This window comes from Panthera leo, chromosome D1 (assembly GCF_018350215.1).
Source record: "Panthera leo isolate Ple1 chromosome D1, P.leo_Ple1_pat1.1, whole genome shotgun sequence".
Taxonomy (NCBI): Eukaryota; Metazoa; Chordata; class Mammalia; order Carnivora; family Felidae; genus Panthera; species Panthera leo.
Window position 1 is genome coordinate 108,845,285 of NC_056688.1, and position 278,407 is coordinate 109,123,691.

General features: G+C 48.2%; 12 protein-coding genes and 1 long non-coding RNA gene across 25 annotated transcripts in view; 7 read left to right on the forward strand and 6 right to left on the reverse strand.

The window, feature by feature from the left end:
• Positions 1 to 9,192: 9,192 nt before the first annotated feature.
• Positions 9,193 to 13,249, reverse strand: GAL3ST3 (galactose-3-O-sulfotransferase 3). The gene is made up of 2 exons (XM_042905267.1): positions 13,104 to 13,249; positions 9,193 to 10,857 (listed from the first exon to the last, which is right to left on the reverse strand). The coding sequence occupies exons 1-2, from the start codon at positions 13,226 to 13,228 to the stop codon at positions 9,687 to 9,689; spliced, it is 1,296 nt and encodes a 431-aa protein (XP_042761201.1). The 5' UTR covers positions 13,229 to 13,249; the 3' UTR covers positions 9,193 to 9,686.
• LOC122199886 lies at positions 10,180 to 14,309 on the forward strand. The gene is made up of 3 exons (XR_006193644.1): positions 10,180 to 10,313; positions 11,320 to 11,463; positions 13,661 to 14,309. It is a non-coding gene; the product is annotated as an uncharacterized LOC122199886 (long non-coding RNA).
• A 5,584-nt stretch (positions 14,310 to 19,893) lies between these two features.
• SF3B2 (splicing factor 3b subunit 2) lies at positions 19,894 to 35,832 on the forward strand. Of its 2 annotated transcripts, none has more exons than XM_042905266.1 (22): positions 19,894 to 20,073; positions 20,253 to 20,299; positions 20,600 to 20,677; positions 21,439 to 21,687; positions 21,907 to 21,954; positions 23,892 to 24,009; positions 24,517 to 24,617; positions 24,925 to 25,021; positions 25,203 to 25,294; positions 25,683 to 25,898; positions 26,048 to 26,185; positions 26,352 to 26,432; positions 26,648 to 26,875; positions 27,650 to 27,799; positions 28,465 to 28,554; positions 28,667 to 28,774; positions 30,023 to 30,130; positions 30,411 to 30,553; positions 30,637 to 30,738; positions 34,890 to 34,989; positions 35,080 to 35,265; positions 35,586 to 35,832. In XM_042905266.1, the coding sequence occupies exons 1-22, from the start codon at positions 19,941 to 19,943 to the stop codon at positions 35,655 to 35,657; spliced, it is 2,685 nt and encodes an 894-aa protein (XP_042761200.1). In that variant the 5' UTR covers positions 19,894 to 19,940; the 3' UTR covers positions 35,658 to 35,832. The 2 variants fall into 2 exon arrangements, with proteins under 2 accessions (XP_042761200.1, XP_042761199.1); XM_042905265.1 differs by having other exon boundaries at positions 19,895 to 20,073; positions 21,904 to 21,954.
• Positions 35,833 to 37,500: 1,668 nt separating this feature from the next.
• Positions 37,501 to 190,269, forward strand: PACS1 (phosphofurin acidic cluster sorting protein 1). 3 transcript variants are annotated; one of them, XM_042905693.1, is made up of 24 exons: positions 37,501 to 38,038; positions 148,604 to 148,691; positions 159,166 to 159,255; positions 159,949 to 160,074; positions 165,260 to 165,404; positions 165,683 to 165,774; positions 165,871 to 165,951; positions 169,106 to 169,165; positions 170,151 to 170,311; positions 170,683 to 170,776; positions 175,219 to 175,299; positions 176,710 to 176,825; positions 177,003 to 177,138; positions 178,385 to 178,489; positions 179,217 to 179,323; positions 180,029 to 180,183; positions 180,319 to 180,429; positions 181,204 to 181,306; positions 182,020 to 182,062; positions 184,208 to 184,250; positions 184,509 to 184,644; positions 187,094 to 187,320; positions 188,558 to 188,677; positions 188,831 to 190,269. In XM_042905693.1, exons 1-24 carry the CDS (start codon positions 37,689 to 37,691, stop codon positions 188,944 to 188,946), a joined length of 2,886 nt encoding a protein of 961 aa, XP_042761627.1. In that variant the 5' UTR covers positions 37,501 to 37,688; the 3' UTR covers positions 188,947 to 190,269. The 3 variants fall into 3 exon arrangements, with proteins under 3 accessions (XP_042761627.1, XP_042761628.1, XP_042761629.1); XM_042905694.1 differs by lacking the exon at positions 37,501 to 38,038 and adding an exon at positions 45,560 to 49,202; XM_042905695.1 differs by lacking the exon at positions 37,501 to 38,038 and adding an exon at positions 76,162 to 76,339.
• Positions 190,270 to 197,117: 6,848 nt separating this feature from the next.
• Positions 197,118 to 210,779, forward strand: KLC2 (kinesin light chain 2). 7 transcript variants are annotated; one of them, XM_042905836.1, is made up of 16 exons: positions 197,323 to 197,340; positions 201,351 to 201,589; positions 204,314 to 204,544; positions 204,677 to 204,746; positions 205,525 to 205,747; positions 206,456 to 206,543; positions 206,625 to 206,726; positions 206,819 to 206,992; positions 207,081 to 207,180; positions 207,868 to 207,917; positions 208,025 to 208,092; positions 208,515 to 208,623; positions 208,726 to 208,884; positions 208,959 to 209,083; positions 209,351 to 209,408; positions 209,780 to 210,779. In XM_042905836.1, exons 2-16 carry the CDS (start codon positions 201,362 to 201,364, stop codon positions 209,861 to 209,863), a joined length of 1,869 nt encoding a protein of 622 aa, XP_042761770.1. In that variant the 5' UTR covers positions 197,323 to 197,340; positions 201,351 to 201,361; the 3' UTR covers positions 209,864 to 210,779. The 7 variants fall into 7 exon arrangements, with proteins under 7 accessions (XP_042761772.1, XP_042761770.1, XP_042761769.1 ...); XM_042905835.1 differs by lacking the exon at positions 197,323 to 197,340 and adding an exon at positions 200,401 to 200,485; XM_042905833.1 differs by lacking the exon at positions 197,323 to 197,340 and adding an exon at positions 200,425 to 200,485 and having other exon boundaries at positions 201,314 to 201,589.
• A 702-nt stretch (positions 210,780 to 211,481) lies between these two features.
• RAB1B (RAB1B, member RAS oncogene family) lies at positions 211,482 to 218,792 on the forward strand. The gene is made up of 6 exons (XM_042906241.1): positions 211,482 to 211,595; positions 213,249 to 213,321; positions 213,577 to 213,672; positions 213,785 to 213,880; positions 217,102 to 217,233; positions 217,329 to 218,792. The coding sequence occupies exons 1-6, from the start codon at positions 211,582 to 211,584 to the stop codon at positions 217,521 to 217,523; spliced, it is 606 nt and encodes a 201-aa protein (XP_042762175.1). The 5' UTR covers positions 211,482 to 211,581; the 3' UTR covers positions 217,524 to 218,792.
• A 900-nt stretch (positions 218,793 to 219,692) lies between these two features.
• On the forward strand, positions 219,693 to 225,699 carry CNIH2 (cornichon family AMPA receptor auxiliary protein 2). The gene is made up of 6 exons (XM_042905190.1): positions 219,693 to 219,856; positions 223,584 to 223,652; positions 224,127 to 224,174; positions 224,433 to 224,545; positions 224,684 to 224,827; positions 225,042 to 225,699. Exons 1-6 carry the CDS (start codon positions 219,776 to 219,778, stop codon positions 225,067 to 225,069), a joined length of 483 nt encoding a protein of 160 aa, XP_042761124.1. The 5' UTR covers positions 219,693 to 219,775; the 3' UTR covers positions 225,070 to 225,699.
• A 385-nt stretch (positions 225,700 to 226,084) lies between these two features.
• On the reverse strand, positions 226,085 to 230,322 carry YIF1A (Yip1 interacting factor homolog A, membrane trafficking protein). Its single transcript, XM_042904865.1, has 8 exons — positions 230,097 to 230,322; positions 229,199 to 229,410; positions 228,930 to 229,034; positions 228,715 to 228,793; positions 227,154 to 227,211; positions 226,823 to 226,978; positions 226,387 to 226,480; positions 226,085 to 226,287 (listed from the first exon to the last, which is right to left on the reverse strand). The coding sequence occupies exons 1-8, from the start codon at positions 230,125 to 230,127 to the stop codon at positions 226,141 to 226,143; spliced, it is 882 nt and encodes a 293-aa protein (XP_042760799.1). The 5' UTR covers positions 230,128 to 230,322; the 3' UTR covers positions 226,085 to 226,140.
• Positions 230,323 to 232,693: 2,371 nt separating this feature from the next.
• On the forward strand, positions 232,694 to 236,600 carry TMEM151A (transmembrane protein 151A). Its single transcript, XM_042905665.1, has 2 exons — positions 232,694 to 232,866; positions 235,088 to 236,600. Exons 1-2 carry the CDS (start codon positions 232,792 to 232,794, stop codon positions 236,411 to 236,413), a joined length of 1,401 nt encoding a protein of 466 aa, XP_042761599.1. The 5' UTR covers positions 232,694 to 232,791; the 3' UTR covers positions 236,414 to 236,600.
• A 13,588-nt stretch (positions 236,601 to 250,188) lies between these two features.
• CD248 (CD248 molecule) lies at positions 250,189 to 252,818 on the reverse strand. Its single transcript, XM_042905129.1, has one exon. The coding sequence runs from the start codon at positions 252,790 to 252,792 to the stop codon at positions 250,468 to 250,470; it is 2,325 nt and encodes a 774-aa protein (XP_042761063.1). The 5' UTR covers positions 252,793 to 252,818; the 3' UTR covers positions 250,189 to 250,467.
• Positions 252,819 to 262,825: 10,007 nt separating this feature from the next.
• RIN1 (Ras and Rab interactor 1) lies at positions 262,826 to 268,220 on the reverse strand. Of its 2 annotated transcripts, XM_042906737.1 has the most exons (11): positions 268,113 to 268,220; positions 267,643 to 267,834; positions 267,329 to 267,509; positions 267,116 to 267,230; positions 266,944 to 267,016; positions 266,708 to 266,799; positions 265,805 to 266,545; positions 265,277 to 265,582; positions 264,840 to 264,971; positions 264,547 to 264,698; positions 262,826 to 263,562 (listed from the first exon to the last, which is right to left on the reverse strand). In XM_042906737.1, the coding sequence occupies exons 2-11, from the start codon at positions 267,726 to 267,728 to the stop codon at positions 263,068 to 263,070; spliced, it is 2,373 nt and encodes a 790-aa protein (XP_042762671.1). In that variant the 5' UTR covers positions 267,729 to 267,834; positions 268,113 to 268,220; the 3' UTR covers positions 262,826 to 263,067. The 2 variants fall into 2 exon arrangements, with proteins under 2 accessions (XP_042762671.1, XP_042762670.1); XM_042906736.1 differs by having other exon boundaries at positions 267,643 to 268,220.
• Positions 268,221 to 268,748: 528 nt separating this feature from the next.
• BRMS1 (BRMS1 transcriptional repressor and anoikis regulator) lies at positions 268,749 to 276,009 on the reverse strand. Of its 3 annotated transcripts, none has more exons than XM_042906269.1 (11): positions 275,881 to 276,009; positions 274,183 to 274,489; positions 272,962 to 273,107; positions 272,797 to 272,887; positions 272,504 to 272,631; positions 272,259 to 272,338; positions 272,082 to 272,178; positions 271,407 to 271,499; positions 270,201 to 270,265; positions 269,711 to 269,750; positions 268,749 to 269,023 (listed from the first exon to the last, which is right to left on the reverse strand). In XM_042906269.1, exons 3-11 carry the CDS (start codon positions 273,098 to 273,100, stop codon positions 268,974 to 268,976), a joined length of 783 nt encoding a protein of 260 aa, XP_042762203.1. In that variant the 5' UTR covers positions 273,101 to 273,107; positions 274,183 to 274,489; positions 275,881 to 276,009; the 3' UTR covers positions 268,749 to 268,973. The 3 variants fall into 3 exon arrangements, with proteins under 3 accessions (XP_042762203.1, XP_042762205.1, XP_042762204.1); XM_042906271.1 differs by having other exon boundaries at positions 268,749 to 269,303; positions 275,881 to 276,008; XM_042906270.1 differs by lacking the exon at positions 274,183 to 274,489.
• A 446-nt stretch (positions 276,010 to 276,455) lies between these two features.
• The window catches only part of B4GAT1 (beta-1,4-glucuronyltransferase 1), a 2,079-nt gene continuing 127 nt past the window's right edge, over positions 276,456 to 278,407 (reverse strand). Inside the window, exons 1-2 of the mRNA XM_042904856.1 lie at positions 277,388 to 278,407; positions 276,456 to 277,142 (exon numbers count right to left, since the gene is read on the reverse strand). The exon at positions 277,388 to 278,407 is cut by the window's right edge and continues 127 nt beyond it. Of these exons, the coding sequence (XP_042760790.1) occupies positions 276,951 to 277,142; positions 277,388 to 278,407 (1,212 nt within the window). The 3' untranslated portion in view covers positions 276,456 to 276,950. The remainder of the gene's footprint in view (positions 277,143 to 277,387) is intronic.

The following is a 278,407-nucleotide window of genomic DNA, read 5'->3' on the forward strand; positions in this document are numbered from 1 at the left end:
TAGCAAGCCAGACGCTGCCTTTTAGAATGTGGAATAGTCATTAGTGGAGGATAGCATGGCAAACATTCCAAAGGTCTTAGCTGCGATGTTCCCATTTGGGGCTTCGCGTGGGTCTCCGCGTGGCATCTATGGCCGACACCTAAGCTGGGCAGCTTGCATCACAGCCTGGACTTTGGAAGAGACTTTCTTCGATCCAAACCAAACATTGTCGGATGTGCAGGTTACCTACTAAATGAGTCAGAACAGCATGCCCAAACATGATACGTGCGGGCTCCAAAACCCAGAAGGCACACATCATGCATTGCTCCTTGCTCCTCTTTCTTCATGATGCATAGTGGAAAGGGCAGCAACTGGGGTCTCTCTTCAAGACATGGGCAACATGCTCCAGACCTCTGGGCCCTTAGGAACTTTCCTGATGTGCCAGGTCCTCGAACTTCCACAGGGTTTATCTCTGGCACACATATGTCTAAAGCACACAAGGTGTACCTTACTCTTTCCTACGCTCAGCATCCAGTTAACATACAGTGTCAACTGAGTTTATCAGCATGGTGTTCTCAAGACCGTCAGAGTCCCTCTGGACCTTGCGGTTTGTGGGAGGATGGCCTAAGCCACCAGGGTCAAGACAGTAAGATACTGATATAACAGACACTGATGCGGCAGATACTGTTATCCCTGCTATGGACACGCAAACTCATTTTCCATACTCACGGGAATCTAAAAGAAAGCATTTCCTTTCTTATATATTTGCTTTCATATACCAGTTGTTGGCGTTTATATTGATTTTCTGCAATAAAAATATCAAATATAGGGGCGCCTGGGTGGCTCAGTCGGTTGAGCGTCCGACTTCGGCTCAGGTCGTGATCTCGCGGTTCGTGGATTTGAGCCCCGCGTTGGGCTCCGTGCTGACAGCTCGGAGCCTAGAGTCCGCTTCAGACTCTGTGTCTCCCTCTCTCTCTGCCCCTTCCCCGCTTGTGCTCTGTCTCTCTCTCTCTCAAAAATAAATAAACATTAAAAAATGTTTTAAAGCTGTCAAATGTAGGATTGCAGCTGTGATTAACATTGCCACATCATTAAGTTTGCTTTTCTCCTGTCAAATGGGTAAGTGACTTGCCTGTCTCAAGTCACTAATGGTGGCCCTGATCTCTGCACTTTCTCCAGCTTTGGTACTGTTTTGGGTTTATAACTTCTCAGGGCTGGGAAAACAATTCCAGGGGTTTCCTTTTGCCCCGCCCCCACTTTTTTTTTTTTTTTTTTTTACTATAATAGCTCACACTAGAGCAGCAGGAAACCATTGAAAGATTCTGCCAGCTACTGAGCATTAATATCACAACAAATTCTGGGATGGGGGAAATAACTACAGCACAAATCTGAGGGCCTTAGGAATGTGGCCTTTAACCTCTAAAGGCCTCCAGTGCTAATTGGTCTCCATGGGTAATAATATTTGAATTAACATCTGAGACTACAGTGAATTTGTACAGTGCCGTTGTAGTGAATCTGGAACTATGTTTTCCAGACTTCTCTTCCCTGCATAGTCCTGACTTAGTGTGGCCCACAAGTGAGATTTGATGCAAGATTTGGAAAGTGGAAGTGAAACAGGAGCTATATCCTTTTTCCACTAGGAAGGTGGGTGTGGGGGCACCAGACATAATTTGCAACTCATCCACAATGATCCTTATCATTTAGGGGGTCACCTTGTTGGCGTGGGGCAGCGTGGTCTACAGCTCCTCTGGCTTATGCCAGATCCTCCTTCAACTTCTGTCACTTAAAAAAAAAATTCATGTTTCTTTTTGAGAGAGAGAGAGACAGAGCATGAGTAGGGGAGGGACAGAGAGAGAGAGGGAGACACAGAATCTGAAGCAGGCTCCAGGCTCTGAGCTATCAGCACAGAGCCCTATGCGGGGTTCGAACTCATGAACCACGAGATCATGACCGGAGCTAAAGTTGGATGCTTAACCGACCGAGCCACCCAGGCGCCCCATCTTCTGTCACTTCTGTTCTGGTGCAACTATGGCTTCCTGACAGAGTGCCCTCTTCTCCTGTAGGTCACCTGAATCATCAAAGTTGGAAGCTTACACGCAGAGAGGAACTGATGTGGGTTCTGGTCTATCCTGTGGGTCTAGCTCAGCCTCACAAGTGCCAGTTTGTTCTTACTGCCCCCACCTTACATTCATCTCAACTGCCTGCCTACCGTCTTTTGGCTCCAGTACCAGATAAAAAGACACCAGTCTTATATAATCAGCTCTCACAATTATGTAGGGTCTCATCCTTCTAAGACATCTTCATTGTATATAATCACTCCCAGTAATTCTGTTTCTCTGATAAAATCCTGGATGATAGAAAGTATCCCTTTTAAAAGTAATTTTGAAAAAGTCATTTTAAAAGAAACACAAACTGGGGCGCCTGGGTGGCTCAGTCGGCTAAGCGTCTAACTCTTGGTTTTGGCTCAGGTCATGATCTTGCCATTGGTGGGTTCGAGCCTTGCATTGGGCTCTGCACTGACAGCGTGGAGCCTGCTTGGGATTCTCTCTCTCTCTCCCTCCCTCTCTCTGCACCTCCCCTGCTTGCTTGCTTTATTTCTCAAAACAAATAAATAAATAAGCATTTAAAAAAAAAAAGATACACAAACTGCCATTTTCTTTGTTAGAAGAAACTTTAAGTTCAGTCCACGTCTCTTGTCTCTTTGTAAACAAAGGTAAATAAATCAATGTCTCTGTAGATTTCTTATCTTAACAAAGCACTTTGGACAGGTTTTGTTTTGGTTTGCTTCTTAGCAGTGCTGCATGAACACAGAATCAGGAACAGCTCCTTTGCTTGAGGAAAGAGGGGAAGGTAGTGTGATAGATTGAATGTAAAAATCGCCCCCTCCTTCTATCCATAATGCCCCTTGAAATGGGACTCTACACCATGTATTATCCCACCCCTTAAATCTGGACTGGTCTTGTGACTTACTTTGGCCAATCAAATATGGCAGAAGTGATAGAGTGTCTCTTACAAGCCTCAGGACAGTTTTGTTTTTCTCTTGCTTTCTTGAACCCACACTTGGACAATAAGAACATGTCCAGGCTCATCTGCTAAAGAGAAGAAAGACCATATAGAGCACAGCTGAATCATCTTGGTTGAGGCCATTCTACAGATCTCAGCAACCATGCCAGCTGGCCATGGACTGTGAGTGAGCACAGTTGAGGTCAATCAAGCCCAGCCCAGATAAGCAGTACCACCCAGATGAACAATAATGTAATGAATAATAAGTCTTTTAAAACCTTTATGTTTTGGAGTGGTTTGTTACACAGCACATTGCTAACTGATACAAGAGCGTGGGAAAAGGGACATGTTAAAAGAATGGGTAGGAACTCTCCAGGTGGATCAAAAGAGAAAAAGCATTGTGGTCAAAGGGGAGATCATGTGCAAAGAATGGAGGTAGGAATAGGCCCATCAGATTTTAGGCAGTGGTGTGGTGGTAAATGTTTAACACCATCTCTCCATGTTCAGTTCTGATGTGAATATTGGTTGATATTTTTGTTGTTGTTAATGAGAAACAAACTTTTTCCATGGAAGACAAAATAGTAAACATCTTAGACTTTGGGGGTCAGAGAGGCTCCATAGCCACTACACAGCTCTGCTATTGTTGTACAAAACAACCACAGAATAATAGGTACATGAATGAGTGTAATTGTGTTTCAATAAAACTTTATTTACAAAAATAGGTGATGGGCCAGATTCAGCTTGTAGTTTGCTGAACTCTGGTCTAGATGACCAACAAAACAATGAATCAACTTGATTTGTAGTGTTTGTTGACTTGTAGTGTAATTATTCCTACCATGGCTGATTTTACACTAACCATTTTAACATTTGGAAGAAATGTGCAGTAAGTAACGCATCATTCTACCACCAGGCAGATAAGGTAGACATAGATAACCTTAAAAACATAAGCAATAGTAAAATATAGCAAACTAACTAGAAAGTAGTGGGTTGTCAGTATTTATTAATTTTGCTCTTAAAAAACCCAATTTGATGATAAGTCTATAGAATTTAATAACTTAATTTAAATATTTTATTTTGGGGGGACACCTGGGTGGCTCAGTTGGTTAAGTGCCCTACTCTTGATTTAGGCTCAGGTCATGACCTCACCATCGTAAGATCAAGCCCTGTTGATCTCAGCAGATTACTTTTTTAAAGTAATCTCTATGCCCAATGTGGGGCTCGAGCTCACAACCCACAACCCACAACCCCAAGGTCAATAGTCATAGGCTATTGGCTATGTCAGTAGAGCCCCAAGGCTCTACTGACTGAGCCAACCAGGCACCCCTAATAATTTAATTTTTTTTTTAAATTTAACGTTTATTTATTTTTGAGACAGAGAGAGACAGAGCATGAACAGGGGAGGGGCAGAGAGAGAGGGAGACACAGAATCTGAAACAGGCTCCAGGCTCTGAGCTGTCAGCACAGAGCCCGATGCGGGGCTTGAACTCATGGACCGCGAGATCGTGACCTGAGCCGAAGTCGGCAGCTTAACCGACTGAGCCACCCAGGCGCCCCCTTAATAATTTAATTTTAGTCTTTAATGTAATTTTATTGTGTTCAACAACTGGCTGACAAAATTCAGCTTTCAAGAGCCAGTAAGAGTCAGACTTGGCATACCATTGCATTCAGAGAATGGTGTATAATCCGATGTGGCTGGAACATGATGGGGGTAGAGGAGTAATGGGAGATATAGCTGAAAGGTTTTTGGGTAGGGGGATCAGACTAGGCTGGGCCCTGTGGGCTGGTAAGGAAGGCAGTGTTTCAGATGGGGGGTGATAAGATCAGGTTGCTTTAAGAAGGATCACTCTGGATACAGAGAGGAGACTGTGTTTGCTGTGAGCAGCCTGAGGCAAGTAGGTCACTTAGGAGGCCATTGACATAACCATAGAGAAACTGATGGCTTGGACCAAGGCAGGTGTTGTGGTGAAGGAGATGTGGGTAGATGCTAGCTATACAGGAGTCAGAATCTGTAGGATGTGGTGACAGGTGGTATGGGGGAAAGTGGGAGGGAGACGCTAAGGAGACCCCAAGGACAGAGACTTGAGCATGTGCTTGAATGGACTGCCAGTCCCTGAAACTGAGAGCACTGGAGACGCTGGTTTGAGCAGAAGGTGAGATGTCTGGTTTTGAACATAATGCATTTGATGAATCTGGGGAACACTGAGGAGGGGAGTTCTAGGCTGGACTCAAAGTTGGGATAGAAGACCCAGGATCCTGCCTCTTGTGTTCTCCAGCTCATGGGACGGTCCCCACTCTATCTCTGCCCTGGCTCTAGGCCACCTCTGGAAGCCACATGTCCACTCTGGGACTCAGTCTTCCCATTTTTTTTTTTTAAATTTGAGAGAGAGAGAGAGAGAGAGAGAGAGAGAGAGAGAGCAAGCAGCGGAGAGGGGCAGAGGGAAGGAGAGAGAAAATCTTAAGCAGGTCCACACTCAGTGTGGTGACTGAGGCAGGGCTCAGTGCCATGACCTAAAATCATGACCTGAGCCAAAATCAAGAGTTGGATGCTCGAACGACTGAGTCTTCCCATTTGTAATGGGGTATTAGGCTCTGACTCCTGCTCCCCTGTTGCTTGAGTGTTGGGAAAACCCTATGAGATTTGTATGGCAGTGGAGAGTGGGGATGGAGGAGGCTGGTCTCATCCTGTCCTTTGCCCACCTGAAGGTGCAGGGGAATCTTTTGGAGAGGAGAGGAATGGCCAGCCTGGGCCCTCAGATTCCTGCAGCCGTTCTGGGTCGGAGGAGCAAATGTCAGGTCTCTGAGATTGAGAATGGAAATGCCATGCTCACCTCCCTCCCCCGTAAGGCCTCTCCTTCTCCCATCCTTCCTCTCATCTGGGTGCCCCCCAGGGGCTGCCCCTCCCCTCAGGTGCACAGCCCTGCAGTCCCTCTCTGCTTCTCTGGCACAGCCTGAGAAGCTGCCCAATCATGTTGGCAGGTTGCCACCTTCACCTCAGGCACCCAAAGCGCTTGGGCCCTCTACGTCTGTCTCCCACTCAAGCCTGCTCTCAGGAGGCTTCTACAAGGAGGCTCTTGAATAGAGCCAGCTGGGACTCCTGAGTGTGCGTTTGATGGGGTGGGACAATGGATTCCAGTGACAGGGTGGTTCTTGGGAGTTCAAGCCCTCTGGGTGCTGTCCTGGTTCAGCCTCTCCCGGTCCAGTGATCCTGGACACCACACCTTTTTGTACCTCAGTTTCCCCTTCTGTGAAAGGGGGATAAGAAAAACACCTCTTTCCCAGGGTTGGTGGAAGGATCAAATGAGTGAAAACACATAGGCACAGAGAAGAGCACCCAGCCCATTGTAAGTGCTCAGGAAAGTTAGTTGGTGTCCCTGTTCTTAGCCATGTCCCTCTTCCCAGTAGCATTTGCAACTGGAGACCCTTCTCCTGCCTGTTTCAGTGACTCCTCTCCATCTACAACAGAGGTCCCCACCTGTGTGCTGCTGTGCCAGCCAGGAAGGGACTGCAGATGGCGAGAGATCATGACCCCTCTGCTCTGGGGACAGTCCGGCCTCCCCTGAAGCTCATCTGAGCCATTCCATTCACTCCAGAGTCCCACATGGGACAATCCAAACTTCTAAGCAGGACATTCAGGGCCTTTCGTAAGTTGGTGCTGGTGTGCCTTTCCCACCGGGGAGCCCAGCACTCCCCGGCTCACAAAGGCCCCAGCTTTCTTACACCCAGTGCACGTGTGTGGTTCTCTGCGGGTAGCTGCTTACACACCTGTCCCAGACCTTATTGTGAGCTCCTTGAGGCAGCGACCACATTTCACCCACTGCCCAGCCCTGGAAATGTGTAGAGTGGGCACAGAGTGGGTAGTACCACATGCGTGTTGATGGAAGAAGGCTCTTTGCAAGGCATTGGGACCCAGGGGCTGTTCCCTGTAGCTGAAGCTGGAGATGTTTGATCAAGGAGTCCCAGAGGGCCCCTCCCCACCCCACCCCACCCCACCCCTGCTTAGTCACTGAAGGCTAATATTTGATTTGGTGCCTACTTAGGGTCTGCCTTTGCTTCTACAGAGAAACCCTCTTCCAGGACCTGATGATTCCAGATGCTTCCAGTTAGTTCTTGAATCCTGAATTGTACTCTCTGCTGAAGCGGGGCAACGTTGATTAGAAAAAAAAAAAAAAAAAAAAGGCCCACCAGCCTGACGGTCTGGGAAGGCAGGAGAGGTCTATCAAGACAGATCTTACAGGCAAGTCTGAATTTTCCAGGAGGGCACAAGACAAGGTGAAGGATGTTCTTGGGAAAGGCATGATCAGAGGCTAGGGCCGGAGGTGAACAGTAGCAGACAGGCACCTTCTTGGCCTGGGGGTCAGTCCATGCTTTTCTTAGGATAGACGACTTTGAGTCGAGTACAATTCTTTACTGCTGCTTAACGCCCGAAACCTAATTATGGCTTTGTGTGTCTGTATTCTTTTGCCTTTTCCAGAGCTCTACTGGTAAAAAGTGGGGTGCGATAAAAGCAGCCACTTTTCAAGCCCGGAGACTGTCATCCAAACTGTCAACTAACCATTGCAATCTCTATTATCCAGACAGGTCAACAATCGTCTCTGTGAAAAATAAAATAAAGAGGAACTGATAGCAATATCTTGGTCCCTTCACCTTACGTTCTTTTGGGGGAAAGTCCTGGAAGTCAGCCTAGGCTAGGGTACAGGAACTTCTCTTTTCAAATGGCAGTGTGATAGCACTTAGGGAGCATAGATTCTGAAGCTACACCGTCCAAGGCTTAGCTGTATGACCCCGAGTGTTACTTAACCTCTCTAAGCCTCAGTTCCATCACCCATAGACGGTACCTATCTCATAAGTTAGTGTATGTTAAAGTCTGTAAACTTTAGTGGCGGGCACAGCACACCGTGTTAGCTATTATTTTTATTACTTGTCCGGATAGGTCAACATAGCTCTAAAGAAAGTAACAGAAAAAGTTGATTCTCTGCTAGTCTTGAGTTCCATTTTATTTAAAAAATTTTTTTGAGTTTAGGGGTGCCTGGGTGGCTCAGCTAACTAAGCATCCAACTTCCGCTCAGGTCATGATCTCACAGTTTGTGACTTCGAGCCCCGTGCCGGACTCTGTGCTGACAGCACAGAACCTGGAGCCTGCTTCGGATTCTGTGTCTCCCTCTCTCTCCGTCCCTCACTGTTCATTCTCTCTCTCCCTCTCTCTCTCCTGAGAGAGAGGCAGAGAGAGAGTCCCAAGTAGGCTCTACGCTGTCAGAGCAAGCCCACGTAGGCCTCAATCTTACGAACTGTGAGATCACGACCTGATCCTAAATCAGGAGTTGGACCTTAACCAACTGAACCACCCAGGTGCTCCTGGAGTTTCATTTTAAAGTGCTGGATGGGGCATCTGGGTGGCTCAGTCAGTTGAGCATCCAGCTTCAGCTCAGGTCATGATCTCACCGTTTGTGAGTTCGAGCCCCGCATCAGTCTCATTGCTGTCAGCGCAGAGCCTGCTTCGGGTCCTCCATCCCCCCTGTCCCCTCAAAAATAAATAAACATTGAAGTGCTGGATGTCTTGCTGTGCTAAAGAACACCAGGGGCGGGGAATGGACTTTATCTGAGACAGGGTATCTTCTCCTTGTGGGGAGGACCCGTAGTGAAGTTAGTGACTCAAAAGGGGGAGTTGAGTACCTCCTTACTAGTATGATCCTCCATCTAGCCCCCCGCTCAGCCTGAAGTGTTCCCCTCTACCCAGCTCCAGTCCCTCCTTGAGTTTACATGTCCCACTCCAGTTCCAATGTCTCCCCATGAGCCCCATGAACCCTATCTGCCTTGCCCACCTATGTCCCCAAATTAGAGACGACGTTCAGTACGTGGGGCTGAATTGAATGGAAAGGAGTGATTTGGATTTTCTCAAATGAAAAATAAGTAGAGCTGAGGTGGCCAGTCTGCACCAGTGAGCCCAGTCAAGAGGTTGTTGAGAATTGTAAGCCTCTGGGAAGGACGGTGGAGGAGCTTGATTGAGCCTGGGCCCCTTCCTCATGGGGACCGTCACAGCTGCTATTCTTGGGCATCTGCCTCATCCTCAAACGTGGGAAATCTGGCTTTCAATGACTGACAACCAACCTGTACCTTTTGAAAGTATTTTATTAAAAAAAGAAAGAAAGAAAGAAAGAAAGAAAGAAAGAAAGAAGGAAGGAAAGAAAAAAAGAAAAAGAAAACCCAACCAAACAAAAAACCCAACCCAAGAACTCTTGGTTCTGGGAGTCTGGGAGCAGCTTAGGTCTTTGGGGAGGGTGGAACCTGGAAGACAGATGGTGTGGGGGGGTCTCTGACCCCTGAGAGGAAGAGCAGCCCGGGAAGCTGACAAAGCAGCCTTTCCCAGGGCTCAGCCTCCCTCTGAGGCCTGGGCTCACCCACTTGAAAAAAGACAGGTGGGGCTCAACCCACAGAAGGCGGCAGGGTGGGCAGTTCTTGGTCAGGCCTCAGACCTCTTGTCAAAGTTACCAACCAGTTAGGAAGGAGAAGAGGGTGGCCCGGGGCTCGATCGGGCCTATCAGCACCCACCACGAAGATGGGGTTCAACCCACCCTAGGGAGGCAGGCTCAGGTTGGGAGACAAGGCCCCAAGTACTGAGCAGAAGAGGCCCCGATGAGGCGCATGGCCCGGGGGCAGTCCCAGGCAGGACTCCGGGCGGGCAGGGTAGGATCCAGACTCTTGAGAGCTCAGTGGCCCTGGAGGCCGCGGGGCAGCGCCCGGATGGGCCGCGGCGGCGGATTGTCCAGGACCGGTTCCGGCCGGGCCCGCACGCCGCCCCGGCGCTTTTGCTTGCGCAGCAGGTAGCTCGAGTACTGCACCTCGGGCATGGCCAGCTTGAGGCAGGTCTCGGTGGCTGGACCGGCGCCGCCGCTGGGCAGGTCGTAGCCCATGATGTCCACCTTGCGGCTGGGCTGCCACGGCTGCAGCTGCTTGGTGCGGATCTGCGCGGCGGGCCGCAGCACGGGCTCCGCGCCGAAGCAGCGCCGCAGCAGGCGTTCGCGGGCCTCGCGCAGCTCGCGCGCCTCGCGCTCCACGCACGCGCGGCCGGCGCTCGCCACGCGGCGCCAGAACGTGGCGTTGAAGTGGTCGTAGAGGCCCGCGTCGAGCGCGTTCCAGGTGCGCGCGGCCCGCGCGAGCGCCGCGGGGATGGCGGCGAGGCGCGAGCTGGCGGCGCGCGCGTTGAGCTTGGCGTAGAGCACGTCGTCCAGGTCCCAGGCCAGCAGGCGCCGCAGCAGTACCAGCGACTCGTCGAAGTACTCGGCGATCATGACGAGCGAGAAGACCTCCTCCACCTGGCGGATGAGGCCGGCCAGGTAGGCGGCGTCATCGCGCGGGCTGCGCTCGTTGTCGCCGCCCAGGTCGTAGGCCAGCGTGTTGTGCGCGAACATGGCGAAGTGCTCGCCCGCGCGGTAGTAGGCCTCGGGCGCGCGCAGGAAGGCCTCGAGCGACGCGTTGGGCACGCGCCGGAAGGCCGGGCAGTACTGGTTGTAGTAGCTGAAGAGCGACTCGAACATGGCGGCCGGCTCGCGCAGGATGGTGACGTAGACGGTGCCGGGCGGCATGAGGCGCTCGAGCTCGGCGCGGTCGAAGCGCAGGTGGCTGGCTAGCACGTGCGGTGGCCGCGTGGCTGGGTGCACGAAGTGTGCCGAGAAGTTGCGCGGGTAGCAGAACTGGTGCTCGCAGCTCGGGTGCGGCAGGGCCACCGTCAGGTTGTGGCGCTCGGCGAATCGGAACAGGATGTTCTGGACAGTCGTGCCCGCAGTCTTGTGCGTCTTCAGGAAGGCCACAGTCATGTGCTTGGGGCGGGGCGGTGAGTCCCGCAGAGGCGGGCAGCTCAGAGGAAACAGCTTGGGGTACCTGCAGAGTTCGGGAGGTGGGCGGGGGGCGGGGGGGGGGGTGGTGGAGGGTGTGAGAGGGATGCTTCTCGACCCCTGCCCCTCCCCAAGGATGGTGAGGTGGGCCACAGAATGGTCCAACCCGGACTGTACCCATGAACCAGTAGAGGGATATGCCAGGCGGCCTTTAGTATGACGTCACCCCAGTGATCCCTGCTGGCCTCTGGGTATTCACGCCCTTGTGTATTTCCCTCCCCATGAGTATGAGCAGGACTTGATGCTGCTCGGGAATAGAATAGGGCAGAAATGATGGGATGCCATTCCTGAGATTACATTATAAAAAGACAATGGCTTCTATCTTGGTCTCTCTGCCTCTCTCTGGGATGACTCATGCAAGGAGAAGCAAACTGCCATACTGTAAGCAGCTGTATGGGGAGGCACCGGGCGACAACAGTCCCTGAGGAACCGGGCCTCATTCTTTCAGCCTGCTTGAAGAACTGAATATTGCCAGCAGCCACGTGAATGAGCTTGGAAGGGGAGCATTTCCAATCAGACCTTCAGATGAGACTGCATCCCTAGCAGCCAGCTTGATTGCAATGCCGTGTGACCTTGAGCCAGAGGAACCCAGGTAATCCACACCTGGATTCCTGGCCCACAGAAGCAAGATAATAAGTGTTTTTAAAATTATTTTTAAAGTTTTATTTATTTTGAGAGAGACTGAGAGAGAGAACATGAGTGGGGGAGAGGCAGAGAGAGGTAGAAAGAGAGAATCCCAAGCAGGCTCTGCACTTTGAGCACAGAGCCTGATGTAGGGCTTGAACCCATGAACCCGTGAGATCATGACCTGAGCTGAAATCAAGAGTCCAACGCTTAACTGACTGAGCCACCCAGATGCCCCAAGATAATAAGTGTTTGATGTTTTCAGGTGCTAAGTTTTGAGGTAATTGGGTTACACAGAAACAACTAATACAAGGACAGAGGCCCTTGGAGATCTTTGAGAAAGTCTCCTCTACACATGTAGAAACTGAGGACCAGAAGGAGAAAAATCATTTACATTGTCTGGCAACTAAATAAAGTCACCATATTCTCTCGTTCTCTAGCTTTTTTCGCATTTTTACTCTTTGGCTTCTCATCTTGTAGGTGAGTGGCACGGGCTTTGAGGCAATCTATTTGATTCGTGATTCTGTTAGATTCTCTGGAGCCTCATTCATTCAATAAGTCTTTTTTTTTTTTTTTTTTTTTTTTTTTGAGCATCTACTATATGCCAGGCACTGTTCTAGGTTCAAGAAATATGCTAATAGTATAAAAACCAGACAACAATCCTAGCCTTTATGAAGCTTTCATTCGTTTCCTTATTCCTGAAACAAGGGTGTTTGGGATGACAGGTGACCTGTAAATTCCCTGCATATTTTGAGTTACTATTGTTTCTTTTCTATCCTAAGCATCATGTAATGAGAACTCTAAGCAGCTCTGAGAACACCACTGAGATTTCCTATCTGTGGCCCATTTGGGCTCAGGATAATATCTACACAGATGCCCTACCAAAAGACCGTTAAATCATCCAACAAGAACTGGGCCTATTCACACCATTCTTATGGGCAGACCATGTAGAAAATGGGAATGAGGCCCTGAAGGGTGCAGGGACTTGGTGGGTTCACACAGTGAGTCATGGAGCGGGGTAAGGGCTACTGCTAGTCATCACGTATCCTGTATCACGGGGAGTAACTGGGTCACCCATAGCATCATCCCCATTTTGTAGATGAGGGAACAGGCTCAGAAGAGTGAGGGGATTTGCCCAGCACAGCATAAGTAATGAGAAGTTGTTTGCAGTCCTCTGGGGAGGCACTCAGAGTGTGATGCCACGGGCAGCATTTGGACGGGATTAGAATCCCAGTTTAAGTCACTAACTCTAGGACTTCAAGCAACCTTTCAGTGAAGACCAGTGCCTGCCCAAGCAGGTTGTGTGGATCTAAAGAGAATATATAGAAAGCACAACTAGAATAGAGGGAAGGAGGGGCGCCTGGCTGGCTCAGTCAGTGGAGCATGCGACACTCGTCTTTGGGGTCATGAGTTCAAGCCTCATGTTGGGCATAGAGCCCATTAAAAAAAAAATAAGTTTAGAAAAATGGAAGGAACAAAGCCCAGCAGAAGACAGACCCTTCCGGCAGATAGAAGGAGTAGGAAGGAGAGTTCCCAATTCCGTTGCCCACCAGGCAAGAATGCAGCTCCCCTGGGTCCCGCCCATGCGGTGAGGCCCTGCCCCCTTACCAGCTGAGCTGTGCCCCCTGGTGGATGAGGAGGCTTAAGGTGCTGCACCCTAGCACCAGCAGCAGGATTTTTCTGCGGCTCATCATCTTGGAGGCCTGCTGCAGGTGCTGGAGGATGGGTGGCATGATGGGGTACCCACCCCTGGACCAGCCGGGACCTCACTATCCAGGACTCCCTTCGCCAGCACTCATGGGGGCTCCTGGGGCTCTGGTAGCAGGGCCAGTATTCCTGAGAGGCCTGGCAGGAGAAGGAGGCAAACAGGTTTGCGGCGGGCAGAGGAGATGGACTGTGGGCCCCAGCAGGACTGGTGCAAAGGAGAGCTCCAAAGGGTGCGGTGCGCAGAGAAGCCAGAGAAGATCGGATTCCTACCTCCCGTTTCCAAGACCCTATCTCGGCACCCTCTAGATAACTTAGTCTTGGGTGGAATTACAGGCTCTGGGTGTGGCCAGCCCTTCAAGCGGTAGCCACTCCTCCCTGGAGCCCTGTCTCAGCTTCTCGGCCTGGCCCTAATTTGTCTGTCTTGTGGTTATTTGTTTCTGTCTCCCCGCCCCCAGTAGACTTGCCTTAGCACCAGTGCTTGGCTTAAAGCACAGAAGTCTCAATTCAAGGTCTCCCTCCTCCAGGATTCCTTGCCTGACTGCTTCAGCCAAGAGTTGGTCTTGACTCCCCAGAGACCGAGCTCCTCAGAAACCACTGACTGGACCTGTATCTTCTCGAGTCTCTTGACATGCGTAAGGCATCGATACTGCCGGCTTACTACATGTACCATACTAGTACATACTTAATGCCGTTTAATCCCCACACACCCTAACACAGGCATTATTCCCCATCTTATAGACAAGGAAACTGAGGCTCTATGACATGGTGCTACTCGTCCCTGGTCACACAGTTGTTGGCAGAATCAGGATTCAGACCTGTTCTTTCTGGTTCCAAAGCCCATCCTTCTAGATGTAATGTGTGCTGCTTCCACAGAACACGGATTTCTCCATCCCTGCTCTGGACTCTGGTAGTTCTACATGTTTCTGAGCCCCGAGCCTTCCTAGCTGGGCTCCTGCCCTGAGGGCCCAAGACCAATAAATCCATGAGAGAAAGAAAGGAAGGACTTGAAATCCCAGAACCCTATCTGGATTCCATCCCTAGACACCTGAAACCTTGGCCACTTTGTCAGCTGACTCTGCAGTGAGAGGTGCCTGGCCAAGGCCGTGACATGGCAGCCGGGGAGAGGAGAGAGGGGTGGGGTGTGGGGAACACAGAGGGGCTCCTGCTTGTTTCCCCGCTGAGATTCTCCAGAAGAAGATGGGCCTCCATCCCAGGTGAGTGGCAGGAATGAGAGGCAGAAGCAGGGAGGGCCTGTTTTCCAGCCAGTCACCTGTCTCTGCACAAATGCCTTGGCTCAAGGGCAGCCTGGCCTTTGGCAGTCCTGGTGGAAAGACAGCTTCAGCAGCAATGTCTGTCTCCCCACTAGGGTGGTGTCTGTGTCTCAGGGGCCTTAGTCTCCAGGTCTGGGTTCAGCATCAGCCTCACATTCACACCTCTCGAAAGGGGAGAGGGAGCCTGGAACCCTATGAGCATTTGCACGTATGTGGAACTAGGACACCTGGGTCCCAGGAGGGATGAGGTAACGTAAAAACTTTTGACCATCACTTCCTGCTGGGGCCTAGAGCTTGGTTTCTAGTTCCTCTTCTTTACCACTACCTTCCCCTCTCCTCTCATTAATCCTGGATTACATTTAAACCTGCTCGGGTGGAATGATGTGATGGTTAGGCCTTTCCTTTCTCTCCAGGCCGCATCACCTGGTTTCCTCCACCAGCCTGCAGACAGACTTAATCTGCCTGGAGCCGAGGGGGGTGAAGGGTCCACCACAGAGGGCAGCCAAGGGCATAGCAGAGAAAGCCTAAGGCCCTGCTGTCTTTTCAAGGATTGTTAAGGGCAGAGAAGGGCTGGCTATGCGAGGGTGAGGAAGCCTACAAGGGAAGTCAGAGCCTGTGGCCTCTGCCACTCGTCTTGCCTAGAGGATTTGGTGACAAGATGGGAGTTTCCCAAGGGGGCAAAGTGGGAAGTCAACCTATTCACATCACTGCTAAACTCGCTAAAACTATTCTATTTTCAGAGGACTCTGGGTCAGCCAAGGAGGTCAAGCCCGGAGAGAGCGCAGCAGGGACTTTCCCTGGGAAGTGCTTCAAGCAGGCCACACAGAGAAGGACAACAGGGTGCTTGGTGGTCTCCTCCGTCCCACTCCCCTCCATGTCTTAGCCCTGGGGACCCAGTTAGCCAGACCCTCGTCTAAGGTCCCCTTGAAATAGGGCATCGTTAGCGCAAGAACTTCATGGACACCACCTCTAAGGTGGGCACCGGTTTCTGCTTGGCCACCACCAGTGTCGGGACGCTCACTACCTTCAGATACAGCCTGGTCCGTTTCTGAACAGCCTCAGCTGTTCAAAAGTTGTTTCTGGGACAGCTAGGATCAGCCTGCCACTATGAGTGCACTGCTCAGCCTGCCCCCTTCCACCTTCCATCTACATGATTGCTAGTGTTGCTGTCCTAGACCACATGGATCATTTTTCTCCATGACAGACCTTCAGGTATTTGAAAGCAGTAACCTTGTCTCCTCTGGGTGGGCACTCGGCCAGGCTAAACATTCCAGGTCCTCAGAGAGGGTGCTGCTTGGACACTGGAAGCGGCCTCCCTTCCCTTGCCAAGTTCTCTCCATGATGCCTCCTCTGGAGATGGAGTCAGGGCACTGGCACCCGGGGAGGGGGCTGGCCAGGGCTGGATCTAACCTCTGTAATCTCCAGGCTGGTGTGGGGTGGGTGGTGGTCTCCTGGGGCCCTGGCTCCTGCTCCTTGTATTCTTCAAACTCCTCTGCCTCCCCTGTGTCTTCTCCATGGAGAGAGTTTCCCTCCGCCGTCCCAGACAGGTCAGGATGCCCAGCCTCATCAGAATATCAGTGCTAATTTTAGTCAGAACAATTTACCTCAGGCTGCTGCCTGGTTTTGCAAATTGCTTTCCTTTCTCCAGGGAACCAAAGGAAAAAATGGTATAGCTAGGCAGAGCTTTGAAAACGGGCTTGGACACCCACCCACTCCCAAATGAGCCCTTTTCTCTCTCCCCTCCAGCTCTAGGGCCAATATGGGTGCTCTCAGAGGGGGAGGGTGTCCCGGCTTGGACCACCAGCCCTGACCATTGGGTGACCTGGAGACTCCGTCCTTACTAGAGCACGGCACAGCCCGGTGAGCAGGGAAACTGCCCAGGGCACTAGAGAGGAAGGGGCTGAGGGCTGAGGGGGCTGCCGATTAGTGGCTCAGGAGATCAAATATCTTTCCACCTCTCTCTTTTCCTTCCTTTTTCCTCCCAGCCTGCTGCCAGGTCCTCCCCAGCCCCCTCTCCTTGCCATCCGCCCCCACGTCATCCCTGCCTCCAAATTCCCTTCATCCTTCTCTCTCCATCACTACCGCCCCTTCAGCCCCCATTCCCTCAATTTCATCCCCACCTACCCCAGGGATCCGGTCACTAGGATCTGGTCACCACAGGGGATAGGCCAGACTCGCCCTCTCACCCCGGCTTCTCTCGTTCCCCAGGGGGTAGAGCGCCCCCCGCCCCCATGCTCTCCAGGCACCAGGCCCCCGCGACACTCTCCTGCCTACCCCTCGTCCGTCCCCTGTCCCGGCCCGGTCCACCCCAGTCCCCCTGCCCCACGCCGGCCACTGCAGTACTTACGCCGCGGGCTCTGCCTCCGACCCGGGTCTGGGGTGGTCGCCGCTATCTCTAAACCCTTGTCCCGAAATCCAATGCGGATCGCAGGGCGCCGGGGACCCTGAGCGCCGAGCGCCGGTTCGCTCTCCTCTCCGAGCCTGGATGGGATCAGGTGGCGACTCCGCTCTCCTCTCCGCTCTGCCCGCCGTCCGCCCCCCCATCGCACACCGGAGGCGGGGCGGGGGCGGGGGCCGGCAGCGTGCAGGGGAGGGGGAGGGGAAGGGGAGTGGGAAGAGGAGGGGGCAGCTCCGACTTGAAGGCTGCCCAGGAACAGTCTCCGGGTGGCGTCTTCGGATGCGGGCATCGCCCGGCAGCCTTGCAGAGAGATTCAGCAATGTGGCCAGCATCTTGCCCTCACTCTACAGAAGGGGAAACTGAGGCCTGGAAGGTATCTGGATACTCTGGCATTGCTGGACATTCCTGGGCTCTATTGGGCGACCTTGGCCTGGTGGGTCCTAGGGGAGTTAGAGACACGGGTACCTTTACCAGCACCCACATACTACCTCCCTCCTCTTCTCTGTCCACCTCCAGCAGAGAAGCACAGCTTCAGCCTGGGGGCTGGTCCCATTTGCCCTCCCACCCCTGAAGACCCTTTCCTTCCAGCCCCTGAGGCAATCCCCTTGCTGCTGACCCACTCCTACCCTACAGCGGGACTCCAGACTCACTTGTTCCTGACCAGAGCCTTAGCACTTTGTACTGGGAATCTGAGAACCCAAGTTCAACCCTTGTTGAACTTAAGACCCAGAGTGAAGAGCCAACTCCGTGGGCCTGGATACTTTCAGCTCTAGGATAGAGAGCTGTTCTTGGAGCTGCTCGGAGACTGCAGAGGTGATATGTGTGAAGGCTCTGTGTAAACTCCTGTGTGTCTGTGTGTGGGTGTGCCCGGGTGGGGGGAGGGGGTGGTCCTGAATTTTCTGCTCCCTTCTTAGACCCTAACTCCTACCACCTGGAGCTGGGCAGCAGCACCTCTCAAAGTCATGGCAGATACCAACAGCCCTACATTTAGTTCATTGGTTCTCATGGACTTCTGATTTCTCCTACCCTCTTGACCTATTAGGGCAAGAGCCTGGAGCTGGGACAGCCCGCCAAACTGGGACTGGAAGGAATTGGATTCCATTCTAGCCCCGCACAGGTAGCTATTGTGCAAGGATCCTTGTTAAGAGGGTGAAGGGAATGGGGACTCTTGGAATCAGGAGAACTGCTTGTGGTCCCAGTTTGGCCTGTTGGGAATGTCAACTTCTCTCTGCCCCTCAGTGACTGCCTCAGCACAATGGGAGGTTCTGTCCTGCCTGGGTCCCAGAGCTGTTATAATGAGGTCCCACTTGTCCCTTTCTGGCCATAGCTACATTACCTCCTCACCTATCAGACTTCAGTTTATCTTGTCTCAGAGACCCCCATCACCGTCCCCAGCACATACACATGTCTAGGGCCCTTCGGCCTCAGGTGACCTGCCAGCAGCTCTCCAGTTACGGGAAGCAGAAAGATGCTTCCTTTGGGTCAGAATGGCTCTACCTGAGTGGGCTGACGTGCTGGAGGGGAGAATACCACGTATTTCTTCTGTCCTTTCTGGGTTTGGCTTTTCCTTTGGGAGTGTCAGGAGACTGGGGTGGTGATGGTGATTTTAAGAGGAAGGATCAAGGCTTGGACGGGAGGAAAGAGAATTTCCTATCCAGGGCTAGGATGTGAGCAGCCTTCCTGGCTCAGTCCTTTTCTGTTTCTCTTGAACCCACCTTCCCTAGACTCGGCACCCCATTATTTTTTCCTCGCCCTCAGCTACTTCTCTTTGGGGGGGGGGGGTCAGTCAATGACATGGAGCATGCTAGAAAGAAGATATGAAGGGTGTGGGTGTGGGGGGAAAATGAGACCATTTTATTTGAGTTTTCCAGCTCACTCGCCCAACACCACACACACACACAGGCAGTGAGCCTGTCAGTGAGAGGGCAGGGCTAAAAATGGGAAGGGGACCTTCAGAGCTAGTGGCGGAGGTGAGGACAGAAACTGAATTGACTGACAGATTAGGATAAGGAAAGGTGGGAGTTGGACAGGCAGGGGGCATCTGCACATTCCTCCCTCAGACGCACAGGCCACTGGTGGTGGCAGGGTAAGTGAGGCAGCGTCGACTCCTCTGGTAGGCCGGTAGGGATGAGGGGACAGAAAGTCCTCAGTTCATTTTCGGGACTAAAAATTACGCAAATCCCATTGCCCGAAAGACCGGTTCGGTTCCCCCCCCCCCCCCCCCCATCAATCATTACGATGCAGCTCTTGAACGCCAGATGTTGCGAGACAGCAAAAAGACTAAGTCCCTGATCACGTTCTTGCGGAGGTGGAGAAAAGGGGGCGAGGCTTTAAAACAAATGGTAGATGTTTGCACATGTTGTGGGAGCTCCAAGGAAGGAAAGGAAAGCGGGAGAAAGCTTAACGGAGACATTTGAGCGGAACTGGAGAAAGCTTAACAGAGACATTTGAGCGGAACTGATAGGTGGAAAAAGGGGCTTTACTGTGGCCCTTCCCCCGGGTCGGCAGCTGGAGCTCAGCCCGCTTCTTTCCCGGCTCCGATCCTCTTTCAGCCCATTCATCCCTCCGTGGGCCGGGGGTGGGCGGGCGGACAATCAGATACTGTTTTATCACAGGCATCGGCTGCAACCTCCCGCTTGGCGCCCGCAACCCGCGGCCGCCGGGGAATGAGTCCTTTAGGACTCCCTAAGGAACGTAAGCGTCCGGGCCTCTCGCGCCAGAGCTCGGAGTCGGGCCGGAAGGCTGATCTGCGCTTGGGCGGGTCAGACGCAAATAGCACGCCTTTGGGCGGGGTCATCTTCGTCCATAGCCCCGCCCTCGTTCCAGCCCCAGTGTTCCCCGTGCTTCAGCTCGGATCCAGGCTCCCGGAGTCGGACCCTCGGAAAACGGGACCCGAGTACTACGACTCCCAGAAGGCTTCGCGGCCAGGCCGCCTGGGGACCTGGGGATCCGAAGGGGCCTGCCAACCGTCCAGCGGACGTGACGTAAGACGCTGCCGGAAGTTCCGGGAAGTGGGCACCAGGTCTGGCCCGAACTTCCGGGTTGGTCGCGCGCCTTCCTGCGGCTAAGATGGCGGCCGAGCATCCCGAGCCTCCCAAAGGAGAGTTGCAGCTGCCGCCGCCGCCACCTCCCGGGCATTATGGCGCTTGGGCTGCCCAGGAGCTTCAGGCCAAACTGGCAGAGATCGGAGCTCCGATCCAGGGTAAGGAGATCGGGAGGTCAAGAGACGGGGCAGCGTAGGCCTAGGGAGAAGCGGAGCTTGGTTACCCCGGAGACCCGGAGGCGGTGGGGAGGGGCGGAGGCGGACCGCTGGGGCCCGACTGGGTCAGGCGGGCCTGCTCGGCCTGACCTACCCCATTGATCCTGTGCTTTGCCCAGCAGGGAGTCGCGAGGAGCTGGTGGAGCGGCTGCAGACCTACACCCGCCAGGTAAGTGTTGGCGGCGGGACGTGGGGATAGGCCGTTTCTGGAGGCCTTCGCGATCCGTCATGACTCGGTCTTAGTTTCTCATGTACCAAAACACAGTAAGCAAGGGCTCGCCGTTTTTGCCTGTTCTTGTCATTATCTGACGAGTTGTAATCGTTTCTGTATATATATTAGCTCTCTTCAATGCCTAGCCCAAGTTCTGTCAGACAGGCGCTGGTTAAATTTTGTCAAATGAATGGGAGTGAATGTCGTTTTATGGAACAGCTCTTCTTGGACTGACCTGGAGTTCTTTCTCTTTTGCAGACTGGCATCGTGCTGAATCGGCCGGTTCTGAGAGGTGAAGATGGGGACAAAGCAGCTCCTCCTCCCATGTCGGCACAGGTAAGGAGGTTGTTCTGCTTTGTAAGATGCCTTCTGTTCAGGTAGCCCCTCTCACATTAAGTGTATTGTGGACGCAACTAACAGATTGGGCAGAGAGGTAATGCAAAGACAGTTGGGAGCTCTTTAGTTTTCCGTTGGTCATGATCCTCACCTCCTTCCTTAATCAATGTCTGTTTCTCCAAAGTCTGTCTGTCTTTTAAGATCCCAGCTTAAATAGTCTGGAAGCCAGACTTGATCCTCTTTCTGCTAGAAATAACTCTTTTTTGCCTTTCCAGGACACAGTTCTCGTTTTTTTTAACGAGACGTTATGGCTCACTCCCTGATTTGGTTTCATATCCTTTACATTTAGTGAGTCATTGGGACACACTGGCTCCTGTGTTAAGTCTTCTCAACTTCCATGTCCTTTCTGAGCCAGGATGTGACTTTTTCTCTAGGACAGTGGCTCTGATGGGTTTTGTTGGTTTTTGTGTGTGGGATGAGGAGTTCCCAGGTGGACTTTAGAAGTGTTCTTGAATCTCCTGAAATTGTATGCAAAATCTGTGTTCATGTTTTTCTGGGGAGAGAGTCTATAGCTTTCATTGGTTGGTGCCCCAAAGTTAGCATCTTGTTTCACCGATACCGCTATGGAGTATTCTCTTTTTGAGCTCAAGAACTATTTGTTATTTGACTTTGAGTCCCAGCACCTGGCTCACAGTAGATCCCCGGCAAATATCTGCAGTAGAGAAATGTTTCCTAGTTGCTGTTCACATTTTTCTCCACAGCTCTCTGGGATTCCCATGCCGCCGCCACCCATGGGACTCCCCCCTCTACAACCTCCTCCGCCACCCCCACCACCTCCACCAGGCCTTGGCCTTGGCTTTCCTATGGCAGTTGGACCCCGCCCACCAAACTTGGGACCCCCGCCTCCTCTCCGGGTGGGTGAGCCTGTGGCTCTGTCAGAGGAGGAGCGACTAAAGCTGGCGCAGCAGCAGGCGGCATTGCTGATGCAGCAAGAGGAGCGCGCCAAGCAGGTGGGACAGGGGTCAGCTTGGGCCTGGGTCTCCTCAGGGTCCTAAAGGGGAAATGGAGCCTCAGAGAGAGTTGGATCCTGGGGCCGACTCTTCAGGGCAGGTCTGGACCAAAGACTAGAACACAGACCCTAGCCTGGAAGAACCCCAGGAAGCAGAGCTGTGGCAGTGTGGCCCGTGGGGTGGTGGTGCCGATGTAACCTTGTTTTGTTTTTTAAGCAGGGAGATCATTCACTGAAGGAACATGAGCTGTTGGAGCAGCAGAAGCGGGTAATGCCCCCCAGCCTTTGGCCCCATGGTCCAGTCCACTGGCTGTCACTTTAGTGCTTAGTGTCCAAAACATGATGCACCATTCAGATTTTCCATGGAGGTCATCTCATCCTTGAGTTCTAGTATCTCCCAGATAATCCCATCTTTTCTGGAGCCCAGGAGTTGATCGACTACAGACTGTGATCTGTTTTTGTAGGGCTTGGGAGTTAAGAGTGGTTTTTCTCTTCTTTCTTTCTATTTACTCATTTATTTACTTATTATTAAAAAAAAAATTTTTTTTAAGTTTATTTATTTTGAGAGAGAGAGACCAATGGAGGGACAGAGAAAGAGAGAGAATCCCAAGCAGTCTCTGCTCAGTCAGCACAGAGCCCAACACAGGGCTTGAACTCATGAGACTTGAGATCATGACTTGAGCCAAAATCAAGAGTCAGTGGCCAAACTGACTAAGCCATCCACTTGCCTCTCTCTCTCTTTTTTTTTTTTAAAGTTTATTTATTTACTTTGAGGGAAAGAGAGCATGTGCATGTGGGTGGGGAGGTGCAGAGAGAGAGAGAGAGAGAGAGAGAGAATATCAAGCAGGCTCCATGCTGCCAGTGCGGAGCCCAACATGGTGCTCGATCCCACAAACTGTGAGACTATGACCTGAGCCGAAATCAAGAGTTGGGCTCTCAACCGACTGAGCCACCCACCAAGAATGGCTTATCTGTCTTTAATTTTTTTTTTTTTAATGTTTGTTTATTTTTGAGAGTGCCAATGGGGCAGGGGCAGAGAGGGGGATGGAGGATCCACAGGGGGCTCTGTGCTGACAGCAGTGAGCCCAATGTGGGGCTTGAACTCTTGAAATGTAAGATCATGACCTGAGCTGAAGGCGGGTGCTCAACTGACTGAACCACCCAGGTGCCCCAGCTTATAGATCTTTAAAGGATTATTTTTAAAAAAAGGAAACAAATCAAGAATATACTGTAGTCTTTTCAGTCCTTACAGTCTAAGATATGTACTATCTAGCCTATTACAGAAAAAAGTTTGCTAATCTGTATTAGTTTTATGTGATGTCGTTTTTGGTACCTTGGGGAGGACTTTGGGTTAATTTTGCCATTTATTCGTATTTAGACTGTGGTAGGTGTAAGTTAGGGAATGATACATAAGACATTCAGTCCCAGAGATGGGTTTTATCAGTTGTTCCCAGTGGGTTACTGCGAGTATTAGAAAATAAGCATTAATAGGAGTGAATGTAGAATTGTTTACAAAGTGCTCTTTTTCCCTAGATTGTGCTAGATCTTGAGGAGCAGGTATAAGAAAAGTATTTATTGTTCCTTAAAGATAACTTAATGCCTTAGGGCACATGGGTGGCTCAGTTGGTTAACTGTCCACCTCTTGGTTTCAGCTCAGGTCATGATCTCACAGTTTGGGAGGTTGAACCCCGAGTTAAGCTGTGCACTGACAGCAAGGAGTCTGCTTGGGCTTCTCTGTCTTCCTCTCTCTGCTCCTCCCCCACTAGTACTCTTGCGCGCGCTCGTGTGTGCTCTTTCTCTTTCCTTCTCAAAATAAAAAAGAATAACTTCTTGGGGGAAAAAAAACCATTGTTAGAAAATAGAAGATAGTGTGTAGCTATCTAAGTTCTCTTAGGAGAAGTGTTAAGTGTTAAGCTAAGTGTTAAGTTCTCTTTTAGGAACCAGGAGTTTCCTGGGCTGTTTTTTTGTTTGTTTCTTTGTTTGTTTTTGTTTTTTTATTTCCAGGGGTTTCCTTTTCTGACGGGAGGGGAGGCCTCCTCCATTTGGATCGGTAGTCTAGAAAGGTGCAGGTGGTGAGGATGTCCAAGCTCAGCCATCCCTGATTGTCCTCCATGGGTCTGTTCCTCGACTTAAAGAATCCACTTGCCAGAGGCTGTCTGTTCAATGGATTTCCGAGCTGTGTCTTCACTCCCATGTCTCTGGCAGGCAGCTGTGCTCCTGGAGCAAGAACGGCAGCAGGAGATTGCAAAGATGGGCACCCCGGTCCCTCGGCCCCCGCAAGACATGGGTCAGATTGGTGTTCGCACTCCTCTGGGTCCTCGAGGTAAGACCTTGGAAACGGAAGGGAAGGGAAAGGAACACGATCGAAAACTCTTGCACGTAAGTATGGACCCCGTGAAGTGCGTATATTGTAAGTGTACAGTCCAACGAATTGTTAAAAACTGACCGCTCGTGCGACCGGCACCCGGACCAAGAACCAAAATATTACTAGTACCCCAAAAGCTCTCACTGGCTCCCTGTCAGCCCCTCCCCCTAAGGGAGGCTATCACACCTTTAGCAAAGAAGCTAATTTTTTTAATGTTTGTTTTTGAGAGAGAGAGAGCTCACACTTGAATGAGTGGGAGAGGGGCAGAGAGAATCCTAAGCAGGCTCTGTGCTGTCAGTGCAGAGCGCGATGTGGGGCCCGAACTCACGAACCGTGAGATCATGACCTGAGCCGAATCAAAAGTTGGATGCTTAACCAACTGAACTGCTCGGGTGGCCCCAAAGAAGGTAATTTTTAAAATGAGTGTTTTGTCTCCTTTGACCTTGCATTTCTTTCTTCTCACAGTTGCTGCTCCGGTCGGCCCCACTCCCACTGTTTTGCCCATGGGGGCCCCAGTTCCCCGGCCTCGTGGTCCCCCGCCACCCCCTGGAGATGAGAATAGAGAGGTGAGATTGGTGATTTCTTTCTAGGGACAGGAGCGGGTGGTTTAGGAGAATTCTGGGAGATGGGAGGACTTCTGGGGGTGGGAGGGTGAAGGAGGAAGCCATGCTTCGTTAAAGCATATCAAGATATGGCAGGAAATAGGGCCTGGGAGACATTTCTGGGGCAGAGGTTCACTCTGAGGGGAGCTGAGGGATGATTTGATGCAGTCAGTGTTGCTGTCTGCTGTTGACATCCCCTGGCTGGCAGCCTTTCTGGTACAAGAGGCGGAAATCCTGGGATCATCCCCTCTGCCTGGGTTGTCTGTTGCAGATGGATGACCCCTCTGTGGGACCCAAGATCCCCCAGGCTTTGGAAAAGATCCTGCAGCTGAAGGAGAGCCGCCAGGAAGAGATGAACTCTCAGCAGGGTGAGTGTGTTGTGTCCCACGGGCTGCAGGGACAGAGAGGCTGCGGCCGAGTCTGCATTCTTCCATCCCTTCCCCAAGGAGGGTTTGAGAGAGAAACTGGCTCTCGGTAAAGAGGAGTTACTGCGGGCGAGTGGCAGGGTACCAGTGTGGGGAGTCTGATAGCCACCTTCCTCCCTTACAGAGGAAGAGGAAATGGAAACGGACACTCGCTCGTCCCTGGGCCAGTCAGCGTCAGAGACTGAGGAGGACACAGTGTCTGTATCCAAGAAAGAGGTATGGGATGGAGCTGAGTCTGGAAGGAACGTCAGGAGACAGTATTTGGGCACTAAAGTGACACCAGTTCTGAGTGATCGATGTGTAGTAGCTGCTGTTTTGTGCCAGTTTCTGTCCTACGCGTTTTAGGGATTTTTTTTTTCATTTAATTGCCGTAAATCTTTGGAGTGCAGAGTACCGTGCATGCCTTTGTTTTATAGCTGCAAAAACTGAGGTTCTGAGAGGTGCGGCAATTTACTGAAAGGCACACAGCTTGAGAGGGGCAGAACTTTGGAGCCTGACTTCAAGGCCTCTTTTCTTAGCTCTTTGGGGAAATTGGATGAGGAAATTAGGCGGCAGGCATGGTACTTGGATTCTCTGACCCAGTTGGTTTTCCTTATTTTGGCAGAAAAATCGGAAACGTCGGAACCGAAAGAAGAAGAAAAAGCCCCAGCGGGTCCGGGGGGCGTCCTCTGAGAGCTCTGGGGACCGAGAGAAAGAGTCAACCCGGTCCCGTGGCTCTGACTCCCCGGCAGCTGATGTTGAAATTGAGTACGTGACCGAAGAACCTGAAATTTATGAGCCCAACTTCATCTTCTTCAAGAGGATTTTTGAGGCTTTCAAGGTACAAGGAGCAGCATACTCTGAAGGGGCAGAGCTGAGCGGGGAAGGGGCAGGGATGGGGAAAGACAGTAAGGAGGGCATCTTTCCAGCGCCGGGTTCAAGAACTAGGGAGAGACACAGCCGGGGTTTTCGTGGCATCTGTCTCCTCAGCTCACTGATGATGTGAAGAAGGAGAAAGAGAAGGAGCCAGAGAAACTCGACAAACTGGAGAACTCTGCAGCCCCTAAGAAGAAGGGCTTTGAGGAGGAGCACAAGGACAGTGACGACGATAGCAGTGATGATGAACAGGTGAGGCCCCCTCCGCTGTCGGGGAGATAGGGACTTGAGATGGCTGAGATGCAACCCGTGAGGGACCATGGTGAACTCTTGGAAAGGAGAATCCCTCTGGGGTGAGCTGGGCAGTGTGATTCGCTCCTAATAGTCCTGCTCAAAAGAAGTGATGGTTTTGTTCTAGGAGAAGAAGCCCGAGGCCCCCAAGTTGTCCAAGAAAAAGTTGCGCCGAATGAATCGCTTCACTGTGGCTGAACTCAAGCAGGTGAGACCCTAGATGATCCAGCAGAGCCCGGAGCCTGGCCGGGAGACCACATGAGGAGCTCCTAGAAATCCACAGGGGTTTTCTTTGGGGGATAGGGAGGAGGGTTTTGAAGGAGGCCTGGGTGACTTAGGTATGTGTCCTTTGAAGAAGAGAAAGAGAAAGTTTTAGATTTGAGAGGTTGGGGCTTTCTAGCGGCACGTTGCTATGGTTTCCAGCTCGTGGCTCGGCCTGACGTTGTGGAGATGCATGATGTCACCGCACAGGACCCCAAGCTCTTGGTTCACCTTAAGGCCACCAGGAATTCTGTGCCTGTGCCACGCCACTGGTGTTTTAAGCGCAAGTACCTACAAGGCAAACGAGGCATTGAGAAGCCTCCCTTCGAGCTGCCAGACTTCATCAAACGCACGGGCATCCAGGAGATGCGGGAGGCCTTGCAGGAGAAGGTAAGGGACGGGGCAGGGCTCACATTTGCCCTGCAGGATCCACATCCTTAATATCAGCCTGTTTGAAAATCAGGAATCTTGTTCCCCAAACCCGTCTACTTCTTAACTAATTATCCGTTCTCCAGAAATCAGCACTGCACATGACACAGGATGAGAGGGAAAGGCATCAATTCGTGAAGGGTAGACAGAGCTTGCCTCAGTGTTCCGAGCTAGGTGTCCCTCTTGTCTCCTCGTTCGTCCCCTGCCTGCACTACCAGCTCTTTGAGCTATCTGCACACAGTGACTCCTTTTCCTGCAGGCTGCCTTTGCCTTTCCACCGTTTTCTGTTACCAGTGTGAGCCTGATACGTTTTGTGGCTAGAGATCCATGGCAGCTGTGTAACTTCTTAGATCCAAGTTTTTAAATTAAATTAAATTATCTACCTTGAGTAGCTAATACTTGTGTGTACTGCAAAAAATTCAGGAGGTACAGAAGTGCGCGATGAGAACTGCCTCCCAGTTAGACTGCGGTCACCCGGTTCTCTCCGGAGGCAGCTAATGAGGTCAGTCTCTTGATCAGATGGCTTAAAAGAATATTTATCGACATACGTAGCCAAGGATGATTTTATATGATACATCGATTTTGCGCAATATGGATTATGTAAGTTTGAGAGGTTTGAACGGGAAGGATTTTGGTGACTTGTGGAATGACATAAATGAGGTTTTTCTTTATTTCTTTGGAAGTGTCAGACTTGGTGAATACCTTTTATGACCTGTCTTCTGCCACTCTCCACAGGAAGAACAGAAGACCATGAAGTCCAAAATGCGAGAGAAGGTTCGGCCCAAGATGGGGAAGATTGACATTGACTACCAGAAACTGCACGATGCTTTCTTCAAGTGGCAGACCAAGCCCAAACTGACCATCCACGGGGACCTATACTATGAGGTTCGGGTGTGGGGGCTGGGGAGCAAAGGCTGGGCCGTTGGTCATGGCTGTGTGACTCTTGGTTGGGAAGGCTTTCTAAGCTGGTGCAGTGGCTCCTACCCTCAGCCTTAGAATTGTTCATTAACTCCCCTTGGATGGAGTAGAATTTGAAATCTTAAAATGAGGTGGTTTTTTGGGAGGAGAGATCCAGACCATGTCTTTAAAAAGTGGTAATTGGTTAGGGACAGAGGGGCCAAGTGGTGGATGCTTGTATAAAACAATTAGGACTGAGGGTGGGAGAAAAGTTTTTATTTTTTTCCTGATCCTTGAAATAGTAGTCACCGTGATATTAGGGAATTTTCAAGGTGGAAGGATCTTGGAGATGATCTTGTCGAGTGCCCTCATTTTACAGAGGAGAAAGCAGGCCCTAAATCTGGCCATGTTTTTCTAGTGGGTTAATGTCAGCACTGGAAATCTTGATTCTCCCCTCCTTCCTGGCCTTTCTTTTTCCTACATTAGCCAGGGAAAGGAGTGCTGAGAATCGACAGGCACTAAGCAGCCCTCAGTGGGATTTTGTATCTGGTGTGGATTGGGACTTCTCATCTTTGTTCTCTTGTCCTCTTGCCATTGAACTCCCGGTGTGTGTCTGGCATTGATAATACAACGTGCTCTGCTTTTTTTCTCAGGGGAAGGAGTTTGAAACACGACTGAAGGAGAAGAAGCCAGGAGATCTGTCTGATGAGCTGAGGATTTCCTTGGGGATGCCAGTAGGACCAGTGAGTGCCAGTTACCTTGACTGGGGAAGCCAAGAAGAGGGTGGGAATTAGGGCAGAAGGGAGACAAAGGACAGGGTTGGGCAGATGATATCCTGTTCTCTTTTTCCTGCAGAATGCCCACAAGGTCCCTCCCCCGTGGCTGATTGCCATGCAGCGATATGGACCACCCCCGTCGTACCCCAACCTGAAAATTCCTGGGCTGAACTCCCCCATCCCCGAGGTGAATACTGTCCTTTCTTTCATTTTTAGCTGCCCCTGCTTGTTAACTAGAGGATGATGTAGTTTTCCTTCTCTCATCCCACCATGTCTCTCTTTCTCTTTTTTCTTCCCCCAAAAAAGGGTAATAGTTTTTGTTTTTCAAAAAATCTGACATGCTCGTCATAAAATAGTTAATTAGATTTAATAAGGTCAAAGATGAAAATAAATCACCCATAATTTCATCACTCAGAAATAGTCAAGATTTAAAATTTGGCAAATGTGTTTCAGATACATACATTGATAGAAATAATTTTATCTCAAGAATGGCATTAAGTTTTCATTTTTAAACATGAAGCATTAAATTAAAACAATTTTAATGGGGTGCCTGGGTGGCTCAGTTGGTTAAGCACCGAGTTCGGCTCAGGTCATGATCTCACGGTTTGTGGGTTCGAGCCCTGCTTTGGGCTGTGTGCTGACAGCTCAGAGCCTGGAGCCTGCTTTGCATTCTGTGTCTCCCTCTCTGTGTCTGCCCCTCCCCCGCTCATGCTTTGTTTCTCTCTGTCTCTCAAAAATAAATAAACGTAAAAATTTTAATAGATAGCAAACTCATTAAAGTGAAAAGAAGGAATTGTTAAACTTCAGATAAAAACTTCTGCCTCGGCTCAGTCGGTTAAGCATCCGACTTAGCTCAGGTTATGATCTCACGGTTCGTGAGCTCGAGCCCCGCAGCTCGAGCCTCGAGCTCTGTGCTGACAGCTGAGAGCCTGGAGCCTGCTTCAGATTCTGTGTCTCCATCTGTCTCTGTCCCCCCTGCTTGTGCTCTGTTTCTCTCTCAAAAATAAACGAACATTTAAAGAAATTTCTGTTTATCTATCTTTAGAGAGAAAGAGGGAGAGCACGTGAGAGCCCAGGAGAGGGGAAAAGGGAGAGAGAGAATTTTCAAAGTTAGGAAAAAATCAGGAAGAAGTTAGAGTTCTGTTGTTTAAAGTACTTTTTTTAGTTTGAGACAGCATGGGCTCTACCCTGAAGGCTGAGGTTATTAGTCTACTTTCTGCTTCCCATCTTCCCATCCTATTGCCTCTGGATTTTTGTTGCTCATTACTTTTGCTTTATAATGCTTTATGATGTTTAATTCTTGTCTGAAATCATAGTTTCCAGAGTTGCCAAGTGCTAGTTTCTATTCTTTGTAGTGTGACTTTTCTCCAGGGCTTCAGAGCTCCAGGGTTTTGGAGCTTAGGAGCAGAACTGACTTGCATTTCCTGTCTCGCAGAGCTGTTCCTTTGGGTACCACGCTGGTGGCTGGGGCAAACCCCCAGTAGATGAGACTGGGAAGCCACTCTACGGTGATGTGTTCGGAACCAATGCTGCTGAATTTCAGGTATAGACCATGACTGTCTTAACTTGAGGTCATGAAGTTTAGAGACAGTTGGTTTATAGATTCATTATGAGGGAGGAGCTGGGTGTTCTGAAGTTTCAAAGTCTGAAAAAGGGTATGCATTTCCTGAGCTGTGTTGCAGGCTCTCCACTAGACTATGAGCTCTCCTTAGGCGGAGGCTGTTGTCTGTCTGTTTACTTTTATATTCTTTCAGTTTGCAACAGCTTGACACGTGATAGGCTTATAGTAAACATTTGCTGAATGAATGAATGATCTCTTTCAGACCAAGACCGAGGAGGAAGAGATTGATAGGACCCCTTGGGGGGAGCTGGAGCCATCCGATGAGGAGTCTTCGGAAGAAGAGGAAGAGGAAGAAAGTGATGAAGATAAACCAGATGAGACAGGCTTTATTACCCCTGCAGACAGGTGGGGAGAGCAGGGTCTGTCTCTAAAGTAGTCCGGCATTGCGGGCCTTCTCCTTACTTCAGAGCTTGTTTCTGTCTTCACAGTGGCCTCATCACTCCTGGAGGGTTCTCGTCAGTGCCGGCTGGCATGGAGACCCCTGAGCTCATCGAGCTGAGGAAGAAGAAGATTGAGGAAGCGATGGACGGGTGAGGGAGCCAGGCAGGGCTGAGAGGGAAGGACTTTTCCCTTCAGCCTCTGGGTTGGCCAGCTGACTTTCCCCCCCTTTCCTTCCCTTGTGAATCCGTTACTGAACACCAGGCACTGCTCTAGGCAGTGAAAAACGCTTGGTAAGCAGTTCATTAGAGAACAAGGTAATTTCAGGTGGAGATAGGATGGTGTAGCAAAGTAAGCTAGGTAATGGGATGTAGAGAGATTTGGGGGGTGGGGAGGTCTTTGGGAAAGCCTTGATGAGGTATTTGAGCTGAGAGCTGAATGTTAGGAAAGAGCCAGCCACAGGGTGATCTGGGGCAGGAGGAACCAGAAGTGCCTAAGACAGGCATGGGTTTCACATGGTCCTGCCATGGAACTTTTCTTATTAGGGACATAAATGTGTAGGATTGTCCAGTCTTCTTGGTGAATTGACCCCTTTTCCATGAGATAATCTTTTCTGCCTGTACAGTTCTTTGTTCCATCTTCCCATTTTCCTATGTTTTAGATTGATAGAATATTAAAAACATTTTTTTTAATGTTTATTTATTTTTGAGAGCAAGAGAGAGGGAATGGAGAGGGAGAGAGGGAGACACAGAATTTAAGCAGACTCCAGGCTCTGAGCGGTCAGCACAGAGCCTGACATGGGGCTTGAACTCGTGAACTGCGAGATCATGACGTGAGCTGAAATCGGATGCTTAACCGACTGAGCCACCCTGGCGCCTCAATAGAACATTTTTTATGACTCCATTTTATCTCTTTTGTTGACTTACTAACTGTTAAGCTCTGTTTTGTTATTTTTAGCGGTTGCTGTAGGGTTTATAATATCCATCCTTATCACAGTCTGCCTTCAAGTGATATGCCACTTCTGGAGAGTAGCAAGCACCTAACAACAGCACACTTCTATTTCTCTCTTCCCAACCTTTGTACTGTTGTCACGCTTTTTACTGTTACATGTTATAAATCCTACACTGTGGTTATTTTTGTTTAAAAGGTCAGTTATCTTTTTTTTAAGTTATCTTGTAGAGAGATTTACATAATTAGTCATATATTAAGCTATGTAATTGCCATTTTCAGTGATCTTTCATTTCTTTGTGTACAAAGGCTTCCTTCAGCATTTCTTGTGTGGCTGCTGGTCATGAATTCTTTCAAGTGTTGGCAGTCTCAAAACTTTTTCACTTGTCCTTTTGAAAGATTTTTTTTTTTTTAAGTGTTTTTTTTTGAGAGAGAGACAGATAGAGCCTGAGTGGAGGAGGGGCAGAGAGTGAGGGAGACACAGAATCCAAAGCAGGCTCCAGGCTCTGTGCTGTCAACACAGAGCCCGATATGGGGCTTGAACTCACGAACTGTGAGATCATGACTTGAGCCGAAGTCGGATGCTGAACTGACTGAGCCACCCAGGTGCCCCAGAATTTTTTTTTTTAATGTTTATTTTTGAGAGAGACAGAGAACAGAGGGCGAGCAGGGGGAGGGGCAGAGAAAGGGAGACGCAGATTCTGAAGCAGGCTCCAGGCTCTGAGCTGTCAGCACAGAGCCCTTTGTGGGGGCTCATATCCATGAACCGTGAAATCATGACCTGAGCCTAAGTCAGAGGCTTAACTGACTGAGCCACCCAGGTACTCCTCAAAGATTTTTGGAAGATTTTGGCCAGGTATAGGATTCTAGGTTGACAGTGTTTTATTAAATTTTTTTATTTCTTTCAGTATTTTAAAGATGTTGCTGTGGTGACTTTCTTGCATTGTTTCTGATGAGAAGTCTGTTTTCCTTCTTTTTTTTTTAAGAATTTTTTTTAATTTTAATTTTTTAAAATTTACATCCAAATTACTTGGCATATAGTGAAACAATGAAGTCCTCATATGAGTGAAGTCATATGATTTTTGTCTTTCTCTGACTAATTTCACTTAGCATAATACCCTCCAGTTCCATCCACGTGGTTGCAAATGGCAAGATGTCATTCTTTTTGATTGCCGAGCAATACTCCATTGTATATATATACCACATCTTCTTTATCCATTTATCCATCGATGGGCATTTGGGCTCTTTCCATACTTTGGCTATTGTTGGTAGTGCTGCTATAAACATGGGGGTGCATGTGTCCCTTCGAAACGGCACACCTGTATCCTGTGGATAAATGCCTAGTGGTGCAATTGCTGGGTCGTAGGGTAGTTCTATTTTTAGTTTTTTGAGGAACCTCCATACTGTTTTCCAGAGTGGCTGCACCAGCTTGCGTTCCCATTCCTTCCTTTATTCTGTATATAATGTGTCCTTTTATCTCTGGCAGCTTTTAAGATTTTCTCTTTCCCCATTTTGAACAATTTAATTCTGTGTGGTATGGTGTAGTTTCTTCATGTTTCTTTGTGTGGGGTTAGGTAAGTATCTTGAATTTGTGAGTTAATCATTTTTATGAATTTTGGAAAAACTCTGATTATTTCTACAAATATATTTTCTGTTCCCTTTGCTTTCTCCTCCCCTTTGGCAAGTCCAATTATACATGTATTAGGTCTGTTTGAAGTTGCCCTCCTGCTCATGAATGCTCTGCTCATTTCAAAATACCCCTTTTCTCTTTGTATTTCATTTTAGAAAATTTCTATTCCTGTTTCTTCAAGTTTTTTCCGTGGGTTCTAATCTGACAGTAATCCCATCCAGTGTCGTTTTCATCTCTAGCCGTATGATTTGGATCTTTTCATATGTTCTGGGTGTCTATTTTTGAACCAGATGGCAGGCAGTTATAATAACATGCTGGTTCTGGGTTGATTTAAATTGATTAATTATTTTCCTCATTAAGGATTGTGTTTTCTGCTGCTGCTCATGCTTGTTTACTTTTGTTTGAAGGCCAGACTTGGTGAAATTTACCTTGTTGGGCCCAGGGTTCTTTTGTATCTTTTTTTTTTTTTTTTTTTTTTTTTACTTAAAAAAAATTTTTTTTAATGTTTTAAGGGGGGGGGGTGCAGAGAAAGGGGGAGACACAGAATCCTAAGCAGGTTCCAGGCTCTGAGCTGTCCGCATAGAGCCTGAGGTGGGGCTCGAACTCATGAATGGTGAGATCATGACCTGAGCTGAAATCGGACGCTTAACTGACTCAGCCACCCAGGCGCCCCTCTTTTGTATTTCTACAAATCTTCAGCTTTGTTCAGGAACACCATCGAGGTACTTGGAAACAGTTTGATTATCTCAAGTCTTGCTTTTCAGGTGGGTGGTTCTTTCCCTGGCTCTGGTACTTTCCTCACACAGAGTACTCCCTTGAGTACTTGAGGAGGGCCCTCTTTAGGTCTCTTGAGTTCTCAAGTCTCTGTGCTGCTGTCTCTTCCCTAAGACTCTGTCCTGTGATCTGTAGCTGCCTAGGCCTTTGTGGACTTTGGGGTTCATCCCTTCAACTCATGAAGTCCTCTGGGCTCTACATGGGTTCCCCCTCCTTGTTTCATGGCCTGCAGACTCTCTCACTGCAGTAGACAGGGCAACTGAAGGACGCACCTCATTTGTTTCCTGTCTCTCATGAGTCGCTCCCCTTTGTTACCCCATGTCCTTTGTTTCTTGTGTTCTGCCCATTTTTTGGTCGTTTCAGGTGGGAGGGTAAATCTGGTCCCTCTTACTCCTTCTCCAGAAGCAGAAGTCTCAGGCTTTGCATATTCAAGGAAGAAAAGAAAGAAGGGTACTATGGTTGGAGTATAGGGAACAAGGATTAGGTAAGACTGGCTTGGATGGTTCTTGCACCCTAGGAAGTATTGGAAGTTTAAGTTCTCTGTGTTAGAACCCCAGGTACAACTTTGGGCAGGAGCTATTGTAGTGTCTTCTCTCCTGCCTTCTTCTGTGTACCAGAGTTCTTTCAGAAACTTTAAGCCTGACCCTTAGCCCTTCTTCACGTGTGGGAATCTTGGACTCTGATCCTCTAAACTTGGTTCAGGGGATCCCTTAACTCAGTCTCTGTTTTCCTTCCAGGCTATATTTCCTAGAATCAGTGCCATCCCACCCCTCTCCCCACTGACACAATCCTTTCTTCTTGTGGGTCTCCATGACCTGCAGAGGCGGCCTAGGCATTGCTTTTCCTCTGGGTGTCTTGGAATCTCTTCCGGGAGCTGGGTTCTTTTTGCTTCCTCTTCTGGAAACCCTTTTATCCCTTCCTTTTTGGGCCTGATCCCATTGTCCTCTGCAGAAGTGAGACACCTCAGCTGTTCACCGTGTTACCAGAGAAGAGAACGGCCACTGTTGGGGGAGCCATGATGGGATCAACCCATATCTATGACATGTCCACAGTGAGTATTCTTTTGGGGGCTGGAAAAGGGGGCGGAAACTAAGTCTTCTAAGCCTCTCTGTAGATGACAAGACTCTGATCCCTTTTCTAGGTTATGAGCCGGAAGGGCCCAGCTCCTGAGCTGCAAGGTGTGGAAGTGGCCCTGGCACCTGAAGAGTTGGAGCTGGATCCCATGGCCATGACCCAGAAGTATGAGGAGCATGTGCGGGAGCAGCAGGCACAGGTGGAGAAGGAAGACTTCAGTGACATGGTGGCTGAGCATGCTGCCAAACAGAAGGTAGGAGGTCACAGGGGAACCCGGCTGGGTGTGAGCCAGGAACTAGGTACGAGGGACTCCTTTTTCAGTGGAGTGGTGTCCTCTCTGTCTGCTGCCCTGAGCTTCCCTGGTGCTGGAAACCTTAGAAATCCTCTGGTGGGCTGCCCTCTTTAAGGATGATGAAACTAAGGCACAGGGAGGGGAGCTCATCCAAGTCTGAGAATCCAGTTTTAGCACTTTTTTCCACAGATCTGTGTGGCTGAGTCAGGCTGCCCACCCTTGTCTTGGGGATCAGTGGGTTGTTTCACTTGTTGTAACCTGTTTCTCTTTCTCTCCTCCAGCAAAAGAAACGGAAAGCTCAGCCCCAGGACAGCCGCGGGGGCAGCAAGAAATATAAGGAGTTCAAATTTTAGGTCCCCCTCGCATACCTGGCCCTCCTTTCAGCTCTTTGTCTGGATGCTTGGGCTTCACACATGGTCCCCGAGAGCCAGCTCTCCCACAGTTCCCAAGGGCTTGTCATTTCATGTTCTTATTTTAGATCTGTTTTGTAAATAAAGCTGTTTCCCAAGGAAAGAGGTGCATATGTAACACTTCTGATCCTCCTTCGTTTTTTTATGTGTGTTTTTTTTTTTTAAGTTTATTTATTAAAAGAGAGAGGGAGGGGCAGAGAGAGAAACTCTCAGGCAGGCTCTGCACTGTCAGCTCGGAGCCTGACGTGGGGCTTGAATGGTGAGGTCACGACCTGAGCTGAAATCTAGAGTCAGATGCTTAACTGACTGAGCCACCCAGGTGTCTTTTAATCCCCTCGGGCAAAGGGACTAAAAAATGGGCTTTTTCTGCAACCTCGGGGCTGCCCCAGTGCCAGGGGCATGCACCTGGGTCAGATGTTGCAGTTGAGACTGGTGATAACTCCAAAGCCATGCTGAAATTGTTTCACCACTAGCTGCCTTTGTAGGAAGGCTCTGGGGCCAGTATCTCTAGGTCTGGTTTGACCTTACTACTTTGTCCTTGGGGACTAAAAATAGCCAGCTTAGCACCCTGGCTGGGCTGAGGAAGTGCAGTGGGCTTGGGAAGTAGGCCAGGTCAGGCCTTCCTAATAGACCTGTGGCCAAGAGTCTTAAGTCCTTACCTGGGAGAGAACACAGCCCCAAATCTAGATTGTCTGGAGTCCCCGTGAATCCCTGGGTGGTTTCAGCCACCCAGCCTCTAAGTTTGGTAGGGGGAGGGAGGGGGAGCTTGCTTTCTCCAGGTTCTAGTCTTCTGGTCTTCAGAAGTCTTCCCAACAGGCTAGACTAGGTTGGACTTAAGGGGCCCAACGGGCATTTGCCGGGTGCTGGGAGAGAAGTTCTGCTATGGTGCTACTGGCGTTGCTTTGCTGGAAGTGCAGCAACAGACGTCGATGTCAGGAGACTTCAAGATGGTTTCTGGAGGTGATGGATGTGGGTGGTAGTGTGGGAGATCCCATGTTGGACGTGGCAATCGGGGTAGGCCTTGAGGGAGTAGGATTTTAGAAATTAAACGGTGAAGCAGAGAAAACGTTACAGGTGGAAGCAATTGAGGGCAGGGAGGGGGGGGCTTGGGACTCTATAATGCTTCATGGGGGGGAAGGGTGGCTCCAGGTGGGCCAGGGCTTAGGTTCGTAATTCACCCTTGCCAGGGCCTTTTGGACTCCAGGTCCCTGAGCCCCCTGCCTTCCATGGAGAGCAGCAGGGACGGAAACTTCACGGCCCACAGACGCACCGGGCCGACGGTGGAGTCGCCACCCGCTCCCTTTGTAGGTTGTGAAGAAACCCCGGGGCGGCAGAGCAGGGGCCAAGCAGGATGCCGCGATGCTGCGGGATTCGGCCTCTCTGTAGGCTCCGGGGACCCAAGGGGCCCGAGGCGCGCTCCCGCGTCAGGCCACCCCCCCCCCCCCCCCCCGCAACCCCAGCCGGGGCCGCGCCCCGGAAAAGCGGAGTTTCCGCTCGCCTGGCTGTTGCTGCAGAGAGCACGACGGGGGAGGGGAGGACCGGGCCGGCTGGCTGCCGCTCGCACTGCGGATTTGAGGGGAGGGTCTGGCCGAGCCAGCCGGGGTCGAGGCCTCCTCTCCAGGGAAGCTAGAAGAGCGCGCCCACAGGCTCCCCTGGGGCGCGGGCGCGAGCGCGAACCCCGCCCCTTGGCGCTGGGTGGGGCCGGCGCGAGCCAGAGCTCCCCGCCCCCCCGGACACGCCCACCCAGTGTCTCGGCGGCGCGAGCCGCAACAGGCAGCGGCGGGCGAGCGCGAGGACCGCGCGCCGAGAGGCCCCGCGCGTGCGTGCAGCCTCTCGCTCGCTCGCTCGCGCGCTCGGGCGGGCGGGCTGAGGAGACGAGTCGAGCCCTCGCCGCCACCGTGGGAGAAGCCTGGGCGTCCTCTCTGCGTCGCCCCGATCCCCGTTATCCCCGCGCCCCCCACCCCCGGCCGGGCCATGGCGGAACGCGGAGGGGCGGGCGGTGGTCCTGGAGGCGCCGGGGGCGGCAGCGGCCAGCGGGGCTCCGGGGTCGCCCAGTCCCCGCAACAGCAGCAGCCGCCGCAGCAGCCGCCGCCTCAGCAGCCGACGCCCCCCAAGCTGGCCCAGGCCACCTCGTCGTCCTCGTCCACCTCGGCGGCGGCCGCCTCCTCCTCGTCCTCGTCCACCTCCACCTCCATGGCCGTCGCGGTGGCCTCCGGGTCCGCGCCTCCCGGCGGCCCGGGGCCAGGCCGCACCCCCGCCCCCGTGCAGATGAACCTGTACGCCACCTGGGAGGTGGACCGGAGCTCGTCCAGCTGCGTGCCCAGGTGAGCGGCGGGCGGGGGGACCGGGCCCTCGGGGCCGCAGGGCCAGGTCTGTGACAGGCCCCCGCCTTCTCATTCCTCTCCGTCCCAGCGCCCAAGGGAGCGCCCCCCTCCCTGGATTCCCCCTGGCTGCCCGGCCTGTTTCTAGGAGGGCCTCCCGGGACTCCTCCTGCGGGGACCCCGCCCTCTCCTGGCAGCCCCACCTTCTGCCTCGGGCCGGGACCACCCTCTTCCTCTCCCCCGATTGGGGCCTCCTGGACTCTCAGCCCTGGGCCTTCTCTCGTTGATCTGACCGAATCCGGCCTTCCTGACGGTCAGTTTCCCCGCGAATGTCACTGCCTCTGTTCCCTGCCTCGTTGGCGCCCGTGGGCTGTACATATGTTACATAGATGTCCTTTGATATTATTATTTCCCAATATACTCAGCGTGTGCCAAAGTCGGTTGTCACCTTCTGCCAGATAAAGCCCATATAGTAACCCTGGAGGCTTCTAGTTGGTCTTCAATACACACACACACGTTCATTTGTGCTTCAGATTACACACATTCTGCCCCGGCCTCTGTGCTCTTGTAAAAGCCCTATTTAGTGTGTCTTTAATTGTATTTTTCATCCCCTTCCTCCTCCCCAGTAGCTAGTCACAAATTCTCTTAGCCTTGCAGGGCTACATAAAATTACTGCCTTGTTCCTAAATTCAATCCATTCCTCTGCCTGTTGGAACCATCTGGGGACTTTCCTTTCATTGGTAAAATATGCCCGAGTTTGTGATGTTTTCTGTTTCCGTATTGGCAAAGCAGCCTTTCTCCAACTCTTTGGGGACAGTGTGCAGTGTCTTACAGTTTAGCCCTTGAGCAGACACTGGGGAGCTGGTTTCGCCTGGGAAGCCCAGAAAAGTGCCTGGAGGTGATCTTTTTGTCACCTCTAAACTGAGCTGATTCTGTTGTCTCGGAGTTTTGGACCCACTCCTTATTCTTTTAGCCCAGCCTTGGGTAGATGGACGTGTCAGTAGGGGTTAAGAAGCATTGTCTGGTTCCAGCCTCAACTCTATTTATTTCCCTCTCTCTTTATTTTGAATCATTTCATGCATACAAAATTAGACACACACACAAAAATATATCTCCTGGTTAGGGTATTTTACAAAATGATGAAAAGTACATTTCTATACTTGACTCCGTTTAAGAAACAGAACATTATAAATTATGTTGAATGAGGCCCTCAGGATGCCCCTTCCTGACCACATGCACTACTTCCCCCCCCCCCCACAAAGGTAAACACTATTGTGTGTTTATTATTTCCCTTGTCTTTTAAAAACAGTTTTGCTGCATACATGCATCTGTAAACAATATGGTTTAGGGTGTTTTTGAAGTTTATATAAGTGCTATCATACTGTATGTGCTCTGTGACTTAGTGCGTGTGTGTGTTTTAATTCAACATTAAGTTTGTGGGACTTGTCAGTGGGGTATGGTAGCTGTAGTTTAAATATTTTCACTAACGGATATAATTTCATTTTATGACTATATCATACTTCTCTTTTCGGTGAATATTTTGGGTTGTTTCTTGTTAGTTAATGGGAGCATAATGCCGTAAATAGTTTTGCCCAGGACTCCTAGTGATCCTTGCAAAAGTTTCTTTCTGTTTTTATATGTAGGGGTGGAATTGCTATTTGCAGGGTATACATCTGAAACTTTTTTAGATAATGCTAAATTGTGCCCTGTTCGTGCTCCTCCTCCCTCACTCTTCATGTCCTTTGTGTTTCAGCATTTACCTCACTGACTTACGCTCTTTTTTTTCTTTGCCCTTCTTTTAGGGTAATCAGAAGCCATGTTAGTTTAGTTTGTTTTGGCCAGTGCCCTAGCACAACACCAAACTCAAGTGGGAGTTTAGTGTGTAATGGTCCTTAGCAGGCCTCTTTCTAGGTAGGTCCGTCTGTAGCTGAAGTATTCTAATCTACTTTCAAACGTAAAAGCACTGTGCCCCTTCCCACGTTGGTCCAGTGTTAGTAATACATGCTTGCCCATTCTTCGTTTACATCTATCGCTATGTTTGACAGGTGACATCTGGACAATTGCCTTCTCTAGCTTGTTAGATTGAAAAGGCATTGAGCCAACTGGGAAGAAGCTGCTGTGCAACAGAGGGAGATAAATAAAATCACTGATAAATAAAATCTTTGATTTTTTTTTTTTCTGCACCTGTTGGTCACTGAGAAGTCTTATGTAATAAATTATTAGCCAAAGAAACTGCCCATCTTCCTGAGTAAATCGGTAATTACTACGCTAACTTGGTGTGAGAGGCTTGGTTGGCTTGTTTGCCCCTGCCGAGAGCATGCAGTTGTCATGTCTACTAACGAGTCTTTGAGATTGTCAGCTGTCCTGCTCTGACTTTGTTTTTCAGCTATCACCCTGTGCCTCCCAGCTCCTTGTGGAACACTTGTGCTCTTTGGAGCATGCTGTTTTATCTGCAGGATGGAAAATAACACCCTGTGGGGAGAAAATGTCCGCTATTGGCCCTTCCAATTACTAGAGTCATCTGGTTAATTTGAGGTCTCCTTGTTTACTTGTTCATGTTGTTTAAAATATATTGGCAATGTGCAACCTGTGTACAGCACTCTGTAGATAGTCTAAGATTAACGTTCTTGTCTCGTGTAACTCAAGTGAGAAGCGTGTGAAACGTGCACTTAAGAAATGTGAACATGATTGTGGATCTAAGGCTATATATATGTGTATATATATGCTGTGGGACTCAGTTTTAGCAAATGTGTTCCTCTACCTAGTACAGAGAAGAGAGAGTTGAAAGTTGTGTGTTAGGAAGGTCACTTTCCTTTTCTTGATCCCAGTAGAAATATAATTTGCTTTTCAGGGAAAAAAAAACCTTTCCCTTTATTAGATATTTAAATAAAGATGAACATTGTACTAGTTGTTTCTCAAGTATTTACTCTGCTCTTATTTAACATCTACTAAATTCCTTCAGAATCTGTAGTATTTTTTAAAAACATTTTATGGTTGGAGAGAATACTGATAGTTGGCTTTAAAGTAACTAAATTGGGGGCACCTGGGTGGCTCAGTCAGTTGAGTGTCGAACTCTTGATTTTGGCTCAGGTTGCGCTCCCAGGATCGTGGAATCAGGCTCCGAGCTGCTTGGGATTCTCTTTCTCTCTCCCTCTGCCGTGTGTGTGTGTGTGTGTGTGTGTGTGTGTGTGTGTGTCCGTGTGTGTGTCCTCTGTCTCCCTCTCTCAAAACAAAAAAACAACAGAAAAAACAACCCACTAAATTGTTTTATTCATTGACTTAAAATTTTTTTAATGTTTATTTTTGAGAGAGAGAAAGAGTGTGAGCAGGGGAGGGGCAGAGAGAGAGAGAGACATAGAATCCGGAGCAGGCTCCAGGCTCCAAGCTGTCAGCACAGAGCCCGATGCAGGGCTGGGACTCACAAATGATGAGATCATGACCTGAGCTGAAGTCGGACTCTTAACTGACTGAGCCACCCAGGCGCCCCACTTTTTTTTTTTTATAAGTAGGCTCTATGCTGGGCATGGAGCCCAACTTGGGGCTTGAATTCATGGCCCCGAGATCAAGACCTGAGCTCAGATCAACAGTCAGAAGCTTAACTGACTGAGCCACTCAGATGCCCTTATTCATTGACATTTTTATCAACATTTTTTAAATTAAAATATTGATACATGTCCATGATTAGACATTCAAGCAGTACAGAAAGATGGGAATTATGAAGGAAAAAGCCCTAGTCTTGTCTCTGTTTTTGCTTTCCACAGGTGATCACTAGGAAATACAGTTGGCTTTTAAGATTCTGTTACAAGCGGGTGGATCTATTATAGCTCCTTTTTAAAATTCACAGCTTTAGACGTTGGCATTGTTTTCCCTCTGTACTAAGTAGTGCTTCCTCTCCTATGGCCCATGTTTTGGCTAGTGGTATGGTGACATTTGGCCAGGTGGCATGTTGTTTGATGTTATCTTTTTTTTAATGTTTGTTTATTTTTGAGAGAGAGTGAGCTCGCTTGTGAGAGTGGTGGAGGGACAAAGAGAAAGCGGGAGAGAGAGAATCCCAACCTGTGCTTTGTCAGCACAGAGACTGATGTTGGGCTCAAACTCACAAACTGTGAGATCATGACCTGAGCTGAAATCAAGAATCTGATGCTTAACCAACTGAGCCACCCAGGTGCCCCAAGGGAAGAGTTTTAGAGTGTCATTGTTGATCTCTTCTCTTTGGGTCTTGTGTGGTATATGGTGAAGTTTCCCCTGGTGTTCTTTTCTCTATTTGAGATACTTAAGTAGGAGAGGCAGAAAAATCATTAAATTTCACAGGTATACAAAATTTCCTCAGTGGATTTTGTAAAACCAATTATTAGGAGATAAAATGTGCTCTGCTGTATCACTCACAAACTGTATCACATTTGTCTTTGAGTACAAAGCACATTTGCATATCCTTATCTGTATGTACAATTAAGGAAAGGGTTCAGGAGTTATGAGTCACATTTCTCCTTAGACCACATTTTTTTTTTAAAGGGGGTACTGAAGTTAAGCCTGCTTGGACAAAACTGTTAGAACCAAAGGAGGTGGTCATGGCTAAGTTGGCATGACTACTATACAGTAGAAGTGTTATTTTCATCAGGACACTTAGGGGCAGTTGCCCCTCTAACCACAAAAGCACTAGGCAAGCCAGGATATATTACTCTTGTATTCTTACTGGATGCCAAGGCAAACTCTTCCACACTTTAGTTTTTTTATCCATTAATTGGGAACACTTTTACTTGCCATTCATTCTAAAATGTGGGTGAAATAAATATATAATAGGACCTATAGATTGTAAGAGAAGGTACTTCTTAAATGATAGATATGAAGTAAATGAAATTGGTCAAATAAGAGAGACCTGGTGAAATTTCTATTATTGCCTTACCATTAAAAGTCTTAAAAGCATCTTTGTATCTTAGATTTGAGTTTCACATTGTGAGTGTTGTAATAGAATATCTTCTCTCTCGTGGTAATATTATCCATTGTCCCTGTGGAAGCTCAGATTCCTTGTCAGAAAGAGAATGACTTTCACAAGTCCGCTTTACAAGTATTGATTTACAGATCTTTTGGGCACATTAGTGGTTATGTGATTTCTTTTTAAACTAGTTTTCCAATTTCTTAGCTGAGCCAGTAAGCTGTTACTGGGAGTGTTTGCCTCAGTGTGCATGAGGGAGGTGCAAGTAAGAATATGGGCTGTATCTTTTCACTGCTTCAACCTAGGAGGCTTGTCTTGTTTTGGCCTGGACTTGAAGGTTCAGTGGGTCCTCTGAAATTTGGAGTTGGCTTCGCTTGCATCTGTGGTGTCACATGCTGCGGGTACTTTAGACATCTAGACTAGCTGTGGGAATGCTCACAAGAGCTGGTCTTTTTCCATTATGGATTCGGAGTGGTATTAGGGCTCTTGAGAAAAGAGAGTTTGAAGTTGGTCTTAGAATGTCTTTCAGAAGCCCCTTGGGCTGGATTGAGTGAGGTGGTTTGTTTCTAGATTGGCAAGCACTGATAGAATCCTCCATTCCCTAGGCCTTCCCTAGGCCTAGTTGGAAGAACAACCAGCATAGCTTCTGAGGGTTTTAGGGAATCACAATGTTTATGCCTAGGCACCAACTCTATAGAGTATTTTCCTTTTCCTGCCATTCATAGGGCAGTTGTCTGGTTAGAAAGCCTGCTGGACCTGTACTCCCTTTTTCCTTTTTACAAACCAGAGAATAGCTGTAGTCACAGCTCAGGTTGCCGCTTAGGCTGACCTAAACCTGGCCTCTACCTTGGGTAGAGAAGTAGAGTAGAAGAGCAGTAGAGAAGGCCAGTAAATGATGATAAATGGTTTCTTAGCTTGTGTATCTTCTAGAAAACAGTTTGTGAAAGCATTCCATTTGATATCCAATTACATCTTAACATCATAAGCTGTTTTCTCTTTAAAGCTGTGCTGTTCAGTACAGTAACCACTAGTTGAATGTGGCTATTTAAGTTAAAATTGAATAAAATTTTAAATTCCCTTTCTTAGTTTTATTAGCCACATTTCTTGTCACACTAGTCACATGTGATTAGCGGCTTTCGTATTAGACAAGGCAGATATAGAACATTTTCAGCACCATAGAAAGTTCTATTAGCTAACACTAAAATTTTTTTTTATTTTTTTAATGTTTTTATTTATTTTTGAAGGAGAGAGAGACAGAGCATGAGCAGGAGAGGAGCAGAGAGAGAGGGACACACAGAATTTGAAGCAGGCTCCAGTCTCTAAGCTGTCAGCACAGAGCCCAGTGTGGGGCTCAAACTCACAAACTGTGAGATCATGACCTGAGCCGAAGTCAGACGCTTAACCGACGGAGCCACCCAGGTGCCCCAGCTAACACTATTTTAAAGAAAAAATTGCCTGTGATATTTCTAGTATTAATATCTGTGTGGTTTCTCCTTATTCATTTAATTAAACTGAATTCTTTTGTCCTCTTCCAAATTATTTTAATATGCCCCTTTTCTTCACTATTTCAAGGGCCTGTTAGTTTTCTTCTGTTAGTTGTTCTCCTTTAAAGATTTTTACCTTTTAATCTGCTCACTTCTTCCTGTAGGGAATTGCTTCCTGATGCCTTCCTGCCGTTTGTTTCCCACAATTTTAGGTCTTAGTCAATACCTATTGAGAAAACTAACTGGAGACATTAATTTTACAGACTTCATTATTATTTTTTTAATTTTAATTTTTAAAAAAATATTTATTTATTTTGAGAGAGGGAGAGAGAATGAGTGCATGCATGGGGGAGGGGGAGAGAGAGAATCCCAAGTGGGCCCTGTGCTTTTTCCCATGAACTGTGAGATCATGAGCTGAGCCAAAATCAAGAGTCAGATGTTTAACTGACTGAGCCACCCAGGTGCCCCTGGAGTCATTAACTCTAAAATGACTTTAGATGATTGGATTATGTATGATAATAATTTTTGGCCTTATTTTTTTTGTGTGATTTCTAAACTTTATGTAATAAACGTGTTACAGAAAAGACCAGTGAATATTGTTTTAAAAAATATATATTTAAAACTACATATCAACTCTACTCAATTGTATACCTTAAAGGAGTGAACCTTACAAATTTTGTATTGTAATAAAGCTGTAAAAAAAGAACAGCTTTGTTTTTGAATGGATGAAGACATGGGGGACTAAAGTTTTGCTCTACCCATTACCTTTCTTGGTTCTAGAGTTGCGTATTTCTTTTTACTGATAGCAAATGTGGTGAATGGGGAATGTTCTAGACACTCATGGTGAGTGGATGATGAAGCATAGCTGACAAAGTAGTATTGAAAATGACACATTTATTTATTTGTTTAAAAAAAAATTTTTTTAATGTTTTATTTATTTTTGAGACAGAGAGAGACAGAACATGAACAGGGGAGGGGCACAGAGAGAGGGAGACACAGAATCCGAAGCAGGCTCCAGGCTCTGAGCTGTCAGCACAGAGCCCGACGCGGGGCTCGAACTCACAAACTGTGAGATCATGACCTGAGCTGAAGTCGGACACTTAACTGACTGAGCCACCCAAGCGCCCCAATTTATTTATTTGTTAAATATTTATGTAGATCCTTTTAGATAGTAAAGTGTTTTAAGATATACTCAAGGTGAGAATCTCTGAGTTTAGGTGCAGCTTCACACATTTTCTGGTCCTGAATACTGTTTTTCCCTTTTTCTTTTTCGGAGCAATGGTCCAGATAAACCCACTCTTCATTCACCCTTTCAGCCCTCGTAGTGCTTCTAAGTTCTGTGAACATGACACTAGGTAATATCCATAGAATGTTTTGGCCAAAAAATTTTTAGAACTGTGATGTGGATCTTAGTAGTTACACTGTAATTTGCCTTGTATGTATTTTTTAGTGGCCTGATACAGATAAAGGTAGATACGAAGGGAGTGATGTTTTCAAACTTGATTCCTACCAGAGGAATACCTGTTCCTCTTTTTGTGGACTAACTCTTCCAAATGACAGCTTGCCTCTCAAAACCTTACTGTGAGCAAGATTTCCCCCAGGTCACATTGTGGGTATAATTAGCTTATGACTTGTCCCTGAGGAAATTTAGACTGCTTATTGTGCTTAGACATAAAAAGGTGTTTTTTCTTTACAGTTGTTCTTCAAAATATTTTGTGTGTGTCTTGAGTTTCCTTTCGTTCCTCCTTTCATAGGTGAGATAGAGATTCTTTGTTGCAGTTTCTTTCTTTCTCTTTCTTTCTTTCTTTCTTTCTTTCTTTCTTTCACTACAGCAAACACAAAAGGCTTAGGACATCAGTTGTCCTTTACTTCTTCTCTCCTCACTGACCTTTTCCTGTCTCCTGTTTAAAAACAACAAATGGCTTCAAGGTTTACAGAGCTGCTTTATTCTTCCGTTTCTTTGTATTACCATACCTGTCAAACCACACTGCACTCTGCTGTTTGTAATTCCACCCATCTTTTGCCACCTTAGTTTCCTCCAGAATGCAACCACTAGTAGTAGTTCAGGGTGATGTTTCAAAGGAAAATCAGCGTATGCCACTCCCTTCTTCATAATCTTCCCAGTTCATTCATTTAGCAAATGCTTATAGACCAGCTGGTGTGTGTCACAAACAGAATCCTTGATTTCATAAAGTATACATTCTAGTGGGTGAAGATTAGTGACACTATCAAATAACTGTTCATCATACTTAGAGTAAAACCCCTTTTCATGCCTTAGGAAAGACTTTAGGATGTGACCTCTTCCTGTGTCTTTGACCTTCTCTTCTGTCATTCTCCACCATGCTCACTTGGCTCTGGGGAAGCTGGGGCCTTAGACAAGGTCATCTCCGCCTTTGGGCTTTTGCACTTATACCTGGGATGCCTTGTCCCACATCATCAAATGGCTGGCTCCTGGGTATCATTCAGATCTCAGTTAACCCACCACCTTGGAAAGCTCTCATAACCTGCCTAGTCATTCTGGGAGTTTATAAATCTTCACAACTAGTTACTATCATCTGAAATAATCTTGTTCATTTATTAGTTACTTTATAGGTGCTCAATAAGTACATTTGTCACATAAACAGTACCTTTTTATTTATAATGTTTATTGAATGAAAATCTGTTATACACAGTTCTTTCATTCAGCAGATACTTACTGAGTATTTCTATGTGCCAAGCACTGCTATAGGTGCTGAGGAAGAAGTAGCAAACAAGTTGACAAAATTAACTCTCTCCTAGAGTATACATTGTGGTGGAGGGAGAAAGATAATAAACCAATATATTTATAATAAATAGGTAATGAGTGAGTACCACGATGAAAAATAAAGCATAGTGAGGGAATTGAGAATGTTGGCAGAAGGGCACTTTTGGATAGGGTGGTCAGAGAAGGCCTCTGGGGAAGCCATGTTTTAGCTGATGCCTGAATGAAATAAACCTAACTAATTGAGCATTTACTGCGTGTCACAATAACCATCAGAGGCAGGTACTGAGATCCCTTTCCCAGAAAGGAAAATCAAGGCCCAGTGAGGTGAAGGCATTTTGTAAGGCTACACAGTTTAGAGGTAGGTGGAGCTGGGATTTGTCTCATGATTTATGATTATCTGACACCAGAACGATTTCTCTGTTTAAACTTGGTGTTCCCCGAGCCCTGGCTGGTTCTCCTAGTTGACAAATAATATTTAATGTTTATATTTTGTCATATTAGAATTACAGAATGCTGCTCTATTACCAAATCATAGATAGTAAGAAATTTAATACCACAATGGCTATAAGTGCCAGTTCTGGAGCCAGTTAGCCAGGATTTTAATCCCGATTCTATCCTTTACCATTTAGTGATTTGGGCAAATTATTTAACCTCTCTAATGCTTTAATTTTCTCATTTGCAAAATAGGCCTAATGTCCCTACCCCTCATTAATTATGAGGATTAAATGATATTAATACAAGTAAATGCTTACGTAGCACATAGAAAACACTTAAAAATAATAGCTGTTACTACTATTACTATTGCTGTCTTTATTGCCAGTCCAACTTCTCTGGTCTCTCCCCAGTACCCCTCCAAAGTCTGCTTTCTTTCTGCAGTCAGGGCAACTTTGTTGATATTACGATTTCCTCAGTGGGACTATCATAAGGTGTTGGATTCACTTTAGACACAGATCCTGCCAAACCCCAAGCTTAATAGTCTAGAAAGTCAAAACAAAATATTTTGGTTCTCTGAAGCAGTGGCTGGATCAGGATCCTGTTTCTACATCCTGCCAGCTTATATGAACGGAAGAGATGGTGCAGGCCCCGCCTGCAAACCACAACTTTGTTTTGAGCCAATTTGACTTGACAGCTTCCCTATTCTACCTGCTGACTTCTTTAGCTCTGGTTTGGCAGCCAGAAGAGCAACTAAACCGGTTTACAGCTAGTCATTTATTACCAATAAAAGCTAAGTGACTCCTAAGAAAATGAGGATTTAAATGGGGTTGATATTTTTTCTCTTGTCTCTTTAAGCTTTCTTTTTTATGTCTCAAACTATAGAAAAATTCTATTCTACTCTTACAGGAGAAACCTGTTAATACATTTAAGGCCTGTCATGAAACATTTGGATTTGTGTGTGTGTGTGTATGTTAATTCTCTCCTTTAATAAGTACCAAGACTCTACTGTCTCATTTTAGTTGGAAATCTACAAATATATTAACATGTTTCTGTTCTTCCTTAAGAGTATGTAAAACACAGATTAACTTCTTTTCAAATGTGGATCATCATGATGAATGAGATCCTCATGGTTAACAACAGGGCTTGAGCTGAAGAGTGTAGACTGGTATGTGTTGCATATTTTTAAACTAATGTGTTTGCTTTTTTAGTTTTGTTTTTGTTTTATTTCCCCCATTGCTTCAATATGCCTTCTTTCTGCTTTACTGCTTTGATTAGACCATGGGCTAAAAACCAGACAATCAAATATGTTAGGAGTGAATGACTCTGTATTATGAAGGCTAAGAGGAATGGACAGTATCATTTGAATACGGGAGATTCACAGCCGGAGTGTTTTAGGGCTAGAAAGAAACATTTTACCTACTTCTTCGTCTGGGTTGTACTCCAAGGATGGGATCGCTGGTGAGTTAGGGTAGAGGGTTAATCTTCTAAAGTCTTAAGGAGTCAAAAACCCTTTTGAAGATGCAGTTCGAGATACAAGTCAAATTTTGCGTTTGGTTGGAGAATTATGAATTGGTAAGTAAAGCCCTATATCTATTGCTTGGTTAAATTTGTTTTGATTACATCTAGGCAAGTCACTTTTTTTCTCGTTTTTTAAAAGTGAATACACTTTTTTTTTTTTTCTTTTGCCTTGCTGATTTGTTATGAAGAGAAACAAAATGTTTGTAAAATGTTTGAGTATTTATATTCATAGAAATCATACCATCTTTGGGTAATGTCAGTGAAACTATGAATTTGATGATATAATATTTGTTGACCTGTGATAGACTGTGATAGATACATTAGTCATCTTTTACATTGTCTTCACAAGTAGGTTTTTTTATTTTTTTATTTTTTTTATTTTTATTAAAAAAAAATTTTTTTTAACATTTATTTATTTGAGAGACAGAGCATGAACGGAGGGGGGGCGGGGGCGGTCAGAGAGAGAGGGAGACACAGAATCTGAAACAGGCTCCAGGCTCTGAGATGTCAGCACTGAGCCCGATGTGGGGCTCAAACTCACCGACCGCGAGATCATGACCTGAGCCGAAGTCGGACGCTTAACCGACTGAGCCACCCAGGCACCCCTACAAGTAGGTTTTTTTAAAGTGTGTTTATTTATTTATTTAATTAGTTATTGAGAGAGAGAGAGAGAGAGAGAGAGAGAGAGAGAGAGAGAGAAGGCCCCCGTGCTGTCAGCACAGCCTGACACAGGGCTTGAACTCCTGAACCATGAAATCATGACCTAAGCTGAAGTCAAGAGTTGGATGCTTAACTGAGTGAGCCACCCAGATGCCCCACAAGTAGGTTTTTGTTTGTTTGTTTTGTTTTATTGTTTAATAAAATTGTCTCCTCAAAACTTAAGTATGTGGAAAGTAGTCTACAGAATTTGTCGTCTCTGCCATACACCATTTTTGCTGTGGATGAAAATGAATAAGCAACTCTGGAAACCAAGGTCCTTTGGGAACATAAAAACTCTTGTAGCTATTAATGGATTTAATTGTATTTCCTCTCTGTCACCAAAATGTGCAATAAATTGTTTATGCCCTTGTCTTTAATGGGGAGAAGTGTTCATTAACTGTATGTAATTATCATTATCGCTTTGTTTTTATTACTTGTAGATAATCCCCTCTATCTTTCCTTTAAAAAAACTTATAAAAAAAGGATAGCTATAATACTATTAAATATTACCCATTAATCTTTTTGGTGAGCTTTTTCTCTCCATGGAGAAAAAGGAAATTATCATTTCATTGTGGGGGTGAATTTGGGCTTGAAATGGGACATGATCTCCTAAACTAAGATTTGTCATAAAATTCGTTTGGCATGCTTTGGACTTAGGCCAAGTGATATGTTTACTTAAGTTCAGCAAGGGCCTCGTTCTCAGGCAGCCTCACTGATGAATGAATGCATGTCTCAGTTGGTGAGGCTTCATCTTATTTGAGTCCATTTAAGATAACATTTTTAGAAAAATGTTTGGAATGATGGCTCTCTTTGGGTTTTGTTTTGTTTTGCTTTGCTTTGTTTTGTTTGATGCTCATTCAGGTATTTCCTCCTATTCTTATCACTGTAGGAAAGTTAGCAAATTGCTATAATCTGTTTAAAACCATATGCCAAAAATGTTTTGACTTTAGAATTTGGTTTCTTATTTGGCTTTACTTCATCATGTGGATTTGGATAAGTCTCTTTAACTCTTCCTCTACCTAATAGTCATTTAGTCAGCAAATAACTGTTGAGTATACATCATATGCTGGTCACTATTTCAGACACTGAGGAGACAACAGTTAATAAAAGAGACACAATCTCAGCTCTTGTGGGGTTTACCTTCTAGGTGGGCAACAGACCATAAGCAGATGAATGAGCAAATGATAGGGTATGTCTGGTGGGGAAAAGTAAGGTAGGAAAGGGGGTTAAATGGGGCAGAGAGAGAGTTAGTTTTAAATAAGGTGTTCTAAAAGATCTCAGAGAGGGGGAACAGTCCTTGTGGAGCACACATTTAAGCAAGCCAGTAGAGGGGACAGCAAGAACTGGTAGGTTCCAGAAACATCCAAGAGGCCAGTGCACTTGAGCCAAATGAAAGAGGAGTGAGTAAGCAAAGGGGACCCAGATCTTATAGACCATTGTAAGACTTAGCTTTGACTTTGAGTGAGATGGGAAGCCATTAGAGGTTTTGAGCCACAGAAGAGGCATGATAATGACTTTCATATTAAAATACCCACTGACCACTGTGTATAGAATAGCCTATAAAGAAGGGTAGGGTGAAAGCAGGGAGTCTAGGTAGAGGTGTTGTGATGATGTCGTGGGAGCTAATATTGGCTTGGAACAGGTTGGTAGAGGTGGAGGAAAAGAGAATTCATCAGATTCTAGGTATGTTTTCAAGCCTAAAGGATTTGCTTATGGGTTGGATTTGGGGTATGATGGAGCAAAAGGATTCAAAGATGACTTGAACATTTCATTAACTTCCTTGTGTTGGTTTTCTGATTTTTATAAAAAAATTTACTATTATTGTCACCACTTTATCTTGCTTAAGTGACATTATATAAGAATGAGATCTGTATAACTGAACTCGTCAAGGTTCTTGAGGGAGTTTGGTTCTACTTTTTTAAAAATTATTTTTTTAATGTTTTATTTATTCTTGAGAGAGAGAGAGAGAGAGACAGAGCATGAGTGAGGGAGGGACAGGGAGAGAGCAGGACACAGAATCCAAAGCAGGCTCCAGTCTCTGAGCTATCAGCAGAGCCCAATGCGGGGCTCAAACCCACAAGCGGTGAGATCATGACCTGAGACAAAGGCGGACGCTCAACTGGCCGAGTCACCCAGGCGCCCCTGTTTCTACTTTTGCCATCTGCAATTAATTGGAAATAAATTTCCTTGGGAATTTACTGGGTGATGGAATAATCGATAGACTGGCAACTGATTGTGTTAATAAGTTAGATTAATTTCTTTTAGTGCTTAGGCCATGATGAAGCTATGATGGAGCAGCTGAGTGTCAACATCCCTGATTTTTCTGCTGTCATGCTTGCTTGGTGTGGTATCTCCTCTGTGATCCTTATTTATTTGATGGGTTTTAATGAGGGAGATCTGTTGCAGAAGCTATTGATACCTATAGCACATGTTCTTTGTCACTAACCCAGTGAAGCTGAAAAGTCAAAAATATGTTTTTATTTTTTGTTTTTTGGTTTTTTTAATGAGTAATGCTCAACAGCAGACAGCCTGTCTGTGCTTCCTGGGAGCTGCTCTGTAAGGAGGAATCCTGCTGCAGAATGATCTAATTTGTATAATCTTGAAGGTGGAGCTATTTTTAAAAGAGAACAGGAAAATAACGGAGTCCTTTGCTTGTGAATGCCAAACTGGATCTTACTGATTTAAAAGGAAAGAAGCTTAGTTAGATCTTGTAGTTTGAACTCTTATTTCCCTTTTATTCTGTTTACCATGTCTAGATCAAATTTATGATAGATATATTTAGGTAACTGCTTTTGGAGTGGCACCTGGGCACCCCTTTTTTTTTTTTTTTTTTGACATTTTAGGTAAGTATATTACTTAACTTGTGATTTGGATAATGTGAGTCATGTACAAGAGCAGATACTAAACTCAGGAATTAGAACTTATGGCCCTTTTTCTATCCTGAAATGAAATTCCCGGATAATAAAGCTTACCAACATGTCTACGATATCTTAACTGCAGTATGAAGGAAAGATAAAAGGAAGGCTCTTTGTAATACAATCTGTATTTCTATATGTGAATTCTCAGAAGACATTTGTAAATGGCATGACACGTCAGAAACCATAGCTGTCAGGTGCTTGCAGGTGCACATAGTTTTTCCTCTGTAAATATGACACCTATAAATAGAGACTGATACAGGTGTATTGCGTGGGTGACTCAGATAATATGTGGCAATGCCATTGGTGATAGGATTTTCTAGAATTCTGAATAAATCTTCATAAAGTTCTGAACAAAACAATATACAGCCCTTCCTGTATCCACATAGTAGTTACATTCCTGGAAAGTTCCTTATATATTAAATGATGAAAAAACTGAAATTTCTGTGCAAAATCTATTTAGATACAGACTTAGGTCATTATAAGATAATTATTTACATATATATACATGTATGTCTGGTGGGACCAAAGGCGAATTTGTTATGAATCTAATGAAGCTTAAGCTTTAAGGCTTTTCATGTGCACAGGTTACCTCATGGCCCTATACCAAATTTAAAAAAATACAACCTTTTATTGAAGTATAATCTATACTTAGAAAAGTATACATAATAATTACAGTTAATGAATTTTTACACACTGGACATACCCACATAATTAGCATCCACATCGGGAAACAGAACATTGCCAACAACCCAAAACATTGCCTTGCCCGCTTCTAATCACTACCTCTCCCCCTACCAAAAATGACAAGTATCCTAGCTTATAGCAGTGTAAGGCAAGTTTTGCCTGCCTTTGTACTTCATATGTGTACACTCTTGTATCTGACTTTGTTCAGCATGATGTTTGTGTGATTCATCCACATTGTTGCATGTAGTTGCAGTTCATGTATTCTCGTTGTGTAGTGTTCCCTGTGTGAATATATCACAGGTTATTTAACCATTCTGTGGTAATGGTCATGGAAAATTTCCAGTTTGAGGTGATGATGTATGGATAGTGCTGCTGTGAACATGCTTATACATGTTTATTGGTTGATATAAGCACTCTCATATATTTCATTTCCTTTCCTTTGAGTATATAAGCAGGAGTGGAATTGCCAGATCATGGGGTATGTGTATGGTCGGCTTAGCAATATGAGAGTTCCAGTTGTACCACATCTCCACCAAAACGTGGTATTCTTTGTCTTTTTTGTTTTAATCCTTCTGGTTAGGGGTAAAATGGTTTCTCCAGTGTTTTTAATTTGCATTTCCCTCAAGATGTTGAATACTTTTTCATAAGCTTATTAGCTATCTGGATATTCTCTTTTATGAATTGTCTATTCAGGTTGTTTGCCCATTTTGCTATTGGGTTGTCTCTGTATCTTATTGACTTACAGTTCTTTTTCTTACAAATATCTGCTTATACCCCCATAGATTGCCTATTTATTTATTTAGCCTTTTTACTCTTTTAATGGTGTCTTTCACTTAATTTTTTTTCCACTTCATTTTTTTTAATGTTTATTTATTTTGAGAGAGAGAGAGAGAGAGAGGGAGGAGGGAGGGAGAGAGAGAGAGAGAGAGAGAAGGAGAGCATGAACAGGGGAGGGGCAGAGAGAGATGGAGAGAGAATCCCAAGCAGGCTCCATGCTGTCAGTGCAGAGGCTGATGTGGGGTTTGATCTCACAAACTGTGAGACCATGTTCTGAGCCAAAATCAAGTTAGACACTTAACCAACTGGGCCACCCAGACGCACTTTCACTTCATTTTTTTTAAGTAGGTGCCACACCCGGTGTGGAACCCAATGCATGGCTTGAATTCACGACCCTGAGATCAAGACCTGAGCTGAAATCAAGAGTCAGATGCTTAACTGACTGAGCCACCCAGGCACCCCAGTGGTGTCTTTTGATGAACAGAAATTATTAATCTTAATTTAGTCCAATTTATCAATTTTCCCAGTTACATTTAGTGCCTTTTATGTCCTCTTTAAGAAATCTTAGCCTACTTCAGTATCATAAAGGTGTTCACTGATGCTTTCTTTAAAAATTTTTTTTTTTTTAACGTTTATTTATTTTTGAGACAGAGAGAGACAGAGCATGAATGGTGGAGGGCCACAGAGAGAGGGAGACACAGAATCCGAAACAGGCTCCAGGCTCTGAGCTGTCAGCACAGAGCCCGACGCGGGGCTCGAACTCACGGACCGCGAGATCATGACCTGAGCCGAAGTCGGATGCTTAACCGACCGAGCCACCCAGGCGCCCCACTGATGCTTTCTTTTAAGAGCTGTATTGTTTTACTTTTTACAGTTAAATTTACAGTCCATATGGAAATGATATTTGTGTGTGGTGTGAGTAAGGGTTAAGATATATTTTCCTCCATATGGATATTCAGTTAACCCTGCAACATTTATTTAAAACAATTTTTTTTAAATGTTTATTTGAGAGAGACCAGAGACAGAGCGTGAATGTAGGAGGGGCAGAGAGAGGGGACACAGAATCTGAAGCAGGCTCCAGGCCCTGAGTTGTCAGCACAGAGCCCAGAGCGGGACTCGAACTCATGAACTGTGAGACCATGACCTGAGCCGACGTCAAACGTTCAACTGACTGAGCCACCCAGGTGCCCCTGAATCATTTATTTTTTTATGACTTTTTAAAAATGTTTATTTATTTTGAGAAAGAGAGAAGTAAAGACCGAGCAGGGGAGGGGCAGAGAGAGAGGGAGACAGGGAATCCCAAGCAGGCTCCGCAGTGTCAGTATGGAGCCCAATGCAGGGCTCAAGCTCATGAACCGTGAGATGATCACCTACATTGAAATCAAGAGTTGCATGCTTAACTGAATGAGCCACCCAGGCACCCCCACCCTCCCTGCATCATTTATTTAAAAAGATTATCTTTTTTCCACTGCTCTGCATCGTAAATCACATGATGTTTTACATGTGGGTCTATTTTAGACCCTCTGTTTTGTATATTGGTGAATCTGTCCATGCTTACACTAATGTTCCATGTCTCTATTACTATATCTTTATAATAGGCCTGTTACCTGGTGGTATAAGTTTTCCAGCTGTGTGTTCATGATTGGCTTGACTGATCTTTGCTCTGTTGCATTTCCTTAGAAATTTTAGACCCAGCTTTTCAATTTCCTTTGTTTTTGAGAATTGTATTAGGATTGCTCTGAATCTGTGGATTAATTTGGAGAGAGTTGAAATCCTTAAAATATTGAGTCTTTCAATTAATGGATATATGTCCCTCCATTTACTTAGATCTTCTTTAATTGATTCTGCACTTATTTGTATAGAAATATTGTACATCTTTCTTTAGATGTAGTCCTACATATTTGGTATTTTAAAATTCTAGACCTAATTTTGTAATTGTGAACTTGTATGCTTTTTCTTATACAGGACCCTTCAAATGAAATAAGCTTTAGGCACTCTGAAACCTGGTTCTCCCTTTAGGTGGAATGCTTTCACTTACATGAATGTTGGAAAGATGTAGAAGGTAGTCATATCTTAGTTGTGCAAGACTCACAGGGATTATGGGTTGTAGGATGTCTGGCATTCTTGGTTTTTCCACCATTAAATGTCAGTAAAGTTCCCAATCATTGTGACAATCCGGAAAGCACCTTAGAGGCATTACTACCATCATTACTGTATTAAGGCTCACTTAAAAAAATTTTTTTTTGATGTTTATTCGCTTTTGAGAGAGACAGAGTGCAAGTGGACGAGGGCAGGGAGAAAGGGAGATACAGAATCCGAAGCAGGCTCCAGGCTCTAAGCTGTCTGCACAGAGCCTGATGTGGGGCTCAAACTCCTAAACCATGAGATCATGATCTGAGCCTAAGTCAGATGCTTAACCTACTGACCCACCCAGGCATCTCAAGGCTCACTTATTAAAACATTTTGTGTTTATTACAGTTATCATAGCCCATAAATGTAAGTGTGCTTGAATGTCCTCAAATATGTTGACCTTTTGTTTGTTTAGGAAGAGACCTAAGCGAACAGTTTCTTTTCTTTTCTTTTTTTAAATATTTATTTATTTTGGAGACAGTACAAGTAGGGGAGGGGCAAAGAGAGGGGGAAAGAGGATCCAAAGTGGGCTCTATGCTGACAGGCTGTCAGCACAGAGACCAACGCGGGGCTTGAACTCAGGAACTGTGAGATCATGACTTGAGCCAAAGTCAGATATTTAACTGGCTGAGCCATCCAGGTGCCCCAAGCCAGTAGTTTCAAATGTTGCCATCTATAATCTAGACTTTAAAAATTAGCAAATGATTCATCTTCACAAACTTCTGTTTGCTAAATATACTGGTAGAGTGGATTGAACACTGGATTTGGAGCCAGAAGAATTAAGTCTTCCTTTAATGAAAACTCTGTGATTTGGGATTAAGTTACCTTTTAATCTTCAATCTTCTCATTAGAATGGAAAGAAATAAAATAGCTGCCTAGCTGACTATTCAAGATTGTTGGGAAGAAAAGATGAGACAGTTTGTCTTAGAGTACAAGAGAAATGCCATTGATGTTGATTTGTGAGTTTGGGACAGTTAGCACAGTCACCAAGGTGAAGCCTCTTAAATAGGCTGGATCTGCTCCACTGGGGTTCTTCTCGCATGGTCACTATAGCAATAAGTTGGTGGAAAGTGGTGTCTGTTTTCTAAAAGCTTGTGTGTTTATAGGAAGGTAAAAAGATCACTACTCTGTTGTGATTCCTATATCTTAATTTTGGTTTTCAGAATGAAAGTAGGCAAACCACTCACTTTCCATTTCCTTCATGATCTTACTGCTTAGAAATGCTTTGAAGATTATGGTAAAGTCAACGCAAGTTTTATGTTCCTCAGTGAAAGTTTCCATGTGAATATAGGTGATACATTATTATAATTAAATCCTTATTCATATTAATTCTCTATATGGTTTTCTAGCCAGTGGATTGAGAAATGCCTGGCCTACTACTGAATAAAAAGGTGGTAAGACCTTGAAATGTAGTTGTGAGAGAGGAAGAATACTATGTCTGCGATTTTAATATGGAATATACATAATACTCAAATGATACTGAATTTCAGTATGTTTCTCCCATGGTTAATATTCTCTCTAGACTGCAGCTGCTGCTGCTGCTGCTGCTGCTGCTTCTTCTTCTTCTTCTTCTTCTTCTTCTTCTTCTTCTTCTTCTTCTTTTAAATGTTTATTTATTTTTGAGAGAGAGAAAGAGTGCCGGAGGGGGGGCAGGGAGGGACAGAGAGAGGGAGACAATCTGAAGCAGGCTCCAGGCTCTGTGCTGTCAGCATGTGGGGCTCGAACCCACAAATTGTTGAGATCATGACCTGTGCCAAAGTCGGACACTTAACAGACTGAGCCACCCAGGTGCCCCTAGACTTCTTATACAGTTAGATGCTTCTTTTAGTTGTGTTTTGGTTTCATTTGAGTGTCAGTACTTGATTATTTTCCTGTTTTGTTATATTTTATTTTATTTTATTTTAGTTTAGTTTAGTTTATATATTTTGAGAGAGACAGACACAGATCAAGTGGTGGAGAGACAGAGAGAGAGGGAGAGTGAGGATCCTAAGCAGGCTTCATGCTGCCGATGCAGAGCCTGATGTGGTGGGGTTTGAACTCGCGAAACCACAACATCATGACCTCAGCTGAAGCCAAGAGTTGGATGCCTAACCGATAGAGCCACCCGGATACCCCTTCCTACCTGGTTTTATTAATTTTTTTAAGTTTATTTATTTTGAGAGAGAGAGAGAGAATGTGTGCGCACACATGCGTGTATGTGAGAGGGGCAGGAAGAGAGGGAGAGACAGAATTCCAAGCAGGCTCCATGATGTCAGCTGTGAGATCAAGACCTAAGCCGAAATCAAGAGTCAGATGCTTAACTGAGTGAGCCATCCAGGCACCCCAGCCTGGTTTTATATTTTAATAGTCCACTTCCCCCTAATAGTTTTTTTTCCTTGTTGTATTTATTTTTAATCAGTGTTATACATATATTTTGGAGAGTCAAGTAGTTCTACAAGGCTTGTTTCTGAGACAGTCTTTTTTTATGGTGAATTCCATATGTGGAAGATTGCCACCATCACCACATTCTCCCAATAAAAGTGTAATTTTTGTTTTTATTATTATGACAATAGAAAAGCAAGTCACTGTTCAGTCATGTAGTAAACTGTGATTTTCCTTTCCCGGCCAACTTTTAATTTTTCCTAACATTAATAATTGTTTTTTTTGTTTTGTTTAATAATAGCTAACATTGAGTGCCTGATACATACTAGGTGCTGTTCTAATTGCTGTGTGTGTGTTAACTCATTTAATTATCAAATAGGTAGAGAGGTTAGGTAACTTGCCCAAGAAAGTAACATAGCCAGAGTCTAAACCTTGGCAGTGCAGCCTCAGAATCTGTTCTTTTAATTACCATGCTAAACTCTCTTTTCTATTAATATGTACATGAGTATTTCTTTTTTAGAAGTAAATTTAAGTGCAGTAAAATGCACAGATCTTGAGTTTATAGCTTGGTGAGTTTTGACAAATATATACATTTATGTAATCAATACTTGAATCAATATATAGAACATACTGATTACTTGCAGTCAGTCCCCACCTCTCATAGGCAGTAACTGTTCTGGTTTATATCACCAGAGATTAATTGGTATGTTCTTGAACCTCATATAAATGGAATCATATACAGTAGGATGTGTTCTTGTGTTGACCTTCTTTTGTCAGATTCATCCATGTCGTGTGTGTTAGTAGTTCATTCTTTTTTGTTGCCAAGTAGTATTTCATTGAAAAAGAGACTACAATTTGTTTATATGTTTTTCTGTTGATGGACACAGAGGTTGTTTACAGTTTTTGGCTTTTATGACTAAAACTGCTATGAGTTTTCTTGTACAAGTCTTTATATGGGCATATATTTTCATTTCTTTGTGGGTAGATATGTAGGAGTAAAATGGTAGGTCTTAGTGTAGCTATTTGTTTAACTTTATAAGAAACTGCCATTTTACCAAAAGTGATTGTGTTAGTTTACATTCCTACTTGGTGTGGCAGACAGATTCTAAGGTGGCCCCCATGCCCCTGTCTCTTGGCATTTATGCCTAATGTAATTCCCTCCCCTTGAATATGGGTGGGACTTGTTCCTTTCTAATAGGCTATGACAAGAGTGACAAGGTATACATCGTTATGTGTATGTGATAATGTTACATCAGATTGTAATGGCTGTATTGTGAGGACACTCTCTCCTTACCAGCTTTGAAGAAGCAAGTTGCCATGTTGTGAGCTACCTATGGAGAGGGCCGTATGGCAGGGAGCTGAGGGTAGCTTCAAGTTCACAGTCAGCAAAAACGCATGGTCCTCAGTCCAGTAGCCCACAAAGAACTGAATGCTGCCAATATCCATGTGAGCTTGGAAACTCAAGCCTCTCTTGAGACCATAGCCCCAGCCAACAGCTTGGTTGAAATCTTATTGAGGACCCACTTAAACTATGCTTGGACTTCTAACCCATTGAAACTGTGAGATAATAAATGCCTGTTGTTTTAAGCTGCTAAGTTCGTGGCACTGTTATTACACAGCAGTAGATAACTAAGACTAGTAATGTATGAAAGCTCCCATTGCTCCACATCCCTACTAGCATTTAGTTTGTCAGTCTTTAAAAAAAATTTTTTTAAATGTTTATTTATTTTTGAGAGACAGAACACGAGCATGGGAGGGGCAGAGAGAGACAGAGACACAGAATCGGAAGCAGCCTCCAGACTCTGAGCTGTCAGCACAGAACCTGACGTGGGGCTCGAACTCACGAACCGTGAGATCATGACCTGAGCCCAAGTCGGTGCTCAACTGACTGAGCCACCCGGGCACCCCAAGTTTTGTCAGTCTTTTTAATTAGCCATGGTCATGGGTGCGAAATGGTAACTCCCTCTCATTTAATTTGCATTTCTTTTTTTTATTTTTAAGTTTTTTGTTTTTAGAGAGAGAACACATGCATGAGCAGGGAAGGGGCAGAGAGAGAGGGAGAGAGAGAGAGAGAGAGAGAGAGAGAGAGAATCCCAAGCAGGCTCTGCACTGTCATCATGGAACCTAATACAGGGCTTGAACTCCCAAACTGCGAGATCATGAGCTGAACCAAAACCAGGAGTTGGATTCTTAACCGACTGAGCCACCCAGGCACCCCTAATTTGCCTTTCTTTAATATGACATTGAGTACCTACTGACTGGCCATTTGGATAGATAGCTTTTCTGTGAAAAATCTGTTTAAATCTTCCCTGTTTTATAAATTGGTATGTTTGTCTTTTAATAATTTATTTGTAGCAGTTATTTATATCTTACAGATCAGGTCCTTTCAGATACGTGTGTGTATATGTGAGTGTGTGTGCATGCATGTGTGTGCATCTGATATACACAGGCATATCTCAGAGATATTGTGGATTTAGTTCCAGACCACCCCACTGATACAAATATTGCAAGAAAGGGAGTCAAATGAATTTTTTGGTTTCCCAATAGATGTTAAAGTTGTGTTCATAGTCTATTAAGTGTGCAATAGCATTATGTCTAAAAAACAACGTAAATACCTCAATTTAGAAATACTTTATTGCCGGGCGCCTTGAGTGGCTCAGTCAGGTTAAGTGTCTGACTTTAGATTTTGGCTCAGGTCATGATCTCACAGTTTGTGAGACTGTGTTGGGCTCTGTGCTGACAGTGAAGAGCCTGCTTGGGATTCTCTTTACCTCTCTCTCTGCCCCTCCCCTGCTCAAGAGCGCGCGTGCACGTGCACTCCTTCTCTGTCTCAAAATAAATAAACATTAAAAAAATACTTTATTGCTAAAAAATGCTAACCACTACCTGAGCTTTTAGCAAGTCATAATCACTGATTACAGATCACCATAACAAATATAATAATAACAAAAGAGCTTGAAATATTGAGAGACTTACCAAAATGTGACAGAGACAGAAAGTGAGCAAGTACATTTGGAAAATGGTATGGACAGACTTGGTTGACACTGGGTTGTTACAGACCTTACATTCGTAAAAAATATTTTATCTGTGAAGCGCAGTAAAATGAAATATACTTGTACTATTTTCTTCCAGTCTGTGATTGGGAGGAACTTCCACATTCCTCTCACTTCAGCCAGATTCCCAAACTGTTAATATTTTACCATATTTACTCTATTAGACTATCTTTCTCTAAATTGGTTTTTCTGAGCCATTTGAGAACAAGTTTCATATGTGTTGTCCTGTGATTCCATACTATTTCTGTGTGTATTTTCCCCAGTCAAGGGCACTCCTAATTAACTACTACATATCTAAGTCAGGTAATTAACATCGATAAAAACCTACTCCTTTAGCAACAGGGCCTGTTCACATTTTGCCAGCTGCCCCAACAATGTTTCCTTTTCCATTTTGGTCCAGGATCCCAGTGCAGAACATGCAGTGGACTTCATTGTCATGTCCTCCATGTCCTTCAGCCTGCAGTAACCCCTTAGTCTTTTACTGTCATTTTTGTCCTCAACAGTCCTATATTCAGGAGGATGATCTGCAAGCTGAATCCATTAATATTTCCTCATGACCAGACTCAGGTCATGATTTCTTGGCAAAAATATCATAGAAATGATGTGTAATATTCTCAGTACTTCATATCAAGGGACACACGATATTAAGCAATCCCATTACCAGTGATGTTAACCTTGATCATCTGGTCATGTTGGTGGCTGCCACTTATCTCTGCTTTTCTTCACTGTAAAGTCATTGTTTTTCTTTTTATAACTGACAAGTATTTTATGTGTAGACAGTTTGAGATTATGCCAGTATATTATTCCTCATCAAATTCAAGCTACCAGCATTACTGTCCTCCCTAAATCAGCAGCCATGATATGTTTGCCAAGTGATGATTTTTGTTTGTTTCCATTATGCCTTCTGCATTTATAAATTGGCCTTCTGCTGTAAAGATGAGTTTTCTCGTTCCTTCCCTCCCCCCTCCCTACCTTTCTTTCAGTATGGACTCAGATTTATGATTTATTCATTGAGTTGTAATTTGTTAGTATTATTATTTATTTTGATGCTCAGATTACTCCAGTTTTGGTCAGCCGGAGCCCTTTCAAGCTGTTTCCCTTTTATATGTCCTTATCATTCTTTGAACACTTCTAGATTTCTAGAACAACAGGATGTTCCAGGGTCATCTTGTATTTTCCCTGCCCTATTCCTGGAATCAGCCATTTCTCTAAGGAGTCCAGGTTCTTTTCATGGAGGATGGTATTTAGAAACCAACATTTGACGGTTTGTTGTGCTCAGTGCTTTAGGATGTCCTTGCTTTTAGGTGCTCTTTTCAGACAGAGCCCAGAAATATAGGTATGTATGTACAGCTCGCTCTCTCTCTCTCTCTTTCTCTCTCTCATTTCTTTCTTTATCTATTTCTGTATATATCTTTAAAAGCCGTGCAAACTAATATCTTATTTACTTCTTTGTTTAATTAGAGAGAGAGCATGTGCAGAGGGGGAAAGGGGGGAGAGGGAGAGAGAAAGAATCTTAAGCAGGCTCCCCACTCAACATGGAGCCCAATGTGGGGCTCAATCCCACGACCCTGGGATCACAACCTGAGCCGAAATCAAGAGTTGGATGCTCAGCTGACTGACCCACCAGGTGCCTGTCAAGCTCATATCTTTAATTTCAATATAATACCTTGGGTTTCTCTCTAGCCTTACCGCTTTTCATGTTTGTAAGTACCTTTTTTCAAGAATGAGAAATCTGGCTTTCATTAGTCTCAGAATATTTATTTATTTGCTCAATTCATTAACTTACTTGCTTATTGTAATTGACCTCCCTCCCAACCACCCTGGCCTTCTCCATTTGCCATGTATGTACCCCACTTGAGTACCTTATGTCCTTGAACACTAGCAGACGGAAGCAGGAAAACAGAGAAATGGTAAACTTCTTAACATGACTCCTAGGACAAAGAGGTGGAAAGTGAGAAGCAACCTAGTTTACTCTGTAAAATCTTAAATAGTATTTGTTCCTGTTATCTATTGTTATGTAAAAAAGCCACTCCAAAACTTAGTCACTTGAAATATGGACAATGTTATTTTGCACACAAATCTGCAGTTTAGGCAGAGCTTGGCAAGAATTCTCTGCTCCATTCAAGGAGCAGAATGGCTCAAAGGCTGGGTGGGAGCTGGAATCATATGTAGGCTCTTTCACTGCCATGTCTGGTGGCTAATGCTAGCTTGTTGGCTGGGACCTCAGCCAGGGCTGTGGCTAGAACATCTATAGGTGGCCTTCCATGTGGCTTTTTTCTTCTTACATCATAGTGGCTGTGTTCCAAGGGCACACATTACAAAAGAGAGCCAGGTGGAAGCCATGTTGCCTTTTCTTACTTAGCCTATGAAGTCACACAGTATCATTTTCACTGCATTCTGTTCCTTGGAAGTAAGTGCCTAAGCCCAGCCCCATATTTAAGGGGAGAGGAATTTGTTTCTACTTTTTCTTTCTTTCTTTTAATAAAAAAAAATTTTTTTTTGAGAGAGAGAGAGAGGGCTCAAGTGAGCGAGGAGCAGAGAGAGAATCTTAGGAGGGGCAGAGAGAGAGAGTGGAGAGAGAGAGAAGTGGGGCTTATCTGACTCAGGGCTTGAGTTCACCTGATGTGAGACCCGAACTCACAAACTGTGAGATCATGACCTGAGCCCAAGTCAGATGTTTAACGACTGAGCCACCCAGGTGCCCCTGTTTCTACCTTTTCATGAGAGGACTGTCAAATAATTTGTAGACTTTTTTTTTTTTTTTTTAAGATTTTTGTAATTTTAAGTAATCTCTACATTCATCATGGGGCTTGAACTCACAACTCTGAGATCAGGAGTTGCATGCTCTACCGACTAAGCCAGCCAGGTGCCCTGTAGACATGTTTTAAAATCAGCATAGTGGGGCGCCTGGGTGGCTCAGTCGGTTGAGCGTCCGACTTCAGCTCAGGTCACGATCTCGCGGTCCGTGAGTTCGAGCCCCGCGTCGGGCTCTGGGCTGATGGCTCGGAGCCTGGATCCTGCTTCCGATTCTGTGTCTCCCTCTCTCTCTGCCCCTCCCCCGCTCATGCTCTGTCTCTCTCTGTCTCAAAAATAAATAAATGTTAAAAAAATAAAATAAAAAATAAAATAAAATCAGCATAGTATTTAAAAATATTTTTCTGAATGAATAGAAGGTCCTTTCATTTGTACATTTGAATTTGTTTAATACTTTTCATTTTGTTTAAAACTTTAAAAAATAAATATATATATATTTACACAGATACATAAAAGGGATCATATTTTCTATATATATTGTTTAGTGAAGTCTGTTGTTTTCTCTTTTGCTTGCCTCATTTCCCCCTTCTCTTTATTTTCTCATTTTGAATTATCTCCCTACCATGTAACTCATATCTTCATCCTTCTATATATTTTTTCTTGTATAATATAAAAATGTATATACACATCATATAGTGGATTGGGGATATTGTTTTAAAAATAGCATCATACTGGGGAGCCTGGGTGGCTCAGTCAGTTAAGTGGCCGACTTTGGCTTAGGTCATGATCTCATGGTTCGTAAGTTTGAGCCCCATTAGGCTCGCTGTTGTCAGCACAGAGCCCGGTTTGGATCCTCTGTCCTCCTCTCTCTCTGCCCCTCCCCCCACTGGGGTGCGTGTGCATGCGCATGCGCTTGCTCTCAAAAATAAACATTAAAAAATAGAATCATAGGGGCACCTGGATGGCTCAGTCGGTTAAGCATCTGTCTTCAGCTCAGGTCATGATGTCATGGTTCGTGGGTTCAAGCCCTGCCTCGGCTCTCTGCTGTCAGTACAGAGTCTGCTTTGGATTCTCCATCTCCCTCTCTCTGCCTCTCCTCCGCCTCGCACATGCTCGCTCTTGCTCTCTCTGTCAAAAATAAATAAACATTAAAAAATAGAATTATATTAAAATTGATTTTTGCATCTTGCTTTTCTTACTGAACACCTTGTAAAAATGCCTGTAAGTCAAGAGATTTTGTTCTACTCTATTCTTTTTAATAGCTGTGCACATATTCTGTTTTCTGATTTGGTTATTTAATTATGAAGGGATAAAGATTAGACTCAGAGAATAGGAACAAGAATAGGAATGGAGAGGGACAAGGTTTAAAGAAAAAGTGGTCAGGAATGAGGAAGAGAGAGGAGTACTCAATATTCCTGGAGTCTTAATTTTTTTTTTTAATGTTTTTATTTATTTTTGAGACAGCATGAGCAGGGGAGGGGCAGAGAGAGAGGGAGACACAGAATCGGAAGCAGGTTCCAGGCTCTGAGCTGTCGTAACAGAGCCCGACACGGGGCTCGAACTCATGAACTGCGAGATCATGACCTGAGCTGAAGTCGGCCGCTTCACCGACTGAGCCACCCGGGCACCCTAATATTCCTGGAGTCTTAAAGCAGATGTGCCATCAAAGGAGACAAGGAGGGGAAAAATGGTAATGGGAAGGTGCATTGATGGCTTTTTTTTTTTTTTTTTTTTTGGAAATAAGTGTTTTTGCATATAGTAAAATTGCCTATCAGGAAATTGGAGACACTTGGAGACATGGTAAGCATATGAGTCCATGGGCAGGATTGGAACTTATAGGCAAAGCTATGGGATAGATGATCACTTGAAAGAGTGTGGTGTCTTGCTCATTGTTTGCTGTTTGTGGTGGACCCAGCAAATGAGATTTCTTCATTCCAGGCCAGGATCCTGGGTATTCACATTTTATCCATTAAGTTTTGTTTTTTTTTAAAGCTGGCCATCTTTCAGAAGCAGAGTTTTTATTTTCATTTTATATAATGTGGGTTGAGAGAACCTTTTGCTAAATATAGCAGTGTGTATTTGCTAGTCTTTCAGAGGCACTTAGGACATTTAAAATCTGAAGCCAGAGCTACCTGATTGGAACTTCTTTAATCTCTTTCACATCAAACCAACCTAGGTTCTTTGTGATAATTAGCATCATTGAATGGCTGAAGGAAGATTTTTTTCTCTCTTATGTTAGAGAGAGGATTTGCAGTATAGCTAAGTAATGGATGCATAATAAATAGGACAGACACATGATTCCACTGAAACTCTTGACCTGATAACCACTCTGATTTCATTGGGATGATGATGATGATGATGATGATGATGATTGAAAATACTAGTGGTGTTGAGGTCCCTGGGTGGCTCAGTCGGTTAAACATCTGACTTTGGCTTGTGAGTTCAAGCCCCCGTCGGGGTCTGTGCTGACAGCTCAGAGCCTGGAGCCTCTTCAGATTCTGTGTCTTTCTCTCTCTCTCTCTGCCCCTCCCTCACTCATACTTTGTCTCTCAAAAATAAAGAAATATTAAAAAAAATTTTTTTAATAAAGAAAAAAAAGAAAATACTAGTGGTGTTGAAGTCAGTAGTAGAGAATAATGCCATCTCCTTTTTAGGAACAAAAATCTTTCCCTCCCTGCCCTCTCCCCAGGCTCCAGGAATGTTGAAGGGAGTGATTGCAATTTTCTACTTGTAGTTTGGATGACTAAAGTTCAAAGCTACGGATAGCCCAAGAGCTCTATGTAAATGATTCAGTAGATATGATAAAAGTTTTTCAGATTGAATTTTGATCCGGAGTGTAAGGTGCTCCTGCTATTGTTTTTCTTTCTGGTCTCTTTGATTTTGGTCTTTTTTCAGATAAACTTCAGCAGACAATAAAAGATCTCAATTATATGTAAAACATGTTGGGAAAGTTACAAAGATGAATGTGATATGAACCTGTCCTTAAAGAACTCACTGTCTTGGTATAAACAGCAAATAGGAGTACAAAGCAGATTGAAAGAAGTAATAAATGGAGGTACATGCTCATGTAGTACAGGAAAAAAGACATTACTTCCTCTGTAGAATCTGGCATTTGAACTGGAATTTTTTCAACTTTCTTTCATGGAAAATTTTAAAAATAGGGAAAAATAGAGAAAATGTGCAGTGAATCCCTATGAACTCAATACTCAGCTTCATTAACAGCTCAAGGTTGTTTCATCTGTATCCCCACTCCCTTCCCCCAGATTCACCCCTAGATTATTTTGAAATTTTTTAATGTTTATTTTTGAGAGAGAGTAAGAGAGAGAAAGAGAGCATGCGTGTGCGCACAGTGCCCTTGAGCAAGTTGAGGAGGGGTGGAGAGACAGAGAAAGACACAGAATCCAAAGCAGGCTCCAGGCTCTGAGCTGTCAGCACAGAGCCCAATGCAGGGCTTGAACTCACAAAGGGCAAGATCATGACCTGAGCAGAAGTTGGAGGCTTAACTGACTGAGCTACCCTGGCACCCCACCCCCCATTATTTTGGAGCAAATCTCAGATATCACAGCATTTCTTCTATAACAATTTCTATATATATCTCTAAAAGGCAACAACACTTTTTTTTTCCTAAAAATGTTTATTTAGTTTTGAGAGAGAGCGGGGACAGAGGGTCCAAAACAGGTTCTGTGCTGACAACAGAGAGCCTGGACGTGGGGCTTGAAGTCCCTAACCGAGAGATTGTGTCCTGAGCCTAAGTGGATGCTTAACTGACAGAGCCACCCAGGTGTCCCAAGACAGGGACACATTTATTTATTTGTTTATTTATTTAAAATGTTTGTGTTTATTTTTGAGACAGAGGTGGGGGAGGGGTAGAGAGAGAGGGAGACAGAATCTGAAGTAGACTCAAGGCTCTGAGTTGTCAGTATAGAGCCCAATGTGGGGCTTGGACTCATGAACCAGGAGATCATGACCTGAGCCAAAGTCAGACGCTCAACTGACTGAGCCACCCAAGCACCACTTATTTTTATTTTTTTTAAAGTTTTAATCTTTAAGTAATTTCTACACCCAGCATGGGCCTCAAACACACAATCCTGAGATCAAGAGTTGCACACTCCAGTGACTCAGCCAGGTGCCTCAGATAGGAACACTTATGAAAAATACACAACCTCAATGTTATTATCCTTCCTGAAATAATTAACAGTAAGTCCTCGATATTATCTAATTTATAGTTAGTTGAACTGGACTTTACAGAGAAGATTTTAATAGGTGGTGAATGGAAGAAAGGGAATGTGGGTTAAAGGAATAGCATATGCAAAAGCAGGGGGATGTACATAAGTGAAAGTGAAAGGTAGTAAAGTGAAAGGTAATAAAAATCTGATTTGGGGATGTGGCAATGGAAGTGGAAAGGAAATGACAAAATGAGTCATTGCAGAGGAAAACTCAATGGGATTTTCCAGCTGAGGATTGCATATGTATCTTCTCTCTATTTCTGGTTAACAATGTTTGAGTGGATCTTATGAGCCATATAGAACTTGCGGGCCAAGTGTTATTCTCAGCTGGTGTTTGTTAAGTAAAATTTTATTGGCCAACAGCTACATCCGTTCATTTTCACATTATCTATGAGAGCTTTCACCCTATAATGACACAGTTGGGTAGTTGCAACAGAGACCCTATGGCCTTCAAAGCCCCAAAATATTTACTGTCTGGCTTTTATAGGAAAAGTTTGCTCAGCCCTGATCTAGAAGAAACTGGTTTCTGGGTTTACTGTCAGAAGACTGTGTTGAATGTATAGATTAGGAACAGCCATAGTTGTGAATCAGAAGCTTTGGAATTTGTTTTGCTCTGTCTTTATCATTCACTCTATAGCTTGAGAAAGTAAGTTTCTCTAAGAATTCCTTTTTCCGTTTGTTACCTTGTTTATTGTCTTTTTCCTCCCACCCCCGCCCCCAACTAGAACTTAAACTCCGTGAAATTAGAGATTTTGTGGTTTTTGTGTTCACTACTCTATTCCCAGGGCCTGGATCAATGCTGGATACTTAGTAGGCTAGGCACTCAGTAAATAATTGCTGAATAAATAATTATTGCCTTAGTCTTTTTGCTTCTCTTCTGCACTAGACACATTTGGAGCCTTTTGAGAGAATAAGAATGATATGTCTAGATGGCAATGATGCTGTTAACGTAAATGTGTTATACTTTTTTCCCAACAAAGTTTAGAAAACCGCTTCATTGATACAATGGAGTAGTAAGCAGCAATTAAAACTAGTAACTACGAAGACGCTAGAAATGTGGAACCATGTTTAGATGGGTCAAAATCTTACATGCACACTGCCTGTCTAAATTATATGTGGATATAGACAAAGACTGCAAGATAATACCAACATGAAATCATTGTTTTCAGACAATGGGTTTTGGGGTGTTTTTTTTCTCTCCAAAATTTTCTTTAATACTATTGTTTCCTCATGTTTTCAATAATGATTTTAAAATAAATAATTTTTCCATGTTTCTTTGCCTGCCCCTACCTCTGTACCATGTCCAGATATATAACCTTTACTGTAGATCACAAATAATGCAGTAATCAGAAATAGGGGCTCATATTGAATCTCAGCATTGGAAAGGTTGATGGGTATTATGGATAGGTGTTTGTTTCACTTTATCCCATCATAAATTGTTACAGTATTCTTCCCAGCAGGAAGTATGCCTGTAAGCATCCTTGGTTAGAGCCTGATTTGAGGCTTACATTTAGACAAAACCCCTCTTATTTAAAATAGAACATGAATAGGCAAGGTGGAAAGGAGTGGTTGGGTAAGAGTGTGTTTCTGAGAGCATGTCCCTTCTTTCCTCTTGGTCTGAGATGCACATTCTGGCTAGCTTTTCCTCTGTGCCTTAGAAAGGCAGTGTTTCCTTTTGGCTGCACTCGTTTGGAGTTCATTTGGTTTTCTTCCCATTTCACTTTCAGACTGCCTTTGAAAACATGGATAGGTCTTTTCTTTGTGTCTCAGTTTTTCCATGTGCAAAATTGTTCTCTCTGTATCTCCTAAGAATATGATGAGTTTCCAATAGGTGTTTGTGTTTGTTCTACCAAACTACATTTCTAGGTTATATATAGCATTCCAGCCATTGCCTCGAGGCTTCATCTGAGTGTCTTGTTAGGAGCTGGAATTCTGCAGTACAAAACAAAATACAGAGGGATTCCACAATCTTACCTCCCAAGTTTAACCAATGGGAAGATGATGAAGTACCTTTTCGCGTTTAATTCAAAGTAAAAGTCAACACCCTTCTAAGTACTCTACGAGAGCCTACCTAAAATGACTCTCTGCCTTTCTTACTAATTTGATCACCTACTGCTTCCTCATAGGTCCCTCCATTCTGTCAACAGAAATCTTGCCCTTCCTGGAAAATGTCAGACATGACCTGCTTCTTTGTCCTGCCTCTGCTGGGTAGATACACAGTTCATTCTTGCTCTTCCTGTAAGTGTTTGCCTAAGGGTCACCTTCCCAGTTAGGTCTGCCCTGAGCCCCCTGCCCCCGTATCATTCCTACCTCTTTTTGTACACAGCACTTGTCAACTTCTAACACACTTTTAATATATATTTTATATACTTTTTATATATTTTATATTTCCTTATAAAATATACTTATTGTTTACTATCTCCTCCACTCTCCCAACTAGAATGAAAGCTCCTCTGTGAGGGCAAGGGGTTTTGCTGTTGGATCCCTAGTGGTTAGATATGGGTCAGTTGTATGGTAAGCGCTTAGTAAATATTTGTTGAATGAGTGAAGTGGCTAGGACACTGAGTTTCACCTTCTACTTGGAATCTTCTTATATGACTGTTACACCGTACTACCTTGACCCCAGGGATACTGTTGTTCCCTTTTTAAAAAAAATTTTTTAATGTTTATATAATTTTCAGGAGAGAGAGAGAGAGAGACAATGTGAGAGGAAGACACAGAATCCGAAGCAGGCTTCAGGCTCTGAGCTGTCAGCTCAGATGCAGGGCTCAAACTCATGAACCATGAGATCATGACCTGTGCTAAAGTTGAATGCTCAACTCACTGAGCCACCCAGGTGCCCTTGTTTTTCCCTTTAATAAGCAAAAAGGAAAACACCTTCTCTTGGTCCTGCTTTGACATAACTGAGATTGGCTAGAGATCTCCAGGAAATGTTTTAGTACCAAGACCAATAGGGAAATGAGTACAGAAAATGTCAGAAGTACAACAGTCTGGCTTATGGCATATGGCTCTTGAGTCTGCATAACTAGCTTGCAGGACCTAGCCTAGTCTACCCACTTATAAAAAATCTAATTCTAGCATTAAAAAAAATATATATATATATGTATGTATATGTGTGTGTATATATATATATATATGTATATGTATATGTATATTTATTTATTTAGAAAGAGAGAACAACTGGGGGAAAGGAGCAGAGGGAGAGAGACAAAGAGAGACAATCCCAAGTAGGCTCCATGCTCAGCACAGAGCCTGACACGAGGCTTGATCTCATGACCCTGGGATCGTGACCAGAGCCAAAATCAAGAGTTGGACACTCAACCGACTGAGCCACCCAGCTACCCCTCTCATCCTAGCTTTGAAAGACAAGTATTGATGTCCTTGATGTCCTGCACATGATACCATCTCATAGTCTCCTGCTAAGGAGCTGCCTTCTTACAACTTACAATGAGACCAAGAGAACATCTGTATTCTAGTTTGAGTGTTGCATTAGTCATTGTGGGCTGCCATTACAAAACAACAAACATTCATTTTCTCATAGTTTTGGAGACTGGAAATCCAAGATCAAGGTGCCGTAAGGGCTGGTTTCTATTAAGACCTTTCTTCCTGACTTGGAGGCAGCCACTTCTCACTGTGTCATCACATGGCTTTTCCTCTGTGCACACAGAGAGAGAGGGAAAGAGATGGATCTTTGGTGTCTCTTCTTATAAGGACATTAATCCTACCGGATTAGGGTCTCATTCTTATGCCTTCATTTAACTTTACCTCCCTAAAGGCCCTGTCTCCAAATATGGTCACATTGGAGGTTAGGACATCAACATACGAATTTGAGGAGGGAGATACACAATTCAGTCCATACCAAGTGTCATTTCTTTTACTGGAACAAATAACATTATGCTTCAGATGAGATGCCAAACCCATGTTAGATTCAGGGGATAGCCTGTACCTTGTCCTCATGAAGCTCAGTTTATACAGGAGACAGAGAAGGGTGATAAGTACTGTAGGGGTGTATACATGTGTCAAGGAAAGCTTCTTTGGGATGGTCGTGTATATTCTTGCACGTCTTTAAATAAATATATCCATGGTTTGTGCATAATAGCATAAAACATAGTAATATGAGGAAATCACGCATACAGTGACAAGAAGGCAGTTCCTTCGAACTCTAGGGCAAACCCTCTTTGTCTTCGCCTGCCTTTAGTCCTGTCAGCTATGGTTACTCCAGCCCCTCTTCTCAACCTCTACTTCTCAGACATTTAACTGTGTTAATTTAACAACCAATGATTTTCCTTTTCATACTCTATTGAAAATTACTGACTTTTTTTTTTTCTTATTTCTTTTCTTCAAGTTGAGTTGAACCTTTGGTTCTCTTTCCTTATCTCTTAGCTTTCTCCAAAGGCAATTCCTGGTGTTAAGTGAAAACTATTCCTGTCAGAGCCTACTGTTTGCCATTAATAAATGATAAAGGAGGTTGTCAGACAACAGTAATACTCTGTTTATGAAACTGCAATTACTGATGCAGCATTTTGTGAAGTTCTTACTATATAAATGGCATAAGTGGTTTGATACGTTATGACTCCAGAGAATTCCTTACATAATCAGCCAACATTTTCTCCTCTCAGGGGGATACATATAACATTAAATTAAGTTGGTCTTGGTTGCCATACACTTTAAACTGAGCTGGTTTTCCTGCCTGTGCTCAGACACGCTTATGAGAGTATAATTGATTTCTCTAACAGCATGGAGTTAGAGGGAGTAGCCTTTTCCTACACTGGTCTCACTGATGATTCATGGTCTTGAAATAATCAAAAAGCACTTATTGCATGCCTTATTGCTTCATGATCTTTTGATAAAGTACTAAAGCTCTTACCAAATGCCTCCTGATTTTAATGGCATGTCTTTACTTCTTTTTTTCTTTTAATATCATTTTAGAGAGAGAGCATGCACTCATGCACATGAGTGGGAGAGAAGGGCAGAAGGAGAGAAAGAGAGAGGAAAAAAAACCCAACACTCAAGCAGGCTCCACACTCAGCTCAGAGCCTGAGATGGGGCTTGATCTCACAATCCCAGGATCATGACCTGAGCCAAAATCAAGAGTTGGGTGCTCAACCAACTGAGGCACCATGTCTTTACTTCTTAGCACACTCCACAAAATACTCAAAATCTGCTAGATACTCTCTGTGATCCTTCTCTTTTTGGATGCTTCTGTGCCCAGCTCTTTGTCTCTGATGTTTCTGGTCCTTGGGTTGTAAACTTCCCCCAGACAGGTGATCTGCTGACATGTAAACTGAGCTAATTTTCAATTACTTCTATAATTTTGTAGTAGAGGCTTTTAAAAAGTTATTAAGTATCTTTTTTGTTTTCTACTATCCTTCCTTTTATCTTTCTATTCCAAATGTGCTTGTTCATTCACCCATCTCTTCTGTCCTTCCATCTAACATGTATTGAACATTTACTAGGTGTTCGTTGTTGTGGGACTTTCTTGGTCTTCTTGATTGTAGTGCTGGCCTTATATATTTTTGGTTTCTTTATTCCATTTTTTTCTATCCTCATGTGGAATATTCCCTAATACTCTGCTTACTGTCCATTGTAATTATTAAAGTTAATTTCTTCTGTAGATGGTTCTCTTTTTTATTAGCTGTATAATTTTATATTGCTTTTTAAATAGGTCCATCACAGGGGCGCCTGGGTGGCTCAGTCGGTTGGTTAGGCGTCCAACTTCAGCTCAGGTCATAATCTCACTGCGCGTGAGTTTGAGCCCCACATCGGGCTCTGTGCTGACAGCTCAGAGCCTGGAGCCTGCTTCCAATTCTGTGTCTCCTTCTCTCTCTCTCTGCCCCTCTCCCACTCACACTCTTTTTCTCTCAAAAATAAATAAACGCTAAAAAATTTAAATAGGCCCATCACAAAGGCTATGATATGAACAGGAAATAAATGTGATTTTTCACCTTTTTTCTTCTTTTCTCATTATTACTAACTGACTCATGGTAACTTCAGAAATGGAGAAACTCACTGTGAAATAGAAATACAATACCAGCCACACATGTACTTAAAAAAAAACAAACCCAAAACAACTTTATTGAGATCTGACTCATATACCATGGAATTCACTCATTTAAAGTATATAATCCATTGACTTTTTAAAAATATTTGTTTATTTTTGAGAGAGACAGACAGAAGAGGAGTGGGAGAGGGGTGGAGAGAGAGCGAAACACAGAATCTGACGCAGGCTCCAGGCTCCAGGCTCCAGGCTCTGAGCTGTCAGCACAGAGTCCGACTCCGGGCTCAAACCCACGAACCGTGAGATCATGACCTGAGCTGAAGTCAGATGCTTAACCAGCTGAGCCACCCAGGTGCCCCAATCTGTTGGCTTTTAGAATATTTACAGATATATGTACTTTAAATTTTCTAATAGCCACACAACAAAGGGAAAAATAAACTAGTGAAATTAATTGATCAGTATAAAAGAAATTTCCACTGTTTCTTTGACCTTGGACCATAAAAGAGAACATAGAATGCAGTCGACAGTCTTTTAAGAGGATAGAAGAGTTGGCAAAACATTTCACTTGGTCGTGTAGCTTTCCCATTCGTACACCTATCCTATATACATGGGTGCACTTAATTGATACTAAGCACCTCTTTTTCTCATTTCTCACAAATGACTATAATGTTGGCTTTTGTATCCAGTTTGTCCCAGGAAGTGTTCAGTTTTTTCAAGGAGGATGTAAAGGTATAGTGTTCTCTTTTACTGGCCTGTTGATCTGCTCTTTATTTTCTGCATGCTTACCTTTCCCTACAGACTTTTTATGACAAACTTAAAAACCATATAAACAATTTGAAAGTATGAAAAGTGATAGTAACTTCAGTTGCCCAGAAATGTTAGGTAATTAGTTACTGTCATTTTAATATTTGGAGCTGACCGTGTTTCCTTTAACAGTGTGGACAATTCTTCAAAAGACAAAGCAGTTTAACTGTGAAACTCAGCAATTCCACTCCTAGGTACAGCAGTCTCCTGTTATCCAAGGGGATACTTTCCAGGACCCCAGTGGATACCTGAAACCATGGAGTGTACTGAACCTTATGTATACTGTTTTTCCTATACGTATATACCTGTGATAAAGTTTAATTTATACATGAGGCACAGTAACAACAATAACTAATAATAAAATAGACAACTATAATAATATACTGTAATAAAAGTTATGTGAATGTGGTCTCTCTCAAAATATCTTTTTTTGGGCAGAGGGGAGCAGAGAGAGAGGGGGGCAGAATCCCAAGCAGGCTCCATGCTGTCAATGTGCAGCCCGACTTGGGGCTCCCTGATCTCCGTAAGATCATGATTTGAGCTGAAAACAAGAGTTGGAGCAGCACGCCTCTCTCAAAATATCTTATTGTACTGTACTCACCCTTCTTGTGATGATGTGAGATGATAAAATGTCTACATGATGAGATGAAGCGAGATGAATGACATGGTTATTATGATGTGGTGTTAGGTAACTATTGACTTTCTGACAGTACACCAGAGGAAGATCATCCACTTTTGGACCATGGTTCACTGCAGTTAACTGAAATCGTAGAAAGCATAACCATGGGTAAGTGGGGGGGGGGGGGGGGGGAGGGGGGAGTCCTGTGTATACTTAAGAAAAATGAAAACGTGTCCATATAAAACTTATATGTGAGTGTTCATAGCAGCATTACTCATAATAGTTAAAAAGTGGAAATAACCCACATGTTCATCAACTGATGGATAGATAAAGAAAATGTCTATACAGTAGAATTTATTTGCCAAAAAAATGAAGTAAAGATTAACCTACAACATAGATGAGCTCTGGAAACATTATGCTCGGTGAAAGGAGCCAGTCACATATTATATGATTCTATTTATATGAAGTTACCAGAATAGGAAAATCTGTAGAGTTAGAAAACAGATTAATGTTTGCCAAGGGCTTGTAGAGTTGAGGGGAAATGGGGAGTGACTGCTAGCTGATGGGTATGGGATTTCTTTTTGGGTTGAATAAAGTCTTCTAAAATGGATTGTGGTGATGGTTCCACAACTCTGTAAATACACTAACAAAAATTGAATTATAAAATTTAAGTGAATGAATTGTATAGCATGTGAATTATATCTTAAAGAAGTTTTTTTTTTAAAAGAACCGATAAGCAAGAATTCTCAGTAAGTTCTCAGTAAATGGTAGTTCTCATCTTGTCCACATTTTCACTTTCTTTCTTTTTTTAAATTATTCCCCCTCAAATAAAAATAAAAGTAAATAAAAGCTAAAAGCCTTCCTTTTTCTCTGTAATAATCTTCTTTAGCCCAAATTTCAATGCTTCCTGACCACCCTACCAACCATGTTTAGCACTTTTCGTATGTAGTTTATATTATTGTTCTTTTAGAAATTTGTACTTTGTAGATTTCATTAGACAGTGAGACCCTGGAGAGAGACAGTATTAGGGGTTAATGTTTAATCAGAGACTATGGTTAAGTGCATTGTAAGTATTCCATCATTTAACCCTACGGTAACGTTATGAGAGTTATTGTTTCCACAGATAATAGGTAGCAAGGGTACGAGTTGAACCTATATCTGTTTGGCTCTAAAGACTGCATGCAAGTCCATGTCCTTAACAATTGTACTACTCTATCTTTTTGTAATCCCCACAGCTACAGACACAGTGGTGCAGTCTGTATAGATAGTTGTTAATTGTTGCGTATTCTGATGCTTCTCCAGCTTTTTCCCTGAAATACTCAGAGAGAGATGAAAATGTATCTCTAGGGGTCTTTTACAGTCCAAAGACTGCCTGCTACAGCCACAACATTTCTTTGAAATCTTATGCTTAATCTTTTTTTTAAATATTTACTTATTTTGTGAGAGAAGGAGGGAGAGAATCCCAAGCAGGCTCTGCGCCATCAGTGTGGAGGCAATGTGGGGCCTGATCTGACAAACCATGAGATCGTGACCTGAGCCTAAATCAAGAGCCAGATGCTTAACTGAGCCACCCAGGTATCCCTTATGTTTAGTCTCGAAAAAGTGTTTAAATTCAGCATTGTGTGTGTGTGTTCAGATATAAAATTCATCCCTTCCTATCCCCCTTACCTCTGATTCCAAGTGAAATTGTTTTTGGAGTCCTATTTATCTGGTGTGATGGTGGTGCACCAAGGTATATGTATATTACTTTCAGAAGCAAAATTGTATAATCTGCTTCTTGGTTTCAGATACTATTCCCTAATACTATGTATCCAGCATTGACTTTTCCTCTTAACCACAAATTCATATATCCAAGTGCCTATTTGACATCTGCCTGTGGATGTTCAATTGGCATCATAAATTTAGCCTAACTAGCAAAGAACTCTTGATTCTCCCTACAACTCCAAACTTATTTTTCCTCTAGTTTTCCCCGTTTCAGCAAATGGCACTGTCAACCACCCAGTTGCCCAAGTCTAACACAGGAATTGTCATAGATTCTTCTTTTTTATACTAACCATATCTAACATATTAGCAAGACCTGTTGATTCTACTTCTAGGACGTCTTAAAACCATCCTGATCTCTCATGTTTCCTTTGCTTTCCCCGTAGTCCAAGTCAACACCACCTGCGTTATGCAGTAGCCACCTACCTGATCTGCTTCCACTCTTTCCCTTTACAATTGTGTACACAGCCAGTGCGGTCTTTTTTGAAATGCAAATCTGATTATTTTACTTTCCTGCTTAATACCCTCCAATAAAACCCAAACTTATTATTATGGCCTATAGGCTTTTGCCTACCTCTTCAGTTTCATCTCTTAGCCCTTCACCTAATCTGGTTCATTACATTTCTGTCACCCTGGCGTTTTCTCTACTTTTTGGAGAGAAGTTCATTGTGTCCTTAGGACCTTTGCACTTGGAGTTCTCTTTGCCTAGAGTGCTTTAATCTCAGATGTTACATGGCTATCTCATTTGTGTCTTCAGATCTCAGCTCAGATAGGCCTTCCCTGGGTGCTGGACTTGAATTTGGCACACTGTTAATATATTATTTTAACATTTGTTACATATCCTGTCTGAAATTTTCCTGTTTATTTTTGTTTGTCTCCCCCAAAAGATTGTAAGTTGTACAGAAGAGGGATTGTACGGTCTTAATTATTACTGTATCCCAAGTGCCTGAATAGTTCCTGGCATACAGTAGGTCCTTAATATCTATTTGTTGAATGACTGATTCCTTTTCTCATGGTTATAGAGCCAGTGTAAGGGTTGGAGCTGTGGTGAACTGAGAGTGTGTGGACCGTACTGAGTTAGAAACTGAAAGCCATCAGAGCTGCTGGTGTTCGTATATTCATAGAGACTGAATCATTATAATCCCAAACTGGAAACAACCCAAATGTCCATTGATAGATGAACAGATAAACAAATTGGGCTCCATACAATAGACTATTATTTGGCCATTAAAAGGAATGAAGCGCTGGAGTGCCTGACTGGCTCAGTTGGATGAACATGCAACTTTTTTTTTTTTTAACGTTTATTGTTAGAGAGAGAGAGAGAGCAGGGGAGGGGCAGAAAGAGAGGGAGACACAGAATCTGAAGAGCATACGACTGTTGATCTTGGCGTTATGAGTTTGAGGTCCACTTTGGATATAGATATTACTTAAATAAATAAAAACTTTTTATAAAAAAAAGGAATGATATAACAGGAATGAACCTTGAAAACATTATGCTGAGTAAAAGGAAGCCTTACACAGAAGAGCCATTTATATGAAATTTTAGAAAAGACAAATCTAGTCTATAGTGACAAAAATGTGGGGCGTCTGGGTGGCTCAGTTGGTTAGGCGTCCGACTTCGGCTCAGGTCATGATCTCACAGCTCGTGAGTTCGAGCCCCACGTCGGGCTCTGTGCTGACAGCTCAGAGCCTGGAGCCTGCTTCCCGTTCTGTGTCTCCCTCTCTCTCCGCCCCTCCCTCGCTTGTGCTCTGTCTCTCTCTGTCTCTCAAAAACGAATAAATGTAAAAAAAAAAAATTTATAGTGACAAAAATGTTTAACTGGGGCCAGACATGGGAATAGTTTGACTCGGATGAGACACAAAAAGCCTTCTGGGGAAGGCTATGTTATGTTATGTTCTGTGTCTTGAATATGGTGGTGATTGCACAAGTGTGTACATTTGTCAAAGCATCAAAATGTACAGTTAAAACGGGTCCATTTTATTGCATATAACCTATACTTCAGTAAAGTTAAAAAACTTCTGGTCTCTGCATCTAAGTGCATTTTGGATTTCTTTTGTCTTACTTTTCTACTTTTTGAGCCAATAACTTTAAATTTCAAGATCTCCTAGCTGTCTGCCGACTCATCCTAGACGTGCAAGCATTCTTGTTTCTGAATCAGTACCAACATTCTTTGGGTCTCCTGTCCTCTAACTTTAGTTGGCAGAGCATCTTTTTAATTTCAGTGCTATTGGTAATTTTCAGATGGAACTTGCCATCAAGGCTAGTTGGATTTCAATTCCAAAGAACAAGTTCTTTCAATGGAAATATGGCTGTTTTACAATAAACAAGAAAATATTTGTAGTTCATTTGGCTTGATAGGAAGACATAAGAAGTGTACATTTTAAACTCTCAGTTCTGGGGTGCCTGGGTGGCTCAGTTGGTTAAGCATCCCACTTTGGCTCAGGTCATGATCTTGTAGTTTGTGGGTTCGAGCCCCACATCGGGTTCTGTGCTGACAGCTCAGATCCTGGAGCCTGTTTCAGATTCTGTGTCTCCCTCTTTCTCTGCCCCTCCCCTGCTCGCTTGCGCTCTTTCTGTCTCTCTCTCAAAAATAAATAAACATAAAGAAAATTTTTTTAAATAAACTCTCAGTTCTTTTAGATATGACTTGTATATATTTTTAATGAGGTATAATTGACATACTAGTTTCAAGTATACAACATGAACATTTGATATTTGTATATGTTGCAAAAGTGGTTACCACAGTAAATCTAGTTTAACATCTATCATCATTTTGATCATAGTAGACTTACCACTTCAGAAATCTTATTCTTTATGATTCATCCTTTACTGTCAACATAATGGGTGAACTAAAAGCTATTTACATTGAGATATGGTAGCTAGAAGACTAATAGTCAAACTCTTGCTCTGACATTATACTTTATTTGTTATCAAACATATTTTCATCTTGTTTTTCTTTCCTTTAGTTCATAGAATCATCTAGTCCTTTCTTCCTTTATTAAGACTTTTTGAGGGGCACCTGGGTGGCTCAGTTGTTAAGCATCTGACTTTGGGTCAGGTCATGATCTAACAGTTCGTGAGTTTGAGTCCCACATTGGGTGAATTCGAGCCCTACTTCGGGTGAGCTCAAGCCCCGCATTGGGTAAAAAACACGAGCCCTGCTTCTCTTTCTCTCTCTACCCCTTGTGAGATTCTCAGTCTCTCTCTGTCCCTCACTCAGTTGCGTCCCCTTCTCAAAAAAAAAGACTTTTTATACACAAGTGAAATATGACTACAGCCTTATAAAATATTTAGGCCATACACAGAATATAATGTGAAAATCCTGGCAGAGCTCTCTCACTTCTCCCTGCTCCTCAGACAAAATCACTATTAAGAATTTGGCATGTATTCTTCTAGATCTTTTCCCAAGCATTCACATACAATATATATACACAGATTCACATAAATATTTTACAGAAGTAGAATCAGTATGAATTGATCAGCTTACTCTTCCTGAACAAGGTATCTTGGAGATTTTTCCATTTTTTAGTACTTAAAGGTCTCTCTCATTCTTCTTCTCTCTCTTTTTTTTAAGATTTTATTTTTAAGTAATCTCCACACACAGCATAGGGCTGGAACTCAGAATCCCGAGATCAAGAGTTGCACTCTCCAATGATTGAACCAGCCAGGTGCCCTTCTTTCATTCTTTTTAATGACTATGTAGTATTCCACAGAATGGACCAAACACAGTTTATTTAACTAATACCCTAAATACTTAGTTTATTTTAGATTAATGTAAATAAATTTGTGGTTGTAGGGTTTTTCATTTTTTGTTCATTTGTATAATTATACTACTTTAAGTTTATTCATTTTGAGAGAGAGAGGGAATGAGGACAAGCAGGCTCTGCACTGTCAGTGTGGAGCCTGATGTGGGTCTGGAACTCATGAACTGTGAGATCATGACCTGAGCCGAAACCAAGAGTCAGGCACTCAACCAACTGAGCCACCCAGGTGCCTCTATTTCTTTTTTTTTTCATTTTTTTCATTTATTATTTTTTTTCTAATTTACATCCACGTTAGTTAGCATATAGTGCAACAGTGATTTCAGGAGTAAATTCCTTAATGCCCCTTGTCCATTTAGCTCATCCCCCCTCCCACAGCCCCTCCAGCAACTCTCAGTTTGTTTGCTATATTTAAGAGTCTCTTATGGTTTGTCCCCCTCCCTATTTTTATATTATTTTTGCTTTCCTTCCCTTATGTTCCTCTGTTTTATCTTTTAAATTCTACATATGAGTGAAGTCATGGTATTTGTCTTTCTGTGACTAATTTCGCTTAGCATAATACACTCTAGTTTCATCTACATTATTGGAAATGGCAAGATTATGTTATTGGAAATGGCAAGATTTCATTCTTTTTGATTGCTGAGTAATATTCCATTATACATATATATGTGTATGTGTGTGTGTGTGTATATATATATATATATATATATATATATACATATATATGTGTATATATATATATACACACACACACACACACACACACACACATGCACACACACCACATCTTCATCCGTTGATGGACATTTGGACTCTTTCCATACTTTGGCTATTGTCGATAGCTCCGCTGCTATAAACATTGGGGCGCATGTACCCCTTCAAAACAGCACTCCTGTATCCTTTGGATGGGTTGTAGGGTAGTTCTGTTTTTAATTTTTTGAGGAACCTCTATACTCTTTTCCAGAGTGGCTACACCAGTTTGCATTCCCACCAACTATACTACCTTTTTTTTTTTTTTTTTTTTTTTTAAAGTTTATTGAGGTATGGAGTACTTCACTGATGTTTTAATGTTGGGACACCATTTGAAATCTTTGCTTTGGAAGAATAGGTTAAATGTAAGTTCTGTGTGACCGTAGGTCTTAATTAGCCTTATGTCTTCAGGGCTTTCTTTTTAGGTGTGATTATAAAGCAACAGCACTATAAGTAGTTGCAAAATTATCTTACAGTTTTTAATTACCTAGTTAGTTCAAAAGAAGCATACATGGCTAAGGATTAGAACTAGATTGATATAAGAAATCAGCTGTTGGTGGTAATGGTTGCTCTAGGTTAATATTTTCTCGTTGAGCTGGAGTCAAGCATATGTGAAAAATGTTTTCTCTCTCCATTGGTGTGTGTGTGTATGTGTTTTAATTTGATATCCTGTCAATGCACATCATCGCTGTGGAAGTTTCAGTCAGCCTCTGTTGATGACCAGCTGTTGCTAGTTTATTAGCAAACACACACCAAAAGGCTGCTTCTTCACATTTTCTTTTCCAGGATGTAGGCAGATGTACAAATATGAAAAATTCTGATATTGAAGCAGAATTAGAAAGTTGCATTTTAAGCAGATGTGTTTGAATATCTCAAAATCCCCATGATATAAGCGTGTTTTCTCAGCTCTACTTTTGGGCAAATAGAGGGGTGGAGAGCAGGCTGACGTTTGTTTTAACCACCCAAGGAGGTTAGCCCAAACTGCCTTCATGTTAGGTTTTGACGGCTTACTTAGTTATGAAACAGTCGGAGGACGCTGTTTTCTTTCATATTAACTGACCTTGTTGTTAACCTCATCTTTCCTCCCCCTCTTTCTTTTTTCGGTTTCTGATTTGTCATTCTAATTTGTTATCACGCTATAGAGTGAAGTACTGCAGTTAGTAGAAATCATTACATTTCTCTGTGGGTTTAGTTGTCTTGGCTTTGAGCTTGCTTTCTCTTAGGATTATATGAAACAAACAGTATAGGTAGCCCATCATGTCTGAGAGTTTTCATTCCTTTTACTTTACTGTGATTAAGATGAATTTTAAAAGAGAGGCGCCTGGGTGGCTCTTTCGGTTGGGCGTCTGAATTTGGCTCAGGTCATGATCTCATGGTTCATGAATTCGAGCCCCGCTCGGGCTCTGTGCTGACAGCTTGGAGCCTGGAGCCTGCTTCAGTTTCTGCGTCACCCTCTCTCTCTCTGCCCCTTCCCCACTTGTGCTTTGACTCTCTGTCTCTCAAAAGTAAATAAACATTAAAAAAATGAACATTAAAACAAAGATTAATTTTAAAAGAAAACCATTTCCTCTATTTAAGAATTGCCTTTGGAAGAAGTTGGAAATTCTAGAACTTGGTTGCAAAGGAGCGTTTAGCTATTTGTTACGAATGAGTCTTCTTGGATCCTATGAAAGCCAGATCCCATGGAAGTGTCTCTTATTGGTAGTGTATAACTAGATAGATACCTTTAGCGGGAACAATTCTATACTTTAGGGTAATGCAGCAAAAGCTTCAGAAGGCAACGGGTAAAGTGAAGGAACAGAGTGAAAAAGCAGACCTGGCCCATGGATTTTGTTCCCTGATGAAGCATTTGCCTTATGTACCTTATGTCATTTCTTTGCCTTTCATCATTAGATATTAAGTTTACTGTGAATGAATGAGATTGTGCTTATAAGAGGGTTCCAGTGTCTACCAAGAAGGTGTTTGTAAATATGAAGAATTATATATTATCTTTCTTAAGGATGACAGATTTCTAGTAGAACTGGCTTTGATTTGTCCTTAGAGTATAGCTCTTAGGAGACAGGAATTTAATTTTTGTTTTTAATGTTTATTTTCAAGAGAGAGAGAGAGAGAGAGAGAGAGAGAGAGAGAGAATGTGAGCAGGGGAGGGGCAGAGAGAGAGGGAGACACAGAGTCCAAAGGAGGCTCCAGGCTCTGAGCTGTCAGCACAGAGCCCGACGCGGGGCTCGAACTCACAAACGGTGAGATCATGACCTGAGCCAAAGTCAGACGCTCAACCGACTGAGCCACCCAGGTGCCCCAGGAGACAGGGATTATAATAATTCAACAAATATACATTAGGTATTACTATATGTCAGGCATTTTGTAGGTTTTGGGAATAGAGGGATGAACAAAATAGATAAACTTCTCTGCCCTCATGAAAACTAGGTTCTAGCTGTGGAGACAGCTACTAAATAACAAAACACAAAATAGTATAGTTTGTTAGTGACAAATGCTAAGCATAAAAATAAAGCAGCGAAAAAAGTCAGGATGTTACAGGGGAGGTAGTGTGGGTTAGTTATTATTGTAACTGGTTTCTTTTTTAAAACTGCATATTATTTTATATATTCACAAGCATTGTTCTGAGAAGGGGTCTGTTGGCTTCTGCATTCTACCAAAGGGACTCATGACAAAGGAAAGGTTAAGAACCCTGCAGTAGAGGGTCAGCCATCTGACTTTGTGTGATTAAAAGATGTTTATCCCTGTGATAGTGATGAGGTAGACTTTTCCATGTTGATTTTCTTTTTTTTTTTTAATTTTTAAAAAATGTTTATTTTGAGCCAGAGCCCACACGTATGTATGTGCACAAGGAAGGGGCAGAGAGAGAGAGAGAATCCCAAGCACCATGTCAGCGTGGAGCCAGATACAGGGCTCGATCTCACTCTCACAAACTGTGAAATCATGACCTGAGCCGAAATCAAGAATTGGATGCTTAACCAACTGAGCCACCCACACACCCTGATTTTCATATTGTATTGGGTAATGTGGCTTTTCATGTTTTCTTTAAATGATTTGAAGACGTCATTTCTTTTTTGAGGCTACTTTGTAGGACAGGGATTTTTCCATTTGTGCTCTGTAGAACCCCAGAATACCCTGAAGTTTTTCTGGAGACCCTGGGGTCATTTTTTTTTTTAATGTTTATTCATTCTTGGGGAGAGAGAAAGAGTGTGAGCAGAGGAGGAGCAGACACACACACACACACACACACACACACACACAGAATCTGAAACAGACTCCAGGCTCTGAGCTGTCAGCTCAGACAGAGCCCGATGCAGGGATCAAACTCATGAACCACAAGATCATGACCTGAGCCCAAGTCGGCGCTCAACCAGCTGAGCCACCCAGGTGCCCTGACCCTGGGGTCATTTTAAATTTATGCCTAGATCCTTCTTATCTAGATTAGTCTAAACAAGTTAATCAGAGGCCTGGCCTTGAGCAGGTATAACAGTACAGAACAGATTGAAGTGTTTGTGCATATTTATGGGACATAAACAACATATGCAAAAAGTATGTGCACCACTGATTTACACCCCAGGTGTGTGTGCCATCGAATCTGTGTGACACAGAGGCTTGTATAAAGGTATACTGTATAAAGGTAAGAATTTCTGAACTTGGGGGCGCCTGGGTGGCTTAGTCAGTTGAATGTCTGACTAGCTCAGGTCATGATCTCACGATTCATGGGTTTGAGCACCGCATCCGCATCCGGCGGTCTGCTGTCAGCATGGAGCGGGCTTTGGATCCTCTGTCCCCCTCTTTGCCCCTCCCCCGATCGCACATGCTCGCATGCTCTCTCTCAAAAATAAGTAGACATAAAATTTTTAAAAAATTTCTGAGCTTGTTCCTCTTTTATCTTTCCCACTTTTTTTGAGCATCCATGTCAGAATACAAATTAAAAAACAAATGAAAACATTGCTTGCCCTCATGCTTGGGGAAGTACAGACAATTGAATAATCAATCATAGTATGTTGTGATAAGTGCTAGAATAGAGATAGGCCCAAGTTTGAGTGAGAACACAAAAGTGGGACACCTCCCCCAAGCGGGACTGAGGGATGTTCCCGAAGGCTTCCTGCATCATTGGCATCAGAACTGAGAGGAGAAAAAAGACCATAGCCTTGCTATGTTGCTGGATGCTTTTCCTTTGCTCTCTTCTGAGGGAAGGTACTTCTTTAGTTTAATGTTTATTTATTTTTGAGACAGAGAGAGACAGAGCATGAACAGGGGAGGGTCAGAGAGAGAGGGAGACATAGAATCCAAAGCAGGCTCCAGGCTCTGAGCTGTCAGCACAGAGCCCAACGCGGAGCTCGAACTCACAGACCGTGAGATCGTGACCTGAGCCGAAGTCAGATGCTTAACTGACTGAGCCACCCAGGCACCCCTAAAGTACTTCTTTATTTTTTTTTTTAATTTTTTTAATGTTTATTTATTTTGGAGACAGAGAGAGACAGAGCATGAATGGGGGAGGGTCAGAGAGAGAGGGAGACACAGAAGCAGAAGCAGGCTCCAGGCTCCGAGCTGTCAGCACAGAGCCCGACGCGGGGCTCGAACTCACGGACCGTGAACTCATGACCTGAGCCGAAGTCGAAGGCTCAACCGACTGAGCCACCCAGGCGCCCCAGTACTTCTTTATTTTAATGCAGAATGGGGAGATGCCCTCTGGTACACTGCCTTTTTCTGTAGCCCACAAGCCATATCTTTTTAAGGAGTTCAAAGAAATCACAAGAATGATAATATTTTGTGACGTGAAAATTATATGAAATTCAAATTTACATATCCATAAATTAAATTTTGTTGGAACACAACAACTGCGCTCATCTGTATTGTCTGTGGCTACTTTTTTTCTCCTTAAAACTATAGAGTATTTGCAACAGAAATGGCACAATCCACAAGGCCTCAAATATTTAGGCCCTTTATAGAAAAGGTTTTGCCATCTCCTGCTTCAATGCTGTCAATGCCCTACTGAAAAGCAGGAGGCTGAACACTTGATAGTGGTCAAAGGAATGCATAAAATCCTGTTAACTTCTGTTAGCTGCTAGTTGCAACTAGCATGTATAGAAACTGAGACTTTTCCTATCTGCCACTAAAACATAATGCATACACACCTCAGTGCACAGTAACAGGTGTTTACATCATTCTTGTTTTGTCTATTTTGAATTTGTTTATGGGGGAATTTTTAATGTTTTTCAAAAAGATTTAGTATGAGTCAAAATGAATACAGAACGTGCTTGTTTGAGGAGTAGGAAATATGGGGTTCGCTTTCGGTTGTGTTGTAAACTAACCAGGGGACATTAGGAAAGTCCTTTAATCTGCCTACAAGTCTCTAAATGATAGGGTTGATTGGTGAGTAAATTAGTCACTAGGCATCTTTCAGCTCATTAAAGACATTGCTGCATTGTGGAAGGAGCATGCACTTTGGTGTCAGATAGATTTATGTGAATCCTGGCTCTGTCACTTGCTACTAATATGCCCTTGAGCAACTTACCTAAACTGTGTGTGCCTTAGTTCACTCATCTAAAAATGTAGTTACAAGAATGACCCTGGAGGCGGGCTCTGTGCGGACAGCTCGGAGCCTGGAGCCTGCTTCAGATTCTGTGTGTCTCTCCCTCTGCCCCTCCCCCTCCCCCTCTGATGCCCTGTCTCTCTCTCTGTCAAAAATACATAAACATTAAAAAAAAAAATTTTTTTTAAAGGAGGGGGGCACCTGGGTGGCTCAGTCGGTTGAGCGTCTGACTTCAGTTCAGGTCATGACCTCGCGGTCTGTGAGTTCGAGCCCCGAGTTGGGCTCTGTGCTGACAGCTCAGAGCCTGGAGCCTGCTTTGGATTCTGTGTGTGTGTGTGTGTGTGTGTGTGTGTGTGTGTGTGTGTGTCTCTCTCTCTCTCTCTCTCTCTCTCTCTCTTTCTCTGCCCCTCCCCCACTCATTCTCTGTCTCTCTCTCTCTGTCAAAAATAAATAAACATTAACAAAAAAAAAATTTTTTTTTTTTTAAAAGAATGACCCTGTAGGGCACCTGGGTTGTTCAGAGGTTAAGTGTCCAACTTCGGCTCAGGTCATGATCTCGTGGTTCCTGAGTTCGTGCCTGCTTCAGGTTCTGTGTCTCCTTCTCTCTCTCTGCCCCTCCCCTGCTCTCGCTGTCTCTGTCTCTGGAAAATAAACATTTAAAAAATTAAAAAAAAAAAAAGAATGACCTTGTAAGAATTAAATGAGATTGTGTTCTTAAAACTCCTGGCACCAATAAGTGTTTAATGATTATTATCAGTCTGTGGACTCCTATTATATATTAGGAGACATTTTAAAAAGCAAAGAAGATTTCCCAGTAGTTGTTTTAATGATTTATTAAAAGCCCATCAACTGTGACTTAATACATTTGCCGTTTTGCTGGTAACTGGTTTCCTAAAATACTAAGTTTTTTGAACTAAGACTTTCCCTGAGTGATACATTTTCTAGCTCTGTTTTAACTTGAACTGGCATATAGAGTGTCTATCTTCGTACATTCAATCACATTGTCATTTCCCATGCTTGAGACAGATGATAGTAGGGAAAAGAGATTTTGTGTGTCATGCCATCTTTCCTCTGTACTAACTACTTTTTCCCTTTCCACTTGTTCTCAATAATTGGTTGAGTTGTTTAATGAATAATTTTAATTCCCCTTAGGAAGGTTAGTTTTGATGAGAGAGAAGACAGACCGAGAAGTTCTAATGTTTGCTAAATGTAATTTTTGGTGGTGTAAAGGTAACATAGTTCTAGAGACCTTATTGAATTATCAGTCAGGGGGCACCTAGCTGGCCCAGTCGGGAGAACATGCAACTCTTGATCTTGGGGTCGTGAGTTTGAGCCCCATGTTAGGCATAGAGATTACTTAAACAACAACAATGGTAGCCCTGGATTGTCAGTCAGGACACTGCATTTTATATCTTTGAATAACTTTCTTTTGATCTTCATCTATAAAAGTCTATTGAATACTAATTATATACTTTAAATAAAACCAATGTATAAAATATTTGTGTTTATGATTTGTATATGCTTAATGAGAAAAAGATATGGGGTTCCACTAAATAGCCAACTCTCCTGGTAGAATCAAGATAATTATTTGAATTACATGTTACTATGTAAGATCATATCAATGTATAGTAAGCTAGGCAACTATTAGACTGTAGTTAAGAGCACAGGCTTTGGAGTCCTGTATTATGGCTGTGGCTCAAGGCCTGGCTTGCTATTTACTTAATAGCTGTGTGTGGTCTGACTTCCTTATGGGAATAGTAATACTCAGGGTGGTTGTGAAGATGAAACAAAATTATACACGTGAAGTGCTTAGCATGGTGCCTGATGTACAGTGAGTGCCTCCATCATATCTATTGTCGTTAGATTATTTTAGAGGTCTCTGCAATGTTTTGCTATCTTTAAATATGGAACTGAAACTTCCCTATCTCTCAGGTTTCATTTTTTTTGCTACCTAGCATCAAGCTGTAGCCATAGTGAGTTAGTGGGAGTTTCCCTAAAGTTTCATAGCCTCTTTCTTTTCTCTACATCTCCTTAAGCTCTGTCTGCTTAGAACACCTTTCTCCTTTTTCTGCTTTTTCTTGCATTGCTATCCTTCAGAACTCAGTTCAAGGGACATCTTCTCCATGAAGCCTTCTTCACTCCCAGTCTTGTGTTTCCATGGAGTCTTATGCATGGCTTTCTGCCTCCCACATTACATTGTAAGGAACTATTTACTTGCTACCGCTCTATCAGACTGTGAGCCCCTTACGGGCGAGGCTTTCTACACAGCTTTGGAAATACCCTATGGTGGCAGACAAGACAGAACTATTCTCAGGGTATGTGCACCCTAGTGGGGAAGACAGATATTTAAATAGTCATGAGTGTACACTGTGCTGCAGTAGAGCACAGAATGCAGTGGAGTGTGTAACAGGGGCTTTGGACCTTGTCTGGACACATCAGAGAAGCCTTTTTGTCCTAAGGAAGTGATATTTATTTAAATTGAAACTGACAGATGTGTAGGAGTTAGCTAAGTGAAAAGAGAGAAGAGTTCCTGGAGGAGAAGCTGCATGGATGAGGTGACTTTGGACAAGTGCTTCAGTTTCTTCATTTGTAAGATGAGGATAATATCACTACCTCATAGGGTTGTTGTAAACATAAAGACTATTTTCAGTCCTTATCTTCCAATTAGTATTTCTGAAATGAAGCACAATCACCCATTCAGGCTAGTTTTGAGCCCATGTTTTCTTTCTTTCTTTTTATTTTAAATTTTATTATTTTTTAAAATTTACATCCAAATTAGTTAGCATATAGTGCAACAATGATTTCAGGAGTAGATTCCTTAATGCCCCTGACCCATTTAGCCCCTTCCCCCCACACCTCCTCTAGTAACCCTCTGTTTGTTCTCCATATTTATGAGTGTCTTCTGTTTTGTCCCCCTCCCTGTTTTTATATTATTTTTGTTTCCCTTCCCTTATGTTCGTCTGTTTTGTCTCTTAAAGTCCTCATATGAGTGAAGTCATATGATATTTGTCTTTCTCTGACTAATTTCACTTAGCATAATACCCTCCAGTTCCATCCACATAGTTGCAAATGGCAAGATTTCATTCTTTTTGATTGCCGAGTAATACTCCAGTGTGTGTGTGTGTGTGTGTGTGTGTGTGTGTGTGTGTGTGTGTGTATCTTATTATCCATTCATCCATTGATGGACATTTAGGCTCTTTCCATACTTTGGCTGTCGTTGATAGTGCTGCTATAAACATTGGGGTGCATGTGTCCCTTTGAAACAGCACACTTGTATCCCTTGGATAAATACCTAGTAATGCAATTGCTGGGTCTTAGGGTAGTTCTATTTTTAGTTGTTTGAGGAACCTCCATACTGTTTTCCAGAGTGGCTGCACCAACTTGCATTCCCATCTGAGCCTGTGTTTTATCATCAGATTGTTAAATGTGTAGACCCACTTTGCTTTTCCTAATAACCTTGTTCTTTACTTGTTCTAAGCCTTTCTTATTAAAAAAAAAATTATTCATTTTAGAGAGAGAGAGAGAGAGAATCCCCAAACAGGCTCCACATTGACAGCACTTGAGCCTGCCATAGGGCTCAATCTCACTGGGTTTGTGAGATCATGACCTGAACCGAAATCAAGAGTTGGATGCTCAACTGACTGAACTACCCAGGTGCTCCTTGTCTTTCTCATGTTTTAATGACAAGAACAAGGTTTGTTTGTTTTTTTTTTTTAATTTTAGAGATCATACTACCTTTCATTGTTGTATAAGTCTCACAGAGCGCAAAGTTTTTTAGGTCAATAAATGCTATCAGTCCTTCTTCAAGGAACAGAAACACCAACTCAATGACTTAAACACACAGACACTATTTCCGATAACAAGGAGTCTGGAGACAGGGTGACTCCAGTACTGGTTAATTTAGCAACTCAGCAAAGACATTGCTGTTCATTCCATCTTCCTGCCCTGCCATCTTCAGTGCATTCACTTGTCGTGGGTGGCTCCCCATGGTCTCAGGTAGTCTGTTGTGATTTCAGGTGACACAGATAGATATAAGACTATCCAGGGGACGAAGAGGGACTGTTCCTTTCCACGTCTCTCTTTCTCGATGGACATTTGGGTTGTTTCCACCTTTTGGCCATTGTGAGTACTGCTGCTATGAACTTCAATGTACTGTAAATTCTGTTTAAAATGCAGCATCATTTCATCAATACATAGACCAAATCTTGTTGCAATTAAATTTCTATTTTTGGCATCATTTGATATAATGAAATTTCAGTATTTGAAATATTTTGAGACAGTACCTTGATGCTCAATGGAATTTGATCCCATATTAAAAAAATATGAACCAAATAACTGAAAGTGATCTTAGAAATAATTGTATTCCATCATCTATTTTGAGAGTAGATTCAGAGTGATTTTTAGGGTCAAAGGGCTAAGTCACATTAAGTAATTGAAAGTGAATGAGAGTATGCATTAGTCACTCTTATGAGTAGAGTTACCAGTGTATAATTTGACTGTGGTCTTATTCTAACTAAAATCTAATTATGCCTATGTAAGGAAAACAAAATGGAGCACTGGGATAGTTTAAGTATCAAAGTAATTTAAGAAGAAAACTATTCATTTTTGCTTGAAATATCTTGTCAGCTTTAGTGCTTACATTTCAGATATTTGCCACTTAAGTGTTAGTGTTCAGTCAGATTGACCAGTGGGGTTCTGTTTCTCATGCGCTATTTCCTGATTTCTTTTTTTTTTTTTAATTTTTTAATGTTTGTTTATTTTGTTTTTTGTTTTTTGTTTTTTTGTTTTTTTAATGTTTTAATGTTTATTTATTTTTTGAGAGAGAGAGAGACAGAGTGTGAGCAGGGGAGGGGCAGAGAGAGAGAGAGGGAGACACAGAATCCAAAGCAGGCTCCAGGCTCTGAGCTGTCAGCACAGAGCCTGATGTGGGGCTTGAACTCACAAGCTGTGAGATCATGACCTGAGCCGAAGTCAGCCACTTAACTGACTGAGCCACCCAGGCACCCCAATGTTTGTTTATTTTGATAGAGAGAAAGAGCTCGAGTGGGGGAAGGGCAGAGAGAGAGGGAGAGAGAGAGAATCCCAAGCAGGCTCCATGTTGCCAACGTAGAGCGCAACGCGGGACTAGATTTCACAAACTGCGGGACCATGACCCGAACTAAAATCAAGAGTCAGACACTTAATGGACTAAGCCACCCAGGCACCCCTCTATTTTCTGATTTCTATCAACAGTGGTTTCATAGTTGAATACAGCTACCTCTGCCATATATAAGGAGATAATAAAGGACAGTTAACTTTCCATCTGAATAGAGGGGAGAGAGTATGATATAGGATTATTGATGTTATTGCCCTGGCAAATTGCTAGCTTTGAATTTCTTCTTTTGCTTTTTTCCTTTTCTTTTTTTTCCCCTATAGGCTCCATGCTCAACATGGGGCTTGAACTCACAACCCTGAGATCAAGAATCACATGCTCTACCAACTGAGCCAGCCAGGTGCCCCTGCTTTTTTCCTTAAAAAAATTTGTTTTTCTGATTGCAAAAGTAAAACATACTAGGAAAAAAGATTAAAAGATTAAATAAGATTAATTAAGATTCAATTTCTAAAGTAGAAATTGGAAAAAAAATTAAGTAGAAATTGGAGATTTCTTGGAGTCCTTCCCTGGGATAATCATTGTTGATAGTTGGCTATACTAATTTCTCTCCATACTTCATGAAGGATACATATATAACCATACATATGCACATATATTTTCCCTCACAGAAATAATTTTGTATTGTACTTTCTCTTCTGTGACTTTCTTTGTTCACTGAACACTATATCTTGTGTTAATTTAAGCCCTTGTTATGTACTACTATTCTGTCATGGACTTTCTTTCTTTTTTTAATATTTATTTATTTAGAGAGAGAGAGCGCGCGTGTCAAGTGGAGGAGGGGCAGAGAGAGAGAGGGAGAGAGAGAATGCCAAGCAGCCTCTGTGCTGTCAGTGTGGAGCCTGACACGGGGCTTGATCTCATGAATCGTGAGATCATGACCTGAGCTGAAAGCAAGAGTTGGACACTCAGGCTCAACTGACTGAGCCACCCAGGCGCCCCTGTCATGGACTTTCTCTTCTTTGCATTTTATTTTTTGTACATGTCTCCTGTTGGCGGCTCTTCCAAGTTTACTTCTGATTTTTTGTGCACACTTCTATGCTTGGCATATGATTTGCACATATTTGTCAAAAGAATTGTAGAATCTTGGAATAGAGATAGCTTTTAAAGATCAGCTGGTCTCACTTTTCTGAAGAGGAAATCAAGAACCTAGGTAGGTTGATTTTCAGACTTTACACAGTTGGTTCAAGACAATGGCAGTGGCCTGCTGGGGAAAGCACCAGACCAGGAGTGAGAGTTCCTTGTTGTGGGCTTTACTTTGCCCTTGACTCCTAGTAACCAGGGTGTTTCCTTGTTATGAAACACATTGGTTAGTCACGACAGTTTTCAGTAGAGTATTGACTGGAAACAGATTCACAACTGGCAGACAGGTAATCCCTGAATGAGTAAATCCCAGTGGAACCAGAAAACTGGGTCTTGCTTTCCTTAATTGGAGTCTGACTTAGAATCAGATATTGAACTGAAAAGAAGGTATCAGCCATTAGAAAAAGAGTTTAAATTACTGATCTGTCCATATTTAGAATTTCTTACAATCATTTCCACTGTATGTAGCACTGAAATCCTTTGTGGTTGTCTGCTGAAAAAATGAATCTTTGACCTGGCAACTTTAAATGCTTTTGACACCATTGGGAATTTTGAGAATTCTTAATTTAATCTGTGCTTGTCCAGGCGTGGGGGCAGGGATGAGTGAGAGCTCTATCCTTTTGTTGGAGGTTATGCTGTTAGTAAGTATAGGCCTGTGCTTCTGGATTTTATGTTACCAGGTAGTGATTGCTGGCATAGCAAGTCTAATGTTCTAACTTTTATTTCTGGAGGCAGTAAAGAACCAGCCAAGCACAGAGATGAGTGGGAGGTGACTGGCAACGGAGGGCCCAGTAGCTATGAGTGCAACACTTTGCTGCAGGTGGCAGAGGGTTTTATCAAAATGGGAAGGAGAGGCCCCAGTGTTCTGCTAATGACTCTTAACTTCCTCTGCATAGTGCCATAATAACACGCTTCAACACTGGACTCTGGTGAGGTGAGAATCTAAACTCTTCTTCCCCATCCCAAATTTCATGACTTATCTCCCCCCCCCCCCACCTTTTTTTTAAAGATTTTATTTTTAAGTAATCTCTACACCTAACATGGGCCTCAAACTCACAATTTTGAGATCAAGAATCACATGTTCCACCGACTGAGCCAGCCAGGCACTCCTTATGGCCTGTCTCTTTAATTAAACTGATTCTTACTCCCATTTGTGATAACTTGGTTCTTGTCAAGCAGGGACTTGTCCTGCCAAAGAGAGCAGGAAGGTCCCATTACCGGCCCTCTGGTTCTTTGTCTACGCAATATCCACAGCTTTTTCTCTCAAAGACTCATATTGTGTAGACTCGCATATTTCCCTGAAGGGAAGGAGGAGTCATTAAAGTAGAAACACTACTTAACTCAGCAGGTTTTCCTGAACGACCAGTGATTTTGAGTTATTGTAAGCTTCCGTTGATTCACTGTTCATATTTCTATGTGCCTCTGCTTTCTGGTTGATAAAATGTGGATGGTGCAGACTCTGGAGGAAAGTTGTGAAGAATGGATAAAAGAAGCTGGACTGCACCAAGGAGAGAGAAGGGCCTTTCCTCAGCTGAGAACTGCATGGTTATCATTCTCGTCTGTGTGCAGGGCTGTCTGTGTTAGGAACTGAGTAGAGGTGTAAGACTGTCTCTCTTCTCTCAGGAGCTAAAAATATAACAGGAGGAGCTGTGACATACACAAGATTTGAACATGGAAGTTTATGTTATGTATAACTTCAAATAAGTGACATGTGGATACAGTGGTTAGAACCATCTAAAATTTCAAACAATGACTCAGTGAGTACTCTTCTTTGTAGGAATGACTCTAGTCCAGAAGCAGTGTGTTTAATGGGGATTGATGTCTTGCATTTCTCTCGATTAAAGGAGTTTTATACCCTGTAATAATTGCTTTTATTTTCAATTAGTTGAGGAAAAGACTATGTTTTTCCAAAAGTGAGACAAAAAGAGAATATTAGACTGTGTGTGTGTATGTATGTGTGTGTGTGTGTGTGTGTGTGTGTGTATATATATATATATGTCTCCTGATAGTAAAGCAGCCTTGCCAACCTGAGCTTGTTAAAACCTCTACATCTTACTACAAATTTGTATGGAATGCAGGGGAACAGAGAACATGGTAAATGTTTTTTACGGCTGCAGTCAGTATATTCCAAACTATAAGGATTTTATAGGACAAATAAACTAGTTTCTTTAACAAATAAATTATAAGGGGGAAAGGATAGAAGGGGTACTTCTAGATGAAAACAGACTTAAGAGATAAATGAGCCAATGGTAATATAGGGCTCTGATTTAGAAAACAAAATGAAGGAAAAAATGTGAGGCAACCTGAGAAATGTGTGAATATTGACCGATTATTTGATAGTCTTGAGAAACTTATGGTCAGTTATTTTAAATGACGATGGTATTATGGATATGTTTTGAAAGAATATCTTTTAGAGCTACGTATTAAAATATTTACATATGAGGTGCCTGGGTGGCTCAGTTGGTTAAGCATCCGACTCTTGATTTCAGCTCAGGTCATGCTCTTATAGTTGTGGGATGTGGGATTGAACCGGCATGGGGCTCTGTACTGAGCATGGAGCCTGCTTGGGATTCTCCCTCTCCCTCTGCTGCTCCCCTGCTTGTGTCCGTATGCCCTCTCTCTTTCTCTCTCTCTCTCTCAATATAAAAAAAAATACATATGTGTGTGTATATACATATATATATATATATATATATATATATATATATATATATATATTTACATGAGAAGAGAAATGGTGTCTAGGATTTGCTTAAGAACAATGCAAGTAGGGGTGTGGGCAAGAGTATGGGTGATAACAGGATTGGTCATGCATTAAAAATTGTTGAAGCTGAGTGTTAGTTATATCAGGTTCATTATACCCTTCTACTGTGTGTTTGAAATTTTCCCAATATAAAATTAAACCTGTTTTATGTTAAGTATATAAAAATGGCTATCTTGACCTAAGGTAATCAGCGTTCACCTGGAGCCAGGGACAGAGGAGTGGACTATCTACAGAGGGACATGAAGGAACTTTTGGGGTGATAGAAGTGGTCTATATTTTGACCATGGTGGTGGTTACACGGTGCATACATTTAAACTTACTAAACTGTTCATTTAAAATGGGTACCTTTTATTGTATATAAGTTATGCTGTAATTAAGTTGATTTAAAATTTGATGAATTTTGGGGGCTCACATTGGGCTGCGAGCTGACGGTGCAGAGTCTGCTTGGGATTCATTCTCTCTCTCTCTGTCTCTCTCTCTCACTCTCTCCCTCTCCCTCTCTCTCTCTGTCCCTCCCCTATTCACACTGTCTCTGTCTCTCTCAAAATAAATAAATAAAAACTTTAAAAGATGGATTAATTTTTAATTAATTAAAAGTGATTAAATTTTTATTTTTTTTTAATTTTTTTAAATTTTTTTTTTAACGTTTATTTATTTTTGAGACAGAGAGAGACAGAGCATGAACGGGGGAGGGTCAGAGAGAGGGAGACACAGAATCTGAAACAGGCTCCAGGCTCTGAGAGGTCAGCACAGAGCCCAACGCGGGGCTCGAACTCACGGAGTATGAGATCGTGACCTGAGCCGAAGTCGGCCGCTCAACCGACTGAGCCACCCAGGCGCCCCTAAAATTGATTAAATTTTTATACTGGATGGCTCAGTTGGTTGAGCGTCTGACTCTTGGTTTTGGCTCAGGTCATGATCTCAGGGTTGTGGGATCAAGCCCTGGTTAGGCTCTGCACTGGGCATGGAAACTGCTTGGGATTCTGTCTCCCTCTGCCCCTCTTCCCTGCTTGCACATATGCTCTCTTTCTCTCAAATAAAAAAGAAAATTTTAATTTAAAAAAATTGATTAAAAGTTAGCACAGAGGGCTTTTACATGTTGTGCATACAGTGTCAAATAGTAATTTCAGTGGTTTAATGCTACCTAGCACTGCCAGGTAGTAGGAATCATCTGACTTGTACTACATTTCTATTTTTCCCCCTACTTAAATTTTTTTATCATTCACACTTCTGATTTTGCTGTAGCATCTCTGATGTTTCCTTGAAGCCGTAGAGTTTACTTTTGTGATATGTTTGTTCATGTATCTGTCATCCAAATGGGCATGTGTTTTAATGCTAGAAGAAATAATGCTAGCAACCTAGGGACATCTAGCATCTAGATGACCTAGCCATCTCCAGTGATAACTTATTGAACATGCATTTGGCTACATTATAAGAGTCAAGAATTATAATAGCTGTACTAAATGTACACCTGAGTTGAAAACAGTTAAGTTGGGTTCTAATTTTGATTTTTCATCCAGTCTACCAAGCAACAAAACCGGTCACCCAGTCAGCATTTATACTATGTTTTTTGTCGCATCCACTGTGCTGAGTTCTGGGTTTATGAAGATGAGTTCTACCCTTAAGGATCTAACTCTCAGGGTGTGAAGATAATTGTGTGTGTACACACACACACACACACTCTCAGCACTCTGATAAATGCATAAATGCCGTGGTAAAGGTGGGTGCATGTTACAGTGTGGCCACATCTATACTATGGCATGGTGCCCTCCTTTCTCCCTTCTGGCTCCCTTCCTTATCTAATGAATCAACTGCCGGAATGACAGGCACTTTGAGAAAGATAGTTGGAACAGAAGGAACATTCCGTTGCCCTGCAAGTTTGTTATTTTTTTTAGTTCTCAAATGCAGAGTTTATTATACAACTCAGTTCATAGAACTTTATATTGATACTACAAGACTGCTTCCTTGTTTTATTATTTCTCATTATTGTCATTTTCTGTCTTTTCTCCCACTTCCGTCCCCATTGGCATCTTTTCTCATGTGTTTAGTATTTTTCCTTGGATACGTTTGTATCCCTATATGGTATTTTTTATAAATTTATATAGATAGTATTATGTCATAATTCTCATTCTGATCCTTTTTTATTTAACTCTGTTTTTTAAGTTCTGTCCATGTGGTTGTGTTTACATGTTGCATTTAGCTGTTTCATTGTGTTTTATCACTAGCATCCACCACCTTTTATTTATTTGTTCCTTTAGCGATGGACACCTAGTTTGTTCTCCTACTCTCTGCACCGCAAACAATGCTCTGATGAAAGCCCTCATATATGTATCTATTTAAAGACTTGTACGAGAGTTTCTCTAGCTAAATACCAACAAGTGTAATTGTTAGGTCACAGAGAATACTCAGTTTCACTGATTATTACATGATTGCTCCCTTTAAATTCCCACTACAAAGTGCAGCACTTGCTATCTGTCTTTTGAACTTTTGTCAATTTGGTGGATGTAATGTATTATCTTGTTTTAATTTATATTTCTATGATTACTAGTGAGGACGAGGTCTCTGTATATATTCATCTTTGGATATCTCTTTTAATGAATGACCTGGTCATGTCATTTTCTCATTTTTCCAGTGAAGTTTCTTATATGTTCTAGATATTAATCCTAGGTCAGTTACAAACGTTGACGTCTTCTCCTGGCCTTCCCTCATCTGTTAACTTTGTGCATAATGCCTTTTATTCAACAGAAGTCCTTCATTTTGATATAGTCATTTCCTTCAGTGTTTCTAAGTATAAAGATTTGTGCTTTTTTTTTTAATGTTTATTTTTGAGAGAGAGAAAGTGTGAGCAGGGGAGGGGCAGAGAGGGGACAGAGGATCTGAAGTGGGATCTGTGCTGATAGCAGAGAGCCTGATGCGGGGCTCTAACTCCCAAACTGTGAGATCATGACCTGAGCCGAAGTTGGATGCCGACTGAGCCACCCAGGCGCCCCAAGATTTGTGCTTTTTGATAACTTTTTAAAGAAATCTTTTCCTGTCTTCAGGTCATTAAGAAATTACCCTAAAGTTTCTTCTAATTAGAAGAAACACATTAGGTTTTTAGGTGTCTCTTAAATTTATATCTCCAGTTTGATTTTTTCATTGATCTCTGAATCAGTTTACCCACTGCCTGCCTGATAGCTCCGAGTCTCTGATATCTCAAACTTAGCATTGCTAGAACAGACCTCTTTATTTTATCCTTTCCCTATTAAAAACAAAAAGTATCTTCCAGCCTTTATTCATCAAAGGAAATGGGCACCACCCTCCACCCCATTGCTTAAGCCAACAGCCTAAAAGTCATTGCTTCTTTCCTTTTTCATGTTCTTGACATCTAGCCTGTCAGCAAGTGCTATACATTCTAGCTCCAAAATATATCTTATATATGTCCCTGTCTTTTCCTTTTTTTAATGAAATGTTTTTTAGAGAGAGAGAGAGCGTGAGTGAGTGGGGGGGAGAGGCAGAGGGAGGGAGAGAGAGAGGAGAATCTTAAGAAGACTCCATGTTTAGCATGGAGCCTGACGCAGGGCTCAATCCCACAACCCTGGGATCATGACCTGAGCTGAAATCAAGAGTCAGATGGTCAACTGACTGAGCCACCCAGGTACCCCTGTCCCTGTCTTTTCAATGCCACCTGCTACTACTATAAACCTATCATCTGTCCTATGGACTCCAGCATTGGCCTTCCCACTGGCCTCCTTCCAGTTCATTAGGAGACAGAGTAACCTCTTATAAACACTGGTCAGAACATGTCACTTCCATGCTTAAAAAAAAAAAATCTCTGTTCATTTCCAATCATGGAATAAAATGCAAGCACTTTAGCTTTGCCTCAAGACCAATATGACCTATCTCTGTGTATTCGTCTAACTTCACCTCTTATTCTCTCCCCTATTCTGCTCCAGCCAAATAGGTCTATTTTTTGTTTCATACCAACCCTCTTTCTTCCTCAGAGAATTTACTTGAAGTTCCCTTACCTCAAATATTCTACCCCTAGTTATCTGCACAGCTGGTTCTTGCCTTCCATTCTCGGCTTTATGTTGCTCCCTCAAAGTAGCCTTCCCTGACTACTCAGTCTGAATCAGGACCCTTGCCCCATTCCCCTCTGTTTCTCACTCTTTGGTAGTCATTGTTACTCTCTGATATTATTTATGTTGCCTATTATATTTATTCAGTGCATCACTCCCTCCCTCCCCCCACAGCTTCACAGCTAGGTTTATGAGAGTAGGGCATTGAATCTGGCTCATTCATGGTTGTATCTGTGTTTGCAACATTGCTCTAGCACATGGTGGCAGTTAGTAAATCTATTTTGAATGAATGAATGGACTTTGGAGGCAGTATCTCTTGCAGTGCAGACAGTCCTAAGTGGCCCATATACTGCTGGTGGGAGGAATTGCTTTTTTGTTTCTCAGGGAGAGGAAGGCAGCTGTCATTTCAGCCTCCAGTTTGAATCTGGCTCTGCCAGTCACTGGTTTTAAAACTTCAGGTGAGTCATTTATCTTTTCTGTATGTGTTTTGTTGTTTATAGAGTGGAGATAATGACCCATTCCTTATTGATATTTTTGAAGATTAAATGAAATAACTTATGAAAATGCCTAGCAGACACCCTGGCAGTGTGTGCCCATCCTGTCTCAGAACAAAGCTGCCCCCACAATTCTGAAAGCTCATTACCTCCTCTGGGAGAACTCCTAAACACCAAGTGTTGATGTAAAAACAGCATTTCTAACATTTTTGGTTGTGTTACATAAATTTTAAGCCAATATTATTAAAATTGCACGGATGAATAACCATTCTTATTCCACTGCAGGGACAGATGAAAGCAACTAGCAAGAGAGATCTCACTGAATGACAATTTGAGTGGCACTCTGTAAAGTAAACTACTATACCAGTTTCTTCTCTGTTTTTATACTTATACTTCTCTCCTCTTTGTGTTTCCTTTGGCTGTCACTCCTCTGGGTCTCCTCTTTGGCTTCTCTAGTGACTGCTGGAAGCCTCGCTGTTGATTGGCACTTAAGACTAAGGATGTTGCTAACCCTGGTCCAGGTTGTCAGAACAGCTAGTAAGGCTAATGGTTCATGAGGTAATATAGGTGAAGAGATGTCTTAGATTTTGCTTGCCAGAAGGTCTGAGGTAGGAGGACCACACAGAGTAGCTTCTGAAGAAACAGATTTGCTTGTATGTATTGTCCAGGCCAGGATATTTAGCAGACTTTTTTTTTGTTAAATGTACCTTAAAACAATGCTTTTTGTTTAAAAAAAGCTTTTTTTTAAAATAATGAATCTATGTCTAGTGGAAAGAACCAGACAGGTGAAACCATTATACCAGTAATACTTGTCCTGATTAAGTGTGATACTGAGCAAGACATTTGACCTCCTTCTTTTTCAGATGCCGGTGACATCTACCCCATGTTTATTCTCATTTCTCAGAGATATGAAAAGCTAGCTTTAACATATCTATAAAACATATTTATTCCTATGGTGAATATAAATTGTCATTGCTCTCGTCTCTTACCTCTGCCCTCATCTGAAATCCCCATTGGCTTAATCCCCCTGCACCACAACCTGGGTCTGAGGGGCCCCAGCCATACTCTATGCTGCCTTGACCATCCTGACTCCTTCCTAAGTTCAGAGCAGCAGAGCTCCATGAAGAAATTTCTTCAGCTTTCCCTGACCTTCCTTCCTTCTGGACACCAAATGGTACTGCTTATCACTGTCCTTTCTGATTTGGATAAGCTAATATAGGAACAAATGGCAGATAACTAGTTTTGTTTGTTTGTTTTTTTAATGTTTTTTTCCCTCCATTAACCTGTCTATGAAAGCATTTCTCATGGTTTACAATTTAGTATCGTATTCCCATTTTGGAATGTCTTATAAATATGAAAGTCCAGTTAGATTCTTCTCCCTACACCCTGGTAATAGCTGAGTTGTCCTGGAATCATGGTGCCCCCTGATGGCCTGGACAGAAATTTGGTCAGTGTCATCTTCTCTCCCTTTCCTGGAGAATTCTCTCCCTACCCCATCCTTTATGGACTTTTATTCTGTCTTGCATTTTGGGTAATTTTACTTGAGATAATCCTTCTTATCTCCTCTTTGGGATCTTCTTATTTGTTCTCTTACCTCAAAAGTATCTTCTTTCTTCTTCCCACTCATTTTCTTCATTACAGTTTTGAACTAAAAACTTTGCCCAATCACAGCTAAAAAGTATTTAGCAGAATGTCCTTATTAAGGTAAAAGGAAGCATTTAATTTTGGAGTGAAATTAGATACCTCAAGAAAGACTCACTGTTGCTGACTTGTAGAGCTTTTGAGATAACATAAGACGTTCTTTTCAGAATCTTTACAGATTTTTGTTAACCTTCTCAGCTTTTGTCTTAAGCATTAGGATTCCAGGTAAATAAAACAGTTCTTCAACTTTACTTCACTTTATAAACTACTAATATTCCAGTGGTATTTCTATTTGGGAAAAATGCTGGTGCTCAGTATTTCAGATACATTGTGGATTGAGTGTGCACTGATATAGGCTAGCTGAGGGACCCACCCTCCTCTTAGCTTTCCTTCTCTCCTGCTCTCCACATTCTTAGTGCTGTTGCAAATTCTATCCAACTGACTTGCAAACCAGCTTCTGGAATACAACCCGTTTGTAAGTTGAATTCTTGTATCATTTATTTGTTTGTGCTCTTTAGCTCATAATAAGACTGTAGTGAAAGTGACATTGATACCTAGGTAGCTCCCATGGGTTATGGGTTATGGGTTTTATGCAACAAAGAACCATACTATGGAGACTTCATACTTAACCCTCCAACACTAATTCACTGTCTTTTTTTTTTTTTTTTTTTTTTTTAATTTTTTTTTTTTCAACGTTTTTAATTTATTTTTGGGACAGAGAGAGACAGAGCATGAACGGGGGAGGGGCAGAGAGAGAGGGAGACACAGAATCGGAAACAGGCTCCAGGCTCCGAGCCGTCAGCCCAGAGCCTGACGCGGGGCTCGAACTCACGGACTGCGAGATCGTGACCTGGCTGAAGTCGGACGCTTAACCGACTGCGCCACCCAGGCGCCCCTAATTCACTGTCTTTCAAAACTCTGCTTTTAATGAAAACATGCCATTTGCAGTCACGTGGATGGAACTGGAAGGTATTATGCTGAGTGAAATAAATCAGAGAAGGACAGATGTCATATGTTTTCACTCATGTGGATCTTGAGAAACTTAACAGAAGACCATAGGGGAAGGGAAGGGGGAAAAATTACAAATAGAGAGGGAGGGAGGCAGGCAAACCACAAGAGACTGTTAAATACAGAGAACAAACTGAGGGTGGATGGGGGTGGGGGAGAGGGGAAAATGGGTGATGGGCGTTGAGGAAGACTCTTGTTGGGATGAGCACTGAGTGTTGTATGTAAGCCAACTTGACAATAAATTATATTCATTAAAAAAAACTGCTTTCATTTTCAATAATGGAGGAGCCTAGGAGAGTGAGTGAAACAGGATTGCTCAACCCCACTACCACAAAAAAGCTCATCATACTCCTGGGTACAGGAAATCATGATTCAGCAAATCATTCATATCCTCTCCCCCTCCCCCAGAGACTGCTGTACTTATGATAAAGAGTTATGAGTGATGAGCATATCGGAATATATCCACAAGTGTTCTTGTGTTCAGTGTTTGTGGAGTTGTGAGAGCCTGTCATTATTTGATTTCATGCTCTTACTTTTCCAGAGCCCGTGTGATCTTTGGGATGGACTTACATAATTTTAGAGTTTGACAGAACCTCAATGATCACACAGCTTAGTTTCCCTTCTAATGTGGTCCTTCCTTCCAAAAATTTCCTGGAAGTTGGCTGTTTAGTCTTGGCCTGAATCCATTTATGGACTCTGCTAATTCTTAGAAAGTTCTTTTATATGCTCAGCTGACATTTAACTCATGGGAATTTCCACCCCCAATCCTGATTCAACCATTTATAGCAAGAAATGACTCAATTTTTTAATTCACAAGAATGCACTTCAGCTATTGGAGGTCAGCTCTCAGCCTCAGTCTCTCCAGGTTAAGCTTTCTCTTGGCCTGTTGGTCTTTCCTTCTTTCTTTCTTTCTTTCTTTCTTTCTTTCTTTCTTTGAGAGGGAACGCATGCGCACATGAGCAGGGAATAGGCAAAGAGAGAAAGAAAGAGAGAAAATCCCGATGTGGAGCTCGAACCCATGAACTGTGAGATCATGACCTCGGTCAAAATCAAGAGTTAGATGCTTAACTGACTGAGCCACCAGGCGACCCTCCAGTACTATTTATTATTCATTTTCTCCTGCTGATTTGAAATCCCATTATGTTAAATTCATGACATACTTGTGGATATATTCCGAGGATTTTCCTATGTTTTGCTGCCAAGAATACCATCACACATCTTACACATTCATTATTGAAATTTTTAGCCTAAATGTAAAACTCTTTATATACTTACCATAGTTAAATGTTCAGCCTGTCAAGGTGGTTTGACTCTGTTACTTCTTGCATTAGCAGCCTCTTGCTTTGTGCCACCTGCAAATTAAGCATCTCTTTCATGTCGTTATCCAAGCCTTTGATGAGAAAGAGTGACAAAAATGTTGGCCAGTATCGGGCTGTCCTGTGGACATTAGTAGATAGAGGGCCACCACTCACTCTTTCTTATATCAAGAGATGCAACATCATATATTAGAGATTAGGATTTTAGTGTCAGTTGTAAGACTTATTTGGGCATTGTTTATATTCATTGTTTCCCCAACTTTAATGTACATGGGAATAACCAGGATCTATTGACATGCAGGTTCTGATTCAGTAGGTCTGGGGTAGGGCCTGGGATTCTGCATTTTTCACAAGTTTCTGAAGTGATACTGAAGCTTCTCATCTAGAACACAAAAAGATTTTTAAAAAATTATTTATTTTAGTTTTTAAAGTTTATTTTTAAGGAGGAGACAGAGGGAGCACAAGCATGAGCAGGGGAGGGGCAGAGAGAAAGGGAGAGAGAGGTCCCAGGCAGGCTCCGCATCATCAGCGCGGAGCCCGACGCGGGGCTTGAACTCACGAACTGTGAGATCATGACTTGAGCCAAAACCAAGAGTTGGGCGCTTAACTGACTGAGCCACCCAGAGGCCCTGCAAAAACAAGATTTTTGACTGACCTTTAGTTAAGAACTTTTTCCTCCAGTATGAGGGGAATGTTTAGAGACTTCATGGATTTTATTTAGGAAAAAAGGAAAGATGCTTAAATTGTTTCAAATTTCTTACTATTGCAAACAATGCTGCAGAGAATAAATTCATCGCATTCATATATTTTGTGTACATTATACATTTTGTTGTCTGTTGTGCTGCAGTATTACTCTATTTTATAAAGTCTTAAAGTTTATTTACCTTGAACTTCTAATATATTTAATGCAATGTTATTATTTTTATATCTTTAAATTCTCTCTTGGTGGATTTGGAAGGTGTTTTCTCATCCCGAATATTATTAACATTGAAAAGATTTTGAGATTATATATAGAGAGACAAATATATTCTTTTTCTATAGTCCAGGTAGAATGTTTTATCTCTTCTGAACCAGCAGCTTATAAAAAAAGAGGAAGTAAATAATTTTTGTCAGATATAAACCTGATGCATTCTATAATTCAGAGCTGTTCGTTAAAGCCAAATGGGAATGGAAGTCTTGAAAAGAGCGGAGAAGGGTTCAAGCAAGCTGCCATCTAACACTACTTACACCATTAGCACAGCCCTGAGACATTGCATTGATCTGAATGATGTCCAGGGTTTTTACATTCTATCCACTTCATGTGGACACCTTCACTGGGAAAGCTCCAAATCCATGAATGATATTTGTATCTGGTATGCCATCACTGAGAAAATAAAATGACTCAACAAACCAAAGTTTAGCCTACTTTGACTCCGGCTGTGTGGTTTGACGAGAAATTGTTTGTTTGGGTTTTTTTTAACATTTATTTATTTTTGAGAGACAGAGACAGAGCATGAGTGGGGAGAGAGAGAGAGAGATAGAATCCGAAGCAGACTCCAGGCTCTGAACTGTCAGCACAGAGCCTCACGCCAGTCCTGAGCCCATGAACTGTGAGATCATGACCTGAATTGAGGTCGGCTGCCCAGGCACCCCAACCAGAAATTGTTTTAAATTTCTTTTAATGTTTATTTATTTTTGAGAGAGAGAGAGAAAGAAAGTGTAACTGGGGGAGGGGCAGAGAGAGAGGGAGACACAGAATCCGAAGCAGGCTCCAGGCTTCCAGCTATCAGCACAGAGCCTAATGTGGGACTCGAACTCACGAACCGGGAGATCATGATACAAGCCAAAATCAGTCGCTTAACCCACTGAGCCACTCAGGCGCCCCGGCCAGAAATTGTTTTTATTTATAGATAGGTCAGGTCAATCTAATGACTAAAGACTATAAGAGGTTTTTTTATTCCTGATGGAATTAAAAAAAATTTTTTTAATGTTTATTTATTTCTGAGACAGAGGAGACAGAGCATGAGTAGGGGAGGGGCAGAGAGAGAGGGAGACACAGAATCCCAAGCAGGCTCCAGGCTCTGAGCTGTCAGCACAGAGCCTGACGTGGGGCTCGAACTCACAAACTGTGAGATCGTGACCTGAGTCGAAGTTGGTCTCTCAACCGACTGAGCCACCCAGGTGCCCCTCCTGATGGAATTTTTAAAACTGCAGTCAGGTGGTTCTGTTAATGAATATGCCAAACAAAAAGAGTGATTTCCCTCCCAAGCAGTATTAGATTATGGTGTTGTCAAGAGTCTTGCAATTGAATTACCTTCTTGTAACCAATCCTACCTTATCAGTTAACTCTACTTGTAATGGACTACTGGCTTCGAGAGTCTTTGTGTGGATTATTTAAAGCATCTTGCTGTCTGGAAGAGATGCTATCTGAGGCATTTCCACCTTCTTCATTCCTCAGGTGGCTTATTTCTTACTCACTTGTGACGCTAATATGCTGGGAAAGCGTTTTGGAGCAGCCTCTGAGCATAAAGAATAGTGGATGTCTGGTTTTGGGATGTTTTGCGGCTGATGCCCTCACTGTGTGTACTCATCTACATTGGCTGTGGTTGCCTCAGAGTCCTTTATGGTGGTTGTTGCTCTTTTGTGTGCGTCTGTCATGTTGTACCACCAACCTAAGGGAAGAAATGGATGAGAAATTAGATTGCCATAGTGTTTGCCCTGATTTAGTTTATAATATTCAGTTTGGGAAGCCACTTGCTATTGGAGAATTTTGTGAGGAAAAAGCATTTTAAGAAATTCCAAAGTGATTTGGAATAATCAATGTTTTTTCACAAACTCAGCCAGTATCAGCATAGCAACAATATTGAAATTTTGGGGGTGAGGGATTGCATAATCGTAGAACTGAGTTAGAGATTCTTGAACTTTGATCCCCTTTGCCTCTTACTGATAACTAACTATATTTAGTTTTTTCTTGAGTTGGGTTCTTATCAAAGAATAGGAAGACTAACAAAAGTTAATGATAATACCTGTTTGCTGAATGACCAGAGCAAACCATGTGATATTTTGCAGTTTTAATAGGGTAAGGTACAGCAGTATGAGCCATTTATATTACAAAAAGAAACGGGATCATGTTGAGGAAGAGAACAAAGTTTATTAGACAAGGGAAAAGAAGTTCTGGGTTTGTTATTTGTACAAATAAACATAAAAGGCTATCAGGGTAGTCTGTCTTCACTAGATATTGGGCAACCAGCTTTCGGTAGCTGATGGGTGATTTCAGATGCCAGTCAATAGAGAGAACACGTAGCTGACAGGAAAGGAGAACAAGAAATAGCCAAGCAGCTTTCTTTCATGAAAGGGTCAAGGTGAAACCTGTTTATGGTACCGAGGTAAGACTTGAAACACAAGGGCGTGGTTTATTTTTAGACCCGGTAGAGTTATATAGCCATCTTTTAAAAAGTTATCTTTTGGGGGTGCCTGGGTGGCTCAGTTGGTTAAGCATCCGACTATTGATTTTGGCTCAGGTCATGATCTCACAGTTCATGGGATCGAGCCCCACGTAGGGCTCTGTGCTGTCAGCACAGAGCCTGCTTGGGATTATCTCTCTCCCTTTCTCTGTCCCTCCCCCACTCACTCTTTTTCTTTTCTCTCAAAGTAAATAAATAGATGTTTTTTAAAAACTAAAAAAAAGTTATATTTTGTTCTTTCAACACCTAGAGGTGTGTGGTAGAATAGCATAGGAAGACAATGGGATGTGAGGAATGTTCATTTTTCTTTATGTTGTCATATTTGACTTATAATGTAGTTTTATGTCATGAGACTGAGTGGTACACTTGAAGATGAAAGAAGATTCAAAAATAACCGATGGGTACCTGCGTGGCTCAGTCAGTTGAGCAGCCTGCTTCGGATCCTCTGTCCCCCTCTGTCTCTGCCCCTCCCCACTCTCCTTCCTCTCTGTCTCTTAGAAATAAACAAACATTAAAAAAAAAGAAAAGTAGGTGAGGACGGAGGCAGGACTTTGATAGGTGGAATGAGGAAGCTGGCAAATCCCTTCTCAAAACCAACAATAAACTGGGCGAAATTGTCAAAAAAAACCCAAAACATTTCAGGGCTCTGGAAATAGAACAAATGCAAACAACAGACTGAGAAGTATTTGTCCGTGGGAAACTACTGATTTGAGGGTAATAACAGTGGGAGTTTTTGATGTCCTGCCTGGGACTACCTGTCTCCCTAGTGTAGTAGTTCTCTAAGGGTGGAGCAGACCATGAAAACTAGCAACTTGGCTGCCAGAGGAGGCCCACTTGATTTGGAACAGAAGATAAAACGCCCGTGCCCATCGGTATTGTCCGTGAAAGTTGTGATCTCTGTGGCAGGCGAACAAGGCAGTTCTGGTAGCCTAAATAATCGTCCCAGTTGGGTCAAGCAATAGACTGGTGGACTAGCCAAAAACTTAATGGAGAATCTGGAAATGACACAGCTGTAGAAAGGCTTGAAAAGCTCTCTACGCAGTCCTGCCTGGAGCCTATGCACACTTGTAGGTAAGACTAAAGAGGTCCCAAGCTATCCACATGTCCCTGCTGGGCTGAGAAGCTGAATGTATATAGATGGAGATGCAAGAGGGTCCAGCAGAAAGTAAAAGTTGGGGCACACCTACACTTTGTGTTCTGTAATCCCTCCATAGATCCTTGGGCAGAGGCTGGAAGCCTAGATACGAAAGCACAACCTTTAGCCAATCATTGGCTGATTGTTAAACTGTATAGACACAGCAAGCCCTAGGAAGTCAGGTTTAAAAATAAAAACAAGAACTGGGGCGCCTGGGTGACTCAGTCGGTTTAGTGTCCAACTTCAGCTCAGGTCATGATATCACGGTTCGTGGGTTCAAACCCCGCATCGGGCTCTGTGCTGACCTCTCAGAGCCTGGAGCCTGCTTCAGATTCTGTGTCTCCCTCTCTTTCTGCCCCTCCTCCACTCGCACTGTGTGTGTCTCTCTCTCAAAAATAAATAAACATTAAAAAAAAATTTTTTTAAATAATTTATAAAAAAAATAAAAACAAGAGTTAAAAAAAAAAAAGGCAGTTAAGTGGAGACATCCTGGCTGCGCACCATAGACCCCAAGAACCAGCAGTGCTGATGGCCAAGGGCAGGAGAAGATGGATGCTTCAGCTCAAGCAGAGAGCAAATTTACCTTTTGTCCACCTTCTTGTTCTTTTCGGTTTTTTAAGATTTTTAAAAAGATTTTATTTTTTATTTAATTTTTAAAATATGTTTTTATTTTTGTGAGAGAGAGTACGAGAGTGTGAACAGGGTAGAGGCAGAGAGAGGGGGGACAAAGCAGGCTCTGTGCTGATAGCAGCAACCCCATTGTGGGGCTCAAACCCATGAACTGTGAGATCATGACCTGATCAGCGACCTAAGTCAGACGCTTAACCCACTGAGCCACCTTTATCTTAGGGGAGAGAAATTCTGCAGGTTTAGTCCAGGAAGATTACTAACATGGAAAGACACCCACTTAATTAATATAAGTTGCAAGATATGAATAATATCCATTTTGTTAGAAAGAGGGAGAGAGAAGTACAAAAAGCATATGCTGAAAGGTTGATGGGCACACATTCACACATTTTTTTCCTTAGACTTTTAACAGTAATCGTCTTTAGAGGCATATGGGATATTTCTTTCACTCTCTTATATATTTCCAAAATAAATTAAATATTTTTTCTACAATGTACCAGTAATACTTTATAAACACACACACACACACACACACACACACACACACACACACACACAGACTTTTTTAAAAAGCAACTCGCAGCATAATACTAACTGAGATTTGGAATTGGGAGGTTTACCAAAAAAACCTTTGGGGGCACACTGATCTTACTCATATTTGTTTGCTTCTCCCTCATCCCATTTCTCTGTTCCTGTTTTATGTAGCGCATTGCACATAGCAGATCACCTGCAAATATTTATACTTTATCAGAGACATATAATACAGCAATTCTTCCATACAGTAATTGGAATCCAGTACTGTAATCAGTAATATAGCTATTCAATCCATGTTTTTTTTCTCCTCACTGCAAAAATACCCATTGAGACTATCAAAACAAAGCGAAACAAAACTAAAACAAAGAAGAGTTCTATTTTCCCCATGTCCTCCAGTTACTAAATGTAGAACAGACTGAGTTGTGGCGAGTCCTAGGCAGGAAGAAGACTCATTTTCTAGGTTCAGAATTCCAGTTTCTAGCTAGCTTCTTTAATTTGGGGCATGGGCTATTTTTCTTTCATTTTATGTTGTTTCCTTTTCATTAAAATAGAAAAAAACAGTCCCAAGCCTTTTCTACCTTTGTTACATGTGGCACATGGACTGTTTGACTCAATGAATTTCTGAAGACAATCAGGACTTTACCATTGAGATGTTATTGTTCCTTGTTTTAAAAATTTTATTACTTATAAATTTTTTGTATGTAACACTATGCCTTTAAAGGTAGGGTATTATAAAGAAAATAAAGTTATATTTGATTGTAAATGCTTCTCCGTTGGATTAGGGGAGATTTCCAGTAAAGGAGATGGAATGAAGTGGTTGCTCAAACCTTCTATTCTATTAGAATAATAATAGAAAATCTGAACAAAATATAAGAAAACACTAAAAACTTCCAAGAGCAGATAGAAACTGGAGGAGAATTGATGCCTAAAAATTTGTAAGGTAAGGAGCAAGACTTTGCAAATTGGTGGCTTTTTTTCTTTTTTTTTTGCTCAGAGGCATATTCTAGTCCCCGTGGCGGCGGCTACAGCAGAATGCAAGGACAGTGGAAAACTAGCCTACAGGTGAGAGGTGACAGAGAAGAGAGACTGGGGATGGAAGAGCAGCTGGAAATTCAAGGGGAAATTCTGAAAGCAAGAGAGAATCACAGAAAGGATGAGGTTCAATATCTGAGTAAAACTGCTGCCAAATCCCTGGTTGACTGTTATATTAGGGTTCTCCAGAGAGACAAAATCAATAGGATGTGTTTAGATACATGTGAGGAGATTTACTGTAGGAATTGGCTCACTTAATTATGGAGGCCAAGAAGTCCCATGGTCTGGAGTCTGGAAGTTGGAGGACCAGGAAAGCTGGTGGTGTAATTCAGTCCAGGTCCAAAGGCCTGAGAATTAGAGGGCTGATGGTGAAAGTCCCAGTCTAAGCCCAAGACCCCAAGAACCAGCAGTGCTGATGGCCAAGGGCAGGAGAAGATGGATGCTTCAGCTCAAGCAGAGAGAGAGCAAATTTACCTTTCCTCTACCTTCCTGTTCTTTTTTGTTTTCTTAAGATTTTTTAAAAGATTTTATTTTTCATTTAATTTTTAAAATATGTTTTTATTTTTGTGGGAGAGCGTGAGAGTGTGAGCAGGGTAGAGGCAGAAAGAGAGGGGAACAAAGCAGGCTCTGTGCTGACAGCAGGAAGCCCATGGTGGGGCTCAAACTCACAAACTGTGAGATCATGACTTCATCAGTGACCTAAGTCAGACACTTAACCCACTGAGCCACCCAGGCACCCCTAAGATGTTATTATTTTATTTTATTTTATTTTATTTTTTGACATTTATTTATTTTTGAAAGAGAAGGAGACAGAATGAAAGCAGGGGAGGAGCAGAGAGCGAGATGCAGAATCTGAAGTAGGCTCTAGGCCTCTGAGCTGTTAGCACAGAGCCTGATGTGGGGCTCAAACCCATGGACTGTGAGATTATGACCTGAGCCGAAGTCGGACACTTAACTGACTGAGCCACCCAAGCGCCCCAATTTTTAAGTAACCTCTACACCCAACATGAGGCTCGAACTTACAACCCTGAGATTAAGAGGCACTTGCTCTACTGACTGAGCCAGCCAAGGATACCCCCCCACCACTACCCTTTTTGTTCTATTTAGGCCCTCAGTGGATTAGATGACACACACCCACCCTCAGTGAGGACTCTCTGCCTTACTTGGTCACCAATTTAAATTAAGCTAACATCTTTTGGGGCACCTAGGTGGCTCAAATCATGATCTCACGGCCCCCCGCAGGCCCTACATCCGGCTCTGTGCTGACAGCTCAGAGCCTGGAGCCTGCTTCAGATTCTGTGTCTCCGTCTCTCTCTGCCCCTCCCCCATTCACACCCTGTCTCTCAAAAATGAAAAATGCTTAAAAAAAATTTAAATGCTAACGTCTTTTAGAAACACCCTTACAGACACACTCAGAAATAATGTTTTACCAGCTCTCTGGTAAAACAGCTAACCTAGTCAAGTTGATATGTAAAATTAGCCATCACAGTTGTTAAACTCCAGATGTGTAGGGGAGACCCCAAGGGACCCAGCAAAACAAAACAAAAATAAAAACCAACCAAACCAAACAGAGGCAAGAGAAGAATCAGTCCTTGAAAGACAGACTTACACTAGCTGAACTCTCTAAGTTTGTTTTTTGTTTTTGTTTTTGTTTTTTAATTTAACTGAATACATTCCTAAACTGTGCATAACTCAGGCAGTAGATAGCTGAAGTACTGGCTTGTGGTGTCAGAAAACAGACCCTGAGACTGGCAGAGCATTTAGAAAATGAGGGGGAAATCACAGAAAACAAAATCACAGAGAGCATGAGCCCTCAAATCTGAGTATAAGTGGCCCAGATCTTTGGCTACTTGCCAAATTATGCAGAGGAGGCCCTAGAGAGCCAGGCTAAGAAAGCAGGAGCTAGAAGCTGTAAGAACTGAACAGATTTATCAGCTGTGGTATACCACAGGAGAGACATATTTGTAGTTTGAATCTACTCAAGTTAACTGCCTAGTAGAATGAAAAAGCAACAGTCCTCAAAAGGACAGCAGAATCTAGAATTGCTGCAACATCTTATCTATAGTGTCTAGTTTTCAGCCTGCAATTACTAGACATATAAAGAAACAGAAAAGTGTAACTCACAGGAAGAAAGGCAATCAGTAGAAATCAACTTGAGCGTCTAAGTAGGTACAGATGTTGGATTTTGCAGGCAAAGACTTGAACTATTACAGATACCAAGTATAGGAAACTATCAGAGAATTAAAGAGGAAAGTGATTGAAGAGATAAATTACAACAAAGAAATGGAAACTGAAAAACTGGAAATTTTAGGAATTAAATAAAATAGTAACTGAAATAAGAACTCACTAGATGTTCTCAACAGCAGAGCGGTTTTGAAATAATAGACAAGGGACGTCTGGGTGGCTCGGTTGGTAGAGCATGTGACTCTTGATCTCAAGGTTGTGCCCACATTGGGCATAGAGATTATGTAAAAAGAAAATAAGTAAATAAATAGGTTAATTGATTACTTTCAAAAATAATAGACAAAATAATCTGCCTTTGAAAACAGAACAATACAAATTACTCTGTTAGGAGCACCTGGGTGGCTCAGTCAGTTGAGCGTCCAACTTCAGCTCAGGTCATAATCTCACAGTTCATGAGTTTGGGCCCCATATCAGGCTCACTGCTATCAGCGCAGAGCCAGCTTCAGATCCTCTGTCCCCCATTCTCTGTCGGCCTTCCCCCGCTTGTGCTCGCTCTCTCTCTCTCTCAAAAATAAAATATTTTGAAAAATAAAAAAAAATTACCCAGTTTAAAGAAGAGAGAAACGAAAAATATTGAAGAAAAGTGAACAGAACCTCAGAGACTTGTAGGACAATATGAAGTAGTTTGATGTAGCTGAAATTGAAGTTCCAAAAGGAGAGGGAAAAAATGAGCCAAAAACACTTTGAAGAAACCAGTGGCCCCAAACTCCCCAAATATTAATTTGCAGATCCAAGAAATTCAGTATACTCTGAGGAGAACAAACACAAGAAAGGCAGTTGTAAGCACATCATTGTCAAACTGCTAAAACCACAGGTAAAAGAAAATCTTGAAAGCAGATAGAGAAAACTGACACATTACATATAGAACATCAGTGTTACAAATATGGCTAACTTATCGGAGACAGTGGAGACCAGACATTCAAATACTGAAAGAAAAAAACCTACTAACCAAGAATCCAACATCCAGAGAAACTGTCTTTCAGAAATGAAGGATAAAGACATTTCCTGATAAACAAAAACAGAAAATTCATTATCAGCAGACTTACACTACTTACACTAAAGGAAGTTTTTGGAAGGAAGGGAAATGACACCACATGGTAGCTCAGATCTACAGAAAGAGATGAAGAGCACTAGAAATGGTAAATCTGTGAAATGGTAAAAGTAAAAGACTATTTTTTTCTTGAATTGCTCCAAAATATGATGTTAAATGAAACATTATAATACCGTGTTGTTGGGTTTATAATGTGTAGAGCTGTAGCATGATAACAGTAGCACCAAGATAGTATGGGGCAAATGGAAATTTACTCTTGTAAGGTTCTTATATTTTGCCTTTTTGTGACCAGATAAATTTTAAATACAGAGACACAGGTTGAAAGTAAAAGGATGGGGCAATAGGGTGGCTTAGTTGGTGAAGTGTCTGACTCTTGATTTTGGCTCTGGTCATGATCTCACAGTCGTGAGATTGAGTCCCGTGCTGGGGTCTGTGCTGAGTGTGGAGCCTGCTTGGGGCTCTCTCTCTCCCTCTCTCTCTGCTAGAGCACCAACAGGGGAGGGACAGAGAGAAAGGGGGACAGAAGATCCCGATGTGGGGCTCAAACTCACTAGCCGTGAGATTATGACCTGAGCCAAAGTCAGATGCTTAACCAACTGAGCTATCCAGGTGCCCCAAAATAAATAAACATTTTTTAAAAACCTTATAAAAAATAGAAAGTAATGGGGCACCTGGGTGGCTCAGTCGGTTAAGCTTCTGACTTGGGTTCAGGTCATGAACTCATGGTTTGTGAGTTCGAGCCCCATGTGGGGCTCTGTGCTGACAGCTCAGAGCCTGGAGCCTCCTTTGGATTCTGTGTCTCCCTCTCTCTGCCCCTCCCCCACTCATGGTCTGTCTCTCTCTGTCTCAGAAATAAACAAACATTAAAAAAAATTTAAAAAAAATAGAAAGTAAAAGGATGAAAGAAGATATACTATGTAAATAGCATAAGAAAGTTGAAGTAGCTATGTTAACATCAAACAAAATAGACTTCAAGACAAGGAATATTACTAGAGATAAAGAAAGACACTATAGGATAAAGGAATCCGTACGGGGGTGCCTGGGTGGCTCAGTCGGTTAAGCAGCCAACTCTTGATTTTGCCTCACATGATCTTGTGGTTCATGAGATGGAGCCCCACATCAGGCTCTGTGCTGACATCCCTGCTTGGGATTCTTTCTCTCTCTCTCTCTCTCTCTGCCCCTCTCCCCCTCAAAATAAAGAAATAAACATTAAAAAAAAAAGAGTACATTAAGGAGATATAAAAGGAGATGTGTATGCCCATAATAGAGCCTCAAAATATTTAAGCAAAAACTGATGCAATTAAAGGGAGATATAGACAAATCCATAATCATTATTAGAGATGTTAACATTCTTTTCTTAGTAACTGATTGAAAAATGAAACAAAAATCAGTAAAGGCAAAGAAGATCTGAGTGACACGGCAACCAGCGTAACATAATTGTTACAGAGTAATATACAGAATACATTCCATTTTTACATGCATATGAAACAGTAACCAAGATTTAACCATGTGTTGGGCCATAAACAAATCTCCGTAGAATTAAAAGATTGATATCTGGGGTACCTGGCTGGCTCAGACAGGACAGCATGCAACTCTTGATCTTGGAGATGTGAGTTCAAGCACCACGTTGTGTGTAGAGATTACTTAAAATAAAATCTTGAAAAAGTGATATAGGGTATATTCTCTGACTCCAAAAGAATTAAATGAGAAATCATGAATTATAGAGACATGTAGAAAAGCTCCAAATATATGGAAATTGATTTTTCAGCAACCTGGGGATCAAAGAAGAAATCACAAGGGAAGTTAGAAAATATTTTGAACTGAATGATAATGAAAATATAACATCAAAATTTGTGGGATGCAGCAAAAGCACTGCTCAGAGAAATTTACAGGTTTAAGTACTTATTAGAAAAGAAAGACTACTGTTGCTTCCATAGCATATATACTAAAATTAGAAAAGAAGAAAGATCTAAAGTTAATTATATAAGCTGTAACTTGGAATGCTTGAAAAAGTAGACTTTTTACTTAAACCTTGAGTAGAAAAGGGTTAAAAGATTTGAACAGAAATCATTGAGAGAGAGAATATAAATATAGAAAAAAAAAATCAGTTGAACCAAGAGTTGATTATTAGAAAAGATAAATAAAATCAATAAACCTCTAACTATGGCGACCAAGAAAAAGGGAAGACACAGGTTATAAGCATTAGGGATGAAATAGGGGCACCACTACAGATCCACTAGACATTAGAAGGATAATAAGGAACTATTATGAACAATTTTATGCCAATAAATTAGCAATTAAAATGAACAAGTTAATTTTTAATTTTTTAAAAAGTATTCTATACCTGGAGCACCTGGGTTGCTCAGTTGGTCAAGTGTCTGATTCTTGGTTTCAGCTCAGGTCATGATCTCGTGGTTCATGAGTCCAAGCCCCGTGTCGGGCTCTGTGCTGACAGTACGGAGCCTGCTGAGTTTTTCCCTCTCCCTTTCTTTCTCTCTGCCCCTCCTCTGCTTGCTCTCTCTCAAAATAAATTTGAAAACTTTAAAAAATTGAATAAATAGGGGCGCCTGGGTGGCTCAGTCGGTTGAGCGTCCGACTTCGGCTCAGGTCACGATCTCGCGGTCCGTGAGTTCGAGCCCCGCGTCGGGCTCTGGGCTGATGGCCCGGAGCCTGGAGCCTGCTTCCGATTCTGTGTCTCCCTCTCTCTCTGCCCCTCCCCCGTTCATGCTTTGTCTCTCTCTGTCTCAAAAATAAATAAACATTAAAAAAAAAATTGAATAAATAATAGTAATCTACACCCAACACGGGGCTTGAACTCATGACCCCAAGATCCAGAGTTGGATGCTTCACTCACTCAGCCAGCCAGGTGCCCCGGAACAAATTTCTTGAAAATCACGAATGACCGAAGCTGACACAAGAAGAAACAAGAAACTTGAATAATGAGTAGCCCTATATTTACCAAATAAAAACTATGTCACAAAGCAAGCTTCAGGTCCAGATGGATTCACTGTTTTATTCTGTTGAATGTAATACCTATTGCACATACTTCATAACTAATTTTGTGAGGCTGGTATTACTTTGGTACCAAAACCAAGCAAAAACAGTACAAAAAAGAAAACCACAGACCAATACCTTTCATGAATGTGGCTGTAAAAATACATAACAAAATATTAGCAAATAAAATCTAAAAATATATACAAAAGTATAATACATTGTGACCAAGTAGGGTTCATCTCATTAATGCAAGGTTGATTAGATACCTGAAAATCAATCATGTAAATTATCATATTAACAGAATGAAGAGAAAAAAGCTATATAACTCAATAACTTATTTGGAGGATTGGTAGCAAAGCACAGATGTCTACTTTATTATTTTTAAATGTTTATTTTTGAGAGAGACAGAGAGCACACTTGAGTCAGGGCAGAAAGAGAGGACAGAGGATCTGAAGCAGGCTTTCACTGATAGCTGTGAACCCAATGCAGGGCTTGAACGCACAAACTGAAATCATGACCTGAGCTGAAGTCGGATGCTTAACCGACTGAGCTACCCAGGCATCCCCAGATGTTACTCTAAATGCATCTATTCAGCATTGTACTGGAAGTTGTAGTCAGTGCAATAAGGCAAGAAAAAGATGAAAAAGGCTAAGATTTGTAAAAGATAAATAAAATGGTTGCTATTTGCAGATGAAATGATCATGTATGTAAAAATTCATTAAGAGATTACAAAAAAAAGCATCTATGACTAATAAGTTAGTTTAACAAAGTTGTAGGATACAAGGTGAGTTTACTCAAAACCAAATCATTGTTTATACACTAGCAACAAATAATTGGGGGTGGGGGAGTATAGTTCCATTTGCCTTATTATCCAGATACATGAGATACTTAGAGGTAAATTTAACAAAATGTGTGTGGAGCCTGTATACTGAAAACTACTGAACATTTCTGAGAGAAATAAAAAAAGACCTAAATGGGCCCATGGATTGAAAATCTCAATATCATAAAGATACTAATTTTCTACAAATCTGTAGATATAATACAGTCTCAGAATTTTGTTTTATTTTTGTTGTAGAAATTGACACACCAGCTCTAAAATGCATATAGAAATGCAGGAGACCTGGAATAGGCAAATCCAGTTTTTACAAGCGCAAAGTGGAAGGACTTACGTGTAGTACCATGAAGTTATGGTTCTAGCAAAAGAACAGACATATAGGTAAAACAAGACAGAATAGAGTTCAGAAGTTGACCTACATAGGGGCGTGTGGGTGGCTCAATTGGTTAAGCATCTGACTTTTTTTTAAGAAATTTTTTAACATTTATTTATCTTTGAGAAACAGAGACAGAGTGCAAGTGGGGGAGGGACAGAGAGAGGGAGACAGAATCGGAAGCAGCTCCAGGCTCTGAGCTGTCAGCACAGAGCTCGACGCGGGGCTCGAACTCACAGACCGTGAGATCATGACCTGAGCCGAAGTTGGACACCCAACCCACTGAGAGACCCAGGCGCCCCAAGCATCCGACTCTTGACCTTGGCTCACATCATGATCTCCGTTTGTGGGAGCGAGCCCCACATCAGGGTCTGTGCTGAAAGCATGGAGCCTGCTTGGGATTCTCTTTCTCTGCTCCTCCCTGCTTGCTCTCTCTCTCAAAATAAACAAATAAACTTAAAAAAAAAAAAAAAAAGAGTAGTCCTACATACATAGATCCACACATACGTAGACAAGAAGTTTTCTGCAGCAGTGTCAAAACGATTCAGTAGGGAAAGGAAAAGTCTTTTCCACAAATGATGCAGGGCCAACTGAATTTTTATATGAAAGTAAACCAACATTAGCCCTTACTGTATATCCTACACAGAAAATAAGTCAAAATGGATCAGAGGCCTAAAAGTAAGGTTTAAAACCATAAAGCTTCTAGAAGAAAACATAAGAGAAAATATTTATGACCTTTGGGTAAGAAAAGATTTCCTAAATAGGACACAACAAGCACAAACCATAAAATAAATGAATGCTAAATTGGACTTTATAAAAATTTTAAATGTTGGTCTTTGGGACGCCTGGGTGGCTCAGTCGGTTGAGCAGCCAACTGTTTAATTTCAGCTCAGGTCATGATCTCAAGCCCCATGTTGGGTTCCACACTGATGGTGTGGAGACCTCTTGGGATTCTCTCTCCTCGCTCTCTGCCCCTCTCCTCGCTCGCACACTCTCTCTTTTAAATAAATCAACATTTAAAATTAAGTAAAATGCTGGTCTTTGAAAACACTATTAAGAAAAGGAAAACACACCATAGCGTGGGATAAAATAGATGCAATGTGTGTGCAATGTATGTGTCTGACAAGGACTGTAAAGAAGTTGTAATCCAACAATAAGCTGGTAACCCCACTTTTCAAAATGGGCCAAAGATGTGAATACTTCACAAGTAAGCTATACTAATGGCCAGAAGTTACATGAAAAGATACTTCCAGTATTAGTCGTCAGGGAAAAACAGTTTAAAACCATAGTGAACTACCACTGTACATCTACCAGCATAGCTAAAATTGACAAATGTGGAACAAGTTGAACTTTCTTAGTGTTCAGCCGAGAATGTAAAGTAAAGTGGTATGGCTTGTTCGGAAACAGTTGGCAGTTTCTTTTAATATTAAACATATACTTACCATAGGACCCAGTAATCCATTCCTAGATACTTACCTGAGAGAAAGGAAAACAAAAGCAGGCACAGGGACTATATGAGATACAGATGGAAGCTTATAATGGAACTAATGAGAAGCAAACTTCCAACTTACGGTGGAAGCTAATGAGAAGCAAACCCATTTTCAGCTGTAAGTAGGCGATGTTCTGGGATAAGTTTTAGGTATCTGTGAACATGGGATATACATTGAGCCTGAAAATAGGAATATTAGTTGAAAGTCTGAAGCATGGAAGAGTTAGTACCCAGTTAGCACCTCACCCTTTCAGGTTACTACTTCTTTCCTATTCCTGCCAACTAAGAAGTAAGAAGGGATGAAGGAAACTTTTGCTGATTAAGCCTTGTAGTATGATTTGCTCTTGTAAATAGTGTATACTTGTTATTTTGATACAAATAAAAATTAAGTTTAAAAAAGTTTAAGCTGGGGCACCCGGGTACCGTCCAGTTCTTGGTTTTGGCTCAGGTCATGATCTCATGGTTTGTGAGTTCAAGCCCCACATCAGGCTCTGTACTGGCAGTGCAGAGCCTGCTTTGGGATTCTCTCTGTCTCTCTCCCCCTCTCTCTTCCCCTCCCCTGCACTCATGTGCTGTCTCTCAAAATAAATAAATAAACTTTAAAAAGAAAATGAGACCTAAGAAAGTGAGTTCTTATTTTCTGCCTCTGGCTGTTGATGCATGACAGATGTTGAGGACATAGTGATGTCCTCTGTCCAGCTGTCCAGCTGTCATTGTTTAAGCGTGAGTAGAGTGAGGTAACATGCCATGTAAATGAGGGTTTGACTCTTTTTATTTATTTCCCTATTTTCAGAATGATGAGTTCATTCCCTGGCTACCTTCAAAGTCGGGGTGTGTGTGCGTGTGTGTGTGTGTGTTATGAACTCGTGGATTTTTATATATTTGGTGATTTTCAATCTATTGCCATCATTATTTTGGATGTTCAAATTGTCCCATCTTTGGCCATTGAGATTTCTGTCAAGGTGGCTTCCATGGCATTTTGTTTTTTTTTTTTTTTTTTTTTTCTTTTTTTTTTTTTTTTTTTTTTTTTATTTATTTTTGGGACAGAGAGAGACAGAGCATGAACGGGGGAGGGGCAGAGAGAGAGGGAGACACAGAATCGGAAACAGGCTCCAGGCTCCGAGCCATCAGCCCAGAGCCTGACGCGGGGCTCGAACTCACGGACCGCGAGATCGTGACCTGGCTGAAGTCGGACGCTTAACCGACTGCGCCACCCAGGCGCCCCATGGCATTTTGATACAATCCTAGTAGTCTTTGATGTCTTCCTTGCTTTCTGGTATGATAAGATTTTTCTAGGCTTATACACTTCCTGCCCCAGGCTTACAATCCATTAGTTTCCTTTTAATGGGAAATAGTATTTAGAGACCACAATTGGGGTAATAGGGATACTTAATGCAACTGAGATGATCATTGCTTCTAAGCCTTTTCAAGTGGTCAGAACTAAAGAATTCTCTTCTTTAAAAAAAAAAAAAAACAAACCTTGATTTGGGATGCCTGGGTGGCTCAGTTGGTTAAGCCTATGACCTCGGCTCAGGTCATGATCTCACGGCTCATGGTTTTTGAGCCCCACGTCAGGCTCTGTGCTGACAGCTTAGAGCCTGAAGCCTGCTTCAGATTCTGCGTCTCCCTCTCTCTCTCTCTCTCTCTCTCTCTCTCTCTGCCCCTCCCCCACTCATGCTCTCACTCTCTCTCAAAAATAAAAACATTAAAAAAATTTTTTTAAATCTTGATTTCAGGGTTTTAAACTTTTTTCTTTTAACTTGCATTTCTTTTATGCTAAAAATCTTAACATTATCATAATTACTTATGTCTTTTATCCTACACTATATATAATAGTTTTTAAATAATACCATGTTGTTACTAGTGTGGTTACTTGATACAAGTTAAGATGTCTTTGCAGTTCTTTTTGTTCTTAGAATAAGACTAGCATCTTTGGGGCCACCTGGGTGGCTCAGTCGGTTAAGCATCTAACTTCGGATCAGGTCATGATATCACAGTTCATGCTCTCGAGCCCCACAGTGAGTGAGCTCAGACCCCGCTTCAGGTGAGCTCGAGCCCCACTTTGGGCTCCACTCTGTCTCCTCTCTCTCTGCCCCTCACTTACACTTTCTTACTTTCTCTCTTATAAATATATACATACTAGCATCTTTGGATTAGACCAACCAAGAATCACCCCTTTAACTAGGAAGAGCCCCTCCCATGGGACATAACTGCACTTTTTTTTTGCCTCTCTTTGTTGAATTATAAAAGATTTATTGACTTTCTATTGTGAAAAATGAGAATTTAATGTGTAGCCCTTTATTTTCTTTCTTCTTCCTCCTACCTGTGTTTGGAAACTATCTTCAAATTTATTGTTGTTGTAGTTGTTGTTGTTAACTTTGTGACCTACATGTTTTAGTTATACTTCTGTTTCTGCTTCCATTAATGCCTTTAACTTTAGTTAGATATTATTCTCCTACTTTAAAATTGAAAGACATAATAAATAACATAATAAATAATTATCACTGTATAATTATTGTGACTGTAGTCCTACAAATCTAAGTATTTGCAGTACCAAGATTACATTTTCTATATTCAAAGGAGAGTTCCCAGGATAAGATCACATGACTTCTTTTTTCATAAATTTTACTTAAAATTGTATTTTGGGGCACCTGGGTTGCTCAGTAGGTTGAATATCCAGCTCTTGATTTTGGCTCAGGTCACGATCTCATGGGTTGGTGAGTTCGAGCCCTGTGTCAGGCTCTGCACTCACAGTGCAGAGCTTGCTTAGGATTCTCTGCCTGCCCCTCCCTCCCTCTATCTCTCTCTCAAAATAAATAAACTTAAAAAAAATTATGTCATATTTTACCTTGCCTCATTTTGGATCATTTCTTTTATGACTTTCCGGGTTTTATTCCTAGGATTTACCATTGCTTTTCTTTTTTCTTGTTGGCAGATTTAACATGCTTTTATTATATCCTCAAGTTTTTATGATACCTCTTTTTTTTTTAATTTCTTTATTTTGAGAGAGAGAGAGAGAGAGAGTACATTAAAGAGCAGGGGAGGGGCAGAGAGAGGGAGAGAGAGAATCCCAAGCAGGCCCCACACTATCAGCACAGAGCTTGTCACAAGGCTCAATCCCACGAACTGTAAGATCATGATCTGAGCCGAAATCAAGAGTCGGACACTTAACCTACAGAGTCATTCAGGCACCCCTGATACCTCATTTATACTATCGTTGCATGGAGTTCCCCTTTTACCCAAAAATTTATTTCTTAGAGGCCTTTTTCTCCTCATCTGGATTATTAGTGTATGAGCCTGCTATACAGCTATCATCGTGAGATTTACAATGTATATCTATAGAATCAATTCTTGCAGTAGAAAGCCTGAGTCAAAGATTATATGCATTTGCAAGTTGGGTAGAAATTGTCCTCTGTAAAGGTGTGCCAAAGTAGGTTCCTACAAGCAGTGTATGAATGCCCATTTTCCCACAACCTTGCCCACAGTGCTGTAGGGCTTTTGTTTGTTTGTTTTAGGTGGTGGTGGTGGTATTTGCTCACCTGATAGGTAAAGGATGGCAGCTATTTAGTGATGAGTCTATTCCTGTGAGGCTGCCATAGGAAGATTACCTCACTTTCACAAAAACAATGGAAAAAAGTCCAACTGTCTTTTAACAAGATGCAAGGAGATGCTGACAGATTAAGAAATTAACCACAGGACCTAGTTAGAAAAAGATTTGGCAAAATGCCCAGTTTATCCAATGACAAAGGGAAAAAGCATTCTGCATTTGTGACACTGTTTAGAAAGGGGTAATTTGAATGCCCTCTAGGCACCTGTTGGAATGAGCACTGGGTTTTGTATGGAAACCAAGTTGGCAATAAATTTCATATTAAAAAAAAATAAATGCCCTCTAATCTGGGCTAAAATTGTCCAATTAAGAAGTCTATTAGAATGAAAACACTTAGGTTTTTTATACTTAGTGTGGTGAAGCACATTTTTTTCCCTTAAAAATCTTCCTTTTAAATATATTTACATTGAATGGTAGAGATTACAGTTTAACTAAACAAACTGGACATGTGTTTTCTTCTAAACCACTGTGCTAGGAGTTAGAGGGATTCACGTCAGAGTAAGAACAGAGTCCTTGTCCTTCAGACACATTTAGGATGGGATGACTGTGATTCCAGGAAGCACACGGTGAGTGCGGTAAGAGGTGGAAGCAGTGTGACCTATGGGAAGGGCAAAAGCCCCTCAGTGGTGGGAAATCAGGAGACGGGTGGTACTTAGGATGGCTGTACTAATGAGCAGCAATAGGTACAGAGGTTTAGTGGCAAAGGAAAGTTTTCAAATAGTCTTTTATCCGGTTTGGGTGACAGGATGTGAAACACATCTTTTCTTGGCATTAGTACACTCTAGCAGAGTCAGACTGGAGTTTAGCACCACACTTTTGTATCTCATTTTAGGCAACGTAACCTAGTTAAGATCACAGACTCAAGCTAGACAATCCTGGCTGCCACATGCTAGCGGTATGACCTTGGGCAAGCTATTGAACTTCTCTGTGCCTCTATTTTCTCATCTATGGTTGAAGATCATAATTGTTTTGAGGATTAAATTAATGTATATAAATCACATATTGCAAACAGTGCCTGGCTCATGGTGTTCTATGCTTACTATTATGTTGTACCCTCACAAATGGATACTTTTTTTCCTTCTACTTAAATGAATATTTTTGGGTCACAGAATTAATCTATATAATTATTGTAGGAAATGTGGGATATATAGAGAAGCAGTTTTAAAAACTCACCTGTAACCTCACCACTATGGAACATTTTGGCACATCACATCAGAGGCAGTCTTGCATTTAAGAACATGGACTCTGGAGCCCACCTGCTTGGGTTCGTATTCTGGTCTCACCATTTACCGATCTCTCAGTTTGTTCATTTGTATAACACAGATGATGATACTGTTCATAGAATGAGGATTAAGTTAATATACATAAAGCATTTAGAATAGTGGAAGGCTATTTTTCTAAGGGCTGTACTGCTGCTGTTCTTTCTGTGTGTGTATGGCCAAGACTTAAAGAACTCCCATTAGCCTCCGAAATAGAAAAGATAAATAGGGGCGCCTGTCTGGCTCAGTCGGAAGAGTGTGCAACTCTTGATCTTAGGGTTGTGAGGTTAAGCCCCACATTGGGTATAGAGATTGTTTAAATAAACAAACTTGAAGAAAAGAAAATATAAATAAGTAGGACTGATGAGTGGAAAGGCTGTCAAGGAGTCCTACGGGGAATAAACGTGCGCACGTGCCCACACGCGTGCACGTGTGCATGATTTGCATGACTTAGCGTAAAGGATGACACTGTGGGAGAGAAAGGGAACTAAAAGTAGTTACAGATTACCAAGAGGGGGTTACTGGATTAAATGGAACCTTAGTTCTCCCTAATGGAAAATAATTTCTTCCTGGATTTGGGGGAAAAAGGAATAAATCCATGGTTTTAAACTCAAGTAGAAAATTAGAATGTATATATTATGGGCAATAGTAATAATAAAATTCCATTGGGACAATGAGTAAATTCTCACTTGAAATCTCAGCCAGATAAAGTAGAGATTCAATTGGCTATGTTTTTTTCCTATAGAAAAAAACTCTTATTTGAATTCAAAGTTAGCTAAATTAGGAAGTGAGCATTCCTAAGGGATTCATTATTGACTTCCTATAAATAATACCTTTTCTCAAGTCAAGCTGGATTCTAGGAAGAACATGACAAGTGCCATGAGAGGCAGACATATTTTATTTTAGGATCCCAGCCAGGTAGATACTAATCTATGTAGTGGGTTGAACCCTGGACCCTAAAAGATATGCCTATTTCCTAACCCCTGGTACCTTTGAATGTGACCTTATTTGGAAATAGGGTCTTTGCAGATGTAATTAAGGATCTTAAGACAAGATCCTCCAGAATTTAGGGTGGACCCTAAATCCAATGACTGGTGTTCTTATACGGGAACAGAGAGAGAGAGAGATTTGAGACATACAGAAACAGGATAAACACAGGGAGAAGTTTATGGTAAAGACAGTGATAGACATTGGAGTGATATGTCTGCAAGCCAAGGAATGCCAGGGACAGCCAGCAGCCACCAGAAACTAAGAGGCAAGGAAGGACTCTCCCTCAGAGACTTTAGAGGGAATGAATACAGCCCTGCCGACACCTTAATTTTGGACTTCTGGCCAGTAGAGCTATGAGAGTATAGATTTCTGGTGTTTTTTGGTTTTGGATTTATGTTTTTTAAGGACTGCTGGCCTGAAGAGTGTATGTATTTTATTTTATTTTTTTAATTTTTTCAATTTTTTTTTTTTTTTTGAGTGAGAGAGAGAGTGGGGGAGGGACAGACAGAGGCAGACACAGAATCCGAAGTAGGCTTCAGGCTCCAAGCTGTCAGCACAGAGCCCAGCACGTGGCTCAGACCCATAAACCGCGAGATCATGACCTGAGCTGAAGTCGGACGCTTACACGACTGAGGCACCCAGGCACCCGTAGGTGCTTTTAAGTCAACAAGTTTGTGGTAACGTGTTATGACAGCCCTAGGAAACGAATACAGTGAAAGGTGAAAATAAGGCATATTTGAAGTTGTCAATGGGACAACTATTTTATGCAGACACACAAAAATATTTTCTTAAAATCTTGCATTTGTAGACTAAAGCCAAGTAAGAAATCTCAAAATATTATAGACAATAAATTTGGGGTGGAAAAAGTAAAAAATAACATTTTAGATGTAAATAATCCTGAAAAGCATAATAAAACAACCCTTTTTATTTGGAGCCCTTAGGAAAGGTGAAGAAAGAGAGAGGGAGAGTGTATGTCTGTGTGTCTGTGCATCAGGCAGACTTATAAATGTGTCCATTAAATTTGCCATTAGAGAATAACTAAAACAATACTAAAAACCATACAAGTAAGTTTTATTTTATTTTAATATAGGGGCGCCTGGGTGGCTCAGTTGGTTGAGCATCCGACTTCGGCTCAGGTCATGATCTCACGGTTCGTGAGTTCGAGCCCCACGTTGGGCTCTGTGCTGACAGCTCAGAGCCTGGAGCCTATTTCAGATTCTGTGTCTCCTTGTCTCTCTCTGCCCCTCCCCCGCTCATGCTCTGTCTCTGTCTCTCAAAAATGAATAAATGTTAAAAAAATTTTTTTTTGATATAAAAAAAAAGATTGGAAATAGGTTTGGTAGAGCCTGACCTGATACTCTTCTTATCCCAGTATCTTAATCTCACCTAACATTTATAATTACTTTGGGACCAGGCTTTATTTCATTTCATTTCATTTCATTTCATTTTGTTTCGTTTCATTTTTTAGTTTGTTGCTTCTAACATTTCTGATCTAAAAAAAAGTAAATGATTATTTAGATCTTAATCTGAATTTGTACTCCAGGTATTACAGCCCCAATAGTGGACTTTAAAGATGCTCATTCACATCTCCGCATTCTTTTCAAGGTGGAAGATCTCTGAATAGATAGCTGTGATGTGTCACGTATTCTTATTTGAAGCCCTATGATTTCAAACAGTAAGATAATGGTAGTTCCTCTCTGTGAAGTCCTTTAACAAGAATGCCTAAGGATTATCCTGTTACCTCCCGCTGCCAGCAGCTGTTTGTTTCTGGAACAAAATGTGGCTCCTGCCTTGAGGTAGGATGGATGGGGAGATCAGAGAAAGATGGAACTATCTCTGGAAAAAAAAAAAAGAAAGAAAGAAAGAAAGAAAGAAAGAAAGAAAGAAAGAAAGAAAGAAAGAAAGAAAGAAAGAAAGAAAGAAAGAAACAGCTGGTTATACAGTACTTAAAAATATATCATTTAAAGGTAAAATGGCAAGCTGTTTCAGACCCAGCGTGCCCTACTTTTAAAAATGTTAATTGTCTTTGTAGAGATAGACATCTTGAACCCAAATTACAGTTTTCCTGTTTTGTTGTTTTAAACATTGTAAGAATCTGCCAGCGGCTGAATATTGGGAGAGAATAAAGGAAAGAGAAGGCAAACAAGAAAGGGAAACAGAATGGAGGTAACAGTTTGGGGTTTCCTTTCTGGCTCTTTAGTGTGTGTGGAGCGGCAGGATTTGGATGGCTGAGTTACCTCTATAATTGGGACAAGAGGAGACAGAGAGAGATCTTTGTTTTTAGCATTTTGCTTTCGTTATGCTTCTGAACTTCACAGAGTTAAAGATTTCTTCCTCATGTGTTGTTCAGTTTGTCTGTCAAGTCTCATTACAAAGGAAAGAAAGATCAACTCCTCACCTTTGTGATTTCAAAAATAGTACAGTGGTCCTGGGATAATGATATGGTAGTACATAATTGAAACATTCTGGGTACTTTTATGCTATATCATTTTTCTGTGTATAATTCTAGAGTCATACCAGAACTGCTTTTAAAAAATCTTTTCTATCTTGTTGACTTATTCTGCTCAGGTCCCCAGTCACTTCTCTTCCCTGTATTCTCAGATAAACCTCCCTCTTTCCAGGGGAATTCTGAGAACCACAAGGACTTTAGACAAGACCATTTGGTCCCAACATCTTAAGAAGAAGCTGAATGTTAGACAGTGGTAATTGTTACATTCACTTGCTGGTCAGTATGGAGACCAAGTTCTTTCTTCTCTACCACATTGCTCTTTTGCCAGCTTGAAATCTTGTTCCCTGTTCTCCTCTTCATCTGCAACTGCTTTTCACCTTCCTTCCTTCCTTCCTTCCTTCCTTCCACTCTCCCTCTCTCCCTTTCTATCTTTCTTTCAGAGAGAAAGAGAGCGCAAGCAGGGGAGAGGGGTGGGGGGGGGGGGTGGAGAGAGAGAGAGAGAGAGAGAGAGAGAGAGAGAGAGAGAGAGAGAGTGAATCTTAAGCAGGCTCCATGCTCAGCACAGAGCCCGACACAGAGCTCGATCCCACAACCCTGAGATCATGACCTGAGCTGAAATCGAGAGTCCTCTGCTCAATTGACTGAGCCACCCAGGCGCCCTGCAACTGCTTGTATTTTTATGGAGAAAAAGTCCCTCAAGCAAGCTTTTGTTTTTACTACATTGAAATGCCTAGTATTGTGGTCACTAGTATTCTCCATTTTCTGGCCTCAGTTTATTCTATTTCCCAGCAGTGTTTGATGCATCATCTTAAGCACTTTCTTCTCTAGGTTCATGAGGGCACATCGTTTTCCTACCTCACTGGAAGCTTTCTCTTCTGCTGCCGTACTTGTATGTATACATTGGAATGCCCAGGGTTCCATCCTTGGCCTTTTTTGTTGTTGTTAAATGTTTATTTATTTTGAGAGTGAGAGAGAGAGAGTGCGTGTGTGTGTAACCAAGGAGGAGAGGGGCAGAGAGAGAGAGAGGAAGAGAGAGAATCCCAAGCAGGCGCTAAGCTGTCAGCACAGCTGACAATCTTACAGACCATGATGAGATCATGGCCTGAGCCAAGATCAAGAGTGAGTCACTTAACCAATGAGCCACCCAGGCATGCCAGCCTTTTCTCTTTTTATTTGACTTTCCTCTGGAGGAGCTCAGCCATTCCCATTCTTCTAAATACCATCTTTATGCCATGACCCCCAAATCTCTAGCTCTAGCCTGATCTTTCCCTTGAGCTCAAGACTCATATAGCCAGTTGTCTACTTTAATTTTTCCACTCGGATATTCAGGATGTCTCAAACTTAATAATCTCCTGACTTTTCCAAAACTTCCCCATCTCCCTCATCTCAGTAAACTGTAATGCCATCGCATACACTCAGTTACTCAAAAAAAAAAAACAAACAAACAAAACCCTGTAAACATCTTTGAGCTTTCTTTGCTCCATCTCCTGCATTTAATCCATTAGCAAGATCTATCAGTTCTACCAGAGTGTTCCTGAATTCTACCCTTCTAGCCATCCCTACTACTACTACTCCAGATCAAATCTTCTTCCTGTGTTACCTGGACCACTGCAACAGCCTCCTAACTGGTCTTCCTGTTTGCACCCTCCCTTTTCTGTGGACAGTTATTCACATGACAGTAGGGTGGTCTTGCACAAATGATTTTATATCATCCACTGGTTTATAATACTTCAGTGGCTTCCCACGATCAAGTAAAGGTCTCTGCTGTATAGCCCAGCCTCCGTTTGCCTTTCCAACCCCACATCTTCCTGCTCTCCTCACTCCCTGTGCCTTCTTTGTTTCCTTCATATACCCCAACTTCCTTTTATATTTCAGCCACATGCTCTTTATAGTTTTACTTTCATGTATGTCCCTAAACAATTAATAGTTTATTTTTGCTTGGTTTTGGATTTGATATTGTAACATACTATATGTAGTCTTCTGCAACTCAAAGTTATGTTTTGAGATCAATGTATGGTGAAGTGTAAGCTTATTAGTTCATACGTTTTCACTGCTGGATAGCACTTGATTGTATAAATATACCCCAGTTTATCTTTCTGCTCTTCAACAGTGTACGTATGGGTTCTAACGAGCATAATACAAATAATACCTAATTTGTAGAGGATACAACATGAGCCAGGCACTGTTCTCAGTGCTTTTGTACGTATGAATCGTCGCGATAATGAGGTTGGCATGGCAGTCCTCATTTTACACACGAGGAAATAGAGGTGTAGGAAGATGAAGTAGTTTACCCAAGGTCATAGGGGTCATGAGTGCTGTGAATACTTTTGCACGTGTCTCCTGGTACACAAGGGTAAGAGTTTCCCTAAGAGAGAAAGTTCTGGATCATGGGTTCTACACATGTTCAGCTTGATAAGATGATACCTAATAGTTTTCTCAGTGATTGTACTAGTCGATACTCCCACTAGCAGCATATGAGTTCCCATTGCACTGCGTCTTCACCCACATTTAGCTTTGCCAATTTTGTGGGTGTGAATGATATTTTGATTTTAATTTGCATTTCCCTGATTCATAATGAGGTTTAGCATATTTTTGTGTATTTATTAGCTATTAGTGTTTCCTCTTCTGGAAATATGAAACATCTGTTCATATCTTCTGCCCACAATTCTATTGATTTGTGAGTCTTTTCTTATGGAATTGTAGTTCTTTATATTCTAGACCCTTTCTCAGTATTATGAATTTCACATGTCTCCTCCAAGTTCATGAGAACTTTTTAATATGGGGTTGAATTTCTCAGTGTTTTCAGTATCTTGCTGAAGAAATCCATCGTTACCTCAGAGTAATGAAAGATAATATCCCATATTTCTCCTATAATTTTGCATTTCGCATTTATTCCCCCTGGAGATTATTTTTTATATATAGTGTAAGATATGGATTCAGTTTTTCGCCTATTTCATAGTTATTCTTTTCTCAGTTGTTGAAATACTACTTTATTCTTACAAAGTTTTGGTATAATTGTAGGATTGGGGGCGCCTGGGTGGCTCAGTTGGTTAAGCATCCGACTCTTGATTTTGGCTCGGGTCACGATCTCACAGTTTGTGAGCTCGAGCCCTGTGTCGGACTCTGCGCTGTCTGTGCAGAGTCTGCTTCAGATCCTCTCTTTCTACCTCTGTCTCTCTGCCCCTCCCCTGCTCACGCTTTCTCTCTCCCTGTCTCAAAATAAATAAAGTAAACATTAAAAAAATTAATTGTAGGATTGTTTCTAGGCACTCTGGTCTGTTATGTTGAGCTCTCTGTTACTGTACTAATCCATACTGTCTCAACTAATATTCCCTTGTAATAAATCTGGTTATCTGATAGGCTGACTTACCCACCTGTCTCTCTTCTTGAAGAGTATCTTGGTTTTTCTTTGCCTTTTTCCTTATAAATTTTAGAATTAGCATCTATGGAAAATCCTGTTGGAATTTTGATCAGTGTTCTATTAATTTTGTGTATCAATTTGGGGGAGTATTAAGATCTTGATGCTAGAATTTCCCTTATGCATGAGCATGGCATTTCTTTTACCTCTTTAATGTCTCAGAACAATATTTATACATGTACAAAATATCCTGCAACTCCATGGAGGCCTTGCACATCTTGCAAAGGAAGGCAGTTTAGAGTAGTGATTAAGAGCAAAGGCTCTAGAACCAGACTGCCTGGGTTTAAATCCTCACTTAGCTGCTTACTAACTGCGATCTTCGGTAAATCAGCCTCTCTGTGCCTCAGTTTCCTCATCTGCAAAACAGTTAACAAGAGTCTCTTTTTCATAGGGATACGTAATAAATGCTTAGTAATTGTTACCTCTTGCTATTATTGTTTTATTCCAGGTGTCTTAACTTTGGTTGCTTTGTGAATAGTATCTTTTTTTTAATTACATTTTATTTCTTTGTTGCTGATGTTTAGAAATGAAGTTGATTTTTGGAAATCTAGCAACCTGGTTAAACTCTCATCAGTCTGATAATGAGAATTCTTCCAGATTTCCCAAATAAGCTGATGACTTTTGTTTCTTCCATTTTAATCCTTATATTTTTATGTGTTTTTGTTTTTGTGCTTTATTCTCTTACTGGGCTGACTAGCATATGACAGTATACCCTTGAATAGAAGTGGAAATGGATACCTTGTCATAGTCTTGCTTTTAAAGGGAATGTTCTAATACTTTATCGTTAAGGTCTTTGGTGTGTATCCTTTATGTCAAGGAATGTTTTTCTATTCTAAGCTTGCTAAGAACATTTACATGAAAGGATGTTTACTTTTACCAAGTGTTTAATATGATTTGATCATATTGATATGATATGATTGTATATTTTAGTCTTTAATCTGTTGATGAAGAAAATTACATTAGGTTTTCTAACCACCTTACATTTGTGCAGTTAACCCAAATGGGTCATGGTGTATTTTTTAGAATACATTACTAGGTTTTATTTGCTAATATTTTGTTTTGAAAGTTTATGTTTATGCTTATAAATGAGATTGGCTTTTAATTTTTCTCTTTTGTGGATTAGGATCCATGGTAATTTTATGAAATGAATTGGAAAGTATTCCCTTTTTTTATCCTCTGGAAAATGTGTATAAGGTTAAAATTATCTCTTCCTTGAATGTTTGATAGAATTTGCCTTTAAAAATTATCTGGACCTGATGTTTTCTTTCTTAGAAGAGTTCAAAATTATTGCCCAGTGTCTTCAGTGGTTATAGGACCACTCAGGTTTTCTCCATCTTCCCTGGTCATTTCTCTTATGTTATATTTTTTAGGAATCTGCCTTTTTCATCTAAATTTCCAACTTAATTTGCATAAGTGGTTTGTGGCATGGTCTTGTAAGTCTCTGCTTTATCTGGAATATGTCCTTTCAAAAACAATTCCAGGGACGCCTGGGTGGCTCAGTCGGTTAGGTGGCTGACTTCGGCTCAGGTCATGATATTGCAGTTCATGAATTCAAGCACCACATCAGGCTCTCTGCTGTCAGCACAGAACCTGCTTCAGATCTTCTGTCTTCCTCTCTCTCTCTCCCTCCCTCCCCCCATTCTCTTTCTCTCTCAAATAAACATTTTTAAAAATGAAAAAAATAACAATTTCAGGTTTCTAAATTTTATTACTAAGACATGTATCTTATTGTCTATTTTATAAAATTAGTTTTGTCCTTACCATTTTCTTACTTTTAGGTGTTTGGGTTTATTTATTTTCTTTAAATGTCTTAATGGCTGCTTAGCTCATTAGTTTCAGCATTCCTTCTTATCTAACATAACCACTTAAGACGGTTGTTTCCTGAAAAAATAATAATGAAATAAAATCTCCTCCAAGAACCTCTTTAGTTTTGATACATAATGTTTCATTAATGTTGGGTTCAGAGTATTTTCTCATTTCTTCTTTTTCCTGTGTTTCTGGGTAATTATTTTTTTAACGCTTTTTCTTTGTTTCCTTTTGAATTGGTGGAGGGTTTTTCTCACATACCGTTTAAACTATGAGTTTGAAAGATAGGTATTCAACTTTTAGTTTCTTCATGATTACTCTCAAACTTTGAGTGTTGACTACGTAAGAGTTTAATGTTAGTTTCCCGTTTTTTCCCTCTGAAACAATTCAGGGACCTTTAAAACATTCTGTGATTGGGTCATTTCCTGTCTCGTGCATGCTGTAATATTTACAATGTGTAAATCAAACATTATTTCATGTTAGCCATGTTTGTTTAAATTTACCTACATTTTTGCGATTTTATTTGTCCACCATTTCTTTTCCTATCCTGATATTTTAGGACCATTTTCTTATTTTTACAATAACCCTTAAGAAGTAGCATTAATGTTCAAGCCACTGTCCAAGGCACCTACAGTGATTCACCTTCTAGAATTCATACTCTTAAGTAGTTCCCTCCCACTCTATAGGGCCGACCATTCTAACCTGAAAGGGCATTGGTTACACTGTCCTAGTGGTTACACAGTGTAAGGAACATTCAGGAAATGTAAGGAACATTCAGGAAATGATGGAGTGTGACTTCTGAGGCTGGGTCATAAGATACATTTCTCCTTTTACCTTGCTCTTTCTTGGAACCTTCACTCTATGGGGAAGCCAGCTGCCATGTTATGAGGTTGTCAGTCAGCCCTGGAAGAGGAACTGTGGCCACCTGTCAATTGCCAGTACTTGTAAGTGAGCCACCTGGGAAGGGGATGCTGCAGCCCTGGGCAAGATGATTGCAGCCCTAACATCTTTTTTTTTTTTTAATGTTTATTTATTTTTGAGAGAGAGAGAGACAAAGTGTGAGCAGGGGAGAGGCAGGGAAAGAAGAGACACAGAATCTGAAGCAGGCTCCAGACTCTAAGCTGTTAGCACAGAGCCCAACATGGGGCTTGAACCCACTTGAACCCACTTGCTTGAACCACGAGATCATAACCCGAGCTGAAGTCGGATGCTTAATCAATGAAGCCACCCAGACACCTGAACCCTGACTAACATCTTGACAGCAACTTTTTGTTTACCTGAAAATGTTTTAACTAACCCTCATTTCTAAATATACTGTATCTGTGTATGCAGTACTGTAAGGGGTGAGATAGCCATCACTGTTTTTATTCAAATAACTAGCCAGTTTTACGATACTATTTATTAATTGAGTAACTCAACTATTTCTTTCATAGAGTAAATTTTTGTTTATACTTAGGTCTAATTTTGGACTCTGTTCCCTTCCATTAATCTCTTTGTTTATTCTTTTCCCAATACCAAGACGTTTTAATTACTTTGGCTTTAGAATCCATGTTAATATCCTGTTGGATAAAGCCTTCTTCTTTACTCTTTTTTCCCCAAAAGTTTCTTGGCTGGATTCCTTTCCTTTCCTTTCCTCCCCTCCCCTCCTCTCCCTTCCTTCCCTTCCCTTTCCAAGATTTTACTTAAATTCAAGTTAATTAACATATAGTATAGTATTGGTTTCAGGAATAGTGGCCTTTCTTTCTTTCTTTCTTTCTTTCTTTCTTTCTTTCTTTTCTTTCTTGTTACTATGACATTTTTTAAACCTACAGAAAAGTAAAGGGTTTAATGAACCTCCATGAATATTCATCTCCTAGATTGAACAAGTATTAAAATTCTTTTCTAAAGTATTGTGAAGTTAATTACAAAATAATTTCCCCCTTGAATACTGCTGTGTGCATCCTACTATGTGCATCTCTACTTTCTAATTATAGGTAATTATTATCGTTTGCATTAAGGACATTTTGTGTTTTTATATATTTATTTTGATATTTTCATTATGATTCTCCTAGCTTTTTGGTTGATTCTCTTGAGTTCTAGTACACAGTCATATATGTGCAACTGGAAATTGTTTTCAGCTTTGGTATCATTTACAGTAAAACCTTGGATTGTAACTTGTTCTGCAAGTGTTCCACAAGACAAGCAAACCATTGCTAATAAATTTTAAGTTGATAAACAAGTGATGTCTTGCAACAAGCAGTATAGGATGCCGAACATCACATGATCACAACTGAGCCAATGGTTCTTTTCTCTCTCTCTCTCTCTCTCTCTCTCTCTCTCTCTCTCTGCGGGATTGTAGGCGATTGTCTTCTGTGCTCAGTCTCAGGCCACGGTGTTTGGCAGAAATCAGTGATTTTTCAGAATGTTGGAAGGTGCCCACAACTGGCACTAGTGTATTTTTTGTCACTTCAAAGAAATTATGGACAGTCCTTTGCTTAAACTCACAAACTACAAGATCATGACCTGAGCTGAAGTCAGATGCTTAACTGACTGTGCCACTCAGTCGCGCCCCTATTTATTTTTTATTTTTTCTAAGTTCTCTCTATACTCAGTATGAGGCTCCAACTCAACCCAAGATCAAGAGTTGCAGGCTGTACAGACTGAGCTAGCCAGGTACCTCTTAAGGGTCTTTTTTAAAATTAGTAATGTATGTTGAATTTTATCAAATGCCTTTTTAGCATCTAATAAACTAATTGCATTTTTTTCTTTCAAACCTATTAATGTGATAAGATGTATTAATAAGTCCCTAATATTCAACCATGCTTGCCTTGAGAGTCTCTCTCAGGTATGTTTATCTTTTTGTTTTAATGCACTTTATTGTTTCTTGCCTCTGACTCAGATGGATGTGGTTTGAAGTGTTGGGGTTCAGAGCTGATGGCCAAGAAAGAATTCTTGAGACCTCTTCAATACAAAAAAGTGATTTTATTAAAGCACGGGGTCAGGACCCATGGGCAAAAAGAGCTGCACTTGGAGTGACTGATTAAGATTTTCTATCCTATGGAGGGAACAGTGATGTTAGGGCTCCAGGAAATTGAGTCTGTAGGTTTCTGGAGATTGCCTTTTTTCTTATAAATCATTAAGACAGTTGCAAACTGATGGAGACTCATGTCCTGCCTGGGATCTCTGTCAGTTAAGGAGGGGGTTAGCTTGTGCTTTGCACTCGGCTTGCCTTTGTTTCTCACATCAAGATCACTTACTTTTGGCTGGACCAAAATTCAGAGGGTTTTTTGTTTGTTTTGTTCTTCCCATACACGTCTTCTGCCTCTATCACAGAAACACTTGGATTAAGGGATTGTCATAATGAAGGAGTGTGATTTAAGTGACTAGGACTTGGCAGATGCTGATGGTATGTAGACTTCCTTTGAGCAAAGAAAGGTTAAGGAAGGAGGGCACTTAACCTGTTTGAGCACTTCTGATATGCCAGGCTCTATGCTTTGGTACTTCTCATACTTCTTAGTTCACTCAGCAGTTCTAGTTTATAGGTGATAAAACTGTTCTGTATCACTGAAGGAACTACAGACTTGAGGATTTTCATGTGTAGTTTTAATAGCAAGACCCCTCCTCTCTCCTCCCCCCCCCCCCATATTTGAGGCCCTTTCCATTTAGATTATCATCAAGGAGATTGTAGAAAGGGGGGGGGGGGTAATGTTATAAATCCTGTTGGCATGTGCAAGAAATTGGCATTTATGCCCCCAAAATAAACATATGCTAAGTGGCTGAAAATTAGGGGTTTACTTAACCTTATGTTCCTTTGCTTCACAGAAAGTCACATCCTATGGCTACAGAATAAAACATGCCAGAGCCTATTCTTGGGTAATGTTTTCTGTTTGGGTCTGAGTTTTTTCTCATTCTGTGCTGTTTCACCATGTGAACATTGCCTAGTTCCATCTGATTTCTTTGTGATACAATAACAAGCAAAAGTCTTTTTTCCTCTTAACCCATTCATTGTAAAGTCCATTTCTCTCTATCTCATTCAAGCCATCTCTCCCAAGTTGTGCCTTTCGGGATGACAACTGAGTTGGTTTGCTTTTTAAAAATCTGCTTTAGAGTTATTAATTTTAAAATATTACTGCTTTAATTCATTGTTTCTCAGTCTATGCTTATATAAAATTATAACTTCAATGTCCACATGTTCAAGTAACTTCTTAAGCAGTAAAAGTACACTACTGTGGGGGAAGGAGGGGGCACCTGGGTAGCTCAGTCGGTTAAGCGTCCAACTTTGGCTCAGGTCTTGATCTCACAGTTCATGGGTTGAAGTCCCGTGTCAAGCTCTGTGCTGACAGCTCAAAGCCTGGAGCCAGCTTTGGATTTTGTCTCCCTCTCTCTGTGCCCCTCCCCCCTCTCGTGCTTTGTCTCTCTCTTAAAAATAAATAAATGTTAAAAAAAAAATTTTTAAGTACACTGCTCAGAAATTTACCTTTTGTGTTATTGTGATTGAAGCTCATCCAGACATGTACAGGTGCCCTGTTAAGATTGAAGCAATTGTAGAAATGAAAATTACTGGGGTGCCTGGGTGGCTCAGTCAGTTAAGCGTCCAACTTCTGCTCAGGTCATGATCTCGCAGTCTGTGAGTTCGAGCCCCACGTCGGGCTCTGTGCCGACAGCTCAGAGCCTGGAGCCTGCTTCGGATTCTGTGTCTTCCTCTCTCTGGCCCTCCCCCGTTCATGCTCTGTCTCTCTCTGTCTCAAAAATAAATAAACATTAAAAAAAATTTATAAAAAAGAAAAGAAAATTACTCTCATAAAGGAACATTTTTTCCATAAATTTTTCTACTAATTTGCTCTTTGTCCTGATAAATGCTATTGCAGGGAGAAGGTAGAGCTTTGTTTTTTTTCTCCCCATCTTGCGATTAAAGAACTGAAAGGGAAAAAAAATTGACTTGCTCATATAACATAGTCATTTCTTGGTAGGGCCAAAAATCATCCAGGTCACCAGTCTTCTGGTCCCAAAAGGACCATCAGTGTGATTCAGAGACTCACTATGCAGTTTTTGATTCCCTCCAGATCTTTGTTTCTCCTTTCTTCCCCCTTTTCTGTGCAAAATGTGGCCATTTCACTGTTCATTGATACCCTAGTACAGAATAGATTTGGGGAATGGGGGTAGAATAGGACTGTCTTTTGGTGAGCCTCTCTAGTTCTGATTTACATGGAGTTAAGTTTGAAACAGCTGTGAAATACACAGCTTGGGGACCATTTGTAGAAAACATTTAAGGCTGTTTCTCCTTTATCTTACAGTGAAGCACAAAATAGAATAATTTAGAAGGTTCAAAAGATTCTTGTTATTATATTATTGTATCATTCTCTATCCACTTATCAAGGAGACAGCTTTATTCTTTCAGATTCAGTCTAATGGAATCAAAGAAAATAATTTCTTGAGAGAATTTATCTGGGCTCAAGTGATATGTCCTCCCTGAAGCTGTAGCACAATCACTCATAATCTTCTTGTATGTAACTTAGTACTTAATTTTGTATGCAGTTACAGTTGTTAGAGAATTGTTTGATATACTTAAATCCTGTCTTCTCAACTAGGTTATAAAGTGCCCCAAAACAGAGATTATGCCTTATTTTTCTATGTACCTTATAGCTTCTAGTATAGAGCTAAGTACAGTGAAGATCTATACAGTAAATGGTTGATGGAAATCTTGCTGGGCAAAAAGAAAATCTTTAACCCAGTTCTAGACTCCATCAGTGTTACTCTGACTGTCCTTCCTGTGGGTGGTGGCAGTGAGGGTGTTCTCTTCAAGGGCTCCAGTGCCTGCGAAGTAGAAGGGAAATGACTTGGGCACAGGGGATGAGAGTAGAGGCCAGGAGCTCCCTCCCTGTTTAGAATGGCCATTGCCTCACTGCTCTTTTTGGAAGGAAGTCGATCCCCCACATCCCCAAAGGAGATCAAATACAGCCTTAAACAGTGAACAGATAAATAATGGTGATTGCTGATGACAATTCCAAGTGTAGCAGGTATAGCATCTTACCACGTGCCGGGCCTTGTTTTGCCTTCCATTCCCTCAATTAAACCATATTACAATGTTATTAAGTGGGGTGCTGTTGTTGTCTTCATTTTATGTGGAAAAATTGAGGCACAGAGGTCACCAAAGGTTACCCAACAAGGAAAGAAAGGAGTGGGATCAGGAAGAGACCAAAATGCAGAAGGAAGAAGCACTTTGAGTAATCAGGGGACTTTGATTTGACATTTCATTGTTTTATTAATGCTGGACTTCACTAGCATTTACAAATGGAGTCTTAAAAAATGACAATAAACAAGTCCTATTATCAGTATAAGTTCAAAATGCCTTTGTAGAAGGGAAGATTATTTTTGAGCTGAATAACCTGGAATCCTCCTTTATAAGTCCTTTGGATTTCAGCCGTCTTTGTGATATTCTGTTTTACTTTAAAGGCAGATGGTTGACTTCTTTGCGTTCTGGCACACAGAGGTGCATGTTTCTCTATCTGGCCTTTGACCGACATTCCAGAGGTGGACTAGCTGGGGAATCCCAGCCATACATTCCATTTGAAACCTTTGGTTAAAAACTTTTAGCTAGAACTTCACTCTTGTCTCGTCACCAGATGAGGAGACAAGTTGGAAGGGAGGTACAGAGGAGTCTTTAGCCAGCTCCCGCGTTCCCAAGTTGTACCATGAGACTGGCTTCCAACCCATGGTACCGCAGAGGTTCCTGGGGAGCTCTCTGGAATGCAGAAGTCTAGGAATTTGGTTCTTCTAAGGATCGTGGAAAGAACCTTTTTTCCTTTAACTTGTGAGATATCTTCCCTTCCTTTCATAAGGGTGAGAGTCAGGATTTCTTGATAGGGCATCACTCTTTAAAATGGACTTTGGGGGGCGCCTGGGTGGCGCAGTCGGTTAAGCGTCCGACTTCAGCCAGGTCACGATCTCGCGGTCTGTGAGTTCGAGCCCCGCGTCAGGCTCTGGGCTGATGGCTCGGAGCCTGGAGCCTGTTTCAGATTCTGTGTCTCCCTCTCTCTCTGCCCCTCCCCCGTTCATGCTCTGTCTCTCTCTGTCCCAAAAATAAATAAAAAACGTTGAAAAAAAATTAAAAAAAAAAAAAAAATAAAATGGACTTTGGGAATAATTCATCTGGTTCTCTTAAAAGTATTTGGGAGCTGGTGACTGAGTCCTAACACTTTGGGAATCTGTTCCTGGTATATCACTTAAAAATAGGTTTACCTACATATAACACACACACACACACACACACACACACACACACACACAAATCCCCGAACAAGATATTTATGTAAGATAGCAGTTTATTTCTTCCTCACATAAAAAAATAAAAAGGGGTGCCTGGCTGGCTCAGTTGGTAGAGATCAGCTCTTATCTCGGAATTGTGAGCTCAAGCCCCACGTTGGATGTAGAGATTATTTAAAAATAAAAAATTACTTATTTCACTTAGCATAACACTCTCCAGTTCCATCCACGTTGCTGCAAAAGACCATATTTCATTCTTTCTCATTGCCAAGTAGTATTCCACTGTGTATATAAACTACAATTTCTTTATCCATTCATCAGTTGATGGACATTTAGGCTCTTTCCATAATTTGGCTATTGTTGAAAGTGCAGCTCTAAACAGAATAAACTGAGGGTTGATGGGGAGTGGAGGGAGGGGAGGGTGGGTGATGGGCATTGAGGAGGGCACCTGTTGGAAGGAGCACTGGGTGTTGAATGGAAACCAATTTGACAATAAATTTCATATTAAAAAATAAGTAAACAAATAAAAATTTAAAAATTAAATGAAAAATAAAATTTAAAAATCCAGAGATAAACGATCCAGGGTTGATAATAGTAGCTCCTACAGTGTCATCAAAGATCCTGGCTTCTCTCTTTCTAATTCACATTCCTAGGGCACCTGGGTGGCTGAGTCCACTAAGCGACTGACTTCGGCTCAGGTCATGATCTCACAGTTCATGAGTTTGAGCCCCGGGTCAGGATCTGTGCTGACACCTCAGAGCCTGGAGCCTACTTCAGATTCTGTGTCTCCCTCTCTATCTGCCTCTTCCCCATGCTCGCTCGCTCTCTCTCTCTCTCTCTCTCAAAAATGAATAAACATTAAAAAAGAAATCTAATTCACATTCCTCACACATGGCTCGAATTATCAAGGTTCCCTCATGGTCCAAGTTAGCTGCAGGAGCTAGAGCCATCAGCCTACACTGCAGACCAGAAGGAGGAGAAAGAACCTGTTAGGTGAGTGGACTCCCTTTAAAAAATCTTCCCGCTCGTCATACCTAATATGTCCACTTATGCACAGGCCAGATTTTATGCATGTGTTTTCACCTAACTGCACAAGAAGCTGAGAAGTGTGGTCTTTTATTTTAGGAAGCAACATGCTTAGCTAAAAATTGGTGCTCTGTTATTAAGTAGAAAGGGGAAAATAGATGTGGGGCAGCCAATTAGCAGACTATATAGGTGGAACCTTCCTTTAAAAAAAAAAAAACAGCTTTATTGAAGTGTAATTGACATACAATAAACTGCACATATTTAAAGTGTTCAATTTGACAAGTTTTTACATAAATACATACTTGTGAAATCATCACCACAATTAAGGTAATGAACATATCCATCACCCCAAAAGTACCCTTTTATAATTGTCCCTTTCTGCCCACTCTGGGCTGGGGGTCCCCCAGATCACCACCAGGTTCAAGGATTCCTAAGAGGACTCATAGGATTCAGAACATAGCCGTAGTCACAGCTATGACTTATTTCGGCAAAAGGAATACGAAAGCAAAGTCAGCAAAGAGGAAAGGTACATGGGCAAAGTCTGGAGGAAACCAGGTGCAAGCTTTCAAGAGTTTTCACCCAGTGCAGTCACACAAGATGCACTGAATTGTGACAACACCTAGAGAATACTGTCACCAGGAAAGCTCCTTAGAGAGTTAGGGCCCAGGTCTTTACTGGGGGCTCGTTGGTTGGGTACCCTCTTCCTAGCACATAGCAAAATTGCAGACTCCCAGAAAGGAAAGTTATACCTGTGGCCTGCACTGTATTTCTGTTGGACAAGAAGTTTACTACTCAGGATGCTGGGGGTAGAGCTAGGACTGAGACAGATTTGTGTCTTTATATTTTCTGTCTCCAGTTCTTTCCTCCCCTTCTCTTTCAAATTCATTCCAGTTATGCCTTCCTTTTCACTATTCTGTGAAATTGGTCTTGTTAAGGTCCGTGTGGCTAAATTGAGTCATCCGTTCTCAGTCTTTCTCTTGACCCATCAGCAACATTTGATACAGCTGACCAGTCTCTCTTGACTTCTAGAATATCCCACTTATTTGGTGTTTCTCCTGCCTCCCTGGTGATCCTTCTTGATCGCTTTGTTAGTTCATCATCTTCACCTCTTGGTCCTTAATGTGGAAGTATTCTTGGGCTTGACCCTGGTGCTCTTGTCTTTGTATATGTGCTCAGTCTGTGGATCATCTCATCCAGTTTCATTTCTTTATATTCCACCTTTATGCCACAGTTACATATTAATGTTTTCAGCCCAGAGGCAGACTTCTATATCTAACTCGCTGCTCATCATCTCTACTTAGAAATCTAAGAGACCTCTCAAATTTAAAGTGTCCAGTTGATCTTAAATTCCTCAAACCTGCTTTACCCAAAGTTTTACCCATCTCAGTTAATGATAACCGCACCGGGTTGTTTCCAGATGTTCAGGCCCAAAACCCAGGAGTTGACCTACATCTTCAATAGTGTATTCAGAATTCAAACCATTTTTTACCACCTCCGGTGCTGCCACCCTGCTACCCTACCCTCTAAACTACAAGTGGTCTACTGCTTGCACTCTGGTAGTTGCCTTCTGATTCAACTTTTCCCCCTTCCCCTCTGTTCTCCTTCATTCTATCCTATAGAACAGCTAGAACAATCCTATTAAAATGTAAAACAAGCCCTGTCTCTCACTTAAAGCCAGTAGCTCCCCAGACTCCCCATTCCTTCCAGAATAAGAGCCAGTCCTTATTATGGTTTACACAGCCCTACATGGCTGGTAAGGCCCCCCACCCACCAGACGTGTATTTGACTTTATCCCACACCACTCTTACCCTTGCTCACTCTACTTCAGTTCCACTGGCCTCCTCTGTCTCAAACAGACCAGTGTGCTATACCTTAAGACCTTTGCACTTTTTTCCCTTAATGTAGAACTCCTCAGTGAGGTCTACCCTGACCAACTTACTTAAAATTACAAGCCTCCTTGCCCTCTGCTTCACACTCACAATCCCCCTTACCTACTTCTGTTTTAACACATACTATGTATGTGTCAGTGTCTAACATACTATGAAATTTTTAAAATATCTGTGTTTATTGTTTGTGACTCTTTTCACTAGAATATAAAAATTAAAGTTGTGACACAAATTTTTGTCTGTTTTGTTTACTGATAACGTCACAAATAACTAGAACAGTGCCTGGCTCATTGTAGGCTGATTGGATAAGTGAGAGTAATGTGACAGAACTGTAATTCAGACCTGGCTATGTCTGTCTCTAAAGCCTTCATTCTGGTCTTAAAAAAAAAAAGTAATGTGTAGTTTGTATACAGCGGGCTGCATGGGTCTTGGATCTAAAGCTCTGTGGGGTTTGGCATGTGTGTATACCCACGTGGCCACCATGATGTATCAGTTACTCTAAAGGGTTCCCTTGTCTCGTGTCCCTTCCCAATGCATGCCTCCACTTGCCTCGGTTACTGTGCTGTCATCTATCACCATGCATTGGTCTTATTGATTCTTGAACTTCATATGGATGGAATCATATTGTTTGTAGTCTTTTGTGTCTGCCTTCTTTAGACCAACATAGTATAGTGTTTTTGAAATTCATTCATGTTGTCCCATGTGTCAGTAGCTTGTTCTTTTTTGCATAGCACATTTGTTTGTCCATTCTTCTGTTGGTAGACATTTTAGTTATTTCTGATTTAGGGCTTTTATGAGTGGAGCTGCTTTGAACATTCCTGTACCTGTCTTTTTGTGGGGTCTGCCTTCATTTTCTTGGGTTCTCTTGGGAGCTCGGCGTAGGAATAGTCATATAATTAATGTCAACTGATAAACTACCAAGTGCTTTTCTTGAATGCAGTTGTACAGTTTTGCGCTCACCAGCCACACAGGGGACTTCGGTTATGCCACATCTTCACCAGCACTTGGAATTATTAGTTTTTATAATTTTAGTGTGAAGTTATTTTCTGCTGTAGAAAAACTGATTAAAACAGGAATATGATCAGGGAAGGACCCTTTCCTTTTAGGCCTTGGATTCTGTATTTTTACTGCATAAGAAGTATCCAACCAGTAAAACATACGGTAGCAAGAACATCTAGGATCATAATCTAATTCAGCCTCTTATGCATTGCGGCACCTCCAGTCGGAACATCTTGCCAGGCTCAGTCAGGCTTAGTCATCCTTGGAGCTGTCTAGGGCTGTTGCAGCCAACTGTGTGTGAGCGTGGTTTAAGCAGAAATGTATCTTATTTCTTCAGAGTTTTTCTGTTATATTAAATGTATGTTGAAAATATTTACTTGTAATTAAAATACTTTCTTCTAACTTTCTAATAAAGTGCCTTGTAGTAACTTAAATTGGGTTCTGGGCTAAGATAGGCCTAAGTTTGCATCTTGGCTCGACCAGTTTGTGTGATCTTGGTCAAGTCTCTTAATCCTTCAGGCATCCTTATCTGTAAAATGGGTGGATATATTACCCACCTGTTAGAATTATTATAAGACTTACATGAGATAATGCAGTATATGACAAGTACGTGTTACATGGTGGGTGCCTAATGAGTCATACACATTTTCTTATACTTTGAAGAACTAGAATGCATTTAAGTCCCCACATCCCTTTGAGTCATACCATTAAACACAAACAAAAAATATCTATTGAACTATTGCCAGTAGTATGGAAATCAGTGTGGTATATCTAGTTTCTAAGCAAACACTGAGAAAATCCAGTCTTGCTATTGCCTTGTTACCTCAGGTACTAAATCATTCTTGGCTTTCTTGTTGACATAGGTGCTGTGGCATAAAGGTTTATTGAGTCAGTAAACACTTGTTGGTCTATGATATGTTTTTCCTTCCTAACAAAATTCTGCTGTATTACCCGACAATTTTTACATGTTATGTAAAAGGAAAGATGGTCCAGAGCCTTATGGGACATGAAAAAGCTGAGGGCAAGGAGTGTAAGTCATTACTCGTCTTCCCCTCTGGTGTGTATAATCTCCATGAGGCTGCGAACCACATCCCTCTACAATTCCAACGACTAACCTGGTACCCAGAGTACAAGAGACGCTCACTAAATGTATGGAATGTGTAAAAGGGTGAAGAAGGATAACAAGCAGAGGGGAAGAAGCATGTGTCCCAGATTCAGTTCTGTGACTCTTTATATCTTGGATATAGATACATCAGTCAGAAGCTAGAAAATGTTTGCTTTGGAAAGAAACAAAAACTTAACCCATTGAAAGCGTTCATAAATAGCAGCCTTCAATGAGGAACAAGACAGCATATCCAGTCTCTTCCATTTGTTCATCCAGTCGTGTTCCCTTTCCTTTCTAGCAGGGCTTGAAGATACATAGTTGAACAACACAGTTCATACGTTTCTTAACAGCCAACTCTGTGGAATATAATAATCCCTTTGATGTTGGCAGAACCAGAGTTCCTTTTGGGCCAGCATGTCTCTGCTCTGAAGGGAAAGAGAAACCTATAATGCTGTGGGTAGGCATTGAGGGGGAGATTTTGGAGGAAAGAGCATGAACCCAGGTGATCGCAGTTTAATAAACCTGAGCATGTTTTAGGAGCGCAGGTGAGGTAGCTCTTGCTCCCAGCGCTAGTCAGTGAATGAGGAGGCATTAGGAAGTTATAACATTTTATCTAACAGATGTTTGCTGAGCAGCTATACTATGCCAAGCCCTTTGGTAGAAGGCCAGAGGTGTGTGTCACCCAAGGACCTAAAGGAGACTCAGTATGACTGGAGTTTAGAGTATGAGGAAGGAGCGCAGAGAGCTGAGACAGATAGAAAGCAGGGGCAAGATAGCTGCAGCACGGGAGAGAGAGGAAGCATAAAATGGAGTCTGAGAACTTGTTATGACTCTGGTGAGCAGCATCCTTTGTGTGAGTCCCCATTTGTCAGAGCCTCTCCAAGGAAGAGAATGTGCTGGATTTGAACCACTTAAACCAGAAGTAGAAAGGCAGTATCCAAAGTTTCCCTCCCAACTCTTCCTAGAAGACCAGGGTAGGCCTGTTTTGGTAAGGCAAGGTCAAGTCAAATGACAGTTGCTGACTCCAGAGCAAGGGACAGTCCTGTCTCTTTCAGTTAGGGGGAACTTCCTCATTGGGTGGCACTGAAGATTTTCTGCACACCTCAAGCACAATTCAACTGAAACCCAAATTGTGGCCATTTAAATCATTTTCTGCAAACGGTGTCTATTTTGTCTGTGTGGATTATCTCCTTGTTGCTACAGATGTACATCTGTAAATGTTTCAGGTGTGATCAGATGTAAAGTAGAAGAGGGACTGGATAAGCAAAACAAACATCTGTACCTGTCCTTGGTCTCCCCTCAGAAATTTCTCCCACATATGAGGGAAAAAGTGTGTCAGTTTTAGCTTGAGATCAATGGGCATCCGCAGAGATTCATGGAAGAATATACCTTTTGACACTTGTTTATAAAAGTTAAACAGGAGAGTGCTTTTTTACTAAAGGAGGACGCTGTTTGGCATTCTAACATTCTTTCTTTAGGTAGAGCGGTTTCCCCATCAGATCATCTATCACTTTTCTCCTAAATTCCTTACGTTTGACTGGATTGTCTTTCTCAAATTTTTTGTAGGCTATTCAGCTTGACCCTGAAGAAACTCGTCATGCTAAAAGAAATGGACAAAGATCTTAACTCGGTGGTCATTGCTGTGAAGCTACAGGTAAGTTGAGCAGGATTGTTCAGGGTCCAAGGAAGCTGGATAACTTTATGCCTGCTGTTGGGACTTGAGAAATACTGATGAGGGTCTGCCTCTCCCTTCCTCCCCTCCCCTCCCCTCCCCTCCCCTTCCCTTCCCTTCCCTTCCCTTCCTCCTTTCCTTTCCTTTCCCCTTTCCCCTTTTCCCTTTCCTTTTCTCCTTCCTTCCTTCCTTCCTTCCTTCCTTCCTTCCTTCCTTCCCTCCCTCCCTCAGCCAAGCAAGGAGCAGGAGTATAAGATGACTGAGCTCATGAGACTTAAGGAGTCCCAGTTCTGTCTCTTAGTTAAACCACTCGGTTTCTTTAAACTTTAGTGTCTTTGTCTGAAGATTTAAAATGGTTCTTCCTGCCTTGCATATCTAACAGGATTAGAATGAAGATCAAGTGATACAGATGCTAAAGTGTTGGATAAATGATTCAGAAATTGCTGTGGTGGCCAGTGTTTGTTTCGAGGTTTTCTATAGGGTAGAAGAAATTTATAGATTATTGTTTCAAATTTGGCAATTAAAAACTTACTGAACATTTTAGCTTCTGGGCAATCCACCCACTTATTCTTTATACTTATTCAGTATCTTAAAGGGACCCAAAATATTTCACAAACATTCGTACTCTAAGCATTCCAAAAGTTCAGGAAAGAAGGGAGAAACTGAACTACAGGAAGGTTAAGGAATTTACCTGTTGCCAGCTAACTACCAGGTAGCAGAAGTGGTACCAGAAACTAAAGAGCAGGTAATTTATATAGTCATTAAACTCCACTACCAGGCCTTCCTTAACTGGTAAGTCCTTCCTAAGGATGACTCCCTAGAGTTTACTGAGATTCTAGAGTCATTAAATAATGATTGGATCCTTTAGCTTAAGAATGGTGTATTTAGTGAATTCTTACTGGTTGGAAAGTAGTGAACTGTATGGTAACTCCTACTAACCAGCACAGTTTATTAGCTAGATCACCTATTATGAGCAGTCTATTCTAATAGTGGCCTCATTAAAATCCACATCTGTGGCACTCCCAGTATGTGTCCCCTACACTGAGATCCTCAGCTCTCTTTCTGAGATAAATACATTATCTTAATTTAGTCCTCAAAACTTAAAGTATTTTAATTACTCTTTATGAATGCCTGCATGTCCCACTTTATATTTTGATTTCCTGTTCATCTTTGTGCGTGTAATTCCTCCCAATTCTGTGAAACATTCCCAGGCATCCTGAGTTGAAAAAACAAGTACACGGCAACGATGTGCAAGTGGAGACTTACAGTGTCTTTTCTTTCTGTCCTGATTTTATACCCATTTCTAGGTCATGGGCAGGGTTCCAGTTTTCAGGAACCATTGCCTTTGCTATAAAAGCTGTTGCTTTCCAGTACAAACACTGTTGGTATGGTTTTAAAAGTTCCCTGCTGCTTTTGCCATCCCCACAGTCAAAAGCCTTTGCCAAAAGAAATAATGTCCTTTATTTCCTGATTAAATATTTAACATTCTGTAAAATTTAAAATTATACCCAAAAACTATAAATATCCTGAATTTTTTATTGCTTTACTTCCAAGCAGCTGAAAGTAATTACAGATGTTATCACACTCATTTATCCAGTGGCTTGTTTATTCATTTATTCGTTCATTTAATACATATTTACTGAGCACCTATTGTATGCAAAGCATTGCTCTAGGCACAGGGGATACAGCAGTGAGGGGATAAAACAGAAATGGGAAACATGCATAAAGCACTTCTGCTCATGGTGAAGTATGCAGTTGTCTTGAACAAACACTTGTGCAATTGAGTTGTGAATTAAAATAGTTGCTTTTGTAACGGAATAGCATTTTTATGTGAAAGAAGGGCTTACAGACAAACTGGTTATTCAGACTCGGCTACTTGGAAGACATTTTCTTGAAAATGAACAACCTATCACTTAAAGGGAAACAACTGAGAATCTTTTGGGCCAATGATAAATAAAATTTGATCTTTCATGTGAAAATTAGAATTTTGGAAAATGTGTCAGTATAAGCCTGACAGCTTCCCAGTTCTTAAGGACTTTACTGAAGAGATCAGTGGTGATAGTAATGGCAGTGGTTTTCTCAGTTGTATAGTAAAATGTGTAGAAAGGTTTGCCTGATTCAGTGAACCCGTGTTTTCCAAATGACCAGTGCATGAGGTTACAAAATCATGCTGGGATAAGATCTGTTCAAAGAACAAAATAGACCAATGGATTTGGTTTTGTTTTTAACATTTTATTTTGAAATAATTTTAAATTTGCAGGAGAGATGCAGGGATAATATATAGAGTTTCTGTATTCCCCTCACCCACCTTCTCCCAATGTTAACATCTTTCTTAACCATGGTACCTTTATCAAAACTAAGAAATTATCATTGGTACAATACTATTAACTAAATTAAAGACTTTATTCAGATTTCTCAGTTTTGCCACTGATGTCCTTTTTCTGTTAATTGGATTTTAATATGTAACAGTGCTATAAAAGTCTCCTCCTTTTTTTTTTAACTTTGTATCTCTTTGAGTGTGGATTTTTTTCATATACCCAACCAAAACAATATTTTGCAACAAATTGAATACAGAAGCAGGTAGGAGAATCCAACTATTAGCCAGACATTAAAGAGATTTGCAGAAATGTAAAAGAATGCTGTCTCCTTCATACTGCTGTTGGAAATGTAAAATCATGCAGCCACCTTAAAAATAGTCTGGCAGTTCCTGAAAAGGTGTGACATAGAGTCATGAGGTGGCCCAGCAATTCTACTCCTAGATATTACCCAAGGGAAATGAAAACATGTCTACATAAAACTGCACATAAATGTTCATTGGCAGCATTTATTCATAAGAGCTAAAAACTGGAAACAAACCAAGTCCATTGACTGACAAATGGATAAGTGAAAGGTGGTATATCCATGCTACAACATGGATGAAGCTTGGAAACATTGTGCTAATAAATGAAAGAAGCCAGTCACAAAAGACCACATGTCGTATGATTCCATTTATATGAAATGTCCATGATAGGTACATTGATAGATTCAGAAAGTAAATTAGTGGTTGCCTGGGGTTGGGGGTAGAGGGTGAGAAGATTAGTAGGGTGACAGCTAAAGAGTATCGGGTTTCTTTTGGGGGTGATGAAAATGCTGTAGAACTTATTGCGGTAATGTTTGCACAGCTCTGAATATACTAAAAGCTATTGAAATGTACACTTTAAATGGGTGAATTGTATAGTATTTGAATTCTATCCCAATAAAATTGTTTAAAAAAAAACATGCCATCTTCTTACTAAATTGTTTTTGTTTTGGAAAAGACATTTTTCATTAAAAAATGTCCTTATGTAAACATGTGAAAGGTTTATTATTTTTAAGTGAATTAATACATATTTTTATTATATTTTTAAAATATATTATTTATTTGAGAGAAAGAGAGCACAAGCAGGAGGGGCAGAGGGAGAGAGAGAGAGAGAATCCAAGCATGCCCCTGCGCTGTTAGTGTGAGCCTGATGCAGGGCTTGAACTCATGAACCAAGAGACCATACCCGAGCTGAAACCAAGAGTCGGACACAACCAGCTGAACCACCCAAGCACCCCTATACATATTTTTAAATGTCTCAGTTTAAATTCCTAATATGGTAAATACTGATAGTTGTACCTACATAAACAAAAGCTACTTGGATGTATAATTTTTGTGTGTGGGGCTTGATCTCATGGTTCGTGAGTTCGTGACCTAAGCCGAAACCAAGGGTCCCAACTCTTTATAAATTTTTTTTAATGTTGATTTATTATTGAGAGAGAGACACAGAGCATGAGCAGGGGAAGAGCAGAGATGGGGGGAGACACAGAATCTGAAGCAGGCTTCAGGCTCTGAGCTGTCACCAGAGAGCCCAATCGATGCAGGGCTCAAACCCATAAACCACGACATCATGACCTGAGCCGAAGTCGGACACTTAACCAACTGAGCCACCCAGGTGCCCCTCTACCTATTTTCTCAAAATATTACTACAGGACTCTTAAAATTTTAGGTGACCATTCATGAATAATTTTGCATTTAAAAAGGAAACATTTAAAACACTAGGAACCCAGGTTCCTGGGTGGCTCAGTTAGTTGAGTGTCCAACTTGATTTTGGCTCCCATCATGATCCCAGGGTTGTGGTATCGAGCCCCACATCAGGTTCTGCACTGAGCGTGGAGCCTGCTTAAGATTCTTTCTCTCTCTCCCTCTGCCCCTCTCCCCCACTCACACACACTCTCTCTCAAATAAAAAATAAAAAAACAGCAGGAACCTAATTATTAATGCAGTAATAATACTCAATAATGGGTATTTTTATGCACTATAAGTAATGATATTGTAGTATCAGATATAAAGTGTCTTGCTTCTATACTGCAAATGAAGATCTACTGTTATATAGCTTAAAGATGATATGTAAAGGTACTAAAGATAATTCTGAAATTGGACCCAAGTAGGTAGTGCCCTAGGCCCTGGAAGAAGCAAGTACTGTGGCCCATGAAGAGCAAATCTTTGGAGAAGGACGAGAAAGATGAGAATAGTAGTGCACCATGCTTTGAAAGCACCAGTGCTCACTGTGATCCCGGGACTGCCCTGTACTCTATGTCCTGTTACCTGCACACACAGATTGGTTTTAACAGGTTTGCAATTCAGATAATGCAATTGGGAAAGAAAGTTTTACAAGTATTTATAGCACATATTTGGATAGTGAGAGTTCAAATAATAAGGGCTGTTGCTATTGGAAGGAGATATGTCCTGTGGGGAAATAAATAAGATAAAGGGATCTAGCATGCCAGAGGTGAGAGAAGTTAGGGTGGTCAGGGTAGGCCTCATTGAGACATGACATTTATGCAAAGACTTTGAAGGTGAAAGGAGGGAGCCATGCAATATCTGGAGAAAGAGCATTCTAGGCAGAGGGAAAAGGCAAAGCAAAGCCCTAAGGCAGGAATGTTTCTGGCAGAACCAAGAGGAAGGAAGTGGTGGCCAGTGAGGCTGGAGAGGAACGAAAGCAGAAGGAGGTGAGGTCAAAGACGTAAGGTGTAGTGGGGGTGCTTGGGTGGCTCAGTCAGTTAAGCGTCCAACTTCAGCTCAGGTCATGATCTCAAGGTTCGTGAGTTCGAGCCCTGCATCGGGCTCTCTGCAATCAGCATGGAGTCCACGTCGGATCCTCTCTTTCTCTTCCCCTCCACCACTTGTGCTCTCTCTCTCTCTCTCTCTCTCTCTCTCTCAAAAATAAACATTTTTTTAAAAAAAGAAGGGAGGAACAGGATATGTGCAGATAATTACAAAGTCTCTGGCTTTCGATCTGTGTGAATTGGAGGGTTTTGAACAAAGAAGTGATGGGATCACTGTGGCTGTTGTATAGAGAAGAGACTGTAGGTAGGGAAGAGGAATGAGGAAGACCAGTTCGTTAATAGGCCATAACAGTGGTTGAGGCAAGAGATGAGGGTAGCACCGGATTGTTTTCTTTTCTTTTTGAAGTTTATTTAAGCAATCTCTGCACCCAACATGGTGCTTGAAGTCACAACCCCAAGATCAAGAACGACGTGCTCTACAGAATGAGCCAGGCAGGCACCCTGCCAGAGGTTTTCCCTAAACAACTAGCGGGTGGAAATGCCATTAAGTGAGATGGAGAAGACTGGCTGAAGCAGGTTTGAGGGAAAGATCCAAAACTCAGCTTATCGTGTTATGTCTGAGATGCCTATTAAACATGCAGGAGGAGATGTTGAATAGATAATTGAATATATGGGTTTAGAGTCCAGGAGAGAGGTCTGGGATAGAGAGATAATTTGGAGAGTATATTTAATTAAGACCTTAAAATTGGATGAGATAATTAGGAGTGGAGTGAGTGACTGCAGAGAAGAGAACAAGTCTAAGGATTAAGGCCCCAGGCACTCCAGCATTAGGAAGTCAGAGAGGGGAGGAAGGACCGGAAATCGAAGCCTAGAGAGAACAGCCAGAGGATAAGAGGAAATCAAAGAGAGTATGGGATCCTGGAAGCCAGATGAAGGAAGTGTTGCTGGAAGTCAAGAGTGACTATCAAAAGGCGCAGATAAGCCCAAGGAGATGAGAATGGGTCATCAGGTTCTTTAAAGTGAAGGTTATTTGAGACCTTGTCAGTAGCATTTTTGGTGGGATGGTGGAGATAGGAAGGTTGACTGGAATGCATTTACAAGAAAAATGAAAGCAGAGGACTTCAGGAGAGCAAAAATAGACAGCTCTTGAGTTTGCTAAGGGAAGGCGAGATAGGGGTTGGTAGCCAGCAGGGCACATGGTGACAAGAGAGGGTTTTTTGGGGTTGTTGTTTTGTTTTAAGATCAGAGAGATAACAACATGTTTGCTAATAGAAATGATCCAGAATAAAGAGGAAGGTTGATTTTGTAGGACCTGAAAGACTGGGTAGAAGAGTATCTGAGCAGGTGAGGAGGGATGAGTTCTGGTGCCCAAGTGCAGTGGTTGACTTCAGATGGGAGTAGGGCCTCCATCTGTATAACAGGAGGGTCGGAGGGGACATGAGCACAAATGTGCTAAGTAGGTAAGTGTGCTGGGAGTTGTGGGAGCCCTTTTCCTAGTGCTTCTGTCTTCTCAGCTAAGTAGGAATAAAGGTTATCAACTAAAGTGAGGAGAGGTTAGGAGGTGTTAGGGGTTTGAAGAAAAATGCATCATCAAGCAGAGCAGAAAAGGGGAAAGACTTGGGAAAATACAGAGTAATTGCCAGACTGTCTTGTCAGCCCACTACAGATTCGGGGACATGTATTAAAGACAGACCAGGCCGCCTGATTATATGATTCCTTCTGGGCATGTTCAGCTAGTGCAGTTGGACTTCAACAGAGTTGTAATTTACCAAATGACTATGGCAGACTAGCAGCAGGGTGTGTGCAAGAACATGTTTATTTATAAAGATTGACTGTGGCATTTAAGCTGGGTAAGGAGGAAAGAGGGACAGCAGGGCCATGAGGAAAATTGAAACAATGGAAGGATCTTTGGATCATAGGCCCCGGCAGAAGAATTATTGTTGACAAACCAGAGAGAATGAGCTGAAAAGATAGGTGTAATCAGAGAGTGGGGTACATGAAACTGAGATTAGATATTGCTTGTAATTATTGGTAATGATAAGATTCAGCATGTGATCATGTGGGTGAGTAGCTAAGACAAGTGTGAGGACAAGATCATTGAAAGAGAGGGATTATGAGATTGAGGCAGCCAAGATGTTGGAAAGAGCATATATTGAAACCATAGAGCGTTATGGCTGAGATAGTACCGGGGAAAGGAACAGTGAGTGAGGAGCTGAAATCAAGAAATAAGCAGAAATGACTACAGTTAAAGATCCCAGCCACAGCAGGGAATAGAGGGTCATATGAACTGAGGGTATCAATTCAGAATAGGGTTTTTGGCGAGGTGGAAGGGAGAATGTTCTAGAGCTGGTGATGAAAATAAGGAGGACCTCTTCCTCATCTCCAAGCCAAGTGTGCGCATTACAGGAGAAAAGCAACCACCGTTTGAGAGAACTACCCAAGAAGCATGTCCTCAGTGGAGGTGAGGTTTCAGCTAGAACAGTGTTTCTCAGCAGCAGCACTCTAGACATTTGGGCCAGATCATTGTGTTGTGGGGTCTGCTCTGTACATCATAGGATGGTCAGCAACAACCTTGACCTCTACGCTCTAGAAATACCTCACATACACACAGATACCACCCCAGTTATAACAACCAAAAATATCTCTAAATATTGCCAAATGTTTCCTACCTTTTGTTGAAACCACCACTATATATATAAGCCACATTCTGAATTCTCTCAGCGTTTCTGAGATTCATTTTACAGAGATTTTAAAAATCATTGAACTCAGGTGAAAACTTTGTCAAGATTCTTGTTTGTAATAGCGGTTACTACAAAAAGTGTTTTCTAACAGACAAGGCAGAATTTCCTTTGTTATTTTAATTGGTATTCTATTCTAGTTACAAAACTATTCTAATTACAATTCTATTCTAGTTACAAAAACATTCTGAAATACTGTATTTAGATTTTCCTTCCTGCATTAAGCAAAATTTGCATTTTGTAAAAGCAAAAGTTGGGAGTGCTTGGGGTGGCTCAGTTGGTCAAGTGTCCCACCTGAGCTCAGCTCATGATCTCACAGCTCACGAGTTCTAGCTCCACATTGGGCTCTCTGCTGTCAGCACAGCTCATATGCGTGCGCTCTCTCTCTCTCTCTCTCTCTCTCTCAAAAATAAATAAAAATATTTTTTAAAAATTAGAAATGGAGGGACGCCTAGGTGACTCAGTCTAATTAAAAATAATTAGAAATGGATAAGAAACCTAAATATAAAAACTAAAATTATAAAAATTCTTTTTAAAAAAATTTTTAATGTTAATTTTTGAGAGAGAGTGACAGAGTGTGAGTGTAGGAGGGTTAGAGAGAGAGGGAGATGCAGAATCTGAAGCAGGTTACGGGCTCTGAGCTGTCAGCATAGAGCCCAACACAGGGCTCGAACCCACGGACCGCGAGATCATGACCTGAGCCGAAGTCAGAGGCTTAACCAACTGAGCCACCCAGTGCCCCAAAATTATAAAATTTCTACAAGGAAGCAGCAGAATATCTGCTCCAACATGGCAGAGTAACTTCACAGTCTTGGAGTAGGCAAAGATCTTTTAGATAGGAGCCAGAATGCATTAACCATTAAAAAATAATAAAGTAGACTTGGTCAAAATTAAATACTTCATCCAAAGATACCATTAATAAACTGAATAGACAAGAAAATAATTTACAATACATATGTCTGACAAGTGACTTGTATAAATAAAAAAACTCTTACAACTCAAAAACAAGTTAAAAAAACCTGGATGAAAATGTTTGACCAGGCACCTCATAGAGATTTACATGGAGATTTACAAATGATCAATAAACTAATGAAAATGTGCTTAATAGTATTAGTCATCAGGGAAATGCAAATTGTAACCACAGTGATATTCCACTGTGCGTACCCATTAGAATCCATGAATCAAGACCTGATCACACCAACTGCTAGTGAAGATAAGGAGCAACTGGGGCTTTTAGACACTGCTCCTGGGGTGGGAATGGTACCAACACTTTGAAACTGGTCTGGCAGTTTCTCATAAAGTTAAGCATACATCTACCCTAAGACCCAGCAATTCCTTTCTTAGGTGTTTGCCCTAGAAAAAGTAACACATATGTCTATAAAGACTTCTAACAAGAATGGCAGCTTTGGCCATAGTAGCCAAAAACTAGAAACAACACAAATGTGAATGTTCAGCAACAGTAGAATAGAATTCTACTCGGCAATAAAAAGGAATGAACTGCTAATATGTGCAACACCCTGTATGAACCTCAAAGATGATGTTTGAAGAAGCCCAACCAGAATAGCACATACCGTATGACCCCATTTATACGGAATGTTAGAATCGGTAAAACTAACCTATGGTGAAAGAAGTCAGAACAGTGCTTGCCTCTGAGAGAGCAGTGTAGGATTGTCTGGGCAGGATCACAGAGTTTTTCTGGAGCGATAGAAATGTACGTCTTTCTTCTTTTTAATTTTTCATTTTATTTTAGAGAGAGTATGAGCCAGGGGGGGGGGGAGAGAGAGAGAGGGAGAGGGAGAGGGAGCGAGAGAGAATCTCAAGCAGGATCCATGCTCAGCATAGAGCCCAACATGGGGCTCAGTCTCACAACCCTGGGATCATGACCTGAGCCAAAATCAGGAGTCAGACACTCAACCGACTGAGCCGCCCAGGCACCCCGGAAATGTTGCATATCTTGAGGCAGATGCGGGTTACATAGGTATATGCATTTATCAACTCATTGATCCTGTGTGTTCAAGATGTAGACATTTCACAGTTTTTAAATCTCAATTTTTTTTGAAAAAGTAATTTATACAAATTTATTGGCATTCCTCAGGCCCTCCTGCTGATCTCTTTTTACACTTTAGGAATAGTTTGGCCCAACTTTAGAGCTAAAAATGCTGGGTATCTAACCCATTCTTAGGCTGGAAGAGGTGGAGCTGAAAGGAGAGGTTCCTGGGAAAACATTAAGCGGGGACCTGAAAGGGGAGTGCCTTAGCTGTGTGCAGAAGCACAAATGCGCATCCAAGAAGAGAAAGAAAAAGCATGTGAAAAGGCAAGACAGTGCAAGTGAAGTGTCAATTTGCGAGGAAGAAGGGAGGCAGAGGTGAGCGTGGTGCTGCTACCTGCCTGACTCTTCTGGGGAATGTTGGAAAAGTCACGTCCAAAAATAAACCACTTTTATGTGAAAATCTTTTATGAACATACAACATAATACATGTAAAATCATACTTACGGTATGGCTTGATTTTAATGAGTATAATAAAAACCGATAAAATATTTGGTAAGAATGTTTGTAGAGTTTAAAAGTTGTTTGCAAACTTAGTATTTCTTTTGGTCTGATTTTTGATGACACGGATTTGACCCTTTTTTTTTTTTTTTTTTGGTTTCAGGGTTCAAAAAGGATTCTTCGCTCCAACGAGATCATCCTTCCAGCTAGTGGACTTGTGGAAACAGAACTCCAATTAACCTTCTCCCTTCAGGTGAGAAGCTGCTGAATCTTAGGTCACTAATGTCTAGTCTAGTCCCCAGGTAGTCCTGCAGTCTGGAGATTTTTCTATCCCAGAGCAGCCACAGCCCAATGAATGAAAGTTACCCAACGAATTGAGCTTCTGTGGCTAGCCTGGAGGGCTGAAGCAGTCACTCAGCCAGCCACAGTGAGGATGCTGAGACCCGAGTTCTTTTTTTTTCCCTTTCCTTGGATAAGGCTGTTGGTCCCCCACCCAATCTCGCTCAGCCCCGTTACCTCTCCTTAGTAATCTGCGGCACACACTCCAGCTGAGTGTGTCCCCTTCAGTCTCATTCTGCCCCCATGTTGTAATCTCAATTCCTTCCCTTCTCCTTATGCCTCTTTAGTATGTCTCTCTCTCTCATCACAATCCCAGGATCCCAAATTGAAGCATATGGAGAAAACATTTGATCACTTGGCAAAGAAAGAGGCAAAGTTCTGAACACGTGTGTACCACAGAGCTACAGAATGGAAATCAGGCACCAAGGAGAATCGAAGCCTCAGCGGCAACTTAATGGTGTCTCCTTCACCCCTGGTTCCCCCCACGCAGCCCCCTTGTACAGACAGGAGATAGTGAAGCACGGAAGGATTGCATATCCTCCAACAGGACCAGAACCCAAGGGCCCAGGAGCTCATTAACGATGCTTGACTCTTTTGTACTTGGCAGTACCCTCATTTCCTGAAGCGAGATGCCAACAAGCTACAGATCATGTTGCAAAGGAGAAAGCGTTACAAGAACCGGACCATCTTGGGCTATAAGACCCTGGCTGTGGGACTTATCAACATGGCAGAGGTGAGGGGGCACAGTCTCCAGTCTTTAAGTCCGAGAGTTTGTGAGGCACACCAGGCCCAGCCAGTTGAGCCTGCTAGCAAATGATTTTGCCAGCCTAATGGCTGGGTGTTTCATTTTATTTTACAACTTAATTCTGTTTTTGGAAATTCAGGATATCCCAAGTAATTGTTCTTTTTTTTTTTTTTTTAATTTTTTTTTTTTTAACGTTTTTATTTATTTTTGAGACAGAGAGAGACAGAGCATGAATGGGGGAGGGGCAGAGAGAGAAGGAGACACAGAATCGGAAGCAGGCTCCAGGCTCTGAGCTGTCAGCACAGAGCCCGATGCGGGGGCTCAAACTCACGGACCGTGAGATCGTGACCTGAGCTGAAGTCGGATGCTTAACCGACTGAGCCACCCAGGCGCCCCAGTAATTGTTCTTTTTATCCCAAGTAATTTCTCCCTCACAAAATGTTTTTCTTTAAGTTTCAAAGAAAATTCAAACTTACAGAAAAATTGTAAGAGTAGTGTAAAGAATGCCCATATACCCTGCACTCAGATTCTTCAGTGCTAACATATTACCACATTTGCCTTATTTTTCTCTCTATATATAAACATTTATGCATATTATTTTCTTTTCTGAACCACTGAGAGTAAGTTGCAGACATGATGCCCTACTACACGTTAATGCCATACTATGTTAATTTCTTAAAAATAAGAATACTCTCCTGTGTAGTCAGCATCATGCCCACCATAAAGGTCAGGACATCAACACGGATATAGGATCATCATCCAGCCCACGGCCCCCGCTCAGATTGTGCCAAGTGTCTCGATAATATCCATTACAGGCCCAGGATTTAATCTGGGATAGTGTTCATTTAATTGTCTTGCCTTTTTAGTCTCCTTCAATTTTCATCAGTCCCTCAGATTTTCCTTGTCTTTCATTCCTTTGACTTTTTTTAAGAGTACAGGCTAGAGGCACCTGGGTGGCTCAGTCAGTTGGGTGTCCGACTTCAGCTCAGGTCATGATCTCACGGCTCGTGACTTTGAGCCTCACGTCAGGCTCTCTGCCATCAGCACAGAGCCCGCTTCAGATCCTCTCTCCCTCTCAATAAATAAACTTAAGGAAGGGAAGGAAGGAAGGAAGGAAGGAAGGAAGGAAGGAAGGAAGGAAGGAAGGAAGGAAGGAAGGAAAAAAAAAAAAGAGTACAGGCTAGTTACCTCGTTGGATGTTCCTCAGTTTGGGTTTGTCTGATGTTTTCTGAAGATTAGATTCAGCTTATGCATTTTTGGCAGAACTACCACAGAAGTAATGCCGTGTTCTTCTAAGTGCTACACAGGCAATGCTCCACGTCGATTGGTTCCATTTCTGGCGAGGTTAGCTTTTATTGCTTGGTTAAGATGATGTCTGCCAGGATTTCCAACCTAAATTAACACTTTTTTTTTGTATTTCCCAATTTAAAACAATATTTTATAGGGAGATGTTTTGAGACAGTGTAAAAAACCTTTTTTCTCATCATATCTTCAACTAGTTTTACCATCTATTAGTGATTCTTGCCTGGATCAATTATTACTTTGGTGCTTGCCAGTGAATTTCTAATCCCATCATTCCTGCTGCATATATTAATTCATTTTCTATTGTAAGGCAGAGCTTTCTCTTCTTCCCCATTTATTGATCATTTCACTTATATGTGTTAGTTATGGACCTGTGGATTCCTGTTTGCTTCAGTGGGGTTCAATCTGTTTCTATCTTTTTTTTTTTTCATGCTTAAATTATCTCAGATTTGGCCAGCAGGAACCCCTCCAAGCTAGTCCCTATATCTTTTTTGATATGTGCCATCATTCTTTATACACTTCTTTACTTTCTGGTACAAAATAGCATCTTGTACTTTCCCTGACCCAGCCTTGGAGTGAACTGATTCTCCGAAGAGTCCTGGTTCCTTTTGGCGGAGAATAGTATTTAGAAACCATTGGTTTCTAAATGGGTTCCATGACTATTAAGAGTTATTTTCCCAGCTGGAGTGTCATTGCTTCTACTCCTCCTGAACAGACAGAGCTAGGAAATGTATCTGCATATGTGCTTATGCTCTCATACACACATACATACACACCACACGCATGTCATACCTGTTTCCCTGTCTGTCTGTCTGTCTGATCATGAGCTCACACATTCCAATCAATTCTAACCCAACACCATTGGTCTTATGCTTGCCTTTCCCCTGTCCATTGTTCTGATTCCCTCCTCCAGCAGGATGAAAGCAGGCTCCCATTATCTTCAATATGTTTGCTCATTTGTGTAGTTCCCTTATGTGCCAGATAAATCCTCTTAACCCTGACAAAGGGGAAAAAAAGGGGGCCACAAATAAGTTTTATTTTTTTATTATTTATTTTAAACCGAAGCAATGCTTTATTGCAACGACAAAGCACCAATTCAGTAAGGCATTGACACATGGAGATTCGAACAAATGTCTCTGAACAGAGATGTAGCAAGACTGCTTTTTCAAGTTCTTAAAAACAGGTTCTCAAATCAAAAATCAAAGCATCGGAGCAATCAAAAAAATAATACACCATCATGAAGAATATATATTCATAAATACTTATACTAGTAACAAGGTTTTTGGCTCTATAACTTTTGGCAAATTCCTTCAGAAAAAAATTAGTGTAGATACCAACCACAAAGTGAAAAAGTGTTTTCTTCCGTGGAAACAAAGAGCCAATGTGAAAGTAAATCTATACAGAAAATACCATTATCCCCGGTGAAAAAAGCTGAATATGGATGGATATCTCCAAGACACAACAGATTTTCTCTTTTCAGAGGTTCCACCTGTAGGGGCCATGAAGCATGTTTATTTCAAACATCACAGTATAGCCCAGCAAAACCTTGGGGCACCTGGGTGGCTCCGTCGGTTGAGCGTCCGACTTCAGCTCAGGTCATGATCTCGCGGTTCGTGAGTTCAAGCCCCACATCGGGCTCGGTGCTGACAGCTCAGAGCCTGGAGCCTGTTTCAGATTCTGTGTCTCCCTCTCTCTCTCCGACCCTCCCCCACTCCTGCTCTGTCTCTCTCTGTCTCTCAAAAATAAATAAATGTTAAAAAGAACTTTAAAAAAAAAAAAACCTAGGTCAAGTGGAGGAGCCTCTATAAAAAGTAGTGTCAACAATTCCATCCAAATAATACAAGCTCTAAGGAGAAGAGGAATTCAAGGGAGACAGCAGTCTCTCTTTTTCCCCTTTTCCAAGTTTTCTTGTTTTTAATCTCCCTACATCTGAAACCAAAAGATCATTCAATTCAATCCTTTTTCAAAGATTTTGGAAAAGCAGTCTGTGAAGAAAATCCCTTTAGTGGGGAGGGAGGTCCAGTCATGTCAAAGATGACTCGCTTTGACAAGCTCTACAAGAAAAACCATCCTGTCCACAAGTTATCCTTGTTCCTCCTGGTTGAATTCAGGTCAGCTGATGGATTGCCTAGTTCGCCCAAGACATTTCATTTGACTGAAATTCTTCACATCTACACATGTATGTATTCTGTTTACAAAGTTTCATCACATGAGGGGTGCCTGGGTGGCTCAGTCAGTTGAGCGTCCAACTCTTGATTTCAGCTCAGGTCAGATCCCGGGGTCGTGGGATCAAGGCCCGCATCAGTCTCCTCACTGAGCATGGAGCCTGTTTGAGATTCTTGCTCTCTCTCTCTCTCTGTCCCTCTACCCCACTCACGCTCTATCTAAAAAATAAACAAATATTTTTTTTTTAAGTTTTATCACATGAAACTAAATTATGTCAGTATGTTTTTTGAGGTCTAAGACCCCAGTTTGTACTATGAAGAGTTGTTCTTTAAATGCTTTGTCAGCAGAGGTTTTACATGATACTGGTAGATTTTCTGGTTTATTTGTTTTTTAATTTTTTTTTTAACGTTTATTTATTTTTGAGAGAGAGAGAGAGACAGAGCATTAATGGGGGAGGGTCAGAGAGAGAAGACACAGAATCTGAAACAGGCTCCAGGCTCTGAGCTGTCGGCACAGAGCCCGACGCGGGGCTCGAACTCACGGACTGCAAGATCATGACCTGAGCCGAAGTTGGATGCTCAACCAACTGAGCCACCCAGGCACCCCGATACTGGTAGATTTTGAGAGCAGGCCCCCCTTTTAAAAACTGAAGTCCTATCAGTACATCATTTCTTGTCATCAGTAGCAGGGATTTTCCATCAATTTCCTGTTCCCAGAAAGCACTAGTTTGCTCCTCAAATCCTGCTGTTTGGAAATAGTTGACGACATGCATGACTTCAGGATCTAGTGGCCTCCCATTCTTCCATTCTCATGAAACACCCTGCATGGCTGGCATGGAGAGGTCTTCCCCCTGTGCAGAGCTCTGTGGCTGCCATGCTCCCAGCTCCTGTGGAGCTGGCCCACAGTCAGTTTTAAAACTTAGGTCTGGGGGCGTCTGGGTGACTCCGTCAGTTAAACGCCCAGCCCTTGGTTTCAGCTCATGTCATGATCTCACAGTTGATGAGTTCGAGCCCCACATCAGGCTCTGTACTGATGGTATGAAGCCTGCTTGGGATTCTTTCTCTCTCTCTCTCCCTCTCTCTCTGCCCCTCCCCTGCTCACTCACTCTTTCTCTCTCTCAAAATAAATAAATAAACTTAAAAAAAAACACAAAAACTTATGTCTGTGCTTTAGTACATTAAATAGGAAAGTTTCTGTGACCTTAATAAATAGAATATATGAGATTGTGGCAGCCCATCTATCTTTCCTCTTCAGGTTTTGAATCAGTATGAGAGACTATGGGGAGTGAAGTATTATGGATGCCATATTTCCCCACCTGTGTTTTCTCAGGTACTATAGATCGTTTTTCCCATTGCCAGACACAGGTGATCACCATCTGCAGGCTGTCCCCAGCCTGGAGAACTAGTTCTCTGTCGAGTACTAAAACTAAAATGTAGTCCCAGAGATTAGCCATCATTTTCAGGCTCGAGCCTCGATTTTCTTTTAAGCACAAGGCCTGACCAGTGACTGGCACTTCTGGAGATAATTTTCAAGTAGGAGTTTGAAGGCAATGGCAGAAAAGTAGGCCTGGATTTGAAAGATAGTGAGAAAGAAAATGTATTAGCAGAATGTCATTCCCATCGGCTTGCACATCCATTTGGATTTATCAAAATGGACAACTCACCTCCCCTAGTAAGGCATTTGCATTACTGCCCTGTGGTCTCAGGTGATGCAGCACCCTAATGAAGGCGCTCTGGTGCTTGGCCTGCACAGTAACGTGAAGGATGTCTCTGTGCCTGTGGCAGAAATAAAGATCTACTCTCTGTCCAGCCAGCCCATTGACCATGAAGGAATCAAATCCAAGCTGTCTGGTAAGATGTATGTGGTATCTGGAGGCCCTGTGGGTCAAGAACAAGCCCATCACCTGTTCCCCATCCTGGGAAAGCTGAACTTGATGGGGCCTAAAATGTTCTTGTGAAAGAGAAGTTTAGAGATCCCTCAAAATAAAACATGGCTTACCATGGCTGTGGCCCTCGCCTCTCCCCCAGACCTATTTCTGCCCGACGAGAGCCCTGATTCCAGCCAACCAAATTCTCTTAGGCCAGATCTTCACACTTCAAGGTTGTCTTACTAAGGTGTCTCTTTCCAGATCGTTCTCCTGATATTGACAATTATTCTGAGGAAGAGGAGGAAAGTTTCTCATCAGAACAGGAAGGCAGTGATGATCCGTTGCACGGGCAGGTAACTTTCCACAGCCCCTCACGTGTAGTGTCTTGAGAAATAATTCCAGACCCTCCTGGGGTTCCCTAACTTCATTCCATGCCTTTACCCACTTAGGACCTGTTTTATGAAGATGAGGATCTACGGAAAGTAAAGAAGACCCGGAGGAAACTAACCTCAACCTCTGCCATCACAAGGGTGAGCCTCGAACGTCTGGGGAATGTTTACCTGAGATTTTCAATTTGGAGGTAGGATGAGAGTGCTATACTGAAACCTCCTGGAGTCTTTTTAAAAATCTGCACATGGCCGTTCCCTGAAGGTTCTGGTATACCCCTCTATCTCCTCCTCCTCCTCCCCCACCCCCACCCCACCCCCACCACTACCTAATTAAAAGTCACTGTTGTAGAGAAGCAGTGTTACTTATGGGAGTGTGTTATATTTTTCAGGTTATGTCAGGATAGAAAATAGGTTGAGAAACCCTGTTTTAGACTTTAGAGCAGAAAATGCTTTATCGAGAAGCAGAACACCTCAGACACCCCATGTTCCCTCTCAAGGAGGTTACTTCAAAGTATGTCCTGCCTACCACATAGACAGACCCAGTCTTCTCTAGGGGTATCAAATTTTTAATCATTTTAACCCAGAAATAATAAGCTAGTGCTTAGAACTGTAAGCAATTGGTAAGGTCTAATTCCATTGGATATAGTTGGAGAGATACAGACATATAGATATAGATACAGATATTCTCTCTCTCTCTCTCTCTCTCTCTCTCTCTCTCACACACACACACACACACACACACACACACACACACACACACTGGATATATATACATTGGATATATTTGGATCCTTAATGGATCCATAACCTTAGAGGCCAAATGCCTTTGAATTGTGTCTCCTACATAAGATTCCTCAAGAGTCACTATTTTGGTGAAATTAAGAGTCCTGGACTGAGACACTTAATACCTGGATTTCTAGGTTAACCTTGGTGGGGTTTTTTTTTTTAATTTAATTTAATTTCCAGTATAGTTAACATACTGTTATATTAGTTTCAGGTGTACAGCATGGTGATTCAGCAATTCTCTAAATTACTCAGAGTTCATCATGATAAGTGTACTCTTAATCCCCTTCCCCTATTTCAGCCACCCCCCACCCACCTTCCCACTGGTAACCAGCAGTTTGTTCTATAGCTATAGTTAAGAGTCTGTTTCTTGGTCTAAGTTAACTTCGACTGATTCTGGAGTTCCTGTGCTAAAGTGTGGGAGAGTCAAAGTGCTAGAAACTCAGTTTCATTTTTCCTGACACATCCTGATTCTCTAGTACAGAGCTAGCCTAGGGACCCCAAGAACAGAGATTCCTATCACCTTCAGGAATGAACTAAATGTAGGCCAGACCTTCCAGATGTGTTGTATCTAAACCTGGCATTCACCATGAAACAACACTGTCCTCTCCATGCCTCCTGAGGTATCATTGGGCTTAAATGTAAATTCTCAAGACTATGGTCTTGATTTCCCCCGTTGAATAATGACTAGAGAGTGTGAGAACTGCTTCATTGTCCTCAGGTGTCTAATCCTTGATTGGCACTCCAAAATGACCTGGATAAGGCATGTCCCCAGAGCCTTAGACATCTTGTATCGTCGTACTCACAATGGGAAGAGACTGGAGGATCACTCTGTGTTGTAGCTCCTTCTGTTAAGTTTTTCTTTTTCCTGCTCTGTAACCAAAGAGAGGTCCTACTTTCTTCCCATAGGATGCCTCCTGGAGCTTTATAAATCCCCTCTCCCTGTGGTCTCCTATGAACCAGCTTTACCCTGTTATATGACCAGAGTTCAGTGCTCCTATTAATATCCTCTACCTCAAAGGTTGTTCTTTGTTTTTATTTTTTTTTATTTTATTTTTTTTAGCTCCAGGCACTTTCTAGTCAGATTACCAGAGACTTAGTAACAGTTCTTTAGTTTCTGTCTCCTTTTGTACGCATGCATTCTTCTCTCCCTACCAAGAATACTTTGTTCTAGACACACTAATTGACTTGCTGTTTGTTTGTTTTTTCTCCGCTGTGGATGCCCCTTCTACCTTTGGAGCCCCTGCTTTTTCTTGAAGGCCTGGCTCAGCCTTACTTGCAAGTTAGTCTCTTCCGTCTCCAGATGGCAAGTCTATCATTCAGTCAGGAAGTACTTAAGACCCCAAGCTCATCACTGTGCCTGGAGTTTGAGACATTGAGATAAGAAAGGGCTCGTCCATACCATCAAGGAGGTCACAGTGTCTAGACACAAACGACGTCTAAACAAGTGGCTGCGACATAGTAGAGTAGGGGCTAGAAGTTAGAGTTTGGTGTAAGGGACAGTGATGGCACTAAGGGGAAAGTGACCGACTCTGAGCAGAAGTGCCAAGAGAGCTTCACAGACCGGATGCAGAGAGATGGGTTTCTAAGGATAAACAGAGATTCACCAAGTGGATTGGGGGAGAATGTTTAGTCAGGGCAGAAGGTACCGTGTGTAAAGGCCCAGAGGGGTACAGCAGCATGCCATTCCTTACAGAACTATAAGCAGTTTCCACTTGAATGCTGGTGTGGGGTGTTGGTTGGTGATGTGAGGCTAGAGACCGGCAGAGCAGCCTTCAGACACACATGGGCCCGATGCTGCAGCTCGTTCCCTGGGCACTGGGGACCAATGAAGACCTCTAATTTGGGGAGAGTAACATTAGATTTGCATTTGTGATAATCACTATGGACTCTGGAGAGAACAAGACTGGAAACTGGCCGGGAGCGTGAGGGTTGGGGGAGTGTCGGTCAAAGGCCATTGCGGTGATCCCACAGAGTTGTGGGGAGAAAAAGGCCTGGAGGAAAGCAGTAGTATTACAGATGAAAAAGAGCATAGGAGTTAGTGAACACTCGGCTCTGAGGAGAAAGGGGAGGGGAGAGACTCGAGGTTCAGACTCCTACAATCAGTGGGGGATAATGGTACCCTGGATAGGAACGCAGGGAGAAGGTGATGAATTCTTGGAAATGCTGGGTTTGAGGTGCCTGTATGTGCAGGTGGAAATCACCAAGCAGCACCATGGATCTGAAGGACTGGAGAAATGGATGAGCTGGAGATGTGTGGGTGGTGGAGGGCCCTAGGGAGAGATGAGCCCTCCTTCCATCTATGCCCACAGCCCTGGGAACTGCCCCAGCATTAAATGCTCATGCCTGCTTCCCTGGTGGGTTTTATGTGCCAGAGGGGAGAAACTCTTCCCGTCTTCGTGTCCTCCCACAGCTCTTTACAAAAGTGGGCTCTGGATCACTCTGTTGACTTCACTTGATCAGTCCACAAATGGGTATTGTTTGAGAATTATTGTGCAATTTGTCCCTACAGCAACCTAACATCAAACAGAAGTTTGTGGCCCTCCTGAAGCGGTTTAAAGTTTCAGATGAGGTACGACCCCTTACTCCCGAGGTTGATGGTGAGTAGAAGAATCCCCTGAGTTTCACCGTCGTTCCTGGGGTGTGCTCTTTCCTGCCACTAGGAGTCAGGATTGCAGGACCCCCAAGTGAGAACATAGCTAAAGAAGGGCTTTAAGCTACTTGAAAAGAGAAAGGAAAGCTTTCCATGTAGCACCCAAAGTTTCACGGTACCTGGAAGCAAGGGTAGCATGGTTATACTCAACTGTTGTTTAATACCACGCCTCTGCTACGGGGTGCCAGTAACAAATCTAGTTGTTGTTGTTGAATTTTCCCTCCTATTGGACGGGGAACATTGTGAGCAACAGCCTGTGAGGTAGGGGGGTCCTCAGTGGTCAGCCCTAGTTTGTGGGATTGAGCCCCACGTTGGGCTCTGCACTGTCAGTGTAGGAGCCTGCTCGGGATTCTCTATCTGCCCCTCCCCCACTTATGTTTGCACTCTCTCTCTCAAAATAAATAAATAAACTTAAAATAAAAACTAGAGATGCCGTGTCCTCCCTGGGCTCTGACCGGCCTGGTGCCAGTTTTCACAGGCTTCTCTTCTGAATGGACTGGAAAGAGATGGAGAAGAAAATTGTCGAGAGGTGTCTTTGTCCTTCTGTGGGCTCCTGGAAAATGGAACCGGCCTGCACAGAGTCATAGTCCTCTGGGTTTTCTTGTGCCCATGCTTTGGCAGAAGTACATTAGCACTTGTACTTTTCTTCTCATGCCAGGCCCATAGTGTGGAGTGGTAGGGAGGCACTGAAAGGGAAAGGTGGCCTCACCACATCCCTGCTCTCAGGATTAGATCACAGAAAGGACACTAAGATTACCCCAATGCATGTGAAGCTATGGCATTGCCCCTTAAGGACGACTAGTTAAGGAGGCCAGTTGGTACCTGTCCAGGGGGAAAGAGTTCTACATCTACCATAGTTGTTAATAGAGGTAACCCCAAACTCAAAGCTTTTTGTCCCCCACAGGTAGGCTTCGGGCTGGAACACGTATCCCGAGAGCAGATACGAGAGGTGGAAGAGGACTTGGATGAACTGTATGATAGTCTGGAGATGTACAATCCCAGCGACAGTGGCCCTGAAATGGAAGAGACGGAGAGCATCCTTAGCACTCCAAAGCCCAAGCTCAAGTGAGGCCCAGACCTCTTCTATCGAATTGTCTCCCTGCATGTCTCCTTCCTAAGCCAGCACAGTCTCCTAGGCCCCCTCCCTCACTTCCCCTCCATTACCAGGGAGTTTGGCTCCTCACCCTGTTGAACCTCCAGCTGTCTGGATAAGGATCACTGTTTTTGCCTCTAGCCGGCAAAAGTCCTGATAGGACTTTCCTGAAGTCCTTTGGTCCAGGCCCTCCTTGTCCACTCTGCTGTGTCCTTCCTCAGCGGGCATCCTTCAAGCCCGGGTTGTTGATCTTTCTTGAACACTGCATCGCTACCCAACCTTCCACGGGCTGCTGCTCCGGGCCCCGGTGGCCACTGACCCTGGCTGTGCTTCTTTGCCGCAGGCCCTTCTTTGAGGGGATGTCGCAGTCCAGCTCACAGACGGAGATTGGCAGCCTCAACAGCAAGGGTAGCCTCGGCAAAGACACCACCAGCCCTGTGAGCAAGACCGACGGATATGGGGGTTGGGGAGAGGGACCAGGGCAGTGTTGGGGCTTAACACTCTGAGCACTCTGCTCTTGGCTCGTTTTGTGACCTTAGAAGAGCAGTCTTATCTTGTGTCGACCTTGGGTGTCCTCATCAGAGTCCTGGCTGGGAGCTTGGTTCTTTGTGGGCATTGCTGTGGCTGTTTGGGTGTTCTTTTTTGGTCAGTTCCTACCACGACTTGGAGCCTTCCTTCCCAGAACACACAGCGCCTCAGATTTCTCCCTCGGCATCTGTAACATGGTAGCTGGGAGTGTGGCATCCTGCCAATGTTAAGCAGCTCTGCTTTCCAGCCTAGGTAAAGAACGTAAAGAGGCAGGAAGCCCACCTACATAGGCTTTATTCCTAGGGGGGGGGCAGTGCCCTCAAAGAATTAGGAATTTAGCGGGTAGATTTCCATTTTGCCTGATGACCGAAAGGAAAAAGTTTCTGTCTGCTGTAGCACCACGGGAGGCCAGCATCACCCTGGACCATGCTCTGTTCCTACTTGGGAAGGCTCCCCTAGCAGTGGATCAGGGGTTGGAGCCTGGGTTGATGCTGTATCTACCTCAGGCCCTGCGAAGCTGTTCTCATTTACAGCTAAAGGGAAGATGTTGTGCCTGATTTTAGTGTCGTTTACGGTGTGCTGTTGCAACCCCAGTGTCTTTTCTTTAGATCTAAGAAACTGAGTCCTTTAAGTTCTGTTCGCTCCACTTCAACAGAGGGCATACAAAACTCACCTTGTGAATAGGTATTAATTGTGAGGAAATGACATGTGAGGTACTCCATCCCCTGAAAAGTACTGTGTCTGTGGAAGGGCTGCCATCCGTCCCAGGGGTCTGCAGACCCTGTGGCAGCTCATGGGTCAGCTCTTGGGCTGCCTTACTGCTTGCTGCCACCAGGTGGGGCTGTCTCCCACCTCATCCCTCTTCCCAGCGAAGGCACAGCCGGCCGGCACTGTCTGGCCCTAGAACAGTGGCAGCAGGTGGCATTACTGAAGAAATGTGGGGTGGAAAACTGCAGCCCACAAGGAGAATCCCTCCACAGAGAAGCCTCTGGCATGCCATTTGAAGACCGTGCACTCTGATCTGGAGCTGAGGAGGCCTCACCTTACTATTTATGTGGCTTGTAGCTGCTCTCCCTCATGGGCTTTCTAAACGGCCCTCCTGAATGGTCAGTGTCCACATAGACAGATCATTGGCCACTACAGCCAGATTCCATCTCAAATATAAATACAAGGGATGACCCTTCTAGAGAGAAAACCGGCACCTGGCCAAAGGAGAACTGTTTCATAGTGTCCTAGGAATGCGGAACAAGGAATACTGTAACAAAATGCAATTATTAACTGAGATAATGCCCCCCAAACACTAAGCATAACACCTAACATATAATGAATTCTCAATAAATGGTAGGGATTGTTGTTATCACATCAATACATTATTTTATACTAATGAAGGTGTTTCTTGGTGGATAGAACTTGTCTGTAAGTTCTACTTCAGTCCCAGTTGTTTGGCTAACGCAGTTTAGAGAGAAGAACCACTGATCCTCTGAGCCTCAGGTGCCTTAGAGTTAGCATAGCAGCCCAGTTAGCTCAAAAGTCAACTGAGTATCAGTCTTTACAATATGATGGCCCAAGGGCCCTTATCTAAGCAGAACTTTTCTCTGGGCAGGGGGGGGACTCAAGTTGAGAGCATGTGTTCTGGAGTCAGACCTCTGAGTTTGAACCTTGACTCCATCATTCCACTGACTGTGTGATCTGGGGCAGTTGCCAGGCCTTGGTTTCCTCGTCTACAGAGTACCTGCAAAAGGCACATGCCTTGTGGGGCAGTGTGAAGATACCATGAGAGAATGCGGGTAAATCCTCTGGCATGTGCTCGCTGGATAGATGTATTGGCTTACCACATGGGAAATACGCAGTAAAGGCAGTAAACGGAGGCTGCTGTTGCTGTTCTTATTATAGTCTCAGAACCATTTCGGTTCTGGTCTCCTGAAATTGTTAGAATGTCGATGTCTTTTTAGTGAGTCCTTCAAACTCTGGCTCTGTTGGCCAGATTTCAAACTTGCTTTGCTGATTCTCTGTGATATTTCTGTTTTGAAGAGCCCCATATGTCTTGATGTGGATGTAGAACTCTGGGATCCTTTAGTATGAAAGGCACTTGGGGAAATACATAGCAAGGCCATGCTTTTACAGGGAAGCTCCAAATATAGAAGGAAAAAAAATACTGAGATCACGCATATATAGGCAGGTATGCACATGCTGCCCAACTTTTATCCTCTCTTTCTGATTTCCTAGCATTGTTATTTGTTTTTCTTAATCTTCTTTTTTGTTCCCCAGTTTCAGAGGATTCAGTGTATCACTAAAACCAGAAGGAATTTCTGCTGATACAAATTATTACAGTTGTTAGCTTTCCCAGGACTTGAGTACACAGTAGCAGCAGAATTTGGTTTTCCAGGCTAATAACAAGAGACCCTGACAGTGCTTCAGTCAGGGAGGTCGAGAGATACAGCCTTTCAGCCGAGACTTCCTGCTGCTAAAAGTTGCTATTTCCATTGCACTGTAAATAACGGTGTTAGAGACTAGTACTTCATACAAATAAGAGCCTAGATACTACCCCACTCTGCCCCCCTCACAGGAGCATGTACCCTCCCTGTAGCACCGACATTGCCCCATGGGCACAGTACTGTGGACTGGTGGCATCTGCCTCCAGTCCTACCCAATTAGACACAGCTGCTGCACGGCTGTGTTCCAGGGTTCTGGGGTGAGAAAAGCCCTTCATATTTATAGGAGCAAAAACAGAAATTTGGAGAATTGGGAGTTTGCTCCTAGTGGGACTGCTTGGAACATCTAGAAGAGTCCGTGAATAGCCAGCAGGTTCCCTTTAACCCCAGGCCAAGTGAAGGTTGTTGCAGCTTCACCATGGAAACAATTCTGTACTTGTCCCAGGGCTTGACATGCTACTTTAAAACCCTTCAGCAGAATGGTGTTATTGCCCCAGTTCATTCTCTTTAAATGTGTTTAATTCATTTGTGATACTGAAATCCAAAACTGAGTGAAATCATCTTTAGTCTTAAATCTAACCAGGACTTTCCCATGATTCTGGACTCTGTTAACATTGGTTCTTCATATAGACAATGTAATGAACTAGCTTGCAATCTGAGGCAAACTATTATGTTTGGCTCTGAGCCAAACCATCTCAAGATTTGGGGTCACAAGGTCTAGTTAAAGTATGTTGGTTAGTCTTGCAGATGGTTTAGGGCAGTGCCTCCCAACCAGGGGTGGTTTTTGCCTCCTTCTCAAGGAACATTTGGCGCTGGCAACGACCAGAGACAGTTTTGATTGTCACAACTTGAGGGGTTGGGGGTGTTGCTGCTGGCACTTAGTGGGTAGAGGCCAGGGATGCTGTTTAACATCCTGCTATGCACAGGACACATCCCCCACAACAAAGAAGGGTCTGGCCAAGATGTCAGCAGGGCTGAGGTAGAGAAACCATATGGTGTAGATAGAATATGACACAGGGCCTACATCTGCTATAGTTGTTCATTAGTTTTCCAGGTACCCCCTTGAATTTATAAGCCCAGTGTTTCTCAGTACTATTTAATTTACTCAGAGGAAGGAATTTGAGTGATTGGGAGGAGGTAGGATATCTTTGATCTTTCCTGACTCTCTGGTTTCCAGAAAGATTCACTAAGGCCAGTACCTTCCCTACATCTAAGACCCACAACAACGCTCAAACTCTTGTGACTTTTACGTAGACATCTGCACAGCCAGAAACAATGTTAGCAAATACGAAAAATATAGTTCTATGTGTCAGTTATTTACAAAGTAAATTTTTAACGTTTATGAAAAACGCTAATAAGAGTTGGGGACAGAGGGAGAATTAATTCACACCTAAATGGCGTAGCATTGGGCGTGTTTTGCTTAGTATATTCATTTATCTTGAGGGGTCTGTAGATGTTTCTACCAAGCAAAATAAATTTGGCTACCATGGATGTCTTTAGTCTCAAAGTCAAAGACCCGAACTGTAAGATTTTCCTTCCCAGCAACTTCTGAGAAGCAGAAGAGGCCCCGGATGTCCTCCGAAGGCATTTACTGTCCCCGGAGTTAGAGGCCTTGCGGGGCCCATACAAAGTCATCTAAACGCTGATCTTCTCTTCCCTGTGACATCTTGTGAGAGTCCGAGAGATGAGAGTTGCTGGGCTCTGAGTTGCACTGTGCTACTGATTTAATGACGACAGAATAGCTGATCCTTCTGACACTTAGTTTTCACCAAACACACTTCTTAGAAGATGGAAATTCCAAAGATTTTGATGAGATCTTCAAATTAAGTGGAAGCATTTTAAGCTTCCGAGGGACCAAGAGAACCAGTTAGAATGGTAGTTATTTGGATGGTGATGACTAATTATTCTAATTTTTGCAGATGGAATTGGCTGCTCTAGAAAAAGTCAAATCTGCTTGGATTAAAAATCAAGATGACAGCTTGACTGAAACAGACACTCTGGTATGTGCAGCTCAGTCTCCTGTGTAACTTAGTTTTTGTGCCTTTAGAAATAAAGCCAAAAGACCTTCAAGACCTCCCTGGGAATTTTGCCTACGTCTGTGGACTTGTGAATGTTCTGTGTTCTCTTTCTCCTGGAATCCTTACCCATGGAATATAACCTACCCTGGAGACCAGGTCATTCCCCAAATTAGCAAACCAGAAATGTCCCCATTCTGCTCTTTTATTAGATCTGATTAAATGCTAATTTGGATAATTTCTCACTATCTGTCATCCTTATTTACTTCTGCGAGATGACAACCAGTATCTTCCCCTGAAAAACCATCCCTTCCTCCAGAGTTGCTTTTAGTGTGAGCAGGCAGCCTACACGTTAAATCTCCAAGTGATTATTGGTCAAGTCCTTCCCCTAAGAGACTGGAGCTGCCCAGGAGGGCGAGCCAAGCCCTAGAGAAATGGAACGTATCGCTTGGAGTGCCCAATTTATACACTGGCTCCACACATACTTACTGGGTAACTACACGTGCTAAGCACTAAAGATGCGAAGGTGAGAACACCAAGGCCTCTGCCATCAAGACACCACCCTCCAGGAGGAGAGCCAAGCTCTGCACACCTGAGGTTCTGTGGAGGCTCAGGGAAGGACAAGTGATTCTGACTGGAGGGGGACATCTGAGCTGGGCCTCTCAGAATAGACTGAAGTTCTTCCAGTGGGACCGGAGGCTGGACACAGTGGGTGGGAGGGAGCAGAGAACTTTACCAGGTACCACTGGGGGGTGTGCTAGGCATTAGCCTCACAGTGAGACCTGGTAGTTGACGGAGTCCAGGGAAGAATTATCTTAGGCTTCTGTTTCCTATAGTAAATAATGCTACATCAAAGATCCGGTGAATAACCAAACATTAGACTTGATGCAAGGTTAATTTAAAGCTTACTAGACACTTGCACTTCATAGTTCACCAATAATCTGAAAACCCAGCTTCCACTCTTGCCCGACTGTGGTCTATACTGCAGTGGTCATTTCAAAATGAAATTCCAAGAAACAGAGAGGGGAGGGGGAGAGGGAGGGAGGAAAGGAGGAAGGGAAGGAAGGGAAGAAAAAGAAATTCTAATCATGTCATGTCACGATCAAAATTCTCCTCCCCACCTAAAGAAGCCAGATCATCAGCCCAGGTTTGTGTGTTGACAAATAATAGTTCGTAAATGCAGAGGACAGATCGAGTAGCAAGAGACAGTACCCAGCAGAGTGGGTACACTCCATTAAATTAAACAGTAAACTTCCTCATTGGAGAGATAGGTGCAGAACCACGTGCTTCTAGGAAAAGAGAGCGAGAGACGGACCCTCGTTGTGAGACTCTCCAGGCTCCTGGGTGGTCACTGAGGGGGAAGTAACCCTCGCTGTTTCCTTTCCTCCCTGGCAGGAAATTACTGACCAGGACATGTTTGGAGATATGAGCACAAGTCTGGTTGTGCCAGAGAAGGTCAAAACTCCCATGAAGTCCAGCAAAACAGATCTCCAAGGTTCTGCTTCTCCCAGGTACTCGAGATTGGAAGAAAATCCTAAAACAGGGAGGGTAGAATTAAGGAAACCAAGCAGATGGTGTGAGGCTTGTGACCATAGTTAGCATAGGCTCATGGGCGGGAGAAGAGTGGCTGATAATGGCTTTGGGGTCACGGGGGCTATTTAACTACCTCCTTTCCACATCTCTGGCAGCAAAGTGGATGGGGTACACACGCCCCGGCAGAAGCGGAGCACACCCCTGAAGGAGCGGCAGCTCTCCAAGCCCCTGAGTGAGAGAACCAACAGCTCCGACAGTGAGAGGTCCCCCGACTTGGGCCACAGCACGCAGGTACCCCCTCCTTCTCAAGGCCAGGGCCCTCTGAGCATCCCTAGACCTTGGCTTCTGTTCTGTCATCTTCCTTGGGCAGTTAGGTAGAGAGAAAAGAGGGAATACTGTGGAATGTTCTGAATAAAAGTCTTGAAGACAGATCTAAATCAGAGAAGTCTAACATATGTGTTACTTACTACCAGTGCGGAATTGGCTTCGGTGCTGATCTGCAGGGAGCGGAGGAGGGAGCAGGAAATGCCAGCATTGTCACAGCCTGCCATCACCCCCAAGTGGCAGTTCCACACCTGATTTGTTCTGCCTCCATCAGACCTCAGTCTAGAGATTGTGTGGTGAATCAGTTATTCTAGAGGACAGCAGCCGTCAATATCTCATTGGACATCACCCACCTGGACTCAGATACCCTTCGTACTACTATGGGCCAGTTAATGTGATTTCAAGCTGGCAAATCAACAATATTAAAATATTTTGATTAAAAGACCCAAGAGTAGGCTGGAATAGAAGCAGAAGAAACCAGACCTCAGGAATTATTTTCTCTTTCTGAAGGCCAGTGGTATCGGGGCTTGGGGAAGGAACCTTTCTAAACTGGCACCTCACACAACTACACTTCCTCCAGAGCTAACAGCAAGCCTGTTCGCTTACCTGATAAATAGCACCAAGAGAAAAGTCTGTGTCAACGTGGCTTCCTGAGTTTGCCGCTATTGCATAGCTGAAAATGAACTGGAGACCAGAATAGCCTGTGCCTGGGGCGAGGTGTCAGGTGTCGTCCTCCTTGCTAATCACTGTTCCTGAAGTACCTTTTGTTCCCTGTGACAGTGGGGCTCCCCACACAGTACCCACTGCCGCTCTCCTTGGTTCTCTCCCCATTGCCCTCAATTTCATTTCTGTGAGCACCTGGTAACTGTTACCGCTCTCCTCCTCTCCTGGTACTTCGGCTGCATCATTACCCTTCAGGGCATGCTGATCGTGTTTCTAGCTTAGTCTGCCCTCCCCCTCCTCCTTCAGGACTACTGCTGGGGCTTTGTTCCTGGTGTCTGAGTGTGTTCTCTGAGGACTCTCTGCTTACTCTTTATCCTTGTCCTTTCCATTTTGCCCTGGCCAGTGGGATACTGGGTCTCCTCCAGAAATTCCCAGTGTCTCCCTGTATTCTCCCTGAATACCCCTGCCCCAGAGATTCTCTACCCTAGTGCACCCTGCTCTCCCCTCACGCTCCCTGGGGACTACCTGACAGACACATTTGTCCCTGCAGATTCCAAGAAAGGTTGTGTATGACCAGCTGAATCAGATCCTGGTATCAGATGCAGCTCTCCCAGAAAATGTCATCCTTGTCAACACTGCGGACTGGCAGGGCCAGGTAAAGCGCTAAAGATGGCAGGGCTGGGGAGGAGGGGTTCTGGGGAGCAAGAGGCAGGACGTGGAGAAACGGGAATATGATCCCCATGTCTCAGGCCCCTCTTCCCTGAACTCAGCCTGTAGTTCTAGGCTCCCGTCCCAGTTCTGTCATTTTCCGGCCTGTGGGACCTCACGTCACTAACTTTTTGTACCTCAGCTTCCTCATCTGTAGAAAAGTGATAGTGTTACTGGTCCTGCCTTCCTTCCAGGGTGGTCGTGTGTGGTTTTTCTGTCAGCATAACAGAATACGGGTATCTCGAAAGGTACGGAGTGCTACAAAATGCCAGAGGTTGCCCTAGTTCCCAGGAAGGCAATTCAGAAGAGGGAGAGCAATACCCTCTGGCCCCCAGTCACCGCTGCCCCCGGCCCCCGGGTAGATCCTGGCGGCAGAATCCCTCTTTCCTAGTGGCCCCGACACCTGGAACATACGCTACAGAGGCAACATGAGAATCTAAAGATTCCTTAACCTTCCCACATTTCCTGCTTAGCATGTCTATATGGGGTCTAGCCCCACCTTCTCTTCACTGGCAGCCAGAGACCTGACCTTTGCCCGGCTTTGATCTGAAGGACAGAGGACGGGCCCTGCCACTCAAGCTGGGCCTCGCCTGCTCCTTGGTGCCTGTGGGGGAGCTGCGTTCTTGCTGCGTGGACTCACCTGTGTCCCTGCCCTTTCCCTCCCTGCCCCCCAGTACGTGGCAGAGCTGCTCCAGGACCAACGGAAGCCTGTCGTGTGTACCTGCTCCACCGTGGAGGTCCAGGCCGTGCTGTCTGCCTTGCTCACCCGTATTCAGCGCTAGTAAGGGCTCTGCTTGTCTCCTGCCCTTTGGGGCTCCCTCTGACTTCATCCTCCCACCCTGACTTCTAAGCAGTGACAGGAGTGCCCTGCCTCACCAGCCCAAAACTCCTCAGTCGCCGTGTGGTTTACAGTGGCGGGCCACGGTGCTCTGTTGTCCCTGCTGGCCCCAGAGGTCAGGGTGTGAAAATGTCATTCTCCTGCTCTCCCTGCCTCCCAACTTGTACTCTTGACCTGCCACATCTTCTCCTTAAACCCAGGACGAAGAAGACCAGGGAGAAAACCAGGGTTTTACAAAGGCCTTTTACTCTCATCCCTCTAACTGTGCCACGATACTTGGCATCCAGAGTCAGGACCTCCCCAGAGGGGCCCAGAGTCCCCGCCAATGGGAATGAGAACCGCAGGTCCTCCAGGCGTCCGGGCTCACGCCCAACCGCTGACCCCTGGCAGCACTGCCAGATTGTCTCCCATTAGCCTAAGCTAATTCTTTCTTCCTTCTAGACAGTCACCTGCCTCTCTGATCCTAGGTTTCTCTCCTTATTGCAAAAGCACTGTAGTTCATTGCCTCTCTGTGTATTATTTTGTTTATTGCCTTATTTTCCCTCTGTGGGTTGTGGAATCAAGTGAAGTCAAAGCTTGGGGCCTTTGTCCGAGTAGGATGCTGGTGAACCCCCTAAATGTGGTTGTGACTCTTCCCTTGCTCCCCAGCTGCAACTGCAACTCCTCCATGCCGAGGCCGGTGAAGGTGGCAGCAGTGGGAGGCCAGAGTTACCTGAGCTCCATCCTCCGGTTCTTTGTCAAGTCGCTGGCCAGCAAGACCTCCGACTGGCTTGGCTACATGCGCTTTCTCATCATTCCCCTCGGTAAAAATGGAGTAGATTTCACTCCTGAAGCAGCATGTTGGGGCTGGGCCCTAAGAAGGGACAGTTAGGGAGCTCAAAGGCCAGGCCGTATTTTGTCCCTTAACCACTTTACCTTCTCTGGTTTCCATCTCCCAGGTTCTCACCCTGTGGCCAAATACTTGGGCTCAGTCGACAGTAGATACAGCAGTAACTTCCTTGATTCTGGCTGGAGAGACCTCTTCAGTCGCTCGGAGCCCCCAGTGTCAGGTAATGGCCGTTTGTGAGGGATTGAGGCAAAATGCCACCTGGCTCATGGAGGGCCAGTCTTGGCCAAAGGAGGGGCCAGGAGAGCTTACTTTTTCTCCTGCCTATGGTTCTACCACTCCCAATCCCTTTGCATGTTTATTTTCGCAGTAAGTATTTAGTAGGAGGAGGCCCATTATGTGCAGTCCCGCTTCACTCTGGACATTTTTAAGCTCTGCTGTTTGCTGTGCTCCTATGCATCTAGAAATAAGGAGGGCCACGAGGAGGTGATGAGGAGGACATTTCTAGTTGTAGAAATCAAGCATAAGAAACAGAGAAGAGTTACTAAGCAATCTGTTTATAAGCTAATAACACTGTGCTGACCACGTCTTTTCTCTGAAATACAGAGTAAAAGTGGCAGCGCTTAGAGTGAGCTTGAGTTCTGCAAGGCTGAGGAGTAGCAAATGTGTCACCAGACCTTGAAGGAAGTGATAGGCACAGATTGGTAGAGTGGAGGAGTCCCTCTAGGTTACGAGATTGGTATGAACAAAATAGAAGCGTGAGCACGATTAGCCTGGAGGAGAGCGGAGCTTTGAGGAACTGCAAACGGAGATCAGAAGGGAGAGAACAGCGCTTTGGTTCTTCGTTCCTTATATTCAAAACCAGAGGATCTTTAGAACCCTTTCTCTCCCTCAACTCCGAGGGTCTTCTGATGGGTCTCAACAAGGGGATCTCTCAGAAGGTTTTCAGGTTTGCCTGCTGAAATAAACCGGCAGTCATCTCTTGTCTTTTCTGCAGAGCAACTGGACGTGGTCGGGCGGGTCATGCAGTATGTCAGTGGGGCAGGTGTCACACACCAGCTCCCCGTAGCTGAAGCCATGCTGACCTGCAGGCATAAGTTGTAAGTTTCACTTCAGGGGATTTCTTGAAACTGCTAGGGTGGGTGGGCTAGCTAAATCTTGAGTTTTCTTTGCTTTTCTGTATTTTCCTTCTCCCCACCTGTTTCTCTTTGTAGCAACTCAAGAGAATAGGAGAGGCAGTGTTTTTACTGCCTTCCATCCAGGCCCCGCCATCCTTGTCCTGGGCCTCCCCACCCAAATAGATGCCCCCTTAGCATAAGAGAAGCCCATCCTAGGGGCTGAAATCCGCACGTGGGAGCAGGTGGTGAAGTATGCAGAATCGGATCTTTTGCCTCTATCTGTGGCTCCTCTGCCATCCTGAGACATGATGGAAAGTGTCATGTAGTGTCTGGACTCCCTTGAAGCCACAATAAAATATCAAAAGCTGGGGCACCTGGGTGGCTCAGTTAAGCATCTGACTTCGGTTCAGGTCAGGATTTCACGGTTCGTGGGTTCGAGCCCCACATCAGGCTCTGTGCTGATAGCTCAGAGCCTGGAGCCTGCTTCAGATTCTTTCTCCCTCCCTCCCTCCCTCCCTCTCTCTCTCTCTCTCTCTCTCTCTGCCCCTCCCCAGCTTGTATTCTGTTTCTCTCTGTCTCTCAAAAATGAATAAACGTTGAAAAAAAAAATTTTTTTAAGTATCAAAAGCTTGTATCCCCAGCTCTCCATGCAGTATCACCCACTAACTATAAAGCTTTTCTTTCTCTCCCAACAGCCCTGATGAAGACTCCTATCAGAAGTTTATCCCCTTCATTGGCGTGAGTACTGACTCCCCACTCCTCTGTACCCCATCCATTCTCCTGGCCTCCCCACATACACGTACACAAATAAAAGATTCATCTAGACAGTAGTTCTCATCCAGAGGTGATTCTGCCCCGAGGGGACATCTGGCCATGCCCGGAGACATTTTTGGCTGTCACAGCTGGAAGTTGGGGTGCTAGTGGCATCCAGTGGGTAGAGACCAGGGATGCCGCTAAACTTCCTACAGTGCACCAGACAGCTCCCCAGCCCCGCCAAACAGATTAATCTGGCCCCAATGTCAATAATGCCAAAGTGGAGAAACCCTGGGCTGGAACATGTACTGAGCTGTTCCTTTCAGTATCCTCTTTTCCTGAATCATGGGCTACCCCAGATCATCACTAGTATCCTCATATTTATTACACCAAGCCCAGAACCTGGTGCCTTGGCCTAGGGAGGGACATCCAGAGCATAGGTTCTGCAGTCTCCAGGGAAAAGAAGGCTGCCTCAGAAATGAAATAATGATAGATGATATTCTGAAGAGAAGTCCAAGAAGTAGGTATTTCTGTCTTCAGGGTCAAATGTACCACTGAAAAGAAGGATCCCTCCTTTCCCTTCCTATTTAGTCAAAGGAGAATCTCTAGATGAGTTCATTGATTTTGAAAATAAAAGGGAAATGTCTCGAATATCCCTGATGTCAGGTGGCACTGGCCTTTGTTTCATTTGGCAGTAGCTCGGCCCAACCAAGAAAGGGACCCCAGAGGTGACAGAGCTGACACCCTGTGGGGCCAAAGCACTCCACAAAAGCGTGGTTGAAAATTCAGATTTCCATGTATGAGACAATTGAATTTCACTTCCAAGTCAGCTTGCATCTTTTCCTATACTCTCCTAGCTTTGGGTAGGGGGACATATGCAGATGAAGGGCTTATTCTTTGCTCGTCCCAGACTCTGGATGCCTTGAGTGATCATGGGAGATCCCTGAGCCTGGAGAAATTCGTTGCCCTTTCTTGTGCCTTGCTAAAGCCTACTGTCTGAACGATCCACTCAGTTCCTGTTAGCCACTGGGGCTACTTCCGTTGCCATGTTGGAGGCTCCAGACCACAGCCTGTAGCCTAAGCTGATGGTTTGATACACATCTTTGTGGAGCTATGGGTTGCTGCACACTCTGGCCTCACAGACAAGAGAGAAATATTAAAAATTTAAAATTTAAACCAACAAAGGAACCGGCAGCCTCGTATAATGCCAGGGGAGCAAGGGAGTTGTGTCCAGGAAGTTCAGAGTGTCGGTATGTTACTTTCTGAGAACTAAAATAAGGACGCATAGAGAATTTGGGACAAACTTCCGTGAATAGCAGCACTGTGTTCTAAGTAGCCATGACAGGACCATTTGCACGTTATCTCCACTCCCTGCCAGTCCCCAGGGTGCAGCTTCTGTGACCTCTCAGCTCTGCTGCACCTCTGCCGGGTGCTAGGCCCTTGGCCTGCTACTTCACAGGAATTCACCTGTCACTTCAAGTCATAGCTGTAACATTTAGTCTGTTTCTAGCTATGCCCTTTGCTGGCCGCTGGAGGGCCCCCTCTGTCCTTCCCAGAATTCTCTATGAGAAATCTAAAATCCTTTGGGAAGCTGAAATTAATACCACTTCCTTGAGGCAGGAAAGGGGCAGGAAGGTGCCTGGGATCACCTCCTTATCCATATTGTCCCAGATCTGGAAAGGAGGAAGCTGGTATCAGCACATCAGCATGTTCCCCTGCTTGGTGCAACAGGCAGGCTTTCAGAGAGCTCCTCCCCTGCAACACCCTGTCTTACTAAGCTTTCTCAGAGCAGCTCCTTACTTCTCTGACATGGGAAAATGGCCTCCTACCCACGTGACCTTAGAAGAAATGAGATCAGAATACTGAAATGGTTCCTGCCTTCAAGGTGGCTTTTTGCCCTCCCTAGAGATGAGCCACAAGGCCTCATGTGCCCCCACATCATTGTTTGGAACTGGGCTTTTATACGTATCTTACAGATCTGGGCTGCTCTGGATTTGCAAAGATTTTAAAAGCCTCTGATCAAATAATATATAGTAATGGCTGTTGTGTCCAAACACTTGCTTCCAACTGGATCAAAATGTGTCCAGCTTTAGTGAGAGGACTTAGTGCGGTATCTCTTCTTTCTCTCAGGTGGTGAAGGTGGGTCTGGTTGAAGATTCTCCCTCTACTGCAGGTGAGGCTGGGATTCTTTTGCTTCTGTGAAGTGAGGTGATGCCTTCTAGGCTCATCTCTAGTCCAGCAGGCCAGAAGGTGAAAATTTGGGGGCTCCTAAGGTTAAGTCAGAATTTGAGCAGGAAAACTGTGGCCACCTTCACTTCCTGGGTGAAGCGGTGGCAGGGGGTGGTGGGGAGGTGTTAAAAGCTCAGCTACAGCTGAGACAGAGGGGTACCTTGACCCCTTGGCTGTCCCCCTGTGCTTGTCCCCCTGACAGGTGATGGGGATGACTCGCCTGTGGTCAGCCTTACTGTGCCCTCCACATCACCGCCTTCCAGCTCAGGCCTGAGCCGAGATACCACAGCCACCCCTCCTTCGTCCCCATCCATGAGCAGTGCCCTCGCCGTTGTGGGGTAAGGCTCTTGCCCATACCTCTCCTTCCCACCGACCCTCTCCCTCAGGGCCCAGGAACCGTACTAACTGCCCCCTCACCCCCGCCTGCAGCATTGTATAACAGTGATGTTATACTGAGTGTAGAAGGCAGGTTAGTGGCAAGGACGTTGGAGTTCGAATTCAGAGACTTCGGTCACTAGCCGGGCAAGTGGAACAGCCCTGAACAATGGAGGATACTCTCTTCCCTGTCTCCCAGGTAAAAGAATTGAATGAGACAAATGACAGAGAGACCTTCTGTAACCTGTAGAGTGCTGTACAGGAGTCTTGCTGGGGGACTGCCCAGCGAGGGGGAAAGAGTGTGGGCACGGGAGTCCTGCACACCTGGGTTCGAGTCGTGGGTCTGTGTTAGGTCCGCTACATTAGCTTCTGGTAAGGAACTAATTACTCAACGACACTTTCTAAGGCTCAGTGAGAGAGACCACATCAAGGTGTGACCATTGAGATAGGTGTAGGGAGCACTGCCATGGATTTTGCGGGGGCGGTGGCTCAACTCCAACACAACGAAACAAGTGGGGATTTCTACCCAGGGAGCAGGTGTGGATGGAAAATGACTAAGAAGAAACATTAGGGGTCGGGAGATTCTTGCTGAAGACAGGTCAGGGTGTCAGACATCTTCTGGGGGTGGTGGCGGATGAGGAACCTGAGCAGGTATCCCAGGTGATCAGACAGGGAGGGTGGGGGCTCTTGCCAACTGTCTTAGCAGGGTTTTTGCTAACTGGATTTTACAAAGATGTACACAAATGGGCCTAGGAAAAAGTTTGGGAGCCAGACTAAAGTTTCTAAAGTTTGGTCAAGCAAAGAATCTGTCATTGGGACAAGTTACTAAGCTTCATTTTCATCTTTGTAAGTAGAGTGAAATAGCCATGTCACAGTTTGTGAGGCTTAAATAAGAACCTGTATGGTTTGGTACCTGGCACACGGGAGGTATTATTGCCTTCTCTCATGCATTCAGTCTGTCTGTCAGCAGAGTGCCCGTTTGAGGCACTGGAGCTGTAGCAGCAAATAAGAAAGGCTCATCCGAGTCCCGGAGCTCAGGCTTCTGGGTCCTGGCAATGCCAGAGCAGCAAAAACTTTCAAATTGTGTAGGTTGCAGTAAGTGCTATGAAAAAATAGTAGGGGGATGGTTCTGAAAGGAGAAGGAATTTCTTTAGGATCTCAAGTACCCATAGTTTAGATCAGGCAGTCAGGGTGGCCTCTCAGAAGGCACCTCTCATGCCAGACCTGAGAACAGGAGGAGATGACAGACGGCGTGTGGAGCAGAATGCTCCTGCAGGGGGCTTGAGGGAGCAGGCTGGGAGGTGAGGAAAGGGCAGGTGTGAGTCAGGAACAGAAATGGGCTCCTGCACCTTCTTCCTCCCTGTTTCCCTTTTTCTGCCTTACCTCTTTGTGTTTCTCCTGGGAATGGTCCTCAGCAGCAGGGAGGGGAGGCACTAGCCCGTGGTTGTCCCAGAAACACCAATGACAGGGTCACGGTCCCTGAAGAACATGAATGTTCTTAGATGGTGAGAAGCCTGCATTGCACCTCGGATCCCAACCCTCATCGTCCCTCACCCTCTCCTCCCCTTTTCACTTCCCATCATGTGGTCTTTACTGGCTTATGGAAGGGACAGTGCAGGAAAGGACGAAGTCCCACACAGCCGGTAATGCCTCATGGTTCCAGGCTTCCTGAGGGTCTGGGGACCAGCCCTTAACTTCGACCTCCTTTTCTATCCCATTTAAGCTGGTTTTTAATGGAATCACTGAAAGTAGGCAGAAAGAAATGTCAGATGACTTTTGTAGCCTGTGTACCTATTGTGTCTGACGCCTCCTTTCAAGAAAACATCAGCCCTTTTTCCCCTCGGAGCTAAAATTATCCCTGAGCTAGAAGTGCCATAAATAAGAGAAAGCCGCAGGTCAGCAACCATCAGCTCTCCCTCCTGGGGCTGCTGTGGAGCTGGCCAAGGTGTTTCTGTCTCTGCCCCACTTAATCTCTCCAGCCCTTGGCTGGGTTTTGCCTGGGCTCTGCTTGTTGGGTGTGTACATATGTGTGCATGTGTATGTATATGTGTGCATACGTGCTTGCTGGGGGTGTGTGTGTGTGTGCATATGAGTGTGTGTATGTATGCGTGCAGGCTTTCTTCCTAAAGCTCCTTTCCTCTCTGCTTCCCTTATCGCCCTGTGACTTTGTATTTGGCTCCCTCACAGTGTCTCAGGTCTTTATCCGCTCCTGGCTTTGTCCTCTGATCAGCCTGTCTCTCCCTTCCCACACGAACCAATTCCATGAGACTGGAGGGAACCCAGAACCATTTAATCTGCCGCCTCCTCTCACCCCTCCCAGAGCCTGGCAGTCTCCCCCGGGCCCTCCAATCTGGCCATGTAGTTGGAAACTGAAGGCAGAGCCTACTCTCCATTACTGTTCCCCTTCCTCAGGAGCCCCAACAGCCCATATGGGGACGTGATTGGCCTCCAGGTGGACTACTGGCTGGGCCACCCTGGTGAGCGGAGAAGGGAAGGCGACAAGAGGGACGCCAGTTCCAAGAACACCCTCAAGAGCGTCTTCCGCTCAGTGCAGGTTTCCCGCCTGCCCCATGGTGGGGAGGCCCAGCTTTCCGGTACCATGGCAATGACTGTGGTCACCAAAGAGAAGAACAAGAAAGGTAAGTGACGTCTGAGGCCAGGGACAGTCGGGGCCACCGGGGTTCCCCATCTCCTCTCAGGGCCTGGGACAGAATCTGCTTCTGGGAGATCTTTGGATGAAGGTGAAGAGCACATATATCATGGGGTCCAGCCCGGGGACCTGCGTCACCTGCGAGACAAGGCCGTTCCTTCTTTAGCAAAGGAAATGGATGTTCCCAGTGAGCAGTTGGTCCCTACCTGCTGAACATCAGCACCTTAGGGGCCAAGGCAGTTAGTGCTGCCATAATGAAGGGAGCCTTTCCAGCCACTACCCTCAGGGATGGACCATGTGACGGAGGAGGACATCACTGTGTCCCCATGAAGCAGAATGTTTGTTGCTTAAGAATTAAGAGGAGTACGGCCCATTTTGGATAAGATGGGGCACTTAAGTCACTAGAGGTAGAGTTGGGGGTGGCCTGGGTCCTATGCTCTGAGAGTATGAGGCAAGAATCCCCACAGCCAGGCCAGGGCTAGGGCAGAGCTTGCTGCCGTCTGTTCTGCTGATTGGGCTGTGCACCTGCCATAGCACACAAGTCTGCCAGGTGACCCGTGGGCCCCCCCAGCCCCACCCATCGCCCAGCTGTTAGGGGCTTTCTCTAATCGCTGGACCCTTCCTCCTCAGAGCATTCCCAAAGCAGCTGGGCCCCTTTCTGTTCGTGCCTCTGTTCCACAGAGTTCCTCTTGAGGGCAGGCAGGGGACTGTGCCAGGCCAAAAGCCAGAGCAACAAGGGCAGGCCTGACAGCTCTATGTGTTCTCCTTGCTGCCCCGACATCCCTAGAACAGAGATGGTGCAGACGCTCCGGTGTGGCCTCCCTCCTCCTAGCCGCACCAGACTCGGCCCTACGTGGGTGCGAGTGAGTAGGCAGGAGCCCAAGGGCACAGGCTCCTTGCCCTACAGGCTACCTAGAACACCCAAGCTGGAAGGGACCTCAGAGACCCAACTGGCCCCAGGTCCTCATTACACAGTTGATGATACTGAAGCCCAAGGAGAGGCCTATGCTGGGAGGGGGCAGGACTCAAAGATCCTGGTACGTGCTGCCTGCCTACCCAGAGCTGAGGGGAGAGGATGTCCGTCAGCAGATCATCTCCCCACCCCACCCCCACCCCCCCCCCCGCCACACACACACACAGGAAGAGGGGCCGGTGGGGCTGAGAGAGGGGAGGGGGTGAATACTTTTCCAAGGGTTGTGACACTGGTGGTTCTGCTTGCTTTCCAGTTCCCACGATCTTCCTGAGCAAGAAACCTCGAGAAAAGGAGGTAGATTCCAAGAGCCAGGTCATCGAGGGCATCAGCCGCCTCATCTGCTCTGCCAAGCAGCAGCAGACCATGCTCAGAGGTACGGGGAGACACGGGAGGAGGGGTGCTGGGCAGGGCGGGAAGAAGAGGGGCAGGGGACTCTGCGGGGAGGGAGGCGATGGCCCTCCCCGAGGGACCCTGGGGAGGTGGCCTTAGCAGCCTTGGTCACCCCCTCCTTCCCCTGTCACCCCAGTGTCCATCGACGGAGTCGAGTGGAGTGACATCAAGTTCTTCCAGCTGGCGGCCCAGTGGCCCACCCATGTCAAGCACTTTCCAGTGGGACTATTCAGTGGCAGCAAGGCCACCTGAGGGCACTATCTCCTGGCCACTCTCCCTCCTGGCACTGCCACCAGCCTCACCGCCTGCGGGCAGGGGGAGGCCAGCAGGCCTGGGTCCAGCGTCCCCTTTCCTGGCCCTGAGGCCTGTATCTCTCTTGCCCAGTCCTGAAGGACACTGCCAGTGGGGACGCTGCTCCCCTCCCTCCTGCTCAGTCCTCTCCCTCCCATTCCAGGCCGGGGCGTGTCGATTTTGCCTTTTGGCACCCATCCCTGGGCCTCCCTTCACCCACTTCCAGTCTCCCCACATGGCACCAGTTCCTTCCTGGAGATAGGAAACCTGGAACCCTGGCCCACAGCAGGGAATCCAGCCCTCCCCATCCCTCTGCCAGCTGCCCAACCTGCCCCCCCTCAAGTGGGGCCCAGGGCCACTTCCCACTCCGGTGGGTTCTCCCAGTGTGGGGTAGGAGGGGCACCCTGAGCCCAAGGGACCCCCTCCCCTCCACAATCACAGGAGCAGCCCCACCCCTCCCTCATCCCCAGAACCACATTTCTGTGGTGATGCCATGTATTTCTGGGGTGGAGGGGCCTTCCTGGTCTCCCCCATGCACGACTTCCTCACTGACCCCCAGGTCCCCCCTAGATGTCACGAGCATCCTTGAGTGTTTCTTTGGTTCTCTGCACAGCCAGTCTCTTGGTGGTTCCATGTGACTCGCTTGGGCACCAGTCGCTGTCCTTGTGGCTCCCCCTTGTTGATGACTCTCCTCCCTCTGCCTCCCACCCCCTGCCCTCCAGCACAGCCTGCCTCTTCCTGAACTCCAGACTGGGACAGATGGGAGGCAGACCCCACCGGCATATTGTCTGTGACCCTACATCTCCCCGTGCCCACCATGTCCATTTGTGTCCCGTTCCCTAGTGTGTTCCTCCCCTCCTCCCACCTGGACAGAGAGCCCACCTTCCCAGCCAGGTCTCTCTCCAGCAGGCTCCAAACCCTCCCTCTTGCCATGGGGGTCTGAGCCAACTCCTCAGCCTCGACCATCAGCCTTCTCAGGAGAAGCTGAGCACGCAGGGCCGCCATCCCAGCCGCAGCCCTCTGTCCACCACCCCAGCACCTCCAGAGCTTTACCGTTGCCCTCACCCCTTCTAGAAGTTTTTGCACAGAACTTCATTTTGAAAAGTGTTTTTCTCATTCTCCATACCTCCCCAAACTCCTCCAGCCCTTATACCCCTGCTCAGCCCTGCTGTCCAGAGCATCTCCTGGGCTGAGCTGCTCTCTTGGGGCCGGAGAGGGGTGGGGTTTGGGGGACTGAGTGGATGTTGGGTTTTTCATTCAATAAACTGGTGATTTCTTACCAACTAGCAAGGCTTGGGCTTCTATGCCTCTCACTGTGATGCAGGATCTATCTGACCCTCTCCCCTCTGCACAACACAGCCGACTCCTCTCCAAATCAACTCCTCTCAAATGGCTGGAAGAAGCGCATTCTCATTTCCTTAATTATAGAAACAGGCATGAAGCTGTCTTTCCCGGTATGAGGCAAGCAGAGGTCAGAAACAGAAATAACACTCTTCTCACACCAAAATAACCTTTTTTCTCTGGGACTCACCATCCCCAAATCCCACTTCCCAAGACCGTGACATGTCAAGGGCAGTTTCTGTCTTCTGATTGATAATTAGAACTTGGGTTCTTTCCCTCTACTGGGCTGATGTCCTGCCATAGTTTTTGGATGCTGGTGAAGTCTGAGGCCTAGGGGGAGAGGGTGGAGCTGGGGTCTGTCATTAGGTTGGCTTTCCTGCCTGCCTTTAACTTGGAGATGGAACACAGTCACAGCCCCTGCTCTCCGGGTGCCTGGTTCTTTGCACACTCCCAGGAGAGAGGCCTGCACACCAACCTTCCTCTCGTGGTGAAGTGCCCAGAGATTGGGACTTGGCATCCTTGCCCTGCAGGACACAGCCACAGGGGAGTGTGTGACCGGGTAGGATGGGCTGTCACTGGTCCCCCAAGCCCTGTGGTCTAATGACCTATTGGAGGGAGACTCTGGGACCCAGCAGTGTGGCCCTGCACCAAACTCTCTGAGCCGGAAACATGGAAATAATGCCTGCCTCCCAAGGGGAAGAGTCCAGTGAGGTCTATGAAAGTGTCCCAGAAATGCAGTCTGCATGTTAGTTACCGAACAAGTTTGGTTCGTGAGAGGAAATGCCAGAAGTCAAATTGTGTCTAAGGTGAGCTAGAGAAGATGTGAGTGTGGCCTCAGGGCAGAGTGGAAGCTCCAGGAGAGGCCTCCAGGGTGGGAGGCAGTGGGAGAGGGCTCAGGCAGTGCCGGGGCTGCGGGGACCTGGGGGCTCATGGGAGGCCCAGGCGGGAGAGGTGTGGGTCCAGCTTAGAACTGAGGAGACCGAGCAGATGATGGGAAAGATGAGGGTGAGGAAGAGGCATAAACCCCCAGCCTGCTGCGTCTGACTCCACATCCTGGGCCTCCCCTCCTCCCACCTCCAGGGCTTTGCTCTTGCAGTTGCCCCCTTTCTCCTGCCGTCATCTCTACCGGATCTTTCGCATCTGCGCACCAACACGCAGGAACAGCTCCCTGGTTAAAAACAACTTCTCTGCTTCTAGATCCCCTCTGGCTGCCACGCCATGGCTCTGCTCCCTTTAAAGTGAGATTCTCCAAGTGGTGTTCATGCTCCCCGCCTCCACTTGCACTCCTGCAAGCTTTTCTCCTCAACAGCCCCGTCAGAAGCTCCCTTACCAAGGTCACCAGTGACCTGAGTGGCCACATCCAAGGGTCTGTTTTCTTGCTTGACCTGTCCTGTACGTGCCCACTGCCTGTTAGAATGACTTTCTCCACTTGACCTGTGGACAGCGCTCTGCTCTCCTTCCACTTCTCTGACCCGCCCTTTCTTGACCTCCCTTAAGTTACCCTCTTCAGCTCCCCAGCCTCAGAACGCTGGGGAACACAGGGCTCCGGCCTCTGGTCTTCTCTCTCCCACACTCAGCCCTGTGGTATGAAATGCTCCCCTGTGCACAGACTTCTCCCTTTATTCTTCCATTCTGAGGCCAAACCCTTTGGAAGCACCACTGACTCTTGTCTCTCATACCCAACATCCAGTCCACCAGCAAATCCTATAGGCTTTCCTGAGACAGATCCAGAACCCAACAGCTCCCTACCCCTCTCACTGCTGCTATCTCTTGTCTGGATGTTCTAATAGCCTCTTAACTGTCTGTGCTTCCACCTACTCTTCCTGTAGTCTGTTCTCCACACAACAGCCAGAGAGAGCTTTTTAAAATGTTAATCAGTCTGTGTTAAACTGTCCAATGGCTTTCCATCCCACTAAGAATATAATCCAAAGCCCTCATCATAACCCACAAAGCCTATATGATCTGACCTCCTCGCTTGATCTCTCTTCTCACTCTGCCCTTCTCCCGCTGGCCTCTTTTACATGCCTCGGACACACCGGGCACGTTCTGCCTCAGGGTCTTTGCACAAGCTGTTGCACCTGCCTCTAGGTCCATGCAGCTTGCTCCCTCATTGAAGTCTTGGCTTAAATGTCACCTCAGAGAAGCCTTCCCTGCTCAACCTGTCTAAAATAGCACCTCCCTTTTCTCTCACCCTTCTTTATTTTTCCTTATTAGCACTTCTCACTCCTTGGCGCTTAATTATTCATTTGTTTGTCTCTCCGCACTGGAGAGTAAGCTCCAAGAAAACAGGAATTTTTTTTTTTTTTACCTGCTATATCCTTGGTACCCAGGATACTTCTTGGCTCATCATAGGTACACAATGAGTATCTGTTGACAGAGTGAATGAAGAGGCCTGTGCTGCTAGAATGGAGTCCCCAGTCCAGATGCACCACTCAGACACTTTAATGCCTCAGCCCCAAGCATACCTGAGTTTTCTCATAGGCCCTGGAGTAAGAAGATAGACTCCAAAGAGAAGGAAAAAGGTTGTGTAGGAATGGTTTCCAGAATTCCAAAAACAAGGCAACTCCTATCTACACATTGAGATGGTTTGCTCAGTCCTCAAGGGTGAAAGCTGGACTGGGGCTGCCAGAAACATTCTCTAAAGACGAAGGATGGCATTTGGGTGCAGAAGGTGGAAGGACCTCTGTCTAACCTGTATACCAACTCTAGGCTGGTTTTATTATTAATTTAAAAACAAACTTATATTTTAGAATAGTTTTAGACTTACAGAAAAGTTACAAGGATGGAACAAAGAGTTTCTGTATCCCCTCACCTAGTTTTTCCTGTTGTTAACATGGTATGTTTATCCTAACTAATGACCCAACACCGACACATTATTATAAACTAAAGTCCATATTTAACTCCAGTTCCTTAGTTTTTTTCCGAAGCCTTTTATGCATTCCAGAATCCAAGATATCCAGTATCCAAGATACCACGCTACATGTAATCTTTTGGGTTGTGACATTTTCTTAGACTTTCCCTCATTTTGATAACCTTGACAGTTTTGAGGATACTGGTCAGGTATTTTGTAGAATGCCCCTCGACTGGAATTTGCCAGCACATCACGCCAAGGGTCCCTGCCATCAACATGATTTGTCAGCCAAGGTAGTGTTGACTAGTAAAGTCACACCCCCTTCCATACTGTGTTCTTAGGAAGGAAGCCACTAAGCATAGCCTACACTTAAGGAATGAAAGGTTTTCCTCGATATCCAGTATTTGGAATTCTTCTAGATAGCAGATTTCAGATCTGCTGTTTTTAAACTACTTCTCATCACCCACTGCCATGTCCAGGGATGGATGGCACGGACAGCCCTCTCAACATCACCCGAGGGCATTTTTCTTTAGTCAGGCTGCTGCCAGAGTGCTTCATGTGGTTTATTTCATGGACTACTTCAAGCAGCCCTAGGAAATCAATCCAGCTGATACTTCCTTGTTACCAAAGAGGAAGCTCAAGGTCAGAGAGCTCCCCCTACCCTCTCTGTCCCAGCTCTAACTCTCATTTTTAAGCATTTACATGACTTGAATACTCACAGACATCTCAAACCTAGCACGGCCCAAACAGAACTCTTGATTTCCCTTTATCCTCCCCAGTTTTGGTAATAACACAGGATCCATCCTGTTACTTAAGCCAGAAGCTGCCTAGTTGTCCTGTGTCACCACAGTGACCCCTGTCCATTCTGCCTCTCACAGAGTTCCCAAACATAAGCCAGAGTGCCTTACTCCCTTGCCAGAGCCCTTCAGTGGCTATCTATAGCCACCCAACCTGTGGTCTATTGGGCCCGCACATCCAGCCTCACTACCCCTCACTTCACTTCCAGCTGCTCTCTCCCCCACGCTCATCACCCTTGAACCACACCTGATCTTGCAGTAATCACATCCCTCTTCCCTGCACCAGGCCCGAACATGTGGCTCTTCCCACCTTAAATGCTCTCCCCACCCCACAGAGCTACCTCCTTTGCCTTTAGGATACCTCCTCAGAGAGGCTTTCCCAACCTCCCTTCCCAAAGCCCAGTTGTTAGCCTTTACTTGAGCCCTTTCTGCAGTCCTGGCATTCACCGTCACCTGCAACAAATGTCTTTGTACCCCATTAGAATGGGAGCTCCAGGTGGCCAGAGACTCAGGCTACATCTCCAGCATCCATCACTCTGGCGTATGGCAGACACTAAAAGGCCAGCTAAAGGGTTGAGTGAGACATTAAATCACTTGTCCAATGCACACAGATCGGCTGAGAAGGAGCCGGATTTCTAACTCAGGTCATCTGACTCCAGACCATCTCTCAAGGCCCCACTCAGATCCCAAATTTCCCATCATCCATACATCCTACATGTATTCCTACCATGGGCCAGTTCCTGTCCTAGGTATGATGGTACAAGGATGAATACGGGGTTGGGTTCTTACCTATATGGGAACTCTGAGGTGAGCAGGGAAGACAGACAAATAGACAATTGCCACCGAGCATGACACATTGCATGGGAACATGCCAGAAGGGCATCTAATCTAGCCTGGGGAAAGGGGTATCCAAGAATATGTCACAAAGGAAACGACACCTGAGTGGCATCTTAAAGATGCCTGACATGATGGATGTTCTGGATGCAGGAAATAGCAAAAACTAGAGATAAGAGAGAATCTGGCTTCTTCTCAGACCCCCATGTGGTTTAGCGTGGCCGAAAAGCAATGGGCATGGTGAGTAATAGAGCTGAAGAGAAAGGAAGTGGCTGGGGCACTGAGGAGCCTTGTAGCTGTGATTATCATTACTCTGTGCCTGAGCGAGGACTGTGCGCTTTATCCTGGGATCAGTGGAAAGCCAGTAAAGGGCTTTAGGCAGAAAAGTGAGGTGAGGGAATTTAGCAAGATCACCTTGTGACAGCAGATTGGAGGAAACAAGACTGAAGACCAGAAGAGTTTGAAGGGTGTTGCAGCAATTGAGAAAGGATGGGACAGAGACGTAGACTATGGTGAAGGTAGGAGCAGTGCAGGAAAATGGAGACTGTAGGCCAGTTTAAGAGGCAGGATCCACAGGTTTAGGGCCAAAAGAGAAGAGCCAAGGATAGGGACTGGCTGGCTGCTCTAGGTGAACAGGCAGCTGGTGGTACATCCCTGGAGGAGATTTGGGCAGGAGATGGTGCTTTTAGGGCAAGGGTGGTGTGTGCTGTTCAGAGGTTAGTGTCCAATTGGAGTTGAATATATAGGTCTGGATGGAGCTCAGGGAAATGATCTGGGTTGGATGAAGATTGGAGCTTCCTTAACATGCGGGAGAGCTGCCAGGAGGGAGAAGGTGAGAACACCCCTGGCTGGGCCGGGCTCCCTCCATCCTGACCACGTAGGGCACCTATTACGAGCACCAAACATCTCGGCCCTCGTATTCAGACGTGCCTTTCCATTTGCTGCCTTGTTTATTGCTCGCTTTCATCCCAAATGTGTTTTCCCTCCAACAACACCGTAAGAGACTGCCCAACATTTCATATACTTTCTCCCCACCCTCCATTCACTAGCACGGGTCTACCAAATAGTAAGCTTGGTGGTGATAATATTAATAAATAACTACTAGTAACTGTGTCTGTTACGTACCAGGCATAATGTTAAGGTCTTAACTCTGCTGTTTTATTCCATTCTCTCAAGGACCCAAAGAGGTAAGTATTAGGAACTTTATTTTACAAATGAGGAAACAGATGAAGTTACAGAGCATGCCTAAAGGCCCACAGCCGGCAGACGGAGAAACGTGGCACTGAACTTAGCTAAGTATGACCCCAAAGCCTGTGTGCCCTCTCACTGAGCGGCTTGATGACACTTCTAGTCTAGCCGGGAGCTCACAAGGTAGAGAGGATGCAGGTTTGCCAAGTGGCTACGAGGATAGGAACCAGGAGCCTCTCAGAGGAGCCCTAAGCAGCTTTGATTCTTGACCTGGTGGCAGAAAGAACTGACAACCAGGGATGTTCACGGTGGAACAGGCCCCTCAGGAAGCGGTGAGCCGCTCGTCATGTGAAGGAGGCATGACCTTTAAGAAGCCTCCAGTCTTGAGCACTTAAGGGTGAACCTGCTGACATTTCAGGGTAGATGTATGCTTGGAAAAAGTGCCCCCCAGAAGGGAAGGGGAGAAAAACAGTTTCAAACAGAGAGGGGGACAGACCCTAAGAGACTCTTAAATACAGAGAACAAACCGAGGGTTGATGAGAACAAACTGAGGGGGCAGGGGAGGGGGGCAAATGAGTGGTATGGATTGAGGAGGGCTCTTGTTGGGATGAGCACTGGTTGTTATATGTAAGCGATGAATCATGGGAATCTACTCCCGAAGCCAAGAGCACACTGTATACACCGTATGTTAGCTAACTTGACAATAAATTATACTTAAAAAAAAAAGTGCCCCCCAAACACTTCAAAGAAAAGTAGTGAAACTAGCCAAAGAAAAAAGAATAAGAACGCAGATTTCAATGGGATGCGTGCTTCTGAGGATCCAAGGGGAAGGGGCAGAACAGTAGGAGTGATTTCAAGAGAGAAAACATTAAAAGTAGCAAGAACAACTTGCCCAGGCATGGGACAGGCGGGGGCAAGCTGATAAGCTCTGCGGAAAATGGCATAAGGAGCTGAATCACCACTGGGACAGACTCCTCCCTTTTTCTCCATCAACAGAGCACCCATCAGCAGCCTGGCATGAGACCAGCAGCTGTGGGGGGAATGCAGAACAGAGCAGGATAAGTAACAGTCTCTTCCCCTCGGAGATGCACAGTAGAATCCTCAGGGACAAGATAAAAAGCCAGTGGCTAAAAAGGTTGGACACATTCAAGATTAAGCACTGAAAGCAAGATAAGGCCCTGAGAACCCAGTAGGGCAGACCCTGCCTTCCTCCACTCAGTACACAGGGAGGAGCAGGGCCAGATGCCTAAAGAGAATCACAAAGAAAGCACCAAAGACTGCAGGGAGCAGGAAAGCCAGAGCAAGGATCCAGGAGAAGTCATAAAGGGCGACTGGAAAAAGATGGTAAGAGGAATGTGCTCCTTTATTAGACGGAGAGAAAGCACAAGAGAAGAAAGCAGAGGTTGTGGATGTGTGTTTGTGCTTGGTTATGTATGGTATGCACCTACGTGGGCCTATCAACACACGCACGTGGAGGTGTGCATGTGGCAGACAGGTGTCTGTTCAGTGCCTCTGGATGGACCTGCCCGAGGCCATGTTGAGGGCGTGTACAACTGTGCTTTTGCATGGGTGTGAACCAGCCATCTGACCTCAGTTCTCTTGACCTCTGCCCCATGTGGTCAGTCTGCCTTATACATGGGGACAAAATAACCAGACTGTAGATGAGAGAAAGACATGGTGGTCCCTGGGAGCCTGAGCTCCCCAAGAACAGCAGGCTCTCTGCACGTGCAGCTGCCTTCACCTCTCTGGGCCATAGTCTCCTTACCTGTAAAAACATCTCAGCAGAAGCTTTCAACCCAGGGCACACAGCACAGGTGCCACTGAAGTTTTGAAATAATAAGAGATGCCCAGGGCCCACCCTTGCACCAATGAATCCCAATCTCTAGAAGAGCCTTCTAGGGGCGCCTGGGTGGCTCGGTTAAGCATCTGACTCTTGATCTCAGCTCTGGTCATGATCTCATGGGTTCGGGAGTTTGAGCCCCATGTTGGGCTCTAATGCTGACAGTGCAGAGCCAGCTTGGGATTCTGTCTCTCCCTTACTCTTTGTCCCTCCCTCACTTTCTCTCTCTCTCTCTCTCAAAATAAACTCAAAAACTTTTATTAAAAAAAAAAAAAGAGCCTTCTAATAAAGTCCCTGCACAAGAGATTCAGAAACTGAGACTCAGTAAAAATGACAAAGGGGCCCTGAGCTCCAGATTCCATTTCCTCCCCAGGAACTCGCTGGCAAGTTGGGAATGCAGTCATGATGTGATGGAGTCTCCCTGCATGGGAGGTTGGATTATCACACCCTAGCCAGCACTCCTCCGGAGAAAAGGCTGAAGTAAGGACTAAGGAAGACAGATCCCAAACACAAAAGACTCCTACCTGCAGGGCCCTGGAAGAACACTGACCAGATGAAACCGACAGGATAAACCAGCTCTGCACTAATGCAAACAGCCTAAAGGATGAGCACCAGACACTGGTCACAGTAGGAGATCCTGGGGAGGAGAGCTGAAGGGCCGAGGACAGTGGTCAGAGAGAAAGAAGTACAGTTCTTGTATGTGCCTTTTGAATTTTGCATCATAGGACTATATCAGCTACCTTTAAAAATCACGGGGAGAAAAAATAATTGGCAGAGGCACAGGATCTGGGATAACCTGGCTGGATATAACCAGGATGTACACAATCTAGGTTTAGCTGGCCAGCTGACCCCAAGCAGATACAGTGTGGTGGCTGTCAAAATTAGCCTGACTTGCGACTTCACAGTGGACAGGTGGCACTCTCATTGAGCGGGGGGACCATCCCTCTATGATCTGTGAAGTTCACTCCCTGTCTGGCTCCCTGAGCTCTGGACTGAGCTCCACATTCTGAGCAGTGTATGGACTGACACCTAAAATACACCCTGAAAAGAGAAATTAGGATGGAGAAGGGTCAGGAACCTGGGGCAAGGGTGAGGAAAGAGATCGTGTTTGTCAGTCTAGGCAAGGCAAAGATTGGGTGGGGCACCATTGTCATCTCCAAGTATCTCCATCGGCAAAAGAGAAAAGCTGTCCTTCCTGAAGACAGCTTCAGTTTGGTGTCCATGAACACTGCAGGAAGGTACTTTTGGGGCTAAGGAAAAACTTCCTAGCCTTTAGAGCAGTCTCACAGCAGAATGTAGTGAGCTCCTTGTCCTGGGACATACTTGACCTAGAGGTGTAGGACCATCTCTCCATCAGATGGTGCCAAAGGGATTCTTGCATCCACCAGGACACTGAACCTGGTGGACTCTGAGTCTGAGCCCACCCTGACTCAAGGAACACCCAAGTTCCTCGGGTACCAGTGCCAGGCCTTGTTGTGCAGGTTTTGTCCCTCAGGTGGTTATCCTGCTGTCACTCACCAGTGACACTGACCTAGAAGCAGTTGGGGCAGTGCCAGAGTAGCTTCCAATCCAGGGCTGCAGAGCATCTGATCAAAACCTGGGCCTGGAAGGGTTTTGGCAAGGCCAATAGGTGCACCCTTCCACCCTTTTTAAGAAAGCAACATTTACTGAGTGCAGCTATGTGGCTGGTCAGGGGCTACTGTGGGAGTGAACAAGACAGACAGGTCTTGGCCCGTCTTCTAGGGAGGAGACAGAAAATCAACAAGAAATAAGTTAGAAGGGATGAATGTTATAGAGACATGGACTGGAGGGGGCTCTATGGAAGGGACTCTATGGGGGGTTGGGAATCAAAGAAGGCTCTCTGAGGAGGTGGCATTTAATCTGAGCCCTGAATGACATCACCTTGTCTTGGGCATCCGGTTGACGAACAGCACTTGTGTTCAACCACAGGGGCATGAGTCTCTGTTTCAGCAGATGCCCAGCTGCTCTTTGCTATCCTTTTCTCCCTTAGTGTCGGAAGCCTTTCCCCCAGAAAGCAGCCCCAAGACACGGCGAATCCCACAGGGACATAGTTCTGAAAGAGTTGGGTGAGGGGCATCACCAGTCTCTAGAGACAAATGAGCCTGGGGTCATATGCGTGAGATGCAGATAAAAGCAGTGCTCGCTTCATTGGGTCTTTGTGAGCAGTAAATGAGTAAACGCATTTAAAGCATCAAAGCGCCCGACACACAGTAAGCGCTCAGAAAGTGGCAACTGCCCCAGTAACCGTCAATAAATGTCAATACATGTCAAAAGTCTCTGGGTCTCTGGACTCAGAGGAGGCTGAGCCTCCCGGCGCCTCGGTTTCTCCCGACGTCCTTTCTGGCTGTGGCACTGCCTGCATTCAGGCTCTACAGGCTCACGATCTCCCGAGCCTCCCCACATCCCTGCGGCCTCGGCCAGGTTTACAGGCGATGAATCCAAGGCCGCGGGGTTGTGGGTGGTGGCAGCTGGAACCAGGTGCCTCGGGGGAGCCCACGCCCCGCCCTCCACATAGGATGGCCCCGCCCCAGTCCCCCTCCAAGCCTGGAGCGGGCCCGGCTTGCACGCTCCTTTAAGGCCGCCTGCGGGAAGAGAAGAGCGTGTTTCGCCCCCTCCGACGCCGCCGAGGTAGAGGCTTCACCTTTAAGGCGGCGCAGGGACTGCTGGGAAGGCCGGCGGGATGGAGGCGGCGGGACCGGCTCACGGCTGCCGGTCCGGGTGAAGCGGGGCGGGAGCCGGAACCTGAGCCGGAGCCCGGCGGGAGCGGGAGGCGCAGGTCTGCGCGGGCCGATCCGGCCGGGAGAGGGGCCTCTGGGTTGGCCTAGGGGTGGGGGCGTCGTGGGTGCGGCCTGTGGGAGAACAGGGCCGGTCTGCTGGGAGGGGGCGCGGTCCTGCGTGGCCGGGGGCGGGAGTTCGACCTTTCCAGGAGGAGGGGTCCTCGGGGCGTTGCGCCGACCTATGGGGAAGGGTCATTGTGGGCGCGGCCCCGGGTGGGGAGACGACGTAGCAGCCGAGATCTCCAGCTCCTTTAGGGGGAGGGTCCCCCCCCCCCCCCCCCCCCCCCCCCCCCATGATCGGCCTGCCTGTTGGGGAAGGGGCCGCCCGGGCGGTTGGGACTGGATCTCCTGGAGGGACGGGGGTCTCCCATACGGGAGTGAGCCTGCACGATCCCCTTAGGACCGTCCTCCGGTGCTCCCTGTCCTGGCTAAGGGAGTCGCCGGGGCAGTCCCGAGTCTGGGCCGCCTAAACCGGCCTGAGCCCGTGGTCTGGACCGAATCCGGGTCCGGCCTCACCGCATTGCGTCTCCCGGGCCGAGACGACCTGGGCGCGCCCCCTGTAGGCCGAGCGCGGGCACGGTGCGGGCTGTCGGCTGGGGGACCCGGGCACCCCGGGGACCCGGGCGTCGGGGACTGAAGGTGTTTACCTAATCCGGGGTGGACGGCGGTGTGGCCCCAGGCCCGGCACCCGCCTGCCCGCCTCCTCGCCTTCACAGGCGGCACAGCCATGGCTACGATGGTGCTTCCGCGGGAGGAGAAGCTGAGCCAGGATGAGATCGTGCTGGGCACCAAGGCCGTCATCCAAGGCCTGGAGACCCTGCGCGGGGAGCATCGTGCCCTTCTCGCTCCCTTGGTAGCACATGAAGCTGGCGAGGCAGAGCCCGGCTCACAGGAGCGCTGTGTTCTCCTGCGTCGCTCCCTAGAAGCCATCGAGCTGGGTCTGGGGGAGGCCCAGGTAGGCTGGTCTGGGATGCCGAGGTGGGAGGTCAAGGGAGGGATGGAGCCTGACAGAGGAAACCTGGCAGTGTAGGAACAGAATCTGAGCAGGGAACCATGTGGCCTCTGGAGCCCCATGGTAAGATTCCAGTAATATCTGTTGAACAAACAAATGGGCTTTGGAGACCCCAGCTGTGCCTTGCCTCAGGAGAGCCTGATCATCCTTTAGCCCCGACACAGAACCCTGTTCCTGGCTTCTCTGATGGGTAGCAGAGACTGAATGATGTAAGAAAACAAAAAGGAAATCCTTAAGAACCGCCCCCGCCCCCATTCATTCTCTTATTTGTTCCTTCACAGGTAAGTTACCAAGTGCCTACTATGTGCCAGGCAATCTGTTATGTGCCAGACAGACAGCCCCAACAAGACAGACGGGTCCACTGCGGAGAGAGTCAGAAACACATATACATTTGTTACATATTGTGATAAGTTCTCCAAAGAAAACAACAAGGTCTTGGATAGCTTATAGGAAGAGGTGTAATTTATTGGTCAGGCAAGACTTCTGAGGAAGTGACATTTAAACCACGACCTGGAGGAAGGAATGAACCAGCCTCCAGAAAAGGGAGGAAGGCGAGAGGTTGCATGTGCAAAGGTCCTGAGGTAGGAAAGCTCTTGTAGTGGGAGAATTGAGAGAAGACCTGTCTAACTAGATCTTCATGGATCTAGTTCATGGAAGGAGAGGGACAGAAGAGGCCTGTGGAGAAGGCAGGGACCAGATCATGCTGCACCTTATTAGTTTGGGTTGTATTCTCAGGAAAGCAGGAAGCCTTTGGAGGGTTTTAGGAGTCAAGAGACACAGTCTGACTTAGATTTTGAAAGGTCCCTTCGGGGCACCTGGCTGGCTCAGTCATTAGAGCATGCGACTTGATCTCAGGGTTGTGGGTTCAAGTCCCACGTTGGGTATAGAGGTTACTTTTTAAAAAATCTTTAAAAAATAAAAAAAGTAAAAATTCCCTTTGGCTGAGGTGTGGAGAATGAACTTTGGTGAGTCAAGGGTGGAGGCAGGTAGCAGGTAGTTAGGAAGGCACTGCTGGAATTCAAATGAGAAACAGTAGCTTGGACTAAGGGGTGGCCACGAGGGAAGCGAGAGGACCAGTTCTAGATGTTCTGGAGGTGGGTCCAGCAGGACCTGGGGATGAAGTAAGGGAGAGGAAGGAGGGCAGAATAACTCCCAGATTTGTGGTTTGAGCAAGTGAAGGTGATGAGAGAGCCTAGGTGATCAGGGGTTCAGTTTTGGTCCTCTTAAGTTGGGGCTGCCAGGACGAGGTGCAGATGGAGATATTCACGAGGCACTGGGGTACACAAGGGGTACACGCTTTCTCTGGGGGAAAGAGTCTTGGCCCCTTCAAATCTTGGCTGAGACACCGCCTGGCTCTATGAATCCTGGGCAGGTGGTAACATCTCGGTTTCCTTGTCTTTAAGGATCATGCCACCTGCTGTATATATATACTTCCAGGCTGCGAAGGGAATTTTTCAAAAAGCTAGTGGTTGCGAACACACCTGTCACTTATGCATTTTGCTAATGAATAGAAAGTGCAGGGTGCCAGACAGCTTGGTCCTCTGGCAGGACAGCCTGCTGGTCATTCCCTCCTTGGCCAGGTGGCTGCCAGGTACAGAGATAAACACACAGGGGTCCCCCTCCTGGTGTGCACAGGCACCCACACAGATGGGTAAGAGGGTGGCACGGAGGGAGAGGAAAGTGCCTTCCTTTCCTGGGGCTGCAGAAACGACCCTGGCTGTGAAGGATGGAGAAAGAGTAGATCCTATGCAAGGCTCCCAGGCAGGAAGAGCCTAAATGCTCAGGAAAAGAGTCCTAGAGGTTGGAGAGAGGGGTAAGGACAGAAGCTGAGGCCTCTGGGTCCCCTTCCCCTGTGGTTCCCAGACCATCTGAAGGCTTGGGACATGGACACCTCTCCTCTCTGGGAACTGCAAAAGGGCAAGGGCTTACCTTGGCAGAAGTCAGGATGGGGCCTTTCAGTGGCCCTTCAGCCATTTATCAGAGTTCTTAGGAAAGTGCTAGCGCTGGAGCAGGGGGCAGTGCTATAGCGGCTGTGGCCACAGGGCTTGAGTCCAAGCCCCAGGAGAGACGAAGAGAAAGGCTAATTCAGAGAAAACGCAACACCCCAACAAGCCGTCTTCATGATAAACCCAGTGAGATGGGAACTGGTTTTTTGTTTTGTTTTGTTTTTTAAGTTTATTTACTTATTTTGACAGAGAGAGAAAGCATGAGTGGGGGAGGGGCAGAGAGAGAGAGAGGAGAGAGCAAGGATCCCAAGCAGGCTCCACACCATCAGTACAGAGCCCGACGTGGGGTTCGAACCCCCGAGCCTCAAGCTCATGACCTAAACCGAAGTTGGATGCTTAACTGAGCCACCCAGGCACCTCGGGAACTGGATTTTTAATGCAGAGGACTAGCCGGAGGCCCAGGAAAGTGGATGGACTATCTCAGAGTCCAGCAGAGCCGGCCTGGGAGCCCAGGGCTCCACACCCCAGAAGGAAGGAACTGAGGGTCTCCAAATCTCCTGGGTTTAGGTCTTGGACGAGGGTCCGTTTGAGGCCTTATGGGAACACTCCCTTGATGATCAGCCCTGTAGCTCCTCATAGGCAGGGCCAGGCCCCAGTACCCCGGGAGGCCCAGGCTGGGGGTGCACAAGGCTCTAACCCTCATCCTGGCTGGCCGGCACAGGTGATCCTGGCGCTGTCGAGCCACCTGGGGGCCGTGGAGTCAGAAAAGCAGAAGCTGCGGGCTCAGGTCCGGCGCCTGGTGCAGGAGAACCAGTGGCTGCGCGAGGAGCTGGCGGGAACACAGCAGAAGCTGCAGCGCAGCGAGCAGGCTGTGGCCCAGCTGGAGGAGGAGAAGCAGCATTTGCTGTTCATGAGCCAGATCCGCAAGCTGGATGAGGACACATCCCCCAGTGTGAGCCCCTACAGCCATCGGGCAGGGGGGCCTGGGAGGGGGAGGGGCAGCGTGGCTGGCTCTGACCCAGCCACTGACACTTGGGCTACCGCGCCCCACCTTCCCTGACACTCGTTCTGTCCTCCTCCCCAGGAGGAGAAGGGGGACGTCCCCAAAGACTCTCTGGATGACCTGTTCCCCAACGAGGAGGAGCAGAGCCCAGGTGCAGAGGGACAGCTGGTTCTGGGGGCAGGGGGAGGGAGAGCTGTGTAAACTCCTTGTCCTTGGGACCCAGAGGTCACCAGAAACAGGGACCAAAAGGCAACTGTGTTCTTTCCCACCTCATTTCTGATCATCACATCCCAGCATGTTAGAGTTTTTAATTTTTTTTTTTTTTTTGAGAGAAACAGAGCATGAGCGGGGGAGGGGCAGAGAGAAGGGGAGACGCAGAATCCGAAGCAGACTCCAGGCTCTGAGCTGTCAGCTCAAACTCACGAACCATAAGGTCATAACCTGAGCTGAAATCAAGAGTCGGACGCTCAACACACTGAGCCCCCCAGCATGTTAGAGTTTAAAAGTGCTTTTCTCCCCCTAAGCCTTGAGGAGCAGTTATCACAGGTCAGAGCTTTAGAGCTGCCTAACCTAGGTTTAAGTCCTGCTCTGCCACCAGTTGTTCTGGGACCACTGGTTTCTTTCCCTCTCTAAGCCTCCTCTGAGGGTTAACGGAGGATGTGTGCACAGTACTGAGCCCTGGGCCAGCGCTTACAGTGTCAAGTGTCCCTTCTGCGGATGGGAGGCCGAGGCTTGGAGGTTAGATGGCTTGCTCTAGAACACATAGCTTGAGGCATTGTGGCCCGGATTCTACCCACTCTACAGATGGTGAAACTAAGGCAGAATAGTAAGTGACTTCCCCAGGGCCACATGTCGGGTAGGTCAAAGACATGGCCGGTGTGTGCCAGCTCAACCCAGTTGGTACATCTTATCTGCCCTTGGCCTTGCAGCCCCCAGCCCTGGAGGAGGGGATGTGGCTGCCCAGCACGGGGGCTATGAAATCCCAGCACGGCTCCGCACCCTGCACAACCTGGTGATTCAGTACGCCTCACAGGGCCGCTACGAGGTGGCCGTGCCACTCTGCAAGCAGGCGCTCGAGGACCTGGAGAAGACATCGGGCCACGACCACCCTGATGTTGCCACCATGCTGAACATCCTGGCTTTGGTCTATCGGTGAGGGCTCCTCTGGCCACAGTCATCCATGGGAGTGCCTGCACACTTTGTGAAAGCTCCAGCCCTGGTCACAAACCCTTAGGCCCTGGTGACGGTCAGGACTCAGCTCCACTGGGCAGTTGGGCAGAGAGAAGGAGCATGTGTCCAGAGGGTGTGGAGTCCACAGGATGCCTAGGCCCCTGTGAACCTGGGCTACAGATGTGAATAAGGCTTAGTCCATTGGAGGAAAAAGACTTGGGCGTAAGTAGGGACCAGGGCAGCACATGAAGACCCTAAGGATACCAGGGAGTCAGCACTGCTTCTCCAGGCATTAAGGCTTAAGTAGGATCTTTGGTGAAAGATGAGTTGCCCAGAACATGAGTGTGTTGGAAACGTTTCCCCTGGCAGAAAGAGGAGTATGAGCAAAGGCCCTGAGGAATAGGCAACAAGGTGCCCTGGGCATGAGGCAGTGGGGTGGGGGTGGGGTGGCAGATCTAGGGGAATCTGGCTCATACCCTGGCACTCTATGCCCTGGTGAATCGTGAGTGAACTGTCCAAAGTCCCCCGCCCCAATCTGCTGGCTGAACGGGTCTCCCGAAGCTCTGGGTCATAATCATGCCCACTCACCAGTAAATACAAGAGGAGTGACCGTGGAGATCTGAGACCACTAGGGGGAGGGCCTTGGGCTGGAGGACAACCCTTACTTACCATGCTTCTACCCGCACCCAGGGACCAGAACAAGTACAAAGAGGCTGCCCACCTGCTCAACGATGCCCTGGCCATCCGTGAAAAGACACTGGGCAAGGACCACCCGGCTGTGAGTGAGGGCGGGGGTGGGGGAGCTGCCCCTGCCCAGGCAGCGCCCTGGGTCATTGACCTCCACTCTCCCACCCACCAGGTGGCCGCAACGTTAAACAACCTAGCAGTTCTGTATGGCAAGCGGGGCAAGTACAAAGAGGCCGAGCCACTGTGCAAACGGGCATTAGAAATCCGGGAGAAGGTGAGAGCAGGCGGGGCTGGGCAGCTCAAGGCTGGCACGTGGGGGCCCAGGCCAGCCTTGAGCCCAGCCACTGGCTCCCACTCCCATCGCAGGTCCTGGGCAAGTTTCATCCAGATGTGGCCAAGCAGCTGAGCAACCTGGCCCTGCTGTGCCAGAACCAGGGCAAAGCTGAAGAGGTGGAATACTACTACCGGCGGGCGCTGGAGATCTATGCCACACGCCTCGGGCCTGATGACCCCAACGTGGCCAAAACCAAGAATAACCTGGTACCCTGGGCCACGAATGGGGTGGGAGGAAGGAAGGAAAAGGCTCGACTCCCTGCATTCTGCTCACCCTCTGGCCGCTTCCCTCCAGGCCTCCTGCTACCTGAAACAGGGCAAGTACCAGGACGCAGAGACCCTGTACAAGGAGATCCTCACCCGGGCTCATGAGAAGGAGTTCGGCTCTGTCAATGGTGAGTCTGTGACCACCCTGTGCCCCACCCCCCACTCACACAGCACAGGCCCCCCTCAGCCATCAGCATCCAGGGTAAATACCTCAGCTGGACAGGCCCTCGTGGGGTCTGGCTGGTCCCCAGCCATTTGTGTGCACGTGTGAACACACACACCCAACGCACACGGCCTCCTGGGTCGTGCTGGTACTACACTCAGCTTTTGCATACGCCGTGCCCTGGGCCCAAAGTCTTTTTACCTCCCCTGCTGGGCAATTCCTGCCCCTCATGAGGCCCCACTCCAAATGTCTCCCCCCCCCCCCGGGGAAGCCACCTTCTGGCCCCCCATGGTTGGTCATTTCCTGCCGTGTGATCCCTCAGCCTGGCCTATCATTTAGGCCTAGCACATGTCTCGGGCTGTGGGCTTGAGGTGTTTAAGGATCCGCTGCCCCCAACCCTCAATCGCAAGCCCCACAAGCATAGGCCTATGCCCTGTCATCTCTTTGCTCCAGAAGAGGGTCAGTAATGTTCTGAGTCTGTTTCTTTGTTCACCCATTCATTCATTCATTCATTCATACATTCATTCATTCAACAAAGCCCAACCCTGATCCTTCCTGGGTACCCCTGACCTCCTCCCCAGACCCCAGTCCTATGTTTCAACCAGGAGAAGCCTATATGGGAGGCTGGTGACAGCCCCCTTTCTCCCCCCAGGGGACAACAAGCCCATCTGGATGCACGCAGAAGAACGGGAAGAGAGCAAGGTAGCTCTATGGGCAGGGCTGGGGTGGCCTGGGGAGGGAGGGTGAGGCTAGGGATGTGTAGAGGGGAGGGACTTCTGCCACCTCTGCTGACCATTCCTTCCCCCTAGGACAAGCGCCGGGACAGCACCCCCTATGGGGAATATGGCAGCTGGTACAAGGCCTGTAAAGTAGACAGGTGAGGACAGTGGGGCAGGGCTGGCAATAGAGCAGCTGGCAGGGAAACAGCATCCTGAGCGGGGGCCAAGTCCAGGCTCTGGACTCCATCCTGCTCACCCCCAGAACACACACCTCTTCTTTGTCACCTTGGCTTTCAAGACCTGGGTCACAGGCCACCTGTCCCAAAAAGGCTCGCTGCGTTGGGATGGCCGATTATCTTGCTCTTGGGTCTCCCAGCTTTTAGTCCTGGTGGCAGCACCCCACGTAGGGCTGGGGTTGGGGTGATTCCGAACCAGGAGAGTCTAGCACAAGCACAGGGCTTGACACGGGAGGGGAGAGATCCTGGTCGGCTGGATGGCTCGTCAGGGCCCAATGTGGGCTGGATGGGCCTGGTTCCTGGGGAACATGGAGTCTGAGACTATCCCGCTCTCCCATCCACAGCCCCACAGTCAACACTACCCTGCGCAGCTTGGGGGCCCTCTACCGGCGCCAGGGCAAGCTAGAAGCGGCACACACACTGGAGGACTGCGCCAGCCGAAGCCGCAAGCAGGTGAGGCCACGGGCCCGAGGGGGGTGGGCAGGGACCTGTGTGGCCCTGTGTGTTCCAGTCAGGATTCACGGCTCCATCCGGTGTGCCCTGCCTCTCCCTCAGGGCCTGGACCCTGCAAGCCAGACCAGGGTGGTGGAACTGCTGAAAGATAGCAGTGGTGGACGGGGAGACCGCCGTGGCAGCCGGGACGTGACCGGGGGTGCTGGGGCTCGGCCTGAGTCTGAACTCGAGGAGGCAGGGCCTGCAGCCGAATGGAGCGGGGTGAGTCTAGGGTCTCGGGTGGGCCGGGAGGCTGTGTGGTCAGTGTGGCACAGAGACAAACGTCTGCCCCACAGGATGGCAGTGGCTCCTTGCGGCGCAGTGGCTCCTTTGGGAAGCTCCGAGATGCCCTGAGGCGGAGCAGTGAGATGCTGGTGAAGAAGCTGCAGGGTGGTGGCCCGCAGGAGCCTCCTAATCCCAGGTGAGCCTCTGCCCCTGATCGCCCCCACTCCCCCCGCTGCCCACCCAGAGTGAGCCTCTCACGAACCCACCCAGTAACCCACCCACCCCAGATGAGCTTCTGATCCACATGAACTCCCTTGTCTCTCTCAAGCTCCGCCACCCACCAGATCTGCTCCCTTCCCGTGAGCCTCCCTTTCCAGCCCCAACCTGACCCCTTCCCACATCTCCCCCTCCCCCAGCCCACCCCATTCACCCTGGGCAAATCCAGGCATTCCTTTCCCCTCAGGATGAAGCGGGCTAGTTCTCTCAACTTCCTCAACAAGAGTGTGGAAGAGCCTGTCCAGGTATGGCTGGGTGGGTGTTTGGGCACTGGGTAGCTGAAGCCCAGGCCCCAGGGCCCAAAGGCTGCATGTCCTGTGTACTGGCCAAGCTTGCCAATCACGTCTACTTACCTAGCAACATTTCCAGCTCTGTGCCAGGCCCAGCTTTGGGCTGGACACAGGGAAGACAAATGAGGGAAACCCTGCTCCCGCCTGGGATGGATGTGCACGTGGCCAGGGCCAACACAGTAACCGCTGAGGTGGGCAGGAGTTCAGAGCACCACGACATGGTCGGGGGCCCAGCTCAGGGCCTATGGCTGATCAGGCCCCTTCTGCCGGGGAAGTACAGACCGGCAGCAGCAGGAAGCTGAGCCACCTGCCCCTTCTGCCCACAGCCTGGAGGCACAGGTTTCTCTGACAGCCGCACCCTCAGCTCCAGCTCCATGGACCTCTCCCGACGAAGCTCCCTCGTGGGCTAATCCTGAAGGGGCAGCCAGTTGCCAGAGCGTCCACCCGGCACTGTCCCCATCCCCAGCCCTTCGCATGGGCCTGCTGCTTGCCCCACGTGTCTTTCCCAAGGACCCCTGTCTTTTCTGTTCAATCTCAGGGTAACCTCCTCCCTCGTCATCTCAGCCCTAAGCCCTGGAGGCAGGGCCTGCCTGCTCCAGCTCTACCCCTTATTTATTCCATCCAGCAGGGCCCCCTCTTCTTTAGGTTCAGGGCCAGCGTGAGGGGCTGGCCAGGGTCTCCAAGGTAGAGACACAGCGGCCCGCCCTCCCCAGGCCCCGGAGACAAGAACACTGAGCACCTGCCGTCCCTTCAGCACTCCTGCCCTCCCCCCTGTCCCCCGCCCCCGGCCGTTGCTTCTGTATATAGAGAAATAAGTTATTGGCCGCGCCCCTCCCCTCAGTCCACGGTACTCCCCGGTTCTCCCCTCACCCTGTCCTCCTCTAGTGGTACCGCCCAGGCCTTAATCACCCCCATTCCGCGCGGTGGTATCTTCCAAGCTCTACATCTTGGGGGGGCAGCGCCTCCCCAAAGGGTTCCCTGGGCCTTCTCGCGCTCCTCCTCGCCTCTGAGGGGCGCGTTGAGCCCCACCATCGCCCGTGCCCCAGGACGGAGAGCCCTCCCCTTGCCCGTCCTTTCACCGCCGGGCCCTGCCCAGCATCCCGGCCTATGCACTGCCCCTCCCGCCCGGCCCCGCCCAGGCACGGCCTGACCCCGCCCCGGGCACCGCCCGTCGAGCCATCCTGCCACGCCTCATCCCACGCCTGCAGCTTCTCGCGAGGGGCAGTGATGACCCCCTGTGGCAGGAGGGGCTGTCCCTGTTGGGGGTGAGGCGGTCGCTTTCTATTTTCAAATGTTGCTGTAGAAATAAAGACCGTTTGAATCTGAGCCGGGCTTGTTTTGGAGCGGAGGCCGAGGTCTCCTAGCGTCTCTAGATTGGGGGTGAGGGCGGGAGAGGCTGCGAGCGAGCGAGCGTTTGTGTGTGTCTTTCACGTCCGGTCCCGTGCAGCCGAAGCCCAGATATTTTGCTCCTATCCCGGATTTGTTAGGGGGCCTCGCAAGTTCAGGGTTTTTTCTAACAACCTTCATCTCTGAGGTTCTAGGGACAGCGGTCTTTGAACTCTTCCCCTTACAAGGCTGTTTCACCTTGAGCGAATTACCGAGAGTCGACTTTTCCATCTATAAAATGTGGGTGACGACACCCTCCCGGGGCTGCATCTGAATTAACAGTACCAGCACACCAAGAACCCCAAATAAATGAACTTCTAATGCTAACAGCTCCGGGAGCTGAGAGGGTAGGGATGACCACCTCTGCCAGGCAGACACGAAACGTGTCAACCCCAGCCCTAAATTGAGCTTTCCTGGTGGGGACACAGTCAGGCTCCTGGGCGCTTTCATCAAGCCCAGTGACGGCTACGGGGAACGAACTACAAGCCCCAGAAGGCATCGCGCGGCGATGATGGGGCGTGAGCTAGGAGACACAACCTCGGGTTTACGCCTGCGCAGCGGGGGTGAGTTGGGAAAAGCAAGGAGACTACAAGTTCCGAGAAGCAACGCAGCAAGACCCAAGTCGGGAATGTTTGCGCCTGCGCGTCGCGGGCGGGGCCTCTGGGGCGGAGCGGCCACCATCTTGGAACGGGAGGCGGAGCAGAGCTGACTGGGAGCGACCGAGCGGGCCACCGCCGCCGCCATGAACCCCGAATAGTGAGTGAGCCCCGCCCGCGCCGTCCGGCGCAGCCTCGATCCCGAGTACGGGGCTGTACGCTTACCGGGGTTGTCCGGCCTGGGTCAGGACTGCGCGGCGCCCCCACATCCGGGTCCCTCTTCCGCTGACCCCCCCCCCCCCACATCCGGGTCCTGCCCCTCCCCCCGGGGGCCCCCGGACCCCGGCTCGGCACCCCGAGTTCTTGCACCCGGCGCCCAGACACTGCGACCCCGAGGGGCACTACTTGGAGTCCGAAGCACCGGCCCCTACCAGGCCTTATCGGTCAGGTGACCCTGCAGCCTCGGTCTCTCCCGGCCTCAGTTTCCCCACCTGCTGCTTGAGAGAGTGGCGGTCTGGGTGCTGACGACTGTCCCGGCGTTTTGGAGCGGGTCCAGACTCGGGCGCCCTTTAGGTCAGACAGTCAGCCTTTCTGTTCTTCCCGTTCTCCCGGAATCCTGTTTCAGGGGCTGGTCAGGCGCGGGAAGCCTCGAGGCACCGCGCTGGGTCGCTCTCCCGTGGGTCCTCCCCTCCGGGACCGCCGCTTTGCCCCTTGCCTGGGTCTAGCTGTCCTGCCGCTCCTGGAGGCCAGTCCCTTCCCGCCCTCTCCTCACCTTGGCGCAGGCCCCCAGCGCCATCGTCACACCCCTTCCCTTCCCCGTCACGCTGCCGGTGAAGTTTAGATGAATGTGGCATTTGTTTCTCCCTTCCAGTGGGATTCTCTGTACCTCAGACTCTCCTCACTTCTTGGTCACTCCCCCTGCGGGTAGGTGGCCCACATCTCTGTCCCGGACTTCTCATTGACAGATTTCCCCAAGTGTCAGTTACCTTCTTCCTCTTCCGCCACTTCCTTTTTCTCCTCCAGATCCAGGCCTCAGATTTCCTTGGGGAAGGGTGAAGCTCTGAGCTGGCTTATCAGGGACACAGAAGGGAACCAGCAGGCTCTCAGAGACTTTGGAGTCTGAACCTGGTTTCCAGTCTTAAAGTTAACAGCTGTGTAACTTAGGGCAAGTCCCACTTCCCTCTTCTGACCTCTGGTTTCCTCATTGGTTGGGAATAACACCGTCCGCTTCACAGGGCTGTTGTGAGGCTTAAACGAGATGATGTGTCTGAAGTGTTTCGCCCAGGGCCAGGCACACTTAGGAACTCAGCGCGTTTTAACTGCTCTCGTTGCTACGTGTTGACCACCTCTTCTTACCAGGCTCCTTACATAGAGGTTCACTTAAGCTCTAGGCTGGGCCCTAGCTTCCACTTCTGGGGCCTTCCCTGCCAAGCCAGGTGGGCCCCAGGGAAGTGTGGGGGATTCCCTAGATGGTCCCCACTGGCCGCGAGACCATGGAGTCTGTCGGGAGTCAGGATACGATGTCCAGCTTTTCCCCCTAATGACTGTGATCCTTGGCAAGCCATGTTTCTCTCCGTGCCTCAGTTTCCTTCCCTGTAAGGTGGGAATTTGGACAGTCCTTTGGGCCAGCTGTAATATGGGCGGTGGTCCGCCCTCCCCTGCCCAGGACTTGTGGAAGGATCTTGTGAGCACCTTAATACTCTAAACCAAGGCAAGCCTCACGGCATGGGAGAGTGTCGTAGTTGTGATTGCAGGATGGCGGGGCGGGTGGGCTCTTTGCCTTCCTTCACGTCTTCCCATCCTTTCTTGCCAGTGACTACCTGTTTAAGCTGCTTCTGATTGGTGATTCGGGCGTGGGCAAGTCATGCCTGCTTCTGCGGTTTGCTGTGAGTAAGAAGCCTCCCATACCGTCCATCTGGGGTCCTGGCTGGTGGCAGGAGGGAGAGGGGTCAGCCCAGAGCCCAGTAGTTGCAAGACCTTAGACCCCAAGGATGAAAGACACAGGGCTGGCAGGTTGGGGTGCTGAGAGTGGGGGCGTGGCAGTTACAAGCTCAGCTGGGGGCAGAGACCTGGAGGGAGGTTTTCCAGATGGGCCCTGGCCCTGTTCACCCAGGCCATTTCACTGGTCCCCGCTTTTCCAGGATGACACATACACAGAGAGCTACATCAGCACTATCGGGGTGGACTTCAAGATCCGAACCATTGAGCTGGATGGCAAAACCATCAAACTTCAGATCGTGAGTGTTGCTCTTCCCAGTCCCTGGTGCAGGGGCAGCCGCCTTGGGACGGGGTTCTCGGCCCATAGCCCGGAGCTGACCTGTCCTTCCCTTCTCTCCTACTTTCTTACAGTGGGACACAGCTGGTCAGGAGCGGTTCCGGACCATCACTTCCAGCTACTACCGGGGGGCTCATGGCATCATTGTGGTGTACGATGTCACCGACCAGGTAGGTACTCCTGGGGCCACATTCTCGGCTTTGCCTCCTCAGTTTTGGATCTTTGTTCTTTTTTTTTTTTTTTTTTTTTCTTTTTTTTCCCCAAAGATCTTATTTTTTTAAGTAATCTCCATACCCAATTTGAGGGTCAAATTCACAACCCCAAGATCAACAGTTGCACGTTCTGACTGAACCAGTCAGGTGCCCCAGGTCTTTGGTTCTTGTTTCTTTTTACTCTTCCCATCCTCTCTTCCGGATGCTGCCTGGAAAGGAGACTGTACTCGGACTCATTTCACAAGGAGGGAAGCAGCCGCAGAAGTGCATCCTCCTGAGGCCCTGCTGCAGGGTGTTGCAGAACCAGGCCTCACAACTCTTGGCCAAACTTGCCACCTTATTCTAGAATCGGGGCACCTGTGTTTTGTAGGGGTTTAGTCAGCTGATTAGCTGCCTTGCTGGGCCCATGGCTTCCTGTGTGAAGATCCTGTGGAGAAGCGATTGGAGGGCTTTAGACAAGGAGGTGGGGGAGCCCTGCACTCGGGGCGCGTTGTGAGCCAAGGTAGAAGCCCAGTGTCTGCTGTGGCAGCATTAGTCATGTGTCACTGGCAGCAGTGGTGGCATTAGAACCTGAAACAGTCCCACCATACCTTATAGTTTTTAGAGAACCTGCCACAGCCTCGTGACACTCTAAAGAGGTCTCCATTAGGTTCCCACTTTACAGATGAGGAAACGGGTCAGAATGGTGAGGAGACTTGCCTGGGGCCACGCAGTTCATTAAGTGACAGACAGAAAACCTGATTCTGCCGCCTTTGTTTTTTCAACTAAACCTTGTTGCTTAGTGGGGGGCCTGGTCCTGGGCACATGGAGATGCTTCTATCAGCCCTGGGCCTGGAGGAGTTCCCGCTCTGAAGGGCAGCTGGGCCCTTGGGCTCGCTGGGAACTCATGATGTCTTTTGGACAACAGGCTGTGGGTGAACTGTGCTCTACTCGGACAGAGGTCGCCAAGGACCTCTAGCTGCCAAGTCCCATGACCTCATTTCAGTTCTTGCCCTGATTGACCTTTCATGGCTTTTACCTTCATTCTCTTCCCTCTCCTTGGAAAGTTTACCATCTCCAGCTCTCCTACCTTTTGCTGCATTAGATTCTCTTTTGAGTGAATTTTTACAGGTTTGCTCTGTACTACCACCTCCTGCCCCCATCCTCATCTTGTGTTTCTTGACTCTCCCTGCATGGGTCTGGCCGCTTTGTGGTTTGGTTCCTGTCTTATGTTCTGTGAGTCCTGTGCAAACAGCTATCACTGTGAGTCTTTTCTTCTGTGTTCTACCTTGCTGGCAGTTTGTCCAGTGAACTGAGTGCTGGGGTCCCTGTTTTCTGGCTGAGATACGCTTAGGGAGGTGTTAGGTAACTTGCCCATGGTCTCATAGCCAGAAAGGGCAAAGCCAGTGTTTGAACCAGGGTTCTTGGCTTCCAAGCCAGCCCTTCCCTTCCCCTAGCCAGCCTCTCAGCTCCGGATCATCTTCAGAACTCAGTGTATCCAGCACTGCCCTCACTGTCTCTCCCCATGCTATCTCCCACAACCCCATCTTTGTAACAGAGTGCCTGTTGGTCTGACCAGAAAACTCTTCCCTCCCCCAGTTCTCTTCTCTGTCTTCTTTCTCAGGTCTATTCCCTTGTAATAATAGCAGTGATGAGGATAATAGCAGCTCCTGCTCATTAAGCACTTGTCATGAGACAGGCCTGCATTCATTATCTCATGTTCACAACAGCCCCATCGGGAGATACTGTTTTGTAGAAGTGAGGAAGTTGAAGCTCAGAGGGGTCAGGTGACAAATCTAGGGTCTCACAGTAAATATTTGGCAGAGCTGGGGACTTAACCCAGGATGGTCTTGACTCTGAATCCTGCACTCTTCCTTGCCTCACTCCTTGGCTCAGGGCGCACATTTCTTCCCTAGAACATTCCAGCCACCTCCCAGTTGGTCTCCATCTTCTCACCAGGCTGAACTGGCCTCTACACTCCTACCTGGACTGTCCTCCCAGAACACAGGTGTGCTTCTGCTGCTCCCTTCCTGAGAAAACTCTCGTGGGCTCCTGGTTGTCTAGATTCAGCCAAGCTAAGACCTTCCATCTTCTGGCCTGCCTCCTTTCCCCTTCCTTCTGTGCCCAGGGCCTGTAGCCAGCAACCTTCAGCTTCCCCCTGCTCTCCAAAGGCACTGCGCCCCCTCACCCCCCTACCCCATTCCTTGACCTGGTGTGTGTCATCTCCTCCCCTCGCACCTTTCCCATTCCTCCACTTGCTTCCACACAAGGCCAGTTTGTACCTTCGGGCGTAGGTCAGCTGCAGTCTCTGGGCAGAAGCAGTCCTAGGGCTGCAGCGGCTCCTGCCTTCCATCCCTACAGCGCTCCTCACCCTGTCTTGCCATCGTGTGTGTCCTGCTCTAGTCCTCCACTGTCTCCTGAGTGCCTTAGGGTAGGACCTAGGTATGTGTCCCATCCTTGTCCACAGGGCCCCAGCCTAGGACATGCAGGAGGTGTAAGTTCGAATCCAGTGGGATAGCCCCCCACGTTCTGATTCCTAAGAGGGGAAAGTGGCTCTAGCTCACACATGTTCCTGAAAGATCTGTCTTTGTGTATGAGCCAGGGGTAGGGGGAAGGGAGTGGCCAGCTGTTGGGAGGGCTGGTCTGAGTGAGGAGGCTATTGGTGCCAGAAGCAGAATGCATGTCTGGCCTTGTTCCCGGCTATGTGTCTCTCTCAATAGGCCAGGGTCTCCTCTGCGAGGACCCTCCACCTACCATTGGGCTGTAAGACTTCAGACCTTACAGGGATTTTAAGGCCACCATGGGAACTTTGCTAACCTGTTCCCCTCCGTTTCTGTCTCCTTTCTGGTCTCTCTTTTGTTATTTGCTCCCTGCGTGTTTTCAACCTTTTCTGTGTCTCAGGGAGAGACCAAACAGCATGAAGCAGAGCTGGCTGGCCCTTAGGCCTGGGCTGTTTTATGTACTGGGGCTGTTAGCAGATAGCTGGTGCCAGGCTTGGCTTTGGGGGTCTCAGACGGAGGGCATCAGAGAGGACCCCTAAACCTGGAGGAGAAAGCTGCTTCTGTCTGGTTCCCTGAGCTCTCAGGGCTCCTGCCTCTCTCAGGAGCCCAGGGAAGCCCCCTTTAACAGCCCTGGTTCTCCTGGCCTTGGGTAGGGATGGGAGTTGAGAGCAAAATAACTTCTGATTCTGGCTCCTCTAGGAATCCTACGCCAATGTGAAGCAGTGGCTACAGGAAATTGACCGCTATGCCAGTGAGAACGTCAATAAGCTCCTGGTGGGCAACAAGAGCGACCTCACCACCAAGAAAGTGGTGGATAACACCACAGCCAAGGTGAGCGGGGCCCGGGTCAGGCCGCCCAGGATGGGCTGGTGTCTGCTGCCTCTCACCCCTCCTTCCCCTCCTCTTCTCTCTCCTCCCCTTGTCAGGAGTTTGCAGACTCTCTGGGCATCCCCTTCCTGGAGACGAGTGCCAAGAACGCTACCAATGTCGAGCAGGCATTCATGACCATGGCTGCTGAGATCAAAAAGCGGATGGGGCCTGGGGCAGCCTCAGGGGGTGAGCGGCCCAACCTCAAGATTGACAGCACCCCCGTGAAGCCGGCTGGTGGTGGCTGTTGCTAGGAGGGGCACATGGGGTGGGACAGGAGGGGGCACCTTCTCCAGATGATGCCCCTGGAGGGGACAGGAGGTGCCTCCCTGTCCTGGGGCATTTGAGTCTGTGGCTTTGGGGTGTCCTGGGCTCCCCATCTCCCTCTGGCCCATCTGCCTGCTGCCCTGAGCCCCGGTTTTGTCAAGGCCCCCAAGGGAGGACACCCAGGACCTTTGGCTGGGGTGGGGATGTGGGCTTGCTCTGCTGCTGCCTCTAGGTAACTTTAAAAGGTACCCCACCACACACCTTTCTTTGGGATGAGGGCTCCTCTGTTCCCCTCCCTTGCCCCCCATGTATGCTGCAGTGGGTTTCTCTCCTTACCCTTTTTCCTTCCCACCCCACCCCCCACCCCCCTTCCCCAAGAGCTGAGAGCCTCCCTGGCCGCTGCAGTCCCTGTCAGCAGTCAGCACCCAGGGCCAGGAATGGGACCAGGGGATCCAGGACCCAGGATCCAGGGCCCTGGGCTGGACCTCAGGAAGGGCATGGGGGCCACAGGGGCCCAGAAGCCCACCCTTTCCTCCCTGCCTCCCCTCCCCGCCCCTTCCACACTTCACAGCTCGAGCCGTCCAGCTGCGGTGGGGTCTGAGCACATCTAGAGCAGGTGGGCGGGCAGCCATGCTGGGCCTGTGTCTTGAGCCCAGAGGGAGCCTGCTCCTGCCACCCCCTGCCCTGCCAGAGCCAGGCCCATGTGCTGCCTGCCCACCGTGCCCCTTTGTCCCCAAGGCAGGCAGAGGCGGAAGGCCCACTGTGCCAGAGGCCGGGCGCCAGCCTTAACCCTCACTCTGCCAGCACCTCCCTGTCCCTGAGGCAGCACATCTGGCTTATTCTCCCCCTTCTGTTCTTGGAAACCTATGAGGGCAGGTCCTCATACCCTGGTGCTGCTTCTCCTCTGGGGAATGTGGGTGCAAACCCAGGGTTGAGGGCCTCCCCCTCCCCCCCCCCCCCCCCCCCCCCCCGGGATCCTAGCCCCCTGCCCTCTGGCACAGCTTCTTCCTGCAGAAAAACAAACCTTTGGTCTCTACCTGAGAAGCCATGTCCCTTGTGCTGTCTCTCGCCTGTCCCATCTGTGCCCTGCCCTCCAGCTTGTATTTAAGTCCCTGGGGTGCCCCCCACTCCCAGGTTCCCCTCTGGTGTCATGTCAGGCATTTTGCAAGGAAAAGCCACTTGGGGAAAGACAGAAAGGACAAAAAATAAATAAATTTCCACTGGCCCTCCGGTGAGCCGAGGGTTTTTGCAAGGAAGTTGTGGTGGTTGAGTGTGGTCTGTGGCGGGAGCTGTCTTGGGGTGGGGAAATGGAGCTGGGGCCCTGGGCTTGGCTGGCAGTACAGGGTCCTGGCTTGGGCTGTGTGTCCTAGGGTTGCTATTGAAAGCCCTTGACCCACTTCCTAAAGCCAGGAGGGCTGCCTGCTTTTGCTTCTGTGGTGTGTCCCTACGGGCCCAGCACGGTTCCGGCTGCAAGGGAGGCAGGCGGACATCGGCGAGTACCTGGTGAGCCGCCGCCAACACCCACACAGGCGCACAGCCATCCATGCTGTGAGGTTGGGCCGCAGATGTGCCCCATCATGCCTGGCCCGCATCTCCTTCAGCCCGTCTCCCAGCTTTGCCCTGGATTCAAGCCAGGTGTCCCCCCCCACCCCCCACCCCCATAGTGCCAAGTTCCTCCCACTTTAAGACCTCTTAGCCTGGCCTCCCGGCCAAAGTACAAAACACGTATGTGAGGGTAGGGGTGTGTGTGTGTGTGTGTGCTCGTCCGAGTGGACCGAGCTCGTTGTGTGACGCGGGGGGCGGGGGCGGGCACTTGCCAGAGATGTGCGTCCCTGCCTACGTGTCCCTGAGGTTGGGGCGGGGAGGTGGCTCCCGGGCCGGGCTGTGCAAGCGGAGGGGCGCGCGGAGACCCAGCCCCGCCCGAGGCCGCTAGCACGGCGGCCCCGCCCCCGGCTCCGCCCCGCCGGCTTCGCGGGCTGGAGAGCGAGGGAGCCGCGGGCGAGGGATCGCAGGATGAGCGATCGGGGCCCGGGCAGCCGGCAGCGGACGCGCCCCCAGAGCCCACCGGCCCGCGCCCCGCGCGCCCCACGGCCCCGCGGCCCCGGCCCCGGCCGCGCCGCCCGCGTCCCCCAAGGCCTGCGGGCCATGCCCGGCCGGCCCTAAACGCGGACCGGGGGGCGTCCCCTTGCGCCCGGGCCCCGCGCTGGCGCCCCCCGGGCCGTCGCCCGGCGCGGGGGCCATGGCGTTCACCTTCGCCGCGTTCTGCTACATGCTCACCCTGGTGCTGTGCGCCTCCCTCATCTTCTTTGTCATCTGGCACGTAAGGCCGGGCTGGGGCTGGGGGCGGGGTGGGGGGCCGGGGGCGCACAGAGCGGGAGGGTCCGGGAGGATGGGCTCAGGGCCTGGGGAAACTTGGAGCCTCCTCTCCTCTATCCCCCTTTGGTCGGCTTCTGTTCGCCCCCATCAACACCCCCTCCCGTCGTCGGCTTCCTTCCCGGAGCCCCCTTCCTCCGCCGCCCCCGCCTGTCTGTGGGTATGTCAGTTGGTCTCTGACCCCCTTCCCCTGCCCCACGCCGTCTTGGGGAGTGGGGCAGGATTCCGCGATTCTTGCTCCCTTCTCTCCTACCCCCGAATCCAGTCGCCCCCGTTTGTCTGTCGGGCAGTTTGTCTGTCTGCTTGCCCCCCCTTTGTGGGTTTTTCCAGCCAGGAGTGATGGAGCCGGTTGCCATGGCAACTGCATCTGTTTACAGGACCCACAGATCGCAGAGCCTGTTAACCCTTTCCCTCTCACTCACCTCCCTGACCCAGCTGCGGTTGGCTCTAAGCGGCCCCAGAGACCTAGTCCCCACCACCAGCTCCCCTCGGGCTTCCCTACCCCCTCCTTTACCGGCTTCCTCTCAGCAGGTTTCCTCCCCACTTCTCCTTTTCCCCTCCTCTTCCTGCCCACTTTCCCCTTTGTCTAGTGTGTCCCCTTTGGTCTGTCTCTCACTCTGGTGTGGCTTCACACCTGATCTTTCAGAATGTCCATTTCTCATCCTTTATCCTAATCACCTCCCCTTAGAGAGAGTCCCTCTCCCTCATTCTGTCTGGGGCCCTCTCCTCAGCAGCCCTCTCTGCCTGGCTCCCTTCCTGTCACCAAGAACTATCACTCAGTCTCCAGCTCATTGTTTGGGGCCCTTGACCACCCTCCCTCCTCCAGTCCTCGGAGGTTTTGGCCCCCACCCCGATCCCCTCAATGAGGACTGCCCGTCTCGGTCAGCGCTGGCCTGTCCATCTCGGCATCCTCTGCTCCCATGACCAAGACCTATCTTCCCGATCTCCATCCTCTCTAGGGGGATTCCCTCACCCTCTCCAGTCTCTCCCCCCCGTATCCCCTTCTTTCCTTCCTATCGCTTCCTCCTCATCACCTCACCTGCTTCCTTCCCGGTCTCCCCACTTCCTCTCTCTTTTCCTGGGACCTGCTGCCTGGCCCCGGATCCTCCCTGGCCCTTGACCAAGCTCTCCCTTCACAATCCCCCTTGCCCTGCAGCTGCCTGTCTCCTTGGCATCAGGATTCCGTGGACTCTGCACCCTTCCTGTGTGAGGAGTGAGGCCCCACAGGCACTTTACAACATGCACCACCCCCCATCTCCAGCCTTAAGCCTGGCTTTGTGCCTCTCTCTCTCTCTCTCATTCTGTGGGTCTCTTAGTTGCTTTTTCTTATCTTCCTCTTTCTCTGCCTCCATACCGCCCCCCCCTTTCCATCTCGATCTCTCCTATCTCATCCCAGGGCAGTGGACAATCCTATGTGTGGTCTGGGGACAGGAGGGCTGGGGTCCTGTAGATTGGAAGAAATTGAGGGCCGCAGGCTGGGAACACAGAGCCAAACAGCTCCTGGGAGAAAGTTTCCTGGAATTCAAGAAGCCCCTTTCCACACCCCTGCCCACCCAGAGGCCTCCCGCAGACCCTCTGGTGGTCCCTATCCTCGGAGCAGCCCTCCATTCCACACACCTGTGTCAATAGGAAGCGCTGAGACCACCAGGCTCTAGGTAGCTGTGGGGGAGTCAAGGATGAATAAGACTCAGGCTTTGCCCTTGTGGGGCTCCTAGGCTGGGGGAAAGGGCTCGACAAATATTTATTGAGCACCTATTATGTGTCAAGCACTGTGTTCACTTAACTATTTAGTTGGGTGGTCTTAGCAAGTCACCCATGCCGAGTCTTGTGGGCATTCATTGTGGGCAAAATGGGTTTGTTGTATATACATCATAGTGCCCAGAACATGTCCTACTAAGGGAGTTGGGGGATGGGCATAGGAGGTGTGGTCCTGAATCCAAATTGGTAAGAACTAGAAACTTCCAGGGCAGGACCCCAGATCCCACCCCAGACCCTGACCCAGTCCCCACTGGTTGCTAGGCATCCCTGATGGTGACTGACGTGTGTCAGCTGTCATCGTGGGGGATTGTTTGTTCCAGGGGGCTGAGTCAGCGCCAGGCAGCCTGGGGGGTGGGAGGCATGACACCCGCTGCCTGCCGGTGGTGCCAGCTCTGGGGCAGACAGACGGCACCCTTCCGCTCCCTGCTGGACCCTGTTGCTGTGTCTGGCGGGCAGGTGGCTGCCCAGAGTTCATGGGGAGAGGGGTGCTGCTCCAGATGGCCCAGCTCCCTCCAGGAAGCCCATGTTCTCTCCCTCCAAGCCGTCTGGGGTCTGAGATGCTTGGGGGTGTGGGCCCTGTGCGTGCCTCGTCCTAGGGCTGGTGCTGAGAGGAGGGGATCTCAGAAGGCTTTTCTTCCAGACCTCTTCCCATGCTAGCTGCACCCCCCCACCCCCCACCCAGGTCTGTCCCATCATCCCCTCAAATACCTGTTCCTCCCAAGAGTTCCCCATCCCAATGAGGACACTGCCATCTACCAGATGCCCGAACACCCAAAGGCAACTTGGGCCCCTCTGCCTCCACTCTGCTGCCATTCAAGCCCTCTGGAGTCTGGCTTCTAAATAGCTCTGGAATCCGTCCACACCTCTCCACCCTCACTGCCATTCTCCTCACTCAGATCACTATCAATGTGAGTCCTCCCCCCACCCACCCCCAACAGTTCTCTGGCCTGGCCTAAGCAGTTAAGAATTTTAACTCTGGAGTCTGGGTTAGAATCCATTCTTACCGCTGACTAGCTACGTGTAGCCTTGGACAAGTCACTTAACCAGTCTCAGTTTCTTTATCTGCAAAATGGATATAGCAGTACCTACGTCATCAGGTTGTTGCAAGCATTCAATGAGTTAGTAAACATAAAGCTGCTGGCATAGAGTAGGCATCATGTATGTCTTGGCTGGGACTGTTAGCCAATGTGTACCTCCTGCTTCATCTATCCTAAAACATTAGCCTGACCACCCTACTCTGCTGCTTTACACCCCTCAATGGCTCCCATTACTTTTAGAATTAAAGTCCAAACATCTGGTCTGAGCTTACAGCATCTGCAGCCCATCTCTCACGTTCCCATCTTCCTTCCCTCTTTTCACTCTGGCCCCATGAAATCTGCAGCTTCCTGAATGTTCCTTAGTCTCTCAACCTTCTGCCTTTGTACCTGCTGTTCCTGATGTTTGGACTCCCTTCCCCCATTTGTTCACCGAACACCCACTCCGAGTCCAGTCTGACCGCCCCACCCCCCCATCGCTTCTAACGCTGGACCAAGCACCCCAGTAGTCCTGATCACCCTGGAATATAGTTCACAGTCCTCCCAAGCATATGAGGTCCTCTCAAGCAAGGGCTGTGTCCCAGGCTTCTGGGGCCCCAGTGGTCAGCACAGGGCAGATTAAGACACCATCTCTTGGAATGTTTTGGGTGGAGGCATCGTGAACATGGCTTGACTTGGGCATTAGCACACTAGGACTTGTTCCAGACTGTTGTGTGACCTTGAGCCAGGCCCTGCCCTTCCCTCAACCTCAGTTTCTCCACCTGTGCAGCAAGCTTCCATCTGGTCCAGTCCCCATGTGTGAATTCCTATCCCACAGAAGGGTGGATGGGGGAACTCATAAACTGTTGCCCCCGCCCTGACGGGCACACGCCCCTCTCCCAGATCATAGCCTTTGACGAGCTGCGGACCGACTTCAAGAACCCCATCGATCAGGGGAACCCAGCGCGGGCAGTAAGTGATACATGTGCTGTGCTGAGGTGTGTCCGTCCGTCTGTCTTTCCATCTGTCGCAGGCGAAGGGGGGTGGGTGGGGAACGGGAAGAAGGGGGTGTTGGGGGGGGGGGGGGACCGGCGGCTGTGCCCCTTCCTGTCTGTCCCCGCCCCCAGCAAACACCTGGCGCGGGCTCAGGGCTCGGGTTCCTCCTGGCGGAGCGGCCGTTGCCAGGCTCTGGGCCGTTGCCGTGGAGACGCGGGTGAAGGTCCCTCCATGGCGACGGTTGCCATGGGGACGGCGCGGCTGCTGCCCTGCCGCAAGCTGCTCTGGCGCCCCCTGGCGGCCACGTGCAGGTCGGCCGGGGACGTGGGGACGTGGGGACGTAGGGACGGCGGCGGCGGCGGCGGTGGTGGGGGCGCCCCGGGCGGGGGGGGACGCCCCTATTGCCCGCTCCTCCGCCTCCCCCATGGCGGCCTTTTCCTCCCCCTACAGCGCGAGCGTTTAAAAAACATCGAACGCATCTGCTGCCTCCTGAGGAAGGTCAGTGTCAGGGCTGGTAGCAGGAGGCTTCTAGCCCAGCTCAGCCCTACTCTCCTGTGACCCGCACCAGGGCCTTACCCCTCTGGGACCTGCTTGGTCAGCTCTGCCACCGGGAGGGAGTGGGAGGCTAGAGACCCGTTTAATCCCGAGGTCACGGTGGGGGAGGGGGCACCTGCCGAATCCCAGCTCCCCTCTGTGCCCTTGAAGCTGGGGTCTGTTCTGGCACCGGGCAGCTGACCTCTCATCCTCCCTCCCCAGCTGGTGGTCCCAGAATACTCCATCCACGGCCTCTTCTGTCTGATGTTTCTGTGTGCAGCAGAGTGGGTGACCCTGGGCCTCAACATCCCCCTCCTCTTCTACCACCTCTGGAGGTGAGGACCTCAACATCCCCCTCTCTCCCACCTCTGGAAACTGTCCTGGTGGGGCGTGGGGGAGTGAGGCGGAGAAGCAGGGGCAAGATGGGGGTGGACGCTTTGATGGTGGGCGCTCAGGCCCCTCCTTCACCCCAGGTACTTCCATCGTCCTGCGGATGGCTCCGAGGTCATGTATGATGCGGTCTCCATCATGAATGCTGACATCCTCAACTACTGCCAGAAGGAGTCCTGGTGCAAACTCGCCTTCTACCTGCTCTCCTTCTTCTATTACCTGTACAGGTGAGGAGGCCCTGCTCATGGCAGTCAGAAGTCAGGGAAGGGATGCTCTAGGTCCCATGCTTCCAATCCTAGGAGTGGTTGGGCCCCAAGTTTCTGCCTTTTTCCCTTGAGGACTGAGGGCAACCCAGGGTATGGTGGCCGGGGGGGGGGGGGGGGGGGGTGGCCAGTAGCTGGGCCTACTCAGGACTTGGCTCATTGCCTCATCTCCCCACAGTATGGTTTATACGTTGGTGAGTTTCTAAGGGGGAAGCCGGCCAGGGAGCAAGCCCAGAATGGACCGGACGCCTGTGCACCCCCAGCCCTGCCCCTCGGCCGCAGAGGCCTCAGTCCCGGGGAGGGAGGGGGCACTGGTGCCCCCAGCCTCCTCTCCACGCCCCCCCCCAAACTGCTGCTGCGGGGACCTCCCGCCTTCAGAGCCCCCTCCCCTTGGACTAGGGCTGGGCAGAGCTCTAAATAGGGGCAGGGGCTCCTCTGCCAGCCTGTAGGCATGGCAGTCAGTCTTGGAAGGGGTGGAACCTCCAGCCTTGTCCACTTCGGTGGGGGGGGGGGGGGGGACACGGGCCCTGCCAAGGGGCAGGGCTTGACCCTGGAAGTTCTAGGCCACCCCCCTCCACCCCCACCCTGAGGCTCCCCCTGCAGGTGGGGGGGTACCCACACCGGGAATGAGCAGGCTCAGCAGGGGGGCAGCCCCACCCCTAGTCTGCCCTCTCCCCTCCCCCAGGCTCTCTCTCCAGATCTCCCCCTTCCCCATTCCCACTTGCCCCAACCCCAGCCTGTCCTGTCTCTTGGACCTATTTTCTATGTTGCCTGGAGGAGTCCGGCACCCCCTCCCCGGCCATTTGTGACAAAATATGAATAAACTACTGCAAACACGTGGGCCCCAGTTCTGCTCCTGAAAGGCTTGAAGAGGACATGGGGGCAAAGGGACTTATAGGGGACAGCCCTGAGCTAAATCCTCAGGACAGAGGCTCAAACCACTGGCCCATCGAACCCTCCAGGGACCCCCTCAGATGGATCAGAGAGGCCTTCGAGGTCTCCTTGGCAGCTGCTCCCTTCTGTCCTCGCTTTCCTGGTCACAGCCAAACAGCTATTGCTGCTAAAACCCTTCCATCTGCCTTTCAAAGCAGTAGCAAGACCACCAACTCCAGGAAGCCCTCCCCTGGGTCCCTAGAGCCCGATAAACCCTGGGCAATGGAGACCACCCCCCCTCCCACCACCACCACCACCTCAGGCCCCAGGAACAAGGGTCAAATACAATCAAGGAAATCAAATCTTCAATATATGGAAAAATCAGTGCCAGTGGGAGCCAAAGGTCACCGGATCAGGTGGAAGGTCAGCCAGTATATGATGAGGGGCTGGAAGGCTGCAGCTCCCAGAGTCAGGTAGAGCTGGAGACGCTGCCGGGGAGCTGGGCCCCCCATAGTGTCGGGGCCCAGGGCTGCTGTTCGCAAAGAGCGCACCTAGAAGAAAGGAGAGAGCTGAAGCTGTGCCAGGATGGGGAGGCTCGGCCCCAGCTCCAACCCCGGGGGAAGAGGCGGGAGGGGCAGCCCCAGACTCACGATGAAGTACATGAGTGAAGACGAAGTCCAGGCCAGTGCCACATAGTAGCCATCGCTGCCGAAAAGCAGCCCTGTGAGCACACTGAGGATCATCCTGCAGGGGTGTGGGGTGTTGGGAGGGGTGGGGGGAGAGGAGAAAGAAGATGTTGGAGACCTTCCAACGATCCAGGCCTGAGACCGGCCCCACCACCCAGCCTAGACCCTGACCACCACCGCTGGGGCCCTTTATCTCCAATCTGTCCCCACAGGATCCTAGACTCAAAATGAATCTGGCAGGCCTAGGACTTAGCCCTAGCACCTGGATCTGAGACCTCCTTCACGACCCCAGCTCAAGGCCCTTCTCCCCTGTGTTCCCGGAGCGGCTCTCCATACATTCTTGATCTAACAACGGTACACAGTTCCCGAGACGAGTGCGAAAGAGTGCAGGGGTACTCACCCCACATATTTGTAGCCGCTGTAGGCTAGCAGGTGGAAGGTGCTCAGGTCACTGCGCACGGTGGCCAGGTAGACGCCCAGGAGCAGGGCTAGCACCTCCATCACGACCCACACCAGCGCCGTGCTTGCACACAGGCCCAGCACTTCTGGGGAGAACCTGTGGCCACGAGGGGGTGGGGGTGGGGGTGAGTTCAGACACCAGCCATCCTGTTTGGCAGGTTGAGCCTGAGGACATGGGGTGGGCTTAGGACCTGCCACAGGTCCCCTGGGGAGGTGAGGAGAGCAGTCAGGAGGGAAAGCTGGTAGGAACGGAGGAGGGCCTTGGCACTGACCTTTTCTGAATGCCCAGTGCCATCCCAGCCAACAGCACGTAGGTGATGAAGGCCATTGCTGCCAAGAGCCAGAGAGATGCCGTCAGCCTGTTTTCCTCAATCCGAACCCCCTAACTGGGTATTTGAGGCCATTTACACTCCCCACCTTCTCCCTATACTTCCTTCCCTGCATATCCCCTCATGCTCAGCCTCCATAGTCAGCTCCCCAATACCCTGCCTGCTCAGCTCTCTCTCCCTGTGTAAATGCTACCTGACCCTTCTCTCAGGACCACCAAGCTGCCTCCTTCCCTATCCCTGTGCTAGGAAATTTACCAGCTTCCTGCTGTGACTCTAACTACATCACAGGCCAAGGGCATTGCTAATCCTAGATGAGCTGGCAGGGGCCAAACTGATCTCACACAAGACTATAGGACCAAAATACAGGCTTGAAGACAACTCAGGCTGTCCCTGGAGTCCAGGCCATGAGGATGACTTCTTCTTACGTCTGGCCATTGGCACTGGCTATGGCTCTGGCCATCCTGCCAACATAGAGGGCTCCAGGTTTACCTCTGCTGTTTGCACAAAAGCTCAGAGCCAGTGGGAGCTGGGCTTTCATAGCAACTGTAACTCCTCAGCCCTGTTCTCTGCCCCCTGAAGCACCAGAACTGATGTGCCCACCAAAGAGCACAGGGTCTGGAGTCAGGAGCCAGCTCTATCACCTATAAGCTACGTGGCGTCAAAGAGATTCGAGTCTCTCTGATCCTTGGCTTCAACATGGAAAACAGAGATGGCAGTTCCCGCCTTACCAGGTGGCTCTGAGAGAAAATGGAATGAAGGATGGAAGAACCTGTGGCCCTCCCAGAGCAACTGGGCTGACTGGCTGCCCTCACTAGCACTGGCTGCCCTAGCAACCCCTCTGAGGGCTGACCCGGGCACACTCACCCCTACTCTAGGGTACCCACCACGGGCTGCGCCTTGTACAGGCCCCGGGACAGAGAGGAGTCAAATGCAGAGTCTGCCAGCCGCTATACAACGTGGGCGGCCTGACCCCGTGCCATGTGCCAGGTGGACAGGCGGTTATGGGAGCCCATAAGGGAGTGATCACTTCCTCAGAGGAGGAAATGTTGGAGCAGGACTTGGGGGGTAAGTAACAACGACAGTAATGATTTAAAGTGTGCTTCCTGCTGAGCACACATCACCTCACTGAAGCTCCACCGCAATCCTTTGTGGTAGAGACTGTGGTTATTCCTGGTTTCCGGAAGAATAAAAGTAGCCAGCCTGAGGTCCCATAGCCGGAAGTTGCAGGGCCAGGTCTAAACCCAGAGCTCCAGGCTGGAGAGGGACATGGTCCCAGTCAAGAGGCAAGAAGGTCTCCAAAGGGAACACCCTGAGGGCACTGAAGGCACAGCCAGGAAATCCCTCACCGGTCCCCCTACTCTCGCCTACCTGGCGTCTAGCAATCGCCACACACAAAAGCACCAAAAGCAGATGCTGAATCGACGCGTGAGCCTCTCTCTTCTCACTGGTGCCTCGAGGCACAGGTCCCCCCACAACTCCCAGCCCAGGTCAAAGAAAGACTCACTGGGGATATAGAGGTCAGGGGCGTTGAGATCTTGCCGTGGTGGCAGAGGCATGTCGCGACTGTACTGCACTTCCCAGTTCTGGCGGCGGCGGCGGCGGCCAGGTCAGGAGTAAAAGATGAGAAGAGAAGAAAGGGCGTTGAGGTCTGGGGGCCAAACTCTGGGAAAGGATGAGGGAGGCACAGGGCCCCGCCAGTTCACCTGGTAGGCAGCTCACCTGGTGTGTGTAGGGGAAGACCAGTAGCCCCAACTTCTTGGCCACATAGGCTGTGTCCACAGCAAAAAAATACTTGAGTTTGTTCACAGACACAAAACGGTGCAGCTGGGAGAGGAGAGAGGAGGCTGTGGGCAAGCTGCACACCAAACCTCAGGGTGCTCCAGGGCGTGCTCCTTCCCTGAGGGCTGCTGTGACAATTAGGTGGGATCCCGTGATGCCCCAGCCCTGGCCAGAAATCTTGCCACCCTTGCCCTGGGGGCAGGCCACACCTCCTTGTGCACCATGTCCTTCCCATGGGATGCGATGGAGCTGCCATAGGCCATAGCCACGTTGGCCATGGGGTCCCCAAGCAAGTGGTTGACACTGAAGGCCACGTCGGCTCCTGGGGCTGGGTATCCCCCTGGCTGGCTGGAGTAACCACCGCTTGTGTCATCGAAGAGGGGAGGGGGATCTGGAGCTGCCCGGGCCCTGTGCTTGGAGCCTGTGGGTTTGTAGGTACTAGAGTAGGTGACAGGAATACCAAGCATGAGCCCAAACCACCACCCCCTCCCCAGACTGCGCAGCCCTGTATGGGTCCCGGGGGCACCAAGCAATCAGTTAGTGAAATACATGCTGGATGGGGATAGGTAATCCAGAAAGAACTTTGAAGAAGGACCCTTTCCCAGAGGTGTTAAATGTAGGCAAAGAAAGAGCGAAGGCAGCACCTGGAAGTGGTTGCCCACTTCCTGGGGGTCTTCTCAAGGGAAGTGATCTCTGAATTGAGCCTTGGGAGAGTGAGTAGAAGTTTACTAGGTGGAGAAGATAACTGGGAAGGCATCCCGCATAAACAAGAGTGGGAAAGAAGACAGCTGAGTACCCAAAGGCCCTGCGCAGCGGCGAGGGCCCCTACCAGGGTCATGACAGGTAAAGAAAGTTTTGGGAGGCAGACTCCGTTTGTGCTGGTCTAGCATGGGCAACCCAGCTGTGCTGTCACCGCCCGATCTCGGGATTGGGCCGAGGGCGAAGTCCGGGACGCGTTGCCGAGTCGCGCAGGGCGGAAACCCGAAAGACACCCGCCGCCCCGGGGAGCGGTCACGGCTGCCCCTCTCCCTCGGGGTGAGAGGGCCGCGCCGCCGACCCTCCTCCGGCCGGTCGGGCCGCGTCCCACCCGCCCCGCGCCCCACGCACCGTGGGCTCCGTATCCCGAGTGATAAGCCATGGCCGCGATGCTGGCTCTCCCCAGGGGCCCGCTGCGCCGCCTCGTGGGTGAGAATACTAATAAGGCAGCAGCTCCGCACCCTGGGCACCGACTGAGGTTATGGAGAAGCCCGACACGTCCGCGAGCTCTTCGACCACAGCCGCCATGTCCGCAGCGTTATCCTCCGTCGCCTGCCATTGGCTCCTCGGCGGCGCCAACTCGCCCCTCCCTTCTCCCAATTGGCTGCTGGCGCGGCCTCGCTGAATTGGATTCGGCAGTAGTCAACTTCCGGGAGGAGGATAGGCGGAGCAATTCGAGGCACTCTCGGATTGGATGTTGCGTTTGCTAGTTTGTGCCCAGAACAGCCAATAGTTGGGTTAAAGTAAGAGGGTGTTGAGAATTATTTCCGCGCCTGCGCAGTGGGGCACTTGACGCTCGCCCTGCCACGACTACACCGGTTGGAGACCTGGAGGAGGCGGGAGTCCGGGTACCAAGTTTCGCTCGCCGGATGTGCTCCAGGAGGGGATGGGTCGGTGGGGTTCTATCAAGTCCCACCCCTCGGGGCTCCTGCCTCTCCCTCTCAATGCTCTCTTTCCTCTCCCGTCCTCCATACTCCCCCCAGCCCTGGAGCGGAGCCCAGGCAACCCGCGAGGTGTTTAGTAGGAGGCCGCGCCGGGTAGTGACAGCGCGGCCAAGCGAGCCCCGGAAGCTGGCTCCTCCCCCCGCTCCCACCCCTCCTTCCCGCGCGGGTGCTGTCCGTTGTCCGGTGCTGAAATATCCCACAGCCACTGACGGCTATCCTGCAGACCCCGGGACCCTGCTGCTCTTGAGACACACGTACACACTACAAATATTGAAAATTCCAGAAGGTCTGAAATCCCAGAGATTGGGTCTGAGCTCTTGATTGAGGGTCTGGGCTCTTGAGACACACGTACATTACAAATATTGAAAAATCCAGAAGGTCTGAAGTCCCAGAGATTGGATGGTATCGTTCGTTGGGACAGGATCCTGCACCAGTCCTGGCCCGTCAACTCTCCCGTGGTCCAGCCGATTTAGGGGGTGGAGGTGTGCTGATCCACCTCCTGAAGCTGCAGCTGATACTCCTGAGTCATTGCTGCCCTTGCCGCCCATCTTAAAGTGAAGCTGGGGTTTCCTTCCTCTCCGCCCAGTTTCTGACCACTCGCACCCTCCTCGGCAACAGTCTTCAGGGGCCTCTCTCACACACTTTCAGCCACCACTTTCTAGAGAGCAAAATCAGGTCCTCTGCGATCTGCCTCTAGTTAGCTAGCCAGTGTCTGGTTACACCAGGTTACTCTCCTACTGTCTGAACACAACCCACGTGGTCTAATCGCAGTGTCTTTGCTCAAAAGTCCCCTCCACCTGGGATGCCCTTCCTCCTCATATCCATTTGTCGAAAGTCTAGTTATCCTTTAAGAATCAGTTTGACTTGTGTCTCAGAGAGACAAAGGGAACAGAGGAATGACCTGGCTGGGGGTTGAACCTGGAGGCCGAGTTCTAGGCTCCCTCTGGGAACACCACTTTGCCCTGTATGTAAATTCCATTAGGACAGGCCCTGTGTCTTTCTCCACTCCTACCCTTGTCTTCACAGTGCCAAGCGCAGTACTTGGATATAGAAGATATCCAATACACATCTGTGCCCAATAAATAAATAATCAATAAATAAATGTAGCCCTGGGTCAGTCCTTTACTCTCTCGACCATTTCAATACCTCATCTTCAAATGGGTAGGGATATTAAACTGAATGGTCTTTGAGTTCCCTTTGCAAAAAAAAAAAAAAAAAAAAAAAAAAAAAGTCGTAAAGCAACCCAACCTAGCATTGCAGTTCCCTGTGTCCCACCAACTGATTGTCTACCTTGAGAGCTAGGTCCAGACCCAGAGGCAGATGGGCTGAGGCCCCTGAGGGCCAGGGAACAACACTGGGGCCACCACGTGGAATGAGGGTGTCCTCCCATGAAGGACAGATCCCATTCCCCTGTACGTCATGATGAATGCTTGTGCACCTTTCTACTCCCATTTCTCAGATGGGAAAACGGAGGTTGAGGTGAAAAGTGCAGGCCCAAGGTCACGAAGCTTGGGGCCCTGGGTGTCCTGGCCTGCGCAACCTGCCTGCTCTACGTGAAGCCCGCACCTCGGGCCAGCAAATGAGGCGTATCTCACCTTTCTGGGTTGTAACCGCTTTCTCCCCTACACGCAAGGCTTCCGGGGTGGGGTCCAGGTGGGCTTAGGCTTGGGCCTACACTTCAGAGACGGGACCGCGGGGGGTATTACCCATCTTCGAGATTCCCTGTCCTCATTTTACAGCAGGGGCAACAGGCTCTGAGAGCAAGGACTCGGCCAAGGTCGCAAGCGCCAGCGCGGCGGGAGGGGAACCCAAGCTTGGGTCCGCCAGACTGGGGTTCTCGGGGGCGGAGGCAGCGCCCGCCGGTGCCAGGCGCTGCCGGCGGCGCCGCGGGTGCCGCGGGGGCGGGGTCAGCGGAGGGCGGGGCGCCGGGCACCGCGGCCGCCAACGCTGCCGCCGCCACCGCGCTCGAGCTCGAGCTCCGCGCACTCCCTGTGCGGCCGCCGAGCCGAGCGGACGCCCTCGGGGCCGCGCCGCAGCCCTCTGCGCTCCCCCCCTATCATGCCCGGGGCCCGGGCCCGGGCCGCCCAAGCAGCCAGGACACCATGCCCGAGGGCGGCGGAGGAGACAGCGGGGAGGTGCCCGAGTTCATCCCGGACGGCGAGCCGCTGCGGGAGGAGGTACGGCCGCTGTGTGTTGGGGGGCCGGAGCCGGGGCTGGAACAGGGTGAGGGGGACAAGGGAAGGGGCCAACCCCAGGACAGGGGCTGAGGAGGGAAGTCCCCAAACCCCTGTTGCCAATGACGTCATTAGGGTAGCCGGAGCCCTGCGAGGCTAGGGGCTCGCGTGGGGGTCGGGGTGGGGCGGCTGGAAAGGGAGGAGGGGGCGATTCCAACCCCGGGCGCCCCTTCTTCCCGCCCCCCGCCCTCCTGTGACGTCAGCGCCCGGCTCCTGCGCGCCCTCCTTCCGCAGCGCTGCCCCTCACCCCCAAGGCCCCGGGGTCAGGCCCCCGGCCCAGCCCAGCGGCTCACGAGGTGCCCGGGCGGCGCCTGCAATGCAGCAGCGGTGGCCGGGACTTGGGGGAGGGAGCGGAGGGAGGAGGGGAAAGAGGAAAGGAGGAGGCCTCCGGTTCCCCTTTTCCCTCTCCCCGTGCTGAGGCCACAGGGCCCATCCTGCTGGCTGGGACCCCCAGGGTGGCCCCTCGTCAGCCCTAGCCAGGGAGAGGGTCCGCAGGGGCCTGGAGCCCCGTGTGGGGTGCTGGGGTGATAGGTGGTGAGTGGCTCTGTGTGTTTGGGCGGCTGTGGTGCGCCTGCGGGCGTGTGAATGTTAGTCCGCGCCCCTCACACCTCGGGTGACGGCGGGGGCCTTGGCTGGAGCGATGTGGTCACGCGTGCATGTGTTCCGTCGCGGGTGGGTTTCTTCTGCGGAGTCTAGGGTGGGTGTCAGGTGGCAGTAGGGGTGGGGTTGGGGGTTGCGCACTGTGGTCAGGTGAGGGTCTGGCGTGTAGCCGGGCCTCCGTCGGTGTGTCATTGGTATTTGCGTGTGTGTCCTGTGGTGGGCGGGTCTGGGTGGGGTGTGTGCCTGTGTGCGTGGGCGAGCGCGTGCGCCTGGCCACCACGTTGCGGTTTGAGGGGTTGTGCCCCGGGCACTGGGGAGGGTCTGGTGCCTGGGATGAAGGGGCAGCACGCACGTCTGTGGCTGGTGGGTCTGTGACAAACACGGTGGGGGTGTGGAGGTGTGGGTGCGTGCATCCGACTGGCCCTGCGGGTCGTGGTGGCGGTGTGTACCTGTGGTGGGTGACTGGTGGGGTAGGACAGGCCACCCTGGGCTGGGCGGGGCGGAGGGGGGGGGGGCGTTTCCTCTCCTCTCGGGTCCCAGAGTTTGGAGTCGTGGCCCCTTGACTCCACCTCTGCTGTCTCCACCAGGCCACCTCTCCCTTCTCTTTCTTTTTCCCCTCCTTTCCCCACCCCCTCCCCACTTCGGTGTCCACAGGCCCCCTGGAGGTGAGGTGGGGGCTGGGCGGGCAGGGGAGGGCAGGCCAAACCCTCTGGGCCCGGGAGTGGCCCCTGCTGCCCAGCAGCTGTGTTCCACCCCCTCCGTCACGGCTCAGATGGGGGATGGAGGACGGGGGACGTGCTCCATCTGCTCCCCCCAGACTCACACCTCCTCCGTTCCCAGCTCTTCCTCTTTCTCACTTAAGAGCTTCTCCCGAGTCTCCAAGTTGGAACCAAAGGACCAGAGGGAGTCTCAGGGAAACAGTAATAATATTTATTCCCGTGGCCAGACCCTGTGCTGAGATCGCCACGCGGACGATCTCGTTGGATCTTCCCAAACGCCCCAGTTTACAGATGAGGAGACTGAGGTCCAGAGAGGGACCTGCCCGAGTCATACGGTCAGTGGTGGGGCCGGCACTGCCTCCCGAGCGGTGGGGCTCTAAAGCGCATGCTCTTCACCGTCAGGACCCCTGCCGCCCTGGCCTCCCGTGCCAACAGGCCCAGGAACCGGGGCCCAGCGAGGGCAGGAATACGGCCAAGGCCACACGGCAAGTTAAGGGTAGAGCTGGGACCAGCGCTCAGTTTTCTCAGTGGCCAGTCGCGTCCCTTCTTCTCTTGGCAGAGACGGGTCTGTCTTGTCCCTAGGTGCCCTTGGCGGAGATGATGGGGCACAGTGGAGGACAGGCTCGGGGCAGATGGGCCCGAGTTGGACCCCTGTGGCTCCACGGAGTTAGAGCTAGGAGGGTGAGGCACGGAGCAGGGGGCTCGCTCCCTCGGAGCCTCGGTTTCCTCCTCCGTGGAGTGGGGAGCGTCGCCCCGCCTCCCTCGCGGGGCTTCGGCAGAGGGCCAGGCTCGGCCGAGGCCGAGGCCCCGTCCTGACCCGCGCCTCTCCTCTCTCCGCCCCGCAGCAGCGGCCCCTGAAACAGTCCCTGGGAAGCTCCCTGTGCCGCGAGTCGCACTGGAAGTGCCTGCTGCTCACCCTGCTCATCCATGCCTGTGGCGCCGTGGTGGCCTGGTGTCGCCTGGCCACGGTGCCGCGGCTGGTCCTGGGGCCCGAGGCGGCTCTGGCCCGCGGGGCCGGGGGCCCGCCGCCCACCTACCCGGCCAGCCCTTGCTCTGACGGCTACCTATACATCCCGCTGGCCTTCGTGTCCCTCCTCTACCTCCTCTACCTGGCCGAGTGCTGGCACTGCCACGTGCGGTCGTGCCAGGCGCCGCGCACCGACGCCAACACCGTGCTCGCCCTGATCCGCCGGCTGCAGCAGGCGCCGCCCTGCGTCTGGTGGAAGGCCACCAGCTACCACTACGTGCGGCGCACCCGCCAGATCACCCGCTACCGGAACGGCGACGCCTACACCACCACGCAGGTCTACCACGAGCGGGCGGACAGCCGCACGGCCCGCGGCGAGTTTGACTACTCGGCCCACGGCGTCCGCGACGTCTCCAAGGAGCTCGTGGGCCTGGCCGACCACGCGGCCACGCGGCTGCGCTTCACCAAGTGCTTCAGCTTCGGCAGCGCCGAGGCCGAGGCCTCGTACCTCACCCAGAGGGCCCGCTTCTTCAGCGCCAACGAGGGCCTGGACGACTACCTGGAGGCCCGCGAGGGCATGCACCTGAAGGACGTGGACTTCCGCGAGTCGCTCATGGTCTTCGCGGACCCCCGCAGCCCGCCCTGGTACGCCCGCGCCTGGGTCTTCTGGCTGGTGTCCGCGGCCACGCTGTCCTGGCCGCTGCGCGTCGTGGCGGCCTACGGCACGGCCCACGTGCACTACCAGGTGGAGAAGCTCTTTGGCGCCGGCTCGCCCCCGCCCGGGGCCGTGCCCAGCGGGCCGCCGCTCTCCCGCGTGGCCACGGTGGACTTCACCGAGCTCGAGTGGCACATCTGCTCCAACCGGCAGCTGGTGCCCAGCTACTCGGAGGCCGTGGTCATGGGCGCCGGCGCCTACCTCCGCGGCTGCCAGCGCTGCCGGCGCTCCCTCAGCAGCAACTCGCTGCCCCCCGCCCGGCCCAGCGGGCCCCGCCTGCCTTTCAGCCGCAGCCGGCTCTCCCTGGGAGCCGGGGGCCGGGCCACCCCGGGGGTCTTCCGGAGCCTGAGCGGGGGGCCGCTGGGGCGCCGGGCAGAGGACACGGAGCCCCTGGAAAGCCCACCGTGTTACGAGGACGCCCTTTACTTCCCGGTGCTCATCGTCCACGGCGACGGCGGCTGCCAGGGGGACGGGCAGGGGGCGCCCTGAGACCCGCACGGCGCCCGGAGCGGCCTCCTCCCCGCCGTCCCACCGTGGGCTCCGACGCCCGAGCGGTCGGTCGTTGTCCAAGACGGGAGGGAAAACAGACCAGCGCACGAGGGGTGGGGGTGGGGCCAGGCCCTTAAACAGACTGAAGGACCGGAGGGCGTAAGCGGACGCACGCGGCCGAAGTCGAGTCTCTGAACCGTCCCGGCATGGCTCCCGCCCCCCCACCCCCTCACCCCCCCACCCCCCCACCCCACGGCCACGTTCCACCCCTGCACTGTCGTCTGGTGATCTGGCTTAAGGCCCTCTCGGGCAGGGCAGGGGGGCGAGTTTCCAGAGAGCCCGAGATGGGGGACGAGTCCTGGGGACACCTGTTGCACGCGGCGCAGGGCCGCCTCTGGGCTCCGCCCTACGTGGCTGAGGCCGCACTGGGAGCCCTCGAGCGACCCAGAAGCACAAATTGGTGGTTTGGGGCCATGCCCTGTTGGGCTGGCCTCCACGAAGCGGAGGAGCTGGCCGTGGGGTGGCACCGTAGCCTTGGCCCCACTACGGGCCCGAAGTCCCCCTCCTCCTGCCCTCACAAGCCCTTCCCTGCCTGCCCTCTGGTCTCCGCTGAGGGCCAGTCCCTGATCACACTCCGCAGCACAGCCCCTCTACTGGGAGCCCGGTTCTTAGAGCACAGCCTCGTCCCCCCCACAGCCCCCAGTTTTTCCCTGGTACACCCTCCCCCCACCTCCAGCTCCCCTATGACCTGGGGTTCCTTCTCAGGGCCCTACCTTAAGCCCACATCCCCTGGTCTCGGCCCCTGTCCCTCACGAAGTCCACATCTGCCTCTGCCGGCCACGCGCACACACCCCGGGCTTGGCCCTCCCACTGCCCCCAGCCCCGACTTCTCTGCTCTTCACCTTCCTGATGACCCACGGGGCCCCGGGCCACGGGGCATCCGAGGGACCTCGGCCTTGGCCACAGCCTCTTGGACGATGCACCTGCTCGGCCATGGAGGCGCCTGCCTCTCCCATCAGTGGGGCCTGGCCCAGGAGACACCGTCCCTCCTCCAGGGAGGAGAGAGAAGTCCCTTCCCTTCCAAATGGGGTTTCCGCCCCCTCTGAGGGGCCGGTGGGGGGAGGGGGGCGAGGAGGCAGAGAAGAATGCAGATAAAATAAAAGGTATGAAATGGAAGGTCTTCTCACGTGCGTTCCTGAGCGGTGGGTCCAAGGCCACTACCGGCACAACGGGCTACCCCGGGTCAGCGATGCAATGCTCGGTCGTGGAAGGGGACTCAGGGTCGGACTCCAGTGTTCCCAGGAGCAAGGTAAGCCGAGAGGGAACCCCCTGCCCAGCCTAGGGCCTGAGACTCAGGTTCGAGTCGCCGCAGCTGACTCCAACCGACCGGCACCTGGGGCACTTCTAAGGCGGTGTCCAAGCGGTCCCCCTTCTAGCCCGGGGCGGGGCGGGGGGGGGGTGGGTCTTCATTCTTCCGCTGGGCCTGCTGGGGACTAAGGGACTGGTGACTGCTCCCCAAAGTGGGGGGGGGGTGGGCGGAAGAGCCACGATCTGTGGTGCGAATTCAGTTCCCCTGATGGCTGTCAGCGTTAGTGGTTCAGGGGAACGGGCACCGAGGATGTTGGAGGACACAAGGTGGGAGACAGCCAGCCCCCAGTCGGCGCGTGGGATCTGAAGGCCAAGAGGAAGGTCAAAGCAAGGGCCTCCCTCACGCCCGGAGGTGGCATCTTCGCATGTATGCCTGTGCCGGCTGTGCACCGGGCCGAGGGGCAAATGTGGGTGGGATCCACCGTGGGCCACCCCTCAAGCCCTGACGTGGATCTGCGTCCACCTGGAGAAAGGCACCCTTTTCCGATTTGTGCAAAGGCACCATAAGGACTCATGGTGGCCCTAGAAGGCGGCCGAGCATGGGTGCGATTCCCCTGGGCGGAGACAGGGCGGGGTGTGTTCCGGGCCATGGGAGCTGCATTCCCAAAGTCACGGGGGCGGGGCATGAAGCGTGAAGAGGGGTAGAGGCAGACTGCCCTGGGAGAGTTGGCTGAGGCCTTCGGTACCAAACCCCAGAACGCATCTGAAAGCTGGAGCAAACCGGAGCCTCCAAGGTGGTTGAGCAGGTAAGCGACAAGGTCAGGCCCACATGTTAGCATCTTAGGCAAAGTCCAGCTGCTTGCTGGCCAGGGCGGGGGGGGGGGGGGGGGGCGGGGGGTGGTAGAGACCAAAGCTTTCCCTGGGCATCACTGCCTCACTTCTTTGGGAGTGAGTTCAGGTCTTTGTCCAGAAACCACTTGAAGAAACTCCATGGTGCCCAAACATTCGAGGAAGCTGCATGGGCAGTGTGTGTGTGGGCGGCGGCAGGGGGGTGGTTACTGGCTCCAGCTCCTTCCCGTGGAGATTGCGTCTTCCACCGTCCTCTGTCCGCAGCCACCAGCTACCTGCTGGCCGTGATCTCCTCTCCTCTCCTCCTCAACAGCAGAACCCCAGTTTTACTTCCGATGGCAGTGAGCCCGGCTGAAAGGCCACATTTCCAGCCTCCCTGGCACATACAATGTGACTGCGTGACTGAATTTTAGGATTTGAGATGTAAGGAGAAGGTGTTGGAAAAGATTTTTAAGAATGCTCCTTGAAATAGAAATAATCTTGGTGAAGGCTAGTTCTATCTCCTTGTTTCCTCCTGCATTCCGCCTGGGATGCAGATGTGATGGTTGGAACTCCAGCAGCAATGTCGGGCCAGGAGGTGACCTTGAGAATTAGAGCCATGTGGTGAGGATAGTAGAACAAGATAAAAGCCCCCGGGCTTCCCGTGACACCATAGGAGCTTCCTTGTGTCGCCTGCTTCCAGAGTCTCAATAGAAGGAGACATAAGCTTCTAGTTTGTTTAAGCTACTGGTTTTTTCCCTTGTTTCTATTACTGGCATCCTATGTTAATTGTCTACTGCTACATAACAAGTTACCCCCAAATTTAGTGCCTTAAAACATCAATAATCACTATTATCGCTCCTGGTTTCTGTGGGTGAAGAATTCAGACGGAGAAAACAGGTACGGTTTATCTCTGCTCTGGGACACTTAAGGGGCCTCTGCTGGAAGACTCTGAAGCCAGGGGTGGCTGTTAGAGCCAACACCGAGCTGGCAGAATTCTTAAAAGGAAAATAATGTCTGAGGAAAGGGACAGAGCCTTGTTCCAAAAAGCTCGTAGTCCTCTGCCTTTGCTCTCTGATTGAAACCCGGCAGAGCACGGCCAAAACAGAGCACCCGATTTCCAACCTGCGCCCCAACCCTGCCCCTCTCTGTCTTTTCCATCTCGGTAAATACTGCCGCCCTTCACCCAGTTGCTTACTCCAGACGCCTGCGTGGCAGTCCTCTCCTTCTCCTTCTTTTTCATTATGTAACCTCTCAGACATCGCAAAGGTAGAGACGTTGGTGCACGTGGGCTCTTCGTCCTCAGCACCCAGCTCCACAGCCGTCCCCTACCGTGACCGCTCCTACCCCATCCACGCACACGCACCCCCACTGGGTTATTTTGAAGAAGATCTGCAGGCTGCAGCATTTCATCCACGAACGCCTTCCTCACTTCCCCGCGTGAAAGATATCACCCAGGATTCTCCCTACAACGGCTCTCTAAGCAACCCCCGGGTCTTCTCCATCTGAAGCCACCACCTTGCTTTGGGCCCCCGGGGGCCCTCCCTCCGGTGACTGCCACAGACTCTGTCAGGCGTCCGCTTCCCCTCGTCCCTTCCAGCCCATGTAGCGTCATCTTGGAATGTTACTCAGATCACATCCCTACCTCACTCAAAATACACTGGTACCTCCCACCACACATCAAATATAGTCCAGGCTTCTGCCCCAGCCCTCGGACCCCTGTGGGCTCTGGCAGATGCCCCAAGCTCACCTGATCCCCTTTCCTTACAAAGTCTCAGCCACGGTGGCCTTGTACCCGATCCTAGAACAACCTTCTTCCCTCGAGGTCTTGGCACACGCTGTTCTCCCTCCTGGAGCACTGTTCCTTCACCTAGTTCTTCCCTCGCTCCGCTCGACAGGGCTCAGCTTGTGTGTGAGTCCTGACTGTCTAAGTCCACCTCCCGCCAGCCCCACTGCTATCCTTCGCCTTGGCTCCCTGTGTGCAAGTTCATTATCTGTTTCTTCTGTGCGAACTAAGGCTCTGGGGGGGGGGGGGGGGGGGGGGGGCAAGGGGCACCTGAGTGGCTCAGTCAGCTGAGTGTCCAAGTCTTGGTTTAGGGGCAGGTCATGATCTCACAGTTCATAGGTTTGAGCCCCGTGTTGGGCTCTGCACCGACGGTGCGGAGCCTGCTTGGGATCTTCTCTCTCCCTCTCTCTCTATCACTCCCCTGCTCAGGCTCGCTCGCTCTCTCTCAAAATACATAAGTAAGTAAATAAATGGAGTCCCCCACTCCCTGAAGAAAAAAAAAAAAAGCTACGGGAGGCAGATGGTCACAGATGCAGATCTTTGAGCTGGACAAAGTGCCAATTCTGCCGCTACGACCTGGGTGATACCACACTTAAAACAGGGCTCAAATATAGTAAATGCTCAGTAAATTTAGCGATAATCATCACTAGTACTATTCTTGTTATGAATCATCAACAGACACTCCCTACCGCATAGACACGCGCTTCACCAGCTGCCAGCTCACGCAGTAGATGTCCAGTGAGCTTGGGCCAAGTGAAGGATTCTTGAGCTCCTACTGAGACCTCCAACATCCCAGGGTTCCTGTGTCCCGAGGATGGAGCCGCGGAACCCCTTAGCCAGTGGCCCAGGCCAAAGGAGCTTTATGATCCCAGGAAGGTGAACGGGCCCAAGAAGGGCACCCAGGGAAACGTGGGCTGCGCTCCCCCCTCCCCGCCCCCGCCCCGCCGTCCAGAGCAAACCACGAAGCTTTGTGTCTCCTTGATGCGGGCCCAGGACCCCTGGCCCCTCAGAGCTTCCCCCAGGTGGCTGGCCCCCGCATTTTTCACGAGTTTCATCTTCTCTCTTACGTCACCCACGCTGCCGTCTATTCTCCGGGGCTCGCGAGTATGAAGTCATCGCCGAGGTGGCCAGGATGTATCTGGAAAGGGTAAGGAGCATCAGGCGTCCAGCCCCAAACTGGCCACACCCCTCAGTCAGGGCCGGCAGCGAGTGCTGTTGTCCTGCTAGGTGAAGGCAAAAAGCTCCTACAAGTCCGATTCAAGAGACAGAAAGAAAAACAGGCTGGCCAACTTCACAAATGCACATCAAGGGCCGGAGGCGGTAGGACTCCAAAGAGGGGTTTCTATCCAGGGGCGCCTGGGCAGCTCACTGCTTGAGCATCTGACTTCAGCTCAGGTCATGATCATGATCTCACGGTTCGGGTTCTTGGGTTCGAGCCCCGCTTCGGGCGCGCTCTGCTCTTCGCGCAGAGCCTGCTTCAGATCTTCTGTCCCCCCCTCTCTCTCTGCCCCTCCCCTGCTCACGCTCTCTCAAAAATAAATAAGCATTAAAATAAAAAAGAGGGGAAAAAAAAGAGAGGAGTTTCTGTCCAGAATGTCAGCTGAGACCAAAATCAGCTGTTTTTCAGTAACCCATGGGTATATTCCAAAAGATAGGTGTATTTTTCTTCTCTTTGCTATTTAAAAAACTTGTAAAATGAGAGAGACCAGAATAAAAATACTGAATTCTTTCAGTAGAAGAATTTCACTGGATGTGTTATAAAAGCACAATATGTTATGAAAGACTACAACAGTATAAAGACTAACATTTTAATAAGCCTCCAAAAAACCTAAAAAGTGAATATAGGATCCTTTAAAAATGCAAGCAGTGTGGACATTTATGAAGTTAGGGTCTGAGTTGCCCTCCTGAACTGCTTGCTTAGCTCAGTCTGTTTCCGGAGTCGAACCCGGAAAGCGACGGGCAGTGAGCGCTGGTACTCGCCAGGCAGTTTCTGTAATGCCTCCAGCCGTGGGGTAGACGGAAAGTCAAACCTCTGTCTTCGGCCTGGACCTCTGTCTTGAGTTCTGGCTTCCGGCATCCAGTTGCCTTCTTGAGGCATCCGCTCAGGTGACCTTCCAAGCCCTGGAGATGCAAAACTGACCGTGTCATTTATCTCCCCAGACCGGCTTCGTCTTGTTTTGTTCTTTTTTAATGTTTATTTTTTATTTTTGAGAGAGAGAGAGAGAGAGAGAGAGAGAGCGTGAGCGGAGGAGGGGCAGGGGCAGAGAGAGAAGGGGACAGAGGATCCAAAGCGGGCTCCACGATGACGGCGGCGAGCCCGATGTGGGCTTTTAACCCAGATCGTGATCTGAGCCCCAGTCGGACGTTCTACCACCTGAGCCACCCAGGCGCTCCTGGCTTCTTCTCCCATGTCCCTGCCTCCATGAATAGCACCTTCCGGGAGCCAAAACCCTTCAGCCACCATTCCTCTCCTTCACAGTCAGCCAGTCACTGAGTCCTGTTCATGTCTGCTCGCCAACCACCTCCCAGTTTTGCTCTCTCCTCCTGTGCCAACTCTGCCTCTGCCTAGGTTCGCATCCCACCCCCTCCTGCCTGGGCAGTGCCCCAAGTGGTCCGCCATATGTATTCTTGCTGTTCTCCCTTGTGGTTTCTCCGTACCCCTGATCCCTTGCGGACTCTCTGATGCACAGTAAGGCTCTCAATAAATATTGGAAAAAAGAGCGAATGGTTTATTGTTTGAGTGGGCAGGGGGTTGCTGTGGCATCCACCTAACACTTCCCTCTGTGGTAGCTCTTATTCCCACGGGGATACGGCGCTTTGTATTGTGTCCAAATGTCCCAAGTCACACACACAGGAACCAGGAAAATAGCCCTGGGTGAGTACTCTGTGAGACTGTCCCACAGCGGGGCACCTCCTAGGGCAGAAAAGAAAATCTATATAATTTTTATTATTTATTTATTAGTGAAAGAAACTGCCACTTAAAAGTTGCCTGCTTGGGGCGCCTGGGTGGCTCAGTCGGTTAAGCGTCCGACTTCGGCTCAGGTCATGATCTCACGGTCCGTGAGTTCGAGCCCCGCGTCGGGCTCTGGGCTGACAGCGCAGAGCCTCGAGCCTGCTTCGGATTCTGTGTCTCCCTCTCTGTCTCTGCACCTGCCTCGCTCACGCTCTGTCTGTCTGTCTCTCTCAAAAATAAATCAACATTTAAAAAAAGGTGGCTGGCAACTTTCAAGCAGCAGGGTCTCTCACGAATAAACAAACCAACGATAAAAAATAGATTTTTCTCTTCTGTCGCACTTACCGGATGCTCCATGACAGGACCTGCTCCCTGTGGCTAGTGGAATCTCACCCTGACCTAGAATTCTCTTCCTGGTCCCTAAGCGTGGTGGGCCGAATGGTGGCCCCAAGTAAATATGTCCACTCTGTAGTCTCTGACACCTGTGAACATGTCATCTTGCACAGAGAAAGGGGCTTCGCAGACAGGATTGAAGTTAAGGACCTTGAAGTGGAGAGGGGGTTATTGTGAGACATCCAGGTGGAGACACATTTCAACCAGTCCTTCGGGGACTTCTTTGATCTCCTATTTTCAGCGGCCACAGAGAGTGGAGAATCACCGGAGCCTGGGGAAGCGTCTGTCTGTGGATTGGGCAGCTAATGGGTGGGATGGACTGATCTTCCCATTCCTTCCTCCGAAAGCCTTGTAATTCTTTCCTCTGTAGCGTTCCAAGGGAAGTCTGACCCTTCCAGTGAAGGCCAGTGCTAGGTCTAGGCTGGAGTGAGCCTTCTGGAAAAAGCCACCGCCAGATGTCTGTGTTAGAGCAAGACAATCCACCCTCCCCTAAGAACCAGCCCCCCCCCCCACCGCCCCCGCCGCCAAATTCCAGGTGTGTGGGTTCCTCGTAGGCCTCCATCAGCCATCCTGGATGGGACATGGCCTTCCCAACCTGACTCTGCAAGGCACCCACGGGGCCCTATTCACCTATCATCAGCCACCAGGGGCAAATCTGGCAGCGGAGTGGAGAAAGCGGGGAGGGGAAGGGTTATAGGCATCCCCAGTCCCAAACCTTCTTCCCAGTTCTCCCAGCGTACCTCCATCAGGATCCCGCTGTCCAACGAGGCCCTTCCTTTGATGTAGGACCTGCCACACTGCAGCAAACTCACAGGGAGCCCCAGAATATTATGAAACTTTGAAAGAAACACAGAGACACCAGACCTCTGTCAGACAACTGGCAAACTGCTAGCTTGAGGCTGTTCACAGTTTCAACATTGGATCGCACTGCGTTCCTTCGATGACATAATATCTTTGTGAATCTGGGCTTTTGGCAGCTGCCGGATCAAAAGCAAGTACTATTGGGAAAGTCGATGCGTAACAGGAAATGAAGGTGACGATGTCCAATCTGATTCCAAGTTTTGAGAAGCTGTGCAGTGTCCAACAGGCACATATTTCACTAGCAAGCAATTGTGATTACTTAAGAATGAAAAGATTCTTGTATCCTTCGAAACTTTGTTTAATGTTTATTTCTGAGAGACAGAGAGAGAGAGAGAGACAGAGCATGAGCAGGGGAGGGGCAGAGAGAGAGAGAGAGGGGGACAGAAACTGAAGCAGGCTCCAGGCTCCGAGCTGTCAGCACAGAGCCCGGCGAGGGGCTTGAACTCACGAACCACGAGATCATGACCTGAGCTGAAGTTGGTCGCTCAACCAACCGAGCCATCCAGGCGCCCCAGTTCTTGTATCTTTCAATGTATGCATATTATTTTTTCAAATGACTGCTGAGTTATTAAAATACAAGTACCTCTTATATTGTTTGGACTTAACTATTAAATGAAACTGTTAGGCATTTAAAAAAATTTTTTTAAGTACGCTTCACACCCAACGTGGGACTTGAACTCACCACCCTGAGATCCAGAGTTACACGCTCCACCAACTGAGCCAGCCAGGTGCTCCTGTTAGAGGTTTTCTTTCTTTCTTTCTTTCTTTCTTTCTTTCTTTCTTTCTTTCTTTCTTTCTTTCTTTTTTTTCTTTTTTTTTTTTTTTTGTCGTTGTTTTGTTTTAGTTTTTGTTTCGGCTCGGGGTGCCATGAAAATCTCACTGAGGTCCTCAGATACCGTGAACCAAGGGAGTTTGAGAGCCTCTGCCACGGGAATTTGATGGGTTTGGGACTTCAGTGTTTGCCGATTCAGCTCTCCTGTGATCAGTTTCTGGACGCTGTGTTCAGGGCTCTCTGGTGCGAGCCTCTTGTAGCAGGTTCGTGCAACCACCCTGAACTTGCTCGCTGGCTTCCAGCAGGAAACCTTGACGCTCCCCATAAAGAGTCCTTTTTCTCTCTGCCAGATTATTGTGGCTCCGGCCGACGCTTTAGTATGCCCCTTTTTCCAAATGAGGAGCCAAACATCGAGCCACCAGAGACCCGGCCTCAGGTTCCCCAGCCCTCACGTAGTGAAGCCGGAATCAAAGCAAGGAAGGCTGTGTGGTGCAGGGGGACCGCCCTCAGCCACTACTAGCTGACTCCCAGGAAGAACTAAATCCCTGAACTCGCCAAAACCACGCTAAAGCATGGCCACCACCAGATGCCCTAAAACTGCACCACGACCTGACTCCGCCCCTCTTGTCTGCATCCCACAAGGTCACAGACCTCAGAATCCTCTGCCAGAATCACAGCTGACCCCTCCTGGGTTAGGAAGACTTCACGAATCCCACCCCCGCCCCCCACTACTGCCCCCAAATCACAGCACAATCAGCCCAGGAGGTTACACCTCGCAGCTTCTGGCTGAAAGCAAGTTCCCTCTGTCGAGGTCAATCCCGATGGGGCTTTTTCTGCAGACCTGCATCCTTGGGAACACCTCAGAGATATATGTGTGGTTTTCTTTATTCACAGAACTAGATTTCTGAAGTATGTCCATATTCAAGTGGAGAAGCCCACCCGAAAGAATTGTGGACTGACAGTGAACTGTGGGTTGAACAAAAGTTCTCCTTGAAAGGGCTATTTTGAAGATTCCGATTCTGACTTTGGAGGAGCTAAGATGATTGGCAGTGGAAGGAATCACTTAAAATGCCTTAAGTAAAAATGTATTGACTTAAGAAAAAAGCAAGTCCCCTGAGAGGTGGGAATTTTCTAATCAGAGACATGGCTGTCACTGTGGCCTGGCTCTGCTCCAGGGGTGAAGATCACAGAATCTACTGGGGTTCAAACCTCCACTTACTAACTTGGTCAAATGGGGTGGTGGCTTGACACGAGGCACACAGGCTGAAGTGCCTTCGGCCTCCTCGTCCGTCAATCACGGTGAGAATGGCACTCACTGCATGGGGGTTGTTACGGGCCTCAAATGGGTGAAGACATTTAAAGCCCTTAGAATAGGACTAGGCATATAATAGCTGCTGCAAGCTCTCATTATTATTTTCACTATGATTTGCCACCAAACCCTACTCCCATTCATAGTGGCCAGGGCGCCTGCGTCGGAATCTCATCTGGAAAGCATCTTATTCTCCGGGCTTTGGGTTGGTTGGGGGGTGGCTCCACCAAATGCCTAACGCAGGCTGTCTAGCTGGGTGTTGGTACCTACTGCAATCCGGTAGGTGTTAGTTCTGCCCCGCTTTAACCTCAGCTCCCCAGTCTGTCCCAACAACCTTTGAAAAACAGTTCATTGAGCCCCTGGCATTGACTCCTGGAGCCCCGGTCTAGTGCGGGAGTGAGCAAGGGAATATTTTCAAATGTAGTGATGAGCGCTGAGATCAATCCTGCTCCAGAAACTGTGACTCTCAGCTTCTACATGAGGGTCCCTGAGCCCGAACCCACTCCCTCCTGCCAAATGCACACCCCTGAGGAAAGTGTCCACAGTTTGGAGGGCTAGTTGGGGGAGGGGAGCACCCAACATTAACAATTTAAGTGACAGTTTGTGCTTTCACCCCTGGGAAACAGGATTCGTGCATAAAGAACAGCTAAAGTCCCACCAGCCACTGCAAAGACTGGCAGGGGCCGCCTCTGCTCACAGAGGCCTCCTTGGGGGTCTTCCAAATATGATGGAGGACACGTGAGTGGATCTGCTATTTTGCCGGTCTGGGGGCAAATATTTGCCAAGGCGGCCAGTATTTGCATAACACAAACATGTAATAAATACTTCAAGGAAGTATTTATTGAACCCTAGTGTGCTTTGGGAGAGGGGCCGGGCTTCCCGGTGCCTGCAAGTCCCGGCGCTGAAAGCAGGTGGCGCCAAAGGCCCATTCATCGACGCCATCCACCCGACTCTCGACCTCGTCTCGGAGCTCCCCCCAGAGAACCTGCAATCTAGACGACCGCAAGCCGTGAGTAGGAAAGGAGAGGGTGCCAGGGCTAGGTTCAGGGGCATCCTGGTCAGGGACAGGAGTTCGGATCCACTAGTCCGAGCATACTCAGAAGGCGAGTCCTGGGCCCCGGCGTCCCGAGAAGGTGGAACGTGTTGGTGGGCGTGGCTATGCATTCACAGTAGGTGGAGCCTGAGAGAAGTCGGGGCTACGCTCTCTGTGAGGGCGGTACTTGTGCTCAGAGCCCCCAACAGGGGGCGCTCTGGGTGGGCGGGACTTAAGGGATCTTCAGGGATGGGGTTTGTGAGTATTCTTAGTGGGCGGACCCGAAGACTCTGTAGGTGGGCCGTTATCTCAGTGAGAAGTAAGGGTGTTAGCAGCTGTATGTGGGCGGAGCTTTCCCCAGTGAGATGGGCCTGGGGCACCGCCCCTATCATTTAAAACTCTGCGAGGGGCGGGGCTTATAGCTGGGGGCGGAGCCCGACGAGGCTCTTAAGGGCAACGCGTAACCACCGGAAGGCGGAATTTGCAGGTCTCCTGGACTTGGGGGAAGTCTCTGCGGGATGTTCTGCACTGCTGAACTGGGTCTCAAGCTCCGAAGAGGGGCGGGGCTTGTGGTTCAGTCGGGTTGGGCACGCTACGCGGCGTGAGGAGAGAGTGTAAACTCTTGGTGGAGTTTATACTTCCTGAAAGCGGGAACTAATTAAGAACTGCCCGTCTGCCCAGGCCGCCCTGAGAAGGTGGGGCTTATGGTCCTGGTGGGCGGGGCCATCGTTACTGCTTCGGCCGGGGCGGAGCGGATAGAGCAGAGGGGCGGGGCAATAGTTCTTCGAGAATCTCTGAGCTGGCAGGGGGAGAGGCTTGTGGCCTTGGTGGGCGGGGCCTCTGAAGAGCTCCCGCAGAGAGGGTGCTGTGACAGCGGTGGGTGGGCGTGGCTCGTAACTAGGAGGGACCTATCTGATAGTGCCGGGGTCTGTAGGCAGGAGAGTTTCGCGCCTGATTGAGGCGGGGTCTGAGAGTCAATGGGCGGAGCCTACGACACAGCTCCGGGTCTGGGCGGAGCCCGGGCTCGGCGCAGGCGGGGGTTCTGCCCTGGGAGGCAGTCTGTTTAGGCCCGCACGCAGCTCCGCATCTGTTGCTCATTACGGGATGACAAAGAGCCGGCTCTGGGCCCCCTTCCCCACTCCCATCCCCTCCCTCCGACAGCAGTGCATTTAACTCCTTCCTGCCTTTGGGGCGCTCTGGATCCCCTGCCCAGGGTCACGGGAGGGAGCTCCAGTCTGTCCCATCCTGGCAAGCTTTGTCACCCCCTAGAATGCGCCCACATCTCCTTCTCAGACCCGGGCCTCTGGACCACCCCGCGACCTCACTCTCCTGCATCGAATCTCTCCAGCGGAGTCTCGGAGGTTAAAAACTCGGGCAGGATCTGGCGGGGGCGTCTGGTTTGAGTTAGGGGAACTTGAGAACGGGAACCGGGGGCGGTGCGTAGCGTTCCCTCCACCCCCTCCACGGCCCCCGGTGCGTCCCCAGTTATGGCCCCTCCTCTACCGGTCCCCTGGGGCCCGGCCCAGGCCCAGGCCCAGGCCCTGGGGCCAGAGGGTGGTATAGGGCACCCCTCCTCTCCTGTCTGGGTGGTCGTGGTGGTTCTGCTCTGTCCTAATTAGAGGCCCCTTAGAGACTGCAACTGAAAAATTACAGAGGCAGTGGGAACCGGCGCCTCCCTGGCCCAGGTCCCGCCTCTCCGGGTCCCTAAGGCAGTGAGCCCAGGATGATGGAGTTTGCCAGGTTCCCCCAGGCTTTGACTATCCCATTCTGGATTCATGGGACACCTCAGCATGGAGCAACTTGCACAAGCTCCGGTCTCCTGGGTTCTCTCTGTCCCAGCACCACCCACATGGAGAAGGGCAAAATGTGACCCAAGACTGGAAGGTCTTACTCAGAAACCTGCCAAGGGAGCTGGATATGGGATATCTCTCCCAGGTTCTGTGCTCTCCCCATCTCGGCCTGCTAGGCAGACTCCCACCTACTCCCCAGAGCAGGGAGGAAGGGCACCTTCAGAACACCCCTAAACCAAGGGAATGGTAAGCACCCTTGAGTGACCCTGGGCCCCAGCCACCAACTTCTGGGCAGCCTGTGGGCACAGAATAGGAGGTACCAGAGGACAGAAACTCACCCACTAGACTCCCTTCACTCCCCAGAATCACCAGACCCAGAGTTTACCTTTGACTCCTAAATCCCAGTTTGGCTCCAGTTCAGCAGAAGCCTTCATTCTAGAATTCTCCCCCATATTCAGCCTCACTTTCTTGGAATTTTGGTTAAAAAAAAAAAAAAAAAAAAGGAACAAATATGAAACTCTCTCTATGCCAAACCTCCCACTCCTGGGCTCGCTGTGTGACTGTAGGCAAGGCTCTGACTTCTCTGGGCTCCTGTTTACCTGAGAATCTCTGAAGCATACTCTCCCTTAAGGGGTCTTACCTTATTTCCTTGGGCCCAGACAAGCTGAAGGAAGGTCCCCTCTTTTTGCTGAGTCCTCCCAGACCCTCCCCTCAGACATCAATGGGGGTCAGGAACTTTGGGTGAGGTTGGCACCCCATTTATTGGAGAAGACCCCAGCACCCACCCCCTGAGGTCCTGGTGGCCTCGGCGTCTCCTCAGTCTTGAGTGCTGGGCCAGGGAGCAGAGTCCCCAAGAGTCAAGTCTGGTAGCTGACTGACAGAGGAGCCTGGCTGGGTCCGGGGTGGGGGCAGGAAGCCCTCTGTCCAGCTGGGCAGCTCCCATGAGTCCCTGGTGCAGCCTGGGCCATGTGTCCAACGCACGCCCCTTCCCCCCACCCCGCAGAGGGGGGGCTGCGCCCCATCACACGCTGGTTCTGCAGGTCTGCACCCCCGTGAGGCTGCCCCGGTGGGGCACTGGTTCTGTTGGGCCCTTGCTCCCAGCGTGGGTGACCCAGCGATAGCAGTCGGTAACTCGCTTGTTGGGTGCGTGGGGGCCGCAGCGGGTGCAGTACACGATGCCCAGTGCGAGTAGGACCACCAAGAAGACGCACGTTGGAACGAGGAGAGCCACCAGCAGCCACCGGTCATCCCTCCGGCTGTGGCCTGCCAGACTGGCCTCCCCCGGGGCTGTCGGAGCTGCTGTGGGGGCTGCTGAGGGCAGCCATGGGGCCAGCTTGCGGTCATGGGCACCTTCCCTTGGGACTTGTGGGGGTTTGGAATGGGGGTGTGTAGGGCTGGTGAGTGAAGTCTGGTTAGGGGGATGCTGAGGGGGCTCTGAGGTGAGGGTAGTGCGGAGGGCCGGGGGCTGGGTGGCAGCAGGTACAGGAACTTGATGGGCAGGGGGCACAGGGGATCTGGAGGTAGTGGTCAGAGGGGGCTGGACCGTCGAGGCAATGGGAAGGTGAGTGGCCTGGGCTTTAAGGACTGGGACATCTGGGGAGACAAGGGATTGATGGGCGTTGGAAGTCGTGACCAGAGGGGTGTGGCTGGCAAGGATTTGAGGCAAATGAGTGGTGGTCTGAGTGTCAGTGACATGGGTGTCCGGAAACACAGGGGACTGGTGGGCAGGGGACAGTTCAGGGTATCTGGCTGAGATAATGGGGGGCCGGTGGGCGGGGGGTCGTGCTGGGTGAGTGGCAGAGATAACAGGGGGCTGGTAGGCAGAGGGCAGATCTGGGCGGCTGGCTGAGATCATGGGGAACTGGTGGTCAGGAGGCAAAGCTGGGTGCCTGGCAGGGATCATGGGGGGCTGATGGGCCAGGGGCGGGCGGGTGGCAGAGATGACAGGGGGTCGGTGGGCAGAAGGCGGTGTGGGGCGTGTGGCAGAGACCAACACAGGCCGGGTGATGGAGAGCACCGAGGAGTGGTAGGGGCCTCTGGGGGCACTCAGTGGGGGTGGCCAGGTGGGGTCCAGGTAGGGCATCCGATGCTCTCCCTCCTCTGGGAAACTAGGTCTGTAGGCCAGGCCGAAGTCAGGTGGCTGCGTGGCCTCCATCCATGGGATCCCAGGCACCTCTGTCCAGCCACCATCAAAGGTCTCCCAGGCCTCGTGTTCATCCTCTTCGTCCTCCCCGTCGTCCAGCAACTCGTCTCCTAGGTCCTGGGAAGCCCGAGCGCCCGTGGCCCCCGCAGGGCTGCAGCTGATGCCATCGGCCTCAAGCTCGTGGCCCTCGCTGCAGTAGCACTCGAAGCCACCGACGTAGTTGACGCACATCTGCTGGCACACGCCGGCGATCTGGCACTCGTCCGTGTCCACGCAGCGGTGCGGCTCATCCTCGGCCGGCCGGAAACCCAGGCGACAGTGGCAGCTGTAGCCCTGCGGCCCACCGGGCTCACATTGCTGCTCACACGGGGCGTGGGCACAGGGGTCCTCGCAGCTTCGCCCGTCGGCTGCCAGCCGGAAGCCCTCGGCGCAGCGGCAGGACACGCGACCATCCACCTCCTCCACACACTCGTGCTCGCAGCCCCCATTGTCCGGGCCGCAGCCGGTCCCTGGGCACAAGGGCCCGGCCCGAGACCAGCCCACGCGGCCCTCGGGCTGCTTCACGCACAGCAGGGAGGCCTCTCTGCCAGCCTGGCAGGGCACGGCAGCTACGGAGCCGAAGGGCAGCCACTCAAAGTCGGTGGAGACCAGGTGGAAGGGCGTGGTGTAGACCGCAGGGCCCGCCTGGCCCGCCTCATCTGGCAACGCGGGGCAGGAGCCCTCGAAGCCGAACTGGCACAGGTAGCCATCGACGGCCAGCGTGCACGAGCCCTCGAGCCAGCGATGCTCTCCACTGGCCTCAAGGGCCGCGCAGCGCTGGGCCGGGCAGGGCCCCCCTGTGGCTGGTTGGGCCCAGTTGGTGAAGGCCGTGTCCTGGTCTCCCGTGGTCCACGTGAAGCCGCGCAGCGGGCGCTGCGGTTGGCACTGCCGGGCCTGCCGCTGCAGGCCGATCCACAGCAGCCGGCTGGCCGGGCCGGCCCCCACCAGGCTGTCCACACGCTGGGCCTCCTCGGGGGTCCGCGGCGTGGCCAGGTCGCCCCCCAGCTCGCGGCAGGCCCGCCAGGCCTCCAGGAAGGTGCGGCGCCGCGGGAAGAGCGCGTAGCAGCTGCCGGGGCCGCAGATGGCCCGGGGCTCGGCCGCCCAGGGGGCCTGGCCCAGCGTGGGCACCGCGGCCGCCCAGGCCAGCAGCAGGCGCAGCAGCATCGCGACGCCCCCCGACTGGCCCGAGCCCCGGCCCCGCGGACGCTCTTGACAGGGGGTGGGACCGGGGCCTCTGGCGGGCGGGCCGGGGGCGGTCCTGGGCCGGGCTCAGGCCTTGTAAGGAGTGGGCTGGGGCCGCTGCCAGCTCCCTGCTCCCGCTCCCTCGGGGCCGCCCGAGCAGGAAGCGGTCGGGCGGGGGGCAGAGGTGGGGGGTGCTGGAGGGTGGGGGCGGGGGGAGGTGCAGCTCGCGGACTGGGAGTCGAGGAGAGGGGGAGATGCCTGCCCAGCGGGCTGAAAGACCCTCAGAAAACCCCAGCGCCGTCTGGGGCTCTTGGTGGTGAGCTGAGGTCCCTTCCCAGAGACTCAGAGATCCGCTGTGGACACACCGACCTCATCGCACTTGCGAACGGTCTCTGGGCCCAGCTGCTCATCATACATGTGGAAACTCGCTCTGACTCACGCCCCTCACACCACACACGTGCGTGCGTTCCTCTCCCCACACAGGAGCCCTCTCTCGGCACTGTCCCCTCATCCCAGCTCTGCACACGCGAACCCCCTTAGACGCACATACTTAAGTGGCGTGGCATTCTACATGTCCTCACGCATGACATCCTTCACATTCGTGTGCAGGCCCTGAATGGAAACCACCTTGATCACGCGGGCATGGGCATCGCCAAACCCTCATTTATATACTAAACTCCTGCCTCAACCTCCCCCCACTCCTCAGCTGCCTGGCTCCAGCTGGTGTGGGGGGGGAAGGAGGGGGGCGGGGGGGGGCTGCCCTCCCTTCACCTCTGCTCAGCCTGGGGCCCTGGGAACCTGGGCTTAGAGGGGGAGGAGGCAGCCCCCAAACAGGAAATGCTTCTCTGGGCTCCTGCTGCAAGAGGGCAGGGTGCATGGGGGAGGGGGCCAGGCGGGGGCTAGGCTGCACTCAGGGTGAGCAGGGCCGGCTGGGAGGGGACTGGTGAGAGGCCATGCATGGGCGTGAGGTTCACAATGACACATACATGTGTATGTGACACAGGCGTCACATGTGTGGAGCCCTCCCTGCCCCCGGAGTCTGCTGCGTGGGCCTGGCCAGGGTCCTCCTCCCGCCCCTCTTGGAGGCCTCTGGAGGCATGTGCACTGAGCCCATCATCCAGGCCAGTCCCCGGGGAGCTGGTTGTCAGATTAACCCGTGAACACCCACTGCACTCTTGGCAGAAGTTTGAGCTGGGGGACGGGGCGTGGAGGAGTGGTTCTGGCCCTCAGTGCTCTGCCACTGATGTGCTGTGTGACTGCTGGGAAGTCACTGACCCTCTCTGGGTCTCGTTTTTCTTATCTACAAAATGGGGTAGTGTGTCAGGGCCTTTCAGCTCAGCAGGGCTATTGTATCATAGCACTCAGTGTTTGCAAATGTGCTTTGTCAGCTGCAAAGCATGAGGCAAATGTTCCTTAGTCTTCTGAGCACATCATCTGGGTCGGGGGTGGGGACCAGGGCAGCTTTTCTAACCACCTCACGGTTCCAGGGCTGGCCCTGCAGACATGACCCGTCCCCCTGAGAACCCGGGCTTTTGAAGAGCTTGCTATCTGCCTGGAAGGTCATTCTTTCAGGGTCCATGTCTGTGAAGTGCATAGACTTATCCCCCTTCTCATGAGAGGGAAGTCAATATGGGGTAGTTCATCCTTCCTTTGGCTCAGGCCCAAAGCCTTGAGATCATCCTTGACTCCTCTTTCTCCCACACCCCACGTCCAATCTCTCAGCAAATCCTGTTGGCTTCACCTTCAAATTAGATCCACAACCTGACTGCTTCTCACCACCTTCTTTGCCACCCTCCTCTGGCCTGTGCAACTGTCACCTTCCACCTAGATTCTTGCAATAGCCTCCCCTCTGGTCTCTGTCTTGCCTTCTCCATTCTGCAGGAGGGGTTTCTTTAAAACCTAAGACGGATCTAGTTACTCCTGCTCAGAACCCCTCGGGCCCCTGTCTCACTCAAAGGACAGCCCAACGCCTTGGCCATGGCCTCCAGGTTGATGTGGTCTGCCCCCAAACTTCTCACCCCTCTTCCCCTACTCGCTCTTCTGCTCCAACTATCTGGCCTCATCTCGTGGCTGCGTCTGAAACTTACCAGGTACATGTCTGTCTCTTGAGGGGCTGCGTTGTGCATTGTAAGAGGTTTAGCAGTATCCCCGGCTTCTGCCTAGATGTCAGTCGCATCCTTGCAGTTGGGACAATCAAAAACGTCTCCGGACATTGCCAAATATTATGTCCCCTGGGGACTACATCACCCCCAGTGGAGAACTCTTGTCCTAGGAGACCGTGAGCTCCGTGAGGGCAGCGTCATGGTCTTGTTCCCTGCTGTATCCCCTGGGCCTGGAGAGTTCCTGGCCCATAGATGCTGCTCAGCGGGGTTTGTCAAATTAATGGATGAATGGGGCTCAGGTAAGGCCCTGGGCCATGCTGGGGGAATGAGGCTGTGTGGAGGGAGAGCCCACCTGCTCCCCACACTCACCCAGCCTTCCCCAGAAGTCAGGCCATTTCAGAACTGGGAGATCCCTGGGAATCAGTAAACCTTTTTGCAGGTGAGGACACTGAGGCCCAGGGAGTCTCAGAGCAAGTCTGTGGCAGGGCTGGGACTAGAACCAAGGCCTCCTGGCTCATCCCAGTACTCTAGTTGCCGCAGTGCCCCGAGGAGCCATCAAGCAGGGTCTGAGAGCTGGGCATGGCATCGAGAGGATGGGGGGAGGCATCCTAGACAAAGTGCTGAGGTCAAGATACCTTTGGAGAATACAGAGGACTCCACTGAGCCTGGAGTGAGGGACGGGAGTGAAGGGACAACGTCAGAAAGCGGGCAGAGGCCTGGATTGGATGGCAGTAAGCTACCCCTAAAAGGCTGGCCTCCATCATGGGGACCATGGGGAAGAGGTATGATGGGAGTTCCCTGTGGCTGGTGTGTGGTGGGTGGAGGGGGGACTGGAGGCCAGGGACCAGTTAAGAAGTTGTTGCAATAGTCTGGGAGAGGGGAGGGAGCTGGCTGGAGAGCCGGGCAGCAGGGCGGGCCGGGCTGGGGGAGGCAGCCTGTGGAGGCTCCTCAGGGGCTGGCCGGAGCCTGATCCAAGGGTGTGGCGGGCCCAGTCATGATTCGGGCAATGGCCCGTGCTGCTGGGGCGTCTGAGGGGAGGCTGCAAGCCGTCTGGCCAGTAGGCCGGTCAGATCAGAGGTCAGGACTCCGGCCTCAGTTGGGGTGAAGGGTTGGAGGGCAGGCAGGAGAAGCAGGAGGCAGAGGGTCAAAGGCCAAATTCCAGATGGTGTGGCTGGGCTGACTTGCGAGTTGAGAGATGGCTGAGCCATGAGGAGGGCCGGGGGGGGGGGGGGGGGGGGCGGGTAGTAGACAGGAGCTGGGGTGGGCACCTCTGACCCCCACAAAGCTAAAGGTTTGGTGGGTTGAGAATGAGGCTTTGGAGCCGCACCTAGGTACCTAGTTCAGGTAGGCGACTAGCATTCCCCTGCTCCCATCCAGGATGGGAGGTGTGGAGTTGAGGCCGGGCGGGTGGGGGGGTGGGGGGGGGGGGGGGGGTGGGGGGAGGGGAGAGAGAGGGGCTGGTTGAGGTCTTACCCTTTCTGGCAGCTCCATTGAGCCTGACTTCCCCCACAGCACAGAGTAGATGCTAATCCATGCAATACATGCTCGGATGATGGGTGGGCGGATATATCGATATATCGCGGGTGCCTGCACGGGGCGGCGGGGGGGGGGGGGAATGCATGAGTGCGCGCATGGGTGGACCGGTGTTTGGGTAGGAGAATGGGTGGATGCACGGGTGGGTGGACAGAGTGACAACGGATGGATGTGGGAAGGAGTAAGCGAATGGACGGATGGGTGGCTAAGTGTGTGGGTGTGTGGGTGAGATTTTAGATGCACGGCTGGAGACAGGGACCCGGGCAGCTGCGCTCATTCATGGTGAGCCGCGCCATGATGGGTGGCACACTCAGAACGTGACTCTGTGGGTCTGTAGGCGCGCAGTCCGGGAGGGGGGGACAGCTTGGGCTGTACCACTGGCGGGAATCGTGTGTGATGCTTCTCTGTCACCACAGTCTGTTTTCTCTGTTGGGGCCTGAGGCCACTGGGTCTTCTCAGCAGGGACGGAGACAGCTCAGGACGCCAAGCTCTGCTCACAGCGTGGGTTGGGAGGCTGGAGTTCTCTGCTCCGATCATGGCCCATATGAGGAGAGCTCACCTTGAGACGGGCATGAAAACAGAAGCCCACTTCCCCAGAAGGAGCCTTGTCTTCCAGCTACTGGGACAAGCCAGACAGTGGTTTTGGATGCAGTGTGTGGGCCCGTGGGGGTGGGGGTGCAGGCGGCCTGCAGAGGGGTTGGCCCGAAGAGAGCCTAGCGGAACAGCCGGGATGGGGGGGTTGAGTATGATTGGGGGGCGCCCCCTGGGCAGGCGTCCTAGAACCTTGGCACGGTCTGCCGCTGAGCCAGCACATTGCTTTGTATACAAATCACCTCCTTTCCTCCTTTTTCTTTTGTCCCCATCCCCCCACCTCCCTCCATTTCTAAATTCTTCCCAAACCACCCCAGCCTTCAGGCTGGCAAGAGGAAGGGCCAACTGGTGGGCAGGAGGCGCCTGGTCTTGGGTGGGAGCCACAGGAGGGGAGGTGGGGGAGATCCCAGGGCAGAAGTGGGGAGGGAGGGGAGCCTGGGGGAGGGCAGCGATTTTGGCCTCCTTCCCCTCCCAACGTGCTGGTGCCGCACCCTGGGTGCTTCTGGATGGGAGAGACTTGCGGAAGGGGGTGGGAGAGAGAGGCTTGGAGAAGGTGGGGCCCAGGAAGAAGAGGTATCTGTTGTCCAGGCCTGGGGGGAAAGGGGTTCTGACAGCTGGTGGGAGGTTGGGGGGTGGAGCCCACCCTGGAGAGAGAGAGACTGGGTGTGCCGGTGTGTGTACCTGGGTGCCTGTACGTGGCCATGTGCGCGTGAGTGCGTGTGCTGGCGTGGGGCTGGCGTTGCTGAGGGTATCCACAGCCGGGTGATGCGCGCGTGTGTCCCCACAGGCCCACACCTGTGAGGGGAGAAACATCGTCCACCCTGGGCACAGCTAGGCCCCCGGTCCCTCTCCTGGCAGATGCTTGACTTGAACCTCTGGCCACATCTGCCCCGAGGAAGGGAGTCCTGGAGCCCACCTCAGAGCTAGAAGGGCCCGGCTGTTCTGCTCGGTGTCCTCACAGCTCAGAGAGGGACAAGGCTTGCCCCAGGTCACAGGGCGGAGACAGAGCAGGGACTGTATCCGAGTCTGGGGACCCCAGAAGGGGACGGCTGCTCTCCTGGCCCTCGCTGATCCTGTCCTTCCTCTGTTGTGCCCCTTGGCTGTGAGGCTCCGTGGAGATCCTGGCCCTGGCCTGGCTGCGGCTTTCTCGGCTTTCTCGTCCACGGCTGGGCGGGGTAACTGTGCGTGAGGATTCTGTGGCCCCTGAGGCATCTGGCAGAGGCCTGTTCCCTAGAATGACCAACCAGTCCTGGGACTGAGGACTCTCCCGCACTGCAGGTCCTAGATGCTGGGGACCCCCTTAGCCCCGGGGCCAACAAGGATGGCTGGTCACCCTCTCACCAGAGATGTTTCTTTTTCCACCACGTCCTTCCCACTGCTACCTCAGTGTCAGCCTCCCCGTCTCCACCCTCACCCTGGAACTTTCCCTTGTCTTCCTGCCCCCTCACTGCCCCAGGGATCTTTCGTCTCACTGTCCCTCCCACTCTTTCTGTTCTCTTTCCTCTCTGTGTCAGGAATCTCCAGCAGCTCCTGTCACTCTCTGGGGTCTCTCTGTCTCTTCTGTCCCCAGATGGTCACCTTGTTGGTCTCTGGAGTCTGTCCCTCTGTTCTCTGTCCACTTCCCTATCTTCCCTCTCCGTCTCTGGTGTCTCGCCCCGTCTCCCCACTCCTGTTCCGGCGTCTCTGGCTCATCACCTTCCCTGGGTGGTCCAGGCTCCCCCCCCTCCCCCCAGCAAGCACCCCCAGGGCCAGCTGGGGTGGAAGCCAGGTCTGGGGGCTGTGACCAGGCCGGGAAGGGGAACCCAAGCAGACATGATATTTATGTTAGGACTTCAAAGTGGAGCAGAGCCCGAGGCAGGCTTGGTGGGGGCTGGCGGGGGTAGGAGTGGGGAGGAGGATTGTGAGCAAATGCCAGATTAAGGTCAGCTCAGGCCCCTCCCTGGTGAGGGTCTCCTTGGTGACGCATATCTCCCCCCGTGGGACACTGAGACCCAGAGTAGGGACAGAACAGACTATTTTGGTGCAGACTTCCAAGAAAGGCACTTCCTGTACCCCTGTCCTGCCTCCAGCCCCATCCTGTCTTCCTGTCACCCTGCAGGAGCAGCTGGGTCCTCTGAGCACCGGCCCAGCCAGGGAGGCAGGGGGCTCAGAAGGTGGCAGGAGCAGACAGCTGCATCTCGGCACGAAAACGTCCCTGGCGCTGGGACAGCCCTGTGTTCTCCGCTCTCTGGCAGAGGCCTCGCCTGGCAGGGCAGTGAGGGTCTGTAACCCTGTCGGCCCGGACTATGCCAGTCAGGTCGGTCCCCTCGGGGCCTCTGGGGTCCACTCCGGCTGCCTGCCCGAGGGCCCCAGGGGCCAAGATGGCCGCGAAGGTCACCCCACCCCTGCCCCCCACCCTCGGCCTAACCTCTGCTAAAGACACCCAGCTGCTGGGGCTGGGAAGGCCTGGGGTCAGGGGCCCAGGCCCCGGGTGGGGAGGACGGGAGGGGCCGATTGTCTCATCCTGCGGCTCAGCTCTGTGTCCTAAGCCCCTCCCAGGGGCCAGACCCAACAGACACCCCTTCAGGCTGGGCCACCCCTCAGGAAGCCCCCTCCCAGACTAGGGGCTAGCTCTGGACCCAAGACCTTTTAGCTGAAGCCCACCCAGGCCCCCAAAGCCCCAGGCCCTGGGTCATCACCCCCACCCTCTCCGATCCTCCCCAGGCGCTTCCCGTGAATCACTCAGGCTGGAATCTGATGAGCTCAGACCTCCCCGCCCAGCACTGCCGGCCTCTGCCTCCTGCCTGGCCAGTGGGGTTGCCACGCCCCCCCCCCGGGGGTCTTCTCAGCATCTCACAGCCCCCACCAGGGTCCACCGTGGGCTGGAATGGCTGAGTGGTGGCAGAGATAGGCCAGGGCTGGAGTGAGATTAGTCAGGTAAGGGCTTGGACTTCTGCGTGATCAGAAGTATAAACGCATGTGTGCGTGCGTGTGTGCTCTTCCTTCGCCATGTTCAGTGTCAGAGCAGGGGACTGGGCTGTGGCCGCTGCAGTGCTACGTGGGTAGGTGTCTGTCGTGGAGTCCCTGCGTACCAGTCATCACATGTCTCTGGGTCAGCCTGTCCCCGTGTATGTTTGTCACGGGGGTCACATTCTGACCCTGAGAGGGAGGGCGTTGAGGGGAGGTCTCTGAGTTTGCACATCTAGAGATGTCTGTGTCAGGGTGTGGCTCGGAGGAGGGGTCTGTGTGTGTCACTGTGTCCCATCCCGCTGGGAACGAATGCCTAACAGTCTCCAGGTGTTCTTAACACTCCAAGTGTTCCTGTTAAGGCTGGGGGGGAGGGGGGCCTCTGGTGTTACGTGACCGTGGCACACAGGATGTCACACGTTCTGTGCACAGATGTGAGTCACGATGTTTCTGTGTGTCAAACTGGGGGAGGGGTGAACATGGGTCACAAGATCATGGCAGGGTGTCAAATGCTCTGCGTTGAAGGTGAGGGAGGGTGGCGGCAGGGGTCTCAATGACTGACTGCCTTTCTCCGCCGGCCCCCTGGGCCCCCACTCCACAGGGCCTGGCTCCTGGCTCCCCTCCCACCAACCTCTGTTGGCAGGACTCCCATTCCCAGGACGGTGCCAGAGCCAACCCCCCCCGCCCCCCCTCCCCCCGTGGGGATGCTTCCCCCCTGGCACCTGGCAGAGTGCAGGCCCTCGGAGTGCAGCGGTTCCCCGGGTGGCCTCCCGCCAGAAGGGGGCCAGGCGTGTGCCTGGGAACGGGCCTGCTCGCCCCCTGGCGGCAGTGGTGGAGAACGCGCCGCCCCGGCCCCAGGAGCTCCCGCCAACTGTTAGGCTGAGTCTTCCCGAATCATTCTACATGTATCCACTAAGTGCCACTTCCGGGCCAGGCATTTGTACTAGCGCCCCGAGATTTAGAGGGGAACAAGGCCGACCTGGCTCTGGCCTAGTGAGGAAGACAGACAATAAACGCACAAAGAGCGCTGCAGTGACTCTAGGGGTGACCAGAGCAACACTTCCAAGTGAGGAAATGACTTAGCTGCTCCTTGGGAGCCGAATGTCTGGCCCTGCTCTGCAGCAGTGGGTGCCGGGCAAGGTGTGGCACCTCTCGGGTGACTTCCTCTTCCAGAAGGCCAGAGGTGGGAGGCAGGGATGAGGGAGGGGCGAGGCTGAATCCCAGCGCACAGCCTGCTGTTGTTGCCAGATCACATTGTTTCCCTCTGGCCGGGCCTGGCGGTGCTCCGATGAGCCACTGCTAGGGGTGTTGCTGAATTTCCAGAGCCAGGAATTGAGATTGAGCACAGAAGGGATTAGGACGGGCTTGCAGGGGCTCAGAAGCCTCTGCCGGTGCTAGTTCCCGTGAGACGAGCTCCACATCCGGCCCTGGGGTTCTCTGAGCACCCCTGGCAACCGTTCTAGGTCTTCCTCTGGAACTGAATTTGAGACATCCTGTGTTTGGTTCCCAGAACCCGGCCCTCCCTTAACCTCCCGGCTTCCCATTTATTGAGTGCCTCTGTGGTGCCCAGCCCTGTTCGAGGCACTGGGGGTGGGCTTGGGACAGGGAGAGAGGGCGTACAAAAGAGGGAGACTCCCAACCAGCAAGAAGCTTGGAGCGGGGGTGGGGGGTGGAGAGGGTAGAGTGGCTGATGGCCTAGTGAGAAATTTGGGAGCCCTGCACCCAGATCTGGTGGTGTCTGTATCTGGATTGTCCGAAATCCCAGTGTCCAGGATTTCTACCTCCAGCTGTCATGACTGACACACGTGGCGGTCTGATGTCCCTTTGTGTTCAGCGCCTGAGGCAGTGCCCCCAGAGACTGGCTGGGGTCCTCCTTCCAGCAGGGGACAGTTCCTTCCCAGGGAGTGATCCCTATGAAGTTTGTCTCACCCAGATCCCGGACTCCAAGGGAGCCTGCACTGACTGCCCCTGCATTGTCCCCAGGTTGCCCGGAGGCTGCAAGGGTATGCAGCCCTTGAGACGTCCTCACCCCTCTTAATTACCCCCTCTGCCACTTCCTGGGCCACACGCACCCCCTGGTGGTCGTTACTGGCATTGTCTTTGCTCAGATTTGCCCCCTGCTCTGGAACCCCCTTGGGGCTGTGGGGCCTTTAGGGTTAATTTATCGGTGTTTTACAATCGAGGGCGTAGTTGGAGCCGGACACCCTGGTTTGGCTGCTGTGCCATATCTTAGGAGTCATTTTCCCAAGCCTCCCTGTGGGATAAGTCATGCCCAGCCTCCCGGGAAATCTCTTGTGAGGTCCAAAAGAGTTAAGTGCAGAGAAAATGGTTTCCGAGCACCGCCCCCCCCCACCGCCTCCATTTCAGAAGCCCGCTTCCCCTGTCCAATACCCTGGGATGCAAGGGCACTGGCAGGATCTCCCATCTTGAGGAAAGACTGGGGCCTGGGTGCTCTCTGGGCAGAGCCTGACCTCCAGGATCTCCCCCGCGCTGGCGAGAACCTTCAGTGAATGCAGACAACAGACCCTTGGAGGGGGTCCTGCTAACATCCCACCTCCCTCCCTCCCCTTGCCTCCAGTCTGAGCTCTGCTTTGGAGCAAAACCGTCCACTTGACCCCCGCAGGACTTCGGCGAGAAGGCAGGGCAGCAATGGCACCTCCACTCTGCAGGTGAGGACACTGAAGCTGGGAGCTGCTGGCCCTCTAGGCAGGCTAGGGCTGGACTGGGCTCCCCGGAGGAGGTGAAGCCTTTCAGGGCCTTGAAGCCCCCAGCCTGGAAGGGCTGCCTGCGTAGTGCCCCATTCCTTTGCCAGAGGTCGGGCACACTGACCACTACAGGCTGGCTGACCTCCGGCGCGGAGACCCCCCTCAGCTTTATTCCGGTGCTCTGGGGCTACAGCTGCAGCCAGTCTGGGGACCACCCCAGCAGGTGTGATCACAGAGACAAATATCAGAGCTGGTGGCGGACACGGGAGCGGCCCGGGGTGGGGAAGGCTAAGAGGGGTGGGGCTGATGGCCGGCTCTGAAAGGCCTTCCCAGCAAGCTCAGGGTTTTCTGTCCCAAATGGCCCTTCTGGCCGCTCCCAGCTACTCCTCTGCTGCTCTGCTTCCCTCAGCCTCTGGTCCCCCCGGTGGGGCAGGGCCCCCCCCGGCCTGGCCCACGCTTCCCTGCACCCTCTCGCCAGTTGTCTCAGACTCTCCCCTGCTGTCCCCAGGACCGGCCTTGACCTCGATGATCCCATCTCCCCGGCCCCCTTCCTCCTCCTCCCTGCCCCCTGCCTCCAGCTCCCCACTGTCCCTCTCTGTTGTAGCCCCAGGTGCGGCCCCATGGGTGTCGGGCCGCTCGGCCTTGCGATAGACGAGGTAGCCGGTTGTGGGAAGCCTGTGGACCAGGGCTCCAGGAGACAAGCGGTGGTAGCCCTGTTCCCTGTACAGGAAGAGGCCAAATGTGTCAGGCTGGGTCACTCGGAACTTCGTGGCACAGAGCTGGTTCAGGGTGGCAACTGAGGCCCCTGGGGGCACAGCCAGGGTCTTGGAGGTACAGCCGCTGCTGGGGTCCTGATAGGCCACTCGGAGGAGGTGCTGTGCAGGAGGAGAAGCGAAAACGAGAGCTCAATCCTGCCTGGTATGTATCTGCCCACAGAGCTTGAGGCCCCCAGTGCAGACTCCGCACCGGGTGGTATAGATCCAGCGGTAGAACCAAGTGACAGAAGCTTTTTGGACAAGGTGAGCTTCAAGCAGCGCTCTGAGGAAGGGAGAGAGCTGTGTTGGCTAGTGGGTCATAGCTGCGGGCAGGCCGGGAGGATGGCTCGCGCACGCCCCTGCAGGGAGCCTAACAACCATACTACTCTGTGCTCTCAGCACTCGTCCTGCATGAACTCATTTAAGTCTGACATCCACCCCACGAGGTAAGTACCATGACCTCATTTTATAGATAAAGAAATCGAGGCACAAAGGGGTGACATAACTTGCCCACGCTCCTGCAAACAGAAAGTAGCAGAGCCCGCCCGGACTTGAACCCAGGATCTGGCTACAACGTCTAAACTCTTAACCAAGGCTAGGAAGGATCCCTTGACTGGATGGAGGGGAAGGTGAGGGGAGCATGGGCTGGGAGCCTGACTCCAGGGAAGGCCAGAGCCCCATGTGGGGGCTGGAAGCCAGGATTTGGGGCTTGAGCTTGCCACCCGTGTCCCTTTCCCTCCCCGTGTCTTGTGTGTTTCCTTATCTGTAGAATGGAGAGAGTAATGGTCCTAATAATAGAAACTTCAGAGTTTCTATGAAGCTGCGGGGCTGAGCCCCTAGGGCACGGAGCACGGTGCCGGCACATGGAATGCACCCTGTCTAGAAAGGCTAGGCTTTGACATCGGGTCCACACAGGGTGCTGTTTCTCTGGCACGGTGATGTAGGACCAGAATTCCGCCTGCTGGGTCTCACTGGGAAAAGGAGGGGACTGCGCAGGAAGGTGCCAGAACCAACAGGCACCCCTGCCCCACCCCTACCCCCCACCCCCCACCCCCTGGGGGCTTGGCGGTGGGGGGGGGGTGGGCAACGTGGAGGCCCTGTTACCTGGAAGCTGTGGGTGGCAGGCAGGCGGCGCTGCTCCCAGAGGCTGAGGGAACGTTGTAGCTCCTGGGAGGGGCTCAGGGGGAGCATGTGGGCCTGGTCCAGGCCGCTGAGCAGGGCCAGGCTGGCCGAGAGGCTGGTCAGGTAGTAACCACCTGGGACACGAGGGGAAGAATGTAGCTCAGGCTGAGGGCGGGTGACCCTTCCCCGGCCCCCACCACCTACTCGGGGGCCCCTAAGGCCCCCCGGCCCCCCACAGACAGACAGGCAGACGGCCCGAGGAGGGGCTCCCTCACCCTCTCTGGTGAGCAGGGTGGGCTCCAGAAGCTCTGACATGTACTCAGCCTCCAGCAGCAGCTCGGGAAGGTCGCACTGGGCCAGGACGAGGCTCAGCAGCGGGAGGAACGCATCTGCCCCTGCACCCTCCCCTGTGGGGTGGTAGAGGAGGAAGTTCAGACTCCTCTGGGGTCCCAGGGTCGGTATCCACGCCTTGCCTCATACGGTGACCCTCCCCTCCACCCGCCGGGCCTTGGGTGATGTGGTCTCTATGGCAACCACAGATAGGGGCTGTGGAGAGGAGGCTCTACTCTCTGGGCCTCAGTGGCACCATCTGTGAGATGGGAGTGTTGGACCCATCCCCCCCACCTGTGCTGTTCTGGAATTTCTGCACCACCACCCCTCCCCCCCCCCGACTCGGCAGGGGGCTGGCAGGGAGTGGTAGGAGGGGGCCTACCGGCCTGGGTCCTCAGGGCTGTGTAGAGCAGCTTGCAAGCCTGCAGGAGCCGCTTGACCTGGGCACTGGGTGAGTAGGCACGGAGCAGCTGCAGCAGCTTCTGACGCACCTGCTCCATCTCTCCCGGGGAGGGCAGGCTCAGGTGGAACCCAAAGGCTCCGGGGCCCTGGGACCGAGCCAGGCGGAGGCCCTCAGCCAGGCGGCCCAGGGAGCCGTCCGCGGAAAGCCGGCGCCGCAGGCGGGCCGCCAGGATGGGCCTGAGAGGCTTGAGCACGGAGCGATGCAGAGACTTCTCCAAGATGTGTTCTGCGGGGGAGAGGCGGCCAGGGTCAGGGGAACGAGGGCGCGAGTGGGAGCCAGAGTCCCAGGGCGGGGGTGTGGGGGGGGTGTAGTCGGGGAGGAAGAGAGGTGAAAGGGAGGGGGAGACCTGGGGAGGTGGGAGAATAGCAGGGGAGAGGCGGGGAATGGGTAGCGCTGGAATGAATGGAGAGGTGGGCCGAGCCCGTGAAGCCTGGGCCGGAGTCTCACCCAGTCTCTCAGGTGGCAGCAGCTTCTCAGGGCTCAGCTCCGCGCTCAGCATGGCCCGAGCCCGGCTCAGCGCCTCTCGGACACCCTGCAGCTCCCGGGGCTCGGGGCCGGCCCGCACCTGGGTCAGCAGGTCCTGCACCAGCTGGCCGACGGCCGTGTGTCGGTCCTCCACCAGCGCCGTGGCTGCCCGGCCCACCTGCCGCTCCGGGGCCAGCAGGGAGCAGAAGGCAGAGCTCATGGACCGAAGCAGCGGCCGCCGGCGGCGGCCCAGGCGGGGTGAGGTGGCCGGGCTTCCCCGGGACCCTGGCGCCCCCTCTTCTTCTGAGCTGCTGGGGGAGCCACAGTCTACCTCCTGGAGGGAGGGCAGGGGTGGGAGGCTGGGGCTGGCACTCCCTGGCACACGGTACCCCACAGAGCTCTCCCTCCGCAGAAGCTGGTGAGGGGGTAACCTTTCTGTCTGGTTGGGGGCTGCCCCCGGCAGCACGGGGACCGGGGGAGGTGGCATGGCAGGTGGAGACAGAGGGCTGGAGGTCTCCGTGGACACGCGTACTTTGAAGCTCCTCTTGAATTTCTCCCGCTTGGTGGGGCCCAGGTCCCCTGGGAACAGGGGATTGAAGAAGCACAGGGCGGCTCCTGTGCCCTGGTCCAGCTCTTGCGGGGACCGGGGCTTCAGCCGGGGCAGCAGCGGGCCTTCAGACAGGCCCGGCTGAGCCTTGGTATTGAGGGAGGAGCTCCAGAACTCTAGGGAAGAGAAAGCATTTGGGGGTCTCAGGGAGGCTCGGGGAGGGTGCCCGACCGAGGGAAAGGCACAGGCTCAGGCTGTGTGCCCATGTGCTGTGCCTTCTCTTTCCCCCTTGGCCTCAGCTTGTCCATCTGTGCAATGGGTAGCAGAGGACCCCTTACCGATGCCCAGATGGGAGATGGCTTCCAGTTCCTTGTGGGTGGCTGCCTGGCAGATGGCTCTGGGGAGCTGGAGTGGGAGGAGAAGGATGTCCCTGAGGCCAGAGAGGGAAACAGAAAGCCAGGGGTGAGGGATGTTCAGGGTTCTGGGGGCTAGCAGGACCTGGAGGGGCTGGGAGGACAGGATGTCCCAGGGAGCAGGGACCAACGCAGACCAGGCGCCCTGCGGCCAGGCTCACCGGGTATGGCAGTAGGCACAGATGAGCTGGACCAGGTCTGGGAACGTGAGCTCTGAGCCCTCCAAGGAGACGCCTGAGAGACGGACGGGAAGTGTGGTTGTTTTCTGGGGAACACCCCTGTGCCCTGCCCTGACTGCTTCCAGCCCCTGCCCCCCCGGCCAGTCCGGCTCACCCCCAGGGCTCTCCTGGATGTAGTGGCTAGAGACAAACGAAGGGCCGCTGGCCTCAGGCAGCCTCACGCACAGGGCCTGGCACCCACGAGTGTTAGATTTCCGCACCAGGAACGTCTGCAAGGGACAGGGGTCGGGGGCTCGGGACCTCCGTGTCCAGCCTCTCTCCCCGCCACCCTCCGCTGGCCAGTCCTGGGGTCAGGGGCCAGACTCACCCCCGGGGGCTCAGTCCTCAGCACGTGCAGTGCAGCCGCCGCGTTGGCCCGGAGCTGCAGCCACACGGGCCGTGTGCGCAGCAAGCGCTCCCGCAGGCTCACGGTGCGCCCGGGCCGCTGGGGCCCGCCCGCCGGCCCCCCGCTGGCCCCAGGCACGTCGTAGAGCGGGTCCTGGGCTGGCCTAGGAGTGGTCACCAGATTGGAGCAGGGGTCCGGGGGGTGGGACCCTTGCCCGACCCTTTCCTCCTTCTCTGCCCTGGGACAGACTGCCGTCCCTCCCTGCCCCACCGGGCTGCCCTTCGAACTTCACTAACTTTTCTCTCTCCGGGTGCCCAGGTGCGAAGTTGGACAGGCTGGGGGCTCCGAGAGGGCCTGCTTCTGGCTCCCCAGGGGTTTCCATGGCTGGGAGCTCCTTCGGTTTCTCCCGGTTTCTCCCAGGATTCAGGAAGAGAATCCAGCCCCCAAGGCAACAGCGCGCTCACATTCCCGGTGGTGAGTAACACTTCCTGAGGGCGGTTCGCCCTGTCACGCCCCGCCAGTTAACTCTTGTGTGTCCACTCAGCCTGGGCAGTGCCCACTTCCTCTTTGTTCTGGGCCCAGCCTAAGGGGGCAGGCATCCCCCTCCGTAGAAGTGCCACCCCGGGAGCCCCAGCTGCGGGGCCACCACCCCCGCACAGTGCATCCTGAAGCCTTAGCAGCCTCCCCAAACCACACAGGCAGGCGGGAAGGGGTTAAGCCGGGCCCTTCTGGGTCCCCACAGGCCCAAGTCTTGCCCCTGGGGCACCTTTAAGTCTGTGGTCAATTGCTCATCTGTGCGTGGTCTTGGGGTCAGCCCTGTGGGAGAGCACCCCCTGCTGGTCACAGATGACTCATCCCCCAGCCTAACTCGGGTTTTGGAATATCAGGTTGCTATGGAGAAAGGATGCTGTGTCTCCATGGAAACTAACCCCTTTGCTTAACTGAGGTTCTGGGGGTGGTTCTAACACTCGGCGCTAAATGGGGGGGGGGGGGGTTTGGTTGTGAGGTCGTCAGCACACAGTGCTGCCAGCTGCCTCCTACGCACACAGGCCTGGCCAGCCTGCCTCACCAATCTGCCAAGTGACTGGGGCAGGTGCAGGCATGACCCAGTCTCCAAGCACAGAGCACACGGTCCCCTTCTCCACCCCAGAACACGTGGTCTGCCTGTGCCACATGTTGCTTTGGGCTTTGCTCACGAGCCCCTGGTCATCCAGGGCCCGGTCCCCCACTCCTGGAGGGTATGGTGGGAGAGCCGCCCCCTTACCCTCTCGTTACCCCGACTCAGAGCAGGTAGGCTCCTGCTGTAGGAAGGTACCAGGGACCTCAGAAGACACTGCCCGACTCAGGCTCCCCCCATGAGAGCCCTGATTCCCTTGCAAGGCATAAATCAGACACACATAGGTCATAGCAGAGTCCCAAGAAAGGTTTTAATTCCAGTCCCTGAAATCTGGGAGACAGATACCAAGAACCTCCTTGAGAAGACTCGGGGAGCCTTCTCATCTCTAGCGACAGCCAGGAGAGACAGGCCCCCCAAATATAATTCCTGGGTCAGAGATCCCACGAAGTGGGGCCCAGATCACTGGCTCAGTGACTGGTCCGAGGTCAGCAGAGAGGATGTTGCTTTGGCTTAAGATGAGCCACATCTTCTTTGTCTGGGAGGGCACAGAGGAGGCTGACCTTTGGGAGGGGAAGGTGGCGGGCTCACTGGGGACGGAGGAGACAGTCTTGCCTGGCTAGGGCGGCTCTGGGCCACAGCTGTGCAGGCCTCCGAGGAGGGCAGAGGAGTCCAGACCAGTGGTGGCTGGAGAGGAAGGCCCAGCAGCAGCACCAGGGAGCTGCCTGGCTAGACCCTGAGGGGTTTGTCAGTCCGCCTTCCCACAGCAGGAAAATGCAAATCCTGGGGTTGCTGCCAGCTGTTCTGAGGGGCCCCTAGGCTCTGAACGGCAGGGTCAAGGTCCTGAGGGAAGGCGGGAGGGGGAAAATCGCCACAGGTGAAAAGGTGAACCAAAAAGGGAGGAGCACCATTGCCTGTGGGGGGCTGGGAGGAGCAGCCTAGGTCTGGCCCAGGGCAGCTCTGCAGCCATGGGCCCACCAGGGCCACCCCACTGCTGGGGCTCAGCATTCCAGCCCTCCCTGACCAGTGCTGGTTGTGGGGGGCTCCGTCCCCTAGCCCCATCGACCTAGAGCTTCCCCACCCCCACCCTGGCTCCTGCTCCCCAAACTCCCAAAGTGCCCTCAGACCCAGACCGTTCTAACTGGGGCCACTGATGTGACACAAGCACTGCCTCTTTCTGGGCTCCTTTCTAGGAGGCTGGGCTGGGGGAGTGGGGCGGCAGGAGGCAGAGCAGCTCCTGTGGTTCTTACCATCTGCTTTTCTCTTCTGAGGGGACACAGCCGCCCTAGCCTGGGTGGGTGAGAAGAAGAGCCCCCCTTGAGAGTCTGCCTCCAGCTTGGCAAGTGCCCTCCTCCACATCAGCCTCTGGTGAGGGCGGGGGGAGGCTGCCGGGTCAGTGCTGCATCCACACGGGTGGGGAGCGGAGGACCCTTTCTAGGCAAGGCTGTGATGCGGTCTCCCAGTCAGAGGCCAGGCCAGCCCAGCTGCCTTCCCGCCTGCCCTCCCTCCCTTCCTCCTATCCCATCAAAACCTGCCCTGGAAGGAGGAAGGGGCTGACACAGACTAAAAGGTCCCTCTTGCAGGGAAGCCTCAGGCAAAGGGGGGCCTGTGAGCTGACAGCGATGCCAGGGGACCTGGCCTGAAGGCAGGGGGTGCCGAGAGACGAGCAGAGCTCTCAGGCCCTCAGGAAGCCCACGTGTGGTGAGCCTGCAAGACCAAAGCAGGGGGTGCCGGCCCCACCTTTTTGATAGCCGTCCAGTCCTCCAGGATGTCAATCTCCTGCAGCATGTACACGATGTAAGGACCTGCAGCGGGGGTCAAGGAAAGCAGGAAGCCCAGTGGAGGGGGTAGGCAACAGGCCTCTGCCCCGGGGCTCCAACACTTGGGGGAGGCGGCACCACAGTGGGGAGGGGCTCAGGACCAGAGTTAGAAAGCAGGCTCCGCCTCCTACCTCTTGGTTCCCATGTTCTTGGGGGGGGGGGGTTACGGAGCCACACCCCTACCTACCCTTGGCTCCCCCTCACCTCCTCTCTCCAGTTTAAAGGTCAGCAGTCCGACACCCATCCCACCCACTCAGGGACCTTGCTCCTTCTGTTCTGACCCCTCATCCGGCCCCTTCTACACATACACTCCAGTCTCTTCCATCGTGGAGGTGACCCTCCCTTGGTCTCACACTCCCCTCTGGGGACCATCCGCTCTGTCCTCTGTACCTGATACCTGCATGCCCTCACCTCCATTCCCCCGTCAAGGCCTTGCAGCCCTGTCTCCTCCCTCCCTGCCTGGACTGCCTGCCATCACCAGGCAGCCAGCGCCCCGAGAACCTGAGGCCACGGGAACACCCGGTGTGGAGACAAGGGCATGAGAATTCCATTCAAGTCCGTGCTGGACGACGTCAGGAGGGACAGAGGCTCAGCAGACCCTGGGCTGAAAGGGCTCATGCCTAAGGTGACAGGCAACTATTCCTATATGGGATGCGGGTGCCCCCAGTTTAGGCCACGGGGGTGCAGAGGAGAGAGAAGCCATAGCCACTGGGGAGGCGGGGGGGAAACCAGGAGAGGCTTCACAGAGGAGGTAACATGTGAGACAAGCACCGGAGGGGCAGAGATGGGCAGCAAGGCATCCCGAGGGTGGAAAGTGGGGGTGGGTGGGGTGGTGGGACAGTCTGGGACCTGTCCGGGATGGGACGTTGTGGGAAAGCCAGAAGGGCCTCAAAAGAAGTTATGGGGAGTCACTGAATGGACGCTCCTGGGTCTCTAGGGTCCACACAGCCCAGGAGAGACCCAGGGCCCCACAGAAACTCCCTGACGGTTGGATTTGCCTGGACAGGGCTGCGTGAGGCCAAACGACCATAAATGCGTCTAGTCTGACTCTGTCTTCCGTGTCCTCCACCCCCTCCCCCAGTCTGGACGTCCTGCCCGGTTTGGGTGCTCGTGGGTGGAAGGATACCAGAAACGAGAGGCGCCTTCTTCCTCTTGCTGGGCGGCAGAGAATCCCAAGTCTTTGCGCTGCTTCCGGCATGGAGTCTGTCATCCCACCACTCTGTGCCCCCAGACCCGGAGTTAGGAGCGAGGCGCCGGAGCCCCCGGGGCACCCTACCCTCGTAGCCTGGGCCTTTTACGCGAGCCAGGCCGGCCCTGACCCCTCCTCTGCCTCCCGCGGCGGTGGAGGGCACCCTCGCCCGGGGCTTGGAAGCCGAGCTCAGGCCCAGATGGCACAGCTGTGCAGGCCGAGGAGAGAGGTCGCTGCACTTTGGTGAGCCCGGTTTCTTCAACTGTTTAGGGGACAGTGGGACAATGACAATTCTGGCCTCTTTAGGACCCCATACGAACACAGGCGCTGTGGACGCAGAAGGGACTGTGGCTATTGTACGGGTGGGTGCGTCAGAATGACACCTCCTGTCCTGGAAAGAGAGCAGGGGCCGAGGAGGGTACGGAGACCCATTCTTTGTGAGCCTCCACTCTACACCAGGCACTGGGCCGGGTCCTTTCTGTGCCTGGTTCCACTTAGTCCCCACAGTGACCCCAAGAAGCAGGTCCTCCTCCACGCCCCTCGGGCGGGCAGGGCAGCGGAGGCCCCGCCAAGGGGTGGGCACGGACAGAGCAGGGCCCAGGGCAGCCTCACCAGAGCTGATGTCCAGGCTCTGGCGGTCCTCTTCCAGCCTCTGGATCCGCTCCTGCAGCTCCCCCTGCAGGGTGTCGTAGAGCAGCAGCTTCTCGCTCTGGAAGGGGCGGGGCCGCTCAGCAGGGCTGCAGGGCCCAGCCACTTCCGTCTGCCTTCCCCGCGCCCAGCCCCATTCACCTCCAGGTGCTGCTTGGCTCCCTGCAGCTCACACTCGTACTTATTCCGGATCACATCCAGGCAGAAGCCCTTGTAGATCCCTGCAGGGGGAGGGAGACGGGAGGCCCCGCTTGGCCAGGGACCCGGGGCTCCAAAGAGGGGAGCCAGGAGCAAGGCTGGGCGGGGCAGGGATGAGAAAAGAAGGGAAGCATGGGCTCTGGCAGAGGAGGAGGGAGGGGGTCCAGAGCACAGGACAGCCCGCAGACCTGCCACCTGAATGCGGATCTTGAGGCTCCGCTGCAGCCCCCCCAGAGGCTCTGTGTATTCAGGGGCTCTCTCAGCCCCCACTTCCTCCAGCCGCACCCTCAGCTGACTCAGCCGTTCCCTGAACAACCTGGGGGGTAAAAGGCAGCACGTCTGTCCCCCAGACACGAGGCCAAGCGCCTGCTCCGTGGCGGGCCCCGCGCGTGAGGCCCTCGGCCGCCCCTGCCCCGCACCAGGCCTGCTGCCTCCTCACCCCGGGTTCCCGAAGACCCAGCCCTGGGCGCCCCCCACTCACTTCTCCTTCAGCTCTGAGAACTGCTTCTCCAGGTCCAGCATCTCGTTGACGCACTCGCCGCGGCGCCGCTCGTAGTCCTCGTCGTCCATCTCTGGGACAAGAGGCCGGTCAGGGCTGGCTGAGGAGGAGCGGGTGGGCACCGGGGTGTATGCCGCGGGGGCTCACCTGAGCTCTCCTCCTCTGACTCAGTCTGGCTGCCACTCCGTTCCTCCTCGCTCTCTTCCTCCTCCCCATTCATCTCAGCGGCTGAATCACCCTCTGCTTCCATCTCTTCCGTGTCTTTGCCTGCAGGCTGCACGGGCATCTGGGCTCTGGGAGAAGGAGGGGAGCCATCACTTGCCACTGCCCTTAGTTCCAAGCAGGAGACCGGCCCTGCCGGGAGTCAAACCAAGCCCTGTCTGTACATCTCCCAGAAGCCTGGGAGCCGTGGAAACGCTCACATCCTTGGACACTGCTGGCAATCCCAGTCTGCGGAATGCCGGCCAAGGGGATGGTCCAGAAGATGGGAAACACCGAGGATGGGTTCCCCACTGCCTCTGGGACTGGGCCCAAACTTGTGACTGCACTGGTCCATTTTCCTCACCCCACTGTCTAAGGGTCAGTCGTTAAGTACACCATTCCTTCCTCCTCTTTACGCCTTCCTGCTGATCTCTCTGCCTGGAATGACCTCACTTTTCTTTTGGAGAACATTCTGCAATCCTCTTGTCCTCTCACTGTGCTCTGGGTCAAAGCCCATGTCCTTCTGCTTCCTCTGGAGCCTCATGCTAACAGCATCCCCATCTCCACTGCTCCTGCAGCTCTCCCTCTTGATGGCTCCTTCCCATGAAACTTCAGGCGTGATCAGTGCTACCCGCCCACCCCCCCCCCCCCATTTAGAAACAGCAGAAGCACAAGACCTTGCCCCATTCCACTTAACCGCTCCCCATCTCCCACCTCACAGCTACACTCTTCAAGGCTCTGGCTGTTCCTACTCTTGAATTCCCCAGGGTGTTCCATTCCATTTCTCTACGCATCGCCCTCGGCTGAGGCGAATCACGTGGCCTTAAGCGACAACCTCCTTGTGCCCAGTGCCGGTATTTTTTAGTGCTTATCTTAGTTGACTTCTCAGCAACAATGAACACTATTAATCATTCCTTCTTCTAGATACTCATCTGATATTTACTAAAGGTCTAATATACGCCAGGTACCGTCAGACAGTACGGCAGACGCTGTGCTCAACGAGGCAAATAAACAACTTGAGACAGACGTCAAGTTTACAGGTTCCTGGGAGAGAGGCAGAGAAGTAGAACTGTACTGTGGTGTGAGAAGAGTTAAGACTGGGGAGGGGGGCATATGGCAGAGCCGTCTAACTGGAACCTGGAGCTTGCTCCAACAGTGAGGGCTTACAGAGGAAGATCCTTGCTGCATCAGCAGGGAGGGCTTGCAGACAGATGAGCTGGGATGGCTGGGGAGGGAACTTTCCAAGCAGACCGAATAGCATGTACAGAGACCCCAAAACGAGAGAAAGGGCAGGGTTGGGGGCAGAGGAGTGTAAGCCTCAGAGAGAAGTCTGGGCTGCAGAGATGTGATGGTCATCAGCATATAGTGAGTTCTTCAGGCCTTGGGAGAGGGTGCAACCAGCAGGGCAGAATGTGTGGAGAAGAAGTCCATGATGGAACTCCCAGGGTCACCAAAGGGACAGATGATGAAACCCCTGCAAAGGAGAAGGAAATTAGCAAGAGGCGGAAGAGGAAAAATTCAGTCATGGGAGAAAGAATTTTAGGAGGAAGGAGCGGTAACAATGCTGCCAAGACGTCACCTACGAGGAAGACTAAAGAGTCCTCTCAACAGATGATCTCTCTGCCTACTGGAGGCTTCTATTTGGTGATGTTCTTCCCACTTCCCCGGGCATGGCTTTGTAGTCCTTTACACGCATGTAGACACCACTCCCTCCAGGAAGCCCTATTTATTTACATGTCCTCCCTGCCCATTTTCACGTTTGCCCAACCAGGCTGTAAGCCTCACCAGGGCAGGGATGCACATGTACCTTATTCATCCGGCATAGTACTTACTCACTTCACGGCTAGAGCATGTGCGAATGCAAACTCAACAAAGCACACTCTTGGGGCGCCTGGGTGGCTCAGTCAGTTGAGCGACTGACTTCGGCTCAGGTCATGATCTGGCGGTTTGTGAGTTCAAGCCCCTCTCCCAGCTCTATGCTGAGAGCTCAGAGCCTGGAACCGGCTTCAGATTCTGTCTCCCTCTCTCTCTCTCTCTGCCCCTCCCCCGCTCAAGCTCGCCCGCGTTCTCTCTCTCTCAGAAATAAACATAAAAAAAATTAAACAAAGCACACTCTTTCAGGGCAGGCATTTATTTCTTGGTCGCCCCAGGGCCCTGTAGTGGTAGCAAACCCACCAGGTACTGTTCACTTCCCTCGACACCAATTCCAGTTCTGTAAAATAACTGGCTCACGGGACAGTTTAGTCACATTCCTCAATGATTTCACAAATGATCTGAACCTGACCTGAAAACCCTCAGTTCTCCAAACCAGCCTCATCTTTCCCGTTGTCAAGCCCCAGTTCCTGCAGTTCCCAAATTTTGCCATCCCTCTTCATTGTTAAATATATACGTTTACTCTGTCTCCAGCGGTCTCTGATTCTAACGAGTGAGCCAATTTAATCACAACCTCCCCTCCTTACCCTGGTGCAAAAAGAGGGTAACCCTCGCCATTCTGAGTGTTGTAAAGATTGCAAGGGATAAGGGACGGAAAGGAAACTTGTAAGGCGCTGGGCACACTCAATTTATATTTTTAGAAAGTGAGCAAGCATTTCGAGGGCAGGCCTCTACAGAAGACCGATTCTTCTCCCTCGAGGAAGCCAACCCAGACCCTGCGCGGCGCGGCGCGCCAGGACCCTCCCGCCCGGTTCCATTCCCGTCTGCGCCGGCGCCGCGGGCGGGGCAATCACTGGCTCTTCGGCGGCCAGCTGCGGCCCCGCGGCGCCGCACGCGTCCGGCCGGTTAGGTCCCCGCTTCCGCCCTGACTGGGCTAGCTCCGACCCACTGGCCAGAGGGGCCGAACCAGGTGCCATGAGCAGCGTTACGCACCGCGGCGAGTGGGGCCTCCGGGTTGACGTCTGAAACTCCCTAAGAGGTGCCCGCGGCCGCCGGGCTCCCGGAAGCGTCGCGCCCTTGCCTCTTCCCCGGGAGGCGGGGCCCGCCTCACTTCCGTGTACGCGATCAGGAGGCGCCCGTCGCCGAGCTCACACTTGGGCAGCTGGGGGCGAGGCATGCTGGGATACCGCGGGGCCGGTCTCCATGGCAACCGGCCGACATTCGCGCAGGCCTACCGCTGGTGGAGAAGGCCCTTGTGGTTTTCTTGCCCCGCTGTCCGCGCCCCTCGGTCCGCAGCTACCTCGTTCCCCGGTCCCCCCGCCCCTCGCGTGAAAGGGAAGAACCCGCGACCCCACCCCCTGCACGCCAGGTTCGGGAGAGTAATGGAGCCAGCTGTAGGTGTGAACACTCATTTATTTACATATGGTCATCGGTAGGCAAATAGCCCAGCCCAGCCTGCTCGAGGGTACAGATCTGGCACGGAACCTGCAGACTCTTCCTTTCTCCAGAGCTCCTGAAGGCGGAGGCCTGGAAGAACCAGGAGGTGTAGGCTTCTGCCCGAAAGCTAAGAAGTAAATCCAACGCCTCCATCTGATTTCTTTCCAAAAAGTTCATTTTGTTAAGTCCTCCGACTTCCCAGTTCTGCCCTGTTCATACTCTTTGCTCTCCTACTGCCCACCCACCCAAGATTGTTAATAATAATAACAACAATAATACTGTAATAATATTAATAATACTTCACATTTGTACGAAGCTTACAGAATGTTTTCACATGTAGCATCTCATCTGAGCCTCCCAACAGTTCTGTGAGGTAGGTATTTTTCACCTCCCTTTTTACAGATGGGATAACTGAGGCTCAGAGAGGAAATGGGATTTGCTCAAGGCCACACAGCTAGTTAGTGGTAAAGCTAGGACTTGATCCCAGCACCCCATATTCAAGTCCAGTGTTCCAACACCACAGCTACCACTGTAAAGTGGAGTGACATTTCTTACCCCTGTCAGGCCTGAGGGACGGCCTAAGGAGGGAAGAGGCTGAGACTTCTCGGACTAGGGGAGGGAAGCGCTCAGCAGTGACGAGGGGAGTCGGGGTACTTGGCCTTCAACTCCTGTTTGAACTGGCGGTAAAGGATCTTATTGTGCTGATTTTCGGCCTCCTTTTGGGGATGGAACTTCAGAGCTTCCTTGAAGCCCTTATGAACCAGGAAACCTTCGTTCAGCACCTCGAAATCAAATCCTGCCACGTGCAGCTCACAGGCCTGTTGGGGGAGAGACAGGTCAGCGAAGTTGGATGACACTTCTAGGGCCAAGACTGACATCCCTAAAGCCTCTCTCCAGCATCCCCACTCCTCTGGAGGCATCCTGGATCTTCCACACCATCCAGCCACCTCCTGAACTATGACTGTCCTTCCTCATTGGCTCTTTTCCATCCAGGACTACTCATAGCTCCCAGAGCCCACCATTCCTCCTACCCCCTTTCCCCTGCCCTCTCCCTTTTGGGCACCTGGCTGATGCGATTGAAGCCGTACTGCCGAAAGCGCTCGTCGAAAGTGGGCACCTTGCCTCCGGCCACGTAGAATGGTTCCCAGGGGTCCTGCCAGGGAACCACATAGGCAGGCCTCAGCAAGGTCTCTTCTGGCAGGTTGACCCAGCGGGAGTAGTTGGTGGGCGCCTGGCAGGGCGTGCACAGCCCGTAATAGAAGGGCCGCACCTCGCCTACTTGATAGAGCTGCAACAGCTCGTTCTTGTTCGTGGGCATGCGGCGTGCTCGGCGGATCTCAAAGGCGGGCACCACCAGCGCTGTGCCCGCCCACTGCTTGCTCTGATCCAACATTTCCCTCAGTCCTCTCCATAGCCCCTCGCTGGGCACCATGTCCACGTCGATTACCAGGGCATAGTTGGCCCCCTCACGGGCCAGATTCCTCAGCAGATTATTGGGGTAGGAGACATTGGTGCCCAGCGCATAGTTGATCCCGGGCTGGGCCACCCTGGCTAGCTTGTCAAAGACCTCCTGGCAGGACCGCAGCAGGGCAAACTCCCCCGGTTCCCGGGGATCGGGCACAGCGGCCTCATAGCGCGAGGGGCACACAAGGTGCATGGCCACCCTGGCGCGCATATCAGGGCAGTGGCTGCTCAGCGCGTAGGTCAGCACCGTGGCTAGCTGCGCCTCCTCCTTGGTGGCCGCGAACACCGACACGGACAGCGGGCCCTCCCAGCGCTCCAACAGGCCCGACAGGTGCAGCAGGTTGTCTACGCTGGCATGCGTGGCCAGGATCACATCATTGGGGTCCATGGTGGTCTTCAGGAGGCCCCTGTAGACTCGGTAGTCGCCACTGGCGTCCAGGACGCCTCCAGAGGCCAGAGCGGTACGGAGCTGCGCCTTGACCTGGTCCACGGACCGCGGGGACGGGGGAAAGAACTCGAAATACTGGTCTTGCTCCTCCTGCCCGTGCAGCCCGGACAGCAGCGACAGGTAGAGCAGCTGCAGCATCGCCACCAGCATTAGCGCGGCCAGAAGCAGCTG

What these genes read in the sequence shown, in the direction of transcription:
- GAL3ST3 (XM_042905267.1), bottom strand. Translation starts at nt 13,228, where the DNA reads ATGCCACCCATCCTCCAGCACCTGCAGCAGGCCTCCAAGATGATGAGC. An exon ending in CAGGGGGCACAGCTCAGCTG is followed by an intron (nt 10,858 to 13,103) that starts GTAAGGGGGCAG and finishes CGAACTCTGCAG; the next exon opens with GTACCCCAAGCTGTTTCCTC.
- SF3B2 (XM_042905265.1), top strand. Translation starts at nt 19,941, where the DNA reads ATGGCGGCCGAGCATCCCGAGCCTCCCAAAGGAGAGTTGCAGCTGCCG. An exon ending in CTGTGGCTGAACTCAAGCAG is followed by an intron (nt 26,433 to 26,647) that starts GTGAGACCCTAG and finishes TATGGTTTCCAG; the next exon opens with CTCGTGGCTCGGCCTGACGT. An exon ending in ACGGGGACCTATACTATGAG is followed by an intron (nt 27,800 to 28,464) that starts GTTCGGGTGTGG and finishes TTTTTTTCTCAG; the next exon opens with GGGAAGGAGTTTGAAACACG.
- PACS1 (XM_042905693.1), top strand. Translation starts at nt 37,689, where the DNA reads ATGGCGGAACGCGGAGGGGCGGGCGGTGGTCCTGGAGGCGCCGGGGGC. An exon ending in ATGATCCGTTGCACGGGCAG is followed by an intron (nt 165,775 to 165,870) that starts GTAACTTTCCAC and finishes TTACCCACTTAG; the next exon opens with GACCTGTTTTATGAAGATGA. An exon ending in ACTCCAAAGCCCAAGCTCAA is followed by an intron (nt 170,312 to 170,682) that starts GTGAGGCCCAGA and finishes TCTTTGCCGCAG; the next exon opens with GCCCTTCTTTGAGGGGATGT.
- KLC2 (XM_042905836.1), top strand. Translation starts at nt 201,362, where the DNA reads ATGGCTACGATGGTGCTTCCGCGGGAGGAGAAGCTGAGCCAGGATGAG. An exon ending in AAGAACGGGAAGAGAGCAAG is followed by an intron (nt 207,918 to 208,024) that starts GTAGCTCTATGG and finishes CCTTCCCCCTAG; the next exon opens with GACAAGCGCCGGGACAGCAC. An exon ending in CTGCAGCCGAATGGAGCGGG is followed by an intron (nt 208,885 to 208,958) that starts GTGAGTCTAGGG and finishes TCTGCCCCACAG; the next exon opens with GATGGCAGTGGCTCCTTGCG.
- RAB1B (XM_042906241.1), top strand. An exon ending in GCCTGCTTCTGCGGTTTGCT is followed by an intron (nt 213,322 to 213,576) that starts GTGAGTAAGAAG and finishes CCGCTTTTCCAG; the next exon opens with GATGACACATACACAGAGAG. An exon ending in TGGATAACACCACAGCCAAG is followed by an intron (nt 217,234 to 217,328) that starts GTGAGCGGGGCC and finishes TCCCCTTGTCAG; the next exon opens with GAGTTTGCAGACTCTCTGGG.
- CNIH2 (XM_042905190.1), top strand. Translation starts at nt 219,776, where the DNA reads ATGGCGTTCACCTTCGCCGCGTTCTGCTACATGCTCACCCTGGTGCTG. An exon ending in TCTTCTTTGTCATCTGGCAC is followed by an intron (nt 219,857 to 223,583) that starts GTAAGGCCGGGC and finishes CCCCTCTCCCAG; the next exon opens with ATCATAGCCTTTGACGAGCT. An exon ending in CTCTTCTACCACCTCTGGAG is followed by an intron (nt 224,546 to 224,683) that starts GTGAGGACCTCA and finishes CCTTCACCCCAG; the next exon opens with GTACTTCCATCGTCCTGCGG.
- YIF1A (XM_042904865.1), bottom strand. Translation starts at nt 230,127, where the DNA reads ATGGCTTATCACTCGGGATACGGAGCCCACG. An exon ending in AGGACATGGTGCACAAGGAG is followed by an intron (nt 229,035 to 229,198) that starts GTGTGGCCTGCC and finishes CTCCTCTCCCAG; the next exon opens with CTGCACCGTTTTGTGTCTGT. An exon ending in CTTCACTCATGTACTTCATC is followed by an intron (nt 226,288 to 226,386) that starts GTGAGTCTGGGG and finishes CCTTTCTTCTAG; the next exon opens with GTGCGCTCTTTGCGAACAGC.
- TMEM151A (XM_042905665.1), top strand. Translation starts at nt 232,792, where the DNA reads ATGCCCGAGGGCGGCGGAGGAGACAGCGGGGAGGTGCCCGAGTTCATC. An exon ending in GCGAGCCGCTGCGGGAGGAG is followed by an intron (nt 232,867 to 235,087) that starts GTACGGCCGCTG and finishes TCCGCCCCGCAG; the next exon opens with CAGCGGCCCCTGAAACAGTC.
- CD248 (XM_042905129.1), bottom strand. Translation starts at nt 252,792, where the DNA reads ATGCTGCTGCGCCTGCTGCTGGCCTGGGCGGCCGCGGTGCCCACGCTG.
- RIN1 (XM_042906737.1), bottom strand. Translation starts at nt 267,728, where the DNA reads ATGGAAACCCCTGGGGAGCCAGAAGCAGGCCCTCTCGGAGCCCCCAGC. An exon ending in TGTGCCTACTGCCATACCCG is followed by an intron (nt 266,800 to 266,943) that starts GTGAGCCTGGCC and finishes CTCTGGCCTCAG; the next exon opens with GGACATCCTTCTCCTCCCAC. An exon ending in CTGCCACCCACAGCTTCCAG is followed by an intron (nt 263,563 to 264,546) that starts GTAACAGGGCCT and finishes CCTCCTGCACAG; the next exon opens with CACCTCCTCCGAGTGGCCTA.
- BRMS1 (XM_042906270.1), bottom strand. Translation starts at nt 273,100, where the DNA reads ATGCCCGTGCAGCCTGCAGGCAAAGACACGGAAGAGATGGAAGCAGAG. An exon ending in GATCCGCATTCAGGTGGCAG is followed by an intron (nt 272,339 to 272,503) that starts GTCTGCGGGCTG and finishes CTCCCCCTGCAG; the next exon opens with GGATCTACAAGGGCTTCTGC. An exon ending in GAGCCTGGACATCAGCTCTG is followed by an intron (nt 271,500 to 272,081) that starts GTGAGGCTGCCC and finishes CTGGGGGCACAG; the next exon opens with AGTGGTGGGATGACAGACTC.